Here is a 288,358-nt window from a genome sequence, read left to right as displayed (position 1 = left end):
TGTAATAAGCTTTGTACAAAATATACCTTGTAAGATATCATTTGAAAACTAATGACTCCCTGATTATTAATATTCTTGTGTGATGTGTGTACTTGATGTGTATTAAGAGTTCTGGATATATGCTAGAATTATGACTAAAGTGTGTTCAAGCCAGGCATGCAGTGGGAGATGGTAAACAGGTCTGCCTTAGACAAAGGGACATGTATTTGATTCTCTCTGACCAGCCCAGTCTTCAGGCAAAGACAATGAAGGTCTATTTTTACATATTAGGTAAACAAAGCTATTAAGCTATCAAGTGGGGAAGAAAGAGCATGGAGTTTCCATCCCCACCAGACTACATGTCACCTCCCTCACAGCTTGAATAAACTTTACTTTGAGGGGTAACCCTCAGAAGAATCCATTTCAAAGGCTTACTGGCCTATAAAGACTGGGAGAGGGCCTCAAGTGACAAGCAATTGAATCGACTGTATCCATTATTACAAGAGTGTATGGAGTGATGTCTTTTTTGAAAGCTAAGGACACAGTGGTGATTAATATCCTTATAAAATGTATGTATTAATTCTATATGAGGAAATATGGGTTATTGATGCATTTATGCTTCCAGTCTGTGACCAAAGGGAGAAACAGGCTTTCCCCCAGACAGGAGGGAATGCAGCTATCTACCTGTTTCCAATGAAATTAAGCACAGTGACCAAAAACAATGGAAGCTCCATTTACATAGAACTCAGTTACATAGAAGTTCACAGAACTTTGGAAGATATCAGCAAGGATGGAAGCCATCTTTGGCATCTATCACTAGACAGACACAAGAGAACAGAGCTCTTGCAAGCTAAGAATGATGGGTCCTTCAGCCAAGTGAGTGGCTGAAGTGTCTGGGAACTGAATATAGGTGGGATAAGCATCCTGCACAAAGCCTGTACCTTGCTTAAGTTTTAGACTTTTAGTTGTGTTTTAATTTTTATTAGCTAGTAACCCTTTCTAAATTTATTCCTTTTACTTGATACCACTTAACCTATGTCCTGTTGTTAATACATTTGTTTTATTTTTACTATAAACCAACTTAATACTGTGTTTAAATGGAAGTGTGTATTTACCTCAGTTAAATTAACAAACTGTGATGTGCTTTTTGTGCTTTCAGAGGAACTAATGAACCTTATTATTTCTCTGAAATGCCCAGGAGAGGGCTGGACATTACTTAGCACATGGTTTTGGAGAAATTCAGGACTGGGAAGTATGTTGGGGTCACCTTGCTGGTCATAACCCAGGCTGATGAAAACCAGAGTGGGGTTGTGGTGCTGTCTACAAGCTGCTGGAGACAGCTGCTGAACTAGGGCTGTCTAGCCCACAGACACTTCAGGGTGTGACCTGCATGCTTGTAGGCTAGTTGTGAGCATCGTAGGCTGGGAACTGCAGCAGCAAAGCATTGTAAGAGACCCAGGATTGGCAAATGGTGTCACAACCCCACATTGGTCTGAATTGCTCCCCAGAACATCACAGGTTTCAGCAGAGAATCTGGCCTGTTGTATTTAGCAGGGGACTAAACTACTAGAATATATTTTAACTGTATGGTACGTCATCACCAGAAACAAAAGATTTGGGGGTTTTAGTGACATTAGAGTAGGTGCACGTCTATCAGTTTATCAAGACATCACTGATATGGTTTGATTTATTTTTATAATTTTGTATTTGTGTGTGTATATATATATATTAGGATTGTCAAGAGATTAAAAACATTTATCGTGATTAATCACACTGTTAAAGCAATGTAAAAAACAAAGGAAATTGTATTTTTCAATTCACTTAATACAAGTACTGTAGTGCAATCTCTTTATCATGAAAGTTGAACTTACAAATGTAGAATTATGTACAAAATTAACTGCATTGAAAAACAAAACAATGGAAAACTGTAGAGTCTACAAGTCCACTCAGTCCTACACCTTGTTCAGCGAATTGCCCAGAAACAAGCGTGTTCAAATTTGCAGGAGATAATGCTGCCCACTTCTTGTTTACAATGTCACCTGAAAGTCAGAACAGGTGTTCACATGGCACTGTTGTAACTGGCATCGCAAGATATTTACGTGCCAGATGAGCTAATGATTCATATGTCCCTTCATGCTTCAACCCCCATTCCAGAGGACATGTGTCCATGCTGATGACGGTTTCTGTTTGATAATGATCCAAAGCAGTATGGACCGATGCATGTTCATTTTCATCATCTGAGTCAGATGCCACCAGCAGATGGTTGATTTTCTTTTTTCATGGTTCAGGTTCTGTAGTTTCCGCAACAGAGTGTTGCTCTTTAAGACCTCTGAAACCATCCACACTTTCTCCCTCTCAGATTTTGCAAAGCACTTCAGATTCTTAAACCTTGGGTTGAGTGCTGTATCTTTAGGAATTTCACATTAGTAACTTATTTGCGTTTTGTCAAATCTGCAGTGAAAGTGTTCTTAAAACGAACAGCATGTGCTGGATTATCATCCAAGACAGCTATAACATGAAATATATGGCAGAATGTGGGTAAAACAGAGCAGTGGACATACAGTTCTCCCCCCAAGGAGTTCAGTCACAAATGTAATAAACGCATTCTTTTTTAATCGTGATCAATTTTTTTGAATTAATCGTGTGAGTTAATTGCGATTCATCAATAGCCCTAATTATATATACACCTAACTCTGTGTATGTGTGTGTGTATATACACACACAGAGTAAGGTATCTGGCACAGTATGAGAGTCAAATCTTACAAGGTCTGTTCCCCTGAGTAAAGTTTCCTCACAAGAGCAAGGCTTTATGATCAGGCTTTAATAATATAAAACATTATACAGGCATTTATATATTATTTACCAATAACAACACTTGTGTCATAAATATAAAGGGAAGGGTAAACCCCTTTGAAATCCCTCCTGGCCAGGGGAAAGCTCCTCTCACCTGTAAAGGGTTAAGAAGCTAAAGGTAACCTCGCTGGCACCTGACCAAAATGACCAATGAGGAGACAAGATACTTTCAAAAGCTGGGAGGAGGGAGAGAAACAAAGGGTTTGTGGGTCTGTCTGTAGTCGTCTTGGCCGGGGACAGAACAGGAATGGAGTCTTAGAACTTTTAGTAAGTAATCTAGCTAGGTATGTGTTAGATTATGATTTCTTTAAATGGCTGAGAAAAGAATTGTGCTGAATAGAATAACTATTTCTGTCTGTGTATCTTTTTTGTAACTTAAGGTTTTGCCTAGAGGGGTTCTCTATGTTTTTGAATCTAATTACCCTGTAAGATATATACCATCCTGATTTTACAGGGGGGATTTCTTTATTTCTATTTACTTCTATTTTTTATTAAAAGTCTTCTTGTAAAACACTGAATGCTTTTTCATTGTTCTCAGATCCAAGGGTTTGGGTTTGTGGTCACCTATGCAAATTGGTGAGGCTTTTTATCCAACATTTCCCAGGAAAGGGGGGGTGTAAGTGTTGGGAGGATTGTTCATTGTTCTTAAGATCCAAGGGTCTGGGTCTGTAGTCACCTAGGCAAATTGGTGAGGCTTTTTACCAAACCTTGTCCAGGAAGTGGGGTGCAAGGTTTTGGGAAGTATTTTGGGGGGAAGGACGCGTCCAAACAGCTCTTCCCCAGTAACCAGTATTAGTTTGGTGGTGGTAGCGGCCTGTCCAAGGGGTAATATTTTGTACCTTGGGGAAGTTTTGACCTAAGCTGGTAAAGATAAGCTTAGGAGGTTTTTCATGCAGGTCCCCACATCTGCACCCTAGAGTTCAGAGTGGGGGAGGAACCTTGACATGGTGGCACAGTGGTGGGATTAACCTGAAATCATTTTGAGATCCAGTTGAGATTTTTTGAACTAGAAATACAGATTTTAAAAAGGAATTTTTAGGAAGTCCAGAAGGCAGCTTTGAAACTGAAAGCAGCTTGGTTTCTCTCTGCTTTGTGGCCAAGCAGAGACAAAAGGGGATTATCTTGTGAATTGCAGGTTTTCTTGCCTGGAGGCAGGGTACTTAACTCCTGCAGGGAAATTCACAGTCTTCCAACCCAGAGGTTTTTTTTTTTTCTTTTCTTCCTAAAAGTAAATAGGGGGTGTGTGCTCTACCCATTTGCCTGGAGACAAAAGTGGCAGGGTTTTTTTTAGGATTTTGATTTTTTTTTTTTTGTTTTACAAGGAGCACAGGTTTGAAAAGAAATTTTTTTTTTTCTTTGGGCTGGGTAAGCAGTTTTCCAAGTAGTTGGAGGTTTTTTGCTTTAATTTGGGCCCAGAGCAGAGACAAGGGAATTGTCTTTTTCTGTAGGCTGACAATCACTATCAGAGAATAGGTACTCTATTCCAGCACAGCAAAAGTTTACAGCCAAGTTTTGTTTGTTTATTTCTAAACCTCGGGTGTAAAGTTAGTTAAAAACAGAGAGGTTAGAATGGCCAAATCCTCAGCTCGACTACAGCTGGAATTAGCCAAATTTCAGGCTGAGGAAAAACAAAGGGAACATGAAAGACAGATAGAACTCATGCGGCTGGAGAAGGAGGTACAGGAGGCTGCCCACAAGAGGGAAATGGAGGCAAGGAAGCATGTGGAGGAGATGGAGAGGATAAAGGCCCAGCAGAATATACCAACAAACCCTAGCAATCCTTCTCCAGGTACCACTTCCCATCCCAGAAAGTTCCCCACCTACAAGGCAGGTGATGATACTGAGGCCTTCTTAGAAAACTTCGAAAGGGCCTGCCTTGGGTACAACATCTCTACTGACCAATACATGGTAGAGCTGAGGCCGCAGCTCAGTGGACCCTTAGCTGAGGTGGCAGCTGAAATGCCTAAAGAACACATGAACAAGTATGAACTGTTTAAATCCAAGGCGAGAGTCAGAATGGGGATAACACCCGAGCAGTCTCGTCGGAGGTTCAGAGCCCTAAGGTGGAAACCAGACATGTCATTTACCCGACATGCCTACCACATTGTAAAACATTGGGATGCCTGGATATCAGGAGCAAGTGTTGAATCTCCAGTAAATTTGCCCTTCCTAATGCAAATGGAACAATTCTTAGAGGGTGTTCCTGAGGAAATAGAAAGATACATCCTAGATGGGAAACCCAAAACTGTAATTGAGGCAGGAGAGATTGGAGCCAGATGGGTGGAGGTGGCAGAGAAGAAGAAAACTGGTCGCAGTTGGAGCGGAGACCAGAAGGGACCACCCCAGACCACACCCTATTACCGGGGGCCGCCCAAAGCCCCACCTACCTCCCAAAGAACCCTCCAGACCCCTTATCGTCCCACCACCCCGTTCTCCAGCAACCCACCTCGCCCCGGTGACCCGTCAGCTGGACGATGTTTTAAATGTAACGAGCTGGGGCATGTAAAGGCCAACTGCCCCAAGAACCCCAACAGGTTACAGTTCATTGCACCGGAATCACACCAGAGGTCCACAGGCCCAGATACCTCCCAGATACCCTTGGAGCGGAGGGAAACTGTGAGTGTGGGTGGGAAGAAGGTCACCGCGTGGAGGGACACCGGAGCACAAGTGTCAGCTATCCATGCTTCCTTAGTGGACCCCAATTTAATCAACCCAGAGATCCAAGTGACGATTCAACCCTTCAAGTCCAACTCTTTCAATTTGCCTACAGCCAAGTTGCCTGTCCAGTACAAGGGCTGGTCAGGAATGTGGACTTTTGCAGTCTATGATGATTATCCCATCCCCATGCTGTTGGGGGAAGACTTGGCCAATCATGTGAAGCAGGCCAAGAGGGTGGGAATGGTCACCCGCAACCAGGCTAAACAAGTCGTGAGGCCTAGCTCTGTTCCGGAAACTTCTATCAGGACCCAGTCAGAGGTGATGGACCTGGACCCCAGGCCAATGTCTGCAACAGCAGTAGTGGATCCAGTCCCAGAGACCCAGACGGAACCAGTCCCAGAACCGGAACCAGCCAAACAACCAACACCAGACCCCGTGCCAGCACTGAATCCAGTACTTGCAACCTCAACACCAGAGGGCCCCACCGAACCTGAACTGGCAGCAGCCGATAACCCTACACAAGAGGCTCAGCCGGAGCCTGAATCCCAACATAGTGCACCAGCGGAGAGCGGTTCACAGTCAACAGAAACAGCTCCATCCCCTATATCGCTTCCAGAGGGACCAAGCCTATGTCCCCAATCCAATGAGGAACTGATGTCTCCAGCATCAAGGGAACAGTTCCAGACCGAACAGGAAGCAGATGAAAGCCTCCAGAGAGCTTGGACGGCGGCACGGAGCAACCCACCGCCTCTCAGCTCTTCTAATCGATCCAGGTTTGTTGTAGAAAGAGGACTTTTATACAAGGAAACTCTTTCTGGGGGACACCAGGAAGACTGGCATCCTCAGAGACAGTTGGTAGTTCCAACTAAATACCGGGCCAAGCTCTTGAGCTTAGCCCATGATCACCCTAGTGGCCATGCTGGGGTGAACAGGACCAAAGACCGTTTGGGGGGGTCATTCCACTGGGAGGGAATGGGCAAGGATGTTTCTACCTATGTCCAGTCTTGTGAGGTGTGCCAAAGAGTGGGAAAACCCCAAGACCAGGTCAAAGCTCCTCTCCAGCCACTCCCCATCATTGAAGTTCCATTTCAGCGAGTAGCTGTGGATATTCTGGGTCCTTTTCCGAAAAAGACACCCAGAGGAAAGCAGTACATACTGACTTTCATGGATTTTGCCACCCGATGGCCGGAAGCAGTAGCTCTAAGCAACACCAGGGCTAAAAGTGTGTGCCAGGCACTAGCAGACATTTTTGCCAGGGTAGGTTGGCCCTCCGACATCCTCACAGATGCAGGGACTAATTTCCTGGCAGGAACTATGAAAAACCTTTGGGAAGCTCATGGGGTAAATCACTTGGTTGCCACTCCTTACCATCATCAAACAAATGGCATGGTGGAGAAGTTTAATGGAACTTTGGGGGCCATGATACGTAAATTCGTAAATGAGCACTCCAATGATTGGGACCTAGTATTGCAGCAGTTGCTCTTTGCCTACAGAGCTGTACCACATCCCAGTTTAGGGTTTTCTCCATTTGAACTTGTATATGGCCGTGAGGTTAAGGGGCCATTGCAGTTGGTGAAGCAGCAATGGGAGGGATTTACACCTTCTCCAGGAACTAACATTCTGGACTTTGTAACCAACCTACAAAACACCCTCCGAACCTCTTTAGCCCTTGCTAGAGAAAACTTACAGGATGCTCAAAAAGAGCAAAAAGCCTGGTATGATAAACATGCCAGAGAGCGTTCCTTCAAAGTAGGAGACCAGGTCATGGTCTTAAAGGCGCTCCAGGCCCATAAAATGGAAGCATCGTGGGAAGGGCCATTCGTGGTCCAGGAGCGCCTGGGAGCTGTTAATTATCTCATAGCATTCCCCACCTCCAACCGAAAGCCTAAGGTGTATCATATTAATTCTCTAAAGCCCTTTTATTCCAGAGAATTAAAGGTTTGTCAGTTTACAGCCCAGGGAGGAGACGACGCTGAGTGGCCTGAAGGTGTCTACTATGAAGGGAAATGTGCTGGTGGTGTGGAAGAGGTGAACCTCTCCATGATCCTTGGGCGTATGCAGCGACAGCAGATCCAGGAGCTGTGCACTAGCTACGCGCCAACGTTCTCAGCCACCCCAGGACTGACTGAACGGGCATACCACTCCATTGACACAGGTAATGCTCACCCAATTAGGGTCCAACCTTACCGGGTGTCTCCTCAAGCTAAAACTGCTATAGAACGGGAGATCCAGGATATGTTACAGATGGGTGTAATCCACCCCTCTGAAAGTGCATGGGCATCTCCAGTGGTTCTAGTTCCCAAACCAGATGGGGAAATACGTTTTTGCGTGGACTACCGTAAGCTAAATGCTGTAACTCGCCCAGACAACTATCCCATGCCACGCACAGATGAACTATTAGAGAAACTGGGAAGGGCTCAGTTCATCTCTACCTTGGACTTAACCAAGGGGTACTGGCAGGTACCGCTAGATGAATCTGCCAAGGAAAGGTCAGCCTTCATCACACATCTCGGGCTGTATGAATTTAATGTACTCCCTTTCGGGCTGCGAAATGCACCCGCCACTTTCCAAAGACTTGTAGATGGTCTCCTAGCGGGATTAGGAGAATATGCAGTCGCCTACCTTGACGATGTGGCCATATTTTCGGATTCCTGGGCAGACCACCTGGAACATCTACAAAAAGTCCTTGAGCGCATAAGGGAGGCAGGACTAACTGTTAAGGCTAAGAAGTGTCAAATAGGCCTAAACAGAGTGACTTACCTTGGACACCAGGTGGGTCAAGGAACTATCAGCCCCCTACAGGCCAAAGTGGATGCTATCCAAAAGTGGCCTGTCCCAAAGTCAAAGAAACAGGTTCAATCCTTCTTAGGCTTGGCCGGTTATTACAGACGATTTGTACCGCACTACAGCCAAATCGCTGCCCCACTGACAGACCTAACCAAAAAGAAACAGCCAAATGCTGTTCAGTGGACCGGAAAGTGTCAGAAGGCCTTTAACAAGCTTAAAGCGACACTCATGTCTGACCCTGTACTAAGGGCCCCAGACTTTGACAAACCGTTCCTAGTAACCACAGATGCATCCGAGCGTGGTGTGGGAGCAGTTTTAATGCAGAAAGGACCTGATCAAGAATTCCACCCTGTAGTGTTTCTCAGCAAAAAACTGTCTGAGAGGGAAAGCAACTGGTCAGTCACTGAAAAAGAATGTTATGCCATTGTCTACGCTCTGGAAAAGCTACGCCCATATGTTTGGGGACGGCGTTTCCACCTGCAAACCGACCATGCTGCACTAAAGTGGCTTCACACCGTCAAAGAAACTAACAGAAAACTTCTTCGGTGGAGTTTAGCTCTCCAAGATTTTGATTTCGACATCCAACACATCTCAGGAGCTTCTAATAAAGTAGCTGATGCACTCTCCCGTGAAAATTTCCCAGAATCAACTGGTTAAAATCGTCCTTGAGATGTGGAAAATATTGTTAGTCTTTATGTACTTGGTAGTATATTTAGAGATGCATGTGTCTTATTAACTCTGTTTTCCTAGAGCTCCAGGAAGAAATCCCAGCCAGTGTTTCACCCTAGCTGAGATTTGGGGGGCGTGTCATAAATATAAAGGGAAGGGTAAACCCCTTTGAAATCCCTCCTGGCCAGGGGAAAGCTCCTCTCACCTGTAAAGGGTTAAGAAGCTAAAGGTAACCTCGCTGGCACCTGACCAAAATGACCAATGAGGAGACAAGATACTTTCAAAAGCTGGGAGGAGGGAGAGAAACAAAGGGTTTGTGGGTCTGTCTGTAGTCGTCTTGGCCGGGGACAGAACAGGAATGGAGTCTTAGAACTTTTAGTAAGTAATCTAGCTAGGTATGTGTTAGATTATGATTTCTTTAAATGGCTGAGAAAAGAATTGTGCTGAATAGAATAACTATTTCTGTCTGTGTATCTTTTTTGTAACTTAAGGTTTTGCCTAGAGGGGTTCTCTATGTTTTTGAATCTAATTACCCTGTAAGATATATACCATCCTGATTTTACAGGGGGGATTTCTTTATTTCTATTTACTTCTATTTTTTATTAAAAGTCTTCTTGTAAAACACTGAATGCTTTTTCATTGTTCTCAGATCCAAGGGTTTGGGTTTGTGGTCACCTATGCAAATTGGTGAGGCTTTTTATCCAACATTTCCCAGGAAAGGGGGGGTGTAAGTGTTGGGAGGATTGTTCATTGTTCTTAAGATCCAAGGGTCTGGGTCTGTAGTCACCTAGGCAAATTGGTGAGGCTTTTTACCAAACCTTGTCCAGGAAGTGGGGTGCAAGGTTTTGGGAAGTATTTTGGGGGGAAGGACGCGTCCAAACAGCTCTTCCCCAGTAACCAGTATTAGTTTGGTGGTGGTAGCGGCCTGTCCAAGGGGTAATATTTTGTACCTTGGGGAAGTTTTGACCTAAGCTGGTAAAGATAAGCTTAGGAGGTTTTTCATGCAGGTCCCCACATCTGCACCCTAGAGTTCAGAGTGGGGGAGGAACCTTGACAACTTGCCTGTCAATTGTACCTTTCATCTAAGACTCATCTAAGACTCTTAAAATATTTTATTATAATTAAAGCTCTCAACACCCTTGTGGAGTGCAAGAGAACCCAGGAGTTCTGGCTCCACAAGGTATCTTGCACAAACCATTAGAACATGGCTAAGCAATTAATGCTTTCTGAATATGATTGCACTCCATTTTCTGAGCATACTAATGTGATATTCATTTTTGTATGTAAGCATGATTTTAAAGTAAATTAATTACTTCAGAAATAAGACTGTAATTCATTTTTAAATGTACTGTGCAACTGAGTTATTAGGGATTGGGTTTAAGAGAGCCTGCAGAAAATACCATCTTGAAAAACACTTACTCTTTGGAGTATATTAAACACCTCCCTTTCTTTTTTACATTCTCAGTAAGTGATTTATCAATAGGGGGCAAAGTTATCATGGAAATTAAAGAAACACTCCTTATTCACAAGCATTGTAGTTTGGTAGTTACTAATGAAATGGTATTCACAAATGTACAAGGCTGTTCAAGAATAACATTAACTAACAAGTCGTGATTTTTATGTGATTGTTCATTTCATTATACTTCCCATTCCTTTACTCTAACTTACAATATCTCTCTCATCTCTTTAACTAAGTATTTATCTCCATAATGCACCATGGTATCTCAATGCCTTATAGAACCATATGGGTGCACCATGAAGTCTTAAAGGATTTGATCCTTTGGTTCTCCTCTTGGAGGAGAAGGAGGGAAGCATATAGCACATGCTATTGCTTGTTTGTGCATTCTTATAAATGTTGTTATTGTAAGAGAGCTCTGGCAATGAAATGAGCCTTGCATATTTTACTCTGAAGAAGAAAACTGTGTCTCTTAATCTTACCAGTCTCAACTATGTAGTCAAATTAACTCCATTGTTTCTGAGGAGCATGGCCATTGTGGGAATACGATTGCCATACAGAGAGAGAGAAAAGGTCTCGGAGATAGCCAAGCCCAGGCCATTAAGGATCCATTCCTGAAGATACTGAGCATCCCAATCTCAGAGTCAGACCCTGTGGGCTTTGGAGATCAGAACTAGAACCTTGGATTCAATGGAGAGCTAGTACAGTACATGGAACACTGAGTAGATTCATTCATATTGCTTTTTAGTAGATGGGCTGCCAGATTTTTTATGTTTTGCAAACACTAACTAATTATGTCAGACCCCATTCCCCATATTTGTAGTTAGTATCAAATGATGTTTGAAATTTGATGTTTCGCTGACAAATCCAAAAAGAGATATTACATCCCTACTGCTACCAAGTCTCCAGTGAAACTTTCTGGCTTCAGAGTAGCAGCCGTGTTAGTCTGTATCCACAAAAAGAAAAGGAGGACTTGTGGCACCTTAGAGACTAATCAATTTGAGCATAAGCTTTCGTGAGCTACAGCTCACTGAATGCATCCGATGAAGTGAGCTGTAGCTCACGAAAGCTTATGCTCAAATAAATTTGTTAGTTTCTAAGGTGCCACAAGTCCTCCTTTTCTTTTTTCTGGCTTCAGTTTGATATTGTTCCATCCTCTATCTGCCATGCTAAATGTATATTTCTGCAAGTGATGACTCATGACAAGAAAAATCTGCAGTTTTGGCTGTACCTGTGCAGGCTTTCCCTCCAACATATGCTAATCTGTGAGGAGGAAAGAGGTCCAGATCTGAGGAATTTCTTCAAGGATGTTTATTTTATAATCTATTATGCAGAATTTCTACTCTTATTTTAATACTAAGTGTCATTCTAAGACATAAAGAGGGTCATTCAAATATAATATTTATTGCACTGTTTGCATTGTTGCACTTTCAGCTTGGTTTGCACTATTGTTTTATTTAAAGATTTGCCTTTTGTTGGTTAGTGAGGAGATTGTTTTGGTAAATGTATTTTCAAATAAAAAGATTTATGTATCAGTTCAATTAAAACATTATTTTTGGCTTTGTTACTGTTGTTTCATAATAAAAAACATTTAAAATCAATTTTGGTCCATTATGACTCATCACTGCATGTAACACACAAAATCCTTTAAATAAAGCTAAAATAATCCACAAAGCTTTACAAAAATAGATATAGAAAATGTCCCATTTCCACCACTCATAAACAATACTGAGCTGCTCATAGTCTACCCCAACCCTTTCTTCCACCCCTCCCTCCACAGATTAGCAGCTGGCTGTGTGACTACATATGTGGAAGCCTGAAACTCAAAATATGAACAATAGGCATCCCTGACACTATACCCCTGGTGTTAGCATTCTCTATGGGACACCTTGCTGGCTGCTTGAACCTCCGAGCAAGTCTCTGCATCTCAGCCTCCCACCCATCATTAAGGTTTTCCTCCTTGGTCTCACAAATATAGTGCAGAACACAGCATGCAGCTATAATGGTCAGGACATTTTTTTCTGCTGCTTCCAAATGATTCTATAAGCAGCTCAATCTGCATTTCAAATGGCACACTTGAGCACCATTCTGCAGCTTCTTGGGCAATAGTCAAAATGTTCCTTCCTTTTGTCCAAGCGGTCTGTGAATAGTTTCATTTGCTAGGGCATCTGAAGATAAGCCAGGTATCCCAGAATAACTAGACCATCCTCCACACCATTAATATCCACAGTGGTTCTGGGGGCAAACATTCCTTTCTCCATTAATCTAAACCCAGCTGAGTTCCAAAAGGTCCTCACATTGTAGACCCTTTCAGACAATCCACCATTCATGTCAGTAAATCTGCCATAGTGGTCAACTGTGGGGAAATATCCCTTTCTCTTTATAAATTCTGTGCCCTGCTGGGAAGGAGCAAATGATAGACAAAGGAGTTCCATCAACTGCCCCTATACAGTTTGGGAACCATGCATTCAAAGCCATCGATAATCTCCTGAGCATTGCCCAGCTTTAGGTCCTGGTTAGACAGCACCTTAGCAATGGCATAGAAGACTTGCAGGAGAATGAGAACAGTGGATCTTCCCATGACAAATTGGTTGGCAGAGACCGGTAGTATTCTGGGGTGGCCGGCTTCCGATGGCAATGACAACCTGCTGCTCTGTGGATACAGGATACCACATGTTGGTATGCTGTTGCTGCAACTCCATGGTCAGTTCTGCACAGTTCTCAAAAGGTAGCCCTCCCCATCCTGAAATTGTCTCACCACAGCTGGTCATCCAAGATGTGCAGAACAGTCCTCTCCCACCATTCCACATGGGTTTGCCAGGCCCAGAAACAGTGCTGCACACCGTGTAGCTGATCCAGGAACTGGTCATCTTGTTCCAATAACTCAGCAGCCTTGTCCTGGTGCAACAGCTTCGGTGTTCTGAGGCTGCTGGACGAACCGCTGATGCTGCCGTTGAATATTCTCCTGCACCCACACCAGCTGCTCAGTGTTGCAATGGAAGTCCAATGCTGAATGTGTCTGGGTTTGATGGCTGTCATACAGCCCAAGCAGCCTCTGCATATTCGTGCTTACCATCATAGCAGCACGACACATTTTGGGGTCCATGCTGGCAGACAGTGATTCACAAATGGTGCAAGCCCATCCACAAAGGAAATTTGGGATGGAAACAGGAAAAATATGGAGTTTGAGTTTGTTTATTGGGGGAGAGGGGAGGATTTAAATTGAATCTGCCTGACTTCTGCTTTGCATCCCACAACTCACAGCAAAAACAATCCCATTCTGCATGCTGCTCGGCCATAAAGCAAAGGACCATGGGATACCCCTCAGAATGCTACTTCCTCAGTTCTCAGCAAACCACTGCCATGTGTATACAAGATGCAAATTGAAAATGGAACAGGCATCCCATGTGCACGCTATTGATGTGAATTGTGTACTGTGAGTTACCAGAGGCATATCAGAAAGCTTTGTACTAGCTTCCCAGGTAGACATAGCCTAAGTATAAGATGAGACAACAGGTGGATACAGATAGGTGGTGGAGTACAAAGAAACAATGAGGCCATGTCTACACTACAGGGGAAATTCGATCTAAGCTATGCAATTTGAGTTACATGAATAGCGTAATTCAAATCTACTTACCACAGGGTCCACACTACACGATGTTGACGGGAAATGCTCTCCCGTCGACTCCCCCTACTCTTCTCGATCCAGTGGAATACAGAAGTTGAGGGGAGAGCGATTTACGGTTGATTTAGCGGGTCTTCACTAGACCCACTAAATCAACCGCCGATGCATCGATCACTGCTCATCAATCCCCCAGTAAGTATAGACAAGCCCTGAGACAGTACTGGTCAGGATGATGGGCCATGGTATCAGCACACCAGTAATCTAACTGTTACTAAGTTCACAATAAAGGAGGCGGAGGCTTGTTTCATTTTAACTTTTTATTAAGGCAAAGTTACAATAACATATTACCATCCTACATTGTACATTATTTGTTCAGAATCAGGTTAATATTCAAAGAACCTGGCTAAAGATTATAGAAACTTGGTCATGCTTTTTAGTGTATTCAGAGGAGAGCTCCCTCACCAGCAAGCCAAAGGAGAGTTTTTTCAAGGGGGGATTTAATGGAGGAGTTTTGCAGATGTTTATGAGGAACTTCTTCCAAGTGTGAGGGGCAGCATGAGAGAAAGAAGAGAGGTGCTTGTTTGAAAATTTATCAAGTGGGTAATGGCGACTGTTATCATTGGCCAATCAGAAGAGGGAACTGACATTTCAGACGTGAATGAAAGATGATAGGTAAATGGGGATAAGTCATGAAGGGCCTTGAAAGTGAAGATGTAGCTAATGTTTCATGTGATAGCAAAGGGGAAGGCTGTGGAGGGATTTGCAGAGATGGATGATGGTCAAAGTGATTGGCTAAGAGAATGATCTTTCCAACAGTTTTGTGAATGGATATGAGTGGGACAAGATTGCATTTATCAAGGTCAGAGAAAAGGATGTTGCAGTAATCAAGATGCAGGATTATGAGAGCCTGGAGTAAAGTTAAGCATACAGATGTTTGCAGGATTAGGCCTATATTTTTATCTCTGTTTTAAAGAGAACATCTCACGGCTGTCTGAATAATCAGAAGACTATTTAATAGATGCATGCTTTGCCTATGGAATGGATCATCAGGACATGATGGGTACATCTAGCAACAGAAGACTAGATGCTTCATTTACAGCAGACGATAGTTTTATGGTTAATAACATTGTCATGTTAGGGAGTCTGACTGGATTGCAAGATTTTTATGATCACAAATTCAACAAGACAGAGATTAATCAGTTTACACAATCCGAGCAACAAAAGGTGTTTAAGATGAAAGCTTGGTGGTTGTTCATCATGAAAGTTATTTTCTTTTCAATGAAATTCACCTGTATTTGAATTTGCAAAACTGGAACAATTTTTATTGTAATTTTGAGATTGACAAAATGTCACTGAAAAAATCTAAGTTAGTGGTGGGCAACCTGCGGCCCACGGGCCACACGCGGGCCTGTCAGGGTAGTCCACTGGTGGGCCGGGAGACAGTTTGTTTACATTGACCTTCCACAGGCACGGCCGCCTGCACCTTTCAGTGGCCATGGTTAGCTGTTCCCAGCCAATGGGAGCTGCAGGAAGCGGTGACCAGCACGTCCCTGTGGCCCACGCCGCTTCCCACAGCTCTCATTGGCTGGGAATGGTGAACCGCAGCCACTGGGAGCTGCAAACGGCTGTGGCTGTGGACGGTCAATGTAAACAAACTGTCTCGTGGCCCTCCAGCAGATTACCCTGGTGGCCCACGTGCAGCCTACAGGCCGCAGTTTGCCCACCACTGATGTAAGTGCTAACCACCACTTTCAAGGTCAGGCCCAGTGTCAGTAGAGTGTTAGTCAGTTTCACACAGGGGACAGAATTTAGGACCTCTCAGGTTCCAACAGTCTTAATCAGCTATTTCATGGGACTTCCCCTCCCGCGCCCCAAAAGTACGTTTGGGTTCTTTGGTTACCTGGAACTTGCTTGTAAAACTTCAAGCTCAGACTTGGTTTTGCAAGCTGATCCCTGAAAAGTGTTGGCACCTGTGAAATTTTACACAGAATACAAGTCTACTGACAAACAAAGGTACCAGGTATCTGGGAAATATTCTATCTGTTTCTATCAGCCCTACTAGGTTACCAAACTTCACATTCTTTTAAAATGATTAGTTTAGGCCTTGTCTGCATAAGGGATTTGCACAGATTTCAATCAGCAGTGTATCTGCATCAATTGAAAATGCTAGTGCACACAAGGAAAGCCATGATTTGCATTCATTCAGTTTACCCTTGCCTGAAACCAGACTAACCTGCCCAGGTGCAAATCATGACTTCATTTGTCCACAGTAGGCATTTGCACCAGTGCAGCACAGCTGGCTAGAATCAGGGCATGTCCCCATTGTAGTCAAGGCCTTAGATTCTGGAGAATTCAAACAACACCCCCTCTCCCCCTCGAGAGGGTCAATCTCCAGAGTACATAGAGGTCTTCTGCTTTCAGATTTATGCTTTTCCAGCACATGGGTGACCAATGGCATATGCTGTTTCCAGAAGTGACAAGAAGCGGACCTGCTGTCAGGAGCAGTAAGGAAAAGCTTTATTCAAATTTTCATTTTATATTTGTAAATATTTGCTACCATAGACATATACCCCCTGTCAAGGTTCCTCCCCCACTCTGAACTCTAGGGTACAGATGTGGGGACCTGCATGAAAAACCTCCTAAGCTTATCTTTACCAGCTTAGGTCAAAACTTCCCCAAGGTACAAAATATTACGCCCGTTATCCTTGGACTGGCCGCTACCACCACCAAACTAATACTGGTTACTGGGGAAGAGCTGTTTGGACGCGTCCTTCCCCCCAAAATATTTCCCAAAACCTTGCACCCCACTTCCTGGACAAGGTTTGGTAAAAAGTCTCACCAATTTGCCTAGGTGACTACAGACCCAGACCCTTGGATCTTAAGAACACTTGCACCCCCCCTTTCCTGGGAAATGTTGGATAAAAAGCCTCACCAATTTGCATAGGTGACCACAGACCCAAACCCTTGGATCTGAGAACAATGAAAAAGCATTCAGTGTTTTACAAGAAGACTTTTAATAAAAAATAGAAGTAAATAGAAATAAAGAAATCCCCCCTGTAAAATCAGGATGGTAGATATCTTACAGGGTAATTAGATTCAAAAACATAGAGAACCCCTCTAGGCAAAACCTTAAGTTACAAAAAAGATACACAGACAGAAATAGTTATTCTATTCAGCACAATTCTTTTCTCAGCCATTTAAAGAAATCATAATCTAACACATACCTAGCTAGATTACTTACTAAAAGTTCTAAGGCTCCATTCCTGGTCTATCCCTGGCAGAAACCAGCATACAGACAGACACAGACCCTTTGTTTCTCTCCCTCCTCCCAGCTTTTGAAAGTATCTTGTCTCCTCATTGGTCATTTTGGTCAGGTGCCAGCAAGGTTACCTTTAGCTTCTTAACCCTTTACAGGTGAGAGGAGCTTTCCCCTGGCCAGGAGGGATTTCAAAGGGGTTTACCCTTCCCTTTATATTTATGACACCCCCTCTTTTGGTCTTTTGAACAAAAATGTATTATAGGTTTCAGAGTAAGGAAATACATTTTCCAGTTTGCCTAAAATGGCAAAAAAAAAACCCCTGGTTCTGGGTATGTGAAATGGTAATTACAGAAATGTTATGCAGATCCACATTACATTCCATGTAATCAGTCCTCTGTGACCAAAAAACGTTTCCTTTATGTCTATGTGTCACTCATATGTATAGCAAAGCAGTTATTGTAAATCATCCTACATGCTGGTATGTGTCTGCAGAATATTTTTTATGCTGATTCATCTTTTATGGGAATGAATGATAACTTTGAAGAAATCAAAGGTGTATTAAATTAGCTTGACTCTCCTTTCTGGTCTCAGTCATGGGGATTTATTTTAGTGTCTACAACTGTGTAGTTTGGCATAAATAGTATTTGTATGTACTGAGTCTGCAGTTTGATGGTGAAATGGCAATGCCTGAAAATAATCACATCATTTTTTTAAAAAATGAGAACTAAATCTAAGTCTTTGCCACATGTAACTAAAAATCAGCTATCAACTAGCATGTTAATATTAAGCCAATGTAAAATATGTGGTTTAAATTTCCATTCAATGTAAGCTTATTGGCTAAATCTCTAAACTGATCTGATTTCAGCTCTTAAAACAGGTCTGAATTTGGCCCATTTGGAGCATTATACTTCATTAACACAGTGCTTTTTACTACCTCGCCACTTGACAAACATTAACTAACCAATCCTCTCAAAACCTTTGAGAGAGAGGAGGTGTTAATATCTACAAATAGAGGGATCAGGCATGGACGGTGAAAGGCCATAGGGACAATGGCAGAATTTGGATCACAATGGGATTAAATTATCTTCTGGCTTCCTTTCCTATGCTCATAACTCTAGATTACACTCAGAGGCTGCAGGAGGACTCACAAAAGCTAGAGAAAAGGTAAGAAATCTTTACATCCATGTATCAAGTTGTCTTCCATACGCAGGCTACATCTGTGTAGCAATAACATTCTAAGCAAAGCCATCAAAAGTATTATTTTAACTGTATATTGTAAATTCATTTTTTCAACTGTTTTTACAAAAAACAAGGCCTTGTATAATGTCTTAAAATGGACCTAAATGGCCAAATTTGGATCCAGAGCCAAACCTCCCATAGTGAGGGGTATTCAGATATGGGTTTTGGCTCAGCCTGGCACCTACCAAATATGTTGCGTAGCAACTCTGTGCGTAGCTCTGAACTTGTGTATAGTTCCACTTGGCTTCCACTTCATGATTGAATATGGAAATGTGTTTTCCTTTAGCATCTTTAAAGATGGAAACAAAAGAGTGCAGGGCATGACAGACAGGCATAAGCCTTGAGCTGGTCTCAGGATTGCAGTGCATAGAGGAAGGCTATGTATTCTCCCCACCCCACCTGTGCTGGGTGTGGCTCAGGATCTGACCCCAAGATTCCAAACTGAGTATCTTAGGTAGAAGAAAGGAAGGAAACAGACTACAAGATAAAATCACATTCAGCTAAGGGGGCACTATTCTTATCAGCCCATTCCAGGCCTATTCGCCTTCTCTCTGGGGAAAACTTCCTGGTGTGGGCTAATCTCTTCTCTTCACATGAAATTTGTCCCTTGTTGTTTTGTTGGTGGGAAACAGGTTCTTGTTCTATCCCACATCTCTCATGGAACAGACAGCAGGGCTGGTCCCAAGCCTCACAGATCTAATAGAATCATGCTGCCAGGATTCCTGTAACTTGCAATTGTGCCTGGGATCCCCCTTAAAGGGGAATCTGCAGCATCAGAGTCATGGGGGAGGTGGGAATGGGAGATGCTTAGAGTTGTATTTTTTTCCATCCTGATCTCTGCTTGTCTCTTGGAGCAACCCCTTCCCTGTGAGGATCCTCAGAACCAGAGCACACTCCAAGTAGAGAGTGCCATGGAGGCAGACCCAGATTAAAGACCTTTAGGGAGTGTGCACAATTGGCTTCCCACCCCCCATATTGATGGAGGAGCAGTTGGGCCAAACATAAGCAATGTTGGAACCCTGTGCACAAGGTTCCAACTCCACCCACCAAAATCCTGAGATGGGGACCCTGTGAAAATGTACCAAATGCCCATTGGTTAATCTGGACAGTGTGGAGGTAGCTGAGTACAGTTTCTGTGGAGGAGGGGTGGGATCTGTGCATCCTTTCTACATGTAGATCAGGTCCTCAGATTTTAGACTCCCCATGTAGCATTAAGGGTTGGATTTACAAGGGGGGTGTTCTGGGCTGGGTTTCTCTCAATTTCTCCTGTTCCACTTCATGTAATTACTTAAATACTCTTTCAGTCAGAATGACTCCATAGCTGGTGGCTAGGGCACTGACTCAGGAGATGGAAGACCCAGGTTCCATTCCCCTTCTCCAATTAATATTTAAGGATTTCGGAAGCCTGTGTGCATGCCCAGGTGCCAAAATGTAGGCACCTCAGGGATTTTAAGAGTGGAAACTCCGATATGTGGGGACTTTAGGTGCCAGTATGGTTAGGCGGCAGCTGAACAACAGTTTTGTGAATGCCAATGGTGCCTAAAGTTCAACTAAGACATCTACACCCTCCTTTTAAATCCCATTCTAAATTGTCTTCCCAAGCTGAACATTCTCTAAAGAATGGTGCATTGTAAAGATTTGCAGATATGCTCTAAATTATATCCTCAGCCCCTTTTTTCTATTGCAGAACTAACAGTTAACCCAAAACATATTGCTCCCTAGGCAAAATTATGGAAATGTTTACTTTTTGGTTTATAAATGCAAAGTCCCAGTGAGATCCAAGATCATCAGCTGCGAGTGCTTGCAATATACAGTGCTTCCTAGAAAAAGTGCTGGTGACGTTTTCCCTGTTCTCAGAACAATCCTGCCTAATCTAGTTGTTGGTGTTTCTGTTTTTTCTCTAGATCTTAAATTATCTGGCAGTAAAGTTTAAAGTCAGGGAGCTTCTTTGGCCTTTAGCAGCTATCAGTAACCTGCAGTTAGAGCTTGAACTTTCCCATGGCTGGTAGTAGATAGACCCTCTGCCCTAGGGTGTGGGAATCTGCATCTTCTAGCACATTGGTGCTGTGCTCCTACACTTTCTCCCAGTATAGTTCCTCTCTTTCTCCTAATATAATCATTCAGTTTTTCCACCCGAGTTCCTAAGAGACATTGTACCATCCCTTTATTTTTTTAATAAAGGTTTTGCTGGGTCTAAGGTGGGTGAGGTAATATGTTTTATTGGACCAACTTCTGTTGTGAGAGAGACAAGCTTTCAAGACTACACAGAGCTCTTCTTCAGGTCTGAGAAATGTACTTAGGGCTTGTCTACACTGGCACTTTGCAGCACTGCAACTTTCTCGCTCAGGAGTGTGAAAAAACACCCCCCTGAGCTCAGCAAGTTTCAGCGCTGTAAAGCGCCAGTGTAGCCCATGCACCAGCACTCAGAGCTATGCCCCTTGTGGAGGTGGGTTTTTTAGAGCGTGGAGAGAGCTCTCTCCCAGCGCTGTGCCGGGACCACACAAGCCACGTTAAAGTGCTGCCATGTAGACCAGCCCTCAGTGTCCCAGCTAAATACATGGTAGAACAGACTGTTTAGCGTAAGTAGTTAACACACATTTCAAAGGACCATTCAAGGTAAAGTGGCCCATTAGTACCCTGTCAGTCATGGGGGGGAGAAAGAAAGGAAAAGCACTGTTAGTGGGTTATAGGTTGTTGTAATACGCATAAATCCAATGTGTCTATACAGTCCATGCGTTTTACTGTCTAGCAAAGGTATGGATTTAAGCTCCCAGGCTTAAATGGGGTTCTGTGAAAAGTGTTCACTTAGGGCATGGCTACACTTGCAGATGTAGTTAAACCAGCCTTCGGAGAGCGCAGTAGGGAAAGTGCTGCAGTCTGTCCTCACTGACAGCGGCATTGGGAGCGGTGCATTATGGGCAGCTATCCCAGCATGCAAGTGATTGCAACATGCTTTTCAAATGGGGGGGTGGAGCGTGACAGGGAGTGTGTTGTGTGTATGTGGGGGAGAGAGAGAGAGTGGGTTTTGGGGGGGCTGAGAGCATGTCAGCATGCTGTCTTGTAAGTTCAGACAGCAGCAGACCCCCTCCGCCCCTCTCTCACACACACAGCATTCCACACTAATGGCTTGCTTTGTCTCAGAGCAGATAAGCAGCCGGCTGTCAGAAACGGAGCTTTCAAAGGGCATATCCGCATTCCTGCAGCGATTCAAAAACAATGAGATGAGTGGCCACTTAAGGGGATTATGGGACGTTTCCGGAGGCTGATCAGAGCACAGTAATGCAACATCTCGTTCACACTGATGCCCGAGTGTTTCAGCCAAGATGCGCCAAGCGTTAATCTTCTCACCAAGGTGAAGTACCAGGAGCGCTCTAGCTGTGGAGTCAGAGCACTCTACTTGCCTTGCCAGTGTGGATGGGTAGTGAGCTAGGGCGCTGGGGCTGCTTTAATGAGCTCTAACTCGCAAGTGTAACCAAGCCCTTACAGGTGATAGGGAGTCTGAGTCTTTTATCATTTTCCTGTGTGAGTTCATTCGAGAGCTTAGTGATTTGTCTGGTTTCACCCACATAGTTGTTGCTGGGGCATTTAGGACACTAGGTGAGTACACCACATATTGTGTAGAACCCCAGACCTTGAAAGCTGTGTTGTGGGGGGTATAGATCATTGCAGTAGTGGAGATATGGCTGCAGGTTTTGCATCTGTTTGTTATGGCAGGGTCTGAGTTGTCGTGGCCTGGCCCATTTCCTACTCAGATATGGTTTGCCTAAACAGTGTCTATCATTCTTTTCCACGTTTCATCTTTTACTCACTGCTTCATTGTGGTTTTCCAAGTGGGCCAGATGCTTGCAGTATAAGCCATAGGCGCTGACTCTGTAGGTGCTTGAGGGCCGAAGCACCAATGGAAAAAAATTAGTGGGTACTTAGCACCCACCGGCAGCCAGCTCCACCCCCACGAGTGTCTCCTGCCCGCCAGCAGCCCTGCCGATCAACTCTTCCCCCTCCCTCCCTCCCAGTGCCTCCTGCCCACCACAATCATGCATGCAGGATGGAGGGGGAGGAGCGGGAACAGAGCGCTTGGGGGAGGGGCTGGAACTGGGCAGGAAGAGGTGGGAGCTTGGAGGAAGGGGTGGGACCTGGGGCAGAGCAGAGGCAGGAAGGAGCAGGGGTGGGGATTTGGGGGAACGTGGGGAAGGGAGGGTGTGGGGGCAGGGCCTGGGGAGGGGGGACTGAGGGTTGAGCACCCTGGGGGAGGAAAAAAGCCGGTGCTTGTGTTACAAGCCACTTTTCAGTCTTTCACCGGGCCTGTGTGCTGTGGGGCCATCATCACTCTGTTCATCTGCCTCTTTCTCCTCTATGGTCTCTGCTTCTCATTCATTTCTCACTGGGTGTATTTTTTTTAATATCAACTGATAATCATAAGGAATATCAGAGTTACATGGTGGTTTGTGGCTTGGCTTTTTCTTTCAGGTGTTTATATGCTTTCCTTCCTCCACCTCAAGCTTCAGAGAATCACAAAACCAATCATTCTGCTGATGGTAATCAAGCAACTGAACTGCCACACCATCGCGTGAATAGTTGTTCCAGTATGTCAAACCATACTCTGAGAACTTCATTAACTAGGAAATTTGTAAAGAGTTTGTTTTGGGCTTGCATCTAAAGGAAGTTTCTTCTTAATCTTGCATGTTTTCAGAGATACCCAAAGCGTATAATTTGGCTTCCAGTCTGATAGGTATATTAAGGGTGATATGGGTGTGGTGTTATCTGAATGTTTCATTTTATTTTCTGAGGGGGAAGTCTTAATGATCATGAAAAACTATGATAATTACCTAGATTCTTGATGACTTCAGCAAACTCAGGAACAATGCTGTCTGCTATCGAATTTTAAAACAACAATGTGTATTACCAAGGCTGTTACAAACCATAAAGTGCTTCTTTGCAGTGCTATCAGCAGCCACATCATTATAGTGAAGAAAACTGTAGCTCGGTGGATCAAATTCTGATTTCGATTTACAACATAATTCCATTGACGTTGATGGAGCTAATCTGGATCCACCTCAGTGTCAGAGAGCAGAATTTCGGATAGCATGCTTGTTCTGCATGGAACATATTTCCGTTCTTATTCGTAGATTACACTGGCTTTTAATGGCTTTTAGCTTTCAGAGTACTCTACCCTTCTTCCTCTTGTAATATAACATCTGACTGATGGCATTAGGAACTCTCCTTGAAAAATCAAATCACAAAAATCTGAGGAGCCATTTAATAACATTTCTCATCAGCTCTCAGATACCAGAACAATTGTTTGTTTTCCAAATGAGCCAGATTTCTTTATTGGGCTGTCACTGTTCCAAAAGCTGCATTTATACAAGAGATTGTCATAAAAAATGTATGTACTTATTTCAGCCTGTAGCAAAAGCCCTGTTCTAGAAATGTGAATCCTCAGTAGTGAAGTGCAGAGGATATAGTGCAGGAAAACATCTACAAAACAGAGGACGTTTTGTTCATTTTCCACTGAATGCATCCGATGAAGTGAGCTGTAGCTCACGAAAGCTTATGCTCAAATAAATTGGTTAGTCTCTAAGGTGTCACTAGTCGTCCTTTTCGTTTTGCGAATACAGAGTAATACGGCTGCTACTCTGAAACCTGTCATTATACAAGAAGCTTTCCTCAACTACTGAGAAATGAGAGCAGCTTCCAGGGTTGTTCCTTTTGAAGCAGCTCTGCAAGAATAAATGTACATGTTAAACATTGTTGGGTTCATGCACTTGAAGAGCCCCCTAGGACTGTATTCTAAAGCCTTTTCATGGCCTTTATATTAATAAATAAGGGATTTACTGCATTTAGACACACATCAGGATCACAGTGAATGTTTGAATTAACATTCACTCTAAGGAGAATAAATTCCCTAGCCCTCATTAATGTCCACCTCTTAGGTACACCTAAAGATTGAAATAAGAGGATTTTGAAAAACTCCTGTTCTGTCCTCTTTTTAAAAAGAGGGGGAAAATACTCCTTCAAAACTGCCAAGCAGCAAGATAGATGTGGGAGTTTGCAGTATCTTTGAAAGCACAGTTCATACTGCATGGGTATACTCTATCAATTTTCTGTAATAAAAACTACATGGCAACAAATCAAAAAGCTATCCAGGCATTCAGACATATATCTGCCAATTAACAACTGTAAAATACTCCATCCTAATGATTATTATCAGGCACTGTGATGGGATATATCTCGAAAACCTGCGATCATGAAGTCATGTTTGCCTGGATCTTGTATGTTAGGAAAACATACAGGGTCATTCTCATTGACTTACGTTTATACTGTGTAGGTTTTATTACTATGTAATTAAACACGGCTATATATATTATTCTGTCCGGTGGACGTGTTTTCAATGTTGCAAGGCATGCAACTCAGGTCTGCTGCAGCTGGAAATGTACCAACCAGTCTGGATACACAAACACGCATGAGCTCTACTTAAGCTACTGCGTGAAAAATGTGTTGACACTGTGGCATGGGCTAGTCATCAGAGCATCGACCTAGCTTGTATTTGGATGGCTGTCCCATGCTGCCATCTGTGCTGCAACATCCACGCTGCCATTTTTAGTGCATTAGGTCAAGCACAGCTAGTTCATATTTGTCTACCTGGGCTGGGAGGCTCACTTCCAGCTGCAGTGTAGACATAGGCAGGCATGCAAAAGCAGCATTATTTTCAGATGTATAACTGAAATGATTTGTGCAACTGAAAATAATCCTAAATTTTTGCATGTGCACCTACATATTTTGCACACATAGCTCAGATGCATTGTTTTAAATATGTTTGAATTTGTGTCTAAAACAAGGACAACAGCAAAGTAGAAGGGGCTTTGCACTACTCAGCAACCTGTGCTCCTCTGAATGAGTGGAAGTTAATCCAGAGTGTAGTTGGCATATGGTACGTAGGCAAATGGAACTGGGCTGTGTTGCTTGGGCTGGGGAGGATAAGCTACTTCTTTCTCTTAGTTTGTGATTGGTTCTCTGGGCTCTATGATTGATTGGGTATTTCTGACTGTAGAAGGGGAGCACTCACCTTTTTTAGTACTGTTACCCTTTTAAACCTGATTTCTAGCCAAAAACTCAGGGTCTAGTAGGTTGTTCTAGTTGGATGGAGAAACTGGTGATAGTCGGGTATTGCTTTGATGTAGTTTTTGTTTATTTACAAAGAATGTACAAAATCCTGTGTTTCTAAATACAGAAGGAATCAAATAGCAGGAAACAGTTTATTTTGCTCATGGGCACAAGCTTCTTTTCTGCCAGCACCCTGATCCATAAACTTCTCCCCAGGTTTCTTCCAGGGTCAAACCTTGTGCTTTCAGCTGCTTCTTCAGACTCTGTGTGGCTTTCTTGCACGGTTTCTGGATCTCTGTTGGTTTCTATGTGTTCTCCCCCTACACCCCCCCCCCAAATAATACTCAACAAAACTCTCTGTCCACTCAGTCTAAACTGCTTGAGTGGGTTCACAAACTCTTTTGTCTTAGGTGGAGGGTTTGTGATTAACTTATCCTGACAATTGTGTTAATAGAAGGATAAATTCACACACATAGTTCCAATGAGGTTTTAACTCAGCCCATAACAAGGTTTCACACAGCTCATGAAGTTACCTTCTAACTACTCTTCTGGGTTAGTGTCCTTTGGGAAAAGGATTTTAGCTAACCTGAATCTCTAACCACACTCAATCCCTCATTCACACAGACATAAGCAAGCATACAAAGGAAAACCCTGTCGGACTATTTCACCTACAGGTTACGAAGGAAAGAAGAGCGATAAGTTGTAGATAACTGGGAGGAGCTGAAATGCAGTGATAGGGGGGCCATATAAGCACCTGTAGAGACACTTTTTTTTGGACTGGTGGACTTGTTTTGACCCCTGAACATTGGCCAGTGCCTCTGTGCCTAAATATCAGCTGAAACAAATCTGGGACTTGAAATGGAAATCCACATTCATCTTGAAAGGTTTTCCAATGCCTTAACCTGGTCCTACGTGATCTCAAAAGGCCAGGCTTCCTCTTTTAGAACATGATGATTTTATCATCTCTGTGATTCACATTTCCTCTTTGGAGGTGAAAATTGATTATTATTTTGCCCCATTGCAAAGGTTAGAGAATTAAATAGAAGGGTTAGAAAATATTTTATCCAAATCCTACTGTTAAAATGATCATCTTCTACTGCTGCTCTTACCATGTCTCTCCATCTTTGAAATTGAGTCTGTCACAGAGTCCTTTCACTGGTTTGCTTTCTCTAGGGATGGACTAAGACTAAATGGGGTGCGGATCTAATCCGGTGGTTCTCAACCTGTGACCCAGGGGCCACTCGCAGCCCAATCAGCACACAGCTGCCCCCCATGGGACATCCTTGGGGCCATGCAGATAGCGTGTGTGTGTGTGTGTATATATATATATTGTGTGGCTGCGGCCCACATAACACATTGAGCTGCATATGGGGCACACAATGGAAAATAGGTTGAGAATCACTGATCTAATCCAACCCAAGGGCCCTCCACAACAAATCAAAGTACTGCAGGCACTCCTCGTGGGACAACGGAAAAACTCCTGCTTTCAAAGAAGATATAGCTTTCTGAGTTCTTCAGCTCTTCTGTGGAGGGTAACTTAAAGTGATCATGTGTTAAGGAGAGGAGAAATGCTTATACTACCGTGCGAATTATAAAATGAAAATAGCAGATACTCATTCTCTTTCAAACTTTAAATTAAAAAAAAAATTTGTTAATAGGGAACTGGAAAATATGGAGAACGTTGCTTAAAAATAACAGTGACTACTGGGCAGTATTGAAAGGGCTATTGTAAGAGAAGTAAATGGGAAGGTTTAAATATTACCTGAGGCTTAAGAGTCTGAGTCTATATTTGGAATATTATGTAAAATAATAAAAGTATATGGCATTCCTTTTAAACAGTCACTTATGCTGGAACAAATGCATCCCTCTTGTAACTCAGTTGAAGGCAGTGGAGACATACCAGTGATAAGTTTGTCTCTCTGAATTCACTGATGAATCAAAAGATATTGTACCAGTTAGTAACTTCAAGGACTCACAAAACTCATGGCTGTACAGTAATCTTTTCATTCAGATGTTGAAATGGATTGAGTCATGGATGCAGATAGGAGGAAGAAAATTTTTATTTCCAGGGATGTAGGATCTTTCTCTCTCTTGCGTGCCCCCCCCCCGCCCCCCACCACCGCTCCAGCTTACACAAAACCACTGAGAATCATACCAAGAGATTTGTTTCTACTGGGGAAAGAACTGTAAAATATTGGGCCAGAGGTATCCGTTTTTCATCCTGCATATTGAGGGTAATTTCTAAAAGAATAAAATATGCTTTTATTATTTTGATTCAGCAATTCATTTTACGGCTACATAAAGTAACCATAAAAATGATTCTCTGATATTGATCAGCTTTGCACTGAGGTTGAGACATTTATAAAGAAATCAGGGCCTTATAATTAACAACAAAATCAACTCTCTCTTGCTTTTTAATTTTTTCTTACAATTTCTGCATAATAAGGGCAAAGAAACCAAAGTGTGGAATGGGGCATAACTCGGATAATTATTGGTAGAAAATAATCTCTGGGTGAAATTCACATGCCCCTGCACAAAGAGTAATTGGGCTTTGGGTAGGGAAATCCATGTGAATGGGGGAAGAGAATCCATCCTCCAACCAACTTACAGGCAGGGAGCAAAGCTACAGTGTATGGACTTGAATACTGGCCACAGCCCCTTCCAACTCCATTCAGGCATTTATGCCCCTTGCCATGTGAAAGTGTGTATTCAGTGGCACACTCCCAAACACACTGTTCAAGATTAGTATAGTGTACAATTGGTTAACTTAATAGGCTTAATTGAGATCAATTTTCAAACCTGGACAGCTCATTTAGGGATCCTCATTTTGTGTTTCCCTTACATCACTACATATTGTATAATCAGTGCTGATGTGTCCGTTTGCCCAAGTAAAGATCTCAGTGCCTACATCGCCATCTCTGAAGCAAACCTATAAGAAAGCGTTTCATAGTGGGTCACTGTTACCCAAGTGATAAACTAGTTACAGCTATCCTTTTAACAGGAAGTCTCCTCCTCTCTTTCTCAACTGCTTTACCTTCTTGATTATTCAAAACTACAAGATTCCTGAAAAAATTATAGGCCTGTACCTGGAGGATAGTTGGATTACTGAGTTAAGATGACTCATTCAACATGAGCAATCAAGATTTGTGAAAACAAACTATCTTCAGGCAGCATGATTAGGCTGTTTAATGTCTTCCATGTTGCTAGAGACTTCCTTTTGGCAGCACTCATACTGCCTGCACCCAGAGAGAGGAGAAAGGGAGAATTCTCTTTACTAACCTCACTGCATGATTCATAATTAGACACCTTCCAGGCACCTTTCCATTCTATTAAGCTCCAGTATAACATATGAGTTTATAAATCCTATGTCTAATTTGACCTTGTAGGCCCCAAATGAGCAACATACGGCCATCACTCTTCAGCAGAGCACCTAAGTGTGTGCTTGAAGGTAAGCATGTACTATAGTGCTTTGCTGAATTGGGGCCTACATGGGTAAAAACATTTCTAAAGTGGTTGTTCATATAGATATTATGGGCCCAACTCAGCGCTGGCTTAAACAGATACAAATTTCAATAGGAGTTACCGTTGCGTAAGTCAGTTGTTCTATTTCTGACTTGGCATTTATCTACCCATATAACATTTTGGTTTGTATTGTTTTTTGCTCTTTACAAAGGGATCCCTATAACAATATGAAATTGCCAGGGGTGTGTGTGTGTGTGTGTACAGACATTGAGCACGTTGCATCCAGATTTTCATCAACCATGGGCAGAATGCCATGCAAATATAACGGCACAGTGAATGAGGATATGCACAGTGGTTGGCAAATTGCCAACGTCTGAGGGTCAGGGTTTATAGTTCACATGCTTTGCCAAACTTTTTGGGTCTGCAAAAATGAACTGAAGAGCATTTTATCATTTGCACATCAGATCCCAGGCTAAACATGGAAATGCGGATGATCATGATAGAAATATGTATGAAAAAGAAAAGGGTTTGATGCAGATTCAATTTGTGCATTGGGTGGAGGTTCTGGGCTGCTCCCATTGTATTTCAAACAATTTTCCCATCCATAGAATGTACAAAGACTCAGGCTAGGACCTTTCATCTGAAAAGATGGGTAGACACATCACATGGAAAAAACAAAAACAAGACTCCCTCCTATTCTTAGTAATTAGCATGTGTAGAGCTGGACCTCCTCTCACACAGCTGTGCACTCCAGTACTCTAATTAAAAAGGCCTTTGTCCTTCCCTCCCTGCCCCTTAGTGAGACATGGGGATAAGTTTCCTTCTGCAGGGAAGTCCTGATATTCATTTAAACTTAATTAAGACTGACTTTATTTGTGAATAATTATGGTAGGCTTGCTGACTTTTTTACAAAAAATTGTGCTGGGAGTCAGATTTTTGCAGGCATGGAGCTTTGTTGCTGGCATAAGATGCACTGAAGCTCACCACTGTCTCCTGTACTGCAGCAGAGCAAAGTGCATGAAGAGTTACTAGGAAATGCATTGTATGCTGCTTCCACGAATATGCAAAAAAAAACATTTTTGGGACACCTACTACAGCTGTAACATTAAGTTACTAAGAGACTCTTTTTTCCCCCCTCACCCCTTCATATTCCTCATCAGCTTTATCACCACCTCCATCTAATGTTTAACCCGAGCAGGTATGTTCTGTAGTACTGCCAACTCCAGGCATTCAAAATTCATGACTTAGATTCTTTTAATCACATTCTGGTTTCAGAGCCAGTAGGGTTGACATTTTTAAGCTTTTCTCCACAACTGTGAGGGTTGGAAACTTTTTTTTTTTTAAATTAAAGCTGCAATTTCCACGTAATCACGTAAACACCTGATGCTGTGCTTTTAGGAATAAATAAAGAAATACAGAATATGATCATGTAATAAAAGACTATCATAAGGCATATGCACAAGGGGAGCCAACTTAAGGTTCTAGAGGCAAACTTTATTCTAGCAATTCTTGACTTTTGAGGGCTTGACTCAGCAATCTTAATTTTTTTATATTACATATGAATATTACAAATATATAATATTAAAAAACTAAGTTCTTACGCTTTTAAAAATCAAACTGAAAAAAACAGAAATTCCATTATGTGGCATCCTATTGAAGCCCACATCATTCATCAGCAGGGCTAGAACCTGTAGGTTGACCACACAGCCCTTACCACTTGAGCTAATGGAATAACTGATAGCAGTGGTAGGTTGTCATCATCTGTATGGATCAGCACCAGAGAGGAACAAGACAGTGGGTTTCATAAATAAGTGCTGATGGCTGAGGAAATCTCTAGAACCCCTAGATCTTGAGTTCCATTCCAGGCTCTGGAGGGGAGTGAGCACAGACTCTCTTCTGTCTGTCTCCCCCATCACAGGCTCCTTGCCCCAGTCTCATTATCCTTGCCTACCAAGTCCTAGTCCCCATTCCTCAGGTTTCTTGTCCCAGTTCCAGTCTCCTTGCCCATACATTCTTGGTCTCCCCCCTGGGAGCTTGCTGCGTGAGTCCCAGTCCCCTTAGCCAGCTCCTCATCCAATCTCTCTCTCCCCATCCCTGCAACTAGGCTCCTAACCTCCATAAGACATCTCATCCAATCTTCATCTCTCTCTCCCACCATACTCTTCCTGGCTCATTATCCAAATCTTTTTGCCCAGCCAATCCCAGTCCTCACTACATCCTGTCTTCATGTTAGATCTGTCCTCCCTCATCCCATCCCCTGTTCCCTACCCCACTGGTTGCTACACCCAGTCTCCTTGTCCAGCCTGTCCCAATCTTCGCTCTCATCCCATGACCTCAGCCAATTTCAGTGTTATGCCCACCCAGCCAAGGCTCCCAGTTGCAGTTTCTTTCCACCATGACTCTCAGTCACAGTCTCCTTGCCCAACTATTCCCAGCCTGCCTTACCCCTAGCTGCCAGTCTTCTTGCCAAACCAATCCCAGTCTCTCCCCCTTCTAACTCCTAGTCACAATCCCCGCCCTCGCCTCCAGTTCCAGCCTCATCAGACTCCTTGTCCTAATCTACACCTTTCCCTCTCCCCAGTCCAGCTTTTGTCCACTGTATTCAAAAGCTTCCTCCTTCATACTGCCTGGGCACCAGCAACCGGGTCATTGAAAGCACAGGAGAAACATGCTCCCTGCTCTGTGCCCAGACTGGAGCAGCTGGAAGGACCAGTTACAGGGAAAGTCCTTCTTAGCCGCTGTTGTCATGTTAGAGCATGCTCAGTTGCTCTGTGGGACTGGCCCATGCCCAGTGTAGTAAAGAAAAGTTATTTACTTCTTCCCATAATCTAAGAACTAGGGGTCACCAAATGAAATTAATGGGCAGCAGGTTTAAAACAAATAAAAGGAAGTTCTTCTTTACACAGCACACAGTCAACCTGTGGAACTCCTTGCCTGAGGAGGTTGTGAAGGCTAGGACTAGAACAGGGTTTAAAAGAGAACCTCCATAAATTTATACAGTTAAGTCCATTAATGGCTCTATTAGCTAGGATTGGTAAGGAATGGTGTCCCTAGCCTCTGTTTTGTCAGAGGGTGGAGATGGATGGCAGGAGAGAGATCACTTGATCATTATCTGTTAGGTTCACTCTTTCTGGGGCACCTGGCATTGGCCACTGTCAGTAGACAGGGTGGTGGCTGGATGGACCTTTTGGTCTGACCCAGTATGGCCATTCTTATGTGGTGACACATAGGAGCTGAGAGGCTTAAGCGTGCTCAGTGAGGATGGAAACTTTAGAGATTCTATCTGTTCAAATCAAAGAAGACTCTACTGAGCATGGTCGAACTGTGATTTCCAAGGCTTTGCCAAATGTGAGCAGATTTGTATGGTGATTGCAAAAGGCACATCCCTGATACACAGGCCACCTCATAGCCAAATTTCAAGTCCCTGCTCCAAAGCATGGGGCTCTAGAACACTTCAAAAAAAAATCTCAATTTTTTAACATGGGCAAAACAATATATTTTTCCCTAGTCTTGTTCTCAGTAGCGGCTGAACTATTTTGACTTCTTCTTCTTCAATATCAGACTGAGGCAGATACCTAGCATGGAAAACTTCAACCCAAATGGTTAAAGTTTCACAAAGTTACAAGCAACTGAAAACAGGGACTTCTAATAGAAAGCGTAGGGCAACCTTAATAATAAGTAGAGCTACCAGCCCCACCTGTAATTTATGTATGTATTGCCTTTGGCAATGCTCCTGAAATATTCTTCCAACCAGTCAGTTTTATTTTTACAACAACAAAGTTATTCACATTTTTGTTTTCATTTTAAGTACAAATCCTGAAAGTTCTGTTTACATACTATCACTCTCTCTGGTTCATCTGATGAAATCTGATTTTTAAATCCCGTCATACATCTCCCTTTTGACTATATTATATTTATTTTTATTTAGTAATTTTTACCAGTTGAAGTCTTGGACAAGGAAGACAAAGAAGAAAATTCAGAAGGTTACTAGGAAAAGTTTTCTATGACTACTAAGGAAAGATTTGTGACCCCCTCTAAGGATATCAATCCATTTGTGAATTGAGTACCATCAGGTATTCCTTCCCCTACCCAATGATCAGACCATATATTTCCCTCTGTAATATATCTTCTCTTCATTTGCCCGATAAGTGAGCATTACTGGACTGAGCCTAAATATGAGTCCTCACACATGCAAGCACTACAGGATGCCTAAACATTTCATTTTTTGATAGTGCTCTTTTAATGAGCTGCAGGTGCCACAAACTTCATGTTCCCTATAGCTCTTTATTGCTTACTAGATAATTTATAGGGTGCCAACTGTTTTACTGCATCAAGTGATGATTATATTCATGCCCTCAAAACAAGAAGAAAATACTCTGTTAACAGCATATTTCTTCCAAAATGTGGTAATGAGATGTGTTACACCTCCTAGAAAGAACTTGCAGGGTGACTCTCTATTTAGATTGCTGCAGTTTGCATATCTATTTTTGGCCCAGATCTGCACAGTAAGAACTGATAGTGGTTCTGTAATCACAAAAGTAAATGCATATTTCCCATAACATTTAGCTGCTTGGTAAAAACAAAAGAGTATGATAAAGTGATGTAGTTAAAACAGGAAAAATCAAAAACATATTTATTAATAAGATGCTGCTGTTAATTTTTTAACAATTTTCAGATTAAAACTGAGCAATGAGCTACAACAAATCAGAATGGCTTAGCCAGGCTATTCTGCTATTTTTCCACTGTTCCAAATGTCCCTTATATGTGAACACTCCATGACAGGCACATGTCAAACGGTCATAGCATCTCTGAATAGCATAGGATGCTTCCAATCTCTAATAAGCTTCTTTAATACACTATTCATATAATGCCACTCATCAGTACAAATTACCTCTGCAAGGTCAGTGAATGTTAATGTTTCCTGCAACAGAACCTTAAGGAAATAATATAGCCCCTCTCCCTCTCTCCTCCTAAAATAATTTCATGCTAAGTACTATTCTTACAGAAAAATAAATTAAGAAATACTAGAGTGTGTAGTTTATACTGACCATGTTTTTGTAATGCCCAACCCCAGCCTAGATTTCTCCTTGAGTGTAATAATTATTAATTTAAGTATTAAAACAAACCTGTCAGAATTCTGTCATCACTGTAAACAACCAGGATGTTTTGCCTGTGTTATTCACACAAGACTAATCTTTAGATTTAGAATCTTCCCATGGGCTGCACTATTTCTATGCAAGCAGAGCAGAAGTCAGGGTATGTGTAGAAGTTAAGCTGTATGAGATAAAGCTGCAATAAATTCTGCTTGCACATCATTAAAATGTTTCATTTTAATTACAAATTAATTTTATGCAGGTGTTTTTTTTGTTTTTTTTTAACCAAATCTTCTACTTCCCTGTTACCCATTTTAGCACTCTTTGTCACAGTTGGGGGGGAGAAATAAAGTTAAGAATGTAGGTGAATATCACAGTTGAAGGCTGACTTTTCCATATTCAGGCCCCACTTCAGGAAAGCACTTAAGCATATGCTTAAATCCAGCTCTTATTCAGGACACCATGTGGGACTTAAGCACATGCTTAACGTTAAAGATGCCCCCTGAATAGGGGTCACAAAGCAGACTAGTTTTAATAAATTTAAACATTAGGTGTCAGCAAATAGTTTCTTGCTAAACAGAAGAATTTATTTTGTCTTCTGGAGATTCTGCTGCTCTTTCTTTCACAACTAACTTCAACCACCTGTCATGTTTGTAGTAGACTATTAATTTCAAGGCATACAATTAGTATAACTAAGAATAATCTCTAAACCATATCACCTTCTTATTACTCTTTTGTCATGCGTCCCAGCCCATTGACTCATTTGTGCTCAGCAATTGCATTTACGTTTTACTCTCAGGCGAATCCACAAAATATTACCATGATAAGATAACAAACTGACACTGCTCATTATGCTTTGTAATAACCATAATTAGAGGGATAATCATATGCTTATATTTTACTCATACTTCACTGGCTTTAAACTCTGGTCATTGATAACCTTGTTTTATGCTTGTATCTGTGCTATTATGGAGCTTGAATAACATATTAAAAGACATATAATAAAACCTGAGGAGTTTTTTATTCAAAAGAAAGTTTAAGTATGGGTAGAAATGGGGTAAATTTCTGCCTGACGCTTTGGCTAAGCAATATCTCTGAAAAGATGCCCCCAGGTTTTTTTATTTTTATTATTTTAAATTATTTCTATTAAGATGCTAGGCACCAATTAATTAAAATCAGTTTCACGTGGTAACATATATTAGTTGAAGAATGTGATTGCCTTGTGAGAACAGTAACGTATATCCTGTGGTGTGCTGTTCCTCACCCGATACATAATTTATACATACAAATGCTCTGCAGATATTTCAGCATAACTATAATTAATTGCTGTAGATCCACAGATGAGGCTGTGTGCCTGGGCGCATACACTACACAGACAGCCTCATTTGTGTTTATTTCAGGCTAGAGACTATTCCTGTGAAAAGCATAATAGGTAAAGGGAAAACATTCCTTGTTTAGTATTTAAAGACCCACATTGTCTTGCAGAATCTGTGTGGGCAGAACCTTGCAGAAATGTGTGCAGTCCACCAGGAAACTGATTAAAGTGACATGAGGTGAGGAGAAACAATTCTCCCATACTAATAGACATGCCCTAGCATGGTACAGAAATATTAGCATAGTGCAACTCAGCTGGTATTTATTTCATGTCACTTATGCAATGGTTATGCCACTGTGTGCCATTGATTAGTATAACTATTGAGGAAATGTTGAACATCAGAAATGTCTTAATAAGACTTGTTAATAGCTTTCCAAGATGGAGTCTTCATTGCTTTCGTAATTTTAGATAGATAAATCCCTAGCAAATATTATAAATAGGCTCAAATTGACCATCTTGAATATGTCAGAGTATGGAGCATTCAGATCTGGGATTTTGGTATTATAAACATAGGGGACATTTTGGCAAATTCTGATCCAAATGCCAATCAATATTGTAGGGTTCAGAGCCTGGGCTTTAGTTCAGGATACTCAGTAAAGAAATAATCCCATATTAGCAAAGAGTGGACTAGATGATTGAATAGGCCTTTTTCTTTTCTAGCTTCAGTGATTCCTATATTGATAATACAAAGTAGATGATGGCACAAAGGAAAAAATAAATGATGTTTGAAACATCTCTGAAATGTTACATTAGCAAATTGTTAACGATGTTCAGTAGTAATCAGATTTTACCATTGATGATAAATTCATTGATCGTATTCTGAATGCCTAATCAGACATTTTTGCACAAGAAAGAGTCCAGCAAGACCTTCCATTGTTGTTCAGTTTCTATATTTTTCCTACATATTTTTATTTAACTCTTTTTTTGTAAAACTATTGTAATAGCTGCTCTACACTTTGTGATTTTTCCATATTAACTATTTCACATGTAAATTGAAGTCCATGACTTCACTAGGAGCTGGGTTGCTCAATGCCTGTGAACATCAAACTACTGATTTCTCTAACACTCTGGGTATGTCTGCACTGCATTTTAAATCCATGCTTGAGCCCAGGCTCAAGGCAAATCCCCTTGCTTCTACACTGCAATTGTGCTAACCCAGGACTCAGACCAAACGACCCTGCCGGGCTGGAGAATCTGAACACAGTCAAACTGGGACCCAGGGTCCAAGCCCTCTTGATTTGTAGTGTAGCCACAGCCCAGCTTGCTCAGGTCCTAGAAATCACCTGGAAGTACCCAACAATTCCATAGGACAACTTCCTTTTGTCCTCTCTATCCCAACAATCTGCAATCTATTGTTTTGAAAATGGAAGCCCCTCACCTTGGTAAATGAGAGCAGCTCAGGTCAGCATTAACCATTCCGTTCTAATCACTGATCTGCAAGCACACCATCAGAGTATATCTTGGCTTTGCAATGTTGAGTGAACTGATTAAGCTTTTTGGAAAGTGAACTACTTCCTGGTAATGTGCAGGGTGGGCAGTAAAGTTTTCCCACAGTGCAGCACATTTCTATGGTGACAGTAGCTACATTTTGTGGGGAGGGGCACTAGGGACTCTGGGATGTGGTCAGTTTGATTCAGGTCTGTGCACTGCAGAGTGGACACCAGAGTCCTAGGTTTGAGCATGGATCAGAAAATTCTTAACCTTGGGTTAAAATACAAGGTAGCTGCTCAAGCCCTGGGTTCCCTAACATGGGCTTACATTGGAGTGTAGACATACCCTCTGTGAACAATTAGAGGTCCTACTCTGCCAATCATTTCTGAGTAGAGCTCCCAATGGAGAGCTCTGTGTAAAAATGGACGACAACATGGTTCTTTATCACTGTGATTGCTTTGTGTTGCATCTTGTTTGTTTCTGTAATATAAGGTAACAAGAACTAGTCTCAATGTTATGGCTTCACTGAACCCTTATGCAGTGTTAAAACAGTTCCTTCAGCCTGGTATTCCATGCATCTTTTTATGCTTTCCCAGAATTCTGATGGCTTGATTTGATTGATTTTTGCTGATGACTATTTCAAGGTTTAGGTCTGTATCCATCTTGTGTAAATTCCAGATCCCTATCCTGCTTAGTATTGCACATTGAAAGCCCACTCAGAGTGTACTGATTTTTCTTGTTTTGTTTTTCACTTAATTCAGTATGGCCAAAATTTTTTGAAAAGGAGACTACAGTTAGGCTCCTAAATCCATACTTTACTTTCTCACAAGCCAATCTGGTTTTAAGAGTGCTGAGCAGCCAGAAGGGATTTGGAAGAGAAGAGGGTAAGGTTTTCTGTGCTTAAGGGGCAATGTGGAAGAAAGTATTGAGATATGTGGAAGAAGTGGTCAAATGGTCATTCCAAAGAGGCATTCTGGATGGAGTGGAGCAAGACAATGAGAGACGAAGACAGATAAGTGAGGAGCAGCCCAGAGTTAAGAATCTTAACAAACATTTGTGAATCTTGAAAATTTCACTAACGTTTGCACATGCTATCCAAAAAAGTCTTCCTGGATGTGCACTATTGTGCACTTCCAGGAATATGTGCACTATTGTGCACTTCCAGGAATATGTGCACCTGGAAAACATTCACTTTCTACTGTAGATCCGTCTGACCTTGCTCACTTTGACCACCAGCTTGATCAGCCCTGAACTGGAGAGACTCCCTGTGGAAGTGAGTAGTAGTTCTGTCTCCATCTCCATTCTAGTCCTTAGCCTTTCTGTTGACACTGCCAACCTTGGTGACATTGGGATGGAAGATTGTGCGATATGGACTACTGTCTTGTAGAAACTAGACTGAGATCACCAACAAAATGGATTTTGGGTGCATAGAAGGAACAATAGTCAGGATAGGGTAAGGAGGTACTTAGAAAATTATGGTTAAGACTCACTAGCATAGATTCATAAGAGAGAGAATGTCTAATTTACACTGTAGATTTTTTTGACCCAATTAAAAAGCTGACATAGTAGATAAAAAGATTACTATAATTAAGCCAGTTCTTAAGAAGCCTTTTGAGACAATGCATAAAATACTAGTCTATGTGTTTTGTCAGCATGGTACATGGAGCAGAGCAAGTATTATAGCTTTTCTGAGGACATGCAAGAATTGCCTGGAGGGTGTCAATTTGTCAGAAAAGAAGATAGTAAGCAATTTGTTTATGGCAAGAGCTGAGGTGTAGCTAGATAAAATGTTCCTGCACTTAAAGTGAGCTCTAAAGGCATTATAGAAAAATAGCCAGGATTTGGTCCCTACAGGAAACTTTGTAGAAGATTTTTCTCTCTGAGGGAAACATGTTGGGGGCAGGGGGGAAGAAGAAGAAAATCTGAAAAGTTTTATTCAAAATATTGTAAAATTCTGAGATGAATGTTTGAACTGTTCTGGACAAGCAGGCAGTTATTTTCTCTAGGATAGTTTTGGTGCTAATTCAGACTGATAGTCCATGGGAAAAATATTGCAAATCCTTGTAAGACAGTTTTCTGTCTTTCATCAGCTAACTGTTAGAAATAATTTTGGGGGGCAAAACAAGAGACACCGGGCCATATATCCAACTGGTAGAAATCAATGTAGCTTCAATGAAGCCAGTGAGGCCAGTTTCATGCCAGTTAAATATCTGGCCCATCAGATACTTTATCACAGTTTCCAGAGATGCTAACAATGAAGACCACACCAATTATTTAATAATTACACTATCCAGAGAAACCAGCAACCACAAGACCCCACAGATTATTTCAATGCAGCATCCAAACTAATCAGCAACTAAGGCAACTTCAGCTATTAAACTACAGCAGGGGTATCAAATATTTTTTGTCAAGGTCCAAATTTCTTGGTCAAGGTCCAGACTCCACAGAAAATAATAAAAACATAAAAATATTTCAGGGTCCCTTTAAAAGCATCTGGTGGTCTGGATTTGGCGCATGGTCCGCCTATTGACTACCCCTGTTCTAGCATGTTCTCCTGTGCCTCTCTGCAGAGCAACTCACAATAATAGGTTTGTGGTTTGGTTTTGTTTAAATTATTTCAAATGCCAGAGGAATCAAAGAAATTTTGAGTACAGAACCAGACAGACTATGGCCCAGTTGACCTTTATTTGGGAATATTCTGTGCAGGGGGTCAGGAACTCCAAAAGCTAGAACTTATAGTTTCCACCTTGATCGCTCCCTAGGAAGATGGGATTTTTATCTTGTAGCAATGGCAGAAGAAGTTCATGCATGGAGATCTTCCAAGGTTTGCCAGAAGCCCTGTGACCTCTGTACTGCTTCCCAGCCTCATCCCACCCCCGCTCTCTAAGGCAATAAAGCTCCTTTAAGAGTCATGTTCATGTGGTTTCTCTAGCTGGTACTGCCCTACTCAGAAGGGTTCCCATTGTGGGGCACTGGGAGGAATAAAATAAATGCATGCAGTGATGTATGCTGGGATGATGGTGTTGAGAATACTGTCCCCTCGTTCCATCCCTTCCTTACGCACACAGCCCAATCCCCAGGCGTACCCTGGAGGGGTTTCCCAGGATCAATGAGAGCACACTGCAGAGCCAGCACTCTTCCCTATCCCACATGCTTTCCTCACCTGGATCTGCTGCTGTCTGCTCCCTTCTGCTCACAATAGCAGAAGGAAATATTTTCCATTTACTTTAGGAAGAGGATGTAAAATAAAGTGTGTTTAGCTTTGTTTTCTCTCTCGTTCCTTCCTCTGGGCTTCCCAGTGTATCCTGTCTATTTTGTGTCTGTCTTGTTTAGATTGTCAGCTATTTGGGGTAGGGAATGTAAATTGTATGTGTCTTGTACAGCACAAAACATTGTCAGCACGTAACAATAATAATGGCTTAGCTCAGAGATCAATTAGCATCTCAGTCATATCATTCCCTGCTTAATGTGTACATTATAATGCATGTCATTTTATTTGTGCACTAAGGTCATAAATGTGTTCAGTGTTCTCTGCTGGTTCCAGAATATTTGCTGGTAAGTATTTCTCTGCTGGCTTCTCGCCTACTACGCATCACTATGTAAATCAGTGAGAGAGACTGGCATGCTGCTAACTAAGGATGGGGTTTTGGATCCTTGTTTGGGAAAAACAAGAACCAGCATGAACCTAAAGCTTTTTTGAGGTTCAAAGACTTAAACTTTTTCTTTTCTATATTCATTTATTTCTAAATGTGACTCTCTGTGATTTCCTGCTTTCTGCCTGGCACTAGAGTGGGAAGCCCCAAAATATCATGAAAAGAGTTGTTTATGTAACATTTCTGGCCTTGCCAAAAGCAGGAAGTACTAAACATGTCATAAGACCGTCACAAGAGTCTCAGCTCAAAGCTATTCAACAGATATTTATGTTGCTGTTGCTATTATTATTTATTTTTATGGAGGCCTTTTACTTGGTTGAACACACTTCAGTCCCACCTGAGGGCACGCATTACAGCTACATGTTATAAACCAGATATATTAGGGATGACACCGTTTATTACAATCATGTAAAGGCCCTATATTTCTGCAAGATCCTGCAATGGTATAGGGAAGATCTCCATATATATGATAGTGATCTTGGATTAGGTACTCCCCTCCATATATATTAGCAGTAGCTGGCAGAAACTGGATAGGGGTCGTAAAAGAGAAAGTAGTAGTTTTGTCATAATCTTCCCCCTCCCTTAAGTAAGCCACTCTACAACCATGGGGCATGTTGGGGCGAGGAGAGGTTAAACAACAGGAGGAGCCCCTATGCATAAAGAACAAACCTTCACAGCAGCAAAAAAAAAAAAAAAAAAAGGTAGTTTACTTTATGCTCTGATCTGCATTAACTCCCCAACCACAGCATTAATTCCCCATGGAGGAGGGAGCAATGTGCAACCGCAGTGGGGAAGCTAATGACAAAACAACATGGAAGCTGGTTGTGCTGCCATAGGGAAGAGGGATCCATTTTTTCCATTGTGTTTGGGGATGTACAGGGCTGGGGACAGAACAACCCACACTTCTCTGATCTATGCCAGGTTTGTTGGGATCCTATTCCCCATCTGCATGACCAGCAACCCCAACCCCTGGATAGATCTAATAGATTTGGAACTCTTACATTTTATGGATATTTGATAGGTAAGGTGTCCCTCCAGTGGGTTTGTGTGAGGTTTTTTGGGGTGGTGCCCCTTGAAATTAATGAAAAACAAGCCATAAAATGAGTTATCTTATGAAAAATAAATAGATTGCTCATGTGTGGTTAATAGATTTTTATATTCTACATACAAGAGACCATGGATCTCTAATAGCTTAAGGAATTAAACACGTACCTAGAAAGGTTACCAAAAGAAGAAGAAAATGAAATTATCTTTGGTCCATCTGGGAGCAAGGGGAAAACTGCAAAATACAGAAATTTGTAAAGCTGACCTAACTAATCACTTCTGAGAGAAAAGTAACTCAGCAACGAGCTGTGGAAGAGGTCTCGGGGGAAACCCAACACTAGTATGGCCTCTGAAAATGACTATTTAAAATAAATGAATCATTACCATTAAAAGCTAAGCCAAAATCCTCTACTGATATCCGAGACAGTTTCTTAAAGTAGTTGCTGATGGTGAAATAAGCACTTATTATGTGGCGATACCCTCTTTACAAAGTAACTCACCCACCTTACTGAATGTGAAAAATAGAAATAAGCATGAGCCATAAAATTTTGATCCAGACTTAGATCTGAAGCACACCAAACACTGGTGATGTTCATACTGAGGTTTTGATTTGGCCCACTGTGATAGGGATTATTTGTTAAATTGGGATCTGGATCAAGATTTGGGTTTTAACTCAACTCTCCTTCCAAAATTTGGGGGTGTTTAGATCTTGGATTTGGATCACATGCTACCTTTGGAGCAAAGTTCTCTGCTTCCAATAGAACTGGTGCATTGTGTATATACTCCTAATATGACTCAAGGTAATTTCATCATCTTTCTCTTTTAGTAGCCTCTCCAGGTACCTCTTTCAATCTTTAACTCCTTATACCAAGATGATAATGCACTGTATGTGAAGGAAAATCATACAAGGCACTTGGGAATCAAAGTAGCAAAAAACTAAAGACCCTTGCAGCTTATCTGCTGATTTTTTTTACAAGAGATTTAGCTTTAAACTTACTTGACTGACAACAGCAATATGTGAATGCTGTCGGAGACTTATGTCTCTATTTTAAATTCTCATATAAATATATTGTGAAAAACATGGGCAGAAAATATAGAGGCTGGTGCATTTAAAATTGTTTAATATTTTTTCCCTCTTCCAGTTGTCTCAGCTTAATTTAACTTTCCTTTGCAATATTCTGGATGGTTTATTACTCTATACCGATTTTAAAAGAAAAATGTTCACAGCATGTCAGCAAATACATAATAAACAGTAAAATGATCTCACAAAAAGTATAATAATCAGTAAAACTGAAGCATACAAAAGAATATGAAGAAAAAATTACAAAAGGAAGAATTGAAAAGAAGAGATGAGCAGTGAGGAAGGAGGGGAGAATGGGGAGGAAATCTGGCCCTGTATTAGGGGAACAGGACCTTTGAAATATGAGGGGAAAGATGAGATGAAGAGAGGGGTCAAAGAGGATGGCTATGATGCTGCTGTTGTGTTGGGTCAGAACGGGAAAGGAAAGGGGAGGGGATAAAATATAAAAAATTATGAAAACCAAATATTGTTTTGCACCCCTTGAAACTCTTTGTCTGCCTGTGGTCTAGGCAGATTGCGCACCTCCTCGGAGGAGGCAAGTGCCCACAGTGAGAGATAAATACCTTCAAAGTGGCTCCACTGAGAACTCAGGGCATTCACAGTTTAAGGGGTTGATCCTATGAAATGTTGAACTCTTGGGTCAAGACCACTTACATACTAGCATGTTTTTCCTAGTATAATAACAATGACTTCATCTGGGGGAGAGGTATCTTTATTTCATTTCTTAAAACAAAATTATATGCTTGCGGAAATGGGTGCATGTGTCCAGGGATAATCAGATGCACATTTTTCAAACTATAATGGCTAATTGTTGCAGACAAAATAAAAAATATACTATTTATGGCAAGCAGCACCAGGTTGCGCTGTTATACATGGTCGCCCAAGATTTTTTCTTTGCATATGAACAAATATTCAGTCTTGGGAAGACATGCTATGGTGTTAGTTTTGGGCTGTGCATGGTTCTGTGTAGAGGCAGCTTTGGGAGAGAGGGAACTGTAAGCATATCCGAGTTCACTCTCTGACTGGGTCTCTGATTAGAGTCACTTCTTGAAGCAGAGTTGCTCCTGGGTACGAGGCACTGGCGTTGGCCTGAGATTCCTAAAGAAAGAGGGTTCCTGCATGGTGTTTGACCACCTCTGCTCCAAGACTTAGACTGGTATGTGTGTAAATAAAACAAGCATATTCAGAAACCACCAGATTTCTCCTGCACTGGGAAACTCATCCATAAGGCCCAGGACATTTACTATTTCTCTTCAGCAGTGTGACACTATGTCAGAACTTGAGACAGTGGTGTTGGAAGAAGGAACAACAATATAATAAAAACAAAACCGTCGGATGTGAGCTATTACTCTCAGCTTCTTTCAGTCATTGGAAGGGTTTATCTACTATACTTAAGTTTCTGCACTTCTGTGGCTTTTGCCACAGGGCTCCTGGCACACTAACAGTCATCTCTTAAGTGCCCTGCAAATCTGATTAGCTGGCTTTGACAGCGCTGCAAACTCCCAGAAGCACCTAATTTTCCACTGCCTTGCACATGTGTAGTTGTCTACTCCAAAAAAGAATGTATCACTTTCCACAGATGTAAAAACAAGGGGTGAGGTCCTGCTGCAATTGAAATCAATCATATTTTTTTTGCTATTGACTTCAATGGGGCCAGTATTTCATCCCATCTATGAGTCCATGAAGTTTTTGCAGTATTTTACTTCAGGCTTCTGTAGCGATTCCTTTGGTAAAGATATTCCAGAGTCTCTTTCTCTGGTTGAAGTGAGCTGTAGCTCATGAAAGCTCATGCTCAAATAAATTGGTTAGTCTCTAAGGTGCCACAATTACTCCTTTTCTTTTTGCGAATACAGACTAACACGGCAGTTACTCTGAAATCTTTCCTTTTAGTTTCTCTTCTTGCCTCCCAACTACTGTGGTGTTTTAAGAGCCAGCTAGTGGCTTCTACTCTTTTACATAATGGAACAAGGACTTATCCATGGAGATCTCACTTCTGCAGTAAGCATGCCACAGAGTGTGTAGGCCTCAGCAACTCAGGGAACTGAGGGAACATAGAGGAAAGCAAAAGGGTTTAGTCAAATAAAAAAAAAATATTATTTAACTTTGACTAGTTGCTATAGGTTGGGCTGGGACTCATCATCTCTGCTTGTTGTCTCCTGCATTCCTTGGTAAAGTACACACCTCATCACATGTGCCTGGCTATGTCTATGCTGCGCTGTTACTCCAAGTGATTGAGCAACCAGGTTAGCCAAACCTAGGCGTGAGCGATTTGCTATGGAGATGCTATCTATTACTGTATCTTTACCATTTCTGCACTCACCTATGTGGGTGGGTGATGGGCATGGAGGCATAGTCCATGGTTCTTTGTGCTGAGACACTCTAGAATTCTTTCTCAGTCAGTCATGTCAACTACAGAAGAACTTGTTTGTCCTTTGGGGAGAATTGTGGAAAGGGCATTTTGAGGATTATCAGCACTCAAGTGATTAAGCCTTTTATCCTCACTGTAAAGTGGATAAGTTCCAGCCCAAGTTGAAGTGGAGCCCAGGCTCGAATGCACATTCCCAGCTGGGTAAGCTAGCCTGGGTTTACAGCACCTCCAAACCTGGGTCAGTGGCTTTTCAGTACGTATGGTAGGAGGAAGGGAGTTAAGGCTAAAACCAGATAAAAGCTTGGGTTAACTGTGCTCTGCAGCATGGTCAAATCCCAAATGATATAATGGGGTTGTAGGTATGTAGGTCGTTAAAAAGACATGGGAATTAACAATTAGCATTTCATGCATAGCCCATACCCTTCTTTTTTCTGGTTCCTCGATGCTTCCAGGTTGTTTGTTTTAATCTAAAACCAAGCATATTGGCAACAGATGACCATTAATGCGGTAGAGCCAGAATAGCAACCATAATGATCAGAAATAAAATATTACTTTAGTTATCAACAGAATAGTCTCTTGCATATTGTCTCATGGGATGTTTAATATTTTGAGAACAAAAACAACAAACGACCAGTGGTGCTAGAGGAGGGAATAAACTATATATAATATGGGATAAATTTATTTTATCAATGGATATTCTTATAAAAAAAACAAAACAAAACAAATGAACAAACCCCCTCACCGCACCTCTAATGTTTTCATGGCCAATACACTGGTCTCTTTTATAGCCACATAAAATAATAATTTCATTTATCAAATATAACTCACACATACTTTTTATAATCTCTAAATTCAACTTTTGCAGTTTTTAAAGGTAAAGCATTTTTTAAAGAACTCCATGAAATTAACAAACCTTTGGGCACAGGCCTCACCTGAACCAATCAGTCACAAAGGTCACACTCCAGCATCTATTGTAGGCAAGGGAAGTTATTTCACTGAGTTCAGCAGAAGTTGGGTCAAGCCCAGAGACAGCAACTTTCCATGTGTATTTCCATTATTGACCAATATGTGTATTGACCAACACATGCACAATTTCTAACGTGCAGTTGAGGTCATTTTTAAGACCTATAATGTGTTTTGACTTCACATCTTCGTGAAGCATAGATTGGTCTTGCGATATGAGTGAACCTTGAACAGTTTAAGTATCTTGTACATTCTTAGCACTCATCCCAGAGTTTTAAATGCATCCGTATATACATGCAACCACCCAGATATTAACTTTTGAAAATGATGTTATAACATGTTTGCTGTGCTCTACGTTTCCTATGAAAAGATTAACATTCTCCTTGTCATCCTGCAGATGTTTTAATTTTTTGCTACAGAGGTGTAGCTCAAATTTTAGCTGGTTGGATTAACATTTTAGTATGTCTCTTGAGAAAAAACTCAGTGTTTTGTGCCATCCCTTGTGAAAAGTGAATCTCTGCCACATCCATTTTGGAAGTATAAAGGCCCATGTTTATTTAACTAAACACCAAACTATACAAAATGGATAAAAACTTATAAAATGATCCAACAGATCCTGCCAGCCTGTGGTCTCTCTGGAGTAACATCCCACTGCAACTGGGGGAACCAAACATCCTATGTTCTCACAATCTATAATCCCTCAACTATCTGGCTAGGAAGATAAATAGAGATTGGAAGGGTGGGAAGCGAACTGGAGTGACCAATGGGACATGCTAAAAGCTGAGGGGTGTGTGTGTGTAGATAGATAGATAATTTTAAGCATCTTGCTGGATCAGGAGCTAAGACAATTGTTGTGTCCCCAAGAATCAAAATTCTAATTGCAATCTTGTATTTGGGTAACTTTTCAGCAAAAAAAATTAAATAAAGTGGAAATTTGTTGTGCAATACAAGATTTGCAAGGAATTTTAAATGCTAAAAATCTTTCCACTGTGGATCTGAAGCAGGAAAGTATTCCAGCTACGTTTCTTAATGCTTCTGACAAGTAGAGGAAAGAGTGAAGGTGAGATCCCAAAGCTTTTCTTGGATTTATTCTGTCACAGAGCCACATGTTTATATCAGGATTAAAACCTTTTTGCTAATATTAGGTTGGTTCAACATTAGGGGGCTAGTCTTGGGGTCATGACATCCAGGTTCAATTCCCTCCTCTGCCAAAGATATCCTGTGTGACCTTGGGCAAGTCACTTAGTCTCTTTGTGCCTCAGTTCCCCATCTGTAAATTAGATATATTTCCCTTACTCACAGGTATTCTGTAAAGATAAGTACAACAAAATATTGTGAGGCACTCAGATACTGAAATAATGGGTGCAGAGGACGAGCCAATAGGTACCATAAACAGCTCCTAGAAAATGTTCAGGTTAAAAACCAAAAAAGTCAGGTTTTGTTCTCACAATCCAATCAAGGTGCAGGCTGAGAGAGTGCGGTGTTGTATCAACACACCCTGACGCTGGAGGATGCCAACTTATTAAACTGGTATTTCACTGGTTACCAATTTCAAAGAAAGAAAGCCCTTTTTTCAGCCCATCAATGAAATGCATCAGAAAGAGATAACTGAGCCTTCAACTAAGTGCCTGGACCTCACCCTTACTTCTGCAAGAAGAAAAGAAGTACTTGTGGCACCTTAGAGACTAACTAATTTATTTGAGCATAAGCTTTCGTGAGCTACAGCTCACTTCATCGGATGCATGCAGTTTTTCCACTGAATGCATCCGATGAAGTGAGCTGTAGCTCATGAAAGCTTATGCTCAAATAAATTTGTTAGTCTCTAAGATGCCACAAGTACTCCTTTTCTTTTTGCGAATATAGACTAACACAGCTGCTACTCTGAAACCTGTCATTAGTTCTGCAAGATAACTGCTTAACATTACATGCTGGGCTCATTATAGAAAACTAAACAAAGTCACTCTACAGGTTACCGTACTCTTCTTTTGCCACAGTAGAACATTTGTGGGATATTACAGCTGGATGAATTTGATTTTCCACCCTAGGAGCCTCCGCTGGTGTAAATCAGTGTAACTCACTGATGAGGACCTGGCCCTTGATCTCAAAAAGGGGATATTTGGAAGCATGGGCGGTGTTTATCACAGGCCAGGGGAGGCTGAGCCTCCCCAAATAGCCAGGCACGGCCTACCCCATGCTCTGCCCAGAGGCCCCCTCCTGCTTCCCACTCTTCCCCTGTGGCCCAGGCTGGGGCTAGGGTGGCCGACCTGCAGCCCAGGACTCAGGGTGGCTGGGGCCAGTGCTCAGACTGACGCTCCAGGGCTGGAGGCACTGGGGCTGTACCACCCAGCATTCTGGAGCTGAGAGTGCTCGGGTGGCTGGGCGGCCAGGGGCTGTAGTCGGGGGCTCTGGCAGGAGAAGGGAAGGGGTCTTGGGCGGAAGGGGTGGGGCCTACCTCCCCGAACGGCTGGCTCATGCACTACCCATGTGAACTAGATTCAAAGGAGAGGGGGAAGCCTCCCCTTCTACAGCAGATCCAGGAGTATGGCAATTTAAAGTAATGCCTTTTGAATTACTCAGTGTTGTTCCTGTAACCTCAGTTTCTCAGTGTTGGAGAAGTTCTGTGTGGCAAGCCTCTCTCTTATTTGCATGTACCTGGATGATATGCTAGTACATTCTAAATCATTGCAACATGCATTTGCAAATAGTTTGTGATAGCTAGAGAATGGCAAATTGGAAAGGAACCCCCAGTGTTTCGATCAGTAAGAAAGCAATTTCCACTGACAAAACTAAAACTGAGTCACTACAGATACCCATTGTTCTTATTGTAGAAGGTGGGTTTTTTTTTCACTTTGTTAAAATTGTAAAACTACAGAATGAATTAAATTGCAGCTTGACCTTTAAGAGGTCATCAAAGGTGGATTACAGGGTTAAAAGAGGATCTCATGATTGCTCCACTGTTGGCTTACTCTTTTTAACATGCCTCCCATGCCAAACACAGCTGGAAGTACCTACATATTGGGAATAGTTTTGGGCCAACAATAGGAAGGAAAGGAAAAAATTGTGACATTTTATAGATTTTATAAATGACATTTTATTGATGATACATGTGGCATCAAATTTAATCACAATTTGCCTTGTAATCTGCTTAAAATCAGTAATACAATATGGCCCTAAATTCTGCAGAAATAAGTTAAATATATTTACTCATTTGCACCTTTATTTATATGGGACAAAATTTGTGCACAGAACAGTCCATCTTTGAAATGACTCCTTGGATTCAGGAATATCAAGGGATGGTTGGTCAGATGGCTGTGAAAACAAGAATGTGATATCCAGTCACACACAGACCTGGGCAGGATAGAGAAAACCTGATGTTTTCTTCACTAGTCCCTGTTGAGTGGTAGGTGGATGGGAAAGAATTGCAAGTATTGTCCCAAACAGGTCACAGAATTGACAGGTTATGTGCCAATGAAGGAATCGTACTCATACAGGTGCCCAACACTTGCAGAAGTGCAAGTATTCTGCTCCTTGTTTCTTTTCTGGAACAATAGAGCCAATATTGCTAGTGACCCCAGAGCAGTTAAGAACTGCACAGATGGAAGAACCTAATAAATAATGTATAACTAGAAACTAAATTCTCAGCTTTGGCCACATTCCCTTAGACTACCACTAGCTTGTGCTGTCAGTGAGGGGAGTATATAATGTAAATACAAAATAAAGAATATCAAATGGATAAGTGGAGAGAAATCAACCAGTGATGGGTGCAAGTGTCAACTGGTTATATGAGAAATATTTGAAAAAAGAAGTATTAAGATCATGATATCATCTTAGAATCACTGGATATTTTAGGGCAAGATAGACCAGAACATAGAAAACTACAGAATATGATAGGTTTCAGAGTAACAGCCGTGTTAGTCTGTATTCGCAAAAAGAAAAGGAGTACTTGTGGCACCTTAGAGACTAACCAATTTATTTGAGCATGAGCTTTCGTGAGCTACAGCTCACTTCATCGGATGCATACCGTGGAAACTGCAGCAGACTTTATATATACACAGAGAATATGAAACAATACCTCCTCCCACCCCACTGTCCTGCTGGTAATAGCTTATCTAAAGTGATCATCAGGTGGGCCATTTCCAGCACAAATCCAGGTTTTCTCACCCTCCACCCCCCCCCCCCCCAAATTCACTCTCCTGCTGGTGATAGCCAGGGTGAGAAAACCTGGATTTGTGCTGGAAATGGCCCACCTGATGATCACTTTAGATACGCTATTACCAGCAGGACAGTGGGGTGGGAGGAGGTATTGTTTCATATTCTCTGTGTATATATAAAGTCTGCTGCAGTTTCCACGGTATGCATCCGATGAAGTGAGCTGTAGCTCACGAAAGCTCATGCTCAAATAAATTGGTTAGTCTCTGTCAAGGTTCCTCCCCCACTCTGAACTCTAGGGTACAGATGTGGGGACCTGCATGAAAAACCTCCTAAGCTTATCCTTACCAGCTTAGGTTAAAACTTCCCCAAGGTACAAAATATTACCCCCGTTATCCTTGGAATGGCCGCTACCACCACCAAACTAATACTGGTTACTGGGGAAGAGCTGTTTGGACGCGTCCTTCCCCCCAAAATACTTCCCAAAACCTTGCACCCCACTTCCTGGACAAGGTTTGGTAAAAAGCCTCACCAATTTGCCTAGGTGACTACAGACCCAGACCCTTGGATCTTAAGAACAATGAACAATCCTCCCAACACTTGCACTCCCCCTTTCCTGGGAAATGTTGGATAAAAAGCCTCACCAATTTGCATAGGTGACCACAGACCCAAACCCTTGGATCTGAGAACAATGAAAAAGCATTCAGTGTTTTACAAGAAGACTTTTAATAAAAAATAGAAGTAAATAGAAATAAAGAAATCCCCCCTGTAAAATCAGGATGGTATATATCTTACAGGGTAATTAGATTCAAAAACATAGAGAACCCCTCTAGGCAAAACCTTAAGTTACAAAAAAGATACACAGACAGAAATAGTTATTCTATTCAGCACAATTCTTTTCTCAGCCATTTAAAGAAATCATAATCTAACACATACCTAGCTAGATTACTTACTAAAAGTTCTAAGACTCCATTCCTGTTCTGTCCCCGGCCAAGACGACTACAGACAGACACACAAACCCTTTGTTTCTCTCCCTCCTCCCAGCTTTTGAAAGTATCTTGTCTCCTCATTGGTCATTTTGGTCAGGTGCCAGCGAGGTTACCTTTAGCTTCTTAACCCTTTACAGGTGAGAGGAGCTTTCCCCTGGCCAGGAGGGATTTCAAAGGGGTTTACCCTTCCCTTTATATTTATGACACGCCCCCCAAATCTCAGCTAGGGTGAAACACTGGCTGGGATTTCTTCCTGGAGCTCTAGGAAAACAGAGTTAATAAGACACATGCATCTCTAAATATACTACCAAGTACATAAAGACTAACAATATTTTCCACATCTCAAGGACGATTTTAACCAGTTGATTCTGGGAAACTTTCACGGGAGAATGCATCAGCCACTTTGTTAGAAGCTCCTGAGATGTGTTGGATGTCGAAATCAAAATCTTGGAGAGCTAAACTCCACCGAAGAAGTTTTCTGTTAGTTTCTTTGACGGTGTGAAGCCACTTTAGTGCAGCATGGTCGGTTTGCAGGTGGAAACGCCGTCCCCAAACATATGGGCGTAGCTTTTCCAGAGCGTAGACAATGGCATAACATTCTTTTTCAGTGACTGACCAGTTGCTTTCCCTCTCAGACAGTTTTTTGCTGAGAAACACTACAGGGTGGAATTCTTGATCAGGTCCTTTCTGCATTAAAACTGCTCCCACACCACGCTCGGATGCATCTGTGGTTACTAGGAACGGTTTGTCAAAGTCTGGGGCCCTTAGTACAGGGTCAGACATGAGTGTCGCTTTAAGCTTGTTAAAGGCCTTCTGACACTTTCCGGTCCACTGAACAGCATTTGGCTGTTTCTTTTTGGTTAGGTCTGTCAGTGGGGCAGCGATTTGGCTGTAGTGCGGTACAAATCGTCTGTAATAACCGGCCAAGCCTAAGAAGGATTGAACCTGTTTCTTTGACTTTGGGACAGGCCACTTTTGGATAGCATCCACTTTGGCCTGTAGGGGGCTGATAGTTCCTTGACCCACCTGGTGTCCAAGGTAAGTCACTCTGTTTAGGCCTATTTGACACTTCTTAGCCTTAACAGTTAGTCCTGCCTCCCTTATGCGCTCAAGGACTTTTTGTAGATGTTCCAGGTGGTCTGCCCAGGAATCCGAAAATATGGCCACATCGTCAAGGTAGGCGACTGCATATTCTCCTAATCCCGCTAGGAGACCATCTACAAGTCTTTGGAAAGTGGCGGGTGCATTTCGCAGCCCGAAAGGGAGTACATTAAATTCATACAGCCCGAGATGTGTGATGAAGGCTGACCTTTCCTTGGCAGATTCATCTAGCGGTACCTGCCAGTACCCCTTGGTTAAGTCCAAGGTAGAGATGAACTGGGCCCTTCCCAGTTTCTCTAATAGTTCATCTGTGCGTGGCATGGGATAGTTGTCTGGGCGAGTTACAGCATTTAGCTTACGGTAGTCCACGCAAAAACGTATTTCCCCATCTGGTTTGGGAACTAGAACCACTGGAGATGCCCATGCACTTTCAGAGGGGCGGATTACCCCCATCTGTAACATATCCTGGATCTCCCGTTCTATAGCAGTTTTAGCTTGAGGAGACACCCGGTAAGGTTGGACCCTAATTGGGTGAGCATTACCTGTGTCAATGGAGTGGTATGCCCGTTCAGTCAGTCCTGGGGTGGCTGAGAACGTTGGCGCGTAGCTAGTGCACAGCTCCTGGATCTGCTGTCGCTGCATACGCCCAAGGGTCATGGAGAGGTTCACCTCTTCCACACCACCAGCACATTTCCCTTCGTAGTAGACACCTTCAGGCCACTCAGCGTCGTCTCCTCCCTGGGCTGTAAACTGACAAACCTTTAATTCTCTGGAATAAAAGGGCTTTAGAGAATTAATATGGTACACCTTAGGCTTCCGGTTGGAGGTGGGGAATGCTATGAGATAATTAACAGCTCCCAGGCGCTCCTGGACCACGAATGGCCCTTCCCACGATGCTTCCATTTTATGGGCCTGGAGCGCCTTTAAGACCATGACCTGGTCTCCTACTTTGAAGGAACGCTCTCTGGCATGTTTATCATACCAGGCTTTTTGCTCTTTTTGAGCATCCTGTAAGTTTTCTCTAGCAAGGGCTAAAGAGGTTCGGAGGGTGTTTTGTAGGTTGGTTACAAAGTCCAGAATGTTAGTTCCTGGAGAAGGTGTAAATCCCTCCCATTGCTGCTTCACCAACTGCAATGGCCCCTTAACCTCACGGCCATATACAAGTTCAAATGGGGAAAACCCTAAACTGGGATGTTGTACAGCTCTGTAGGCAAAGAGCAACTGCTGCAATACTAGGTCCCAATCATTGGAGTGCTCATTTACGAATTTACGTATCATGGCCCCCAAAGTTCCATTAAACTTCTCCACCATGCCATTTGTTTGATGATGGTAAGGAGTGGCAACCAAGTGATTTACCCCATGAGCTTCCCAAAGGTTTTTCATAGTTCCTGCCAGGAAATTAGTCCCTGCATCTGTGAGGATGTCGGAGGGCCAACCTACCCTGGCAAAAATGTCTGCTAGTGCCTGGCACACACTTTTAGCCCTGGTGTTGCTTAGAGCTACTGCTTCCGGCCATCGGGTGGCAAAATCCATGAAAGTCAGTATGTACTGCTTTCCTCTGGGTGTCTTTTTCGGAAAAGGACCCAGAATATCCACAGCTACTCGCTGAAATGGAACTTTAATGATGGGGAGTGGCTGGAGAGGAGCTTTGACCTGGTCTTGGGGTTTTCCCACTCTTTGGCACACCTCACAAGACTGGACATAGGTAGAAACATCCTTGCCCATTCCCTCCCAGTGGAATGACCCCCCCAAACGGTCTTTGGTCCTGTTCACCCCAGCATGGCCACTAGGGTGATCATGGGCTAAGCTCAAGAGCTTGGCCCGGTATTTAGTTGGAACTACCAACTGTCTCTGAGGATGCCAGTCTTCCTGGTGTCCCCCAGAAAGAGTTTCCTTGTATAAAAGTCCTCTTTCTACAACAAACCTGGATCGATTAGAAGAGCTGAGAGGCGGTGGGTTGCTCCGTGCCGCCGTCCAAGCTCTCTGGAGGCTTTCATCTGCTTCCTGTTCAGTCTGGAACTGTTCCCTTGATGCTGGAGACATCAGTTCCTCATGGGATTGTGGACCTAGGCTTGGTCCCTCTGGAAGCGATATAGGGGATGGAGCTGTTTCTGTTGACTGTGAACCGCTCTCCGCTGGTGCACTATGTTGGGATTCAGGCTCCGGCTGAGCCTCTTGTGTAGGGTTATCGGCTGCTGCCAGTTCAGGTTCGGTGGGGCCCTCTGGTGTTGAGGTTGCAAGTACTGGATTCAGTGCTGACACGGGGTCTGGTGTTGGTTGTTCGGCTGGTTCCGGTTCTGGGACTGGTTCCGTCTGGGTCTCTGGGACTGGATCCACTACTGCTGTTGCAGACATTGGCCTGGGGTCCAGGTCCATCACCTCTGACTGGGTCCTGATAGAAGTTTCCGGAACAGAGCTAGGCCTCACGGCTTGTTTAGCCTGGTTGCGGGTGACCATTCCCACCCTCTTGGCCTGCTTCACATGATTGGCCAAGTCTTCCCCCAACAGCATGGGGATGGGATAATCATCATAGACTGCAAAAGTCCACATTCCTGACCAGCCCTTGTACTGGACAGGCAACTTGGCTGTAGGCAAATTGAAAGAGTTGGACTTGAAGGGTTGAATCGTCACTTGGATCTCTGGGTTGATTAAATTGGGGTCCACTAAGGAAGCATGGATAGCTGACACTTGTGCTCCGGTGTCCCTCCACGCGGTGACCTTCTTCCCGCCCACACTCACAGTTTCCCTCCGCTCCAAGGGTATCTGGGAGGTATCTGGGCCTGTGGACCTCTGGTGTGATTCCGGTGCAATGAACTGTAATCTGTTGGGGTTCTTGGGGCAGTTGGCCTTTACATGCCCCAGCTCGTTACACTTAAAACATCGTCCAGCTGACGGGTCACTGGGGCGAGGAGGGTTGCTGGAGAACGGGGTGGTGGGACGATAAGGGGTCTGGAGGGTTCTTTGGGAGGTAGGTGGGGCTTTGGGCGGCCCCCGGTAATAGGGTGTGGTCTGGGGTGGTCCCTTCTGGTCTCCGCTCCAACTGCGACCAGTTTTCTTCTTCCCTGCCACCTCCACCCATCTGGCTCCAATCTCTCCTGCCTCAATTACAGTTTTGGGTTTCCCATCTAGGATGTATCTTTCTATTTCCTCAGGAACACCCTCTAAGAATTGTTCCATTTGCATTAGGAAGGGCAAATTTACTGGAGATTCAACACTTGCTCCTGATATCCAGGCATCCCAATGTTTTACAATGTGGTAGGCATGTCGGGTAAATGACATGTCTGGTTTCCACCTTAGGGCTCTGAACCTCCGACGAGACTGCTCGGGTGTTATCCCCATTCTGACTCTCGCCTTGGATTTAAACAGTTCATACTTGTTCATGTGTTCTTTAGGCATTTCAGCTGCCACCTCAGCTAAGGGTCCACTGAGCTGCGGCCTCAGCTCTACCATGTATTGGTCAGTAGAGATGTTGTACCCAAGGCAGGCCCTTTCGAAGTTTTCTAAGAAGGCCTCAGTATCATCACCTGCCTTGTAGGTGGGGAACTTTCTGGGATGGGAAGTGGTACCTGGAGAAGGATTGCTAGGGTTTGTTGGTATATTCTGCTGGGCCTTTATCCTCTCCATCTCCTCCACATGCTTCCTCTCTTTTTCCTTCTCCTCCTCCTTCAGCCGCATGAGTTCTATCTGTCTTTCATGTTCCCTTTGTTTTTCCTCAGCCTGAAATTTGGCTAATTCCAGCTGTAGTCGAGCTGAGGATTTGGCCATTCTAACCTCTCTGTTTTTAACTAACTTTACACCCGAGGTTTAGAAATAAACAAACAAAACTTGGCTGTAAAATTTTGCTGTGCTGGAATAGAATACCTATTCTCTGATAGTGATTGTCAGCCTACAGAAAAAGACAATTCCCTTGTCTCTGCTCTGGGCCCAAATTAAAGCAAAAAACCTCCAACTACTCGGAAAACTGCTTACCCAGCCCAAAGAAAAAAATTTCTTTTCAAACCTGTGCTCCTTGTAAAACAAAAAAAAATCAAAATCCTAAAAAAAACCCTGCCACTTTTGTCTCCAGGCAAATGGGTAGAGCACACACCCCCTATTTACTTTTAGGAAGAAAAGAAAAAAAAAAACCTCTGGGTTGGAAGACTGTGAATTTCCCTGCAGGAGTTAAGTACCCTGCCTCCAGGCAAGAAAACCTGCAATTCACAAGATAATCCCCTTTTGTCTCTGCTTGGCCACAAAGCAGAGAGAAACCAAGCTGCTTTCAGTTTCAAAGCTGCCTTCTGGACTTCCTAAAAATTCCTTTTTAAAATCTGTATTTCTAGTTCAAAAAATCTCAACTGGATCTCAAAATGATTTCAGGTTAATCCCACCGCTGCCACCATGTCAAGGTTCCTCCCCCACTCTGAACTCTAGGGTACAGATGTGGGGACCTGCATGAAAAACCTCCTAAGCTTATCCTTACCAGCTTAGGTTAAAACTTCCCCAAGGTACAAAATATTACCCCCGTTATCCTTGGAATGGCCGCTACCACCACCAAACTAATACTGGTTACTGGGGAAGAGCTGTTTGGACGCGTCCTTCCCCCCAAAATACTTCCCAAAACCTTGCACCCCACTTCCTGGACAAGGTTTGGTAAAAAGCCTCACCAATTTGCCTAGGTGACTACAGACCCAGACCCTTGGATCTTAAGAACAATGAACAATCCTCCCAACACTTGCACTCCCCCTTTCCTGGGAAATGTTGGATAAAAAGCCTCACCAATTTGCATAGGTGACCACAGACCCAAACCCTTGGATCTGAGAACAATGAAAAAGCATTCAGTGTTTTACAAGAAGACTTTTAATAAAAAATAGAAGTAAATAGAAATAAAGAAATCCCCCCTGTAAAATCAGGATGGTATATATCTTACAGGGTAATTAGATTCAAAAACATAGAGAACCCCTCTAGGCAAAACCTTAAGTTACAAAAAAGATACACAGACAGAAATAGTTATTCTATTCAGCACAATTCTTTTCTCAGCCATTTAAAGAAATCATAATCTAACACATACCTAGCTAGATTACTTACTAAAAGTTCTAAGACTCCATTCCTGTTCTGTCCCCGGCCAAGACGACTACAGACAGACACACAAACCCTTTGTTTCTCTCCCTCCTCCCAGCTTTTGAAAGTATCTTGTCTCCTCATTGGTCATTTTGGTCAGGTGCCAGCGAGGTTACCTTTAGCTTCTTAACCCTTTACAGGTGAGAGGAGCTTTCCCCTGGCCAGGAGGGATTTCAAAGGGGTTTACCCTTCCCTTTATATTTATGACAGTCTCTAAGGTGCCACAAGTACTCCTTTTCTTTTTACAGAATATGATGGTTATGTGGCAAAAAAGGATTTTATTCTTCAGGTTTTTATTACCCTAGAAATATTATTGCTACTGGCCACTAGAGCAGCTGAACTGGTGCTGAAAACAGTTCAACTGCAATTATAGATGAGACCAAATTTTGTTTCAGCACCAATCCAACTGCACCCCTTGCTGATACCCATTGTCAATAATGGATATGTTGCATAATGTAGATGAAGCTTAGGAGAGGGAGAGCCCCATTGCAGAAGTGTCATGTAGGTACACCAGTGGAACACGTTGGTATGGTTAAGCTTGGCAGTCTGTATGACCTTGTGTACCTTCCAAAACTGAATTGTTCCTGAACACAGCTGTCAGTAGCAGGTGCAGCTGAACCAGTAGAGAAGGTGGTTCAATGCTAAGTGTAGACAAGAACAAACCATATTCAGCTAGGTGTCAGCTAAGTGTTGTTAAAACTTGGTTGGTGTTAAGATAAAGATAGTTTCATCTCTTCACTTAATTGAAATAAATATCTGAGTCTGGAACCCACTGAAGAGGTTAATAGTTGCTGCAGCTACTGTGTTGATTTAAATGACAAAAACAATGAAATGCTTTTCATCTTGGTGGCCCATCAACAGTACCATTTATTTAGCCTTTGTGCTTAAGAGGGTAGCCAATTGCCACCTAAACTGAAGGGTCTTTCATCTGTGTGGCAATGCAGTCAAGGCCATAGGCTAGGGCTAAGGGTGGCATTACAACTGGAAGGTTTTGCAACTAGAGAGTAATTGGAACAGTGTGTGAAAGCAGAGCAAAAAACAGACTGGCTGAGGATTTGAAGCTGCAGTATGCCAGTCCTGTGAGTTCTAAACTGCAGTTTGATTTTTGTTATCCCACTTGTGAGTAGATTAGGACACAGTGAATATCCTATATCACCTCAGCACTCTCCAAGTAAAAACAATACCCTACTTCTGCTGCTGTTACTATGTATATTATGGTCACACCTAGAGGCCACACTATGCTATACACTGTACAAACACATAGTAAGATACAGTCCCTGCCCTGAAGAGCCTACAAGCTAAATATACAAGACAGACAAGGAGTGGAAGAAGGGGACTATTATCCTCATTCTACATATGGGAAAACAAGCACAGGGAGATGGAGTGACTTGCAAAATATCATAAAAAGTCTGGGACAGAGCTGAACCCAGATCTTTTAACTGTTAGGCTGAGATCTTAACCACAAATCCATTCTTGTTCATTTCTTCCTGAGCATCAGCTGACTGCACTGACCTGAAAATGATCCAAGTGTTGATACCAAAATTGTCATAGCTTCTGAATGAACAGTGTCATGCACACAATTAATGGAATGAGTTCGGCTGAATATATTTCAACTGCACACTCTGCATTGTATTTGATTCCCATCTACTTCTTGGTAAAGTTCAAGGGTGTTGGATTTAATCAATAAAGCCCAATATGATTTTGGACCTTGATAAGACAAAATGCTTCTGCCTAAACACCATTGCTGTTGATGGGAGCACAAGATGTGTTTTTACTCACAGGCCTTGTTTACACTACAATTACTGTGTTAATAACAATAATAATAATAGCAACACCTAGACCTTATGTAGCTTTTTATTAGTAGATCTTTACCAAGGGACTTGGTATTCCCATTTTACAGGCATAGAGGAATGAAGTGACTTGCCTCACATCACTCAGTAAGGCAACAGCAGAGCTGGGAACACAGCCCGGGTTTCTAGAGTCCCCAGGCCAGTGTGCTAGCCATATGGCCACACAATTAAAATATTGCTGTCTTTCAATCATATTTTAGCACTGTTTAGTTTTTTTCTGTTTAGACCAGACCAAGTCACATTGTTATGTTGAGGAAACAATGTTAAAACAACAAAGTTTAGCATTATTTCCTCAACATGATTATAACACAATTTGATCTGGTCTGGATAGGCACAACTCAACCACATTATAACATGGATAGGACACAACCATGTTGTAGCTGCACTCCCTAAGATGGTTAACATTGGTGCTCAAACACTCATGATTTACACTCTGGAGGCAGGGAATTCTTTAAAGGAAGGTTCCCAGCTATAGAATTTATTCAGTCTCTGGAGGCCTGCAGAGCCCAGACCTGTTAGCCAGCAGAGCAGGGTTTTCTTTTTATCCAATCCATCACCTGATAAGGCCTAAACTAGAGAAAGGAAGGATTTTCTTTAATTTTTATTATGTTTTTTTCCCCCTAGTGAGTGGGTAGTACATTGTAAGCAGTCTTAATTTGATTGTTTTGTTTGATGCACCCAAATGCCATGGTTATGGGCACAGTCTAAGATATTAAATACAAACATTACCATCAGTGCAACATTAAATTTGACAATTCAGTCATTATTATTCAATATTATCTGAACTACATTGTGCAAACTGTGACGTTTCTGTTTTAGCGTGATGCACTCATGCCCCATAATTATGGACACGTGATAGGCTATTAAATGAAAAAGCATCTATACAGTGCCAAAGTTGAAAACTCTGTCATTTGCATTTTATTCTCTGCTTCTCTATAAAATAATAACAAACATTAGTCACTTTGAAAATGTATAAATGTTTTTGGATACCTCAGTTTTCAGGTGCCTGACTTTAGACATCTAAAAGGGGCCTGATTTTCAGAAAGTGCTGAGCGCCCACCCTCTGGGAATCCACCCCACATTAATGTTTGTTAGGTTGGACACCCAAAAATTGGTGTCACTTTTGAAAATTCACGTCTTGTGTAAACAATGTTTACATTTAGCAAGGAAAATAGGTAAAGGAAATATATTTATGTGCACTATGGAGGAGCTAACTATGTGTTAGAACCTTAACTCTGGGGAAATTCCTGACTTCTGAATACTGGATTCCTCTGACTTAACTTTTGCATTAAAGCAAAATTAGTTTCTTCTCCATTTAATCACAGAATATCAGTAATTAACTCATTCTATATGAAAGGGACACCACTGAGTCACCCTAAGCCTAGATAAAGATGTCTTACATGAGGCTTCCTCCACTGATCCATGCTTAACAAATATGTATTTAGGAGCAGTCTGCCTTAAAATGCATCTTTGAGACCAAACAGAGAAATTCTAATGGGCATGTATTTAATTGATGCTGATTTTAAAATTTAATTTCTTTAAATCTTCTGAACTCATTCTGAATTCTAGCTCAGAATCTGTGGAAGAGACAGGAGCAGATCTTCAATACACTGGAAATAAAAATATTAAGATGGATGCTTGAAATTACATGTTTGGAATGAATGAATTAGCGGAAGTGTGAAGGTGGTACCAATTACAGAAAAGCTGAGGGATTCCATGTTGAGATTGTTTCGGCGAATAAAAAGAAATGGGAAGAATACACCAGAAACAAGGTGTTAACATTAGAAGTGGAGGGTAACAGAAGGGCTGGAAAACCCAAAATTAGTTGCATGGGATGTCATACTAAGGGATTTGATTAGCTATGGAGTTGCTGATGAACTGCTTCAAGACTGGAATGGAGAAGAATGACTGGAAGAGCTGACTCCATATAGTTGGGACCAAGCCAAGAAGAAGTCGTCTTCTGAACTCATGTTAGTCAAACTGGGGCATGATCTGCAAATCCTCGCTCATCTTCTATAGGACTGAAGGACTGCTAAGAAGAGTGGAATTTTGAAGCATCAGGTCCTTTCCTTAATTTTTAAATTCTCAGTGATAAGTACAGTACCCGATAACTTTGAAATTTGTAATATCTGCTATTTTAAAAATAATAAGAGCAAATATTCCAATTGGAAATAAGTGCGTGTGTGTGGGGAGCAGGGTTGGTAGAAGATCTAGCTCATGTAGCTCAAAAAAGTTGGACTCAATTTTGCTCCAACTTTAAATAAAAGAAATCACCTTTGGGGCAGAGACCAAGCAGGGAACATTTCAGATTAGAAAGACTTGGGGGTGGGTAGTTTTAAGCAACTGAAAAGGGGGATTAGAATGGAATTAGGAGCCCATCTTTAGTTATAGCAGTTGATATTAATGATCACAGTAATAAAATACTCTCTTAGCCAGATTTGTTCTTTCATGCTTTCAGCAGCCATAGTAACAGTGTGTATTACTACTCATCTCATTGGCAGCTATCATGCATTCCCAGTAACTTGACACAACTAAGTTAAAGATTGCTGCAGTCATAACTGCTGGAACTATATAGACCAGAAGTTCTCAGACTTTTTCATTGTGTGGATCACAGTTAAGAGATTTTGTCTTCTGGACACTTCCCATTCATGAGCCTCCACATTATAGACTGCTAACATTCTTGTGGCAACTACAACAGTTGCTTAGGTAGAAAGGAATACCAGGGAAACAGTTGTGTATTTCTAATTGTCTTTAGTGCAATAAGAGTTTTATCCCTTTCTTAAAAAAAAAAAGTTATTCACACTGTCTATTGTTGCTTTTCTTTTCCCTCTCTTCCCCCACATCCTAATCTGCCTCTCTCAATTGGAAACCAAGAGAATCAACACTCTGTGATCTTTGAGCTCTCTCTGCTGACTACTAGAGATCCTTGAACCACAGTTTTGGAAACCTCTGATGTATAATTACCAAGTTGGTGAGTCGCATCAAGTATTTTGGCCATGGCCACATACTTGTCAACTGTTTCTGAAACCCCACCCGTACCTACAGGTGACCACACATTCTTGTGTGACCCTTATTCATTACAGCCTCCTCACCTCATCCACTGCACAGTCCAGATTCCACAGCATAAACTCAGAGTCTTTGAACTGCATCTTTTCCAGAAGGAAGCTGCTTCTGTCCTGTGCTGACTTGGCTTTTTCAACTGTCTGACCTACTACTTGTGCTACCCTGGAGCATGGGATTATTATGGCATTGGCCCCTCTCAGCCACCTGATAGTTCCCTTTTGCCAGACTTCTCTCTGTCCATGACCTTTGTTTTTCCCCCAGGAAGGTCACCAGTTCAGGTACAAACTTCCTGTGTTCAGCCCCATTCCCTTTGGGGTTCCAGGCATGTGCTAGCCCAAAACCCAAGGAACTCCTGTTTCACCCCCCTGGATGCAGAGCCTCCTTACTATAGCCTCTACTTGTCTTTGAATCAGTGTGGTCCATAAAGTATAGTAAGAATTTCCTCCCATGACCAAACTTGCAAATAGACCTTTTAGTGACAGATCAACTAATTTGCAGCATCATTATCCTGCAAACCTCAGAGCAGAAACCTAAATCTCTTCTCTAGGATTGGGTGAATATCTGCAGTCACCTATCCATACCTGGGCTAGTAACAAGATTTGATGGTTGCAGGATGCAGGGCTGCTCAAAAGCTGCCTTTACACTTTACGCAGGGATACTTGTGAATACTAAGCTTTTATACCACATCTTTCCCTTCCCCTCCCCCCCCCCCACATTTTTAGCTAGGTTAACCCTAATAAGCAGAGCAGCTTTCATGGAGCTTGCAAATATATTTAATTAATAATCTAGCGCTCCTGGGACACAAACCATAATTTTCACAGCCTGACAAGAAGTGGCATCTGTTTAGACTCTCTGAGAATTCATTAAGTGCATGTTGGAAAATGCAGCATTAGGTAAGAGGAGGATATATACTCATCAGGAGCAAATCCAATCAGAAGAAAATGTTTTTTATTACATTGTAACCTGTTTTCCTTTGCATCATTAGCCATGACTGAAAACTTTCTCTAAACTAAGTTTGGGAAAGTCTTTCTAAGAAAACAAAAACAAATAACCATGCTTATAGTCTAAAGGAAAATATACAGAACTGTAGCCACCAACCGTTAGAATGGATGTCACACCTCCCCCGCCCCCGCATTTGATTACACTTGAGGATGAGGCCCACCAGTTAATCTACACTTTAGGCAAATCTGTAAGTGATGTACTGGGGTCCTGAGAAATTTCTAGCTAGGAATATGTACCCCCTGCAAGTGAATGTTAAACCTATGCTAGTTTTTTCTGAACGACATCCACTTCTGCACTGAGGCTTGTGCACTGCATTCGTGCCAGTTATCACAAGGCTCAAAGGAGATGATAAAGCAGAATCCAGCCAGCAAGGTCATGCACAGCGTGCATGTTGCAGTCCCCCTTGGGCAGAGCGGGAATATGGAGTCCTTCCTACCCAGGAGCGTTAATGGCGAATGACTTTTCCAGGGTCAGAACCGCTCTTGCTCTGATCCTAGATCACTTGTCGGCTGCAACCATGCTGCAGCCTGAGCCTGGGAGCGAGCATCCTTACCCGGCTCCCTACTGCCAGTGAGTCCTGAGTGGTTCAACTCCAGCCCACACCTCGAGCCCAGCTGGGCCTAAGCACCGCCCCTGGCCCCCCTCCCCCAGCTGCCTGGCACCGAGCGCTGCCGCGGCTGCAGTTCACACTGGTATTGATCGCTTCCCAGCGCGCGGGGCCGTCGGAACCGGGCTGGCGCTGCTGCCGGGCTGTGGCTGGGCAGGGACTTGAGGAAACTTGTGGGGGGAGGAGAGCGCGCGCCGGAGGGGGCGGGGGGGCGCGCTGCGGTCTCTCCCTGCTGCTGCTGCTGCTGGGAGGAGGAAGGTTTGGGCTCCGCTGAGGAGGAGAAGCAGCCGCCGCCGCCGCCGCCAGAAGGGAAGAGGCAGGAGAGAGGCATTTGGAGCCCCCTAAAGTGCCCCCCGCCCCTGCACGGCAGGCGACATTTCCAGCTTCATGGGCAAAGTGTGGAAACAGCAGATGTACCCCCAGTACACCACCTACTACTACCCCCAGTATCTGCAGGCTAAGGTACGGTAGCGCCGGCCTGCCGGGCGCGGGGCGGGGCGGGGCGGCCGGGCTGGGCTGCAGCGGGACTTGCTGAGCGTCGTTCGCTATCGCCCGAGGCCAGGAGGGGGCTGCGGCGGGGGAGGGGATCGGGTTACACACGCAGACTCAGACAGGAAAGAGCCGGCAGCCCCTTCCTGCCTCTGCCGCCGCTGCTCCTGTCCCTCCAGCCCGGGGGAGGGGGAGCGGGAGCGGGGGCTGGGCTCGGCTCGCTGCAGGCGGCACAGCTGCCTTCGCCTCCTCTGCCTCCTCGCCCCCCTCCGTCCAGCTCTGCCTTTCCCTCCGCTGCTCCCCCACCCGCTTGCCTTCCCTGCTCGGCCATCCCTCTCCTCGGTGTCCCCCCGCTCCCAGGGGGCCGTGGCGTGTCTCCTCCTTCTGAGCCGTGTCCTCAACAACCCCCCTCCCCCCCGTCAAACAGAGATCAGGGCTGCGACGGGCATTTCTGTGCCCCCGTGGGGCTTTATTGGGCATCTCCTAGGATTTAGTGTCGCCTCGGTCCGCTGTTACACGCTCCTTTTAAGCAAAAAACCGAGCCGAAGTTGAACGCCAAGCGCCCAGGCTGCTGCTGCTGCTCTCTATTGTAGCTGCTTTGTAACTTTCAACGGGGAGGGAGGGTGTTTTCAGCTCAGCTGCTGGATCTCAGCTGGAGATGTTTATTTCGGTTTTGTTTTTCAATCGTGTGTTTAAGTGTAAAATAACCGCTAGGCTGGTTTCACCCACACATTGGTTCTCGTTGTCTGTTGGTTACACCTTCAAAAATCATTTTTCACAATTGCTGAACTGAATTTAAAGAAAATGTCAAAATCAAACTTCTGCCGTTAGTGTTGTGCCCAGTTAGCTGCTGATTGCAGATAAAGGGTTGTTTAGTTGCTTTTTGTTAATTGGGTGGAGTTGAAGTGTCTCTCCGCCCTTTTTTGGAGTCTGTAAGGACCGACAGACCCACTTCTCTAGAAGCATCATGCTGCAAATTGGCAAATGCAGAGGTGGTTGCATCAGCTGTCTGGGACATTTAGCATAAGCCTCTTCAACCACCAATGTCACTCCTCGCAAATCACAACAGGTCATGTCTGGATACAGTGTAAAAAGAAAAGGAGTACTTGTGGCACCTTAGAGACTAACCAATTTATTTGAGCATAAAGTGAGCTACAGCTCACTTCATCGGATGCATACTGTGGAAAGTTTAGAAGATCTTATTATATACACAAAAAGCATGAAAAAATACCTCCTCCCACCCCACTCTCCTGCTGGTAATAGCTTATCTAAAGTGACCACTCTCCTTACATTGTGTATGATAATCAAGGTGGGCCATTTCCAGCACAAATCCAGGGTTTAACAAGAACATGGGGGGGGGGGAGGTAGGAAAAAAACAGGGGAAATAGGCTACCTTGCATAATGACTAAGCCACTCTCAGTCTCTATTCAAGCCTAAGTTAATTGTATCCAATTTGCAAATGAATTCCAATTCAGCAGTTGCTCGCTGGAGTCTGGATTTGAAGTTTTTTTGTTGTAAAATAGCGACTTTCATGTCTGTAATCGCGTGACCAGAGAGATTGAAGGTTCTCTGACTGGTTTATGAATGTTATAATTCTTGACATCTGATTTGTGTCCATTTACTCTTTTACGTAGAGACTGTCCAGTTTGACCAATGTACATGGCAGAGGGGCATTGCTGGCGCATGATGGCATATATCACATTGGTGGATGTGCAGGTGAACGAGCCTCTGATAGGGTGGCTGATGTTATTGGGCCCTGTGATGGTGTCCCCTGAATAGATATGTGGGCACAGTTGGCAACGGGCTTTGTTGCAAGGATAGGTTCCTGGGTTAGTGGTTCTGTTGTGTGGTGTGTGGTTGTTGGTGAGTATTTGCTTCAGGTTGGGGGGCTGTCTGTAGGCAAGGACTGGCCTGTCTCCCAAGATTTGTGAGAGTGTTGGGTCATCCTTCAGGATAGGTTGTAGATCCTTAATAATGCGTTGGAGGGGTTTTAGTTGGGGGCTGAAGGTGACGGCTAGTGGCGTTCTGTTCTGTTCTTTTTTGGGCCTGTCCTGTAGTAGGTGACTTCTGGGAACTCTTCTGGCTCTATCAATCTGTTTGTTCACTTCCACAGGTGGGTATTGTAGTTGTAAGAATGCTTGATAGAGATCTTGTAGGTGTTTGTCTTTGTCTGGGGGGGTTGGAGCAAATGTGTTTGTATCATAGAGCTTGGCTGTAGACGATGGATGGTGTGGTGTGGTCAGGGTGAAAGCTGGAGGCATGTAGGTAGGAATAGCGGTCAGTAGGTTTCCGGTATAGGGTGGTGTTTATGTGACCATTGTTTATTAGCACTGTAGTGTCCAGGAAGTGGATCTCTTGTGTGGACTGGACCAGGCTGAGGTTGATGGTGGGATGGAAATTGTTGGAATCATGGTCAGCTTTCACCCTGATCACACCACATGATCCATCGTCTACAGCCAAGCTCTGCGATACAACCGCATTTGCTCCAACCCCTCAGACAGAGACAGACACCTACAAGATCTCTATCAAGCATTCTTACAACTACAGTACCCACCTGCGGAAGTGAACAAACAGATTGATAGAGCCAGAAGGGTTCCCAGAAATCACCTACTACAGAACAGGCCTAACAAAGAAAATAACAGAACGCCACTAGCCGTCACCTTCAGCCCCCAACTAAAACCCCTCCAACGCATTATTAAGGATCTACAACCTATCGTGAAGGATGACTTAACACTCTCACAAATCTTGGGAGACAGGCCAGTCCTTGCTTACAGACAGCCCCCCAACCTGAAGCAAATACTCACCAGCAACCACATACCACACAACAGAACCACTAACCCAGGAACCTATCCTTGCAACAAAGCCCGTTGCCAACTGTGCCCACATATCTATTCAGGGGACACCATCACAGGGCCTAATAACATCAGCCACCCTATCAGAGGCTCGTTCACCTGCACATCCACCAATGTGATATATGCCATCATGTGCCAGCAATGCCCCTCTGCCATGTACATTGGTCAAACTGGACAGTCTCTACGTAAAAGAGTAAATGGACACAAATTAGATGTCAAGAATTATAACATTCATAAACCAGTCGGAGAACACTTCAATCTCTCTGGTCACGCGATTACAGACATGAAAGTCGCTATTTTACAACAAAAAAACTTCAAATCTAGACTCCAGCGAGCAACTGCTGAATTGGAATTCATCTGCAAATTGGATACAATTAACTTAGGCTTGAATAGAGACTGAGAGTGGCTTAGTCATTATGCAAGGTAGCCTATTTCCCCTTGTTCCCCCCCGCCCCCACATTCTTGTTAAACCCTGGATTTGTGCTGGAAATGGCCCACCTTGATTATCATACACATTGTAAGGAGAGTGATCACTTTAGATAAGCTATTACCAGCAGAAGAGTGGGGTGGGAGGAGGTATTTTTTCATGCTTTGTGTGTATATAAAAAGATCATCTACACTTTCCACAGTATGCATCCGATGAAGTGAGCTGTAGCTCACGAAAGCTTATGCTCAAATAAATTGGTTAGTCTCTAAGGTGCCACAAGTGCTCCTTTTCTTTTTGCGAATACAGACTAACACGGCTGTTACTCTGATACCTTGATACAGTGTGTGAACTTTCTTGTGCAGGTTATAATCAGGCTTTTCTTGCTAACGAAAATATATCTGGATTTGTGGCACTTGCAGAACAATAATCTCTTAAATTGTGAACTTGATAAAATGTCGTTTGTTATACCCCCTGTTTTAAAGTAAAACATGAATTATAGTATTTGGCTGAAAAATAAAGTTAGACAATCATGAGAGAATTTAAAAGTCAACAATGATAAGGCATTGAAATGCATTTCAATGTAGACCAAAACTGATAGGAATATTATGGTGAAAGCCATTTAAATGATATTGAATTACTAATTTTCTCTTAAATGTGTAATCCACATTTTCAAAGATATTGAGGTGAAGACTACTTTGTGTAAATAGTATTGTAGTTTAAAGAAATACTGTGGAATAATCAATGAACTACTTTTTAGATGCCATGTATGTTTAATGTATCTTTTGAAAATAATGTAGCATAGAGTGTCTAAAGGGAAGCCTGCTGTATCATTCAACACTGAGCTGGATGAATAATAAATAAATACTCTCAGGTGAAAAAAAACACTTGTATACTGGAACATTCACCTTCGTGATTTGTATGTGCCATTAGTAAGTTGGAAACAAAGTACATAACATTTAATATAGATAATGCAATGCCACTTCAATTATTTACAGGCCAAAAACAAAAAACAAACGAAGAGGGAAACTGAAGAAAGATAATAGCTTGCACTAGCAATTAGGGTGTCGTTTATGATTCTAAAAATCCATGATCCTATGAAATAGTTTTAAGGCCCATCTTCTAAAAGTGTGCTTCCTGTATAAAGTTTTTAATATTGATTTGTGTTGCCATCAATGACATCTTCAAAACATATCTTGCAGTCTTTGCTATAAAATTACTCAGACTGAAATCACATTACTCCTCATCTATTTTTTTCAGCTGAGTAGAACCCACATCCATTTGACCCACATACATGAAATCACAGATTTGGTGATTAAATCCAAATTTCCTGTGCTCGAGATGTCCTGAGTTAAAAAAAGAAAATTGTGGTTCCTTACAACAAATAAAAAGGCAGATAACTGTATGCCTCAGTATTAAAGTATGCATAATTCAGATGATGTAAGCCAGTTTCTCTTCATAAATCTTGTCTGAAAGTGTAGAAAAATTACTTTAATTCATAAAATTCAGTTGCACTATTGTTTAGATCAGAAATAGACTATGTCACCTAATATGTTTACATTCTCTAGTAATTGAAGTAAAATGTCTGTGGTCTTCATTTAACAACGGTTGCAACTGTGCTGAACAGCGTTTGCTAAAGATGTAGCATGAGGGTGAGATATTACTCTGGTTAAAGGAATATACTCTCCTAAACCAGAGCTTTTTTGCTTCACCTTTTGTCCTGATCTGAATAATAATGCAATAGACACTGATTAACAGATGAGCTGCAAATGTATAGTAGGAGATGGCTGGGACAGTTTTGAAGACTAATCTTTCCACAGAAAAGGTCAAAAAGTATTAATTAAAAATTGCAAAAAAAATTTAGTGGACCCGTAAGATCAAATGTTCATATTGTAAAGGACTTTGCCTCAAAAATACATTATGCAATTAAAATGATCCACTGTATATTTTTACTAATATCTTCATGGCCCTATTAATGAAATATTCAAATTATTTCAGCAGTATACTCTGCTGAAATAGGGAGAAGGGAAATAGTTCGCTGTGATTCAATGACCCTTCCAGATCCAGATGCTGAACACAGTAAAATAGATTATTGAGGCCAGGGACTCCAAAAAATGTGTAGAATAAACAGTGAAAGAGAGTGTCCTGGCTTTAGCATGTAAAATAAATATTTATGGCTATTTTAAAAAAGTTTGAAATTGTTCAAAATAGAAATTGAACAACACTCGGTGTCCTCTTAGGAGCAGCAGTATACATACAAGCCAATGAGTTATATGATTTGACATGTCTACTTAGTCTTTTGTACGTGTAATAAATGTGTATTTATTTTGACAATTCTTGTATCACATTATGTGTGGTACCTCAGAGATGCAATTTTTGAAGCATCATTGTAGAGAACATCAACTCTTTGAAGTTTGGGGTTTCTATATATCCCTGTGTGTGTTGCAATAAATGAGACTCTTTGTTTTTCACATTTCAATTCATTTTTATAATAAACTTTATTATGTAACTCTTAGGTTTCTAAGAAAGAGATTCTCAACTTTCAAATAAAAAAAAAATTCAGTGAGTGTCCGTATTGTGGTAGTGCCCATAGGCTTCAGTCAGAATCAAAGCCCTATTGTGAGAGGTGCTGTACAGAGACCATCCATAATGTTTTCTTATGTCAGTACATATCACAGCAGTGGGACAAATCCTGCTTACCTTACTCAAGTGAGAATTTTCATGGATACTGGTTTTACAATAAATATATATATATAGTACATAGTTTTTAAAAATACATTCATGCTTTGTTTTCCCTTTGTTGAATATGAAGTGGGATTCAGGAAAATCTCAAAGGATGGTCTACCAACTGAATATCATAAGCAGATAGACAGCTTTCCTTACATTCTAATTCTGTTGACTGGTTTCCGTTTTATAGTGGTGATTTGTTTATATAAAATATATTGTCTGTGCATGATGATGATAATTTCTTCATGCTGTTTGACAATATTTCTTTAAAGATTTTATTAATCTTTATTTTTAATTTAGACAATAATTTTGTGGTGGTCTGTTTAGTTGCCAAACACTTTACAGTAATTAATGAACACTATTTCTATTATTATAGAATCATATTTCCTAAACGGTACAGTACTAAGATACAACCTTTCAGAAATGAAAGCTTGTATCTCCGAATGAAGTTTTGTTGTAGTATTTTGTAGCATGCTTCAACTGTGTAATTTGATATCAGCAAAATTTAATGTAGCAACTATGAAAGGAACTAATATTTATAGAACTTGATGGTGCAGGTTTTATACCTATGAAGTATTACTCTAACTTTAGAGGTAGTAGCAAAGACTGTAAATTGATGCAGAAAGCAGATACATTTCATTAGGTAAAATAATTTTTTTTTACAGGCGGATAGCCAAACTTAAAAGGGGAAATTGAAATTTTACACAAGCCTACAATGGTGATGAAAGAGCGAATAGAGAATTTATTGAAATGAATGTTTACATTGCTGTTAAAGCATATATGAAATTGTCTTATGAAGTGACAAAGGACAGTCCTCACTATAGCATTTTATGTGTCAAACTAAGCAACACACTGCTGTAGAAGTGTCCAGTGCAGCATGGTATCTTGCTAGTACAAACATCTTCGCTACTTTATCCAGAGAGCTCTATACGCCACGTAAGTCTGTCATCCTTTTAAATGCACCATAAGACAGGGGTGAAAGTAAGATAAGACTTACCGGTACAGGGGCCTGGTGGGGTTGGGGGTCAGCTTCCTCCAGCCAGCCCTTCCACGCTGCCGCCTTTAAATTGCCAGGCTCCTGGGCAGCTGCCCCTTTGTCCTCCCCCTCTGCCCCTTCTTCCCTTCATTGACCCTGGAGAGGGGGGCAAAAGGGGCAGCGATGTTAAAGTGCTGCAGGGGCAGCGCTTTAACGTCAGCTGTGTACAAGCCGGTACTGGCGACCACTTCTTACCGGTACACCGTACCGGCCCACTTTCACCTCTGCCATAAGAACTGCTAAAAAGTTTGTAATGGCTTTTGATATTATTCCTTAACTATGCAATGGAGACACTTAAAGGTAAATGAAGAGGTTTTTCAAAGTTGTGGTGATATATGACCACGGTCAGGGTTTTAATCAAAACTGAATCCCATTATTCTCTAAAAAGTTTAAGTTCAGATAACTTTAACTTTTTGTTTTGTGCCCATTAATGTATTCACCACATCTCACTACAATGAATTATTCCTAATTCTAGTTAATTAGTCAGGCTTATTCTATATGTACTATGATTATGTGTAATATCTCTACATACAAAATTTGTTCTGGCAAGTTAAATATTACAAGAATCTAAAGAATTAGCTGTCTGTAGCCAGAGTAGTTTGTAAGATTTGATAGTCCTCTGTCACACTGTGTGTATCAGCATTTTAAAACTTATTTTCATTTTTAATACTCTACACAGGAATAATCAACACAGAGGAGTAGAAATACCATGAGTTTCAACTTGTGAAATTTTCATGCCATTCTTCCACAGAAGATAAAACTCCCTCCCACTGTTTCTCATGGGAGAAGCTTGGACATTCCTTTCTTTAACCCCTGTATTTCTCTTGAACGAAGAATCCACTGGAAGCCAGGGGCATCTCAGGCAGGCACATTACTTCTGCACTCTTCCTGGTCCTGTTGGCTGCATTGGCTTTTGGACAGCATGCTCTGGCAAGGGCTGTGCTTTTTTCAACTCCCACAAATATAGCTGCCCAAAGAATCCCTTCAAGGAGATTCCAAATTATGGAAGGGGAAGAAGTCTAAGTTACTACAGACTCCATCTGTGTTTGGAGGGGGAAGAATCCAGCAGAGCCATGACAGCTAACCTACCTCCTCCAAATCTGGAGTCCTCCCAGAGACTTACGCAGGGGGCAAAAGAAACATTCTGCAGAGGTGGCACTCTCTTTTTCCCAGCTTCCCAGGCCTAGGTCTGCAGGTTCAGGCTTCCCTCCACATGAAAAATGACCCTGTTATTGAACCGCTCCCCCCTCCATATATCAGTTTGTTAAAGAAAGTATAAGGATAGATTTGTATTTGGTTTTTCAAACCAAAACATTTAGAGAAGGCAACCTCTACTCTTGTCCCAGTTAAATCTCCTATTAGCTTTATGGCTTGTTTTGGTAGCTGACTATTAACAAGGAGTTGGAATAAAGCTGTGAGGCTAGTGCAGAAGTGTAATGATAAATTGAGCGACTTCTTTCCAGTATGTATGAAAATGAAGGTCTGAGTCACCCCAGGCATAAGCTAGATTTGATGCTGTTTATAGGACTAATTTAACTACTACAAACCAAATGTTGGTCCCTCTATGTGAATCAGCTTTGCAATAGACTTAAATGGGACCACAATTTGGTGCTACCAGTCTTATGGGAAGGATGCGCCATTAAGCAGCAATGAGAAGCAGATATACCCTTTTGCAAAGCTTTGAAAAATTTACCCAATGCCTGCTCACCAAGGCTCAGTCTATTCACCAAGCTCAAAGACACTTGTGCCCTTAGCCTTAACCCCTCTGGAGCCAGGCTTCTGGCTCCAGTCATGCCCGTTCTGCCCCATCTCACAGTTGTGTGGTCTCTGCTGGTTGGTTCCAAAGACCTTAATCTCCTGCTGGCTGAATTCTGTGCCACTAATTAATGCCAGCCCCACCACATCTACATCAAGTAAATCAATTAAGGCTGCCCCTCCACTAAATCATTTAATCCTTGGCTGATCTCTACCATCAAACCTCCACAAAATAAATTAATTCTTAGCAGCCCCTTTTACATAATAAATCATTTTGTGTCCTCTCCCTCCACACAAGTCTGCAGATTCCTTTGCTGAGGTTGTAGGAGACCCACATATATAGAGGCTGCTGGTAGGGTGAATGGGGCTCATCACACATAGAATCATAGAAATGTAGAATTGGGGTAGACTGCAGTAGGTCATCTAGTCCAGTCCTCTGCATTGGGGAAGGACTAAGTATTATCTAGACCAGTGGTGAGCAATCTGCGGCCCATGGGCCACATGCGGCCCGTCAGGGTAATCCTCTGGCGGGCCCTGAGACAGTTTGTTTACACTGACTGTCCACAGGCACGGCTGCCCGCAGCTCCCAGTGGCCATGGTTTGCCGTTCTCAGCCCATGGGAGCTATGGGAAGCGGGTTGCCCACCACTGATATAGCCCATCCCTGATAGGTGTTTGTGTAACCTATGCTTAAAAACCTCCAGTAATGGAGATTCTACAACCTCCCTAGGTAATTTGTTCCACTGCTTAACTACTCTGACAGTTAGGAATTTTTCCTAATGTCCAACCTAAATCTCCCGTGCTGCACAATACTTGCACAGTGGTTGGGTCCCTGCTGATTCTCCTGCTTCAGAGGTGGCACTGTCTGAGTATGGGTGTGGCAGCATCCTACTCCTAATGACAATGGTGGGTAACCCTGTCAGTCACCCTAACTGCGGGAGCTGAGACATCCTAACTTCTCTAGCAGTGATGGCAGCCAGACTTGTCTCTGCAGATTCAGGAAGACAGCACTGCATTGGTTATCATAACACCCACAAGGCCTAGAAACTCTTTTATTTATGTATTTATTTTAAGGAAAGCTTAAATTCAGCGGAAGTTGATGGCTATCACTCGGGAAAGATCCCTACTTACCCAAAGTGGAATTTCATGCCCTGCTCTTTGCCTTCTACAATAGGAAAGGTCAATAACAATTTTTCAAATGTAATTTATATTTATATTTTTGGTGCTGGTCCAGCAAGTGGTTAGCACATCTCAGGATCAGGCCCTTAAATTGTTTCTCAAAACTACTGGGAACTTAAGCATACTTAGAGAGAGAAAAGGAAATACAATTTTTTCAAAGGGTTTACATAATAAACAGGGTTTTCATAGTTTTCAAGCTTGCCATGGCACAGAGCATAAGAATTACTACAATATTGACTTGACTTTATAATAGTATTATGTTAAATCATATTTCCATAAGAACTGTAAAAATGGATTAGTGGCAGTCTTAGACTCTATATCTAACTAATCAAATAGTGTCAAATCCATATCTGCTCCTCTCTCTTCTGATTTTTAGCGGAAACAACATTTTTTGCTGCTTTCACAGTCATGAAGATGTGAGACTCTCTACCTCCACAAATGTGGATGGGATAGAAAACTATGATTTGATGCACATTTTCCCAAATACCCTCTTAGCAGAAACAAAGTGTGTCTTTCCTTTTAATAACCAGGGTGTAGATGTATGGTAGAATTTTGGAATAATATACTAATTGTTGTAGCAGGTTTGTAAATCATATTACAGAATAATATATGATCAACAGGAATCATCATTATATCAGCACAACATATGGTATGGTTATAATTTAGGGCTCTGTCTGTCTCCACCTACCTTTGAGAGTCTCCTGGATGAAATCAGTGGAGCAGTTATAACAACAGAATTAACCATTCCCCCCCACAATAGGAAGATTGGAGAATAAAGTCCCCTTGGAAAACTGGTAATTTTTCAAAACCTAATCTAGAATTTCTGTTTCATTTCACCAGTGTATAGGAAACAATCTCTTATTAGACCAATAATGTGTGGAGTGAAACTATACATTTTAGAATGTTAGTTCTCTGCTCCACTCCAGCAAAATGTTCAGAAAATCCCTCAGCTGTAATCTTGACAACTTCCATTGATTCTTTTAAATTACCCAGTCATTTGTGAATAGTGTCTGGGCTTTTAGATATCCACAAATCCAGATTCTGGGGTGAAGCCACTGACTCTGCTTATGATAGGAGACCACCATCTTTGCTGCCCGTCTTCTGCAATTAAAAACTCCTTTTCCTGGGCCAGTGGGTTTTTATTTTTTCATAAGTCTGACATGATAGCAACTACATGTCACTAAGCTCAGTAAGAGGAACTATACCCCGTCTGATAAAATTGCTTTGAAAATGTTTTAAAGCTCAAGAATTGAATTTTTTTTATTTTTATTTTTGGAACAATATTTAAATACTGAGCCTGACTGTAGAATCCTTATGCACACTGGTGGGCACTTACCTTTGACTTCAGTGTGACTGTGTGTGTGAGCAGAGAATGCACAATTTGGCCCTGTGTGTTGCATGCTATCATGTATTATTTTAGCCAGGTAAGTACTGTGGAATTATATAGAATCATGTTATACAATCCATGGTTACACAATCTAATTTTACAAGATTTGGGTACATTCTACCTGGAGTTGGAGTAGAAGGGATTATTCTCTGAAAGTCATTGGGGGATAAAGGATTTTATACCTGGTAAGGCACTGTCAGTGTAAGACACAGGGTATTCTTATCTGTTCAGTCATGGGAACATGAGAAAATTAGCTCCATGGTTCAGAGTTTAAGATTGATGTCTGTACAGTACCATTTTCTACTGAAAGATATGTGTCCCCAATTCAGTGTTTTTGGAATAATCTCACAAACATCTTTTGATGATGAATTTGAGTGTAAATAAAGTGCCCTGCATGTGGTAAAAAATGAAAGAACAAACAGACTAACATGACTCTTTGTTTAAGGGGTTGGCCTCTATTTCCCTTGTTATTGAGGAGTTGGAGCCAGCCTCTTTCTCCCCATCTAGTGAGGGATGCTTCCATATGAGAAATACATGAAATAGATGTGCCAGTCTAGTTAGGTTTCATGGTACCCTTTTCTCTACGGGAGGTTTGAAATGCGAATAGAGAAAATAGTATGGAAGCATGGTTCCTGAACTTGGAGAACAGATACAACCATGAAGTAAGATGGCTTTCTTAATCCTGAAGACTAAAATCATAATAAACAACTGTTAGAGGCCCAGGAAACCTGGTGAGCAGCACAGGAATGGGCTGAGGTAATATGGGTCCCCTTGAGAGCATCAGTATAGAGGCCTTTGTACTTTTTGCAAGATTGTGAAAATGAAACCAACTTTAAGTCCTGTTTTCTCTGATGGGGAAGTAGGGTTAGGGTTGCTTTTGGAAGTGGGGTTAGGGGCTGGTGTCTAGGGCCAGGACAGGAATAGTCATCAGTTGGAGGTGCCCCCTGATCTGAGAACCTTCGTGGTAGACAATCCCAGCTCAATTAAGTTTGGATACAACAGGAATCCGCCTGACTGAGATGCAGTGACAGAGGCCTGCGTTCAGAAGAGTTTGAAATCAATATGGTATCAAGAACACTGTGGTTTCTGTTTTAATAGAGGCTAAACAAATTCACGAGCAGGTAACAGACAGAAATATAATTTTAGGTTAATTGGATATAAACTGGTGAAATACTCTTTTCTATATTTCTTCTTATGGACTTGTCTGGCCATTATACCTGTATTAATGGTGACATGATTAGTTACCAAAGGTTACTGTTTAGTTTTAACATGGCCCTTTAATCTATTTTTAGTGAAATTATTATGCTATATTGCATGCAAAGTAGTCTTTTGAAAATAATTTTTGGCCAGGCCTGAGCATATGACAAAAATAAAAATCTGTTCAAATTCATCCACCACCCTACATTCTGCTACAGCATAGTCTATCTATCTGTAAGACTACATGAAAAAGGCTACATTTGTCTACATGCAAAGTTGCAGCAGTTTAACTAAAAGTGTGATTTATAATGGAGTTAATTAAACTGGTGCAACAAGCTGTGTGGACACTCTTAAATGGATATAAACTTGGCTAATATCACATTATCTTATGCTGATTAGGAACAGGGTTAAGCTAAATTGAAATAAGCCACTCTTAAAGTGAAATAAGTGTCCATACAGGGTTTTGCATTGGTATAACAAAATTTGGCTTATAAACTGGTTTAAGTGAAATCAGTGCAACTTCAAGGCCTACTTCAGAAGGAAAGGGAGAAATACAGAATCAGTTACAAACATATCAAAAGCATTATACCTAGGGTAGGGACATACAGCCATATTTTGCGCTCTTTCCTCATACACAAATCCTATTGATGTCAATGAGACTTGAGTGAACTGAATGCAAAAACCTGGTCCTCTGAAAAAGATTTGGAGGTTGTAGTGGATAATCTACTGAAAATGAGTTCCCAGTGGGACACTGTGGCTAAAAGGGCTAATGTGAATCTTGGATGCCTAAACAGGGAAATATTGAGTAGGAGTAGAGTGGTTATTTTACTTCTGTATTTGGCCCTGGTGTGACCGCTGCTAGAATATTGTGCGTAGTTCTGGTGTCCACAATTGAGGAAGGATGTTGATAAATTGGAGAGAGTTCAGAGAAGAGCCAAGACAAGAATGATTACAATTTCAGAAAGATGTCTTAAAGTGATAGATTTAAAGAGCTCAATTTGTTTAGCTTAACAAAAAGAAAGGGGTGGTGATTACAGTCTGTAAGTACCTACATGGGAAACAAATATTTGATAATGGGTTCTTCAATCTAGCAGACAAAGGTATAACATGATCCAATTACTGGAAATTTAAGCTAGACAAATTTGGACTGGAAATAAGGTGTATATTTTAAAATGTGAGCATAATTAACCATTTGAACAATTTACCCAGTGTCATGGTGGATTCTCCATTACTGTCAATTTTTAAGTCAAGATTGGATGTTTTTCTAAAAGCTGTGCTCTAGGAATTATTTTGGGGGAGTTCTAGGGCCTGTGTTATAAGGGAGGTCAGACTAGATGATCACAGTGGTGTGGAATCTGTGCCGAGCCAGAGTAAATGGCCTTTGCTGTTGGGATTTCCATGGGGGTTGAGAACAGAATTCCCCTGTACCTCAGGCTGTGCAGCACCAGCCCAATTTCTATAACAACCAATGGGCTGTAATAGCATCCTTAGCTCCTTCTTTCCCTTAGCGTGGAATATTTTGTTGAGTTGCATGTGAGGTGTTTTCGATTCTCACAGTTATGGCCCCACTGGCCACTTTCCCTCTCTACTCCTGGCCTGTTGCACACTGCTGCCTCTCTGGTGAGAATCTCCTGTCTGACAGAACCATGGGGTTTACTTGGCTGGGATTAGGGCTTCCCACATCCATGAGAATGAGGAGGCATGATCTGACCCTGAAAGGGGGCAGAATATAGCTCTTAGGTTGCCGGCATCTATTGAGTGAAGTTGTGCGTATGTAACTGAGAGCAGTATTTAGCCCACCGCATGCTATTAAACATTTTAAGTTCTTTGTTTAGGTATCTGAGCATCAAATGGTACAAACCATTCCAGCCACAGTAGAGTTATTGTTTCAATATTTGTGACTGAAGGGTGTTGAGGGAAATGGAACACGCTGCCTTAATACATGCTGTGAGATTTTAAAAAATAGATACAATATTTCAGCTCTAAAGCCATCAAACATGACCTACAAAGAAATAAATCAAATGAATGAGAATGGGACTTTTGGAGGCCTTGCAGCAAAATGTCACATCTAATTTTCCATTTTCAGCATACTGTAATATTGATATTTTATTTCAATCAGGGTGGTAGTGGAGGAGGTTAGTACTTCAAATTATCAGCAGCTGTAGAGTTAAAACAAGGCTATTAGTGACTCATTTGAAAAAGCACTGGCTAAAACATTCTGTTTCTAAGAAAAAGCATTTAGGAAGGGGCATATGACATAAACTTTGAATTTCATGAATAATGTCTGTGACCTTCTGGTTTCCACTTGGTAGCAGTACTGATTAATGACAAAAAGGCTTTTGATAAATGCAGAAGATTAGAGGGGAAAAAATTGATTGCATGGGAGCATTTGTTGGGGGACATCTCTGTTAACAGGATCAGAGACTCTAATATGCCTCATACAAGGTAGGTCTAATATCAGTATCATTGTTTTGAAGAGAGAGGATCTGAGGGTTTGTTGCCTTTCTTCCTTCTGTGTTTCATCACTGTGAACTCTTGGCATGGTGTGCAGAATAAAGACATAAAAGGGATTCCCTTTTCTAGCGTATACAGTCTACAAATATGCAGATGGAATTTTACTAATGATTTCAGACTCCATTCCTTATCCTCTTTGGGCCAATATCTGGGGCAAACTGTTTAAAATGTGAGTTTCTTCTGCTGGCACAACACTACTGTGTTACAGTAAATAAATTATGGTTGAGACAGCAATTTCATTATGAGTTTGTTTTCAGGCACTTATAAAACTAGAAAAACCACCCCTTTAGGCAGACATTTCCCATTCTTGTCCTTGCACCAAAGGTGAATTTGTTAGAAAAGTTTGGTCAAGTTGTACAAAATTATATACATGCACAAGCAAAACAGCTGACGGGGGCTAGAGCCATAACTTTGGATTTCCTAATTTTGACTTTAAATGATCAACAATAATGTTACATTTACAGTTTTTACACTCACTACTACATGTGGTCATTAGTTCTTTTGAGCAAACAATGTGAGTTCTTTGTGTGCCATCGCCCTGAATTATGGCCATCTCATTTAAATGAATGATCTGATATGGTGTGCTTGTGAATTTGTTATTTATAAAAGATGCTGGATTTTGATCTGTGAAGTCCTTCGTGGGTAAAATGGTCAGACACATGGTAACTTTTTCTACACTGCCTCATCCATGTGCTCAGTCTCTAATCTAGAGGGATACCTCTTGGTTGAAAAAATAGGTCATTTTCCAAGTTCATTAGAATCTTGGTCTTTCTACTGAGCCTAGTATCCAATATCCCATTTGTTTTGTAATTCCTTAGCCACAGAATCCACCCCGTTCTGTAGAATACTGTGCCAGAATCTAAGCTTTCGGTTTTTCAAAATAAATTGAATTTAGTATCAAAATACATTTCAGATATATTTTATTAAAACTTCCATTTTTAATTTACATAAGGTTGCTGCAGAATTTCCAATCTGCACCAGATGACGTTTATGCCAATCCAGGGATTTTAAATCAGAATGTAGGTGCAACTTGCTGTGGAGCACATGGGGCCTTGCTGATATCAAAGGTGCTAAGTAGTGTCTCTTGTCCTGATTATTTCTGTCATGTACATAGCTGCCAGTGTGTGTGCAGCTCCATATGTGACATTTCTTGTGATATGGCAGAGGTAGGACATGAAGCTATCGAAAACTGGACAGCTGTGGCTGAAGGGTGTCTGGGAGTGAGAAGCTGTGGTAGCTGCTGGGGGTGATGGTGTTGACAACTTTTGTGATTTTAAAGTGAGGCTTGTGATCAGTATTTTTAAGAGTAGCATGGGCAAGAGAGAAGAGGAAAGGAATGGGGGAAGGCTCCAAAAAGGTGCATGACAAGATTAGGCCAGCCTCCATTACACATGTTCTCCTTTGGTGGCAGGTAAAACCATAGGCAGCTTCTTGAAAGCCACCTTCCATCCCTACTCGCTCTGGCTTCTTGCATCTAGCTACAGGAGTAGCTTGCATTAACAGGACTGCAGGCTCAGGGATGAGCCTGCTAGCTCACATTTCTCTGCTCCCTTGGTATTCAGTTCATCGGGGCGGTTCATTAACTGGTCCCATAAAGCTAAGAGTGGACCAGACCTCGGCCTTATGTTGCCTTTTGAGATGGGAAAGGGGTGAGGGGAGAAAGGAAATGAATAAAAGAGGAAAATAAATATGAAAGAGGAAAATTGCTAGGGAAAAAAAGACAAGGGGAAAGAATAGGGCAGAAAAGGGAAGGAGAGAGAAAATGTACAGAATAAAGGAGAGGATATCTGTCTGGAGATACCTCTAGCTGCCAGGCCAGCCAAGGGGAGTTCTAGTTCCAATACAGAGAGGTTGGAAGCAGTGTTCTGTAGGAGCTTATGTTCTAGTCTCTAATAAAGTTCAGTCAGAGTGAAAGGGGTGATTTTTCCAAAAGAGTTGAGGTTTGTCTGGGCTGTTTGGTTTAGCTGGTGGGCAGGACTGCTGTGTGGGTTGTTCTGATAGTTTTGTCAGAGTGGATAAGGTGCTTTGGAGGGAGGATATGGGGGTTTATATTGGCAGTTTCTTCAGGGCTGAGCTGTTCCAGCTATGCTGTGAGAAATTATCTATGCCATGGAGTTGTGTGACTTGGGTAATTCCTTGCTTGGAATTGAAGGTTGCTATTTCTATTCATTTCCTGTAGTTTATTGCCAGGATTTTTCCATTTGTGTCTAGTGCCTGAGAATGGGGTGAATGTCAGGGACTTCCTGACGGAAGGAAGAGGAGAGGCTATAAAAAAAGTTTCTGAACAAATGAAGCTTCCAAAAACTCTTAAAGTCACCCTCTTCCTCCCTTTTAAATACATACCTAGGTGAATTTTTGAAAATACAAAACTATCACAATGTCCCTGGGCATGTGTACAAATCCAAATAAAAGAAAAAATTAATATAGCAAAAACGAAACAAAATACACACCCACCTACCAGTCAGACTGTTAACATACCTCCTCAGGCACAAATGAGTAAACAGGTGAGCAGTGAAACAAGCATCTATCACAGCATGTATATTTCTAGAACAGTATGTATATTAAATATTGTATTGCAATTCAAAATGTGCAGCATATCAGCCAAAATATCAGTGACCTAAGCTTTATATTTTCATGTCCTCAAACTGTGTGCACATAGATATGTGCTTTCTTACATGAAAGTTTATATCATTTATAGTTACACGCTCTCCTGTTTGTACCATGCCAAAATACTTGTCTGTCTGTCTGTAATCAATGTGAATTCAGCAGGCATGTGCCAGAGCATGTTATGCTGGTTATGTGTCAATAGCCAAGGAAATTCACAAGAAGTTTGCTTGAAGGGAAAAAAAGCCATCAATTGGATGGGTGGACCTGTTACTTGGAGTAGAAGCAATATCCCAGCTTCCTCCAGTGAGTGGATAGAAGAGCTGAATGCTTAGCTTAAAGGCTCTTGGGACCTCCCCTTCTACCCCTCAACCCCCACGAACATGATACAGTTCTGTGGTGACCTGGAATCCTACTTTTGATGCCCCTGACGCAAGGAATATTTCCAACACACCTCTGAACAGCACACTAATCCACAGAAACCTTCCTACCAACACTACAAAAAGAAGGATTCTGTGTGGACTCCTCCTGAAGGTCGAAACAACAGACTGGACTTCTACATAGAGTGCTTCCGCTGACGTTCACGGGCTGAAATTGTGGAAAAGCAGCATCACTTGCCCCATAACCTCAGCCATGCAGAACACGCCATCCACAGCCTCAGGAACAACTCTGACATCATAATAAAAATGGCTGACAAAGGAGGTGCTGTCGTCATCATGAATAGGTCGGAATATGAACGAGGGGCTGCTAGGCAGCTCTCTAATACCACATTCTACAGGCCATTACCCTCTGATCCCACTGAGGGTTACCAAAAGAAACTACACTATTTGCTCAAACTCCCTGAAAAAGCACAGGAACAAATCTGCACAGACACACCCCTAGAACCACGACCAGGGGTATTCTATCTGCTACCCAAGATCTATAAACCTGGAAATCCTGAATGCCTCATCATCTCAGGCATTGGCACCCTGACAGCAGGATTGTCTGGCTATGTACACTCTCTCCTCAGGCCCTACGCTACCAGCACTCCTAGCTGTCTTCAAGACACCACTGACTTCCTGAGGAAACTACAATCCATTGGTGATCTTCCAGATCTCCTGGCCACTATGGATGTAGAAGTCCTCTACACCATCATTCCACACAAAGATGGACTACAAGCCGTCAGGAACAGTATCCCCGATAATGTCAGGGCAAACCTGGTGGCTGAACTTTGTGACTTTGTCCTCACCCACAACTATTTCACATTTGGGGACAATGTATACCTTCAAATCAGCGGCACTGCTATGGGTACCCGCATGGCCCCACAGTATGCCAACATTTTTATGGCTGACTTAGAACAATGCTTCCTCAGCTCTTGTCCCCTAATGCTTCTACTCTACTTGCGCTACGTTGATGACATCTTCATCATCTGGACCCATGGAAAAGAAGCCCTTGAGGAATTCCACCATGAGTTCAACAATTTCCATCCCACCATCAACCTCAGCCTGGACCAGTCCACACAAGAGATCCACTTCCTGGACACTATAGTGCTAATAAGCTATGGTCACATAAACACCACCCTATACTGGAAACCTACTGACCACCATACTTACGTACATGCCTCCAGTTTTCATCCAGACCATATCACATGATCCATTGTCTACAGCCAAGCTCTACGATACAACCGCATTTGCTCCAACCCCTCAGACAGAGACAAACCCCTACAAGATCTCTATCAAGCATTCTTACAACTACAGTACCCACCTGCTGAAATGAAGAAACAGATTGACAGAGCCAGAAGAGTACCCAGAAGTCACCTACTGCAGGACAGGCCCAACAAAGAAAGTAATAGAATGCCACTAGCCGTCACCTTCAGACCCCAACTTAAACCTCTCCAGTGCATCATCAAGGATCTACAACCTATCCTGAAGGACGATCCCTCACTCTCACAGATCTTGGGAGACAGGCCAGTCCTCGCTTACAGACAGCCCCCCAACCTGAAGCAAATACTCACCAGCAACCATACACCACACAACAAAAACACTAACCCAGGAACCTATCCTTGCAGCAAAGCCTCTCTACACAAAAGAATAAATGGACACAAATCAGACATCAAGAATTATAATATTCAAATTATAACATTCAAAAACCAGTCGGAGAACACTTCAACCTCCCTGGTCACTCAATTTCAGACCTAAAAGTCACAATTCTCCACCAAAAAACCTTCAAAAACAGACTCCAATGAGAAACTGCAGAATTGGAATTAATTTGGAAACTGGACACCATTAAATTAGGCTTGAATAAAGACTGGGAGTTATGTTATGTGTTGGGTCATTACACAAAGTAAAAACTATTTTCCCCATGCTAATTTTCCCCCCTACTGTTACTCACATCTTTTTGTCAATTGTTTGAAATGGGCCATCCTGATTATCACTACAAAAGGTTTTTTTCCCCCTGCTGATAATAGCCCACCTTAATTGATTGATCTTGTTACAGTTGGTATGGCAACACCCATTTTTCATGTTCTCTGTGTGTGTGTATATATATCTTTCTACTGTATTTTCCACTGCATGCATCCGATGAAGTGGGTTTTAGTCCACGAAAGCTTATGCCCAAATAAATTTGTTAGTCTCTAAGGTGCCACAAGTACTCCTCGTGGTTTTTTTTGTTGTTGTTGTTTTTTTTTGCTTAAAGGCTCGGTTATCCCTCCTATGGAGTGAATAGCAGGTCCAGCTGAAGATTTGGACTTCTGAGTGCACCACAGGATAGCATCTTAGCATCTCATGACTAATAATTAAAATTACTATTTTAATGCCTGATTTTTTGAATTGTTGAGTGCTCTCGGCTCCCATTGTAGCCCATTGTGGGGGAGGTTGTCACTAAGAGGTCACACACAACTCGTCTTTTTCTGGTGGTGGTCTGCCACAGGGGACCATCATCACCCAAAAAGTGGATGTTGCTGTTTGGGAAAGAGGATAGATGTGGGATGCAGTGATTCAGTGCCTCCCTTCAGTAGCCTCTGACAGCAAGTGTCTTATGAGTCCTGGCACATAACATAAAGTATCCTTCCCTCTTACCTGTCAGAAAACCCTGAGGGTAAGTGTTAGTGATAACATCACCTGTTCTCTTGCTAATTTCCCCAAGATCTAGTATCTATTTCTAGTACAGATTGAAGAGTTCTGATAGTTTTTGTTTTTTTGTTTTTAAATCTCCCACAGTGCTGTTGATGCTGCTGATTGAAAATATGACAGTGAATTTTAAAAAAATCTTCCATCTTCCTCAATAGCAATAATCCTTTGAGGTTAGAATTTGGTATCTAGTTCCTTTACTCTGATATCACTGACCCTTAGGTAATAGCCGTACCGCTGGTGTTTTGATGCCCCACTTCAGTAGCAGAAAGCATTGATGAAAGGCCAGAGGTAGGAACTTTGTGCGTGTTACTTCTCCCATTCACTGTAGTGGGAGCAGCATTGGGCCCTAAAATGAATTATTGACATTGAAGCAAACTAAGTCACAGCACTGGAGAGTAACTAAGGACCGCAAGCTGCAGTATATTGCTGCTAATAACACATATGGCTTGTCTGGAATAGCTATTTCAGTAAATTGCCAAAAGTAGACAAGCCCTTTAGTTAGTCAGATAGAGTGGGCCAAATTCATCCCTCCTGTAACCTCCATTGACTACATTATTCTGTAGTTAATTTTTTTTTCAATTTGTTTTTTGTTAGCAGATTAGCTAAATCTGCTAATACAATGGAAAAGTAAATAAATAACTCTACAATCTGTAAATATTCATTCACTCAAGTCACTAGGAACTTTGCCTGAGTAAGGAACACATCATTGGACCCCAAATTTTTCTTGGGAATACAAGTGAGATTCTTCATGCCCTTGTATTCTGCCTTTTTAGTAAGTTATATTCAAAAGCTGTATAACTTATTTTTAAAATTGAAATTACAAATAAAAGTACAGTTTTATCATAAGAAACTCAGGCCTTATAGTGAGATAGCAAACCCAGGAATAAGTTCCTTCATGTTACATACAAGTACAAATTTGAAGTTGTTAAATATATAATATACCACATACACAATGATCTTTTATGAGCTGTAATTATTGGAGCAGGAGACACATTCTACCGTGTTACATCCATGCAAATCCACAAAGTATAATGAGGTTGCATGAGAGTTCCAGAGAGTAGAATTTGACCCCAATATGAAGAAAGGACTCCATTTTGCTATGTGTCAAATTCTGTTTCAGATATACATGTGCAACTCCGATTGACTTCAAATGGAATTGTTTTGCATCCAAAGGCAGAATTTGGCCTTCTTTTTGGAAGCATAAATTCTCTCCAATTACTACTTCATAAGGATGGAATGTATCCCATGACTGATATGTAGCTAAGAATTCATAATCAAATTATGCATTAGAAATAGTTGAAACAGATAATTCTTTTTGCAAAGAAACAGATCATTATGTAACTAATGTTTTTCAGTTCTTTCAAGAAGGGCCAAAAGTTTAAATCAGTTAACTGTAAACACAGGTTAGCAGCGGGGGAGGGGATATATATTTGTGGCTTTTAAATGTATATGCGTTCATTTCCTGCTTATTCTACTTCTAATATTTGTTTGATGAGAAATTAGAATTTTTTTTCATGTAGCTGGTTTAGCCGTTTTGTTTTTTAGCTGGACTCTCCTGAGCATCCAAGTTTTTATTTTGTTGTTGATCAGGGAAGGTCTAAATTTGTGATATTAAGTAACTCATTTCCTAATGTACAGATAACTGTTCCTGCAAGGAAGGAGAATTTGCCCCTAAATCCTCATTGGCATCCCACAGAAGCATCTGCTAAAGCCTTATCAAGTGATATTTTCATATAAAAATAATCTACAATAGAAAAAAGTATAGCATTAATTAACTTTGTTATCCATGTTCAGTGCCACTGAAATCAACAAGAATTGTATGAATTCATCTTCTCAATGGGTTAGGGAGTGTATCAGAGCAGCACTTGGTGCACATGGGGAAAGTGGAGCCATAGGTAGCTCTGTGCCCCCTTTACTTGCCTTCTGATCATGCAGGCTGCTACTGAATCAAGTCCTAGTATAAACTGGAGCTCTGGATTGCCAGAACACGTTGTTCTCCAGCCCCTCCTTCTCTTGCCTTGACTCCTTCCAACCCCAGCCTATTCCAGAACACTTCCTATTCTATGGGGGGAGGTAGAAGGGGAATTCTCAGATGCTACCACTGCATCAGCACAAAGAATTTCTGAGGATCTGGCCCAGTAACTTTATGTGAAGAGAGAGACAAAATGTTGTAGGGTTTTTTTCCTTAAATGGTAAACAGTATATTTGGAATTGGAATCAACAAACAAGGAAAATACTGTGGTTCTTCCTATATCTCCTCCTCCATATATTTCAAATTAATAATTTTGTAACTGCCAAAGACTAAGCATGTGAAGAACTTTTTCTGCAAAGTAAACGCCAAACTAAAATAAAGATATTTTTCTATAATTTCTTTTGTGTCTAAATACATTTATAAAATATTGCTTACTTTAAGCTAAGTCCCTGTCCTGCCATCTGTTCAGTGTGAACAGAGCTTCTGTGGCCATGCAGAACCTCCTTGGCTTCATTGGGTCATGGTAGGTATAAGGGTTGTTGACGCTGAGTGCTGCTAAAGTCAGGGAGATTTTGTCCAGGGATGCACCTTTGTGGAATAGCTTGCAGGACTGGGGCCTAAGTGATTAGCTTGGCTCTTATATCAATTTTCACAATATTCAGCTCTTCCATGCGTGATCCCCCAAACACTTAATCATGGGAACAGTGCTTGGAACTATTTCTGTGGGTAAAAACTAATCACATGATTAAAGTTTTGTAGGTTTAGACCCGAAGTGCAATCTCTTTTTTACCTTCAACTCTATGGTGGCAAACTATGCCAGGAAAGTTTATCTGTATGTGAGACTGAACATTGTGTAGGTTGTTAGATCCACATGTAAGAGATTGAGGGCAAGCTGGAGAAATTCATTATTTTATTTTGTTGTAACACAGTAAGATGGCTAGTTATGAAGAGCACATCTTGCAATATTTAGCACAGAAAAGGGCTTCTGCAGCTGAGAAGACTAGCATTTTATACCAGTTCCAAATAGTTATTTCTTTGGAGAAATTTCACTGCCCTGCTGGGATTTTCTTTCCTTTATGCACTAAATACAGAAGCAATTATATAATGGAAACTTGGAATGTGTAAGTGAGGTCCTTTGGACAATAAGTGAACTTTCTTCTTATATAGAATTAAAGTTCAGGAATGTACTGTTCTTTGTCTTACAGTTCTCTGTCTACACACCCAGTCTGCAGTTTCTAATAACAACTCACCACTCAGGGATTGCACATATTCTTGTATTTCTTGCCGCAGATGTATATTTTTGTAGTCAGAAGATTCCTTTACATTGAGAAAAATAACTTCACAGTGATTATAGATTATGATTAATGGTGCCGATTTCATATGGTTTATGTGGGAGAATACCTGTTAGAACATGGCAGAGGTATTTTCAGACTAACTATAAATTGTGAAAGCACCGAAGTATTTCTGATTGCAGCATTTGCAGAATATGTGCATTCATTTTTCATTTATTAAAGCTATCATTTGTTAGGTTGTAATGAATATATTCTCCGGTGCAAAAGAGACAAGCAAGCCAAAGATAACAGAACAGTGTCTGTTCAGAAAAATGGCACCACATGAACAGAATATTAGGCTGGGGCTATAAATGGCAGCTTGTCATGCTGAACAAGAAAACAGCCAACGCACTATGACATCCCTAGCTGTGATCTAGCACAAGATAAACATAAAATCCTAAAGAAAAGATAACTGTCACTTAAAGTTAAGAATAAAAAGCACAAGCTTCATTATTGTGCTGATCCTGACACACCTTATGCAATGTTTACAATAAGTATTGGAGAGTTGCCTAGCACTGGAGTGTACACAATGAAGCAGCAGTTGAACTGAGCTTTCATTTCTGCATACTGCTAAAAGACCTTCATTGTACTCATATGATAGTCATTCTTGGAACTTTTAACATAAACAGGAACAGAAAACATTAATTTGTAATTTTATCCCATGATATCTGAGTGCATGGGGAACGTAACTTTACATTTTGAAACTATGGAAACTAGAGATTAATTAGCTATATAATGATAAGGGCATTGCAAAACACAAACTCTCTTCCGACTTGTGGGTATTTGCATTTGTTTGCAACCGTGGCTCAGTATTCAGCTAATCAGTTTATTGCAAAGTTAATTTTGATTCCAATTGTGCACCTTCACATCTGCAATAAATTAAGATCAACACATTGGTCTCTCCCTTGATACAGTTACTCAGAAATAGCAAATAGACTATAGATGGAAAAAAGTAAAGGTATTTTTAAAGTGATGGACACATCATTGGTTTTAAAATTGGATTAAACTGAATTGAAATTTCAATTTGGTATGCCAATAATACAATAAATGCTTCAGAGCAGTTCATAATAACAACAGGAAAATAGTGATCTAGGTAATTCTGTTTTTTCTATGAATTTTTTTAAAAGGATGATGAAACTTTGTGAAGGAACATAAGTTTATAAAACTGTGAATCATAAAAGTTCTAAATGTGTTTCTAATTCTAAACTAATCTAATTTTTTTTAAAATTAAGTGTCTGTTAAGAAATATAAAGGCTATATTCTGCTACTTTTTAAATGAAAAATTCCTGTTGATATTAGTGGAAGTTCATGCATGGAATGATGGCAGTATATGGGTTTAAATTGGTAATATTTGAACTATCTAAATCTAGGGGAATTAATTAGATTGGGTGACATTTATGCTGGACTGTAAAAAGATTAACACCAATCATACTATACGTTAAAGCATTCTTCTCCAAGTTTTCATTAGTATCTGCAACTGATGGAGCACATTTGAAAGCATGTGAGTAACAGAAGGAATCCATGTGCCCAAAATACTCTACGTACAGTTTGGGGTCAAATTCTGTTGTCCTTAACTGAGCAGAATAACCATTTGGCCTGTGGTATTTTCTAGGAGTAGAAAAGGTAATTTCAGATAATAATTCAGCTATGTTAGAATTTTTGTAGAAACAAAATATCAATTGAAATTGACATGTTTGAACTACCTTTTCTCTTTAGGTTCAGAGAGCCGTATAAGTAGAATGAAAAATTATAAATGCAAATCAATATAGTTATGTCCATAATATCTGTCTGACTATTTTCTACACTGTAGTAGAGTTCGTAGTAAGGGGAATAAGGATGCAGAGTTGAGTTAATCTTTCTTTCTTTCTTTCCAGTTTTGAGACAGTGCCATCTTGTAATTCAAAAATAAAATACTATTCATATGGCGAGCACAGGCTTGATAGTATTATTGCTTTACACAGAGAACTGAGATATAGTGCAGTTGATGGACGTGCTTTTCTGAAAATAGGAAAGTTAAACAGAAATTCATTGCAGTCTTGCAGCATATTTGCTAATGATGTTAGATGGAGCTCTTCCAAGCAGAACCATCAGGTGATCTTTATTATATGCATACATAATTACTTTAAGGCTGTTTAAAATATATTTTTTCCACCTGTATTCGCTGTTCTTTGAATTGGTTCTTTTTTCCCTGGATGGAGAGCAAGGTATCATCATTGTGCACCAACTGCTGCCATGTTGTATCCCCCATAGTCTTTTTCAATAAGAGAATGCTCATTCTGTAACTAACAAATTCTTCCTTTCCAAAATAAGTAGGTCTTTCTATAGTGTGGGAGGTTCCAATAGAGCTCCTAGCATTTAGAGTAAGACTGACATGCATTCGTACACTAACTGTGTAAATTAAGCACCTGTAACACTGTAAAATTTGAGTGGGATTCATGTGTGTTATGAGTGTAAAATAAAGTTAAGTTCATACTGGGTGGATGGGTACTGCTTTGCATAATATGCCTACACAGCTGAGGGCATCCATGGTTTGAGATAGGGTTTGTTATTCAGCTGTGCAAAAGCTGTCGCCTAGTAGGCTGATGAGGAGGCAAAAAAGAATGTATAAAGCTAAAGGATAGGTTGTGATAGTGCTGCTGGTCATTACAGTGGAGGGCTGGCATCATGATGGAGTAATAATAGCTGTGTCCACTGTGGATCATCAAGCTCTGCTAGCTCATTGAGATCATTCTTTTTTTATTCTGTATTGTATATCAGTAATGGCTGCTGGGAGGCCAGTGTTCAACAAAATTATAAAACTGCATCCTGGGGAAATCCTGTTTCTTCCTTCGTGGCTGCAGAGGGCCCTCTGGCAGCTGCACCAATGATTTCCCTTGGCAATTCCATGGTGACTCCACACACAGCAAAGTGTGGGAGGAATGGGGCCAGAGGTATAGTTGTATGGGGGGTGGAAGCTTACTGCAGCCACTCCAGCAGCCTCTGGGCAAGGAGGATTTCTATCCCCACATATGTGCACATCTCCCTGATGCTGAATATTTAGGCTGGGCACTGGTGTGAGAATTTGGCCTGTCACGTAAGCTCCCTCAGTGGAGCTTCTTGCCCCACTAGCTAAGGCGGAACTGAAGCAGCAACTCAAGCCTGAATTGGTACCTTGTAAACTACCAAACAGCAGCCAGTACCCATCAACTTCACTGCACAGAGTCCCTGTTTCTATTGCACTGGTTTAGATTAGTGCATTTTAAAAGCCTTCACAAACCTGAGGGCTTATCTACATGCAGAGTTGTAGTTGTGTAATTAAAAGTGTGATTTTTAAATTGACTTAGTTAAACTGGTGCAACAAGCTGTGTGGCCACTCGTAAATCAATATAAATATGACTTATAAAGATTTAGTTTAAGTAATTTAGGACAGGTTTAAGCTACACTGAAATAAGCCACTCTTGAACTGAATTAAGTGTCCACACAGGGCTTTGAACCAATTTAAGTAAATTGGATTAAAAACTGATTTAATTTACTCCACAGTGTCCTGGGAAAGGAGAGATATCACAGCATCTCACATCTTAAACATTCAGAACTTCCTTTCTCTTAAATGCAGAAGGCACTCAGCACTGCGAAGGAGGATATTTTCTGGTATTGGTCCCAGAATTAGGTTGATATAGGAGTCTTGGACTACATTCTGCTCTTTTGCACAAATGTAAATCCAAAGTAACACCACTGATTTTAACAGAATTTTGACTTATCTGTGAAATTCCTCACTTTGAAACATTTGGTTTTGATAACTTTAATGGTCTAAAAATGACGTACTAAATTAACATATGATTACTTGCAAACTTAACTCGGTCCTGAGTTTTCTTGACCAGGTATATACTTTTACTTTCTGCTCATTTCTGTAAAAATACTTGATGGTATTCAGTGGTAGTTACACACTATCTACTCTTTGCACTGGTGCCATTCGTTCTACTGTAGATAATGGGCTATCAATGTTTCCATAATAAATCGCTATTAGCAAGGATTAGGGCTAGACTGCAAAATTTCTTTCTGGATTAAAACTGAAAACAAACAGGGACTCCACTCAATAATAATTTTTAAAAATTGGAAAAAATGTTTTGTGATCTTTTTAATTGCAGGAGGACAAAAAAGACTTGTTATTTTTTCATGCTTTACTATCACATCGGTAATATAAAAACAATTTTTAAAGAAATGAGAAATGAAGTGACGTGCTACTCCAAAATTTTGGGGTAGTGCCTTTAGACAATAATAATAATTAATAATACAATTAAAAGTAAAAAATTCACGTTAATGCAAATCATTAGTAAAAATGACATGCACATGCAGAATAAACCACAAATAACGTAACCTACATCTGAAGGTAGACTTTCTCTTTGTGGATCTGATTGATTCCTGTACAGAGGGCTAACACAAAACATATGTACCACTTGAATGGCATTAGGCTCTTAAAATAGGGCTTAAGTGGTGCACAGGCCTTGCTCTGATCCTCTACACCAGAGGTGAATTTCACCCTATTTGCAATCCATCCATTAGTTTCACCGTTATTATTTAAGAAGAAGATCTCCGTAGATCTGAACTGCCACCATACTGAGCCAAATCCTGCTTGCCTCAGACCCACGAATAGTCTCATGACCTCAGTGGAACCAAGAGTCCAGTATTGCTCGGAAAGACTTCATTCACTCCTCCCATTCACTTCACGGGGGAAATACTATGTGAGCAGGATTTGGTTCTTTGTTTTGTCTGAAGAACTTTTCACCAGTAGTTTAAGTCATGCAGAGTGGTCCCATCAACATCAATGGAATTGCTCAGATGAGTAAGAATTGTAGACATGGACCATAAAATGAACTTCCCTTGAGATTATAACATTGTCTCCAGAAAGGTGCTTTGGTATAGTCTTAAAATAAAAATTATGCTAAATTCTATGCAAGCAAATGCTTATAGTACAAGTTCCCAGAAAGTTGCTATCACATAGCCTCATTAAATATTTCTCAAATTTAAATATCTTTACTGATTCAAAGAAATAAAGGCTTAGTTTGCCTTAAATACTAACTCCCTTTGAGGTTTGATAGATTTTTTTTTTTAAATAAGTTGAAGAGATAAAAAAGCAGCAAGAACCAGGCCAGCTTCTAGAACTAGAAATATAGTAAACCCCATAATTTATTAAACTAATTGTGGTATTAAAATAAAGCATCTTCACATGCTCATCTTCCTTCCATTTGTGCAGAAATTAGACAAAAATTGACAGAGTCCATGTGACACTACATGAATTTGCAGTCAGAAAAAATACACTTTAGTTTTCAAAAAACCCTTTGAGGATGTGATCCTAAAACACTTACTGCCAAGCATGTCATTCCACTGAAGGCAATAGGATTACTCACAGCTGAAGCACTATGTTTAGTAGTAAGCATTTGCCCTAGGATTGTTGCAGGGTTTCCAAACAACCATTTTGAAGCTCACAGGGTAAGCATATCTTCTAGAAAGTTAGCAGTTTTAACATACAGAAATCAAAAAAACAAATATGAACTTTTCTTATACACAGTCACACTACTGAGGGTATGTCTTCACTGAAAAAAGTGTGTTCTTAACTTGGGTTAGCAAGCCTGGGTTAGCTAACTCGGGTTAAAATAGTAAATTGGCTTTTAACTCGATCTGTTAACCTAAGTTAGAAGCTGAGTTGCTGTGTCTTCCTTGGTATTTTAACCGGAGTTAGCTAATTCAAGCTAGGAACATGCTTTTTTTGGTGTGAATACCTACCTGGAGGCACCAAGAACTCTGAGTTATCAGTTTTTAAGCAAAACTCCCCATTGCTTTCAGTGGCATGCTCTACATAAAAATTGATGACAAAAATATGACCTTCTGTGTTCTATGCTGCTAGCTGAATGACAGTGGGAGGCCAGCTGTGGAATGCAGGAAAGTGGTTGAATTCCTGTAGTCATGCAGGGAATGTTGAATGTGTCTCCAGGTGGCCGTGAGCTATGCTAAACACTGTGGGTCTGATTCTGTGCAGCTTGTTATGTGCCTATATGGAGCCCACGTACTGATTTTTGTTTTCCTTCCAGCCTTCTCTTGGAGATACCCAGATCAGGTTTGGGACTGTGTTCTGGATGGAAGGATTTGAATGTTTACCGAATTAATGCAATTAATGACAATGATAGCAACAGAAGTGTTAATTGCAAACTTTGCCATTGGGGAGACAAATGTTGTATTTTAGTGAATAAAACCTGAAAATTGGACTTTGTGGTGGAAATTCCACTATAGTGGCTCTGATAGAATGATAAGCAAATTTGCCACCTACTCTGTGTCATCTTTGGAATACTGTAGCTCTAAAGAAAGATTAGCTTATTTAACTGTTTTTTTTCTCCATTGTTTGTTTTATGATTTCTCCTATCGGACGATTTTCATATGACTTTTTTTTTTTAAAACCCCAGGCAGAAACGCAGTTTGAGATCAATATTGACAGAAATATCCTTTGGTTAAAGATGTTTTTTGTTTGTTGATATTTTCATTAGCTACAAAGAGACTTGTATCTATTTTCAAAACTGAATCACATAGAAGCGTATGGTAAATATGATGTAATGAACACCAACAAATTTATTATTAAACAGTCACATGTGACTGTCAAGTTAGAGAGCACTTTCTACAGCAACCTTTAACTGGAAACGCCCTAATGAGAGCTGTTGACAACAGGACTAAAACTTTGATTTATTGAGTAAAAGTGTTGATCAGCTGGTTTCTAGTTTTTATTTAGCCTGGTCATAAACTATTCTGTTGTTTGAATCATAATTCATATTTTTTAAAAAATGCCAGTAGCATAGAAATGGCAATGGACACTCTCTTCTACTTTCTAATCCCCACCACAAGTAGGAGCTAAACTCTTAGGATAGGGAGTGGAGAAGTGAAAAGAAGAAAAGTTTTTAAGACTTTGTCTACATGAGAAAATTATACGGTTTTAACTTAAGGTGTGATTTTTAACCAGTTTAGTTCAACTGGTACATAAGGCTGTGTGAACAATCTTATTTCAGTAGAAGAATGGCAGGAATAACGCCACTGCCACTTGTGACGTGTTAGTCAGAGTGAGCAGCACACTGGTCAGCAGTTTGGGATCCATTCCTGCAGCCCAAAGAGGCAGGGCACACAGTACACAAACCGTTGAAAGATGGCAGCAGATGAGGACAGAAGCACAGGGATTTCTGGGATGCAAAGCAATGTATCATGGGTCATTGGGAAAGGACCCCGCGACCCCCTCCACCTTCCCTCAAGACTTAGCGGCAGAAGAGAAAGAGGTGCTCTGTGGGATAGCTGCCCAGAGTGCACCGCTCCGAATACTGCAGCAAGTGCCGCAAGTTTGAACATGCTATTGTGCAGACAGCTGACAGTGTGAACACACAACAGCAGTTTCCCTTCAGTGCTCTCTGAGCAGCACTGTAACTTTGCCAGTGTAGACGTGCCCTAAGAGTGTCCAGCCGTTTGCACCAGTTTAATTAAATTGGGTTTAAAATACATCTTAAACTGGTGTATCTTTCTTAGGTAGAAACTCCCTGAAAGTTAGGCTTATTCTTGATACAACTGCTAAAGAGGAGTCCCAATTTCAGAAGTGACCACAGGATTATAAATCTATTGGTTGGCAAAAATTGGAAGTACAACAGCAAAATAAAGATGCACTTGAGTCCACTATGTCTTGTAACCAGTAAAAGCCAATGGCTGGGGAATCATTGCCTCTCTTTTTTAGCTTTCTGTAACAGGTTATGAAATCAAACAGTTCGTAGAAATGGAAGATTTGAAGGAGAAGATGAACATAAGTGGCATTCTGTGATGGATAAGCATTTGTGCTCTGCTATCTAGGATCAAATGCCACCAAAAACAAATCAAACAAAAAAGAACAAACCCCCCACCAAACCCAACAGTTAAAAAATTGGTGTGTTTTAATTTAGTGCTGTGAATTTAATAGCATTTTGGCATCATCTAGTGTGGACGATGCATTATAACCCACCATTAAAAATATCAGGTGATGCATACAAAAAAATCTCAGATCTATGCACTGATAAGTGATAATCATGATTGTTCTTATTAGTTTATCTAGAACTTTAAAAAAAAAAAGTTGTACAAACATGAACTATAACTAATCCTCACAACACCTTTGTGAATAGTATGCCCGTATAGGGGCTCTTCTCTTGAATTGGGGTCTGTAGGTATTAATGTATTACAAATAATAAGTAGTACAAATTACTCCATTTTTACAGTGGGGAACAAGAACACAGGGTCAGTGGTGGAGTCAGGATTAGAATTTGGGAGTTCCTGGCTCCCAGGCTTTCAATTGCTTCTCAAAAACTTTGTGTAGTATTCCCAAATGAGCAGCACACATTCTTGGTAAAATATTAATTAAAATATACAAATGAGTAGCTCTGTATTTTCTTGATGACAAATGAACTGACAACTCAACATTGAGAAATGAATAGCTTAGCTAGTATCCGTTGCAATATATGGAAATGGGGGAAAATGGGGTGTGACTTGTCTTCAGTAAAGAGTAACAAATATAGTACCATCGTGGGTTTTGGTTTTGTTCGTTTTTTTAAGGACCAACCATTCTGCTCTCATTGATTGAATTGTCTTGTCACCACTGGACATGAAGCAAACTCATCAAGTGAAAATTGAATGAAGGTAGTCTGCTATAGCTGGAAAAAATAATCATATCGATAAAGGCTGAGATACCACAGCTGAAGTATTTGTAAATAGCAATCTTGGTTGATAAGGCATGGCATACTATGTTTCATTTCTGTGGTTAGTTAAAAAAGAAACGTGACAGGGTGTGTGGATGTTGAGATGTTGGCACACTTTGGGTACATAGTGAGGCACCATGCCAAAGGCAGAGTTCCTCCCACACCCATGGAACTGTTTGCCAGCCTCTTATAACATCACAGTGCCTTGGAGTAGAGTGTTCAGCTTATAAAGGAGAGCATTTAAAAAATAGTTTTAAGAAATACTAAGATGGGGAAACTATTTATTAGTTTGGAGTGTGATTATGCAATTTAAAACATAGTATTTTAACCCCTGTGTTTTAATGATTCATAAATAGCACAAAGGGACTCGATAGCTCAGTGGATTGGTAATGGCTTCAAAGATTTACCTGACACTTACTAGACAGAAAACTAAAGCTTCTGCCCCGACCTACATATAAAGAAGGTAGGGATTTGGGGGCGGGGGTTAAATTACTAATGAGGATCAAAGCAGTGTCTAGGAAGGGGGAATTTCCTGAATTTTCGATCAACATGCTGTCCCTGGACCCTGCTTCAGGGCTCCATCTTTCTTAACTAGTGTCTAGCTAGTGGGTGTCCTCTAAATGTGAAGATCCACTCCACTCCTCCTTCCACGCTAGAAGGAAGAGGAGCTCTCTGTCTCCTCTACCTAGCTGATGCAAAGGGTAGGGCTGAGCATAATGATGGAAGAGAAATCACTGCTAATCTACTCCTGCCTCTTTTGTCCTGCTCCTCCGGAATGAACTACTCCAGCCCACAGCAACAACATGAAAACAGCATGATTTCCATAAACTTCTGAATAGGTCTTGTTAATTTCAATCTGACCTGCCTGGCATAGTTATGAGAAGTAGCAGAGACATGGGAGCTAAATTGCAGTGTATTGATATCTGTGACATGAGATGCTGGTCTCATTTTTCAGTAATTTATGTTAGGAAGGCCAGTCATTGTCACCCTCTGTGGTTTGTGGTAGTCTCAGCAGAAAGGTCAAAGAGCTCTAAAGGCAGTCCCCCCAGAACAAGTTTGAGGCACATTGGCAGGTCTGTATGGGGAATGGCCATAGTGGCTAAATGGAGTACTGTTCTCTCCACAGCTGTCAAATCAGCTCTAAATTTACTTCAAAAATATAGAGGGGGGGGGGAAAGGATTTGAAGGTTAAAACTCAAGATCTTAATCCAAAGTTCAAGCAAATGGTTGACTGAGAAGGTAAACCTTGTGAAAGCCAGCAAACTCTGGCTCCTGTGCAGTGTCAGAGGACATGAGTTCCACAGCTAGAAAACCCCTTTACTGAGAACGGCCTGCCTCCTCCACTCCTTGAATTCAAGGGAGGATGGTCAACAGGAACACCTTGTAGGTTAGTCTAGAACAGTTGGGTCATCAGCTAGATTGTAAGATGTGAGAGGGTATCAGTGAGGTGGAGAAAGAACAGCATATTATTCCATGCAGCTGGTATGGAAATAAACAGTTTTAGCTAACATTGGCAGTTGTTAATTTCTATCTGTTTTAGTTGGGGTGGTTAAAATTGGGATGGTAATTATGGCTAGCCATAATCCATGTATGTACTGTGTAAGTCAGGGAAAAAATTCAGTCTGGAGATTTAAAGATTCTAAGGATCCCAAGGCTTTTTATGCTTAGTATTGCAACTGAACAATTTTGTGCTTTGTTATTGGGCAATTTAAAAAAGCAATTAACAAACGGGGGAGGGGGGACTTAAAGATTTACCCCCTGCAGTTTATTCTTGGGTAGTCCGCTATAGACATTTGTTTAGGTATTTCACCATCTGTGAAGTGGAGCCACTAATACCTAACAACACGAGTGTTGGGGAAATTCATTATTTGTGTAATGCTTCAAAAGTGGAAAGTGCTGTATAAATCTTAAGTGTGTGTCTGGGCGTGGATTGGAAAATTGTTAGCCAATATGATCATTCCCTATTTTGGTCCATTTTTGTTTAATTTTTTTTTAAAAGGTGTGTTATTTTACATGTAGAATATAATGTTCATCAACACAAATAACTCCTGAAGTGCTAAATTACTATATGGAACTGCAAACAAATGTCTGCTTTTCTAGACAGCAAACATGGCTTAAGAACATGGCATTTGAAAATAAGAACACATTTAGGAAATCTTTAAGTGACCATCTCTATCCTCCCATGAGTGAGCCCTATCCAGCACTCCTTCGGTAGCATAAAATCAGTGTGATCAGGCCTTTCTTGAAGGGAGTGAGGATTAAAAATGGGGAATTCTGGATCCGCTGAGGATGCTCCTTTCCCCTCATTGATGCACAATACACTTCTTAGTTACAGTGGATCAAATCCTGCCCTCCATGGAGAAAAGCTATTGGGGATGCAAGGAAGCTAAGTTGAAAGTTATGGACTTTCCTGTGTGTCATCCTAGTGAGGCATTGATTGCTTCTCAAAGAGCAGACTGAGAGAGAGCCTTCCAAGCCTGTGAAAGTTTTATTTTATGAGGCAAATCCCACAGCTTGTGGGGTATAAGCATTTAAACCAAGTCCTTCGATGACGTGTGTGCAGCGCCTTTGAACCTCCATACATAATTGCCCCCGAATTCCCTTCCCATGTATGGCCCACCTCTGCTCTCCATGACCCCAATGGGATTTGAGAATGTGGAAGGGTCCTTCATATAATTTAATAAGAGTCAGTATTATCTTACTCTGGGGAATTCTGCTGAGCTTGGAAGGGAATGGTGATGCTCAGTGGTTCTCTCTACCTCCAAACTTGGCCATATCTTTTCACACAACAGAAACAAAATTCCTGAAGATCATGCAGAAGGGCTTCATGCAGTGTGGGTGGGAGAAGGAGGAGAGGCATACTGTTGCCTTATTTGAAAAAATGAACCAGTCCTTTGAACTACAATTGGAAGGAGAAAAGCAAGTCTGAAATACAATGGTAGGCAACTCTCAACACCAGCAATATAGAGAACCATACGTACAACAGCACACACGCCTTCTTTTACACAGGAATTGTTTGAATGATTTTTAAACCCTCAGTAGTAGTAATAATAATTAATAATAATGATTCTTATTAAGTTTGTCGCCCATATACGAGAGCAGATCTGACCTATGCCTGATTCTGTTCACTTGCATTTAAATGCTTTCAAGAGCTGCAATTATCATTTATTCCCTTCCTCTTATTTTTAATTAAGTGAGAACACTAAGTTTATTTTAGTCAATAACAGTTTGCCCCTTTCTGCCTCTTCGTGCAAGATGCAAAATTGGCATGTGCACTTATGTGTCTTTATCAGAGCCTTTGTTTTCGTAAATCTTCTGCCCTTTGTCTGTGTCTTGATTTCAGCTTTAGTCAGTATGTCTTAATAGAAACTAAATGGCCACTAGCTATGTGACCCAGAAATAAAGCAGATAGTTCTCCTTTGTTCATTCAAAATATATCCGTTACTAACAACCCACTTAAGACTATTCCTCAATATAGAGAACTGAGTAATGTTCATATGCAGCCTCCCTTTGAAAATATAGGGTAACTGAAATATTTACTGTGCAGAAGGTCTCCTTGTCACAGGGCAGGCCCTCCCTCTCCAGAGGCAGGAACAGCCTAACCCTGAAGAAAACAAACAGCAAAGCCAAAGTCTGCACTTGTATAGCGTGCAACCAATAGTCCAACAAACCAATAATGCACTAGTCCATTGAATCTTAGTCCAAATGAAATGCCCTTCCCTCCGCAGTGTTTATCTAAAGTCTTTGTAAAACAAAAGTTCTCCCCTTCTAGATTTCAAGTGGGAATGTGCCCTTCTTAAACTGGGCAGCCTGATCCTGCATTGCCCTGCACCTTGTGCAGTCATTTATATCTGTGCCAAGAGAGTACCATGATGATCTGGCAGGGTTTTGTAGGCATCACATCAGAACTGATGGAATTAGGCACCAGACTAGGACACTGTATTTTCAGGCTTTGAAAGGCCTTCTCTATAATAGGGATTAGCCCTGATTTCAGCAGTTGGTGATTAGAAACTGATGTAGTTGCTCCAGTGCAGACTTCTAGTGTAGACAAAGAAAGCTGGAATTTGTATTGGTGGAGCAAATTCTGCGTTCAAACAGGGTTAAGCTCTCAGTGCAAATTATGGCTGTCATTGACTACAGCAGGGATTTGCACTGGTGCAGCTTTACTGACCACCAATCGCTGAAATCAGGACTAATTTCCAGTATATACAAGGCCTTTAACTAAAGGTAATCTGGTGCATACAAAACCGTGCTAGATCATCATGGCTAGGCAGGTGGCAAGGAATGATTTCGCTCTTCACCTTCCTTTCCTCATTTATACTAAGTGCCTTATTCCTGTCACTGCCTCATAACCTACCTTTACTCCCAGTTAAAAACATCAGTAACACAAAACTGTGTGAGTCATCACCATGTTCATTTACTTGTATGTACTATCATCAACCCCAGCCATTCATCTGTTCTTGTGTCTTTTAGACTGCAAGGTTTCTGGGTCAGGGACTGTCTTTTGATCTGTATTTGCACCACTCCAAGCACAATGAGGCTCCTCCCCCCAGAGTAAGGCCCTTTGGCATTACCGTTATATTAGTAATAATGTAGTAGGAGTAAAATGGGATCAGTGAATATTATGATCATAGTCCCAAATATGGCCTTTTTTGCCTGTTCTGGAAGGTCATAAAATATAAGCGTATCAAGACCCTTAGGTCAATGGAAGAATTAAAAAATCAGTCCATCTAGTGGTTTTCCGGTTCCTATTTGCTCAGGTGCTAACACAACCTGTTGAATAGGCCTTAATTAAATACTTCAGTAACTCACATTTTCTGTCACAATACCCAGATAATTTTAAAGCATATGTCATCTACTGCTTTCTCTATCTCTGCTTTATTGTCACGGGGCCCAGCTCTGGCCCTGATTCAGCCAGAACTCAAGCACTTCCTTAACGTAAAGTATGTGAATAGTTCCACTGAAGTGTTTTACTGAATTAGCATCTTTAAATGCTGTACAACAATCCACTATCTAAAAGGAGTTTAGAATAAACATCTAGATGTCTGAACAACTGACATGATACCCTGCACATTGCACTGTGTAACATGCATCACACTCTTGTATTGTGCAAGCTTATGCAGCGTATAATCAATTTAATCTTATAGCCTTTTTACTTAAAGTCAATATTTTAAGGAGTATTATTGGTGCGTATTAAAATTAAAGCAAATCTTTGATAAGTAGAGTTTGGGTTTAAACATACAGAATATAATTAAAAGTTGTCTGTAGAGTGATGCATGATAACTGTTTTTGAACTGTTGGGAAAAGTTATGTAGTGTGAACAGAAAAATAACAGTAAAATCAGCTGTGAAGAATAACGATAGCTTCCCATCCCATTACAGCAGCATGTAGCTCTTATATAGTGCTTTTTGTTAGTAGATTCCAAAGCATCTTACAAAGGAGGGTCAACATTCTTCTCTCTATTTTAGATGGGGAAACTGAGGCATGGAGCACGGGGGTGACTTGCCCCAGGTCACCCAGCAAGCTAGTGGCAGAGCCAAGAATAGAACCCCGGTTTCGCATGTTCCAATGTAGTACTCTGTGCACTAGGGCACACCTACTACTGAATGCACGATTTGCTAAGGGCCAGCAGAAGGCTACGGATCTTGTAAGTCCCACTTGTGCTGGTCCTCTGAACATGGGTGAATTTTACCCTAAATGTTTAGGTGAAATAAATTAATTCAAAGTTGGTATAAAGCCTGTAGACCATTAGAAACTGAGAACTAGCAAACTCCAAGCATCCATTCATAAATGTAGGGTAAAAGGATTTTCCAAATACATCAGTCATCCTTACTAAAAGCCTTTGTATTCACATATAGTTTTGCCAGTAATGTAGAATATTAACACTCCCATGTAGCAGAGTGGTCAGTGGGTTTGCACCCATGTACAGTACAAGAGAGCAGAATTTGGCCTTCTATAGGTCAAGCACTGATGCAAACTCAGGGAATTAACTGACACAAAATAATTATTTTTTGATCTTATGTGGCATGAACAAACTTTGATAAATCTGTAGCTTTATTCAAAACTTTAATAAAATACAATTTGTAAAGAATAGATTGACCTTTAGATAGGCAAAAATATAGTTTTAATACACTTTGGTTATTTGTATGACTTACACATTTTAAGTATTCATAAATTCCCATGATGGATCAGTTGTCATATGATTTTAGTTGATTTGTACTGGGTTAATATGTTTTAGAGAAAATAATTCTCCATGATTTATTCAGGTTTCATTCCTGTGCATGAGGGTTGAGAGAAGAAGCGGCATAACTTCCATACAATCTGTACCCAGTCCTGCAAAGTTTTAGGCATGTGCTTAGCTTTAAGCAAATGGATAGCTCCACTGACTGCAGTAGGACTTCTCCTGGGCTTAAATGTAAGCATGTGCGTAAGTGCCTTGCAGGATCAGGGCCAGAGCACTTAACACCTTCAGCATCAGGCTCTATGTGAACAGGACCAAATTCTGTTATGAGCAATTCTTTAACTGCTGAAATGCAAATCTCAAGTTTTTGTACAAACTTGCTCACTCTCTTCTCACATGGAGGAAATAATTATAATAGGTATATTACTGGAGGAGGCATTTTTTAATGGGAAAAGCAGACAATTTTGGCTTTGCTCTTAGTTCACTTGATAAAGGCGAAATTCACCTCTCCTACACAAAGCCTGTGAGGCACTGAGTGGGTGCTTGGGCAGGTGGGATAGGAATTTATTCTCCCTACCTGCAGGCAGGTCACAGGTGCATCCATGACTGCTACGGCAATCCATGCGCTGAAATAATGGCTCTTCCAATCTGCACTCAATATATAGGGTTTTAGGGACACTGGATTCATTTAGTTGGTAGAGAGGCCCCATCTGTTCTTGTACAGACAAATCCTGATCCCATTTAACTCAATGGCTAAATGCCTATTGAATTCAGTGAGGCTAGGATTTCATCCCTATTCCACATACCCCAATACAGCCCTGCTGTGGGACTTAAGCAATTATTGGTTGTTTATAATATGTAGGGCGTGTGTGTATGTGTGTATGTATATATGTGTGTGTGTGTGTGTATATATAAATTGTACACACACACACGTGAATGCGTATGTCTCTGTGTGTGTTTTACATATACACACATGCATACATACATAAAAACTACTTTGATGCAGAGACCTCGCCTTCTATTATATCTCTAAAGTTGTTACATGCCTAGCACACTGTTAATAACACTAAATATAACCCTCGTCCTACAAAGACTTAGGCCAGGTCTATATCTCAAACTTACTTACATTGAAAAATCCACTCCCCTAAGTGACGCAGTTCAATTGACCTAACCGCCAGTGTAGACAGCATAATGTAGACAGCACTTCTTGTGGTGGTGGATTAACTATGCCGATGGAAGAAGCTCTCCCATCGGCATAGTAGCATCTTTGCTAAAGTGCTACAGCTGTGCCGCTGTAGCATTTCAAGTGTGGACAAGCGCTTAGTCACCTGTTTAACGTTACACCTTGTGAAGAGTTCCATTGAAGTCAATAGGACTCTTTAGAAGGTGTAAAGTTAAGCATGTTCGTAGGTCTTTGCAGGATTGGGGTTTATGCATGTATGTTGAAGGGGGTATGTAGTGTACGTAAACACAAATGTACAAAGGCTTTGACCAATTAAAAATTTCATTTCCTTAGTCTAGTTAAGTATAATTTTATTCCTACTAGCTGAAGAATTTCTGAGCTCCCTCTAGTGGCTAACTGAACACCTGAAAAGTCTTGTGTGTGCTTTTTTTCCTTTTTCTTTTTTTCAGACTATGTAGATGATAAATAAGATGGCTGACACAAGCTACAAAAGACTCTAGATTCAAAAAATCCTGTTCAAAGTCTGCTGTTGATATTTTCTTTGTTTTCAATAAAAAAAAAGTTAAGGAAAAAATTTACACAGCAAGTACAATGTGCTCATTCTAATTGAACTTGTCTGAAGCAGAGGCTATGATGTAGAATGAATTTAATAGAACCTCATAAAATAAAATTTCCTTAATGTGTATTGTAAAATGGTATCAAGTTAAAAATCATGATTCTCATTGTGCCCTGCAAGGGCTACTCCTGCAGAGGGAACAGGAAATGCAGTGAGTTTTAACTCTTGGGAATTTACTATAAATTCTTCTGGGAGGAATGTTGGATTTGTCCCTTTACCTGCAGAAACCCCCCAAATAGCAGATCCCCAAGACACAGGGCTGTCTGCATGGACACTCTGTGCCCAGCACTAACTCTTGGCACTTTTCCACTCCTATTGTCCTGTGTCATAGAATCATAGAATATCAGGGTTGGAAGGGACGTCTGGAGGTCATCCAGTCCAACCCCCTACTCAAAGCAAGGCCAATTCCCAATTTTTGCCCCAGATCCCTAAATGACCCCCTCAAGGATTGAGCTCACAACCCTGGGATTAGCAGGCCAATGCTCAAACCACTGAGCTATCCCTCCCCCCCCCAATTGTGTCTGCACAATTGTGCTGCTGAAGAGTCTCCCACCAGCCCCCGACCATAACACAGCCCCTCCTAGGGAATGCTTTCACATTGCAGTAAGGAACATGGGTAAGTTAATGCCAACAGTGTCAGTATTGACTTATCCTCTAAAGCCCCCTGGGATGGGTTGGAACAGTGCCACAGAGTGCATCTGGGTCCCTGACCCCATTTTCTGCTCTATCCCTGTAGGGGATGGGATAGCCCTATATATATATCAATAAGAAACAAAACAAATGTACTAACCTATGTTACAATAAACACTGTAGATGATTAACAATGAAAGAACTTTAGAAATCTCATTTACTCTTGACCATTTGTTATAGAGCAAACTAGCCTCTTTTCCATCACAATCAGTTAAAACTTTTATTTATAATCAATTTTCTAGTGATGTCCACTTAACAACCTGGTTCTCCTATACTAACACAGTGTTTGAACTGCAAACGCTGAAGGGGAATTTGTGTTTATGTCACAAGAAAGATTCCATTTGTTTTAATTTTTTTAAAGGCTTAATTTTTTAAAAACCTACATTTTGGACTAATTTGACCTGTCAGTGTCCCTTTAAAGACTATAATACATAAAGAATGTAGTGTGTTGTTGTCTGAGATATATGTGCTATGAAAAAAAAAGCAAATTGTAAATTATCCCAAAGAAAAATAACTACATAGACTTTTGAAAGATGGATACAGAAGTTATATAGCTTTAAATGTAATGATTTATATATTATGCTTCTTATTTTGGAGGTATTAGAGGGTGGAAGAATTTCACTGAAACGATTAAAACAGCCAGTGAAAAATTAGTCGTCATTTCTTTCCCATACCTCCAGCATAGTTCAACATTTATAACTGAGTATGTCTCTCTTGTGGTCTCGATTACATCCTGTGTTTTTAGCTGGCAGCATTTCCTCTGCAGAGGCCTCACTCTATATGCCACGGTGCATTTCTGTGTATATTAAACCAGACCAGAACCAAAATGAAATAGTGAGTGGAACAAAAGAGCTACCAATGAGATTTTAATATTGGTGTCTGAAACAAAGCAAAGGGTGGTATATCATAGTCTTTCCTGCACTAGCAAATAATATAAATAACAAGACTGTTAGCATTCTGTTGTTTAAAAAATCAAATAGTTGTTTAAATAAGCACAACTGTTGCATAGAAAACTTTTTCTTATAGTTAGAATCTTTTCATATTTAAATAATATTTTTTTCAATAATGCTTTCTAAAAATACAGCCTGGCTTCCATGAAGTTTGCCACTCGATCACAATCATACTTGTGGATTCACTTTTCACTGGTCCCACACCTCTAGAACCCTTTTTTTCAGTTTGCATAAAAACATTTTTTGGAACAGTGGACTCTGCTAACAGCTGTATTCAATCTCGAGTAAAGTCATTTCCTGAAAAAAGTTAAATTCAGCTTAATATGCATGCTTGCTTGGAATTTAATACCATGGAGTCAGGGCGCTTTGTGATTATGAAACTGAACACACGCACCCTGCTGAGGTAATTTCTTGTAAGTGGTTCACTATACAAATCTTTAATCAATGTCAGTGTTTTTAAAACTAACATTCATATGTTTTAAATATACTTTTTATTTCTCATCAGTTCAGAGCTAAGTGTTGTTTGCTGGATTTTTTCATTAGTTAATTAGACATTTTCTGATACGGTTATTGGGGGGTTCTGGAGGCATTGAAGAATTACAGTGTCCTCTACAAGCATGAGTCAAGTTGATAAAAATCATGAGAGTGACTTAAAAATAATGAGATTGTAAAAATAAAACATTTTGGGTTCTTTTGTTTGTGTATGTGTGTGTGATTAATTTTTTTTTATTTTCATAAAGAAACAGACAATAAAAAGTACCAAAAGGTAAATGACTTACAGCTTGTGTATGTTTCCAAATACTGCACACTTCACGGAATCTCCAATCACATTATGCACTTATGCAATTTTACATCTTGTTAAAGCTGCAAGACCAGACAGTACAAAACTATATAGACATAACTTGGGTGAAGGTAACTGTATTAAAATAGGCAAAGTGAAGACACACATGAATAGGGAGAGGACGGGTGGGAAAAAGAGAACTGAGTAGGTGGAGTGGAGGCCTGGCATTATTTGAGCCATCTGAACACTTTTATCCAAAAGTACCTAAAAACGGAGTCCACATTTCTTCAAATTCATAATAATTGTTCTCTCTGGCAATAAGTTATTATTTGTTTAGCTGCTAACTCAGGTCCAAATACCACAGCTCTGTTTGGGCATAAGCCTTTCCTTCCACTTTTGTAAAATCATGCTTTTGGTGATCATTGCAGTGTGCAAGAACCAAAGTCTTTGTGGCAAAGATTAACTTAGTTTAGGAGGTAAATAACCTAGGATATAATTTTTGACTGAGGTTTGACTTCTGAAGTTGAGCACTATTTTAACTCGTGTTCACCTCTTTCCACCGCTGCCTGGCTGTTGGACAGTCTCATAGCATGTGCATCAGAGTTTCTTTTCCTTTGTTACAGCGCCAACAAACATCAAAGGACAAGGCCTTTATCTTGCACAACTTCTGTGGCGCTCAGTACATTTTAAATAAAATCTTTTGTTGTGTAGTTTGAGACCCTCAGAAGCCTTTCTAACATAACATAATATGCTCTGCCATTGGGGTTCTGTTAAGGGCTGTGACACGTTCACAAAGAACTCTGGACTAATGGAGTTCCTTTTCATTAACGAAGTATTCCTAGATGACATGGCCCTGAGGAGTTTATGAAGCTTTTCTAAGGTTCCCAGTAGTTCTGGAGTGTCTGGCAGACCTAGTGCACCCAGACAAAATTGATAAGTTAGCAAGTATCTTAGTTGTAAATGCTGCCACGCTGCGGAGGGTGCCAGGTCATAATCTTGCTTTAGTATTAGAAAAGTGACAGAGTCCTCATCACAGACAAATTGGGGAACTGAATCCATAGAATGTCCCTGTTCAACCAGTTCTTCCAAATTATGGGTTTGTTCCTAATTTGCATAGCTGGGATGCCCCAAATAGGTGTTTTTGGATGACAGCAAGGATGAACTTGGTACCTCTCAGCTAAGATAGCCCAGACCCTTTACTCAACCACCACTGTAAGCACCTTATTTTCTCCATTTTTGACAAAAAGAGGAACTGAGGAGACCTGCAGGGGGAATTGGGTGTATTAATATACATTCAGTTTCCAGTCACATGGGTATAAGAGTATTAGCACCATTTTGAGTTCTTTTTATTTGCCTTCCTATATTTGAGCCTTTAGCGTTCCTGATTTTAAGCTGTTTTCCATAACCCTGAGGGCTAGAAACTTAACTTTTGTTTTCTTTAGTTTAAATGAATGGTGAGATTCTGATGTAATCACCTGATTCCAGAAATTGGGGCTTGAAGAAAAATACCAAATATTGTGGGGCTGATGATAAATCACAAGCATTGGCACCACTGGTATAACTATATTTAAATTTCAAGTAGTGTAACAGAATACTTAGTTTCATGTCATGCCACGCCACCAACTTTAAACCCATACTCTACCTCCTTGCTTTGAGCGAGGAGTTCTGCTTAAAGAACAGTGGCATGATATGGCGTGTAAAGTTTAGTATTTCAAACAAACAGAAAAAGACAGAGAGGAATGTATTTGAAATATTGTAAGAGCACCAGAGAATGCTCTGAATGCATTGATTTGAAGCAGAAGAATTTACATTCCCAACCCTTGAAAATAATTGAGTGCTGAACCCTGGGCTGCATTTAGCTATCAAGATGTATGCACAATTTGTTTCCTGTGTCATCTTGTGAATTCAGAACAATTTTCCTTCAAAAAATGTAAAATATGCCTTGTAACAGTTAAATATTAAACTCATACACCAGCATCCCTCCCCCCATTTAATAGGGACAGTCCCTAATTTTAGTGATATTTGCCATTTTTCTGATTTGTCCCTCTAAAAGCCTCTTTGGGCAAAATTCTCTCTGCTGGTGTAAATTCGTGTAGTTCTTATAACCTGATTTTATATCCTGTCATATCCTTATTTTCTCCTCAGATATCCCTATTCACAGATTTCTAGTGTTGGCAAATATGGAAAATGCAGATGTAAATTATTCAGCCATAATATGTCTATTCTTTAGGCATTACAGCAGAAATACTTTTCCATATGGAGTATTGAGCATTAGAAATTTTAGTGAAAATAAAAATAATTATTTTCACCCACCCAAATCAGTTATACTTAGAAACACCCACAGAGTGTACCTCCGGCTTTCAACAGCTTTATGGGCAAAACAGATATTTTAGTTGGCCTTCTTGTGAAATATAGATTATATACTCATCTGATGGGAGATAAATCCTTCTGGGAACAGGATGTGTTCCTATTTCAACATGACTTCCCTCTATTTTGTTCAAATTGATATAGCTAATATTAAAATTATATCCAGCCCCAACCATCTTCTATTTTTTTTAACTTGACCTCCAACAAAGTACTGAGCATTTTTTCCATTGCTTGCCCAAATCATTAAGTTGCCCCTGAGGACCTTTTTTACTGTGTCTTCTCATTCTTTTTTCCTTGACATGCTCCCCTCCCTCCAGCAGTGAGATACTAATTAAAGAGAGGACACTGTGACGCTGGGTTGTTTAGAAGTCACAGAGAGGGGTGGCGGCACAATGACAAAACCATGCCTGCAGGAAGCCTGAGTCCTAGCACAATACTTACTTCCATTACCTTCAAAACCCTCAGTTTGGAGATCCAGCCAAGAAGGGACTTTACCCCCACCCTTATTAAAGTATCTTAATTATGCACAAAAATGAAATATCTTGTCTGCATTAGTCCATTTGTGTAACAAGTTTGTTATCCAGTATTTTATAACAATAAGTGTAATTTGTTTACTCTTTTAGAGCTTTTCAAATGAAAACACTTTTAATACCCAGATGTTGTTGAATTTCAGTTATATTGCCCTTTAATTTCAGAAAAGAAGCCAGTGGTCACAGTGCACATCACTTGGCAGAATCAGGGCTTATACATCGTACAAATGAGTTACATAAAGTAGGTGCAAATTTGATATTTCATGCTGTTCCCAACATTATCGTCTCTCAGTATTACGTCAAGGGGACGTTTTGGTTTTTTTTGTATTTTTAAACAAATAGCCTTCACAATCGATAAGGTCTTTAAGCATAAAAAGGAGAAAGCTGTCTACTACTAAAGCTACTACTGTCTAAAATTTATCCCCGTGAGTCACCAATCAATCCTGACCACAAACTGACTCGGTAGGTTTAGGTAGTCAGGAGTTTCGTTAAGCCCTCTGCGGAATTCCTGCATTAGGTGCTCAAATGCACTTGCTCTCTTCTGATTTTCCTTAACGTTTTCACAGTGCCTAAGAGCGCTGTCTTCTGGAGGTCACTGATTGTGATGTCTTGTATTCCTAAAGTGTCCTTGAGCTGCTTATTCATATCCTTAGGGATTGCTGCAAGTGCTCGACTAATCGCTGGGATTGTCTTTTTACTAGTTTTTCATAATCATTCCACTCTGTGGCAGAGTTCTTTGTACTTTGCTGTCTTCTCTTCTTGTTTCTTTTTGATATTTCTGTCTGCTGCTATGGCAATATCAATTAACAATATTATTATTATTATGCCATTGATGTACATGGCTCTTTAAAATTGTGTGTGAAGAAAGAAGTGCAAATTCTGCTCCCAATTATACCCACGTACATTTGAACTAAGGGAATCACTTTGGATGTACACCAAGTGTAGATGAAACCTCAGTTTGTCCCTAAAACCCTACTTTGATTAGTTTACAATCTAAGGACTAGGTCCTACAAATTGATCTGTCTGGGCACAAGCCTGACCTTGTGCAGAGGCCAATTGGGAGAGCCCCGACACCAGAGGTGCAAGCACATAGATCCATTTGCAGGATCTATCCTTCATACCCAATATTGTGCAGCACGCAGAGACCAATTGATTTTAACGGATTTCCACATAAGTTTGCATGCACATATCAGATTGTAGGATCAAGGACTTGACACCGCTCCCATTGAAATCAGTGGAAAAAATCCCATTAACTGGCAGAAAAATTGAACATCAAAATTAGACACATAAAACTACATATGTATTAAAAACTAACATGAGAGTTTTTTTTCCATTTTATCTTTTTTTTAAAATTTTAATTCAATGCAGTTTAAAAAAAACCACAAATGAGCTGGGAAAAGTAATTGAAAGAAATACTATCTTTGGGGCAAAATGAAGAAAAAAATCATGTCTCACCTTACAGCTTGTATAAATCATCCTCTTCCTGGATATAAATCTGAAAATCTCAGTTTTCACTTTGTTTTAGAAATTCTTAAGGATATATTGGTAGCTGAAAAAATAATCAGTAAGGTATAGTACACCCATTTCTCTGAATATTTGTCTCTGATAGCACATGGGTTTTTGTTTGTTTGTTTTTTGCAGCAAGATTTTCAAGCTTAGTAATCAAGTATTGTATAGTTAGCTAATAATTAAAGTTAAAGTGTAACCCAAACCGGAGTAGGCATGGAGATTACTTTAGGATCTGTTAGATTGATCCGTTCTAGGTACCTACCATCCCTGTAAGCCTTTTAGTAAGAAATGTGCCTTTCCCTTTAAGTGCTAAAGAAGGTAAAATGTGTTATAGTAAACTTGTCAAATGTAATATTTGTGTGGCTATTTTTCAAACCTTTTGACTATTCCAATCAGAAATGGCATCTTTCTGGCCAAATGTGATAATTCTTTGTAGGAACAGCAGAAAGCAGAGTTCTGATATCATTCAGGCTATGAACTGGCCTCCTCACTCTTTTTTATGATGACATGTAGTAACTCCTCCCTAAACTAAGGCCTGTGCTGTTATTCATGATCCCTTAGAGCTAGTCTACACCGGAAGCACTACAGCGGCGCAACTGCACTGCTGTAGTGTGTCTGGTAGAGATGGTCTATGCCGACGGGAGAGCTCTCCTGTTGGCATAATAAAGCCACTGCCACGAGAGGTGGTGTCATAAATATAAAGGGAAAGGTAACCACCTTTCTGTATACAGAACTATAAAATCCCTCCTGGCTAGAGGCAAAACCCTTTCACCTGTAAAGGGTTAAGAAGCTAAGATAACCTCGCTGGCACCTGACCAAAATGACCAATGAGGAGACAAGATACTTTCAAAGCTGGAGGGCGGGGGGAAACAAAGGGTCTGTCTGTCTGTGTGATGCTTTTATCGGGAACAGATCAGGAATGCTCTTCAGAACTCCTTAAGTTAGTAAGTAATCTAGCTAGAAATGCGTTAGATTTCCTTTTGTTTAATGGCTGGTAAAATAGCTGTGCTGAATGGAATGTATATTCCTGTTTTTGTGTCTTTTTGTAACTTAAGGTTTTGCCTCGGGGGATTCTCTGTGTTTTGAATCTGATTACCCTGTAAGGTATTTACCATCCTGATTTTACAGAGGTGATTCTTTTACTTTTTCTTTAATTAAAATTTTTCTTTTAAGAACCTGATTGCTTTTTCATTGTTCTTAAGATCCAAGGGTTTGGGTCTGTGTTCACCTATGCAAATTGGTGAGGATTTTTATCAAGCCTTCCCCAGGAAAGGGAGCGTGGGGCTTGGGGGGATATTTTGGGGGGAAGACGTCTCCAAGTGGGCTCTTTCCCTGTTCTTTGTTTAATACGCTTGGTGGTGGCAGCATCGGGTTCAAGTACTAGGCAAAGTTTGTACCTTGAGGAAGTTTTTAACCTAAGCTGGTAAGAATAAGCTTAGGGGGGTCTTTCATGCAGGTCCCCACATCTGTACCCTAGAGTTCAGAGTGGGGAAGGAACACTGACAGGTGGTACCTATGTTGGCGGGAGAGCGTCTTCTGCTGACATAGCACTGTCCACACCAGTGCTTCTGTCAGTAAAATTTATGTCGCTCGGGGGTGGTTTATTCACACCCCTGACTGACAAAAGTTTGACTGACAAAAGTGCTAATGTAGACATAGACTATGTCATCTTAGTGTCTGTAAAGCATTTAGTTGTGTGTTCCTCTCCAACCCACTCTAAGGAAGCTGAAGAGCCAATCATCTTGGAGAAGGCTGGCTTTCTGTGCAACAAATCTTGCAAGTATGACTTGCCTATACAACCAAAGACCTGTAAAGAGGCTATTGTCTATGCAGCAGATAGGTTTTGACTCTTGCTGTCTTCTGATTAAATCAGACCAAACGGTAACAGCAACTGTTATTTTCATCACTTATGATTATTATATTGTCCACGTGCCTGTCTGTTACTGTTCAGGTTCCTTTATGGTTTTGTAATGATTGTATTTCAAATTAAAGTTCAATGGTTTTAATTAAGGAAATGACTGAATAGGAAGTAAGTGTAACCATGAGTTTAGCCTTTAAAGGAAGATTTTTATAGAGAGAAATTTTGAACTTAAGTTTTCTCATTATACACATGTGCTGAACACACGCACACTCCTTTTATATGTATAAGACACTGATATTCAGACATTAGATTCAGATTGGTAAATCACAGCATTTTTACACTCATGTTAACAGTTACACAACTTCATTAATCAGATTTCAAACATACAGTAGTACATGGTACTCTCTTTATTACTGCAATAATTGTTTTTAAACAAAAATGGCTTCATTTGCAAATCCAACTGAGGGTATGTGTTCCACAGGACAGCTACAGTGGCTCAGCTGAGGCGCTGAAGCTGTGCCACTGTAGTGCTGTGGAGTAGATGCTTCCTGTATTGACGGAAGGGATTTTTCCATAGATGCTGGTAATCCACCTCTCCAAGGAGCAGTAGTGAATTGACGGAAGAATTATTCCATTGCCCTAGCTGTGTTTACAGTGTGGGGGTGTTAGGTTGACCTAACTAAGTCATGCAGGGTGCACAGTTTTTCACAGCCCTGAATGATGTAGGTTGATCTCATTTTTAGGTGTAGACCAGGTCTCAGATCTGAGGACAAAAGCCATGGGCATTTGCTAATGTATTTTTGAGATTTTTAAAAGGAGGCTGGATAGCCATCTGTCTTGGATGGTTTAGACACAACAAATCGTGCATCTTGGCAAGGGGTTAGACTAGATGACTGTTGCGATCCCTTCTTTAGTACTATGATTCTATGATTTATAGATGTGACATTCCAGTACTTAAAACTATAAGTAGGTGTTTACTTTCTGTTTTGACTGTGGTCAGAGCTGAGAGTTCAGTGAAAAGAGGATATACATTCACCACATGATTCTACCAGCTCTTCCAAATTACATTTTGATTAGTTTGATCAGCTACCAAATAAGCTTAATAGTACAGTAAATAGCATTAAATCCTGTACTTCACTTGAAATCTGGAGTTTCTCGGCATGAAAACATTATTTTTTTGCTTATTCGGTGCTTTTATTTTATGGTTCACAACTCTTGAAAGAAAATTTTAAAAGTAACAATTTAGTAGTCCACCACAAAATAACATCTGGAGCAATGTATCATAAAATAATTCCCATCATTAAGTGAGCTGCTAATTTCATGTAATCAGCACTGAGAATCAGGTAGTAGCTGGTAGTTAATGAGTTGTTGATTATTTAACAGTTTTATATTTTAACAAATCAATTGTTGTGAAATTGATTCAGTGCTTGAATTTTGACAGATTGATGTAATGCAAAATCACTAATTAACCAATTTTCATCAATTAAACCAACAGAATAATTGTACTGTGGAAGATAGAATACAGTATATTGATAGTAAGGTGATATAATTGTCTTAAATTGAAATGTTTGAGTAATACATGTTTCCATTAACCTTTTGGTAAATTGACAAATGGTGCAATTTGTTTTATTAAAGTCTTCAAAAGTAGTCTAAATTATTGACGTATATATTCTGAGGAATAGAGGCATCATTCCTGGGGAAATGAACACACTCTTCACTGTCTGCTACATTGGTATAATGTCAAAATATTTCATCTGAAAATTGTTTCAAAAATGAGTTTTTTCTTTTGAGTGAATCTGCTCAAAGGAATTTCTGACAGGGCCTTAGCTTTCAGACAAAACTTTACCTTTTTTTGTTTAAAAAAATATTTTTCCATAGAGATCTAGCTGTGTTTGCATTTTAAGTAGTTATCCCTAGCTCAGGTAATAGCTTCTCCAGTTTCCTGTTTTCTTTACATGAATTAAGAGCATTTGACCAAATTCATCTGTGGTCTAATATGTGTTTGAAGATAATTAGTAATCATGAATTACACCAGAAATTAATTTTGCCTCCTTTTTTTATTCACTCTGGTCCAAATCCTGCAAAACCATGCACATAGAAATTGTGCTCACATGAGAAATCTTACGGTGTATCTTCACTTGGAAAAAAGGTGGGTTCTTACCTGGAGTTAGCTAGCACAAGGTAACATGAGGTAACACAAGTCAATTTGTAGTGTTCACATATACTAGCAGGTTGAATTAAAGATTATGGGGGAACCTAGGGTTTACCTTGACCTAATAACACATGTGAACACTACAGATTGACTTGTCACTAGGATTTTACCTCGTATTAGCTAACTTGAGTTAAGAATACACCTTTTTTCCTCATGTAGACAAAGGCTGTAGTATCTTCAAGACCACTCAGATGAACATATGCTTTAATTGTGTGCATGCTTAATTGTTTTGTGTGGTATATTGAGGACTGTTGGAATTGCAAGTGATCACTTCAAGAGTGTGTGTGTGCATATGGTGGTGGTAAGGGGTTTTCCTGGTCCTGCTTGCAGACTAAGAGACTCTGTAGTGAAGTGTCTGGGAGCAGCCGTCAGTCTGTAAACAGCTAGCTTATAGTAAAATAGGGTGAATTGTGTCTCACTGTTTTTACGGAGCAGCTTGTTTTGTCTCTCTCTGTTTTATGGCTCTGGTGTGTTAGCAATTTGATTTTTAAGAAATAAAGTCGTGTTACTTTGCAGCCTTCCAGCAAGAGTAGTTAGGTTTTTATCTAATTTTTCTGTGTGTATGCAGCGACCATAATGTCTTGCAGGATTAGGATCTCTCAGGAACTGGTCTTTCTGTGGAATGGAATAACAGCCTTGGTGAAAGTACAGTGGGTAGGAGGAATAATATACAAAGATCCCTGCCTTTTTTAGGTTTTTAACTTCCTTTTCATATTGTCTGGTTTATTGGGGCCCACAGTCCTGTTAAGATTCATCACAAAGTTCTGAAACTGGGGCTCTATTCATAAACCAATCTGAAATTTCTTGGATGTGAAATGTATTTTTCACTTTGTAGAAAAATGTGATTTATATAACCTCTCAGCTGACATGATCTGACATGATTTTTATGAATTCCTTTGCAAGTCAAAAATGCCTCCAGTGCAAGTTATAGTAATGAGACTGCCTGCTTTAAAATAGCTGATTATAATGTAAATATAAGAAGCAGGTATGTTTGCTTTTCGAAGTTGGTAACCTCTCATAGTTTATAAAGTATGTCTCAGTATTACAGCACACAAGTTACCTGTGGGTGTACAAAACTCACCTGTTTTTCACAGCTTACTTCACCAGACACAACTGGATGTTGTTTTGGACTAGACTGTGACACACTAGATTACATTAATGACCTGAAAGACATAACATAGTCCAAAGCAGTGTGTGATTATGTAAACAGATTTTACAAACTCCCAAGCCATATCTTTTCAGTTATATTTACAATGTGGAGGGGTAAAATACTTATCTTTAATAGGATGGAAGGTGGTATTTATTGACTTTCACCTCTTGTTGGCACATCACCAGAAAAGGTATCACGTAAATATAATCAACCAACTTTTAACTCTGGTATTACTCCATGGGCTTTATTGGAGTTGTGTCCAGTTACACCAGAGATGAACTTGATAAAGAAACATAGAAACTAATGTGTGCAAATGCAGATGTCTGGGCAGTTGCACAATTAAACACCATGGAGAAAATAGTTCAGCTCTACCTGTCAGATACATTCCCTAGTTCTTCCCAGTAACAAACCCTAGAGTGACCCTATGGCCAGCTGCTGAAATCCTTATTGTTCTAGAGCAGCGGTTCTGAAACGTCATTGTATCACCACTCCTTTCTGACGACAAAAATTACTACACAACCTCGGGGTTGGGGGAATGAATCCTGAGCCCACCCGAGCCCCACTGTCCGGGGGGGGCAAAGCCCAAGAATTTCAGCCCGGGGCAGGGGGCCTGTAACCTGAGTCCGCTGCCTAGCACTGAAGCTGAAGCTCATGCCCCGCCACCCAGGGGTGAAGCCCTCAGGCTTTGGCTTCAGCCCCAGGCGGTAGGGCTCAGGCTTTGGCCCCAGGTGGCAGGGCTTGGGCTTCAGCTTTGGGCCTTCAGCCCCGGGCCCCAGCAAGTCTAACACCAGTCCTGGTGGCCCCATTAAAATGGGGTCACGACCCACTTTGATGTCCTGATCCACAGTTTGAGAACTGCTATTCTAGAGTTCCATAAAGTCTGAACAGTGTTTGCACTGAACTCCATGGACCGACATTTGGTAGTAAGCACTATGCTCAGAAATAACTGTAAGTCAGTGGATTGCTGGCAGTGGGACAGTGTGAAGGTCCTGTCACTGGCCCTGATGCAAGTCTCCTTTTGAGATCTTGGAATTGGGAGACCCCTTGCTGTGTGGAGTCCCAGGGAGGAGCTGTAACTGGCTAAGATAAAGAAGAGTTACTAAAGCAGTGGAGTATGTCAAAAACGTTCAGGTAATGGGCAAAAGTTCAGGCTTGTTCTTCCTTTTCCCAGACTAGCTCACCCAAACCTATCGTAGTACAACTTCACAATGGGGATGAGGTCAGATCATTGTAGCAACCTTAACTAGAAACTTCCTGACTTTTCTGGGGCCCAATTATATGTGCATTTGTAAAACTTAACTGTCTGCCATATCCTAGGATGAAAAATAAGAGCCCTGTATGAAATCCTGGCTCCTCTGGAGACAAGGGCAAGATTCCCATTGGCTGCTGCAGTGCCAGGATTTCACCCCATGTTCTACTTTAAATTTTTGCCCATTCTACTGATTTCAGTAGGGATTTCATGCACAGACCATTAAGTGATTTCAGTGGCAATTGATCAATAGAACTTTCAGAATCTGTTTAATAAAATAAATATAAAGCTTTATTGTGAACGTAAGTCAATTACTTCACCAAACTTTTTTCTGAAATACTTTCCCACAGTGATTTGCACTGTTGCCAGCTTGAGACACTTAATACAGAACAGCTAGTAAATAGCTTTGTGAAAACTAAGTCTCCTTAAATTGGTCCCTGAAATAAAGTGCTCCTCGTCATCTGTGATGAATTTAATGATTATTGAAGATAAATATTCACCTCGGAATTTAGAGTGACAGGAATTGAAATGATGGCTCTAATGAGGAACACTGTAAATAATTTTGCACATAAATGGCAATTTGTTTTCTTATGTCTACTGCACAACATCACCTCAGAATAATAAGTGGAAAAATGCAATCTTTGAAAGTAGTAATTGGTGTTGGAACTATTGGTTGGACTGATATTTAGTTCTTGTCATGGGAGTTGAGGGAGTGAATGGGTATGGGGGGGATGGTAAAGAAATTCACTGCTAGTTATAGCTCTGAATGGTGGTAGCCAAAAATTGTTTTTAGTTGATAGCTGTTCAGCGGATTATGAAATAAGTTTGATGGCCTTCCTCCTTTTCACACAGCAGCTGACACTCACGGATACCTTCTTGGCAGCTTGGAGGCCAAGAGCTGGATCAGTACGTCAAACAAATATAACAGTACTTGGTTCCAGGAAACATTTTCTGAAATCACGGTTTTAGAAATTAGCAAGAGTCCGTGTTGGGACAAAGGCATAGTTGGGAAAGTGTCTTGATTTTTGTTTTTGATCTAAGATATCGATGTGAATACTATCATTGGTGGAGGGGGAAATTCTTCTCTCCAGTCTGCCATGTGGATCTTATGCAAGTTCAGAACAGGGGATAGTTATCCAGAGTGGGCGTTACAGAGGAACCTTTTGCCCTTTATTTTCTTCAAGGTTTCTGCAAGCATGCAGCTTGGGGCTGGTGGCCTAGTGTTGCCATTAATGGCAATAATGTCCCATGTTCCTGTTTGTCACATGCTTGCTATTCTTTTGTATGCTATGCCATATTTTAAGTTACTCCTTTTTCTGCTTCTATTTCCTTTTTTTATAATGACCTATTTTGGCATAGCCACATACATCCTATCATTATTGATTGCCAATCTTCTTCATTGTTTTATTAGAGAACTTGTTTCAGTTAAGAACAGTATTTAACTTTCATTCAAGGGTTTACAAACATCTTCACAACATCTCTGTGAATCAGTTAAGCACTCTCCCAATTTTATAGATATGAAAACTGAGCCACAGAGAGATTTAGGGCCACATTTTCAGAAGTTCTGAGCACTGAAATACCCCACTGGTGTCAGTCCACAGTCCCAGATACGAAAACAGTGACACAGAAGGGAATCAGAGTAACAGCCGTGTTAGTCTGTATTCGCAAAAAGAAAAGGAGTACTTGTGGCACCTTAGAGACTAACCAATTTATTTGAGCATGAGCTTTCGTGCGCTACAGCTCACTTCATCGGATGCATGCTGTGGAAACTGCAGCAGACTTTATGTATACACAGAGAATATGAAAAAATACCTCCTCCCACCCCACTGTCCTGCTGGTAATAGCTTATCTAAAGAAAGGAATAAAATGCATAAGTTTTACTAACTCTCAGTTCCGTATTCTAACCACTAAATAACATTCCCTTTCTTTAGTATTGCTGACTATTTATTTTATCTTCAAACACATTTTGATTGTAAGTTTCTCTACATTTCTTTCTGTCTCTTCCTTATTTCTGAAGTTTCTAAGAAATAAATAAAACCCAGCCAGTTTGTAGTAGGAGAAAAATATTGGCTCACATGGTCCATCCTCTGCTGGAGCACCAGCATATGTAACCAAGTTTTGCTTTATGGAACACCTTTATTTTGATGCTTTACAAAGTATGCTTGGGAATTTCCAGATTTTCTCTCTTTTATTACCATCCTTAGTTTCAACATACTCGCTCTCTTCCCCCTCTCCCTCCCAATGTACAAAAGAGTGAAGCAAATAATTATATCCGAGCAGCTGGGTATTTTAAGTCTTACCTCAAGTGTATGCAACTCTTGATGAAGTAATGAACTTGCACTGTTTTCACTGCTTTACTGATTAATATTACCTATATACTTTATCTCACTCCATCTTTATTACTTTGTTTTACAGTGAATCTGGATTCTTTTATACATTCCAACAAGTGTCTGGCATCATTATCATACCAATGGCAGAGTTGAGCTCTTTTGAGCCACTTTGGTTATTTTCACAAACCATGATTGGTTTTTGTCCTGTGTTGTCATTACCTAATTTGTCAAATATAAGCAACTTCCTTAGATTACTGTTGTATTATAATGCATTACAGTAATATCTTTCAGTCTTAAACTTCCCAGAATGTACAGCATATGATAAGCAAAGGGGCATTTGTTTTGACAGTGGAAATGCTCTTATGAAGTAATGTCTTGACCATAGCTTTCAAGAAATAAATAATACATACCATACCAGCACTTTGTAATATTATGGAATTAACAATAGATTGGATCATTCACTATATTCACATTATTTGCACTAATAATCAGTGAAGACAATCAGAAAAATTACTGATTTATGGTGTGATTTGCTTTTATAATATGTCCTTCATACAACATTTCACAAAACACAGAAGTCAGTCATATATTAAAATGGAAAGGTAGATTTTTAAGGGTAAATTTCAAAAGAAGAACCAACTCAGTGGCCAGAGCATTTCACATACACTAAATTTGGCAGCATTAATAAAAGAGTGAATATTACTCAGAGAGAGTTGCAGGGAAAAGACAGAATAGAGCTTTGGAACAGATGGGAAAAAGGGGAGTGGGAATCAGAGATTTAGGCTAGAGGAAGAACTTGTTTTGAAAAAGGAGATGAAATGGTAGGGTGGGATTTGAACTGGATTTCTGGATAGGTGAAGGTGACAACGAATGGGTGTGATATTAGTCGTAATACAGCATTTTTTAAAATTGAATTCAAAATTTAAATCTGGATATCTTACTGCAGCTGTTTGAGTCAGCCCTGGTGAAAATGGTTTCCCTGAAGAATCTGATCTGTCTTTACCTTTTGCTCTTGAATGTAGGAAGGAGGTTGCATTCTTACTTTTGACTATTTGACTTCTGTATATATTCCTGTGACTATTTTTGTAATGTTAGGAATATGTTCTTAAACAACTGTTTCTCATTCTCTTAGTTTTCTCTGTTTTGTATCTTTCTTCTGCCTCTTAGTAACTTTTAAGTTTTTTTGCAGAAATCATTGTTTTTTCGGTACGTCCTTCCTTTTCCCAAGAAAAATGTCATATTGTAGTTTATGAATAGAAGATGCTTTGCATGTTCATGACTTCAATTTCTTCCATGTTCTGCTGACCTCTCCCTCACTTTCTCATTTAGCAAAATATGATTGATTTATTTTTTCCTTTTGGTAATCCAGACACTTAACTTATGATACATAAAGCTTAAACAAAATCAATTAATTCTGAGATTATTTAACAGTCTCTAAAGCAGCTTTCCTTGTAATTTAGTTTGCTTTATTCCATGGGCCATATCTTAAGAGCAGGAGCAAGGAAAGCATTTAACAGTTTAGTGCTAAAATTAAAGTCTGATTTTGTGTGATGCTGTGAGCTCTCTTGACAGCATTTCCCCTCCCAGGAAATGCTCAGCACCCCTAACATGCAGTTTGTTTTCATATCCCATCTAACATATTTTAAAGTGTTTCTTATGCATTGTTCTGCTTCTCAGCATCCTGCATGACCTGTTTTGTGTCACATACTGGAAGATCTTTACCCAGTGCTGTAAATTGACTCTGAACATTCCTTTGTGTCAGTATGGCACACCCACTTTTAGATTTAGATGTCACTGGTCATGATATGTAGAATAAAGTCAATTAAATTACAAGGAGAAACCTCTTTGGAGCAGCGCTGACTGCAGAAGTGATTACAGATTTTATCCTTTTGCTCAGTGGGTTGGGCTTTGTAAGTTGACACATGCTGTGACAAAGGACCATGATGGTAGTGTAAAACAGGGTAAAATACTATTTTTAGGGTCACCGGTGCCCATGCCACTAATACCTGTGACTTTCCCCAGTCACGTGACTTGATGTAGCAAATACAAGATTAGTGTCCCGTTGGTACGCTTACTTTGTTGGGGCCCTTGACACCAAAATTCTTCTCTGCAGTGGTTTAGCAGTGTGGCTGACTGGGTTCAGTAGAGTCCAAAGAACTCACAAGTGGGAGAAGGTGGTAAATCCCTTCACACAGGTTTAATATGCAGCATGTTATAAAATCCCCAAACCCTTATTCCCTGGCTTGAGAACACAGTTCAGGGAGTAGGGGGTCCCCAAAACGAATTCCCTGACTGACTAACAGGTGGTGCACTCACAAACTCCATGAATGATCCTCAGGTCCAGAGATGACTCTGGACTCCTCAGTCACTGCAGAGGGGCTGATCTCTGCTGGCAGAGATCCTCTTCAGGCAGGAATCAGGCTGCTTCGGTCCCAGGATTTCCCCTCACCACAAAGGGGTGCAGGGCTCAAAGTGCAGATTACACAACTGTACTAAAATCCAAACTGTAGTCTCCTAGCCCAGCATCCAGGCACACTCACAGCAGGCAACAGCCCTGAACTAGCAGACAGGACAGAGCTGACCATGTGGTGACTGGTCTCATCTAGGGAGCTGGAGGGCTAACTCAGCCTGGCTGGGGAAGTTTCCCAGCAAAACTCTACAAACTGGGAATCATCAGCGGAGAAGGAAGAGCCCAGCTGAGGGAACTTGCTTTCAGGTCCCTAGGGGCCAGTTCTCAGTGGGAACCCTGCATGCAAGCCTGGGGGGAGGGATAGCTCAGTGGTTTGAGCATTGGCCTGCTAAACCCCGGGTTTTGAGTTCAATCCTTGAGGGGGCTATTTAGGGATCTGGGCCTAAAATTGGGGATTGGTCCTACTTTGAGCAGGGGCTTGGACTAGATGACCTCCTGAGGTCCCTTCTGACCCTGATTCTATGATCTATTGGTTGCTGGGCAGACTCTGAGTTGCCTTGGCTCCCCCTCCCTACCAGGGACAGTGTGCCTCTCACTGAGCTACTCCGCAGACAGAGCCCCAGGAATCTAGGTAATCTCCTTGTGGGTTACACTCTCCTTGGGCAAAAGTTCTTGCCGTCCTCGGCAAGGGTCATTTAACCACAACACAAACATGCAAGGTCCTTTTCATCAGGTAATAATAGACATGGCTTAGTGGACAATAAATGTTATTTGCCAACAAGTAAGTATTGCCGTATCCACATACTATATATGGTATATTAATTTAAAACAACATTAAATTGTTATTCTGTTTACATTAATAACATTCTTACTATATTGAAATGAATGACTTAACCTTGGAATCTCCCTTGTTAAGTATCAGGCACAAACAATAATAGGCCACCCGCATCCATCTATTTACTAAGTGCAAAGGGACAGAGGCAGAGGTCCCTGGAACGTCATACGTGAGTTTCTGTACAGGTTTTCGCTCTCGTTCTGAATGTCAAAGTACAGGAGCTTCTTTATTCTAAGGGCTCTCAGCAGTAATAGCTGCAGGACAATCAATGATTTCTGTTTCTGCAGGTTGAATGGTTTTTCCCACATCCTCTGCAAGTGGACCCATACTAGCTGGTAAACCACTTGCCTCTTCAAGTGGTGCCAGCAGGCAGGGGTTATCATGCTGTATTGTTGGCAGATGGGATACAAATGGTGCAGCTTCAGGGTTAAGTATTTGAGCTAGAGGAGGCCCAGATTCTCTCTCTGTAACAGTTTCTACCTCACGTAACAGCTCATGAAGCATAGGAGATGTGGAAGAAAACTCAGTTTTCACTCTTAGGTTATTTGCAACAAGTCAGAGACAATTTATTTATGCAATTGCAGGGAAGACAGCAATTAGACAGAGTGTCTGTCCTTAGGCAAGTCTTCAAAGTACAAACAATATAAAGCAATATTTATACCCTTTTGTTACATATAGCTGTGTCCTGTTTATACATTTTTCTTCCCATTATCTTAGTCAACATTGCATTCCAATCTTATCTTAAAGCAAGGTCCCTTGTAGTTTTCCCATCCACCTCGCACAAACTCTGCTTCTGCAAATCTCGCGTTATTAGGGTTAAGGTTGGCCTGTTTCTTGCTCTGTCTCTTAACCAAACTAAAATAACTGCACACAAATCCTCTTTTCCCTTTCACGCTTCTACAGAGGCATTAGATAATAGGGGAAGAATTTCTCCTCACAGCTACTCTGTGAATGAGGATCATTTTCTCCAGGGGAGGTTAAAGACTCGCTGTCTGCCTTGCCAGCAGATTCAAGTTGTGCAGTAAGGCTTCTTTCTGCAGGAACTTGCTTCCTTAGTCTTGAACGAGTAATGCGTGGCCAGGAGGAACCACATTCACTATTGTTCTCTTCACCTATTAACTGCCCTGCTGGCAAGAGGTGGTTTCGGTGAATAGTCTTAAACATTTTTTCCATTTTCCATCCTAAGGCGGTATACAGGAAAGTCTGGTAGCTTATCAACCACTATGTAGGAGTTTGTATTCCACCAGTCAGCTAATTTGTGCTTTCCAGTGAGACCTAGATTTTGGATTAAGACTCTGGCTCCTACCAGCAGATCCTGTTCACGGACCCGACTGTCACATCTCTGCTTGTTGGCAAGGTTGCTTTTACTGGCTGCTTGAGAGGCCAGTTTGTAAGCTTTCTGCAAGTCACGTCTAAGACTCTGAATGTACTGGAGATACCTTTTTTTTGCTAGCTTCATCAGAGGATATCCCGAAACATAAGTCAATTGGTAGCCTTGCTTCTCTACCAAACATTAAATAATAACGCGAAAAGCCAGTGGACTCATTTTTAGTGCAGTTATAAGCATGGACAAGGTAACTGACATGGCTCACTCCATCTGATCTTTTGGGATGGATGCAGAGTTCCCAACATGTTTTGCAAAGTCTGGTTGAATCTCTCTGGTTGTGGATCTCCCTGAGGATGGTAAGGAGCGGTTCTGGACTTCCTTATTCCCAGGGTTTTTGTCAGTTCGTAAATTACCGGTAGTCTGCTTTCAAAATCTCTTCCCTGGTCGGAATGGATTCAGGCAGGGAAACCATAATGTATAAAGAATTTATCCCATAAAATTTTGGCCACTGTACTGACTTTTTGGTCTTTTGTGGGATATGGTTGGGAATACCTTGTAAAATGGTCAGTAACTACCAATATACTGGAGTGTTTTTTTCTATCAGGCTCCGACAACAAAAGTCAATGCACATGAATTGCATGGGTGCATCTGTAGTGATGTTCACCATAGATGCTGCCTTTTGTGGCAGGGTCTTCCGCTTAACAAAAGAGCACCGTTGGCAGTGGTTTTCCACAGATGCTGTCATTTTGGGCCAATAAAACCGGTCTTTGACCAATTCCAAAGTCTTGTCTATCCCCCAAATAACCATGGTCATTGTGCAAAGACTTCAACACCATCTCCTGGTATTCCCAGGGTAAGACCAGTTCTTTTCGCACATGGCCCCTTATAGTCTGGATGGTCCGGAATAATCACTAAACGATCCCACTCTTTTAGGAGAAGAATTGTGCCGGGGGTAAAGTTAGCCTTGGAGATGGGTTTTTTACCCTTTTCCACAGCTTCCAGCACAGGCCCAATGTCTGAATCTTTCCACTGAGCTCTTCTCAATTCAGTCGGAGTTATCTGGGGCAATTCAAAAGCCTTTAGCCCAACAAGGTTTGCATAAATTGTGGGTATAGCCTTGTCAGATAACCCCAGGGTGTCAGCATATCTTTCCTCATTTATATAATGGGACTGCAGTTTTCCTATTATGGTCTTGCAGGTGGCACAAATAGCAGGAGAAGGTATTTTCATCCACTCAGACTCTTCCTCGAGTGGGTTATGAGGGTGAAGGGACAGTGCATCTGCATTGGTTTGACCCGATCGGTACTGCAGCTTAAAGTCATAAGCAACCAAAGCAGCCATCCATCGCTGACCAGTAGCATCTAGTTTAGCTGTGGTCTGCACATAAGTAAGTGGGTTATTATCTGTTTTTCTACAAAGGTCGCTCCGTATAGATGATCATGAAGTTTGTCCACAACAGCCCATTTGAGAGCTAAAAACTGAAGTTTGTGCATGGGTTAGTGTCTTTCAATGCAGTCAGCCCTTGACTGACAAAGGCCACGGGTTTCCACTGATTCTCATAATTTTGATAGAGAACTGCTCCTAATCCATCAAGACTGGCATCTACATGCAGTTCATAGGGCTTGGTAGGGTCTGCAAAGGTTAACACAGGTGCAGTGGTGACATTCTCAATAAGGGCATGGAAAGTGTTGTTGCATTCCTCAGTCCAACGGTCCCCAAAGGGTTCGTTCACCTTGAAATACCTCTCAGGAGGACTCACAAGCTTATGTTGGGGTGTTCTCTTCCATGTTGGGGGGTATCCCCTTGTAAAATTGGTGAGCGGTCTCACAACGGAGGAGTAATTTTTTACAAATCGGTGGTAATAACCACAGAAGCCTAGGAAAAATTGTAAAGCTTTCAGGTCTTTGGGTATAGGCCAGGTGGTTAATGCCTCAAGCTTCTCTGAGTCAGTCGCCACACCTTCTGCTGACACAATATGGCTACATATTTTACTCGGGTCTGACAAAATTGACATTTGTCAAGTGACAGTTTCAACCCACTAGCTTCCAGGCGGTCTAACGCTTTCATTAGTCGAGCTTCATGCTCTTCCAGAGTTTTCCCCAAAACAATGAAGTCATCCAAATACACCAGCACTTCTAAGAAATTCATATCTGGCACTGTCTTCTCCATCAAACACTGGAATGTAGCAGGAGCTCCCAAGATACCTTGGGGCATCCTCTCAAACTGGTAGAATCCCAAAGGGCAAATGAAAGCTGTTTTCTCTTGTCTTCAGAGCTGATCGGGATCTGGTAGTAGCCGCTTCATAAATCTCAGACGGAGAACCATCTGCTTCCTGCTAGGCAAGCTAAGGCATCATCTACCCTGGGTACAGTGTATTGATCTGGGATTGTCCTTTTATTCAGTGTGCGATAGTCCACACACATGCACACAGTCCCATTTTTCTTCCGCACCACCACAATGGGGGATGCATAGGGGCTATGGGATTTAGAAATTATTCCTGCTTCCAGTAGTTCTTGGATATGCTTTCTCACATCCTCAATGTCTGCAGGTGCCAGTCTTCGGGACCTCTCCCTAAAAGGCCTGTCATCTGCCAAACGAATGGTGTGTTCCTCGTTAATGGCATACTCCACATCCTATTCCTCAGTGGAAAACACATCCAGTCTCTCACTTAGCTGTTTTTTCAACCAGTCATTCCAACTGGGAGACATAGGAGAATCACCAGAATTACAAAGATCAGGATCCAATGCCTTACAGGGCTTTCTGCCTGCAGTTGCAGGGCTCACAACACTCTCTACCCTATACAATCATGCTAACACCGTTCCTTTCCTGATGGCTATCGATGGTTGTTTTCATTTCTTACTCTTACCATAATGCCAGCTTCCTCCATCTGTAGTAAGGACAGTAAACCTCTCTGAACCATCAGACAACTAGGGAAGTTATCTCCAGCAGAGGACACCGTCATCACTGTATGAGGAAGGCTGCGACTGTGCTTCTCAAGTTTTCTTCTCAAGTCAATCTCACCATGTGGGGGTATGGACAAAACAGCTTTGGATACTCTTACAACTTTCCCTAGTGACTCATCAACAGAGCTATCATGGTCATAATGCGTTGTGGATGAGCCCAGGGTTGGCTCTTGCCAGGGAGGGCGAAACCATGCCTGGGGTCTTCTGGCCCAAATGACCACAAAGAGTGGCCAAAGACTGGAACATGTTGCTGTTGATTCCAAGCAGTATGGGAATGCCATCAGAATTTTGCATCTCAGGACAAATCAAAGCCAGAGTATCACAATCCTGGAAACATCCAGCCAGTTCTGCAGAAAAACTTAGTCACTAATACATATCCATCGTACAGGTAACTAGCATTGCTAAGGTCCCATATTGCCAATCCCTCTAGAGCAGGGGTCAGCAACCTTTCAGAAGTGGTGTGCCGCGTCTTCATTTATTCACTCTAATTTAAGGTTTTGCGTGCCAGTAATACATTTTAACATTTTTAGAAGGTCTCTTTCTATAAGTCTATAATATATAACCAAACTATTGTTTTATGTAAAGTAAATAAGGTTTTTAAAATGTTTAAGAAGCTTCATTTTAAATTAAATTAAAATGCAGAGCCCCACCCGAACCGGTGGCCAGGACCCGGGCAGTGTGAGTGCCACTGAAAATCAGCTCGCATGCTGCAGGTTGCCTACCCCTGCTCTAGAGGCTAGATCTTCACTTGAAGCAGGAATTGCTGATGGAATTCTCTAGTAATGATGGTGACCTGAGATCCACTGTCCAGCAAGGCCCTACAAGGAATCCCTTCTACCATCACATTAACTACTGCTGTTGGGCCTATTAATCCCTCTGGGAATGGGCTCCAGGAAGGCTGTTCATAACACAACTTAGTGGAGCTCTGACTGTAATGGCTCCAGTATGTTCCATTACTGGGATCCTTGGGAGTTTCCCTGTAGCTCCCTTTTTTGTTGTGCTACCTTCTTTTCGTTCCTCGGGTTGTCACACTGGGTGGCAATGTACCTTTCCTCACCACATTGGTAGCAGAATCTCTTGTTCCTTGGGAGGGTCACCAAGGTTTTATTTACAGGTTCTCTGTTGTGGTCCCCTCTCCCTGGGCAAAAGGAAGGGTACTTTCTTTCTGTCAAAGTTGGTGGAAGAATTTCACTAGGTGACCCCTGAGGCATCTTACTTGTCATAAATTCAGTGAGCTGTGCTGTCAAAGTTTTAAGCTGTTGATGGAGGTCCTCAGTGGTGGACAGACAAGGGTCATCCTTCAGTTTGTTAGGAGCAACGGTCCTACTTACTGAGATCTTATTCCTCTCTCTAATAGTTCTCTTTTCCTCCTCGTCCCAGACTTCTCACAGCAATTGATGGAATTCTGGAGGACTGTCCAATCGGTCTACAAGTTGCAGCTTCATAATTAGAAAGTCATCATAAATGGCACCTCGTATGATCTGTTCTAGTTGTACTCTGTTCCTTGCTCCTCTCGGTGCCTTTACGCGGATGCACAGTTGAAGGGATGGTTCCAATCTGTGAAGATAGATAGATAGTTTTTTACCTGGCTGGTGGTAACAGGACCGAAATTGAAAGTAGCGGTCTTCCCCTGTCTCTAGGCTCCCAAAGGCATCCTCCATCGCAGAGAGATAGTCATCAACAGTGGCAACAGGCTTGCTGGCTTTCAATGCACATTCCCTGCAGGTCCTCGCAGGCTTTCTGCCACACGTTTCCTCTTTTCAGCCTCACTACATTGCCATTCCTGCATCATCTGATTTAGTTGATGCCTCCAAGTGTCATAGTTATCTTCCCCTACAGGCACTGGTTTAATGCCTGAAAAGAACTTCAGCTTTCTGTAAGGGCCCAATTCATATACTGTCTTTATGGACTCTCCTATTGCTTGTCTCATAGCAAAAATTATTTGGTCCGTAGACCTGGGAGGAGGTACAGGATTATTTCCCAAAAGAGTCCTTAATTCAGTCATGGTCGTCCCTTCCTTCCTAAGAAAGTCCCCCAATTTGGACTGAAAATTGATGGTTTCAGATAGTGGGGAAGATGGGGAGGGAAAATGTGATTGTGCTTGTGTGGTTACCTTCTATCCTTCCTTCTCTCCATCTGGTAGAATTACATGGAGGATCACTACAGTAGACAATATAATCTTGCCCTCTACAAGAAGGGATAAAGTAGCTTCCCCTTTTGCTTGCATATGACTCCGAACCACACAGGTTCCCCATTCTCTAACATTAGCAATCTCATCTTCAATTTGTCTAACTTCCCATTCAGTGGGTACATTAGTGAGCAGGAAGTGGCATTCAGGGTCACCTTCCTCCAGCTCACACCAAGTTACAAGCCTCTTCTGGCAATCCATACTGGGAATTTACTTAATTTCCCAGGAAGACAGCAGGGGTGTATATAAGGTCTGAGTTTAAAAGACGGGATCCCAGTGGTGCCTCCAATGTAGTGCCCTCTCTCCATCCGGTTACTTTCTTTAATGCCAGTCTGCTTACAGGTTTTGATGGACAGGTCTGGGTTTTTCTGGATCCCGCCACCCACTCAGCAGGGTGTATCTTCTTTTATTTTTTCCGATGAATTATTTGGTGGCCTCCACCCCCCTCGCTCCTTCCTGGCAGGGTCTCCAGGGCAGCTTGGGTGGAAAATTCTAACCACAGAGTAATCCCCACTTACTTGCCAGATAGTTGGAGACTTCCAAGAAATAACACAAACACATACAATATATTCAACACAATAATTATATTAAACAGGAGACAAATATAACGTAACAGGGAAAAACACTATTTTTAGGTTCACCGGTGCCCACACTGCCAATACCTGTGACTTTTCCTAGTCACATGACTTGACGTAGCAAATGTAAGATTAGTGTGCCGTTGATACACGTACTTTGTTGGGGCCCTTGATGACCTATGACACCAAAATTCTTTTCTGCAGTGGTTTAGCACTGTGGCTGACTGGGTTCAGTAGAGCCCAAGGGACTCACAAGTGGGAGAAGGTGGTAAGTTCCTCCACACTTGAAACAGGCAGCAGGTTATAAAATCCCCAAACCCTTCCTCCCTGGCTTGAGGACACAGTTCAGGGAGTAGGAGGTCCCCAAAATGAATTCTCTGACTTGCTGAGTAAAAGATGGTACACTCACAAACTCCATGAATGATCCTCAGGTCCAGAGATGACTCTGGACTCCTCAGTCACTGCAGAGGGGCTGATCTCTGCTGGCAGAGATCCTCTTCAGGCAGGAATCAGGCTGTTCTGGTCCCAGGATTTCCCCTCACCACAAAGGGGTGCAGGGCTCAAGGTGCAGATTACACAACTGTACTAAAATCCAAACTGTAGTCTCCTAGCCCAGCATCCAGGCACACTCACAGCAGGCAGCAACCTGAACTAGCAGACAGGACAGAGCTGACCATGTGGTGACTGGTCTCATCTAGGGAGCTGGAGGGCTAACTCAGCCTGGCTGGGGAAGTTTCCCAGCAAAACTCTACAAACTGGGAATCATCAGCGGAGAAGGAAGAGCCCCGCTGAGGGATCTTGCTTTCAGGTCCCTAGGGGCCAGTTCTCAGCGGAAACCCTGCATGCAGGCCTGAGACTCACCAGCTCCCCACACAACCAGTCCTGCCCTTGCCCTGGCTGGCTCCAGACTGACTAAAAAATGTCTTCTCCTCTTTCCTAAACTCCCTGGGTGAGGCATCTCACTCCCTATTGGTTGCCAGGCAGACTCTGAGTATGCCTTGGCTCCCTCTCCCTACCAGGGACAGTGTTCCTCTCCCATTCTGCCAGCAGACAGAGCCCCAGGAATCTAGGTAATCTCCTTGGGAGTTACAGTAGAAAGACCCAATTGGAAGGGGAGAGTACAAAGTGCTCATAACCTTCCCTGCACCAGGGGTGTGTTTAGGCAGCCCCCCAAATGGGTGGCACTGGCTCACGAGGGGACATGGCCAGGGCAGCTGGCAGAATACATGAATTCAGAACATCCAGACTAGGCTCTAGAAGCCCCTAGCGGAAACTAAAGTTACCCTACTAAAACAGAACCTTCTAGGGAGGGAGGTGGTAGAAACAGTAACTGTCCCACCACAGCAGTGAATGACCCTTGATGGAGGGTTTCCACAGAGTTTATTTAGCTTTGTGTAAAGTAAGAAACCAGGGGTTTGATTTGAATCATGAAGCTGTGATTTATGTATGTGGAACTGTTTACAGAATAAGGGTTTGGTTTCACCAGTCTGCTGTTTGCTGAGATTGATGGTAATTACTTGGAAGCTTCCAAATTTTCCAGATATTCTCTAGCTCCTTTGAAGGCTTCCTGTTGCTGTCTAAATCTTCAGATACCCTTTAGTGGTATGCTCAACTCAGATCTGGCCTTAATTTATCTACAAATACGCATCTTTAACTGTCTCTGAACAATAAACATGCAATGCATGAAGATTTTAACCACAAAATATAACTAGCTCTGCTCTGCAAGCCACCTTCTTTTTTGACTGAGCAACTCCTGCTAGTTAAAGAAACTGTCAAAATATTAATCCAGGTACCTTTAGAACCTCCATGCTTACCAATACCCCTCAAGAACAAACTGAAGTACATATTTATAACTATAACCAGGAAGGTACCTGCATACTAGTACATAGGTACACATCTGTTATAACACAATTAATATGCATTTCCTTGACAAATGTGATTAAAATTTCCACTTCTGTATACATTTCAAAGAGTCTGTTTCAATATTTTTACTCTTAGCGGGGTAAGACTGAGGGTCTTATCTGCAAACATGGAATGATCCTTTTATCCTAGAAAAGATGTAGGGAAAGTGCTTAGTAAAATCCTAAACCTATATAACACCTTCCCTCCCAGAAGGTACTGTCGAGCCTTATTAGTCTTCTCTCTCTCTCATGCACACTCACTCCCACACACAGAAATCACTTCACCCACCATCACATCACTAAAATGCCACTACCGGCTCTGGGGTAGAACATAGCTATTGTTTAACAGCACACAAGGCAAGACTGTTTCATAATTTAGGGCAAGAATTGAGGAAGATTACCTTATCCATTTGGATATGCAGGGAGGATTTTGGTAGGCTGAATGCTACTTTGGCCAGGACATCAAGGCTAACACACTTTCTCCTCTGAAAATGCCATTGCAAATCTCCTTTAAACAAAAGCATAAATAAAACAAATATCTCTTGAGGGTGATATTTTCTATCAAATTTTCACTGAATGGTTTAATGTTACATGTTTTATACCACAAACGTTAGAAAAACAGAGTATGTATTGTCCATGAAAAAACGTGTGCCACATGGTGAATCCACGAAAGGGAAATCCACATCCTCTCTAAAGAATAGCAACCTGGGGATGAAAGTGCAGAGTTCCTGCTTTTAGAGTTCCCTTTTGAAATGTTCTTAAATCTTTTAATTCCTGTAATGGTGTCTAACTACCACAGTGATTGGTGCCTTAAAAATACCTGTGATGGAATAGGAGATGTCTACATCCTGCCAGTTTTTAATTGTATTGGGAAACAAGGGAAAAGTGAAGTTCCTCAGAATCCTTTGTCATCTGGGGGGGAAGATATCAATTCCCGTGTCTGCTACCCCCAAAGTCATTTTGTAAGAGTAGAGGATTCGTGAAGATCTTTCTCATTTTTGTTGACTATTAGAAGACTGTGCTGCCAGTACTGTGCAGTTCTTCTATTGCCTTAGAAATACTAATTCAAAGCATGCAGAATTAAGATTGCATGTGCACATACCACACGCTGGGCATGGTTTTTGACTAGCTCTGAACAGTTATTCAAAGGTCAGGTTTAACATGGAACGTAACTGTGGATGAGTTTTTAGGTGCTGTGTGGGGTTTTTTTGTGTTTTGGCGGTGTTTACTGGTACACAGATAACAATTCTGCCAAGCAGCACTGCTTTCTCACTGTTCGCTATACTAGAATAGGCTGTTGTCTAGGGCAGCAAAATGCAATGGCACGAAAATATTTAGTGACTGCTTATTGCAAAAAGTAACTGAAGGTTGAGAGGGGTGGACATTTTCCAAGTTGCTACCAGCACCAAACACTCTAGAGCTGGCATAGCTGTTCTGGGATGCAGCTCAACATTTCACTGGTGAACCAAGTGGCAAATCTATGTTTCTTTCCAGCAATCTATGTTCCCAATCAATTTTTGGAGAGAGTGCTTACTATCAAAGAGAATTTAAAAATACCAAAGGAAACCTTGAAACTAGGTGTCCTCAGCGGAAGGTCCTCTTACAGAGTCACCTGTATGAAATTACGGAGTTGAACAAAATCTAATTTTATTTTATAGACGAGACTGCTAGTTATAACCAATGATGGGTACACAACAAAAAGGGTTCAGAGTTCTACGTAACACATCTAAAATTTGGAAGGCAGTTGCAGCCCTTTCCCTCAACAAACCTGAGGAATCTAATTTTCCGGTAACTGCAAAACTTCCCAAGGCCCTAAATTTTGGCAGAAAAATGGGATTTCCCTCCAACTTCAAAAAAGCTTATTCGGAGGAATTGGTGAGATTTAGGATGGATGAATTCCCTAAAACTGTGCTAGCCATCTCAGAGTATAAGGCTAGACTTTGGACTTTATGACTTTTGTTCCTTGTTCAGGCCATGAGGGACAATTCAGTTAATTTCACACAGGCAAAATCAATTTGTGTAAGGCAGAGTCCTGTATTTTGAATTAAATCCTATCGCTACTGAAATCATTGGCAAAATTCCTATTGACTACAGGGTTTGGTCCTTTTGAAAAGTAAATTTGCAATCTCTCTCTGACCTTGTGTATGTGTGAGAAGGGGATCAGATATTTGAAGAGATGTACACAAGTTGCAAAGTTCTGAACTAGATTTCTGACTATGGTGGCTTCTCACCCCAAAGTCCTGGGTGTTTAGATCCAGAGTTTTGAGCTGCTGGAAAATGCCAGAGCCAGATGCTGGTTTTCAAACCCCCGGCCACGTGAGAAGTCACCCCCTTCTGATCCACTGAACGAGTTTCGATCCATTCTCGATTTGCACCTGGTTTCCACCTTGGTCTAGAGGTCGAGCATGCAGAACCTCAGGGTGGCCGGTTCTGGCCCGATCTCCCCCTGCGCTTGTGCGGCTGAACTGTGCGTCCGGGCCAGGGCTGCCCAGCTCTATCGAAGGCGCGGCTGTGGGGGGAGGTGCTTTGCTGCTGGCCCTGCAGAGTAAAGGACCAGAGCAGACAGCTGCTGGCTGCATACTCGGGCCCTTCCCCAGGTGAAGCGGAGGCGACACGTCCCTCCTCCTGCTGCGCTCACCTGGCCGCGGAGCGCCTGGCCCAGGGGCGAAGTGCTGCCGCCGCTGGTGCGCAGGGAGCTGCTGGCTGCACCGTGGAATGTGCGGAATGCGGGGGCCAGAAGCAACCATTCGGCGGGGCAGGGGCGGCCGCCGCCTGCTCCTCCGGGGCCCCGCGCAGTGGGTGGCTGCTGAGCGCCCCTGCGCAGAGCAGAGCGGCCAGGGCAGGAGGCGGCAGCGTGCGGGGCAGGCCGGGCGCAGGAGCCGGGCGCAGAGCCTGCTGTGGGCCGTCTCCTGCGGCGCCGCGCTCTCTCTGGGCGGTGGTTGAGGCCGCTGGTAGGTGGGATCGGCTCTGCCGCCGCTGGGGAAGCGCCCGCCGCCGCCGCCAGATCAATGAGCTCCCTTCGGCCGCTGCTGCTCGTGCGGGAGGCGCTGCGCTGCTGATCCCCGGAGCGGAAGGGGGAAAGAGGCGTCGTCGTGCGTGGACCTCCGGCTCGGAGGCAGCCGCCGGGGAGGGAGGGAGGCACCGCAGCCGCCCCTGCGCGCAAGTTGGCACAAAAGTTGCTGCCCATCCCGAGGGGAAGCTGGGGCTTAGGCGGGGCGATGATTTTCCCCAATAGCAGCAGTAACCCGGCGGGCGGCAGCAGGGCTTCCTATAGGAAACAGGTAAGAGAGCAGCGCCCCCCCCCCCCAGGGGAAGGGGAGGAGTGGGTACATCGCGGGGGGGGACCTGTAACTTCCACTCCCTTAGCGCTCCGCTGCTCGCGTCCCGCTGGCTTGCACGGAGAGTCCCCCCGCTCCGAGGCTGCGTGTGACCTTGTTGGGTCCCCGAAAGAAAGGCGATCTGGTGCCGGTCAGGCGACTTCAGCCGGCTGGCCCTAGCGGTGGAGGGGGGTGTTGTGTGGCGCCTAGGGAGCTCTGGATGTGCTGGGCGCTGCGCCACGGTTCTTTTTTGTTTGTTTTTGTTTTGTTTTGTTTTTAAAGGAGTGAAGTTGCAACATGCATTGAAAATCGAAACTTCAGGCTGAATGTTTTTCCTTTCTGATAAAATGACAAGAAGGGCGAACGTGCTTTCAAAACAAACAAAAAAGCCCCATACGCTCCAAAAACCCCTCTGCTGTCGCGGCTGAGCGTCACCCGCCGCCGCCCCCGGCCTCCCCCTAGCAGTGCGAGGGAAACCCTGTGACATTTTATGAGCAGACAGATAGTTTCGATAAGCTTGGACCATTCACATCTACGGAACTGTTTTGAAACGGACATTTTAGCATCTTAAGTTTTGAAAGCAGCTGGAATGGTTAGACCAACATCCCCTGCTGCGGTGGGGGTGGGAGAAATTAGGAAAACTGTTTCCTGTTTCTGATTTTTAGTGTTGGCGTCGTCACACAATTATTTACTACAAAACAGACCCGTTTTCATTGAACCTTTGGCCAGACAAACAAAAATCACGTGCTTCAGGTTTGTCAGGAAAAGTGAGGACCCTCGTGTTTGTATAGAAAAAGGTTACATGGATTAGAAGTCAGTGACAAGATGCCTGGTTGACCGAAAAAACAATCAACTCACAACCACCCCCCACTCTCATGTATTTTCTTGGGGGCTGGGGAGGGAGGAAACATAAATCCCCTTTTGTGTCCGCCCCCCTCAGCAATAGAAACAAATTATCATAATAATGGTAAAGGATGTATTGTCACTCTCTGTGGAGTTAGGATGCATTAAAGATAGAAATATCAGATCACATCACATTGTAATGGAGAGTCACTTTACTACAGGGCTTCATAGAATTATTGATTTTAATGGATTTTTAAAAAAAATTCCAATGCATGTATGTTTCTCTGATAGGTAAGCATGTGAATTATTAGGTTTATGATAACCAGTGCAACAGTTTACATTAGGTTTATCTTTACTTGGAGTTTAAGTGGGCTTTCTTGCTCACTTGCTGCTCTCGTCCCCCATTTTAAAGGAACATCCTTATTGTAAAAAAAAAAAAAGGAGTACTTGTGGCACCTTAGAGACTAACCAATTTATTTGAGCATAAGCTTTCGTGAGCTACAGCTCACTTCATCGGATGCATACTGTGGAAAGTATAGAAGATCTTTTTATACACACAAAGCATGAAAAAATGGGTGTTTACCACTACAAAAGGTTTTCTCTCCCCCCACCCCACTCTCCTGCTGGTAATAGCTTATCTAAAGTGATCACTCTCCTTATTGTACAAATCACTTACAATGCTATCTCAACAACGTTTTGCAGATGACACCCAACATTGTGTCATTATCATTGCATCTTGCATCTGAAGTGTGTGTATGTGATAAAATATTACTGGGTGGTGATTTTTTTTTTTAAATAAATCCCCCCGATACAACCACAGTGCAGCTCTTGTATCGTGTGTCCACATACTTTGTAAGGGAAGCCAATGTGTTAGACACTATTTTCTTAAATTACCTGACAGGATAGTTAATTAAGGCACCTTAGGGTCTGGTGTGTTCATTTGTTTGTTAGCGTGCAACAGGGTGTTAGCAAGGAAATAGGGAGGAAAACTCTGAGGGTGAGGCCTTTTTACTGGAAGGGTTGTATGTTTTGTGTAGGGATCTGAGTTAGCCTGCTGGTCTGGAGCATGCTGATAAGATGCTCTTCTTTTCACAGTGCACTCCTTAGATTCAAAGAGCTAAAAGGCCTGACTGAATTAGAAAAACAAACAGACCTTTTTTTCTTTTTCAGTAGCAGAGAAAGAAATGAATGTGTGGGTATTATGTAGTCTTAAGACCCCGGGTACCAAAGCATTCTTTTGTTCGTGTTGAGCCATTCTCTATTCAAACATTTCCTACATAGGGAGCTGGGGTTTGAGAACTTTTCCCACTGAAGTGTGTGCAAAACTCCTATTGACTTCATTGGGAATAAGAGTGACTTGGTGATTTCATTTTCACTTAGACTTCACCTGCATGGATGAATTAGTGTCACAGGATACGAGTCTAATTCTCCGTTTGTTATAAAGTAGATTTACTAATGTACAATTAAATCTAATCCATTTTCAGAACATTTGTATTTGTATTTTATTCTAAGAGGCTAGTTTTCTTCTATGGTAAAAGGGAGTATTCAGTATATGAGACAGAGGAGTTAAAAGAATTTTAAAAATGAAAAGTAAATACTCTGGGATAGCCTGTGCTGGCTTTTTAATTATAATGTGTTTTTAGTGGTAGCAGAATGGTGTAAGATTTTAATAGAATCCTAAATCTTTGATGATAAAATATGTTTTTTCTATCATAATTTCTGGTTGGTGCCAGATTGTGGCTGAAAGTTGACTGCAATCTATCAGCAAAAGGAAAAAAGTACCCTGTCAGTTTTAGTGGGAAGGAATTGTAATATAATTTTGCCTCATTGTAATCCATGGCAAAAATCCCAATGGTTTCAGTGAGGCCAGGATTTCACTGATACAATCTATTTGTTGCCTAAAAGTAATGTTAATTTTACAAAGGAATCTGTGATTACAGTACTATGCTTGCTATCTGTGTCTCTCTGTGTAACTCAGGTTTCTAGGAGCCAGTCAGCTACTTCATTTTCAGGTCAGACAGAGGTGGGTGGTGCCTAATCTTTTTCTCTTCTATAGTGGTAGGGTGAGCAGCAAGCTCTGGTCTCTGAAGTCATCTGTGTTAAATAGGATTTGCCTGCATTGCGGACAGACAAGAGCACATTAAAAATGCTCCTACTGAGCTCATGTCAAAGTTTGAAGCTGCAAAAGTGAGTAGTAACTTGGCAGGTAATGCTCTGACAAAAACAGAATGCAGGTTCAAGTCTGGCTGAAGAATGTGGGCAATGCATTGCCTATCCCAGTTGGTTTTATACTTCAGTAGTTTGTCTGTCAAAACAGTTCTGATTATACGTGAAAGTGGCTAAATACAGTCAAATATTTTTACTCTTCCTTTAAAGGAGGATATTCTATCTACTGTGAAGAGGCTATAGTAAGTGGTAATACCTCTTCACCCTCTGCTGTAGACTCTTTTAGGTCTCTCTTCAATACAACCTACGTATATAAGGAACCTGAATTTTCCCCTTTCAGTTACGCCTGTGTAAATCCAAAGTAGTAACAATGAAGACAACATATTTACGCCTGTGTAACGCCAATGTGATGGAAAATTGGGTCTCCTCCCTTCCATCTGCTCTATCTGTAGAGCTGCTGTAGACATTTGATTTGGGATTTTAAATCACTGTGTTCAGCCCACTTTTCCTCATCTCTGATTTTTGGGGGCCAGAGCAAGTAGCTATTTAGGTTTAGGATGAAATAACCATTGAGTCTCACCAATAGATGCTGGATCGGTATCTGAGCTTCTGTAAGAAAGCCATGTGATTTTTTTTTTTTAAATTTATTTTTAACAGCTTTGCCTGGTAACAATGGTTCTTGTTACATTTTGATGACTGTAATGTTTATCTCACCAGTATAAGTAGATTTACATAGTTTGCTGCTTTCAAGCAGATTAACTGGGTGTAACTGCAGGTGAGGAATCTAACTCTGATTTAGTGTTTTGCCTTGTTTAGAGACTGACGTACTATGCAGTTGATTAATCCTTTCATGCAGCTCTGTTCACAGCAATTTCTATGTCATCGGTGGGGTTTTCTTGGAGTTTGAAGATAAAACTGGCATTTAGAAAATATTTAAATGAAACAAACCATTGCTAGTCTCAAGTAAAAAATGTTTCACTTTCAGGATGATGGGTTTAAGGTATCAAGATGCTATACCTGTAATCCTATATACCATTTGATAGCTCTGTAGGGTTTTGTTTTGTTTTTTTCTTCTCTTGCTTCAGTTTTCTTTTTTGTAAACATGCATGTCAAGTGACCTCATTAAATTTATGAGATCAAGGAGTATAACTGGCATGGTCAGAATTTAAAGCATGAAACGCTGTAGAAAAATCTAAGAAATAGTTCTTGCACAATACTGTTCTATGAATGTGCATGTATAAGGGAGGGGGAGGGATTGGAGAAAGAGACCAAATACACTTAGTTTATAACTGAGTTTGTTGTATTATGGTTAGTAGTTTATTTTTTCAAATTGGTAAGACTTGTATTATTTTATTCCTTGCATTGACCTGATCAGTTGCATATGAAGTATGTTTGACATTAATGACCTTACATGGACTTAACCAGACTCTGAGCTTTTCTATTGAATATCAGTGCAGAGAAAGCTCACATTTATTATTGTTTTTTGTAATGGTCCTATAAAGATGTTTGTATAGCACTGAGCAAATCTGATCTCTCAAGCATAAATAATCAGTGAGTTTCTATAGGTATAATACAAACTTGAATGAAAAAAAATAAAAGGAAGCGCCCTAACCAGTCAGATATGACATTCTAGATTAGAAAAAGTGATCGATTACGTTTTCTATATTTTGAAAAAATGAAATTGCTGTTTAAGATTTCTTACTTAAAAAAAAGGGTTGCTGCATTACCCTTTTGTCTGTTTGTTTGAATGCTTAATTGTTTTACAGTGTGTGTATATGTATATTATATGAGTGTGTGTGTAAATATATATACACACGCACACATACTTGGGAGAAAACAAGTGTATGTTTTGTCTTGAATGTCTGCTGTTTCTTTTTTGAAACTTTCAACTCTGAAGAATGCTTGACTTAACACATTTCAGAAAGCGTAGTAAACTATAAACCAGGATTACTCAGTGGGTGGGGGGAACCTTTTCCAGAGGCTTGACAGGGTTTATAATACATCACCATAGTGCTAAAGTCAAGTAAATAAAATACGGAGAAGGTGGTTTAAAATGTGTTCTCACAGGAGTTGGTGAAAATGGTAGCTGTTACTAATACATCTCTTTTGTATTGGTGAGTGCATTTTTCACAGCTCTAAACATTCTATTATTGGTCTAGATTTGTTTTGAGAGGCAGGATAAAACAAAAGTTATAAAAGGTCATGGAGACTAGGAACTCTGTGCTAGCATTCCTTCAGAGCTCGCAGTCTTCAACGTCTTATGAAAGTTTTTAGTGGTCTGTAAAGCAGATGCTTTTATTTTATAATGAGAGCTACTTAGGGGAAAATGTTATGTCTTAAAATTTTATGCCAAATTAAATATTTTCCAAAAATGTATCATTTTCATTCTTGATGAACTGTTAGAAAGGATTTCTAGAAAGCCAAAAGAACCACATTAAATTCTGCCTGTTCTAGCTTGTTGAAGTAGTTGTTACATACTTTGCATAAGTTTCACAGTTGCAGTACACTGTGGTAATTATAACAGCGCCCTGCAGAAGCCACTGTATTTACAGTTTCCTGATGCAACAGGAAAGGGAACGGATGAGTTACAAATAGAGAGGGGAGAAGAGTGCAGGGGAGAACCATGTGTTAGCTAAGCAGAGAACTTAAACTAGCATTGTTTCTAACTCAAATGTTAGAGGACTTATCTATGCACAACTTGCACACGTTTCACTAAATTGTTTCTAGTAGATTTTAGTTTAAACTAGTGTAAACTCCTGTGTGGTCACTCTTAAACTGGTATAAAAATCAGTTTCTATTGATTTAGGTTTTGCCACTAATTTAAGCTAAAATCAACATAAACTGGGTTTAAATCAGTTTATGTGTCTATATACAGGAGTTTTCACTGGTTGAACTACATGGACTACTACTTTACCCAGAGTTGCACTGGTTTAATTAAACTATAGGCCTGCTTAGTCTTGGCTTAAAGTTAATTGGTCTCAAAATATGCTCCAAATATAGGGAAAACTTTTGAAGGAATCAGAACTACAGCTTAAACTTGTTTGGGTGTTTAAAAACCTTAAACATGTTAAAAGGTTGGGAACCTTTCATGGAAAGGAATGCAGAGTCATAATTCACTGTGTAATATTTTTGTTGATTTGAACTTATTAAAAGTGCTAGTTAACAACAGAGTATAGTAAAACACCAATAAAAGAAAAAGCAGTATTTCTTTATTTGTTTTATGTAGTGACCTGGGGAGCTGCTTCAAATATTCCACAGTTTAATGATCTACTTACCATGGGATTATGGATGTTTAATACAAGGTAAAAAGATTAGGGGGAAATAAAGTCCGGCATTACTTCGATGCTAAGTCTGAAATGTTAATTGCACAAATGTCAAAATTATGGTCTCATCAGCTCTCTTCCCTATTGCCCACAACATGGATAGAAAGCTCAATTTTACAAGGTGCTTTTGCTGCAATGAGAGCTGAGGGTGGTTGGTCCAGTTGCAGGAGGCTTTCAGATTCTTTATGAATTCATATAGAAGGTGTGCAATAGGGAACATTGTTAGTTCTTCTTCCAGTTAAGTTCCTATGGACTCTTCACTGCAGGTGCACAGGCACCTCTCAAGCCCTTAATTGGAGACTTTTCTGCTAGAATGCCTGTTTGGCCTGCACATGTGCCCTGTGCCGCCTCATGCTGGATGCTGAGTCTGTATAGGGATGCACAGGTGAACCGCATTCAGTCTTCTTCTCAGCCTGAGATGGATCTCTAGCGTGCCCACCTTAAGTGTGCCTCCGCTATTTCACGTTCTTTTTATAGTGGTTTGTTTTGTTAGTGTCGTTAGTTGTTTTTAGTAGTTATTAGGGCTGTCGATTAATTGCAGTTAACTCACATGATTAACTCAAAAAATTAATTGCAATTTAAAAAATAATCGCAATTAATTGCAGTTTTAATCGCACTGTTAAACAATAGAATACCAATTTAAATTTATTAAATATTTTGGATGTTTTTCTATATTTTCATATATATTATATTCTGTGTTGTAATTGAAATCAAAGTGAAAAGGAGTACTAGTGGCACCTTAGAGACTAACCAATTTATTTGAGCATAAGCTTTCGTGAGCTGAAGTGAGCTGTAGCTCACGAAAGCTTATGCTCAAATAAATTGATTAGTCTCTAAGGTGCCACTAGTACTCCTTTTCTTTTTGCAAATACAGACTAACACGGCTGCTACTCTGAAACCTGAAATCAAAGTGTATATTATTTTTTATTAAAAATATTTGCACTGTAAAAATGAAAAATACAAGTACTGTAGTGAAATCATTGTCCTGAAAGTGCAACTTACAAATGTAGATTTTTTTTATTACGTAACTGCACTCAGAACCAAAACAATGCAAAACTTCAGAGTCTGCAAGTCCACTCAGTTCTACTTCTTGTTCAGCCAATCTCTGTGACAAACAAGTTTGTTTACATTTACAGGAGATAATGCTGCCTGCTTCTTGTTTACGTCACCTGAAAGTGAGAACAGGCATTGGCATGGCACTGTTGTAGCCAGCGTTGCAAGATATTTACATGCCATATGTGCTAAAGGTTCATATGTCCCTTCATGCTTCAACTACCATTCCAAGGGACATGGTCCAGGCTGTTGATGGGTTCTGATCGATAACAATCCAAAGCAGTGCAGACTGACGCATGTTCATTTTCATTATCTGAGTCAGATGACACCAGCAGAAGATTAATTTTCTTTTTTTGGTGGTTTGGGTTCTGTAGTTTCTCTTTTAAGAATTCTGAAAGCATGCTTTACACCTCGTCTCAGTCAGATTTTGGACAGCACTTCAGATTCTTAAATCTTGGGTCGAGTGCTGTAGCTGTCTTCAGAAATCTCACATTGGTACCTTCTTTGCGTTTTCTCAACTTTGCAGTGAAAGTGTTCTTAAAATGAACAACATGTGCTGGGTCATCCTCCAAGACTGCTATAACATGAAATATGTGGCAGAATGTGAGGAAAACAGAGAAGGGGATATACAGTTCTCCCCCAAGGAGTTTAGGCAGAAATTTAATTAACGCATACTTTTTTTAATGAGCATTATCAGCATGGAAGCATGTTCCCTGGAATGGTGGCCGAAGCATGAAGGGGCGTACAAGTGGTTAGCATATTTGCGACATAATACCTTGCAATGCCGGCTACAAAAGTACCATGCCAACGCCTGTTCTCACTTTCATGTGACATTGTAAACAAGAAGCGGGCAGCATTATTTCTTGCAAATGTAAACAAACTTGTTTGTCTGAGTGATTGGCTGAACAAGAAGTAGGACTGAGTGACTTGAGGCTCTAAAATTGTACATTGTTTTATTTTTGAATGCAGGGGGTTTTGTACATAATTCTACATTTATAAGTTCAACTTTCGTGATAAAGAGATTGCACAACATTGAAAAATACTATTTTCTGTTTTTGTACAGTGCAAATATTTGTAATAAAAAATAAATATAAAGCGAGCACTGTACGCTTTGTATTCTGTGTTGTAATTCAATATATTTGAAAATGTAGAAGACCTCCAGAAATATTTAAATAAATGGTGTTCTATTATTAATAGTGCGATTAATCGCACGGTTAATTTTTTTAATCGCTTGACAGCCCTAGTAGTTATATTTATTACGTAAGTGTTAACAGTGAGAGGATTGTTTATTTGTTTTTGTTTTTCCTCCTCCTCTCTCTTTCTTTCAGAAGCCTTGTCTTCCTGGTGGGGCATGCCTGGCTGACCAGGCTTCATATGCAGCCTATGCTGCCAAGAGGCTATCCCAGTAAGTGGTGGCTACTCTAAGTGTGTTCATTATTTGGAGGAGTCCCATGTCTCCCAGAAGTGCAATTTCTGCCTACCTCTCAGGTTGAAGGCAAGGAAGAACAAGGAGATTAAGCTGAGACTGTTAATGACGGAACACTCAACCAGTGTCTGAGGCAGGTTAGGAGGGTAAGCGCCCCTTTTTAGTACCATCAGGCTCAATCCCTCAGTCTGCACCTACCAATTTGATACGCTCAGTACAGAGCAAGCAATGGTGCCAGACTCCATCAGGGGGGCTTACATCGGCACACCTGCCATAGACGGTATCATAAGCTTCAGCTACTGCATCTCGGTGTCCATGTCGGTACCAATTCCCTACTCAGTACCGTAAGAATTTAGCCACACAAGAGACCCATCCATATCAGATGAGCCTGAATCCCGGCTCCTTGTAGGTATGAAGTGTCTTTTGGTACCAAGACCTCAGTCTCCAGCCTGCTACTGTCCCCCGTTCTGCGGGACTCTCCATCCTTTTCTCTGGAGGCTCTTCCACTGGATGAGGAGGATGAAGGGGACTTCAAATCAGTCTTTTCTGTTTCAGTCCAGGGTTCCCAACATGTCCTGTCAGGACCCATTCATTGACCGTTACAGAAAAGATAATGACCATCATCAAGAATGGTGGAACCAACCCTGAAACCCTACTCTTCTGTATGTCTCTCTTCCCTCCCCCCACACAGCCATACGGGATCCTTCGGCTGCTTACCAACAGCAGTTCTCCAGACCACTGGTACCATCTCAAAGGGACACTAGGATTGTTCAGTCCTCTCCTCCAGAACCAGCTGCCTCACAAAAAGCAATTATACTTCCACCACCTTCCATGGCCAACAATTTTCAGCGATTGCAAGACCTCATAAAGAGAATAGCTGTCATTCTTCAGATTCCACTAGAAAAGGTCAGGGATTCACAACACGAGATATTGGCTGTCCTACAGTCAATAACACACTTGAGGGTGGCATACCCATCAGCGAGGCACTCCTGGATCCAGGTAAAACTGTGTGGCAAACACCTGCTACTATTCCATCAGCATGCAAAGGAGCGGATTAAAAAGTATTACGTTCCCCCTAAGGACTCTGATTTCTTGTTTTCCTACCTTCTACCTAATTCCCCTCTGGGGAAACTGCTTAGAAGTCCCCTGAAGTGGACCCACCCACAGGGACACTACTCGGAGAAAGAGTTATTCATCTTATGCAGTAACTGCATTTCTTCAAGGTGTGTCCCCCTTTGGGTGTTCCACAACCCATCCTCCTTCCCCTCTGCTTTGGACTGCTCTCTGTGGAGACATTCAGCAGGTGAAGGAACTGAAGGCAGTTTGCTCACACATTCTTATATAGGTGCCTGGCACAAGGAGGCATAGGGACGCATGGGCACTGCGAGAGGAAAAGTCTCTGATACAGGGCTCAAAGTTGCATGTGCACTGGAGGTGGTGCACCCATAGGGGGGTACATCTTGAAGAACTGCAGTTATTGCACGAGCTGAGTAACCTCTTCTTGCTGTGGAGTCCATTCTTTCAAAGTTCCTGACCTTGTGTGAGCTCAGTTCTAATGTTGCACTTTATTAACATCATTGTTGCTTTTGTAAAGATATACATTATATATAATGTATTTCAGTACTAATTTATTTTGTTTTTGAAATGCACTCATTTTATCTGAGTATTTGAGCCTGTAAAATGGCTGAATGGAACATCTTCAAACCACTCCACCCAACTACGCCCCTGCCCCACCCCCCAAAAAATAATTGGGGGTGAGGGGATGACACCTGCCAGCTAGAATAACCCTGAATTATTAGCTCTACAAAGACTCCCTCTACCCCCGAAAGTTTTAAATCACTGAAATTAATGGTTCAGCATCAAGTGTAATCTCAGCCATAAATATATATGAATGCATTGTTGCAAGAATAAGTTAGTCATAAAGCTTCATGTGCACAGTTCAGAATCAAAGTGACTAATTTGGTGTTCAAATACTGCCTGCCATACGTACAGGAGTAGTCTCATTGACGTCCAGGGGAATACTTGTGTTAGTAAAGTAATTGGGATTTGTCCCCAAATTAGGATTATGGTTTTTTATAAGAAGTCCATTCCATTAACAAATTGGACTGATGACACCAGTGCCCAAGTCTGTAGTTTGCTTATTCAGTTAAAGGAGAAAGTGTGTTTCAGCAGGAGTCCTATTTCTGGCTAGTAAGCAAAAGTTTTGTGTATGAAAGATACTTAATTCAGTCACAAATTATTGGTCTTAATGCAGGAGTTACAGGCTCTCAGATTTCACCTAGTATTATGCAGGAGGTCTAATTATGTGATCATAAGGGCCTTAAAAGTTATGAACCTATATGTTTCATTAACTCCTTTTCCCCCTTGATGTCTCCTTTCCAAATATTGAACGGGCCCAACACTACATAGTTTATGAAACCAATGCAATCAGAGCTACTCAGACTCACAGTTTATTCTCTTCTGGATCCAGCCCCTGGTCTTTCAATTTCAAGGTAACATGGCTGCCGTAATCATTTACTTATTTGGGATACACTTGTAAATCATTATTAGAGTTTGTTATAAACATTAAGAATTCAGTAGTTACACAGGTTGACATGTTGCAAAGATAGGATTATTGCTATAGGAAAATGAAGTTGAGCAATTCTTATCTGGTATACCAGGACCAAGTTCTTTAGAGTTTACGTACATGGGAAGTGACTATAATAATGCAACTACAGCTGAGTGAATAATTCTCACTTAGCAGCTAACCACTTATGGAATATCTGCAAGCAGATCCCCTTTACTATATTTGGCAAATACAGTCTTGAATTTTCCTCTACAGTCTAGGGCCCCATCAATGATTTCCTGTCCTGTTTAGGGGCAGGATTTTTAAGCAGTGCTGATGTACCAACGAATAGAGCACCACTGGTAAAAATACAGATGAGGCAGGCTCAGTGGCCACTTCGAGCAGTTTTATTTTTTTGCATCTGTTTGACAGGAGACTGGTGCCAAGACAGGGAGGGAGAAGTGGAGATGGAGTGAAGTGTCCTCCCACCCCACAACAGAACACTGTTTCAGGCAGGTGCTCGGCTCATGTGCACCAGCTGTGATGCCAGCAATAGCGTTAGTATCCTGGCCAGCTGCCTGCACATGTGTTAGTAAAGTGGTTGCTCTTGTGGCACTCTGTGATTATAGTGGATCTGTATAATAACTGTATTATAGTATCAGTATTTAGTACTAATAGGACCAGATTCACATCTAGCGTAAAACAGTATAGCTCCATTAACTTAGTAGAGCTACATCAGTTTACATCAGCTGAGGATCTTGACCCTCTAGTGCTTTACCTACATTAAATAATATTGAGAAAAGTTTTTAGATCTATCTTTATTCTTCTCCTTTTGAAGTAGACCATGTTCAGGAATGGCTATGAAAATGATTGATTATACTATCATACATCCCATCCCTGCAGCCTTTCACGGTGCTGTTTTCCTTATTGACTTAAGCATGCAGTGAAGAGCAGTGTCCTGCTCTTGTTGAACGTTCATAATTCTGTTTCAAATCCAGATCTCTTAATGTGAAGGATACGTTAATCATTCTGGACTAAGTGTATGCCAACATTTTAGTTTTAAGACAAGGCAGTTTCAGTTATTTTGAGCTCCAAACATCTGAACAATGTTCTTAACAGCTTAAAACCATTTTTATACTCGGATAAGTAACAAATGTCTGTTTCATCATCACGCTTTCAAAAAAAAGTTATCTCTGGGCTCAGGCAAAAACTGAAGTTTCAGGCCCAAAGGCAAATTGTTGGGAATAAGTTAAGGCAGTGGTTCTCAACCTTTCTGGACGACTGCACCCCTTTCAGGAGTCTGACTTGTCTTGAGTACCCCTACTTTCACCTCACTTAAAAACTACTTGCTTACAGAATCAGACATAAAAATACAGAAGTGTCACAAACAGCACACTATTACTAAAAAATTGCTTACTTTCTTATTTTAGCATATAATTATAAAATCTAGCCATTGGAATATAGGTATTGTACTTACATTTCAATGTGATACTGAGCCTGTTTGGCATTTTTGAGCCTTGTCTGAAGCCCTAGCTCTGCTGCCTGGGGCTGAAGCATGTAACTTCGCTTCGGGTATGGCCTGGAGCAGTTACCCTGCTTGCTACCTCCTAATGCCAGCCCTCCATTTGCAAACCCCCTAAACCTGTCCCATGACCACCCTTGAGGCTGCAAGCACCAGGTCGAGAAACACTGATCTAGATGAATTGAGTACTCCCTGGAAGACCTCTGAGTATATGTACCACTGGTTGAGACCCACTGAGTTATGGGTTTAGTTTTGGATGTGCCACCTCTACCATCACTGTATAATTGCCATTACTTCTGATTTCAAGAATAACAGGAAGTGTAGTGTAAAACACAATTGTAATATGACAGTGAGAACTGCAGAATGGAAGATGTCACTGATAAAGGAAATTATTCTCCACAATTCTGATGTATGTTGATTCTGATAAGGGACAAGCTCTTGCTAAAAATACGTCCACATATAATCATTTTTCATGTGGATTTGCAAATGTTTTTTAAATTCAAATTTAATCGTTTCCCTGTGTTGCAAGTTTATTTTTATGCTATTTTTTTTTCAAACAAGGCACTGTTGCCACATGTTGTACTTTCATGGGTTCATGTATGTTGATATGTTCATGCCCTGTGAGCATTTTTGCCTTCCACTCATGATGGTCAGTCACAGGAAAAACATTTGGTACAATTCAACTGTGACTCTGTTTGGGAGATATGAATATCAAATGTATTTACTACCTTGAAATTAGCGTATACATGTCAATTTAAAGTCTGTTTGATATAAAGAGCTTGATTTTTAAGGTCACTAAGAATCTTTTGCACCATTATTTCCCTATAATGGGTCTGATTCTAAGATTGCCAAGAATCCTCTGTGCCACTCTAGCTGCCTGAAGGGGACATAAAGCTGGTTTAACAGGCCAGGTGGGGCTTCCCTCAGCATGCTTATGCTGGCTCTGTGCCACCCCCCTTTGAATCTGCTGGGGTAAGGTGCTCAGCTGGGGAAAGGGTGCTAAGTGATTTTCTGCTACTAGAATGGCCACTGACAGTAGGGTGCAAATTGCACTGGAGGCTTAATCAGACCTCTGCTGGACCTAGAATTGAGTGGCCTAAAGGTGATGTGAAGTCATCTTTGTTTCTCCCTTTGGGGCATGCACTAAGCACAGTTTGGCCAGACCTCAGAATGTGGCCAACTGTATTAACATTTTTTGACATTACAACAGCTCTCATACCCAACCTAGGAACTGTTAACTCCTGATGTTCGAAGCCTAAGGCTCCTGTCTAATCCGTCTTCCCTACGAGTCCACTTTCCATCCCCAACCTTGTCAGGACCTGATTTTTTCAGTGTCCTTTGCCCAGGACATTGCAACAACTCCAGCTCCTTCTTCAGAAACTGCTTGGACCTAGACATAAGTGCGGGTATTGGCAGTCCATTCCTATTGCACTAGTTTAAACCTACTGGGGAACCCCACCAGCAGTTACTCCTACAGGAGGGGTGTCATCTTTGAGGCATTAGTAGAGTCCTCTGGACAAGCACACTTTGACCACCAGTGCTTTTTAACTTGTTCTAGGTGTAGAGCTTAGAAAGTATAAAACTAGACTGGGAGTGTTTTTTGCTTTGATTCTGTTTGTAAAATATTGTTGGCTTTTATGTCCATTTTAGGTGAGTGTATTCCCATGTGTTTTGCATTGAGTAAAAGCTGGTATATTACATTTTATGTTGGTGACTTTAGAAAGTTTGTCTTTGTGCTTAATATGTTCTGCAGTCTAGACTGGTGACTTGAAGATGTGAAAATTACCAAAAGGTTTTAAAAGGTTGTGCGCATGCAGATTAATTGCATTTCACAGTATACTTGCCACTTCTATAATGATTTCAATAATTTGTCTTGATGAATGGAAGAGTTGCTTCTAAACTGTGGACCCCGACCATCAATTTTATTCTTATTGATGTAGTGCAAGGGAGAGTAAGCCCCCTGACTATGCTTTGCCATAACACTTCTCATTTTTTCAGCTGGTAGTCACTAATGACTTGATTTTTCAAAAGTGCCAAGCACTCTCAAATTCTGTTAAAGTCAGTTGGGGCTGAAGATGCTTAACAGCTCTGAATATCGGACCATAAGGCTTTTTGCTGATATCAGGAGCATAACTGCTCTGGTGGGCCACTGCATGTAGTCGTGTACCAGTGTCCTTGAGCTAGCTAACATCAAACAAAAATAAAGCCACCTTCTGATCCAACAGCTCTTGGATATAACAGATATTTGGGTAGGTTATCATTCTACCAGGACATGAATCAGGCTGTGAATTCAAGACTGTCATGTAGATGTGGAAATAAAGAATGCTGGTCATCTGACCTGCACATTGGAATGGTGGTATCCGCCACAAATATAGCATCTGTTTCTTGGAAGTAGCACATAAGAAGAAACATGTAGGACTTGCTGATACTTAAAGGGAAACTCTCAACATAAAGTATGCACTTTAAACAAAATTTTTAGAGAGTGTTTAAAGTAGTTTCGGATGTTACATCTGCCCCTATATCCCCCTGCCGGTTTTTGTTTGTTTGTTTTACAGTCACATTTTCCTATTTTAAAAAATGTTTTGTGTCTCTCTTGTCATCCTCAAAGAGAGGAATTGACTGGCTACACAGGGAGTTTCCGTGATTAGGTACACAAAGTGCTGCCAAAAGCACAAAGCAAACAAAGTGGAAAAATGAAGAGAGTACGTTTCCCTATAACCTCTTTGAGTTCCAGAAATCTTGGGAGTTACAAATAACTGTAGCAGATTAGACCTTTTCAGACAAAAATGTGTGGGATTTTTAATTCCTATTTTTTAAATTGACTATCCCTTTAATAGAAATCTTTGTAAGACCATTTCAGTTTATGATTTTCTTTACCCTTTGTATAATACCTGCTTTCAAAAAAAATTGGTTATTGTGCAGTGTAACCTAAAGCACCCCTTTCCCCTGTCCCGAATCCAGGAGTTTGAATGCAGAAGGGGTTATTGTAACATCATCCAAGAGAACACCATAACTTCAGTAGAGGATTGAACAGCTATGACAGATAAATCTCAAAAAAGCAAAGGTGTTGTCCTCATGCACATATTCCTTACTAAAAAGGGAAAGCAACCCAGAGAAGCACACTCTTTCTGTTCCTCATTGCAATCTAGCCAGATTTCCCTAGACATTAGGGAATTGCACTTCTAAATCATGTTCTCTCCTTTGAAACTATGGAGGTAAGTTCTCTTGTCTCTCCCACCTCTAGGCTTAAACAGAATTCACTTTGGCTGTCCTTCTCTGAGGTCCCTTCCAACCCTGATATTCTATGATTCTATGATACCTGGGGTTTATTCTCTATTGTCTGTCACCCTGTGTAGTCATTTACACATGAAAAACAGATGTAAAACTGATTTGGCAGTATTGTATACCTATTTTGTGCTCACTTTGTACAGATGTAAATAACTAAACAAGACGCAAGACAATGGAGAATCATATCTATGAAGTGTATTTAAACTACACCACTAGTGGTTTTTTTTAAATCTTAACAACCTTAAACAAATGTGGTTTGGTTTTCAAATTAAGGTCCTGGTAGTTGGTTTTTAAATTGTTAGAGAAAAGTCTAGCAATTTAAGTTTCTTAATTCATCCTTAAAGAGCTGCTGATGGTTTATGGAAAACATTATTGAAACAGCTCCATGTACTTCTGTATACTTATAGCAATTTGGAAAGGAGATGCATAGAAGGATCAGGAATATGCAATACCAGCATATAGCTTTCAAGTATGCCTGGCTGGTCTCTTCTGGTGATATCACAGACCTACACCTGCTCCCAATGATGCACAGCTGGGGCCTGGTCTCTCAAATGTCTGCACCCATTATATGAGATGGATGAATGGGGCAACACTGATTGGGGGAGTATATGGTATGGAAAAGGGTGTTAGGTGTGAAGCGGCTGAAGGAGAAAATAGTGACAGGTTTGAAGTCCCATTCCTTTCCATTGAAGGCCCAAACTACCATTTCAACAGCAGTTTATTGCCCTTTCACCCACTTTTATCTCTTCTTCAAGTGTAAAGGCGAAGTTGGAAGCTATTTGCTATTACAAAATGGTTTTCATAGAAGAAAGTGAATTGAATTTACTCCTGGGACACAAACTACAGCTGCTTGGCCAGGTGAGCTTCTGGGGAAAGGGAATTAGGAGAAGGGGTCTGAATAAATAAATAGTCCAGGTCCTTACAAAGAGAGAAGAGTGTTGGTAAAATTAATATGTATAATCTCAAAACTGTAGAGAAATTCTATTTATAGCCTTTTCCCTACTTTCCCTTAGTGAGGAGCTACTTTTTGTGGTGGAAGCATAGGTATACGTAAACATGAATCAAAACAGGTTTTTTTGTTTTTTTTTTAAATAAAGGAAAATGAACAAGCCAGACTTTGCTAGCAATTATGCACTCTTGCGTGTGCATTAGTAGGCTACTGGTGCACTTCTCTGGTAGATGAATTTGAGCCATGCACCAGTAGCCTCCTAATAAATAATGCACATCCTGTTGTGACTTATTCCTATAATAAATGGTAGCAGCTCTATTTTTATCATGTTGCATAATACAGAGGCAAATGAGTGTTTGAAATTAAAAAGCAAGCAATTCAAAACTAATTATACAATGTTTTGCTCAACATAATCTGCACAACTCACTGCCACAGCAAAAGTATAACAAGGAAATATTTGTACTTGCGTAGGTTCACAGTGAGAACCCAAGCACATGATTCTCTATTGTCCGCACCTTGTGTGGTCATTCACTCTAGCACAAGGTTGTGTAAGATACAGTACTACCATTCTGATTTGGTAGCATTTTGCACCCAGTTAGCTCTTCTTGCATGGGTGTAAATGACAGCATGAGGTACAGAGCAACTGAGATTCAGACTACAGGGTAGAGGGCCCCACACCAACCAGAGTAAGCAATGCTGCTTCAAGCCTTGTGTTGTGTTGGTGCACCACATCTACTCAAGAGGAGTGGGCCTACAGCGATATGAATATCCCCAGGATAGACAGGGTCTGAGGGTATGTCTACACTACGAAATTAGGTCGAATTTATAGAAGTCGTTTTTTTAGAAATCGTTTTTATATATTCGAGCGTGTGTGTCCCCACAGAAAATGCTCTAAGTGCATTAACTCGGCAGAGTGCTTCCATAGTACCGAGGCAAGCGTCAACTTCCGGAGTGTTGCACTGTGGGTAGCTATCCCACAGTTCCCGCAGTCTCCGCTGCCCATTGGAATTCTGGGTTGAGATCCCAATGCCTGATGGGGCTAAAACATTGTCGCGGGTGGTTCTGGGTACATATTGTCAGGTCCCCGTTCCCTCCCTCTGTGAAAGCAGCTGCAGACAATCGTTTCACGCCTTTTTTCTTGAGTTACATGTGCAGACGCCATACCACGGCAAGCATGGAGCCTGCTCAGGTAACCGTAACTGTATGTCTCCTGGGTGCTGGCAGATGTGGTACTGCATTGCTACGCAGCAGCAACCCATTGCCTTGTGGCAGCAGACGGTACAGTAGGACTGGTAGCCGTCATCGTCATGTCCGAGGTGCTCCTAGCTGCCTCTGTGAGGTCGATCAGGAGCGCCAGGGCAGACGTGCGCGCAGGGACTAAATTTGGAGTGACTTGACCAGGTCATTTTCTTTAGTACTGCAGTCAGTCCTATTGAACCATCTTATGGTGAGCAGGCAGGTGATTCGGATTGCTAGCAGTCCTATTGTACCATCTTCTGCCAGGCAGTCAAGAGATGAGGATGGCTAGCAGTCCTATTGTACCATCTTCTGCTGAGCAGCCATGAGATGTGGATGGCTTGCAGTCCTTCTGCACCGTCTGCTGCCAGCCAAAGATGTAAAAGATAGATGGAGTGGATCAAAACAAGAAATAGACCAGATTTGTTTTGTACTCATTTGCACATTAAACACCGCACGCATTATCCAGCAGTAGATGCAGCACCAGAACCTGGCAGAGCGATACCGGGCGAGGAGGCGACGTCAGCGCGGTCACGTGAGTGATCAGGACATGGACACAGATTTCTCTGAAAGCATGGGCCCTGCCAATGCATGCATCATGGTGCTAATGGGGCAGGTTCATGCTGTGGAACGCTGATTCTGGGCTCGGGAAACAAGCACAGACTGGTGGGACCGCATAGTGTTGCAGGTCTGGGACGATTCCCAGTGGCTGCGAAACTTTCGCATGCGTAAGGGCACTTTCATGGAACTTTGTGACTTGCTTTCCCCTGCCCTGAAGCACATGAATACCAAGATGAGAGCAGCCCTCACAGTTGAGAAGCGAGTGGCGATAGCTCTGTGGAAGCTTGTAACACCAGACAGCTACCGGTCAGTTGGGAATCAATTTGGAGTGGGCAAATCTACTGTTGGGGCTGCTGTGATGCAAGTAGCCCACGCAATCAAAGATCTGCTGATATCAAGGGTAGTGACCCTAGGAAATGTGCAGGTCATAGTGGCTGGCTTTGCTGCAGTGGGATTCCCTAACTGTGGTGGAGCCATAGACGGAACCCATATCCTTATCTTGGCACCGGAGCACCAAGCCACCGAGTACATAAACCGCAAGGGGTACTTTTCAATAGTGCTGCAAGCTCTGGTGGATCACAAGGGACGTTTCACCAACATCAACGTGGGATGGCCGGGCAAGGCCTATAGTTATCCTTGGGGACCCAGCTTACCCCTTAATGCCCTGGCTCATGAAGCCGTACACAGGCAGCCTGGACAGTAGTCGGGAGCTGTTCAACTACAGGCTGAGCAAGTGCAGAATGGTGGTAGAATGTGCATTTGGACATTTAAAGGCGCGCTGGCGCAGTTTACTGACTCGCTTAGACCTCAGCGAAACCAATATTCCCACTGTTATTACTGCTTGCTGTGCGCTTCACGATATCTGTGAGAGTAAGGGGGAGACGTTTATGGCGGGGTGGGAGGTTGAGGCAAATCGCCTGGCCGCTGGTTACGTGCAGGAGGGCGCGGTGTGCATCAGAGAAGCTTTGAAAACCAGTTTAATGACTGGACAGGCTACGGTGTGAAAGTTCTGTTTGTTTCTCTTTGATGAAACCCCCCGCCCCTTGGTTCACTCCACTTCCCTGTAAGCTAACCACCCTCCCATCCTCCCTTCGATCACCACTTGCAGAGGCAATAAAGTCATTGTTGCTTCACATTCATGCATTCTTTATTAATTCATCACACAAATAGGGGGATGACTACCAAGGTAGCCCAGGAGGGGTGGTGGAGGAGGGAAGGAAAATGCCGTACAAGTTTAAAAGTTTACAACTTTAAAATTTATTGAGTGCCAGCCTTCTGTTTTTTGGGCAATCCTCTGTGGTGGAGTGGCTGGTTGGCCGGAGGCCCCCCCACCGCATTCTTGAACATCTGGGTGAGGAGGCTATGGAACTTGGGGAGAAGGGTGGTTGGTTACACAGGGGCTGTAGCAGCAGTCTGTGCTCCAGCTGCCTTTGCTGCAGCTCAACCATACACTGGAACATATTGGTTTGATCCTCCAGCAGCCTCAGCATTGAATCCTGCCTCCTCTCATCACGCTGCCGCCACATTTGAGCTTCAGCCCTGTCTTCAGCCCGCCACTTACTCTCTTCAGCCCGCCACTTCTCCTCCCGGTCATTTTGTGCTTTCCTGCACTCTGACATTATTTGCCTCTACCCATTCGTCTGTGCTCTGTCAGTGTGGGAGGACAGCATGAACTCAGAGAACATTTCATCACAAATGTGTTTTTTTTTTCTTTCTAATCTTCACTAGCCTCTGGGAAGGAGAAGATCCTGTGATCATTGAAACACATGCAGCTGGTGGAGAAAAAAAGGAACAGCGGTATTTAAAAAGGCACATTTTATAAAACAATGGCTACACTCTTTCAGGGTAAACCTTGCTGTTAACATTACATACATAGCACATGTGCTTTTGTTACAAGGTCACATTTTGCCTCCCCCCACCGCGTGGCTACCCCCTCAACCCTCGCCCCTCCCCATGGCTAACAGCGGGGAACATTTCTGTTCAGCCGCAGGCAAACAGCCCAGCAGGAACAGGCACCTCTGAGTGTCCCCTGAAGAAAAGCACCCTATTTCAACCAGGTGACCATGAATGATATCTCACTCTCCTGAGGATAACACAGAGAGATAAAGAACGGATTTGTTTGAAAGCCAGCAAACATACACTGCAATGCTTTGTTGTACAATGATTCCCGAGTACGTGCTACTGGCCTGGAGTGGTAAAGTGTCCTACCATGGAGGATGCAATAAGGCTGCCCTCCCCAGAAACCTTTTGCAAAGGCTTTGGGAGTACATCCAGGAGAACCGTGAATGCCAGGGCAAATTAATCCTTCCATATGCTTGCTTTTAAACAGTGTATAGTGTTTTAAAAGGTACACTCACCGGAGGTCCCTTCTCCACCTGCTGGATCCAGGAGGCAGCCTTGGGTGGTTCGGGGGATACTGGCTCCAGGTCCAGGGTGAGAAACAGTTCCTGGCTGTCGGGAAAACCGGTTTCTCCGCTTGCTTACTGTGCGCTATCTACAACCTCATCATCATCTTCTTCTTCTTCATCCCCAAAACCTGCTTCCGTGTTGCCTCCATCTTCATTGAAGGAGTCAAACAACACGGCTGGGATAGTGGTGGTTGAACCCCCTAAAATGGCATGCAGCTCATCATAGAAGTGGCATGTTTGGGGCTCTGACCCGGAGCGGCCGTTCGCCTCTCTGGTTTTCTGGTAGGCTTGCCCAGCTCCTTAAGTTTCACGCAGCACTGCTTCGGGTCCCTGTTATGGCCTCTGTCCTTCATTCCCTGGGAGATTTTGACAAAGGTTTTGGCATTTCGAAAACTGGAACGGAGTTCTGATAGCACGGATTCCTCTCCCCATACATCGATCAGATCCCGTACCTCCCGTTCAGTCCATAATGGAACTCTTTTGCGATTCTGGGACTCCATCATGGTCACCTCTGCTGATGAGCTCTGCATGGTCACCTGCAGCTTGCCATGCTGGCCAAACAGGAAATGAGATTCAAAAGTTTGCGGTTCTTTTCCTGTCTACCTGGCCAGTGCATCTGAGTTGAGAGCGCTGTCCAGAGCGGTCACAATGGAGCACTTTGGGATAGCTCCCGGAGGCCAATACCGTCGAATTGTGTCCACAGTACCCCAAATTCGACCCGGCCAGGCCAATTTAAGCGCTAATCCACTTGTCGGGGTAGAGTAAGGAAATCAATTTTAAGAGCCCTTTAAGTCGAAAAAAAGGGCTTCATCATGTGGATGGGTGCAGGTGTACATTGATTTAATGCTGCTAAATTTGACCTAAAGTCCTAGTGTAGACCAGGGCTGAGATTTCAAAATAGACTAGATGTTTCAACGAGGAATAGTATTTGCTATTATGTTAGACAGGATAAATTACAAAGATGATGGATACTTCAGTGTATATTCTAGCCTAGTGCTAAATAATATATATTCAGGTGGGGACAAAAAGAACATTCCCTTCCTAACTTCCAACCTCCATGATACAAACTCACATAGCTAGTCTCTTTGTGTGCGTTTCATGGTTTCCTCTGAAACAGCCAACTGTTGGTTCCTCCTCTTCCACAGAGGAATCGGTGCAGCTCTGTTAGGTGAAGATCAAGATTTGGGAGCCCAGTCACAGCCCAGTTGCACATAGGCTCCCCCTGTGTTTCCATTCAGGGGGAAGGAGCAGGCCAGACAAAGGCAGGAGTAGGGCTGGTATATCCTCTGCTATACAAAATATGGATAGTTGATGCACCCATTGAACACGCTGAGGATGGAGGTTGTAGCATCTGCAGAGGTTGAAGCAGTGGCTTTAGAACAGCTCCATTGGGGTTCAGTGGCTTGGGGTGAGGAAATGTTTCCCCTGCATGTTCCTCCACCCCCTACAGATGAGACCTGACTACTCACTCTTGGTTTGGGGAGATTCTGGTACCAGAACAGGGTGGTAGATTAGGTGACCCATTGGCCTCTTACAAATGGCAATTACTATGTTTGTGAGTAGAGTATTTTAAGTTATCAGCCAATATTTGACATTGCCTATTAGCAGCTGTGCAGTAATTAGTCTCTAAGTCTTATTCAGTTTCTGAGGCTTGATCTACACTGAAACCTTATATTGGCATAGCTATGTTGGTCAAGGGTCTGAAAAAAACCCACTCTCCTGACAGACACAGCTATGCCAACAAAATCCCAAGTGTAGACACAGCTAAGCTGCTGGAAGAGTGCTTCTGTCAACGTAGCTAAGAAGGTGGTATTCCTACACAGATAAGAAAAGCTCCTGCAGTTGGTATACGCTGCATTTATGTGAAGGGGACATGCCAACATAGCTATTTTTGTAAATGCTGGAAATAGCTAGAACCATGTGCTGTTTGGAAATATATCCAAAATTACACATAATGTAAAATAAGTGAATGGCGTAAGTACTGATTTTAGAGTGACCATGACTTACCATGTGTAAGGTTGTATTTATGAAGCTTAAATACAAAACTGCATGTGCAAGCAACAGAAAGTGTATGGAATTAATACTTAATTCATAGACAGTAGCCAAATGAGTTGTGTAGACTGAGACAGTCATAGCAATGTACCACCTCCTTTTAAACTATCATTTAATAATTATTTGTAGTGCCTAAAGGCTTTGCTCAATGAATGAGGAAGGGGCGGGGAGGCTATGTGTTAGGTACAGGACACGTACATAACAAAAAGTTGGGCCTTCCCCAAAGAGATTATATACTAATTTTAAGATTGGGTTGGGGGTTTTCACATAGTAACAGTGAGACAGTTATGCTAAGTGTAATAAGCAGCAGGCACAGCAGACTTAGTCATGTACAAGGTGTTTTTAATAGGACTGGATTCCCATATACACAGATGTGCACTAGTTCTTCGGTGTTTAAAATGTATATATATTGAATAAATAGAAAATGACATGCCAGCTCTCATGTCAGCCAGAAAATGCATCTGTGGTCTAACCCCTGTGACAAACAATCTAGCAACAGTTTCAGTGCTACCAACGCTATGGAGTTTGCCAAAAAAGCAGGTGCTTCTTCCGACAGATATCTTACATGGCTTAATATTTGTGTCCTGTAATTACTGTCTAAAGGGAAGAGGGGAATGCCAGGATATTGCAAAATGAACAGGAACACAACATTTTAGTTTAAAAAAAAAACAAAACACCAATCCCAGTTGTTGAAAAAATACTTAACCTTGCATTTCATCTAACGATTAACATTTTTATAATTTGATTTTTAAATATTTTTAGTTTGTATTTTAACAGGATATGGAATTTGTAACAGAAATATAGCATGAATTGGTAAAATGTGGTTGTTAGCAGCATCTAATCCCCATTACACACGATATTCAGTGCAAGCATCAAACAAGCTGAAATCAACATTTCCAGTGTTTATCAATGTTCCCGATGGAACAACTCTGTGGAGTTGGGGTAGGAAAGAGAGACTATTTACTAGAGCTGTTTGGGAAGTGTTTCTGATCTCTTGTAAACTTTAGATGAAAATGGAGAAAGGTTTTATTTTTTGTCAGAATTCTTTTTTACAAGTTTTCAGGTTTTCAACAACTGAAAACTGAAAGTTTTTTGGGGGGCGGGGCAGGGGGGAGGTTTATTAAAAGGACACTTGCTGCAGAAACTTTTGTTTTGACAAAACCATTTTTCTTCTAAAAAATATTTTTTTGGAGAAAATTTACTAGTCTACTATTTTACACTGGTACCATTATTCAAAACAAAAAGGCAATGGGCAGGTCTCGGAATAAATTTAAGTGAGTTCATGGTGTCCAAATCTCAGTACAGTGCGCCTATATTTAAAAGGTGCCCATAATCCTAAAAGCTGTTTATTGGGATATGGGTCTTTTTGGCCTTTTGAGACATACACAAATGTGTAACTGAGGCAAACAGCAGACTTCAAAGCAAAATGATGCCTAGTACCCTGAGAAGGTAAGAGCAGAGTGTGAATTCATCCTGTACCTACTCAAGTGTTAACTTAAGTTAACTCATAGAACCCCAATGCTGGAGCTTGCTGGTCAGTTGAATACCGGGGGTGCCTGTGTTTTTGCAGCCTCCAAAGGGATAGTTAATGCCTCCTATGAAAGCTGAGCTGCACTCTTTTTTTCTTGAGATAACTTGTGATTGCTGTGGTTGGCATCTTGTTGGTAGGGAGAGCTGAAGTTTTGAAAAAAACAGTATTTAATGGACATCTTAATGTCTGTCAGGAGAGCATCAGTTTCATACAGGGTATTTCACAACAATCAGATATTTGCTGACTTGCAGAGAAGTGAAACTATAAGAAAATTCTGAACATGCCAGCTCTGATCTAGCTGGATGTTATTTTTATGCATTGGAGTTTTGGATAATTTTCCATGAGGTAGAATAAATGCCTGAAACTGTATTTTATATAGGCTGGTTTTTGTCATCTACATCTGGGCTGATGTGTCAGAAGCACATACAAGGGAGTTGTGGAGGACAATCTCAGAGGATAAGCCAGAAGGGACTATTGTATCATTTAGTCTGACCTCCTGCATGTTGCAGGCCCTGGGACTTCCCTGAAGTTCATATTAGACGTACAGCGTATCTTTCGGAAAAACACCCAATCTTTATTTTAAAATTTCCAGTGATGGAGAACATTGTAATATTGCATTCCCTGATTCTAATTTACTCCAACAAATGGAATACATTCCCTAGCTGTTGTATAAAGTAAAGCTCATGCTTTATTATTTGCATTCAATATTGTGCTCCGAGCTTATAGCTCCTGTATAAACTTATTAATATTTAATTAAATAAAATTGCTCCGAAGGCCTTTTGCTTGTTTTTTGTTGTAACCACAGCTTGATTCCTTGGCAACAAGTTCTCCATATCTTCGTATTCAATGAAGGGTTAACCACAAAAGCACACAGATATCATCTGTCCCAGCAGCTCACAGTTCCTAGCAGAAAGCTCTCATCTTCCTTCAGGCACTTGAACTTCTTGACCTTCTCTGGTTTCCTCCTGACTAACTCCCCTAGGTTACCCGTGGTAATGCTGCATTCATGGATCTCACCAAGAAGCCCACTGAGGCCCTAGAGAGTAAAATGTGAATTAACTTTGGGCCTAAATTTAGTTTAGTTTTAAATTATTTAAATTGCCATGTCGTGCCTCAGTTGCCTGGCTGGTGCAAGGTGCTGTTCTGATCTAGATAGCAGAAACTTCAGAGCCTCCTCCAGGGAGTTGAGAGGCAGAAAGGATGGGTAAGGTAAAGGCTGTCACCAGCCATGAGCAGGAGAGTTGTTGCAGAAAATCACTGATAGCTAGTGCAAAGGAGCAGGGGAATTAGCTCAGCTCTTTTTTCCTCTGCCTGCTCTCTTCTGGCGATAGCTTGTATGTTTTAGTGTTGGTAGTCCTGGGTCTCAGAGACAAGTGGCAGGAATGTGCACCTCCACTGGTACTGATCAAAGGAGCCAGTCAATGAAGCTTTCAGAAACACTTCTTGGGGAGAACAGGCAGATCCAGGAGCAAGGTCCTCAAGGGAAGAAGGTCCTCTGCTTCCATTGAAATTTTAGAGATGCTTTCAAATCAGCGCAACTGTAAATGGCTCCCTTTACCTTTTGCTGCTTGCACTGGTCCCCAAACCCAGTTTAATAGTATTTAATAATAATGCAGAGATTTTGTGTTATGTTGTTCCCTGCATGGAAGGGACTTGCCTGCTCCCAGAATGCACTTGTTTCTGTTTCCAACCTCTGGAGCATCAATACCCTTGCCAGCTGAAGAGAAAGGTCTGAACAAAGGAAATAATGGAGCAGGCTTTGAATGTCCATGGGGATTTCCAGACATACACTGGTTTGCAGCTGTCTCTTTGCACTGAGAGTCGCCCAGATGTCAGGCCCATAGCCCCATGTGAAAGGGGAGGATGGAGTAAGTCTGAGAGACCTAGGAAGATGTGTAAGCCTCACAGATAAAGCAGGTACCACTCTCCCCTCCGCTGCAGGGTCTTTCTGCTCCCCACAAGAGTTTAGGAGGTTGATAGGTTGTGGGTACGGAAGGGGCCACGTAAGCCTGAAGACTTTCTCAACTGTGAGAGGATCCAGAGGACCCAGCTTCCTGAAACACTCTATTGAGTAGGGTACTGGAAGTGCTTAGAAAGCAGCTGGCTCTCTGACTCTGTGTAGGAGAGCTGACAGACTGCAGAGAGGGCCAGAGAGCCTGCCTCAGGACAGAAGATGCAAACTGCAACTGCAGATCCTTCTGTGTCATCCATTTGGGTATTCTTTTTGCTCAGTGGACGTTGGACTCCAAAGACTTCCAGAAATCACCACCTTTGCTCAATCTGTCATATTGCATCAGAGAGGGTGGTTGAAAGATGGAAAATAATTAAAGGGAAGCCTGTGGGACTCTTCCAGTGAAATCCTCACTACAGACATCAGTTGTTGGGATAAGGAGCACCTTGGAAGGCAATGGCCCAGGTTCAGTGTTTGCTGATAAAAAGGAAGTGGGATAGTCAACTGTCTTCATCAGAGAGAAGTCAGACTAATTTCTCTTTGGCATGTATTTTTAGCACAGAACATGTATCCTATTCCCAACCTCCTCCTGTTAGCTCATTGATTACTTTTCAGTAAAGGATAATAACTTAACACTTCACTGGATATTACACGTTCTATTTCCCTGAGTCCAAGACGTCTTTGTGCATGTGAAGCTTTACCTAAACTGTGGACAAAGGATTTCATTCTGTAGTTTAATAACTATCCAGAACCTTTCAGGAGTAATGTTATCATTTATTTAGATTCACCCCACCCACCTGCATGCACGCACACACAGTTCAGTAATTTCGCATCAATACCAATTTGTATATTATCTCAACCTACCTACCTTTCATCAGCCTGATATTTTAAGTGGATTAAGTGGTAGGTGCTTCATATGTAATTCCTTGACTAGCTGAATGCCAATGACAAGATTCTCTAGAACCATCCAAGTGGCATTTTAGACTGAAACAGGCACTTTGTGTGTGCTGTAAGTAACTTACAATCTGTACTTCAATTAAACAACATAAAAAAAGACTTCTACTAAAAATGTGATCTTCTCCCCCCCCTCCACCCTGCATGGAGCATGTCAATTAAACAGTAAAATATAATTAAATACTCACACGATATTCAACTCCATAAACATGCTTTTATAGTCTGAATTAAATTAGAGAGCTATAGATGGCTGGGACAGGAGTAGCTCTCCGTGTCAGCATGCGGGATATTCAGGTTCAAGTCCCCTTGTTTGAGTTTCCCTGGGCAGTTGGAGACTGGGAGCACTAAAGGGCAGTCTGCTGGACTTCTGGATCAAAGGAATATCTTGAAGCACCAAACAGCAACCTTTCCCTTTGATTGTGAAAAAGCACACTTCTCCTTGGCTGGAATGGTGATGGCTGTGACCCAAGTCCTCAAATATAGATAAGTTTATCTATAAATTTCTAATGCACCCACCACTGTAGTATCTAGTATATGAAATTAAGGAAAGAATGGTTCAGTCCTAGATGACCATACACTCCCATCACTTTGTGCTGCTTTCTTATTCGAGATTACATAAGGTTATAAGGTTGTTAAAAGGAGGAGGGAGAAAAATTGTTCTTGTTGACCTCTGAGGATAGGACAAGAAGCAGTGGACTTAAATTGCAGCAAGGGAGGTTTAGGTTGGACATTAGGAAAAACTTCCTAACTGACAGGGTGGTTAAACACTGCAATAAATTGCCTAGGGTGGTTGTGGAATCTCCATCATTGGAGGTTTTTAAGAGCAGGTTAGACAAACACCTGTCAGGGATGGTCTAGATAATACTTAGTCCTGTCTTGAGTGCAGGAGACTGGACTAGAAGATCTCTTGAGGACCCTTCCTGTCGTACACATCTATGATTCTCTGATTATTCCTGTTGTTTGTCTTTTATATCCAAAGGAAAAGCTGACAGGCAATTCTGCTGTTACAGAGGGACTGCCTGTGCCAAAAAGGATGGCATTTCACATCCCATAAGAGGAGCAAAGGCTTTGCCTTCCTCAGATGAGGGCCTTCCACTGGGAATGCTCAGCCTTTGAAAATTTCACCTTAGTGACCGTTACCTGTAACTTCTCCATTGATCACTGCTCTCAGGATGAGGTTGTGAGGGATTAGCAATAGGGTCTCTGAGTGAGGCCAGCTGAGGCCTTTGAAGATTCTCACCAGTGGAACAGGGAGGCACAGTATAGCAATAGAGTGACCTATTTTATGTAGAAGGTGAGTCAGTCTGTGTTGAAGGGGATATAGAGGAAACTCCTGGGGGAAAGTCTAATCGCTGATTAGTTCTGGGAATGAGAAGTAGGAAGGAAATGGTAAACCAGTGTGGACTGGGGATGACATTTATAATGAAAAGTCATATTGTCACTACACAGCAAAGACCATCTATTCAGCTTTATTCATCATTTACACTGATTTAGCGTTAATTTTAAGATCCTGTAGTTCATTTTAATAGGAAAAATGTTCAACTAATTAACGTGTTGCCTTGTAGATTCCAGTTTAAAAATCACATTGCAAAATGTTTAAGTTCATATCACTAGATCAACTGCTGCTCTTAAAGAGACTCCATTTTAATTTGGAGCAGAATTTGTTTTGTAAAATAAGCTTTTATAAAACCTAAAACCAATCAAAACATTTGCAGTTATTGTTCATAAAAACTGCTATTAAGCAAATACGTTTCCCAACAGTGTTTCAAAGCCAAGCTATGCAACAATAAGAATTTGAAAGTAAAACTAGCAACAAACAAAAGTGAAACTAACATAATTGATTTCTCATTGTACATGCTAAGAGTAGTTAGGAAGTAAGTAAAGAGTATAAATAGTAGCAAATGAATTTTACTTTTTCGGTTATTTCATTTATAATATAACAGTGTTGCAAATAAAATAGGTAAAGAAATTTGCTTACAGTATATGGTTTAAGATGCCACTGTCCCTTTAATCCAGTGATTGTGTGTTTCTAAGTCACTCTTTTGAACATCTGTAATTGTAAAGCATTTTGAGGTTGGTAAAGTTATGAAAAGCTAGCAGGCACTGAAAGCTGTCTGTAGCTTTAGGAACACAACACTGCATAGACTTACATTCACTTCCTATTTGAATGTAATCACTAGGACTAGAAGCAATTTCATATTTTAGAAAAAGCTTAAATTCCTCATAAGTATGTGTCTTGGGACTTTCCCCCTGCACTCAGGAGGAAAAACTCTCTCTCCACGTGCCACAGACTAGAAGTGAGCTTTTTATTTATTTATTTATTTCCCCCAAACCCAGTTTATAGTGCTGGGGTGGCCAAACTTACTGACCCTCTGAGCCGCATATGACAATCTTTCAAATTTTGAGTGCTGGGACACACCTGATGGGACTTCAGCCTCATGGGAGGTATCTGCCAGGACTTGGGCTTCAGCCCTGCTTCTGCTGAAGCCCCAAGCCCCAACAGACATGCCCTGCGGGGCTGAAACCCTGAGATCCCCCCTCCCTCGCTGGGCAGAAGCCCTTACTCCATCACCCTGCTACAAGGGAGAGGTCCCAAGCTCCCCCACCCCGGTAGGTCGAGAATGGAGGAGGGGGTGTACGGGGCTCCACAAGTTGCACTTTAACTGTAAAAGAGCCTGGTTTGGCCACCCCTGTTACAGTGTTTATGCTCTTCATAATAAGATTTTGTGATCCAAATTGTACACAAAGTGCACAAAAAAAAGCATTGAAGCATTGAAAATAGTTTCTATTTGCTATACGTGTATATTATAATTACCATCTGAGAGCCAGATTTTGGCCACATACATATATGCATGGGTGTGACTGATTTCAGTGGAAGTTGTACGTGTGTGTCTAATATGAGGAAAGCAGTTGACTGTAAAACTTTAAACAGAACAATTGTATCTTTCTTCAGCTTACACATTAGTGTACCTTTCAAAAGAGATCCATTTAGGGAAGGGAATAGCATTATGCAAACCTAGCTTTTAGTGCAGTATGAAAAAGTTTTGAAGTTAACTGCTTTGTGCATAGCTTACAACCCTAAAAATAGTTGCCTTGCGTTAGTGGAAGCAGTATGCTCTAACTGCACCTATCGTGCTGCTATGGTTAGAATCTCTCCGTGTTTTTGTTACAAATTTAAAGGGAGAGTTTAATTTCTATCCCATTTTGAATCATGCCTGGACAAAACTCTGGGTCAAGGCTTGAGATCAAAATGTAAATCTTTCGAAAGAGATTTGATATTTTATAAAAAATTTTCTACAGTGACTGCTTTTGAATTATAAAATTGCAAAAAAATGCTCTAGGGACAGATTTTTTTCATATTTAAAATAATCCTTTGAGATTTAAATTTGAAGTTTTTTAGCAGTTGAGCATGCATGAGAGCTCAAAGCTTTACATAACATTTCAGTTGGGTATTGATGTTGTCTAAAAGTCATGTTTCTGCATTTCAAACCTAATTTTATGGTGTTAAACTGGATGTTGCAACTAAATGTTATTGTTACTGTATAATAAATCTTCTTAATATCCTGAATTGAAAGATTACAAAACACTCCCAAGAAAACACAAAAAAAATAGAAACACAATTATGATTAGCTACAAAGGTATACTTATATCTGATATAGTTCTCTGGCTCACGACAGCATGCCTTTCCCGCCGTACCCCACAATGATTCCTGAATAGTTTCACTCTTTTCGTGTCCTAAGTGTCCACCTCCAAATCTATATTAGAATTCACTTTTTTTCACCTTGTCTTCCATCCTAATCCATTGTGACTCTTTACGCCTACCTTCCCCAGCTGTGGAGCTCTGAAGTTTTGCAGGAAAGGGGCTCTGCCCTGTGGACACACACTACTAGTGTAAACCTTGCAATTTATGGAATTTACGTACGTAACCTTAGCTCTGTCCCTATGTCCATGCATATACATTAAAATGCTCTTTAATTACATCACATAGGAATTTCCATACAAAAAACTTTCTTGTTATAGAGTGTCATATTGTGCTGTGGTTAAGGCACAGGATTAGGATTCAGAAGTTCCGAGATCATTTCCCAGCTCAGCCACAGGCTTTCTGTAGGATTGTAAAATGGTCACTTAGGGTCAGTTTATTAAAAATTATTTAAATACCTAAAGATGCTGAGAGGTGCCTAGTGGGATTTCACCATGCCTTGGTTCCTAACTCCCGCTGAAACGTTAATAATTTGGATTTATATGAGCCCTTTACCTGAGATTCTCAAAGTATTTCAAAAACATTGAAATCACTCAGTGATTTAGTCACAGATGAATTAGTCACATAGGCACTCTTGAAAATTGCACTGGGTACCTACCTGCATCTTCAGGTGCTTAGATACTTTTAAAAATCTGGCCTGTAACCTTTGTTCTCTGTCTGTAAAATAGTAACATAATAAAAATACTTCCCTACTATACAGGGGAGCTGTGAGGATAAATCAATCTTTGTAATGTACGCAGAGGCAACAGTGATAAAGGAGGACTTCTTCGAGTGCTTGCTCACGTATATTCCACAGTAGGTGTGTGTGCACGCCACGTGCATCAGTGCTGTAAGTTTTTCCCTTAGCAGTACCCATAGGGGGAGTGCTGCTGTGACCCCTGGAGTGGCGCCTCTATATCGCGCTATAAGGGGAACCGCGAGCTCCACCCCACCCTCAGTTCCTTCTTGCCGCAGCGAAAGTGTGTCAGAACTTCTTGCTCCAGCGTTGCTGCAGCCTTTCCAATTGATCTTAGTGGTATCTTTAGCTAGTTGTTAGTAACTCGTGGTGCACAGCGGAGCCCCCTCCACCAGTCGGCACCGTTCACCTTCCAAGAAACAAAGGAAGAGCTCGACTTTGCAGCAGCGCCGAGAGAAGGGGGAGAGGCTGGTCACGTGTTGGGTAGCCCTCGGTCCTCTCCGGGCTCGAAACCTCCGACTTGTGCTGAGCGGAGTAGCCCAGCAGCACTGACACGCACCTCTCCCGCGGTCAGAATACCATCGACGCCGGAGACTCTACAGGCTGCACGAGACATTCTGAGCTTGCTGGTGCCCGGGGTGCCGCCGGTGGCGGGCCCTCGGCCCTGAGGCAAACCGCCGCTGGGCACGCAACAGGCGTCCCCAGCACAGCATAGCTCTCACGCAGCAACCGGTCCACTCGCAGCTCACGTCCACCACCCTCGACGCCAACCAGGGTTCCATCTGGGCAGGAGTCTCCGGGTCCCTCCGCCCCACGCAGCAGCGGATGCAGGCACCGAGATAGGTATTGAAGGCGCTCCTCTTCACGACGCAGCTATCGTAGCCGGTCTCGGCACGACTGACGTCGACGCTCCCACACGAGCTCCCGCTCTGTCAGGCGTCGCAGACAGGGCTCCTGCCGTGTGGCACCGTAGCTTCAGGCGCAGAAGCGAGTCTCGGAACAGTACTTCCAGCGGGTACCAGTCCTTGACGTCAGTCCCGTGGAAGACGGCATTGTAGGCACTGCCGCTCCCACTGCTCTTATGGTACAGTTCGGTCGGTGGTGGCCTCGGCACCCAGCCGCCCCTCGCTGGGCCGTACCGCTCCGCCGGACCAGATAGCGCCACCGGGCCCGCAGCCTGGACAGTGGCAAGGAGCCCCATGGCAGGGACAATGGTGTCAATGGGCACCATGGCCATCAATGCCCACCCAGGCGGGAACTTGCTTGGTGGCCGGGGCGTCCGAGGCCTCATTGGCCTCGTTATCTAGGCAGAGGGCAAGTCGACAGGTCATGAGTCGGCTGCGCTCCCGGACTCCGACCTGGGGGTTGATCCTCTAGCACTGGCTGAGTTGGCCTCCTCTCCTGCACCAGATGACACCATCACAGCACCGCGGCCCTCTGCTCCACAGGAATACTTCAGGGCACATCAAGACCGGCTAAAGTGGGTGGCGTCAAGCCTCCAGCTGCAGGCCGAGGAGATGGAGGGCCCATCCAATTCCCTCTTTAATGTACTGTCCCCCTCGGTACTGGGCTGTGTGGCTTTACCCCTTCACCAAGGAGTAGCCAACATCTCCAACGCCTTGTGGCTAACTCCTACCTCTCTGGCCCCGATTTCCAAGAAGGCTGAGAGGAAGTATTTCGTGCTGGCTAAGAACCACGAATACCTCTACTCTTACCCAGCACCTAACTCTCTGGTGATGGAATCTGTGAACCACCAGGAGCGGCAGGGCCAGCCCGCGCCCACCCTGAAGAATAAAGACGCCAAGAGACTAGACTCTTTTGGTAGAAAACTTTACTCCTCTTCGAGTTTCCAGCTCAGGGTGGCCAACCATCAGGCCTTACTGAGCCGATTATGATTTTAATTTATGGGAGTCCCTGCCAAATTTCAAGCCACTCCTCCCAGAGTGGGATAGGAAGGACTTTAAGGCATTGGTGGAAGAGGGGGCTACGGCAGCCAAAGCTGCCCTGCAGGCAGCGACAGACGTGGTGGATACAGCGGCTTGCTTGATGGCCTCCGCAATCTCCATGCACAGGGCGTCGTGGCTCCTCCTGTCTGGCTTTCGGTGGAGGCCCAGTCCCTCATGCAGGACGTGCCCGAAAGCCCTGTTCACTGAACAGACAGACGTCAGGCTGCACGGGATGAAAGACTCTTGCACCACCCTGAAGACCTTGGGCCTATACATCCCTCCAGCTAAGGACAAGGCCAAACTGCAGATGTCGGCTCACCCTGCACAGAGCAAATATGAGCCTCCTTACAAGAGGCCGAGAGACCAAAAGCGCCGGCCTCAACGACAGTCCCGCTCTGCCCCACAGCCTGGGCCCTCTAAGGGCAAGAGGCAGGGAAAGAGTCGGTTTTGACTATTTGCAGGGGGACATCAGGGTAGTTGCCATGGGAAACCCCCCTACTAATAAAGTTTGTGTTCAGCAACCGATTGTCTGCCTTCCGTGGGGAATGGTCACGAATAACCTCGGACCACTGGGTCCTCAACACCATTTCCAAGGGCTACATGTTGCAGTTCAGTTCACCCCCATCCCTGGCGGGCTCAGAGGACCCAGAGCACGTTCACCTCCTAGGTCAGGAGGTGGAACGATTACTACGCCTGGGGGCGGTGGAGAGAGTGCCAGTAGAATTCCAGGGCAGGGGCTTCTACTCCCGATATTTCCTGATCCCAAAGGTGAAAGGGGGTCTCAGGCCCATCCTAGATCTGCGGAATCTCAATCGGTTTATGGTCCCTCCAAGTTCCACATGGTGTTCCTGGCTTCTATTATCCCCTCCCTGGACCCAGGGGACTGGTACGCGGCCGTGGACCTTCACGACGCGTATTTCCACATCCATGTTTTCGAAGGGCACAGGCACTTCCTCCGTTTCCTGGTGGGGCCCAACCACTACCAGTTCACGGTTCTCCCTTTTGGCCTATCCACGGTGCCCAGGGTATTCACAAAGTGTATGACGGTTGTGGCGGCCGACCTCAGACGAGCAGGGGTCCAGATGTTCGCATATCTGGACGATTGGCTTCTCAAGGGCAACTCACAGCCTCAGGTGAGGGCCCATATGGATCTGCTCCTGTCTACATGTGCCAATCTCGGCCTCTTGGTAAATGAGACCAAATCAGCGCTGGTCCTGGTGCAGCGTATAGAATTCATAGGGGCACTATTGGACTCCTTAAGGGCCACAGCTTTTCTCCCAATGGGCAGTTTTGAAACCCTCAAAGGTCTTATCGCCTCGGTCACGGCTTTTCCAGTGACAACAGCAAGGGCGTGCCTTCAGATCCTGGGACACATGGTGGCATGCAGATATGTGGTCCACCACGCCAGGCTCCAAATGAGGCCCCTCCAGCTATGGCTAGCTTCCCACTTCTCCCAGGCGCGGGATGGCCTGGACAAGGACCTCTTGGAACCGACCCCGGTAATTGCCTCCCTTCAATGGTGGTCCTCCTTGGGCAATGTGCTCCAAGGGGTTCCTTTCCGGGAGATGGCCCATTCAATAGACCTGGTGTCTGATGCGTCGGACTTGGGCTGGGGAGCCCACATAGGGAACATGAAAACCCAAGGGATGTGGTCAACCTCGGATGTGTCCCTCCATATAAATGTCAGAGAGCTCAAGGCGATACAGTTGGCGTGTGTGGCTTTCGTCACGCAGCTTCACGGTAAGGTTGTCAGAGTCCTTACGGACAACACCACCACGATGTTCTACATCAACAGAGAAGATGGGGTACAGTCCTCGGCCCTCTGCCGGGAAGCCCTGAGCCTATGGGAGATCTGTATAGTCCACGACATCTCCCTGAGGGCTTTCCACCTACCGGGCGCCTGCAATACACAGGCTGATTGCCTCAGCAGGGTTTTCTCCCCCCATTACGAGTGGTCACTCCACTCGGAGATCACTCACCGGCTCTTCCGAGAGTGGGGAATTCCCTACGTGGACCTGTTCGTGACCCGCCAGAACTGGCGTTGCCCCCGGTTTTGTTCCGGGGCGGGGTTGGGAAGGGACGTGATCTCAGATGCCTTCCTCCTGTCATGGTCGGACCAGCTTTTCTATGTTTTTCCACCTTTACCCCTTACAGGCAAAGTTCTAGAAAAAGTGGAAACAGACAAGGCACTTATCATCCTTATCACCCCAGCCTGGCCCATCAACACTGGTACGGGACCCTACTGGACCTGTTGGCAGCCCCTCCGAGGAGGTTGCTGCTTCACCCAAACCTCCTCTCCCAGAGTGGGGGCCGCCTCCTTCATCACAATCTGGTCGCTCTCCAGCTGACAGCATGGCTGCTCAGTGGCTAGACAAGGAGGAGAGGAGGTGTTCTGAGGAAGTCAGGCAGGTCCTCCTGGAAAGTAGGAAGCCGTCCACACGCTGGACGTACCTGGCAAGGTGGTCCAGATTTTCCAGGTGGGCGGGAGAGCGAAGAGTCTCCCTATCGTCCACACCGCTCTAGCTTATCCTTGAGTACTTCCCGTCCCTTAGGACGCAAGGGCTGACTCCCGCCTCTGTCAGAGTATGCTTGGTGGCCGTATCGGCCTTCCACCCACTGGTGCAAGAGCACTCAGTCTTCTCCCATATTATGACCTCACGCTTCCTGAGAGGCCTTGACCATTCATTCCCATATGCTAGATCCCCTGTACTGCAATGGGACCTAAACCTGGTGGTGTCCCACTTCATGGGGCCTCCCTTTGAACCCTTGGCCACATGTTCCTGGTCTCACCCCTCCTGGAAGGTAGCCTTCCATGTAGCAATCACGTCAGCCCGATGTGTCTCAGAGCTCAGGGCCTTGACCTCGGAACCTCCACATACGGTCTTCCACAAGGATAAGGTTCAACTTCGCCCACACCCTTCATTCCTCTCGAAGGTGATCTACGCCTTCCATATGGAACAGGACATCTTCCTTCCCGTGCTCTGTCCCAAGCCCCATTCCTCCAATGAGGAATGCTGCCTCCACATGCTCAATGTGCACAAGGCACTGGCCTTCTACCTGGATCGGACTAAACCGTTCCGTAAATCCTCGCAACTCTTTGTTGCCTCGGCCGAGCATATGAAGGGGCAGCCTATTTCCACCCAGCGTCTTTCTCGCTGGATCACCTCGTGCATACACATGTGCTATGATCTGCCAGGGGTTCCCCCGCCACTGATCATCAGAGCACACTCAACAAGGGCTCAGGCCTCGTCGGCTGCCTACGTAGCCCATGCCCCTATCCAGGACATCTGTAGAACTGCCACCTGGTCTTCAGTACAAACATTCACTGCACACTATGAGATCATCTCCCAAACTAGGGATGACGTTGGGTTCGGCAGAGCAGTACTGTGTCCCGGGAACTCATGAACTCCTACCTACCTCCCACAGATATAGCTTGGAATCACCTACTGTGGAATACACATGAGCAAGCACTCGAAGAAGAAAAGACAGTTACCTGTTCCGTAACTGGTGTTCTTCGAGATGTGTTGCTCGTGTCTATTCCATATCCCTCCCTCCTTCCCTTCTGTCGGAGTTGTCCGACAAGAAGGAACCAAGGGTGTGGGGAGCTCACGGCTCCCCTCATAGCGCGATATAGAGGCACCACTCCAGGGGTCACAGCAGTGCTTCCCCCCCCCCCCACGGGTACTGCTAAGGGAAAAACTTCTGGCACCGGTGCACATGGTGCGCGTGCACATCTACTGTGGAATGGACATGAGCAACACATCTTAAAGAACACCAGTTACGGAACAGATAACTGTCTTTTTTTGCTATGAAATTTAATATTTAGCTTCTATAGTTCTGTTGTCATTGGGAGTACAAATTTACTGCAGTTGTGAGCTCCACTGTAAATAAGTGTGAAAGTTGGTAAGATGTCATAATACCTTATAATAAATGTTGATGGGAAAAGGTATGAAAAGGAGAAAGAAATACTGGATTAACCCAAACAAAAAGGGCCCACTGATATGATCAAGCACAGTGTTAAAATCATGCTTTGGAATAACGGAAAACGTGAAACCAAGAATTAATGGAGCAAAATTGATGTATCCGATATTAGGCCTAACTGGTGGCATCTTTAAAGAAAGAGGCTTTGGGGGAAAATAAGAGATCATGTGGAGTCTACTGGCATGAGACTCACCATCCTGGCTGCCACCTCTCCGAGCCCAAGCTATCTTCATCATAATCCTGAGAGGTGTCCTGATCAGAACAGCCCAGAAAGAGGTGGCCATGTCTTCTGGATCCCTCTGCGAGCTCCAGCTGAATCCCAGATGCAACGTGAGATGAAATGGGGTTGGACTTTAGCAGCAGCAACAGCTCCAGTTCATCTCAACTAACTTCTTCTTTCTTCCCCCAATTAGCTGGAGTTTTTAGAAGAAAAAACTATTAAAGGGAACAAACATTTTGTTAAAATTTAAATCCTTACTTAATACAGTACTTCATATTTCAAATGGTTTAACTGTTTTTTCTTCTTCTCTGTATCTTTAATAAAAGATTAAAAGGATGTTTAATGGTGTGTTTGCCATGGTACTATGCAGGCTCTATATACCAAACCCTGAACCTAGTTTAAACAGATTAATGTTGAGCAGTGAATGGGTTATGTAGCGTTAATACATTTGGCCCGCATATTCAGTCTAAATTAATACATTTTTAGTACCTGTAATATTTAATTCTTTTATAACATATGAAACTATTTTTGTGAAGTTAAATTGTTTTTATATATGTTAATGAGAACCTGAAATCAAAATTTTTTTTTTTTTAACATCTAATGTCCCAGTGGAGGGTGGTGATATAATCCTGTGAGAAATATAAAACAGAGGGTATATGTAATTTGAATCAGTGTCATGCATTTAGAGTGCTTGAGATTATTATTCTGCATATCAGAGTACACCTAATGATCCCATGCCAAATATGGTGAAAACGGGCGTATTTAGAATACGAGTAGCTGCACAGAGTTAACATGTTCAGAGTGGCAAATATGCTGTTAATGCTGCAGGTAGTCCGTATTTCATTCTGACAAGCTCTGTCTTTGTTTTGCAGCCGTCCATTGTACCATCCCACCCAATGGCTCCTCCTAGCCCCAGCACCACCAGCAGTAATAACAACAGCAGTAGCAGCAGCAACTCAGGCTGGGACCAATTAAGTAAAACAAACCTTTACATCCGAGGACTGCCTCCAAACACCACTGACCAGGACCTGGTAAAACTATGCCAACCGTAAGTACTACTCTTAAAATTCAGTCTTTTAAACTTACAGGACGTTTGTGATGCGAGTGCTAATGTCATGAAGGGAGAAGAAATCTAGCCCCATGTTTAGTATTCTTGAGTCTGTGATGTGATGAGAACTGTCAACTTTTGAAATCAGTAAGCGCTGAGCATGTGTGGCACCTTCAGAAGCAGAGAACAGACTAAATATATAGTAAATAAGTGTATCCCAGGTTCCTGATTTTAAAAAAACATGGACACCCATTCTCCTGACTACTTGTTTATCTGCTGTAATCACAAAAGATTAAAAACATTTGAAAATTATCAAACAGTTGTGTAGCTTGTTTTTAAAAACATATGATTAAGATCTTCTCAGTTAGCAACTGATGTAGCTGCACCAAGACAAATAATAAAGCTGAACCAGTGTAAACTTGCACCTGGGCAGCTTTCACCAGTTTCAAACTAAGATTGGCACTAGTGCTGTACGATTGCAGTAGGGGTTTGCGTATAGTTCAGCTACATCAGGGCTAAAAAACGCGGTATAGACATAGCTTAGAGAAACTTTTTCAGACAACACTGTTTAGCAAAGTTCATATCAACAGGATGTTGTATAAATCCATGCATTTTGGGTATTTCTGAATATGGAGTGGGTGTATAATTATATTATTTACACTTTTTTTTTTTAAATCACATTTCTTCTCTGGAACATATAATTCTTGACTGCTATATTGACTTTCTAAAAAATGAAAAAATTTCAAGATTCACAACACACTTGCCAGACCATTATTGAAACAAAATATTATACCCCCTGTAAAATTTACTGATAGCCTGTAAGTTTCAGTTTCTACTTTCTGTCTGGTAAACAAGGAAAGCCCCTAATTTTTCATTCCTGCAAAAGTACACTTTAATAGTTTGGGTTTATATGGAACCTCTTTGAGATTCTCAAACACTGATTAAACCTCAAATAACTTTATGCAGGCTTTTGTCCCCCATTTAACAGATTTATAAATGAGGATATCTAAAAAGTCTTGTCCATGGTCACGCCACTAGTCAGCAACACAGCCAGGAAAAGACCCCTACATCCTGGCTCCCAGTTTATTTGAACCACTAGATGACACTCTGGAAAAATAGGTGCTGGACTGTTGATTTGTACTTTAGCAAAACTTTTTTGCCGTTCTGTCCATAATTTCAGAAATTAATATAAATTAAATCTGGAGGGGTCATATTTAGGTTTGATAGAATTTGATTTATAATTTCAATGGATAATATCTGTTTGTTTTTAAGCATTTTTTTCTATTTTTATCTATTTTAAATTTTCATAGTTGCTGGAAATTATGGGCGGAGGTGTCAGATAATAATTAATGACAGTAGGCATTCAGATTCAAAAGGTTGAAGCTTTATAAACATTAAAACACAAATTGTCAACATCACATGTTACAATATGCAAAGTAAATTTCCTTAAATCAGACGCTAAGTTCTCAAGCAGCATTTTTCTGACTTTGTTTATAAATTTCAGTTGTCAATTGAAAAAAATAGTGCGCGTGTATGGTGGAATCAATGTTTATTGACATTTACAGATAAAAATAAATCTTTCCAGTCTAATCATGCATATTAATTGATCTTGTCAATTTGTCTGCCAAAGCAGAATTGTTCTCTGTATTATATCTTTTAAAGTTCTCCTCTGTATTTCATTATCCCAATGATGGAGCTTCCACCATTTACTCTGAGCTGTATTCCAAAGTCTAAATGACCTCACAGTTTCCAGATTTTCAAATGATGTTCAGAAGGTGCAATTAAATACATACGTGACATTTGTTCACATTTGTTATTTTTAGAGTTCTTGCTCTCCTGTATGCAAATAGAGCCTCTATTTTAAGGATGGCTGGGTTCCCCCCTTCTTGCTCCTTCTTCTAAAAAACAGGATTCTTTGATCAATGTTGGTGCCCATATAACTGTCAATAATCTTACTGAAGTTTATTTTACAATTTTTCCTTAAAAGTAGTGTGAGTTGTGCAGGTCAGTTGATGAAGCTTTGTTTTATACTAATTAGATTGACATACGTTATGCCAGTATTCTTGTCATTTTCACTTATGAAAATGCATCCAGAATTAGTTATTCCAGAGTCTGTACCAATCCATATCTGCCTTTATGGCTGCTCGCTCTCAGAAGTTCTTCACATCCACTTGACTACATGCCTGTTTCAAGGACACCACCTGTTCTCTTCCCAAATAGTGGCTGCTCAATGCTGGTATATTTCCATGATCTCCTCCCTCTTCAAATAGCTCATCAGCTTCCTGTTACGGAAAGGTCTGTTCAGCTGGATAGAGCTAAATACTTACAACTCCTATCAAAGTGCTTAGCACTTCTAAAAAATCAGGCCCAAAAATATTGAGTACCCAAAAATTGCAGCATCTAAAATAAAATATATGGCTGTTTTTGAAAATTTTGGTATCACTGGAAACATCAGGATCACAGGTCCTCTCTTCTTATTGTTCTTTCTCTTTCTTTTCTACCACATCCATATCCCTCCTAACTTTGTTTACCTGCTCAGCAATAGTTCCTGCCAGCCACTACCAAATATTGCTACGAGTTGTCTGTTCCTTCCAGCAGTGTTTTGTTGTTGCATTTTTGCCCATTTCTCATAATTTTGTTCTCATTTTCTGAAACAGGCAGTGTCAGTTATTCCTGTATTCTTTATATCCAGTTGAGATCAAATTATATGTAAAGATAGCATAATTAAAAATCATGGGCTAACAATGCAAAAAGTGGTAGGGATGATGGGGGAGGGTAAGGGGCAAAAATCTAGTAACTGACCAAATAGCTTCTTCTTTCTTCTTTCTGTCTTTTTTTTTTTAATAGGCATGACATAATATGGTCAGATTTTCAAAGGACTGGTTTGTTTGAAAGACCTTATAACAGTTCCAAACCTTCACAGCTGAATATTGTATCTGTAGATAGAAAACAATATTATGCCTAATTTAGAAAAATGAAATTTTTATTGCGAGAAAATTACAAATTTCTAGTTTGAGAAATGTAACGTTTATTGCAAAAATAAAACTTTCTGCTTTTAGGATAATCCTCACTGTTTCAATAGTCTTGTGATTATAATGAAAGAGTTGGGCCAACTATCAGAAAAAAATTAGACTTATTACAGTGTATGTCCTGAAAGATTCCCATAAATCTTACTAAAAAAGGAACAGATAATTAATTTTGTGAAAGGAGCCATTCATAAATTATGAAATACTAGAGCCTTGCACAGGAAGATGACTTCTCTAAGGTTTAACTCATTCTAGATACATGTATGGTAGAAGAGTTTTTCCTTTTTTTAAAACTTGTTTTTTAAAAATAATACAGAAGCACCCTCAGGATCCTCCAAGTTGAGACTGTTGGGTTGTTGCTTCTCTTCAGTAGCTGACTGGTAGCAGGAAGCACTCATAACTTTAAACATTTTGTCATCTTGAACAGACTTCTCTTATCTCTCTCGGAGCTTCCCCAGTTTGAGTGTGTGTGTGTGTTTCTGGCAATCAGAGAAAAAAAATTGTGATCTTTTTCTGGTTTTGTTCTTTGCCTCTTGAATTGGGCAAAGGTTCTGAGTTATTTGCTCAATCTGTAGTTCATTATAGAATGATCTTTGGCTATGTCTACACTGCAGAGCCTATTCTGGAATCATTATTCTGTACCTGGCTTTTGGCTCTTGCCTTTTTTGTTGGAAGACAAATGGTTCCTGAAAGCGAGCTTGAGGCCTCTCAGGATAGATGACGCTTCTATGAGTTAATTTCTATGAGGAATTTCTCCGGTAAGAGATTCCTGTGTTAAGATATTCTCCTCTTCTATCTTAAAATTCTCCATTTCTGCTGAGGAAGCAAGTGAGATTTCCAGAAGATTTGAAATCGAAGACTTGGAACATTTGACCAAAAATCTGAGTAGTTTATTAAAAACTGTAGGCTTCTCTGCCAACATAGCCCTTTAGCAACTGGAGTTAATGTCAGTTCTATCATATGGAAACAAGACTCTCCTAATGCAGAGGCTTACTATTAGAGGCTCACTTTTATGAATTATGGAAAGTTCCAGATGCCAAATTCTCACTTTCCGCAATTCTGTGTAAACTGTACAGGTTTCCAGGAAGTAGCTGGGGAACATGGTATTTAGTTTCCAAACTGGATTTTGCAATATCCAGCTGCTTCACTGGGGCTTCCTTGCCACTTACTGATCTTATAACTGCTAAAAACTTCTTAGATAAACAACCTTTAATATGCACTTGGTAAATGAGAAATCAAGAGAAATTCTATTTTTGTCTTGTTTAACTCCGTTTATATCAATCCAACATAAATTACTCACACTTTATTTAAATATTTTTATTAAACAGATACTGCCAGGCTGCTTTCAGGAAAAAAGGTGTTTTCATTCATTCATTCATTTATTTATTATAGAACGTAAAATTAGTAAAAATGTTATGTGTTTGATTTGATTAACTGAAAACAGGTTTTGATGTATATTCAGACCTTTCCTTGAAGTGTTTACAACCAAAACATCGCATCATTGTGCGATCTCAAAAAAGCCACAAAGTGAAACTGATTGTCTGTTTTCTTTGTTCAGACTGAGTCAAATATAAAATAAACCGGGGTGAAATCCTTGTCCCACTGAAGTCAGTGGCAAAGCTGCTATTGATGCTAAAGGAATCGGGATCCTACCTTAAATCCTTAAATGTTGTTTGTTCTTATAATTCAAGCTGTTGTTAGAAACACCTGTAATAATTTTTACTGGACAGTTTCCAGTTATAGGATGGAATTCATTCTCTTGCAAGAAGGCTCACACAAAGTCCCCTGAGCTGTGAAACTCCAGGGATAGTCTTGAGCAAGGTGTGTGAGTGGAGAGTCCACAGTATACCTGCATGTTGCAGAAGTGGTTTCTCCTCTGGTTCACAATAAGCAGCTGTTAATAGGTGTGTGGTGAGTAGGTTAGGAAGTGGCCTAGTAGATTTACTCTTTGGCAGATTCAGGATCTAGAAACCTGTGTGGAAGGATTACGTTGTAGTCTCATAGCCTTCCTTGATGCTACGAGCTGAATTCCATCCTCCAGTTCCTACTTAATTCCTTGTGCTATGCCCATTTCTTCAGGCCTTGTGGAGAGAGGAGTTAATTTAGTCCATAAAATAAACAGTTGCATATAGTTTAAGTGTCCAAATAAACTACAGTTAGAGCACGAGCTACTTGTCATGCATATTGATTTTTATTTCCCTTTCCAAAACAGCATTGTACATTATACTATAATATTGAAAAATCATATTAAATAGGGATTATTTTATAGCAAAATAACCGATCTTTAAATATAATTAATCAGAGTATTTGAGTCACTATACAGATTCTTCTATTAAAAAGTGGCATATGTGGTTCTGGTGGTACAAAGACTTTGTTTTTCTTCTCATTGCTTCATTCAGTAAGTTCAGTTCTGGCATAGAGGAGCTGGCAGTGCTGAACTTGAATGGTGGTTTTTATTTTGAGTAAATTCTTTTGGGAAGTTGCTCTAGAAAGTTCTTATTTAACTACAGAAGGGTAGAGCTTGTTGTTCTGTTTGCAGTGAGGCCCTATAGTATATTTGTAAATTGTATTCATTTATGCACCACTTTAAATAATGCCTTTTTCTCCGGAAAAGTACTTCTCAAAATATGATAGAGAGCTTTTTTTTTTTTCCCCCAATATCTTTCCTACTATAGAAATCTACTACTCCCCACCTCCTTTCCTCGGCCCTTTTAACAACACATGAGTAGGAGCAGCTTGTCCTTTTTCTGCCAGATTAAAACAGTATATTGTATTTTTTGTGAAGGTGGATCGCCTGGGAGTGCAGATATTTTCAGATGGTATTAGTGGCATTTCCATTGAAAATGAAAAACCTACAATTATGAATAGGCCATTTAAACACAAGCCTACTATTCCAGTCCTGTGCTGTAAAAGCAAAAACATATCTGGTCTGCCAGAGGCAGAAATATGGAAAAAGCAAAATATTTATCATGTTTATTACGGTAGTGCCTAGGGGTCATCTGGGAACAGGGCCCCATTATGCTAGGCACCTGTGCAAATCTGCAATAGACCACCCCTGCCCCCAAGAGCTTACAATCTAAATAGACAATACAGATGGAGGGCAGGGGAAATGAATGTAACATACAAACAGCGTGATCAGTGTGATGTCTGGCAAATGTCATCATGTTTTCAGTATGTGGGGTGGTGGGGGTGATGTTATGTTAGAAGGATATTAGTTAAGCAAAAAGACGAGGGGGGGAACAGGAGGGATTGGCGCAAACAGCCAATCAGCCCAGGCAAGAGAATGCTCACAGTGAAAACTGCAGAAAGCAGTGATGATATCATCAGTCTCTGTCTGTCCCTGCATGAACTATTTTTGCAGCTGTTCTGCTGTCTTCAGTTTCTGGCTGGCTCCTTCCTACAGTTTCTTTCCCCAAGCCCATATAGCTGGGAGTGGCAAATAGGTTCTCATGCCTTGGAGTGGATCTCCCCTGCACAGTTCTGGGATGTAGGGGTGGTCCCATCTGGGTCTCATGTTACTCCTTCTCTCTCAGTGCAGAAATAGCTGGTGGAAGTGGGCTGTGCTGGTTTTTGCACTCCAGAATACATTATATGGGGCTTGTTTTAACTGTAGCTTTTATTTAGGTTCTGTTACGTAAAAGCTCACTACTTACAGTTTACAGTTAATGTCTGAGGATCTGAAATTGCAAACTCTTACTCATACCAGCAGTCACTGACTTGAGTGAGACTACTGATGGTATTAAGGTTCACTCATGTGAGCGAGAGCGAGCAGGATTCAGCCCCTAATTGGTAACTTGCTCTGACATGTATTCTAGGTGCTTTCCAGCATCTCAGTGTGAACTGTGCCTTACCACTTGTGATCTTTATGCCCAATCCACATGGTTGTTCAGCCCTTCATCCTCTTTTTTTTTTTTGCCTGCAGTTTACCTGCCACTCTCCTCTGCAGTGTTGCATCATCTTCAGCAGGAAGATCTGAAAGGTCTGACTGATAGTTTCTCCCAGGTCCTCTTCTAGTGCCATTATATCAGAGGTCCCCAAACTGTGGGGCATGCCCCCTTGGGGGGGGTGGTGCAGAGGAATGTTCAGGGGGGTGCGGCAGGCCCCAGCCTCAGCCCCAGGCCTCAGCTCAGCCCCCAGTCACTTGATTGGGGGTGGGGAGAGGGCATAGACAAGTGTAAGGGGGGGGGCCTGACCCTGAAAAGTCTGCGGGCCACTGTGCTACATCATTAATTCAGGATGGGGGTACAGAGAATAATGCAGCAGACCTTTCTCCTCCTCACTGATGCTCCATAATCCCAGGAAGAGCATTTAACTATTGCTGCTAAATTTACATTTCTTGTATTCCAGTGCAGCCTAAATCACCAGACCAGACCAGTTTAGGTATATTCAATTCCAAGCCTGCTTGATGACAGGTTTCAGAGTAGCAGCCGTGTTAGTCTGTATCCATAAAAAGAAAAGGAGTACTTGTGGCACCTTGCTTGGTAGCACGGCCTCACTTATATCAAACTGTTCACAAATATATTTTTAAACAATTCTTGCTCTGGATAGCTTCACTTAGGACTTCCTCCTTATCATGTTATTGTTGTAGTGGATATTATGTAGATGTTTAATTGGATTACAACTAGGAAAGCAGCTGGTTTAAGGTAATAAAATTAGTGAATATAATTGCCACTGCAGACCATTGTTCTGTTCCAGGATGGTCAGAACATTGAAACACAATCTTGTAATGGCTGGCCTTGTTTTATATGTACATGGGAAATCATAAATCTTGTAGAGCTTTTATTTTAATTATTTGTTTCAGCAAAAAGGTAGCTGCACAGCTTTAAAAATTCAGCCTTGTGGCAGAGAGGTAACTAAAACTGTTTTCCTGGAAGGAGCCTGTTCATATTGAAATGATAAAATCAGATGTGGTAGACAGCTTTGTTTTCACAATCTAAGATTTTTGTTGATTAGTTTAATACTTTTTTGTTTTGGTCAAGAGCATCCAGAAATGTGCAAAATGAAATATTAATATCATTTTATAACTGAAACTAGTTATGTGACCAGCCCTTTGATGTGCTGGTGCCTCACTGTTCTTTGTGGCTATGTGATTATGACCTCTGATTGGGTTGTCATTTGTCTGCTCTGTTCATTTACCTTCAGTATTGATTAGGGTGACCCAGATGGTCCCAATTTTATAGGGACAGTCCTGATTTTTGGGTCTTTTTCTTATATAGGCTCCTATTACCCCCAACCTCCTGTCCTGATTTTTCACACTTGCTGTCTGGTCACCCTAGTATTGATATGATGTGAATTAGAGTTTTAAAATTTACTGTAGCAGGGAGCTGCTGCCACTCCAGTCAGGGAAGATCAGCACAGACCAACTTTTTTACACAGTGGAATTCATTAAGAGAACGTGGTTGGGATATAGTAAACAGCTTTACCAGTTCTGTTTTGTTTTTAACTCATTCAGAAAGGTGTTCTCTCTGATCACAATCTTTAAAGAAACTTGTACATCTCATTCAGATTTTTAATGGTTATATAGTTCAAAGAAATGGGGGAATTAAAAGCTAAATTCACAAAAGTATTTTCTCTTAGTATCTTCCTGTCCAGTAGTTCTCCTCTATTCCTTTTTCTCCACTTAGTTAGTCACTCCTTTCCTTTAGGTCTAGGGACTATAATGATTGAGCTCCTTGAGTCTGTCTATTTAGCTTAACAAAAAGAAGCTTAACGGGTGACTTGATTAGTCTGAACATCTACATGGGAAACAAATATTTAATAAAGGGATTTTCAGTCTAGCCGAGAAAGATGTAACACCATTCAGTGGCTGGAAGTTGAAGCTTGATGAATCCAGACTGGAAATAAGGTGTACGTTTTTAACATCAATTTACCAAGGGTCATGGTGGATTCTCCATCACGGACAACTTTTAAGTCCAGATTGGATTTTTTTCTAAAAGATACTCTTTAGGAATTATTTTGGGAAAGTTCTGTGGCTTGTGTCATACAGGAGGTCAGGCTAGATGACCACAGCAGTCCCTTCAGGTCTTGGAATATATGAATCTTGGTGTGTCTGTATCTCATAGTTGCAGTGAAACTTTACATCAATTTTACATTATAATTAAACGGAATAGTGAAATATGTTGTTGGGTGGGGGGGAAGGAGGTTTTAAAGTAATTCTTAAGAGATTTATATTTATTTATTATTTTTTGCATACATCTCTGGACAAGAAATGACCAACAATCCTGTTTATAGAAGAGTTTTATTCTACTTTTTATTTGGGGAAAAAAACAGAATTCCACAGTACTTGACTATGATGCTCAGTTATATGCTGTATGATACCAGCAGCTACTCTGTGTTCCTTCTTCAAGGACTGCTGTTGTTGGCCTTATTTAACACAGTCTGCAACACATAACTCTCTTAATTGTGCCTTCTCCACTTGCCCTGACTCTTCACCCATCTGTTTTCTAAAACTAGTATTTAATTTAAAACCTATTCTGCCTGTTGGTGGTTGCCACTGATTCTCAGCTGAGTTGAGTTGAAAAAAGAAGGGACCTCATTTCTATAGCAGTCCTTGTTGTCATTTTCAATAGAGAGGCCCAAGACTGATGGGAGACAGATACTGAAATATCTTTAACCCTGACAGGTTGTCTTTTCAGGTCAGCATAGAGGCATTTGGGAATGATGGCGTTTGGATGATATATCATGGGAATTGTGCTTGGCATAAGTTGTTAATTGTTTTCTTAGGTGGCAATTTCCGTGACTTGTGGTGATTTGCTAGCACACTTGAGCAAATTTAACTGTAAGCAAACAAAGCTGCTTGTGTGGGTTGTAATGAGTGGCTGTACTGACATTGCATAGACGAAAGAAGACACTGTCCCCTCTCCTAAGTGTTTACATGTTAACTGGACAGAAAGTAAAGTTGAAAGATGTTTATAGTGCATGATCAAATAAAGGCCCGCTCTCAAAGTAATTTTGATGGGTGCATGGGTCTTTTTGTTCTAGATTCATATCTTCTAGTGGATTGAAAGGCTTTGTGTATTTTTTTAGGGGGAGCTTGAAGGAAGACCTGGAAGGGAAAAGAGAGTTGTCATTTCACACCTGATCCTCTGAGGTGCTGTGCACTTCCTGAGAGGCTTTTGTGTTTAAAGCAAAAGCAAGTAAAATCTTAACTTAATAGTAGCAACCATTTTAAACTCCATCTTCACTGTGATGATTAAATTAATTCTAGATGTAGGAATAAGTCAAATCATAATTTTGACAGCCTGAGTCAGAATTTCCTTTGATGGGAACAGCACATTGGCAACCTGGGTCCAGTTGTTCCCACCCTTCAGCAAGATCCACACATGGATGAGTCAGTCAGCATGCACAGCTTGTTCTTTGCTCACAGAAGTGGGAGTCAGCCACCTCCTCAGCACTCCACCCCATGCTACATCCCATGGAAAGTCGTCTGTGGGGAGAGTTCTCATGCAGGGTGAGGCATGGGCTATGGGAGAGGAATTCACTCTTTATGTTTCAAAGGCAGCTGCTGGTGAAGGAAGCACTGACTACAGTGGTCTGCAGCCACTCGGCTGAGGGTCTCAAGTAGGAGAGAGGTGATATGGCATCATGTTGCCTGTAAATGCTATGGGATCCCCAGGCTTTCATTCTGTGGAGGGGCAATCCTTCTCCCCTGCAGAAGAGCTTAGGGAAAAATCTGCTAGGAGCAGCTCATGGTGTATTCTTCCCCAGGGACCCTTCTTGGAGGCTTTTCCGTGGCAGGATGTGGTCTGGCCTCATGTGAGATATGGGAACATGATCCTTAATAAGTAGCATCAATGTAGGCTACTATAAATGTTAACAAGTATTAAAACAATTAGTTTAGCTGGCTCTGGACAGCTGATTCCAGAAACTGTCACTTCTCCATAAGCTATCCAGCATGTTCTGGAGAGTCAGACATGTTCAGTTTCAGCTACAGACACTCTTCAAAAGTGCTTCACAGTTTGGACTCTGAGTTGGATTCTCCCCACATGAACTTTCAGAATGCTGTGCTGACAACAATAGGGGCAGTTTTCTGTAAAGAAAAGGAGGTCACATATATGAGAACAAGATTTTAAAAGCAAATACAGCTTAGGCTCCAATGCAGTTTCACTTAACTCTTTGAAACAATAGTTGTCTTGTTAACCATATTGTTAAAGGCTCATTCTACTGAAGTCTGAACTATGTAATGTTAAAATTATCCAGCCCTGTGAAGGAGAAAAGTGAACATTTTTTCTCTTCTCATATTCTAAGACCAACTATTTGTATTGGTAACATTTTATTAGGGGGATTTTAATGCAGCATTGCTAGTGTTCAGCACTGTTGATAGGTTTGATAAAATAATCCTGTGACCAAATCATAAGCAAAATGAAAAATAACCATTATAATGTTTCTTTGCATTTAAAAAGAACAGCAAATGTAAATAAACAAGCAAATTCAGACCCTGTCAGCTCTGACAGTCCTTTGTTACTGAGGAAGTGGAGAGAAAACTGTAAATTATCTTCAAAGAATGGTATAAAATGTTAACCCAGGGCTTGAAATCTTTCCCACAATCCCTAGCATTCTATCATGTAATGACATTCGAAACAGTACTTCTTGCATTTGTGTAATTTAAACTACTCTTGAGGCAAATCAAACCTATAGAATTTTTTTCCCCTCTGGAATGTAGAGAACACCCTGCCATTTATAATATTAATGCTTGCAAACAGATATATAGTATAGAGAAAAAAATTAACTGGAATGCCAAATGTTACAGTACAGGAAATATGAAAGAGAATCATCTGTGGTGGTGATAAAATGAAACAGCTGATTTAGGACACTGTTCTTGTAACCTTTACTCACACAAATAGTTTCTTTGAAGTAACTGGAGCAATTCATGTGAGTAAGGGCTACTTGTGCAATGGTTTGCAGGATCGTAACTTAGTAACAGAAATAAATTGCAGTGTGTGTTCTGCACTTCTATCCTGTTGTTTGCATGTCCTTTCTTTCATCTAGTTTAGAATCCAACTCCATTTTCCCAAGAGAAAAAGCTTCGAAGTACACTGATTTGCTGAGATCAGATCCTCTGCAAAATATTTGTCTTGTTCTTTCATTTGGTTTTAATTTAAGCTGGTACCAAAAGTTCCCTCTTAACTTCTCATATTAGAACGACATTGCCATATATTTTAGGCCAAAAATTGTGACCTTTTTATTCTGAAGAATGTTAATTTTTGTATCTTATATGTGTATATAGAGACATGCTACTTTAAAATACATTGTAGTTAACTACATTTTATTTTTAAAAAGATATTATTTAGGATTTGGATATAAAAATATTTCATATCATCGTGCTTTCTTTTTTCCTCCCTCTCCCCCTTATTTTTCTTTTTCCTATCCTTTGAACTGGCGTCTTAGCTTGTTTCACTCCATGTTAACAAATGGTGGGTGTGTGTAAAAAAATAATATGCCCACAAGAGAACAGCAGCCTTAATTTTTGCTTGTTATTTTGCAGTATGATCCCCAGGGCCTAATCCTGGAAAGCACTAATCACCTCCTCCAAGAGCCTACCGTTCTCATTGGCTGTAATGGGAGCGAGAACATTCCCCAGTTTGCTATCAAACTAATGTTGGGTCTGTGTTGCCAAAGGCTTAGCATTTAAGCAGTGTAAAAGCACACTGCCGGATGCACTGCATGCTCACTGTCTTCCACTAAGGCAAAAATCTTCTCCATAGCATTCAGCCTGAATAATTTGGCTGGGTGCTTGGAAACTGTCTGAGGTAAAGTGAGAGAGCAATCCTCCTCTCAAGGTCAGAGTGGTAGCAGAGTTTCTGCATGTCATTTCTGTACTATAAGCATGCTTTCCCCTCCAGCATAATAGGGGAGAAACCATGTAGTATCTGATCCTCCTGCCCCACATCACGTCTCTCGGTATGACACTGTACAGAGCTCCTTTTTGGATCAATGGCTTGTGCATCGGGAGTTTAACCCATGTGTGATGTTTTCAGTTACTTACTACCCTATACTTCTCACCCGTGCTTGCACAGTAGAACCATGCTAGTTCTGCTGCAAAACAGACTTCTGCATCTATAAAATAGATGCCAGGTTTCCTCTCTCTCTGAGGTTTATGCACCTTTGTATTCTTGCAGAAAGCATATCAGAATTAAAGTATTTTAAATGTATATTGATGTCAGGCTGCTGGGCCTGATTCTGCTGTTTCTTACATTGATATTAATCGTGAATAACTCGTTGAAAGTCATGCCACTTGACTGTACAGTGCTATGCCAATATAAAAATGACACGAAGAGACTCAAGATCAGTTTTCTGCTTCTTCCCAGATGAGTTGCATGTTGTTTTGTTCCATGGGGAATTTTAGGATTATTTCCATCAATTTATTTAATAGCTTATGCAGTCAAACTTCACTAATTCCCCTTAAAATCAGGGACAGCCACTGCACATTACAGAATTTTGAAGATGAGCAAGTATGTGAGCAAACAGGATGATACAATCAAGGATGTGGCATCACAAAATGCTCTCTGTCAAATTATTTTAAAAAGTGTAACTGTCACAGGGTGACTAGCCCTTTTATGGGGAGACGGGCCCAGCGCCACCTCTGGCTTATCAGATGAGGCTGTGGAGTTAGGGGTCAGGTGATGGCCTGAAGAGCACCTAGTCCTTTCAAAGACCAACAAGAGGTCAGGTGAACTGGAGAATGGCAGGAGAAAAAAACCCAGCCCATAGGTCCCAGGAGGCTTAGGAAGTGAGAACTTCAGGGTGTAGAAAGACTCCCGTGGGAGTTGTTGGGTCAGGGTTCTGGCTGAGAGAGGTGAGGGGGGAAGGGCCTTAGGCAATTATAACCCATGTTGGGCAAAGAAAATGCTTTATTTTGGTACTTTGCCTAAGTTCCTCTTTTAACTAATAAATTGTGTGCTGAGGCAATGCCCTGAAATATACTGGTGTGGTATGGATCCATGCTGGGCTGGAGAACTAGCCCATTGGTGTACAGTAATTTAGTGCAGAGCGTACATTCTGGTTCACTTAAACAGCACAGCTCCACAGAAATCATTGTAGAGAATCCAGATACTTGTTTAAATCTCTGCTGCAACGGGAGGGGAGTACTTTGCATTTGTCCTTATTGAATTTTGTCCTATTTACTGCAGATCATTTCTCCAGTTTGTCCAGATCATTTTGAATTTTAATCTTATACTCCAAAGCACTCGCAACCCTTCCCAGCTTGGTATTGTCCTCCAACTTTATAAGTGTACTCTCTATACTATTATCTAAATCATTGATGAAGATGTTGAACAGAATTGGACCCAGAACTGATCCCTGCGGGACCCCACTCAATATGCCCTTCCATCTTGACTGTGAACCACTGATAACTACTTTCTGAGAACAGGTTTCAGAGTAACAGCCGTGTTAGTCTGTATTCGCAAAAAGAAAAGGAGTACTTGTGGCACCTTAGAGACTAACCAATTTATTTGAGCATAAGCTTTCGTGAGCTACAGCTCACTTCATCGGTATGCATCCGATGAAGTGAGCTGTAGCTCACGAAAGCTTATGCTCAAATAAATTGGTTAGTCTCTAAGGTGCCACAAGTACTCCTTTTCTTTTTTCTGAGAACAGTTTCCCAACCAGTTATGCACCCACCCTATGTAGCTCCATCTAGGTTTACAGACCTAAAAGTGGCAATTCTTCAACAAAAAAAATTCAAAAACAGATTCCAACAAGAGACTGCTGAATTTGCAAACTGGATACAATTAATTTAGGCTTGAATAAAGACTGGGAGTGGATGGGTCATTACACAAAGTAAAACTGTTTCCCCATGTTTATTCCTCTCCACCTCACCCCCCCCCCCCACCCCTGCTGTTCCTCAGACGTTCTTGTCAACTGCTGGAAATGGCCCACCATGATTATCGCTACAAAAGGTCCATCCCCTCCTTCTCCCCCCCCCCCTCCTGCTGGTAATAGCTCACCTCGTTACAGTGTGTATGGTAACACCCATTGTTTCATGTTTTCTGTGTATATAAATCTCCCCACTGTATTTTCCACTGAATGCATCCGATGAAGTGAGCTGTAGCTCACGAAAGCTTATGCTCAAATAAATTGGTTAGTCTCTAAGGTGCCACAAGTACTCCTTTTCTTTTTTCTGAGAACAGTTTCCCAACCAGTTATGCACCCACCCTATGTAGCTCCATCTAGGTTTACAGACCTAAAAGTGGCAATTCTTCAACAAAAAAAATTCAAAAACAGATTCCAACAAGAGACTGCTGAATTTGCAAACTGGATACAATTAATTTAGGCTTGAATAAAGACTGGGAGTGGATGGGTCATTACACAAAGTAAAACTGTTTCCCCATGTTTATTCCTCTCCACCTCACCCCCCCCCCCCCACCCCTGCTGTTCCTCAGACGTTCTTGTCAACTGCTGGAAATGGCCCACCATGATTATCGCTACAAAAGGTCCATCCCCTCCTTCCCCCCCCCCTCCTGCTGGTAATAGCTCACCTCGTTACAGTGTGTATGGTAACACCCATTGTTTCATGTTTTCTGTGTATATAAATCTCCCCACTGTATTTTCCACTGAATGCATCCGATGAAGTGAGCTGTAGCTCACGAAAGCTTATGCTCAAATAAATTGGTTAGTCTCTAAGGTGCCACAAGTCCTCCTTTTCTTTTTGCACTACAGACTAACACGGTTGCTACTCTGAAACCTGTCATCTAGGTTGTATTTCCCTAGATTGTTTTATGAGAAAGTCATGCGAGCCAGTATCAAAAGCCTTACTAAAGTCAAGATATACCACCTCTGCCTCTTCTTCTTCCTCCCCCCACCCCCCTCCCGGCTTGTTGCCCTGTCAAAGAAAACTATCAGGTTGCTTAAACATGATTTGTTCTTGACAGATCCACGCTGACTGTTACTTAGAACCTTAGCACTGTTACTTAGCACTTTTAGGTTGTGATTGATTGCCTGATTAGTTGCTCCATTATCTTTCCAGCTACTGAAGTTAAGCTGACTGTGGTTTGTAATTCCCCAGGTTGTCTTTATTCCATTTTTTATAGATTGGCACTATATTTGCCCTTTTCCAGTCCTCTGGAATCTCACCTGCCTTCCATGACTTCTCAAAGTTAATCACCAATAACTCAGTTATCTCCTGAGTCAGCTCCTTGAGTATTCTAGGATGTATTTAATAGGCCCTAGTGACTTAAAAACATCTAACTTGTCTAAGTAATTTTTAACTTGTTCTTTCTCTATTTTAGCTTCTGATCCTACCTCATTTTCACTGGCATTCATTGTTAGATATCTAATTGCAACTAAACTTTTTGAGTTATTGTGGTCTGAGTCATTTGATCTGCAGGGTTCATTCCCTGGCCTTCCCACACAGCATTTCCTCTCTGTAGTGATCCTTTGGGTGTGCAGGAAGAACTGCAGGCTGACCTAGATACAGCCTAAGCAGTAGTTTTCTGACACTGATGCAGACATTACAGGGTTGTTGAAGAATTAGTTCCTCCTCACATGTCCACATAGTTTCTCTGGATTCTCCTTTTTTTTTTTTTTTTTTTAAAGATTGCTTTATCTGTTACGTTTCCCTGCTTCTAAATAGCTTTCATCCAAGCATGTTCAAAGTTTTCCAGTTAGACTTACTTTAGTATCTGACTTAGAAGAGGGCATTGTCAGGTAACCACTTCAGTAACAAAGATTCATACACTGTAATGCATCGTCTCGTTCACCTTTTGGTTTCTTTCAGATAGTCATTTAGCATCCTAAAAGGGGAAGGTTCACGCTGCTGATCCTTTCACAAGCAATGGAGTGGTCATCTGAGAATAAAATTAGGTTGAGAATGTAGTAGTTCCGAAAGACTTCAGTCTTGATTCACTGACTAAGGTTACTTGACTAATGGGACTAGAGCTGCATAATGGTGATTTGGACTGAAACAGTATATAGCTAGGTTACAGAAAACAAATTTCAAGATAAGTAACTGCCATTTCTTCTTGCTGCAAAACTCTAGAAAGCAAGCTCTGCCTCCTGCTTGTTTTAATCAATATTCACATATTTGTCTTTCTTCAGCAGTGTAAAACTAAGGAAGTGGTACTGAAAATGACCCTGATGCATCAACAATCAAGGTTGCATTTTAGATTTTGTGCTAGAACTAGTGATTGCTTTTGTGTATCTAAAATTGGGCAGTAGATGGATTGCATTTTTTTTCTAAAAGCATAACATTCCTCTGCCCCAGTCTCTCAGTACTTAAGACTATTGCAGACATCTTTGCAACAGAGCCACCCAATTATGATCAATAATATGTGAGCTGATGTTTCCGCTCAATAACATAAAGGCACTTAAATGCCCTGCTGCAGTATTTTGACCCTTGGGGTGAACTACTTGAGAGCAAACCTTTTCCCTATTGAAACTGAGATATTTGCTATTCAGCACAGCTGTGATTTGAGACTAGGGAAGCAGTACCAAGTCAGAATCCAATCTATGTGCCAGCTTATTAAGGTGACAAGAAATGGTGTCTGTGGAGGTTCAAGCAGTGATTTAGAATAACTTGTCCTTTTAATGCAGTTTCAATAAGATTGACATTAAGTTATTAGATGTTAAAGAAAATAGTGCTAATGGATACAACAGAAATCCCATAATGTTAGTTTGAAGTTAATTCACAGATACATTAGTCAGGAGTTAAGTACCATCATACTACAGCTAGTTTAATGTACAGCGTTTATTGTTATGCGTGTTTTACTAATAGATTTATGACATTAATCTAGTTATATACTACAGTTCACATAAAGTTGAAAGGGATCAAAGATTATTTGAACAAGTAAGGCTTCCCCCCTGCCCGCCGAACAGAGCTGAAGTCACTTAGCTCCTCATGAGAGGTTGATTTAAGAACAAATGAGTACCTTTGCTTAAAAATGGTTTGAACACCATGCACCAGATCTGAGGGTACATCTTCACTACCCGCCGGATCAGCAGGCAGTGATCGATTGATTGGGGATCGATTTATCGCGTCTTGTCTAGACGCATTAAATCGATCCCCAAATCGACGCCTGTACTCCACCTCGGCAGGAGGAGTAAGCGGAGTTGACAAGGGAGCTGCTGCGGTCAACTTGCCGCAGTGAGGACAGCCAGGTAAGTCGAACTAAGATACTTGAACTAAGTTGCGTATCTTAGTTCAAACCCCTCTCTCCCCCCCACCCCCAGTGTAGCCCAGGCCTAAGTCCCATTAAGCCTGCTTTGTGTCATCTTAGTCACACAAACTGACAGTAGGTCTTTCTTTGACTTGTGTGGCATGCTTTCTCTGTCTGTCTCTCTAGGTTTTTATAAGGACTGCCATCACTGTGGTGTCTGAGCATCTTTCATAAGAAGTAAACACAAAAATCTCTCTTCCAGCCCTGCTGGAAGGAACAAACTTTAAAGTTATTGTTTGGAGTTTTCAAAATACGTAAATGAAATAAAGTGCGACTGCTGATGTGGTTGAAAGCATCTTTGAATTGTATAGTGTTGGCTGTACCCCTTTTCCTTACAGCCTCTGATGTAGAGAGCCCTGGGTGAGGAAAATGGGGTGTGGCTGGATTGTCAATGCATTCTAGTAATCTCTGCCTGCTATAATGGCCCCAGAGGCTGCTGTAAATTGGTCCTTGGGACTGACCAAATCATGCTTGTAAATCAACTATTTGGGGGTTTAGTGCATCAAGGTGGGGATGAGGGTGGAGAATAATTTCAGAGGCCTTCCACTGACAATGTACCATAACCAGGCTCTACATATACATATCTAGGAATCGTCAACTCACGCTTTCCAACTGATCTTGACTGGTTGGAGCATGAAGGGAGAGGAGAGGGTTGCATACTGTGGTGCATGTTCTTTAACTGCATTCTGTGTCTGTTCACAGTTATTTCTGGTGAGCTTTTAGGCTGGGCTTTACAAAATGGACCTTTTCCCTTGAACTCCATTTCCCAACTAGCTTTCAGATCACCTTGTTGCCAGGATTTATGACTGAGTATACAAATGTTTCCCTGCCTTCAGATTAGGGCAGCATGCATTGGTAAATCCACATGCGCACACCTACATAGTTATCATATACTTGGCTTGTACACGTATATTAGCATTCCGCCTTGTTTAATTTCTCAGCTTCCACATTCCTTACATAGATTTGGGATCATGTGTGGACGGGAAACCAAGAGCTGAAAGAAGTTGTCAGACTGTAGTAAAAATGCTCCAGGGTTGAGGTGCTTAAACCTGAGGAAGACTTCTTCATTTTGCCTCCAAATGAGTTGCGTTTTTCTATTGTTTATGTGGAACTCCATTTTCTTTCTCCCTTTTTATACTCCTGGTATGAGCCACACGAACGATGTTGTTGGTTCGTTGTATTTTTTAATAAATGGCTTTCATTTTTGGTGGGGGTATTTGAAATGCAGCTTTTATTCAGCGTTTTAATCGTAATCCACAAATACTGCCTGTGAATTCTGTAGTCTTAAAGCATGAGAACAAGGTGGGACTGTTTGCTTTAAAAAAAAACCCAAAAAACACTTTGCTCTTCCATTTCTTTCTACCATGCACTGACTCCTCCGCCCCCCCACCACCACCACACACACGCACGCACATTCCCCCCAAAACTGGGATTCTTTTCAGATTTTTTTTTACATTGAAGTGTATTTTGTACTTAGAATACTTACTCAGCATAGCTGTATGAAACAGCAAACCCCTTCCATGTACTGAAATATCTTTAAGCTAGTTAGGACACAGGCATATGTTGTGAATATTCTGTAGCAAAATATAGATTCTCATTCATGATTTTTATTGATAATGAAATAAAGAATTTTTGTACCTTTTTTGTAAAGGTAAGCATGTAAGGATTCAGTGTCATTTTTAAAATCATTTTCTATATCTATGCTATTAAGAGTTTTCTAAAGAGTTTCCTTTGTTAAACTAGATATTGCTCACTCTGGATTGGAAGATGCTGGTTGCTTCTGTAAAAGAGAGAATAGGGACTGGTTGATGTTAACTTGATTTTTCTAATGGTGATATAATCATTACTGTTGATATGTTTTAACAATATATATTCTTACATTTTGATTAAATAGCATTTGTAGATTTGGTTTGACAATCTGTAAGTGCTGCTGAGTAGCTGTAAAATATTTTCATAAAATTGCAGAAATGACCCTCACCAAGTGACTTTGTTTTGGAAGTTTATAATCTTTTGATTGAAGAACTACCTTATGTTAGTTGCCAACTGCATTGTGCCACACTGAAAATATAATGGCAATATGTCAGTTTCTAAATAGATCTGTCTAATAATGATCCACATACAACTGCACATTTAATCTGCTTTAAAAATAGTGTTCCCAAATAGAACACAATGCTGCCTAATCAACATAAAATGCATATTTGCAATATTTAATAGAAGTAGCTTTTGATGTTTGTACTTACCTGAATTATTTAGCTTTGGATAATGCTTTCATGCAATAAAATAACAAGCGTACTAGTCTTCAATATCGACCAGCATTTGTGATTAGAGTATTTATTGGCCAGTAAATGTAAATTCATGCCCCTCAAAAATATTTAATAGATTCGTAGAATAAATAGAAAAGCTCCTATCGTATATAAACAAAAATATATTCTGAACTTTTTCATAAACTGTGCTAAGCTGGCAATTTCACATAATGTAAAAAGGAAAATGGCATTACCAACTATTTTATGGTTGATAATGTAAGTTTGGAAGGATTCGATTTTTATCTGTAAATGTTGATTTCACCATATCATCAATGGTCAGTTTGTGTGTATGATTGAAATGTATAGCAAAGTAGGGAAAATGCTGCTTGATAACTTACCAGAGCTTTTTTTTTTAAGGACATTTATTGTATATATTTTTTGACATGTGATGATGATGATGTGTTTTCATGGTTATAAAGCTTTAACTTCTTGAATCTCAAACTCTACTATCATTAAATAATTGCCTGACACACACACAGACCCCCTCATAATTTCCTGCAACTGTGAACATCTAAATAGGTAAAAATAGAAAAAAAAGTTTAAAAATAAACATCTGTATTATAAAAAATATATCAAATTCTACCTAATCTAATAACATATTTACCTCTGTTCTATTAAGATAAAATGTTTTGATTGACACATACCTTAGTATTTGAAAAAATTTAAGTATGGCACAGTTACTGAGATTACATATGTACTTCTGAAGTGTGAGTCAAAGATCAAATCACTTTGTGTTTCTGCTAGGTGGTTTATCCTTCTTAACCCATAAACTGTAAGGAAACCAGGCTATGAAACTGATAGACACCCTGGCAGATGGTTCAGAGCTTAGGCTAAATCACCTTAGGTTGGCAGACAATAGGTTGGGTTCCTGGAGTGGAAGGGTCTGTGAAGAATACAGAAAATTATTCTTTTCTCAGTTTACAGTTTGCTGCTTAAACTCCAACTCTCCTTATGTTTCCTTGGCACACAGACGCATTTTTTTTGGTCGGAAGTGGGAACTGGCATAAATAACGTGTGACCTCAGGACCACCCTGTCAGTAGCTTCATGTTTATGAGAAACCAAAGAATGACCAAGATCTTTGCATGCTTAATGAGTTACGTACAGTAACTCCTTGCTTAACGTTGTAGGTATGTTCCTGAAAAACACAACTTTAAGCGAAACGAAGTTGAGCAAATCCAGTTTCCCCATAAGAATTAATGTAAATGGGGGGGGGGTTAGGTTCCAGGGGAAAAAAATTTTGCCAGACAAAAGGCATTATATGCATTTTAAACAAGCAATTTAATACAGGTATAAGAGTTAAACAATTTTAAAGAAACAATTGAATACTACAATCATCATTGCTGAGTATGAAGCTTGGTTGAGGTGGTGGAGTCAGAGAGTGGAAGAGGGTGGATTGTCCTGCTGCTTCTCTTGCTGAACTTGAAAAAACACATCTAGAGATGGTTGTTTTGCTTTCCTTTTTTTATCTTGCTTAATTTCTTTATAGCAAGTCATTAGATGACCAGCTCCCCTAATCACTTTGGAGCTGCGTTCCCTGTCAGAATCGTCATCACTCAGGATTTGCAAGCCAACTTTAACCTGCCTTTTCTCCTCCTCTCCCCCCTCCCCCGCACCTCTTCCCCCTTTCCACACACCACATCCTCACTCCTCTCCTGCCAATCAGCTGGTTTGCGGCATTCAGGAGGCGGGGGAGCAGCAAGGATGAGGCGTGCAGGTCCCCCCCTCCTCCCACCCATGGCAATCAGCTGGTTCACGGTGTTCAGGAGGTGAGGGGGGAGGAGCGAGGACTCTGCGCACATCCTCCCCCTCCCTCTCCTGCCTGTGGCTGGTTTGCGGTGTTCAAGAGGCTAGGGGGGAGCCTGCATGCCTATTCCTCGCTCCTCCCCCCTGCCTCCTGAACGCTACAAACCAGCTGATTGCCACGGGCAGGAGGAGCAAGGGGAAGGCACTGATCTGCACGGTCTGCCAGCGGGTGGGAGGCTCGGGGGTGGGGGGCGTAGGGGAGCTGATAGGGGGCCTGCCAGCTGTGGACAAAGCAGGCAGCCAAACAACATTATAGGGGAGCATTGCACAACTTTAAACGGAGCATGTTCTGTAATGGAGCAGGCAAGTAAGATTGAAACAACGTTAAGCGAGAGGATGTTAAGTGAGGAGTTACTGTACATATAAAATGACCTCTTTGGGAGACATAAAGTTAAAGGGGGAAAGTTGCTGGATAATTTTTTTTTTCACTTTTCCAGTTTTTTTGGTCTTAATTTCTATCTGTTCATACTGGTCGTATGGCAAGTCAAGCAAGCATTATGTAACTTGATTATGAGGCAACTACTGCCTGAATAGGTGCACACCAAACTAAGTTTAGTAATTCCACTGCTGTGTTAATGTTGAGCATCCTGGCTGTGTGGCTTTCTGTTTACAGTTAGATTTGGGGTGTAATTTTCAGAAGTGCTCAGTTTTGACCTACCTCTGATCCCTTTTGAAATCAGTGGGTGATTACCATTGACTTCAATGGGAGTAGAATTGGTCCTGTGGTAAAACTCCTTTTGGAGTGGGAGCAGAGTTAGAACCATGTTGAGCACCTTTGCAAATCCTACCCTAAATGACAGGTGACTGAATAATGGGACCATAGTTTCATGACGTGTTTCTGGTGATGCCATAGCTGAAAAGACTAGGCTATAGTCACATGTGAAATCACCAGAAACCAAAGAAAAAATTACAGACCCATCATTCAAAATTTGCTTTATTAATTAAAAAAAAAATCCAATCCATAGATTTCATTACTAGATTAAAGCCTTATACAAACCCTGCTTTTCCTGCTCCCCTAGGACTGTCCCTGCTGCCACACCCTTTCTTGGCTGCTGTTTTGCTCCCACAGATGGCTTCAGTTGATTCCTTCCGCCCCGAGGGTCGTCTTTAATTGCTGCCTGGGAGGGATACTGGCAGTTTCCCCTCTATTTCTGATGGCTGTTTTGGGGTGAGGGAATGACGAGCTATTGGCTAAATCATTTCATTATTGCATGGATGAGTGTGGTGTCATGTCAATACACTGAAGCATTGGTTTTTTTCCATAGATAGTTTAATGTTAAAAGCAAAGTTCTGATGTGATTTGTATTGCTGCGTTTCATTATTTAACTTGACAGTGGAAGCATTTCTGCAGTAGAACCATTGGAGCTACCTCTCTAAAGTTACAACAGAACACAAAGCCACAATCTGTCTTGGTGATGAGAGTAATCAATTTTAAATGTTGGTTTAAACTGTCTAGAGATGTGACAAGAATAATTTTTCTAATGCACTAATCTAAATTTCCACTTGATTTACCAAAAACTAGCACACTAAATTCTGATTAAAGGTTATTCAAAGATCCATTTTTCTCTCGCAAAAATTGTTATTGGAAGCTAACAGATTGTATTGATTCCTACTCCTTCAGTCAGATTGTGAGGAATGGACAAAAATTATCCACTTTTCCATAACGTGAGAGGAAGCAAACATTTCCTGATTCTAAATGCACTTCTTCTCCCCACACCTCCAGCCTCCCTCTGCTAAACCAGAATAGAACAGCTCTTGCAGGGAGGGAGCAGAAGTCAATCATTCTTCATTAGAATTTCCGGAACTTGGACACTTCTTGTTTGTTAGAGGCAGACTTATTAGTGTAGAAAGAGCTAGAGCACTATATAACAAAATACCTAACAAAAATGGAGCATATTATATAACAAAATACCTATTCTTCAAGTACATAGTTGACTTTTTTATCTGTTGTATTCAATATTGACCAAAAATTGGAAAGCTCTTTCCCAGTTTTCTATTGATAAGTATATAATTTTATCCTTCAGTGTATCTGCTCTTCTACACATTACACCTCAAAAAAGTAACTTCAGTGAGTAGATCCAAAGAGATTACTAAACTGCAAGGGTTAATAGAGTAGCTGTTTCTGCTTTTCATAGACTCATAGAAATGTAGGGCTGGAAGGGACCTCAAGTGGTCATCCAATCCATCCTAGTTGCACTGAGGCAGGACCTAGACCGTTTCTGAGGCAGAAATACCTAGACCGTTCCTGACAGGTATTTGTCTAACTTGTTCTTAAAAACTTCCAGTGACTGAGATTCCTTTTTGCTCCTCCTACAGCAATTCTTAAAATATGATATACACAACCAAACCTTCCAATTATTGGTTTTGAACCTGAAGAGCAGCTCACCTGTTTGTACCAAATTATTATTGTTAATTGCTATACATCAATAATAATATCTAGTTCTTACAATAACTGTCAATGAAAATATAAATATGTACAATCTAAATGTTGAATTAAAAGGGGGGGGATGCAAAGAAGGAATATTCTTGGCATTCCAGGGAACATACACGCTCAAGGATTGGAATTCATAATAATAATAATAATTGTAGAAATTGCACTCGAACCAAACTTTGTATTTAAGATCCTTCTACAGCATGAAAAAGTAGACTTTCTACAAACAGACAAAATATCATCTCCATCATTTTGTAGGCCTAGTCAAAACATATATATGAATCAACAAAAATATTCTCATAAATTCCTTGATATCACAAATAAACGTAATCCACCTGGCTAGATGGTATTTATGCCCTATAAACACTTCAAGTGAGACTTTCAAAAGCACTGAAATGAGTTAGTTAAAAACAGTGAGACTTAAATCAAATGAATTCTGAATTTTTGAAAATCCCATCCTTCATTCTGAAGTGGTGGAGATTCAAAGGGACAAATACAAAGAGAAATGCTCTAGTTTAAACAAGAATTGATTGAGGTAAATCCTAAGGCCAGTATTATAAGGAGGTCAGACTCAATGATCACAGTAGTCCCTTCTTGCTTTACAATCTATGAATCAATTTCTTGTCAAAACCACTTGGACCTTTGGCAGAGCCACCATCAAAGTAGTGCTCCAAGTAGTTAATTTATCTTAAATGAACAGCGGTCACCATATTTGCTTACAGTGAAGTACATCATTCTGTGCCTGGAACAGAGCAAATCTGGCAATGTTAAATAATGTTTTAATTGTATTTCTGTAATTGATATGAAAGTGTTAGCTGAATTAAAAAAAAGTAGCACATCTCTTGCCAAATCATAGAATCATAGAATATCAGGGTTGGAAGGGACCCCAGAAGGTCATCTAGTCCAACCCCCTGCTCAAAGCAGGACCAATTCCCAGTTAAATCATCCCAGCCAGGGCTTTGTCAAACCTGCAGCACATCTCAAAGTGGAATCTCAGACAGGTATTAAAGAAGATCTCAGGGACTCCTTCGTTCTCTATGGTATCATCAAAAACGTGAAGAATTTAATATGAACATTTCCAGTTCTTCATGCAGTGAGAGGATACATCTACAGAACATTGCTGCTAGATCTCTTTTATTGATTAACCTATCCAGGGGTGAAAGTAACTTAAAGGACTTACTGGTATGCCAAAGTCCTAAGCAGGGGGCGTGGCCTCAGCTGGAAGAGGTGGGGCCTTTAAATACCCGGGGCCTTTAAATCAAAATTTAAAGGCTCCGGCTGTAGTAGCGTCGGCTGGGAGCCCCGGGCCCTTTAAGTCACCATTAGAGCCCTGCCGCCACTACCCCAGGGTTCCAGCAGCTGGGCTTGGAAGGCGATTTAAAGGGCCCAGGGCTCCAGCCTCTGTAGGGAGCCCCAGGCCCTTTAAATCACCAGCCTGGGGAAGCTAGTCCAGTCCGGCACGGTGTACCAGACCGGCTTACTTTCACCTTTGAACCTATCCCACTTATCCCTAATCATCTTTGTGTTCTGGTGAGTAAGTCTGTATTAGTTTCATGATGGCCAAGAAGCAACTGACTTGTCATTCTAAAGCAGTGGCTCTCAAACTTTTTTACTGGTGACCCCTTTCACTTAGCAAGTCTCTGAGTGCGACCCCCCTTATAAATTAAAAACACTCTTTCATATATTTAACACCATTATAAATGCTGGAGGCAACGCGGGGTTTGGGGTGGCGGTTGACCGCTCGCGACCCCCTGAGGGGTCCCGACCCCCAGTTTAGGAACCGCTGTTCTAAAGAGATTTGTTTTTCAGGGCATTGCTTGCCTCCCAGTAACAAAAGGCAACATACAATAACAAGTTGTACCCAATGATATCTCCTCCCAATCCTTCCTTGACTGCTGGAAGGACAGAAGGAAGGAAAACGTAGAGGTGGTAAATGTCTGCCTGTATCCTGCAGTCATGGTCCCCAAACCCACTACTAAGCCAATGGAAATTATTCTTTATCAGAATTTTTATAAGATGATGCTTATGCATCATTACATAGCAGGGATGGAGCAGGTTACAAAGATCGGCATCTGACACAAACCAAAGGTTTTACAGATAGAGAAATAAGTGACTGGAAATATATAATTTAATATAAAAAAGACTAGGGAAGAAGAGGGTTTCTGAAAACAGCACAGTATTTGGAAAATTCTGCTTGTCTATACTTGGGAATGAGCAAAAATATAGGGTGAGTTTTTCTGCGTGCGCCCAGCTTCCCTAGGGAGCAACGGAGAGGAGCCTCTATCTGGGAGCCAGATACCCTCCCTGATTTTTCTCCTCAGCCTCAGCTCAAGTCCTGCTCTAAACTGTACCAGCTGGCTATTGCATCCAAGGGGCCATATGCCACTTGAGATTGTGGGAGTTACTTGCTCTTCAGCTAAACTCCCTACATGCCCTTCCCCATCCCCAACATGCTCCTGCTTTGGGAATTCCCTGCACTGGGGATGTGAGCAGGGAAGATGCAGGAACCAGCTCTGCTGACTCTGTGCTTGCTGGAAACTCCCTCATCCTGCTGTTATCCCCAGTAGTGTGCTTATAGGCAGTCTCCATTCTCTTTGTACCTCCTCAACACTGCAAAGAGAGCAGAGCAGGGATGAGAATCTCTCTTAGTTTTACTTGAATGTAGCTGGTCTGTCTGGCATTTCATCTCCGAGTGTGATAAGGTTTGTGATACAGAACTTGCTTACTATATTTCATGTGAAATATTTTAAGCCAAGTTGCTCCAAAATAGGATTTTTTGTTTTTTTTATATATATATAGTGTGTGTGTGTGTGTGTGTATATATATATATATATATATATATATATATATATATATATATATATATATATAAGCATTTTGTCTCCTTGAAACTTCAAAGTACTGATTTGCCCCAAAACAAAAAAGTCGCATACACTGTTGTGCTATGCATGTTCACTTGGGGAGGTACTTAAATGTAGTCTTTCCTTCCCCATTTTAAGCAGAAAGGGATCTAGCAACCTGCAGAATGTGTATAATTTGCATAGAGACAACATAAGGTACACCGTAAGGCCTTGTCTACATGGCAAAGCTTTTTGTTTTGTTCTTTGGACTAACTTTTATTTTTTTTCCAGATAAACTGTCTTGCATCCACACACAAGTTACTTTTGGGAATTATCTGGCATTATCTTATTTTGCATAATTTCACTTCCAAAGTGACTCTAGACTGGAATGAGGCTGGGTTTTATTTGTTTTTTGAGTAGGGTACTTGTGGATGTGTGCAACAGCTGTAGCATTTCGGATTTAACTATTCTGCTTCTGGCAGTCCTCCCACTGTTCTCCCACACTACATGGTTTCTTGCCTGGATTGGCTTGTCTTTTTATTTCTGTTCCCTGTACTGTGTCAGGGTCATTTTTACTGTATGTCACCTCCCCAATTAAATGCTAGCGCTCAGCCAAGAGCTCCCCTTTGCGATTCCAAATCCTGGCGAGTTCAAACACGTGGAGCCACATACCTTTTATAGCAGCCATGCCCTGGGCGTCTGTGTGATCCTGTATGGAGATCCTGGACTTCCTTGCCCTCTAGACAGAGGCGCATATCCAGGCCCATCTGAACTGCTGTCACTGGATCTACTAATGTCTGTCAGAGCAAATAAAAGAGAAGGGGTATTCCCAGGATATGGAACAGTGCTGCCACAAAGTGAAGGTGCTCTGCCAGGGCTACAGTGACACAAGGGACAGCAACAGGACCTCCAGTAAGTCTCCAGCTACCTGCCCATTCTGTGAGACCCGGATTTTGACAAGAGAAGCCACCATCAAACCCTGGGACAGGCTTCTGGGCAGTCTGGGGAGGAGGAACACAGAAGGCACCCAAGCAACCTTCAAAAGCACTGACCAGGAGGAGACTCCTGAACAGCCAAGATCTCTTCAGGATGCCAAATTCCTAGCCAGACACCCAGGTGCCAGAGATGCCCTCCAGAACCCAGGCTGAGAGGCATCCTGAAATTACTGCGTAGGGGAGACTACTAGTAAGTATTATGTGCTGAATTACAAAACAACAGCAAAGGGGGATTTAAAAAATTTTGTTTCATGTACTGGCTGGCAGCTGCCATTTTAAACAGAGCCTCTCACCACATGCTTGGCTACCCTTGTCTCCCTGTCTTACCCTCCCCTTTTGGCCCCTCCGCCCTCCCAAAAAAACCCAGCCCTGCTCAAAGTGGCATCTTTAGCAGAGACTTTAAGCTCTAAAGCATTAGTTCTGTGAAGTATCCTATCCCAAAACCATTGGCCAAACATGCCACCCACCCCGTGCCTTGTAATTCTTCCTTCCTTCTGGTTGACTGCCATGCCCCTGCTCAAGATGATGGCCCCTCAGGAGTTAAAAATGAAGCACCTTGCAATGCTGGCATGTTTATAGTAACAGCAAATACAGAAACAGAAAAAGCAATAGAAAAAGTACTTGGGCTCTCAACTTAATCACTGCCCTCGGCTTTTAGCTGGCTTTACATTCAGTGAAGTAAACTGCTAAAACTAGGCTACTGACCCATTTCAGAATTCATAGAAATTATACAGCATTCATGACTATTTTTAATGAGACTCTCAGAATTAACCCTGTATGTCCAAACCAATTACTGCAGAAGTCTATTTTGTAGTGCACTTTGTATTGATATGTAGGAGTACAAAAGAGAATTTAAAGCAAAGACGATGCTCTGTTTTTGCATGGATGTTGCAAGGCACTTGCAGCTTTCTCAGGGCAGCCAAGGGAGGTGGTGTATCCCTTCCACTTCTGCACAAGCTGGAAGCAAATGGTGGCATTGCATATCTTCCCAGTTTGCTTATTACCTCGATGAACAAGACTCTTCTCTGCCTCTTTGGGACATGCCTCAAGTAAACATCCTCCAGCGTAAGGACAGCCTGCAGAAATGCACATGCGGTTACTAACCTACCCCTTCTTCACCCACCCACAGCTCATCACCAGCCTGGATTGGTACAGGAGCCCTATAAAAAGGGGAAATGAGGTAGGAAAACCACTTACCATCTCCCCAGTCTGGGAAGAAAAGATGACAGTAGGATTCCAAATGTGGGGGGACAAATAATTTTTTATCACTGTTAGCATGGAGACCACTATTGGGCCAACAGCAGTTTGTAGTGTTTGTCTGGTCCTGTAGCACCTGAAGTGCCCCAGCCCTTGTGGTCAGGAGGCTTATTAGTTATGAACACCTGAAAAACCTTACAAGTAAAGCGAAAGAAGACAAGGCAGGAGATGTTTGCTGACTTTCTCAGTGCATCTTGGCAGAGGGCCCGGGGCTTCAAGGGAGTACCGAGACTCAGAAAGGGACATGCAGGAAAGGCTGCTGGCAATGTTTCACCAGCAAGAAGCAAGCAACTCTTCTAGAGCATATTGTGATTCTGGTTGTGAACAGTGTCCCCCACCTAGCTATGTCCTGCGCCTTGTGGGGAACACAGGATACTGGCAGCTAACTTTCAGCCCTCCAGATTACAGGGGGATCCCGTTCTTAGTCACCAAATCCAATCCTTTTCCATACCACTCCACCCCCAGAAAAAGGAGAATGGTTTGGAGAACTGCCTTCTCCACCAACACACCTGAGTGAGCTCATCAGTCAAGATATGGAAGCACTTCAATACTTTTATGCATGCTCCACCACGGTTCCACTGGTTTTAAGTTTGTACTATTACATTGAATCAATAAGTTTTTATTGTGGAAAAATTAGGCTGAGAAGTTTCATTGGAATTCCCCCAATACATCAATTCCTAATAAAATGTTAAATGATAAAAGATGAAAACCCACATCACCTGTGTGTGAACACCTTTTACAAAGTGATCACTCTGTATCTAACCTCTCAGTGACTCAGCAAGACAACCCACGCTCGGCTTCCAGCTCCCCAGCCATCTCCTTTCTTCATGGGGACCCACATCTCTCTCCCTTCTGACCAGGGTATTCCTTGGCTGCACTGCTCCTGGCCTTCACTTTGTATTTCCCAGCAGACAGCTTGCCACGGATGCCTGCCTATTTTTCTCTTCATAGACTGATAAGAGTGATTGTCAACAGCTATAAGTTACCAAACAGCACTTCCTATACAAACCTACTTTATTCTTGAGGTAAAAAGCATTGCAGAAAAAACTTATTAAAAATAATAGAAGAACCTACATGTATGCCAATAGGCTTATCAGAATTAACCTCAACCCTAACAGCGAGCAGTGTTTTCTCCATGCTACCTGTCAGTAGCTCAAAAATGGCGTGGCCTGCAAAAAAGAGATGATTTATAGGATGCCATGAGGGGAATGATGGGAGTTTCGTTTGACATCAAATCTCAGAATTCCAGTAGGTTCCAGTAGGCATCCCACAATGGGGCACAAAAAAACCTAAAACAACAAAAGTGCTTTGTGGCTATTTGAAAAAAAGACAGAGCTGCGTGGATGCAATGATTCCCAAGAGAAGTAGCTTAAGATGGAATAAACAAAGTGTGTGGATGTACTTTTTTTGCTATACTATTTCAAAAAAGCGTATTCTAAAACAAGGTCTTGTGTAAAGAAGGCTTAATAATATTAAGCAAGTGAGGATGAATCAGTTAGAAGGAGAAGATAATACAGAAGATCAGTGCTTGTAGGGAGGGAGAACAATTAATCTGGAGAAAAATATGCACCAATTTATGATCATCATCTTAGCAGTCATTCAGTATTTTGAGATTTCCCAGTATTTTTGAAGCACTGTTTTTCATAAAGTGTGGTTCTACTCTGAAGATGGTTCTACTCTATAAAAATGACAGGGTGGGGTTTACGATCTGTCATCTATCCGATGACTTTCATGTTCAGTTCACAAATAAAAGGATTTCCAACTGTGAACCCTGAAAACTAAGTTTGGGATCTGAGAATCAAACTGGGTTATTTCCTCCTTGTACCTCTTTTAAAACACAAGTGATTTCCCTCATATGAATTCCTTGGAGAAACAAGGCTAGGGCATGCTCGGGGATCATAAAAGTTTTCATGAGTCCCTCTGTGCCACACACAAGACCCTAAATAACTGTGAGATGTACAGTTGGACAAAAAGGTTCTACAGGTGCTACTCTGATTATAGAAGGGCAGTGTCTCATTTCTCGTGTACCTGCCTGACCCTCTCCGCTTCCTTCAGTCACTTGTATATTCAGGAAACAACTCTTGTGATTTACATTGTTATATGTACATACCCAGACAAATAAAGGACCAGAATGTTTCCACGAGGGCAGGAAAGCCTACAGCCTCCGATTCTAGCTTGGAGGTGGGGAATTAAAAAGGGAAAGTATCACCTCTGCTGTATGACCATCACAGAAATACTGTGATGGCTCTAGAGTTCTGGGCCCATGGCTTGACAGGTGGCAAGGTCTCCAGCAACTGGCATGGCGTCATCCTGTTGAAACCCCTTATTGGGTTTCAGGGCAGCTGGTTATTTGTAGGAGTTATGCTGTCTAGGGTGCAAGGAACCAGGGTACACATAGCACTGCTGAAGGTACAGGGCCTGTATGCAAATGGCACTGGCTTCTGTTAGATCCCCAGAGCTTTGAACACCTGGCTTCTTGACTCATAAGTACATCCCTGCTTCTTTCAGAAACATTTCAGTGAAACTTCATGAATATAAGTGCAGTTGCCCTGAATTGTGACATTACAACTTTTTACATAATATGCAAAGATCTGCATATAGTCATGTATTATACCAGGAAATTAAATAACTTTTAGACTATGTGGCTGCTGTGGTCTAACACGTTGCCTTATTCACTATCTCTAAGTGGCTTACTGAGCTCCATAAGGAACCAGCAACTCAAAGTTGCCTCCCCCTCTTTATTGTGGTTGTATATCCATTGATGAGCTGCCTATACTGCACTCTCTCCTGCATTCCATAATTTGTTGGTTTATGCATATTTGTGATGTGTTTTAGCATTTTCCAACCTGTGTAATTCAGTTAGCATTTTCAGTTCTTGTACATTGAAAGCACAGTATCCTGTTAGGTATTAATGTAATACAGTATACTATTTTTCTGTGTAAAGAACTAGCTGTGTTCCATATTCCTCCTTCTCATGTACTGCTTGTGTTTGGAGTAAATGTAGTTTGAAAGCAAATAGAGGAAGTTGTGGTCTAGTGGGAGTCAAGAGACCCACGTTCTGTTCCTAATTCTGCCATTAACTCTCTCAATGACCTCTGGTCTGAGCTTGTGAAGTGCTGAATGCCAGCAGCAAAGTTGGGTTGAGTACTTAGTACTAGAGCTGAACTGGGAAACAGAATCTTCATACTATGAAAAATTTCAATTTGGGGGGAAATACTTACATCTCATATTTGGGCTGTCATCCGCCTGGTCCTCCACTACCACTAGAAATTCTTCATGGAACTGAAATGTCGTAGTATTTTGTTTCAGAAGCACAGAACATCGCCACAACGGGACAATTTGATGTTTCCGAAACAAAATAAACCCCCTTGGATGCCTGGCTGCCCGCCTGACAGGCTGCAGTGGAAACAAAATGCCTGGGAAGCCTAGGCTGGCTGCCAAGGAGTGGGAAAGCCATGGAACTGTAAATGATTTTCAGATGGAAAATCAAAAAATTTTGGCGGAAAATTTTGATTCTCCAGAAAGTGAGTTTTCCAGTGGAAAATTCCTAACCAGTTCTACTCAGCACTTTGTAGGATTGAGGCTTTCATTTCTTTTTGGGCTTGTCAGTGCTAGGAAAAAGGGGGGGTTATTTTTAGTTTTAAAGTGTCAGCAAATATGTTTTAGAATCCTAGTGAAGTTAGGGCAGCTTCTAGTTTTGACACATAGTTACGGGTCCATGTATTATCTGAGGGAGTCCAGAGTTCATCTCAATCAGCTAACACTTGTGAAAACCACTTCTTATCCTGTCTAGGCTTTTAACATGTGTTAGCTATCACATGTTTTTGTTTGTTTAAAGTCATACACATACTTTTCCCAAGTTTGGGTAAGCACTGTGTGTTACACATAAGGTAACGTAGGAATAATAATGTATGCCCAGCTTTTTAAAGTGGTTTCAGACTTGTAGATGAAAATAAGATCTAAGCATTATTTAAATTAAACATTTTCAAAAGTAAGAATAAGCTCCATCTTTAACATAATACATTTGTCGTCTTTATATAGTTATGGAAAATTAGAGAGGAAACCTTACTATATAAATCTAATCAAGGGTTAAAGTTTGAAGTTTCTTCTTCTTTATATGATTTTTTTCTGTTTCTATCAATATTTTCTTATATTTTGTTAAATTATAAATTAAAACTGAACAGAATTACATGATCTTGGTCTCTGTTGTAACAGGATGTCACAAGTATAATATTTATTTCCTTTTTAAACAATTTTTAGATATGGGAAAATTGTATCCACAAAGGCTATTTTGGATAAGACAACAAACAAATGCAAAGGTATGTTTGTCTTTAAATTATATTTGCCTACTTGTTTTCAAATTATTTTGAAATATTCTTAAAATTTGGGGGGGGAGGGTGTAAGAAATACATTCTTATTCTACACCAAAGTTTAGTCTTGCCCAATGTCTGTATAGTTGTCCCCAGTACAATTGGCAAATAGTCCATGCCCAAGCTGTGTGCCAAAACTTCAGATGACTCCAGTTAAGTTAACAAGCACAGCACTGGCTGGCATTTAGCCCCTGCTTTAAAAAAGAGAATGGAGTTAGAAAACAGCTTTTTTTCCCCCTTGCCTGGGGAGATTAGAGTGCCTTACAAAAGACCATTAGACTGTATTAAGTATCTGGAAACATTACACATTGTGCAAATTGGCTCTATTAATTAGAACAGAGTAGTTTTAAGCAGTACTTAATTATATGTTCCAATACCCTAATTGTGTTTTTGTTCTATGCCTGTTTGAATATATTGGTGGGAGAGAAAGGGTTTGTTTTCATGAACATAATTATAGCTGGAAAAAATAATAAAACTTCTATCAAATACACTGGAAACGTTAATTTAGTGCACTGTCCTTCAAAATTTCATATAATTATTATGAGAGCATACCCCAATAACAGAAGTGGTGGATGGAGGTGTAGCAACAGACACTGATGTATTAGGTTTCAGACATTCTTTCTGACAATAATTAGGATAATTTCTAAGCAAAGGGAAGAATGGAGTCGGCTGACTTAGCAATGTTAACTACTGACCCCATGAATGAGTACAAAGCTGACAAGCAGGGGGCAGGAAAGGAAAGCTCATCATTAATAGAGTTCCAGCTTTTTGTGGGGAACTTGGAGGCAATGGTGCAGAATGGGTTCTAAATACAGGATCAATCAAAGGGACACTGAATTCAAAATCTGTACTTATCTAAAAACTTCTTACCTCCAAGTTTTACATATACACCTGCTCTTACTATAATTGGGGAAAAAATAGAGAGAACTATTTTTCTACATTTCCAATGTATTAATGCATTTGACAGTACTTAGTTTGTCACACACCCACACCAATCCTGAAAGGACTTATGGAAATCAACTGATTAGTACTTTTTATGGGTCCAATCCTGCAAAGACTTTTGCATGAAATTACTTATAATATGTAAGTGACCAGAGTTAAATCTGTTGGGTGTCCTTTTAATGGCAATATTCCTTCGGAGAAGTTATGTTTTGGTGCACAGTTTTCTCTATACAGAGTCCATAAGGTACACTTAATTGTATTGTAAGCCTTATATGTTTAGTATTTGAAGCTAAATTTCCATTCTAACACCCAACTCTTTCCAAAAGTGATGTGGGATTTTTAATGATTACAAGCAGCCAGTGGATTAGTTTTATATCTCATCTAAAATGTGGCATTTCCAGCAGCACAGAGCCCTGTAATGACCTGCTTCGTGATTTGCTTCAATACTAAGAGTGAATAGTGCCATTTTCTGCTGCAATAGGATTTTATTTATTGTTATCAAAGTAGACTTCAGTCAAAGGTTGCTCTTGTTTTTACAGGGCTGTTTATTTTGAGTGGGATTTTCAAAACACCAAGGGGATTAAGTCACCTAACTCCTAGTGATTTTCAGTGAGACCTGAAGACAGTGGCTAGTTTCATTAGGTAATGGCACCTAACACCTAGATACCTTTGAAAATCGTAGCCTGTAAGGTTACTGCCTGATAAAAGGCTACATTTGTTTGCCATCCAATTCCACTGGAGTCTATTGGCAGATTCCCTCTTAATAACCTCCTTGTAACATATAAACAATTCTTGAACTTCCCAAAATTATCAGGGGCAATATTTAAAATTAAAAATTACTGTTCTTTATTAAGTTTATTGTACTTAAAAAAATCTGGTGTTGTCTATAGCATCTCTGTGTGTTGCTGCAGTATAAAGCATTTTAGAAACAGTTGATGAAATCTTGGCCCCAATGACGTCAGTGCAAAGCTCCCATTAACTTCACTGGCAGCCAAGATTTCATGCATCATATAATTAAACTAACCATTGTCTCTCGTGTACACATGACGGAATAGCTATAGCTAACCAATTTATCAGAAACCTGAGTTTGATAGCACACCATGGTTTAGATGATTGGTAATAGGGTACAGAGGCTTTCCCTTCTAGGTCACTTGTTAAAATCTGGGCGAGGATTTTAGTGACCAAAAGTTAACATGAGATTGCTATTCAGATGCCTATACTATCTCAGGTTAGTGCATAGTGGACTAAAATCCAGATCACACAAAGCATTATAATAATTGTTGGAAGCTTTGGCATAAGCCACAAATGAATGGGCATGAAAACTGACTTGTCTTCTTATTGCAAGAAGTAGTTCTTCCAACTCATGGTTAAAGGACATTGATGGGACAGTGCTGGTCAGCTTACCCGCCTGCTACTCTGTTCTGTGACTAGATGAAGATCTTCAGCCTCCAAGGCTGTCAAATTGTCCCTTCCACCAGCACAAATTTTGTGTTAAAAAAAGCTTTTGCACTGTTTGATTATAAAATGGTTGTTTGCTTCTCAGTAAAAGTTGTTTTAAATTTCAGGTTACGGTTTTGTAGATTTCGACAGCCCAGCAGCTGCTCAGAAGGCTGTTTCTGCTCTGAAGGCTAGCGGAGTCCAAGCACAGATGGCAAAGGTAAGTTTAAAAGTACTCTGCAAATTCTTGCAGTGTAACCTGAAGGTGAACAAACTTGTGCTTTTTCAGATCATTGGCAACACACATTCTAAAGCTGAAGGCCCCCTATTGAGGATGCAGTGTCTCCAATCCCCACAATACTTCAGAGTTTAAAAGTGGGGATAGTTAGCTGGAACGCAGCCTCTGAAAGATGTAAGGAAAGGTGTGCTCCACGCCCCCCTTGCTGAGCTGAATGGGATTTTTGCCACTGATTACAGTAGGAGAAAGAGTAGGCCCTAAAATAACAACGATAAGACTTCACAGATTAAAGTCAACATCTCAAATCGTAGCTGGAAACAAATTAGTAGTTGATGTAGTTTGTAGAACACAGGTATTATGTGCTCTGTATGTGGAGCACCACTGAGTAAGCGATTTGCCATATTCTTTACTAGCTGAAACTTTCAAGTGGTCGTTATGGGGATCTTCAGATAGAGCACATTGGAGAAATCCACTCTGTATAACTGTAGCTAAATCCACAGCTAACATGAAAGATTACAAATTTCCTCACTGCATTTTCCACTTTATGCATCCGATGAAGTGAGCTGTAGCTCACGAAAGCTTATGCTCAAATAAATTGGTTAGTCTCTAAGGTGCCATAAGTCCTCCTTTTCTTTTTGCAAATTTCTGGTTGATACAGAAGGAGAAAAATAGCAGTTCTAGTTACCAAAGAATCCAGGAGTAGACATGGTTCCTAATGTAGCTACAGATGGTAAACCTCAGTAATGATAGGGAAGCACACTCTAAATTGGGGGTGGGTGAATTTTCAACAGCACATAATGGAATTGTTTCTGTAGAGTTTGTAGTATATTTTATGTTAAGTGAATTAAAACTTAAATCTGGGATTTTCAGAAGCCTGTAGGAGTTAGGTGCACATAGATCATTGAAAGTCCCAAAATATTTGTCAAGGTATTCTTGCATTAGGGTGTCTGCTCAAGGTAATTGGAAAAATTCTAGCCGAACAGTGTTTCGTCAGTTTTGCAGATTTATAAAACTCAAAACGTTCCTTGAAGACAGACTGGTTTCACCAAAATTCTGATAGGAGTTGGACTCAGGCACGTTTTGAAACCTGGATTCCTGCTAGACCACCTGGCTCTTCAATAGCCTGCCTTTTGGGCTTTTTGGGAACCCAGAGGCTTACATGGTTTGTGGCTCAGGAACATCCCACCAAGTGGACGCACAGGGGGTAGGGTCTGTGGCCCTGGGGCAGCCCACCAGCTAGGGTGACCAGATGTCCTGGTTTTATAGGGACAGTCCCGATTTTGGGGGCTTTTTCTTATATAGGCACCTATTGCCCCCCACCTCCTCTCCCAATTTTTTACGCTTGCTATCTGGTCACCTTACCACCAGCTGAGAACCAGGGACCCCAGAGCTTCCAGAGTGTGCTGTCTCAGAGCAGTCTGACCGTCAGACTGCCTCAGGGCCAGGGATCCATTCCCTTTTTTGGAGAATTTCAAAATTTTTGGTTCTCGTCCCAAAATATCAAAATCTTCCATGATGCTGAATTATCTTTCTCTGAACAGCTCTAACATCTGCCTTTCATGGTACCTGCCTGTGCATCAGATTTTCAGTTAACAATTACTCTTGGAAGTTTTTGGTTTTTTAATAGAAGGTGAGTTTTGTAAACCAGAAAGTCATAAATTTAGGGAGGTATGAATAATAATGAATTATAATAATGAATAATCATTTTGTTAAATGCCCTGTTTCCAGTTGAATGCCATAAAGACCAATGCAAATTTATAAATAAAGACAATATTAGTGCATATTTTGTGTATATAAATAGTTTTTAGTAGTTCTAAAAACTAATAATTCTGAGGTGGAATTCTAGCTAGAGAAAATATTCAAATGATTAAATAATATGAGTTTTTAAAAATGTTACAGTATACAAAAGATCTAGAAAGCCTTAGGAGCTATCCATGGGGTTCTGTGTACAGATTTTTTTTTTTTTTTTCAGTTGAGATAACTGTTCTCCTCAGCAGAGAAGCTGTGGAAAAAATAAGCTAACAACTCGAGATGTCTGGACAAGTTCCAGGTCAACAAAATAGAAACCATATGTTTAATTCTTAATGCATATTTCACTACAGACAGGCACACATGAACGTACATACACACAGGAAGGTGTGAAATTTCTTTGTGTGAGCATGTGTGTGTTTTCATTGGTGGTCATGTAATGTTTTAAATATTTTTTTAAGATATGGGATGTTAAAAGAATGATGAATGTTTTGTCTAAATAAATAATATAATTGTTGATGACTAATAATGCCTTGAGAGCAAGACCAACTTTCTAGTTTGAGATAATCATTTTGAATTATGTATATAGTGGGTCTACCCTTACTGGTAACAAACAGGAGCAGGTTTTGTATAGCAATGAAATATGTTAATATAGCTTTATGTGAGCACTAATGTTAAAACTGAGACCTGAATATGTAAACATTTTGTTGAATTTCTGAACCACTCAAGTACACATAGGCCAAATTTTGCAAACGTGAGTGCCTAAAATAAGTGATCTGCATCCGTACAAGTTTGTTTTGGACTGTAACTTGGTGTGCCAGCTTTTGATATGAGAGTAATTTTTGTTTCTTTTCAAAATGTGAACCAAGACCAAGATTTTCCAAGGTGACCAGTGACTCTAAGTGCCTCAATATTGATCATCTAATCTGTAACACCTTAAGGAGGCCTGCTTTTTCAGAAAGTGCTGAACACCAGCTCTGTGAAAATCAGGCCTATTTAAGATGTCTCATCTTGGATGCCTAAAAATTGAGACATTCAGAGTCACTAGTCATTTTAAAATAATTTTGGCCAAGATTTTCAAAATCAATCTTTTTATATACAGGGAACTATATAAAATAGTATGTATATTTTTACCCATTTTGCATGCTGTCTTATGTGCTAAATTTTGTTACAATTAAATGGTGTGGTCCAATTTGCTCACAGTGTCATTTGACAAGGTTGGGGTGTACCTTTTCCATAACAACCGGTTGCTGATGGTCTGCCTCAGAGACTGATGCAACTAGTTTCAAGTGAGCTTGGGGAAGAATACTGGTCAACTGGTTGACTGACCTGTCATTGATATGATAAGACCATATTTGCCCAATGATCAATAATGTGGCTCCTAAACAGCCTCATCTTGCTCATGGTCAGTATGGTATTGTGAGGACCTGCAGCAGATAAAGCAATAGGAAAGCAGTCTAGCTGGTGGAAGTCTTGTTCTGAGTCTGACTGTGGCCGCACTTTTGCAATCACATGCTATAGCTGTGCAGGATGTGAATTAAAAACGATTTGCTTCCACTACAGCATCTGCAAGTCCCAGTTGGTAGAACTGCTTCAAGTTGTGAACAGTATAATTAAGACAAATTGTTTAATCCCAGTGATTATGTTAAATATTTGACTTGATGCACTCTCAAGCTACTTTGTGGATAAGATCATTCAGAATCTGACTGAGCTTTGTGCTTTGGAAGTGGATGTGGTGGCAGGGGAACATAATCTTATCTACTTGTGTTTCAGCGATCGTTGGTCACTGAAGTGATTTGGGGGCCTGAGGCATAGGCTTCATAGAATATCAGGGTTGGAAGGGACCTTAGGAGGTCATCTAGTCCAACCCTCTGCTCAAAAGCAGGACCAATCCCCAATCTTCAAACCACATCCTGCGAATTAGATCCACATACCCCTGGCTGCTGAAGACTAGTATGGATATGGGTCATTGTAGATAATTGGCAATATCTTCCTTAGGGATGTTAAAATGCCAGTGTCTGTTTAAGAAGCAATTTCTTGCTCAAGAAACTTTCTCTTGGTTTTGACATTTTCAATTTTACCCCTCTTTCTAAACTTAGGGAACATTATTAGGAAGTTTGTGGTGAGGCAGCTTCAGCAGTTTCTGGTTATGATGGCTCTTGGTGATGGCAATCAGGTGTCCATCTTGATTCTTCCAAAGCTGTCAGAAGCCTTTCATACAGTTTACCATGAGATGTTGTTGACTCACCTGTGGATTCAAGCAGCTTCATTCCTTTTTATTCTGGAAGATTCCCAAGGATAGTATTGAGCAATTGTTCATTTGTCCCAAGTGTTCTTTCATGTAGGATCCCATTGTGTTACCTCTCTTTTTCAGTGTGTTTATGGGGCTGTTGTGATGTAAGATGTGAGGTGAATTAGGAGGTAGTGGCCTTCAGCTGGTTTCTGGGTGCAACTTGAGGTGTTGGCTTTGTGTAATGTTCTAAATGTTTTGGCCCTGAATAGCTGAGAGATGCCCTCATTGATCAGCTGTGGCACTCAAACTCACACCCTCCAGGAGGGTAATTTTTCTGTAAAGGGCATTCTCACCTTCCTCACTTGGTCTGACAGAAACAGAGTCTGATGACCTTCAGGGCATAATGCAAGGTCTGGATCTCATCACAGGCTCTTGAGGCAGGAAGACAAAATGTGTACTAGGCATGAATACTAATAGTGCAGATGATATTGTTAGTCTTGATGAATTAATTGATGATCCAAAAGGGAGGGTCCAATTTCTGATTATTTTATGTTCTTTTTGAAAAACAGGTAATTGCCTAATTGTACATGCACTTGGAGTATCTAGACAAGCACTTCAACATATAAAATAAAAAATGAAAATCTCTCATTTACTATTTCAAATGTAGTGATTGTGCTCTCCTGTGGCTCCCTAAATCAGATTAATAGAATAGACTTTAATAGCTCTGAAGAACCTACTATTTTGTATTCTTTGAAAGCTCTGCATAGCATCTTCATAGTAAGGATTGTCCTTTTGTCAAAGATGCACTTAGGAATGTCTCCATGCTCATGAATTGACAATGAATTGTGTCTAAGACTTGTTCAGCAATTTTCCATTACTGTGGATTGACAAGGAATAAAGATCCCTTTCAAGCATGCCTCTTGTCTTGTTTGAAAGGTATAATGTTCAGGGATCTATGAAGGTAAGCCAGGTTTTGGCATACATAGACTCTCCTCAGAGCATTAAAATGTTGTTGAAAAAGGCCTTTTGTAGAAGCAATGTTTAAAATGCCATCTTGAAATTAACAAATCATACTTTAAAGGCCAGTGGGAAAAGGTTTAGAGATTTTAAGGACTAGGATTAAACTACTTATTATTCCCTGAAATCATATGATTGAATTCCGGTAGAGTGGATTTAGCCATCCATAATTCTGAAAGATACGTAAACTGGGGTAAAACCGAAGGGTTGCTTACTTAAATCTTGTAATACTGTATATGATGTTAACTGCAATAAAATATAACTGTGCAAAAATGTGTGTTAGGGCATTCTTAGATGATAAATAATGGAGTTTACTGTGTGATAGCATGGTATTTTGTATACTACTTGTTGAAGTGGATAGTAAACAATTAGGGCCAATCCTGCTCCTGTTGAATTGAATAAGAGAGAATGGGACCCTTAAAGAACAGAGATAACCTTCCATTTTTCAGGGTCAGTAACTAATGACCGTTTTTCTAATTCAGAGTTTTCTACTTATTTCATACGGCATTTTGGTTTCCCCCTTGTTGGGCTGTCCTAAGTTGCTAGTATAACAATATGACATATTTTATTTTGTTCAGGTTTCCTAGGTAATATGGTGAAAGGTGTATGGTTTGTTTTTAATAACTATTCTGTATGTTGAGTCTTTATTGGATAATATTTGAAATTTTTCTTACTCATAAAGAGCTTTTAATATATTCAGTAAGCATTTCACAGGATGGATTGAGAGGGTTTATGTAACTTACACCAATAGCAGAGATGGGTGTTCCATGTGTTAATGTTTACGTTTGATTTTTGTGGAGGAAGGCACCACTGCTAATCCATTTAGAGATTTGCCTAATCCCACTCAACTGCTGTTGGCTTTATACTGTCCCCATAGCAGCACCTTCCTAGGAACCAGGACTAGGAGTTTCATATTGTCATATTTTCCTCCCTTTTAAATCCTCCCTTACTTTCTGACTCCGTAACAACTGGGGAATGCCTCTGCCTTACAGGACATAGCATCAGATCTCCAGCTAAAACAATTCCAGCCATCCCAACATCCTCCAGGGATGAGCAGGAAACAGGGCCCCTATAGAACACTGTTTCCCACCCAGATTGTCGAGAAGGGATGCCTGTGATAGCAATGCAAAGCACATTTTCCACCCCACCCCTTCCCTGATTCTCCCTCTATCCTTGAGAGCATCATCTGTCTGTTGTGCCAAGTTCTGCTGCCTCAGAAAGCAAAAGACCAAATATCTCCCACATGACAATGTAATGAGCTAATATTAGGCCACTGTCTCGTCCCAGAATGGTCTGTGTGCAAACGTCGGCCAGTAATCTTTATATTCTTTTACTAATAATTAAGAAGACAGAGCCATGAAGCACTCACCACATGCTGGTAGCCCAGCCAGAAGTATTGCACAACCATTTTTTAAAGCACTAACTCACTTTTAGTTGACATTTTATTTTTTAAGTGTATTTGGGAGATATGCATTGTCACCATTACATAAAATCTGACTTGCACGTCATTGTCCCTGCTTGTATCTAAAAAAGACCTTGTGTGCCACCTGTAATCATCTCTGTAAGAGAAGTTAACGGTTAACCATTTTTTATCTCTGTTCAATGTTGTAAGGCAGACACCCTCTTAGGTCACTGCCAAAGAACATGGTTTTGAGTGAACAGCTATGGCAAATGGCTAACACATATGACTTTTGAGAATGTACTGGGTTTTTGTACTTGTCTTCACTGTGTCAGCCTGCTGGAGAATTAAGTCAGTTTACATTCCTGCAGAGAAAGGGAAGTAAATAATTGTGGATTACCATGGTAACTAGGGCACTAAATCTGACTAGTTAGGGTAGTAAAAATATGGTGAGCAATGTTTTATTTTGCTAGCGGACTCTGCTATATAAAGACTCCTGAATGTCTAAAGCAGGTTACATGCAAACAGGGGCAAGTTCGAGCAAACTTTTCTCTCAGCCATTTATGGACATTGAACACTTGCATAAAAATATTTTATCTACCCATTTTGCAGTCATTTCTATACACAGTACAATAAAAACCCATATTACAATGATGATGGATTAGTTTAGGAAGATTAAGCAGTTTTCCTTAACTTTCCCACTAGCAAACTCTAATTAGTTGTATAGAAAACACAGGGAACTTGTAGGAATATTACTTTACAAGAAAGTTGATTAAAATTGTTTATACAGTAGATTAACGGAGGACCAAACTTTGCCCACCTGAGGACTGAATGACCATCATTTCAGGAGTCCAGGGGCTAAATTCGAATTTGCATAAAATGGAACAGTTGTCTTCAATTCAGTTCAGAGCTGCAGTCCACAGAAATTACACATCTCAGCCTGTGGTGCTGCATCTTGTTCCCATGCTAAGACCTCTTGGTGGGCTGAAGGTCTGTGTTGTAGATGAGGATGACAATGGGCCATGTTACAGAATTTCTTAGGCTCCGCTGCATGTTCCCCTGCAGTAGATTTAACAAGAAAGCAAGGGTGCCAAGGAAGGCAAGAAGCATATGATTAAATAGATGATCTAATTGCAAACTTGACTGCAGTGTTGTACTGTAGCTAAAAACTACCATTTAAACTAGTCTTGTTCTAGTCATTTATACTATAGCTGTGCTTTGTGAAAACAAATTAAGATATTTAGGTAGCTAATTAAAAATATACCCTGTTTGTTTGGAATGCTAGATAGCAAATGAAAATTAAGCTAATGCTGTTTCAACTCTTTTACTTAGTCACTGGACAAACTGTCTTAAAGCTGGAGCTACAACTGATATTTAAATTAGATATGCGTCAGTTGTAAACTTGAAGAGTTTCTGTAAAAAGGCAGACAAGCATTTAATCCCTGCTGTATCAGCCAGAGGATCTTCCATGCTGTGAGCACTGCCATGTCACATGTTTCTGAATAGCTATCTGTTAGCTGTGACCCTATCCAGAGCAAGAGAAAACAGATGTCTTATCATTTTGCCAAGTTTCTTTCTTGTGTTTTAGGATCTGTTCCATATGCACAGGGAGGCTTTTGTTAATTTCTTTCAGATGATGGCTGAGCATTTACACCATGTAGGGACCCCTCATCACCACTTTTCTACATAAATTAACATTAGTGGCTGTTTGTTCTTGTCCCTTTTACAACAAATGTCGAACCTAATTTTCAGCTTATTAAGGTAGGCATTTAACCCTTCAGTGCCTTGAGGAATATGGCATGCATTAATCTAAAGGAGCACTCTTTTTATGTTTGTCTCATCACGTCCAATCAGGACAAACTTGGAACTGTGTGGTGAGAAAAGAATAAGGGAAACTTTGCTGATTCCTATTGCTAAAAGTAAACCTTCCTATTTTTTTTTCAGTAGAGCAATTATTTATTATGACCCCCAAACCCCCAATATTAGGCCATTTCCTGAAGGGGGCTAAGCGCCCACTGAAGTCAGTGGGAGTGGAGGGTGCTCAGCATATGATCACATTGTGCCAGTTATCAGGTAAAACACTCTACATAAACTACTAGGGCTGTCAAGCAGTTAAAAAAATTAATCGTGAGATTAATCGCACTGTTTAAATAAATGGTATTCCATTATTGTTTAATATTTTTTCTACATGTTTTCTACATTTTCAAATATATTGATTTCAATTACAACACAGAATACAAAGTGTATAGTGCTCACTTTATATTTATTTTTGATTACAAGTATTTGCACTGTAAAAAAACAGAAATAGTATTTTTCAATTCACCTAATACAAGTACTGTAGTGCAATCTCTTCATCGTGAAAGTTGAAATTACAAATGTAGAATTATGTACAAAAAAACCTGCATTCAAAAATAAAACAGTGTAAAATTTTAGAGCCTGCAAGTCCACTAAGTCCTACTTCTTGTTCAGCCAATCGCTCAGACACACAAGTTTGTTTATATTTGCAGGAGATAATACTGCCCACTTCTTGTTTACAGTGTCACCTGACAGTGAGAACAGGTGTTCTCGTGGCGCTGTTGTAGCCGGAATTGCAAGATATTTACATACCAGATGCGCTAAAGATTCGTATGTCTCTTCATGCTTCAACCACCACTCCAGGGGTCATGCATCCAGGCTGATGACAGGTTCTGCACGATAAGAATCCAGACCAGTGCAGATCGACGCATGTTAATTTTCATTATCTGAGTCAGATGCCACCAGCAGAAGGTTAATTTTCTTTTTTGGTGGTTCGGGTTCTGTAGTTTCCGCATTGGAGTGTTTAAGAGTTCTGAAAGCATACTCCACACCTCATCCCTCTCCAATTTTGGAAGGCACTTCAGATTCTTAAACCTTGGTTCGAGTGCTGTAGCTATCTTTAGAAATCTCACATTGGTATCTTTGCGTTTTGTGAAATCTGCAGTGAAAGTGTCCTTAAAATGAACAACATGTGCTGGGTCATCATCCAAGACTGCTATAAAATGAAATATATGGCAGAATGCAGGTAAAACAGAGCAGGGGACATACAATTCTCCCCCAAGAAGTTCAGTCACAAATTTAATTAACCCATTTTTTTTTAACGAGCGTCATCAGCATGAAAGCACGTCCTCAGGAAGGATGGCCGAAGCATGAAGGGGCATACAAATGTTTGGCATATCTGGAACGTAAATACCTTGCAATGCTGGCTACAAAAGTGCCATGCAAATGCCTGTTCTCACTTTCTGGTAACAGTGTAAATAAGAAGAAGGCAGCGTTATCTCCTGTAAATGTAAACAAACTTATTTGTCTTAATGATTGGCAGAATAAGAGGTAGGACTGAGTGGACTTGTAGGCTCTGAAGTTTTACATTGTTTTGTTTTTAAATGCAGTTATGTAACAAAAAAAATAGACATTTGTAAGTTGCACTTTCACGACAAAGAGATTGCACTACAGTACTTGTATGAGGTGAATTGAAAAAAAAACATTTATTTTGTTTATCATTTTTACAGTGCAAATATTTGTAATCAAAAATAATACACACTTTGATTTCAATTACTACACAAAATACAATATATATGAAAATGTAGAAAAACAGCCAACATTTCAATTGGTATTCTATTGTTTAACAGTGCAATTAAAACTGTGATTAAATTGAGATTAATTTTTTTTAATCATGATTACTTTTTTTGAGTTAATTGCATGAGTTAACTTGATTGATCAACAGCCCTATAAATTACTGAATCAAAATTTATGAAATCTGGCTGGCTCAATGGCTTAGAATTTAGTGCTGTGTGTACTGTCAGATGAGAAACACGTGTGAATGTCATGATTGATTCCCTTGGTGCCTGATCCAAAGCCCAATGAAGTCAGTGAGAGTCTTTCCATTGATTTCAGTGAACTTTCGGATCAGGCCTTAGAGCCATGCAAACCCTGCTTGGTTCATCAGGTGTTCATAACAGATTTACATATGAATAAACTCAGTTTTTTCACAGTCAAATCTCATTGCTAATCCATAGGCAAGTTGTGAGTTTGTGGGTTTGTGCTTGCTTGCTTGCATGTGTTTGCCACAGTTTACTGATTTGCCAGACCTGGAAGTGAGGGTAGACCTCAACTGTGATGAAATAACATAACTCTGAACTCAAAGAAACCAATTTTCCCTTGTAAAATTGGTCTATAATTTTGTTGTGGAACAAAGTACAATGAGACAGTTCTCAGTAAGGAGGGGAATTGCAGAAGATAATAATGTACTAAGCCATTGCCTGCCAGAGTCAGAGGGGCAAGTTAACAAGTTTGTTTGTTTGTTTTTCTCCTGTCTTCCTGAATTTTAAATTGTTTAACCAAGTTTGGTGCCAAAATATTACATAAAAGCAAGCATCTGGTTTGTATGGTATTGTCCTCTGTAGAACAAAGAAGGATTGGGAGCCCTGGTTATGGTTGTAGTTTGAAAGTGGGTGTGGAAATCCAGTGTCCTAGGGAGAAGGATATAATTTGCTTTACGTAAACGTTCAAAACTTATCCTCATGGATTTTTTTAAGGGTTTATTAGGTTTGTGAGGGTGACAGAAGCTGCATGATCACATCTGGGGTCCTGGTGCACATTTTGCAATATAATTTTTCCACTGTCAAGTTATTCTGAAATCCCAGATAGGATTCCTTTTATTGTTTTTTGTTTAGTTCATTTGCTTTTTGCATAAAACATCTTAGTCTAAGATGCAGGAAATTTTACGTAGTATTCCCAACTTTTCACAGGAAGATCCCCAACCCACCCTTTCTGTCCGATGTCTGCGCACACTTTCTCTCTTGCACTCTTTTCTTAAATTTATTTATTTATTTATATGCCCTCCCTACCATCAGTCTTTCCAACTTAGCGACTTTGTCACTAGATTTAATGACTTTTTGGTTTCCCTAGCGAGAAAATAAGTGTCAGAGTGACCAGTGACACATCTAGCGACTTTCACTGCCAAATACAGAGACATTCAGAGAAAGAAGTCACCATTATGTAGTCACAAAATCATTCAGAAGCAGCTCAATAGTGTTAATAAAATCCATTCCATGCTCTCTGTACTACATTCTGTTGTGCACCAAGTCAATGTCATTATGTCTCAATTGAGCATGACCTTGAAAGGAATCACATTCCAGGGCTTCTTGGGCTGAGATCACTATAATCTGCAGGCGAGGAAAAGAAGTTTGTGGAGGCTAATTAAATACTTTGCTAAAGCCAGGCGTGCTGTGGAGAGAGCAGCACATTAGCCAGGGCTTGTTTTTACCCAAATGTGTTCTTTCTCGCTGTTCCATAGTAGGTAGCACCCCCTGTGATGCAGGGAAAGATGGCTAATGAAATGGGCTGGGAGGTGGAGGCAGGTTAGCCAGCAAGGAGAACCACACAGATGGAAGGTGGGGTAGAATGAGACAGGACCATGTGCCCTAATGAGGCGGGGGGCACCATGCCTCCCAGAATGAAGCTCTTACTACAGGATCAAAGGTGGAGCTAGCTGATTTCAGTTCCCCTTTTCTCCTTCCCCTGGGTTGGCCTGGAGTTAGCTGCCCAGCTGTTTTCAGAAATGAAACCCTAGAAACGGGGGGAAGGGGTCCGGCTAGCAGACTTCTGTTTTTAAATCTATTTTCTTGGCTCCCTACAGCATCGAGTTCAGGTCAGGCAAATGCCCTCTTCCCCGTGGTTCTGGGCTCTCCCTTTCACTAACCTGTTGTCTTAAATCCAGGCTGGCAAGAAAGGCAAGGTTCAGCTGAAATTAACCAACCCCAGCCAACCTGGGCTGCAGTGTGCAGAGCGCCCTTCCCAATGAGCAGAGGGTGCCTCCTGGTGATGACAGCGTACTGTTGTAGTTGCTTCTGGTGTGCAACAGAACGTAGTAAGAAGAGCATGGAATGGATCTTATTGAAACTGTTGAGCTGCTTGTGAATGATTTTATGACTCTACTCCCGTGTGTGTGTGTGTGTATACATATATATTATATTCTTCTCTGTTGAAATCTCTGGAAATTTTGTTCAGTGACATTTTGGACTCCTTTTGAGTGCTTAAACAACTACATCTAGTGACTTTTAAGGGTTTGTCTGGTGACTTCCTGCTATGTGGAGCTGGCAACGGTACTACCAATTTCATACTTTTATTTGCCTAGTTGTGGCGATAGGAGAGAGCACTCAGAGTCCCGTCTTCTCGCTGTGCCATCCACTCTGACACTGTGGTCGGGATGTCCTGTTAAGAGTTTCAGGAACGGAGTTAACTGAGCTTTGAAGGCAGCCCTTCTGGCTTATGCTATAGTGGCTATAGTTCTCTCTCTTTTACACACACACACACACACACACACAATTTTTATCGAAGTCATCTCCAATTGCCCATTTAGGCCCTCAGACTTCAGAGAACTCCAATCTAATGTGCTCATTAGGAATACAGATTATAACACCGGAAGAAGACAGAGCAAATTTTGGGGGGCTGGGATACCTGGTATTAACAGTTCGCATTTGTATGTATGTGTAAAAAAAATAGAAGAAAAATAAACAAAGACTCATTACATATTTGGTGTTTTCCGTAGATAAATGGGTTCTTGTCTTGGAGCACAGAACTTTTCCTTAATGCAGCCCTCCCAACAGGCTAAATTTACCACTGAAATAAGGGAGTACAATTCCATTGCAATTAAAGATACAATGCACTCAGTAAGGTCAGCAATGAATTTGTCCTTATGGAAATGTCTTATATAATTTAATAGAAAATGATAACCTTTTCATTGTTTTTTGTACCATCCTATAGAATTTAATAGGATGCGTATTTTACTGCTCTACAGGGTGATTCAGAAAAGTCTCAATTAAATCCCACAGGTTTTAAGACCCTAAGGATAGTCCAGAGTATTTCAGTGTCAGGCATCAAAGCTTCATGCTGTTTACTGTAAATGTCATATTACTGTAATGTTCTAATATCATAAATAAAAAGACTTCACTTTGTTTTACATGGCACACCCCCTCATTTGTAAAGTGAGATGATTTGATGCTGATAATACGTAGCGTGGCTTACAAACTTGGCCAAAATTCACCCCATGTATTTTTAGAGAATTTTGCTTATTTTTAAAACAACCAATTTTTGGATGCAAAATAAGCAATTTGAGTACAGAAATTTTTAAAGCAAAAGAGCTCTTACATTTTCTTCAAGAAATGTCACCTGTTTTAGAGGGAATAATTTCTAAAAATATCTTTGCATTTTCAACTTGAAAGGATTTACATGTAGAGCTGATGATATTCATGCTAACCCTGAAAATGTATTAAATAATCGAGACTCTTCCTCTTACAAAATATTGATGTGCTTTTGTAGAACACTTTTGTGCTCTTCTAGAGTGAAATTCACTTTGAAGAGGAGGATGGGCAGAAGGGTTAAGGTTCTGTGTTGAAGCTGTGCGGGGAGAGCCATCTGGGGCATAGTGAATGTGGAAAGGGCTTAGTTCTCCCTACTTGCCAGGGATGATTGTGATCTACCAGCCTTAATGCACCTTGCATACAGCACAAAGGAGCAGTAGCAGCAACTCCAACCCCTGGATTGGAGTAGCAGCTTCAGACAGGGGTACCCTCCCATTCACTTACATAAAGCCTAATTATTCTGATTTTTATGTGAATTTCCCCCTTTATTCCTTGTTTCTGGATATAGCATGTTTTCTTTTGCATACAAATATGTAACTTGTAATATTTATTTTTCAATCTTCCCAAATGTTGGCAAGCTTTTGTCATGAGAAAGTCTTAGATTTTAATGTTATCCTGTTAATTATACAGTAGTAATGTTAGTAAAGTAGGTGAAAACACTCTAAGGAGCTAATTTCAGACTTGTACGGTATACATTTTAAAGTGATAAGTTTTAGGACACTTGAGCGCAAACATATTTTACATCCAGTACTAAAATGTGAAAAATCCAAATGAAGTATTCTTGCAAAGAACAGCCTGAGTTTCAGAAAATTAAAATATGACTGTGAATAAAACGTTGTGTTGCCCCGGGCAGAAACATCAATTAAATCCTTTACTAATAGCGTTCATTAAAGAAGAAACTGCAAACCCACATCTCACCCAGCTCAATGAATAAAAATATAATTTTCTAATAGAATCTAAATAACAAGCTAATTCAAAAATCATTAAAGCTATCCTCATCTCAAATTTGTAGCAGAGAAATCTGAACTTTATGTCAAAAATATTGCTATCATAACGTAGGCTTTTTCCCTCGTGATTTGAACAGTGCACGGTAATGAATCTTAATGTGAGCTCTAGACTCTCAGTGGATCCATTTTCTTGTCTTCTTTTTCTGCTGACTCGTCTAATGCAAAGGAGAAATGAGATGATCTAAGATAACTAAAGCCACAGGCCCTCACTGTATACTATATGGGTTTAGTATTATTTTCAGTAAGTGCCTGAAGCCATCAGATTGCTGCATGACCTGCCTCGTACTAGGTAAATCATTTTTTCAATACAAAATAATAATAAACCCATCATATTTGTCACTCACTGACCATTGAAATGCAGTTAAGGAGACATCATTAAGACAACACAAATTTTGCCTTGAGCCCAGAAAATTATCAGTTGTGATGCAGCGATATGATTTGATTGAAAATTAAAATCATATAGACGAGAGTGAACAGACAAGGGAAGAGTCTCTGGGATTTCTCTTTGGAGGATTCTTTGAACTTGAGAGTTATTCAACCCCATTAGAGGAGATTTGAAAACAAAGTGCTCATTTTTTGGAAAATTAGAGTCAAGGTGAATAAATGAACAGTGAAGATCTTTTTTTATATGTGTGTGTGTCTATATATAAAATAATACTCCTTGTTTCTGAACATAGCATGTTTTCTTGGAATACAAGTATATAACTTGTAATATTTATTTTTCAATCTTTTTATATCTATACACACACACGATCACACACGTGTATAATATATTTAGATGCACACACTTTAAAAATTTGAAAGGTTTTTGAAGCACCACAGCTCCTGACCAAATTTTTTCCTTGGAAGCACCCCACTTCTTCCTCTTCCCCCACTTCCCCCCCCCAACCCAAGAGCTACTATCTGTGACCTTGATCCATGACAGATGTTTATCATGAGAGACGAGGAGGGTGAGGTAGTATTTTTTATTGGACCAACTTCTGTTGGTGTTAATGAGCTCCTGGAAGGCACTCAGATATTATGATGATACAGATGATATAAGAACCTATATCGGTCTTATCTACACAGGAAAATTTCTTACAAGTTACACTGGTATAGTTATACTGGTATAGTTGTACTTTGTTTGTGCTCCTTCCCCAGTGAGATAAGCTAAACCAAAAAATGCCCTCTTACCAAAACACACTTGCCCATGTAGACGAGGGAATAGAATAGAATAGTTCCAGCACAAGGGTTCACTAAGATGGACCCTTGTATCCACTTAGAGTCCCATTGACTTAATTAGAACTTCACATGAGCATAAGGATCTGCCCTTGTACATCTTTTCACAGGTAAAGGATTAATGTTATCTTGGTACGTGGCCAGTATTAGTAGCATCAGAGGGCAGCAGGGGCACAACATAGCTTGAGACCCCCCCAGAAAACCCTTCTTACTAGCCTTTTCCAAACACCGAATACTCTCAGCTGAGACTGGTAGAACCTCTCTGCTCCATCTCAAATATTCCCCACCCAACTTTCACCTAGGGCTAGACTGGAGGGTGAAAGCCTCCTGCTCAAAAGAATATCATCTGGCTCATAAAATTCTACCTCAGTTGTTGTTTTCCCAGAATGGTTTGTGTACAGAGTATGTGTGTAAAAACAAATGGAACTATATGTTGATTAATATGTTCATTTGGTCTGTATTGTACACTACATAATTTTTGTGTAAATACAAATTTTTAATATAGTGCAACAATTTAATCTTAAAGAGATCTGTAAAGCAAAGCTCATGATCCCAATATTTTTGGCTTTCTTTGCAACCTCCTCTCGAGCCATGTTCCCTAGACCCTCAGTTAGAAGTGACTTTTCTGAATTCTGAAGCTGTGAAGAGGCTGGATACTTGTATAGGGGAACAGGGTATGAATGTCATCAAAGTGTGCAGAAAGGCACAGGGAGCATGGCTGATATGTACTGTGTGGAGGGAAGATCGGGGTTCCGATTTGTTCTGTTTACAGGCAAAGCTGGGAGCACTGTTTTTATAATAGAAGTGTTGGGCAACGTTAAGACTTTTTTTTCAATTGCTTATAACTTTGCCAAACTTCAACCATTTGGGGTGAAATTTTCAATTCCAATTTCTGCTTCCGGCTGAATATTTTTGGGAAATTTCTTCCAAATGGCTCTATCATTTCTGAGAACAAGGCTAGGGAAAAATACATTATGTTGCCTATTTTAAAAATTCTGTCAACCTTTTACTTGAAAAGCTTTAGCATCCCTATGCTTTGGAGCATGGATTTGGCAGCAATTTTGTCAAGATCGTGCCATTTATTGTCCCCATGAATCTCTGCACAAATTTGGCCAAGTTATAAGTCATTGAAAAATCACAGTTCAGTTCACATATGCTCAGAAAAAGGTTCTTAAATTCTAGTAGCTAAATTCCCTGAAGATTCAGTCTGCACTGAGCATGCACCCACTCAGGGCTACAGTGATCTATAATGCTAAGTACTCTGAAAAATGAGGTTTTAGGAATCTCAAATTGGGACCCCCAAATTACCGCATATTTTGACCTTAATCTCTGTGCCTTAATTTCTTATTTGAAAAATGGGGATAATAATACCCCTTCATCACAGGAATGTTTTGAAAAGAAATTCATTAATATTTGAATAAATTATAAGAAGGGGATGAGCACAATAGACAGACTCATGAGAAAATTAATAATTCCAATATCAGAGTGGGGTTTGAATAGTGGGCAGTAAGTAAGGTGTAGGGCCACACATTGAACAAGGTGGATAAAACAAAATATTGAATAACTGTTTTTTAAGTGAGCACCATCCATTCTCCCACCAACACTCAGGGAGGAAGGGAAAATAGTATATTATCGTGTAAAGAAAGACTGTATCTTAATTTAAAGGCACAAGAAGGTTGAAATAAGGTTGCCCAGTCAGCCTTAATTCTGGCCTTTCCTAACTTTTTGGTGCTTGACTTTGCGACCTTATTAATGCTCTTTTAACACAGAGGAGGGGTTGTGTGTAATTTTATATAGGTTCTTATATCATCCTCATCATCGTAGTATCTGAGCACCTTCCAGTAGTACATGTGACAAAGTTCCTCCTCTACCTTGATGGGTCTTGCACTTATTGGCGGATTTGCTCACCTTGGAGCTTCACAGCAGCCCTCAGTTCGGCCGTTTTCTTGAACCCACAGTCCAGGTCAACTCCTCCTGTGTCTGACCAGGAGTTGGGAGGTTTGGGGGGAACCCGGGCCCGCCCTCTACTCCGGGTTCTAGCCCAGGGCCCTGTGGAATGCAGCTGTCTAGAGTGCCTCCTGGAACAGCTGTGCAACAGCTACAACTCACTGGGCTACTTCCCCATGGCCTCCTCCCAATATCTTCTTTATCCTCACCATAGGACCTTCCTTCTGGTGTCTGATGATGCTTGTACTCCTCAGTCCTCCAACAGTATGCATTCTCACTCTCAGCTCCTGGCGCCTCTTGCTCCCAGCTCCTTACACGCGCACCACAAACTGAAGTGAGCTCCTTTTTAAACTCAGGTGCCCTGAATTAGCCTGCCTTAATTTATTCTAGCAGCTTCTTGAGTGGCTGCAGGTGTTCTAATCAGCCTGTCTGTCTTAATTGTCTCCAGAAGGTCCCTGATTTTTCTGGAACCTTCCCTATTACCTTACCCAGGGAAAAGGGACCTACTTAACCTGGGGCTAATATATCTGCCTTCTATTACTGTCCTCTAGCCATCTGGCCCGACCCTGTCACATACATTAAGTGAAGTAGCTAACATCTTGTCACGTGGCATTCATTTTCTCTCTCATCCTGGCCAAGTCTATGCTAGCACTGCTGCAGTGGTATAGGAATACTGGTATACTATACTGGCAAAGAGTTCCTAGTGTAAACTCAGCTACATTGACAAAGTTGTGCTTTCTACTGGTATAATAAAACCATCCCCACACACGCATAACAGGTAATACTTAAAAGCACAGTTTTGCAGATATAGCTGTGTCTACACTAGGGACTTCTGATGCGATCCCTCATCAATACAACTGTGCTGCCTCTTCAGACCCTGGACTGACATAGTTTTGCTGGCACCAGTCTGTAGTGTAGACCTAGACCAGACCTCATATCCAGGGGGAGAACTGTGTGTATTGTGCAGAGGGTTCTTTTTGTAGGGTTTTGGGTTTCTTTCCTGTTTTTGTTTTTTATTTTTTAAATGTACATGCTGCTGTGAGTTTATATTGGGGAAGGAAGGGTGAAGAAACGTTCTTTGCACATGGAGCAGAAGATAGTGAGGTTTGTAATAGTCCTTAGTTCCTTTGGGAATTGTTCCTGACTCCTAGACCAGCCCCAGAAGATTCTGTTTCCTGCACAGATGAGCTTTTCCGTATGGTAAAAAGCTGCCCTAAGTGTTGTTAGATTCATGCTCACGTATGTTTCGTTGCGGTATTTCAGATGGGAGATGACAAAGGCATGCTTTGCAGAGGCGTTATCCTCTAGTTAGTTTGTGAGGAATCAAGGGCCAGGATTTAAGTGGATTTATCGTCACGAAAAAAAAATTAAGTAATCACAAGTTTATAGAGAAGGATTTGGTCAGTAATAAAGCTTAGAGCAATGGCTGAGGGCAGGGCGAGGATTTTTTGTCCCTCTGGTGTCCTTTCTCAGAGAGAAATGGGACAATTAAAATTCTGTATAAAATTAAGTATAATGGAGGGAAAACCTGTTACGTTTTGTGCAGAGTCAACCTGAGTAACTGTGTGACCTTGTCACTCTGTCCTTCGTCTTCCCTTTCTCCCCACTCGTTATTTGTTCTGACTTGTTCTTTTATATTATATTATATTATATTTAGACTGCAAGCTCTTTGGAGCAGAGACTGCGTTCCTCTTATTTGTGAAGCACATTTTGGGGTATTGTACGATTAATAATTAGTAATATTAAAAAGCCTCTTTAGCAGCTTCCATCACAAGCTCTCTCACACGATACCAGTCATACTCCATTCATCCCTCCCTATGTCTTCTATAAAAGCCTAGAAATATAGGTGTATCTTGCAATATGTCCTAAAGATCATCAAGCACAGGTTCTGGTGAATTCAGGGAGGAAGCAGTGTTTAATTAACTATATTTAATATTACAGGTAATGTAAAACTGGGCACATATTATTTGAATAAATTCATGGATTTGTATCACTCAATCAAATAATTTTGTTTGTATAAATCTAGAGCTGGTCAGGAATTTTTTGACAAAACTAATACTTTTTGCTGGAATATATTCATTTGGACAAACAGGCTTATCAGGTCCAGGATGGAATTTCTGATCAAAACCAGTGAGAGAGGGAAGGCCCAGAACAGCTAATAGCCTGGCGGTCAAGGCTCTCATTTGGGATGTGGGAGACCCAAGTACAAGTCTCTGGTGTGAATCAGGTCTCCCAGATCCCAGGTGCATGTCTTGCACGTGATTCATAGATATTAAGGTCAGAAGGGACCATTATGATCATCTAGTCTGACCTCCTGCACAATGCAGGCCACAGAATATCACCCACCCTCTCCTGCAATAAACCTCTCACCTATGTCTGAGCTATTGAAGTCCTCATATCATGGTTTAAAGACTTCAAGGTGCAGAGAATGCTCCAGCAAGTGACCCGTGCCCCATGCTGCAGAGGAAGGCAAGAAACCTCCAGGCCCTCTTCCAATCTGCCCTGGAGGAAAATTCCTTCCCGACCCCAACTGTGGCAATCAGCTCAATCCTGAGCATGTGGGCAAGACTCACCAGCCAGATACCCAGGAAAGAATTCTCTGTAGTAACTCAGATCCCATCCCATCTAACATCCCATCACAGGCCATTGGGCCTATTTACCATGAATAGTTAAAGACCAATTAATTGCCAAAATCATGTTATCCTATCATATCTTCTCCTCCATAAACTTATAGAGTATAATCTTGAAGCCAGATAGGTCTTTTGCCCTCACTGCTTCCCTTGGAAGGCTGTTCCAGAACTTCACTCCTCTGATGGTTAGAAACCTTCGTCTAAATTCAAGTCTAAACTTCCCGATGGCCAGTTTATATCCATTTGTTCTTGTGTCCACATTGGTTCTGAGCTTAAATAATTATCCTCCCTCTCTGGTATTTATCCCTCTGATATATTTATAGATAGCAATCATATCTCCTCTCAGCCTTCTTTTGGTTAGGCTAAACAAGCCAAGCTCCTTGAGTCTCCTTTCATAAGACAGGTTTTCCATTCCTCAGATCATCCTAGTAGCCCTTCTCTGTACCTGTTCCAGTTTGAATTTATCCTTCTTAAACTTGGGAGACCAGAACTGCACATAATATTCCAGATGAGGTCTCACCAGTGCCTTGTATAGTGGTACTTAACACCTCCTTATCTCTGGAAATACCTCGCCTGATGCATCCCAAGACCGCATTAGCTTTTTTCACGGCCATATCACACTGGCGGCTCATAGTCATCCTGTGGTCAACCAATACTCCAAGGTCCTTCTCCTCCTCCATTACTTCTAATTGATGCGTTCCCCAGCTTATAACTAAAATTCTTGTTATTAATCCCTAAATGCATGACCTTACACTTCTCACTATTAAATTTCATCCTATTACTATTACTCCAGTTTACAAGGTCATCCAGATCCTCCTGTAGGATATCCCGGTCCTTTTCTGTATTGGCAATACCTCCCAGCTCAATACCTCATCCGCAAACTTTATTAGTACACTCCCACTTTTTGTGCCGAGGTCAGTAATAAAAAGATTAAATAAGATTGGTCCCAAAACCGATCCCTGAGGAACTCCACTGGTAACCTCCCTCCAGCCTGACAGTTCACCTTTCAATATGACCCGCTGTAGTCTCCCATTTAACAATTCCTTATCCACCTTTCAATTTTCATATTGATCCCCATCTTTTCCTTCAAAAATTTTTTCAAGACCTTGCTTACTACAGATGTCAAACAGGCCTGTAGTTACCCAGATCACTTTTTTCCTCCCCTTTCTTAAAAATAGGAACTATGTTAGCAATTCTCCAGTCATACAGTACAACCCTGAGTTTACAGATTCATTAAAAATTCTTGCTAATGGGCTTGCAATTTCATGTGCCAATTCCTTTAATATTCTTGGATGAAGATTATCTGGGCCCCCCGATTTAGTCCCATTAAGCTGTTCGAGTTTCGCTTCTACCTCAGATATGGTAATCTCTATCTCCATATCCTCATTCCCATTTCTCATGCTACCATTATCCCTAAGATCCTCATTAACCTCATTAAAGACTGAGGCAAAGTATTTGTTTAGATATTGGGCCATGCCTAGATTATCCTTAACCTCCACTCCATCCTCCGTGTTTAGCAGTCCCACTTCTTCTTTCTTTGTTTTCTTCTTATTTATAGGGATATATAACTTTTTACTATTGGTTTTAATTCCCTTTGCAAGGTCCAACTCTACTTGACTTTTAGCCTCTCACTTTACCCCCACATGTTCTGACCCCAATAAGGTAGCTTGCCTTGCTGATCCCTCCCATCTTCCACTCCCTGTATGCTTTCTGCTTTGTCTTAACAGCTGGGTTGACTGTTCTGCTCATGCTCTATCTCACTGCGTGTGTGTGTGTCTATTCTCCCAATGTGGAATAAGAGAATTTTCTTGGGTTAGGAAAACCATTTCCTGCACAGCTTTATCTGCATTGGACAACTGCCTATTTTTATTGTAACGTTTTGCCAGTGTACTTTTAAAAAAAAATGCATTGTATCATTTGTCTTTTCCATTCCTTTTATCTCTTCACTCCAGTTTTTTCTTCCTTTCCTATTGTTTCTTATCTCTTTTCCTCATCCATTTTCAGGGTAACATTCCATTAGTCTAATTTTTCCTCTTCTCCCAGCTTCAATCCTGATTTTCCTTGAGTTGCTCCACTCTAATATTAACCTTCTTTCCAAAAACCTTAAAATAAAGATATGATATATATGTTAAGACTGGTCATTTGTTCATTCTACTCTCCACTTTTTATCAGAATGGTTAAGGTTAACAAAAAGTCGCTCCAGACATGCTTTAAGCAGTTTTCTCTTGCTTGAATAATTATACTGAGACAGTTGTTTAAAATGGGTGATGCGGGGAAAGAAAGGCTTGTATAATGGGACCTGAGACTCTTAAACATAGAAAAATAGATGTAATGATAGACATAGTCTATGCTTAAGATTTCTTTCTACTCTATTGGTTTTGAAAATTAAATGGCAGTTTTTAATTCTGTTTCAGCAACAAGAACAAGATCCAACTAACTTATATATTTCCAATTTGCCGCTGTCAATGGATGAACAAGAGCTTGAGAATATGCTCAAGCCATTCGGGCAAGTTATCTCTACAAGGATACTTCGTGATTCCAGTGGCACAAGTCGTGGTGTTGGCTTTGCAAGGTACTATAGTTTGCTTATCCACTTTTTTCATTCAGTACTATGTAAACCATGTGTCCATCAATAGTGTTAATCATAAAAATGTCTTTTTCTAGCTATTGTCACTCAGGGTTCACTCAGAATAGGAGGAGGAAGAGGTGATTACAGAAAGCTTACCATACTTTTAATTTGAATCCCTTTTTAATTAAGAGATGCAGCGGGACTTTGGTAATCTGTCCTTTGTTTAGCCAAACATGTCAGACTCTCAGCTAAGATTTGGGGCCAATTTTGGCTTGCTCTGGGCACCAGTGCAGGGGTTCAAACAGGAACAAGACTCCACTTTTCACTTCTGTGGGGTCTACTGGCATAAGCTATTGTTCCCACCTCCCCCACACCTGAGTAAGTGGGCAGGAAGTATGTGAAGCCTTCTCATCACCATCTCTAATGATAGCCAACACTCGTGGAAGGATTTGGGCTGAAATCCTCTCATCACAGACCCTCCTTTCCACATTCCCCTAAGACCTTCCATTAGGAAAACTTATAACAGTGCCACATGCTGATAATCTGACCTACTTCTGCTAAATAGGGTCTCTTCAAGTGCAAATTTTCCCTGTTAAGTACTGTATGAGCAGAACCCCACCCTGGCCTCTATAATCCAGTTTTTGAGGCTAGGCTTCCAGAAGGAGAGGTAGGAGGGCTCCTGCACTACTGAAATACCTTTCTTTGCATCAATTTTTCTGAGGAAAGAGACCCATCACTCTGTATTATCAGTGCTTGGCATATTCTGGCTCATGAGCCTGTTGCCATTTTGGAGAAAAATATATTTTTGATTCTCCACATAAATCTTACACCAAAAGCAGTTGACATCTAGATGGGAATGGTTCTCCCTTAGAGTCAATAAGATCAAACACTATTTCCATGGTCCACTCAGCTCTCAAATACCCCGCCGCTGGGGGTCTGTGTTTCCTTTAGTTACTGGCTATTTGACTACTGCAGATTTCCAGGCCAAGAGTTCTCCTGTGGCCCTTTAGCATTTATTTTCTCTATCTCTAAGTCCTGCATTAAGCCTAGATCGTCTCATGATCACTCTTTAAAACAGTCAAGATCTCGTCCGTGTGCAAGCTGAATGACCAAATTTGAGAACTGGATTGGAGATTTCTGTTAACAGTGTCTGCAGTAAGGAGCACTCCTTGAATTAAGGAAGTAGATTCTAAAAGATATATGATTAAGCATATAGATGTGCCACAAAAACACTGATGATAGGTAGAATTAGTCCTTTTGGAATTTGAAGACCAGGTGACTGAATGAACATTTCTGATATTTTGTCTATATTTTGGTAGTTTTGTATTTGAACAAGTAGGTGAATATAAAATTGTTGGTGCTCTAATGGACCACACAGAGAGGAATCTGAACAGTGTATGGCACCTGAATAATAGGAGTTTGTTGATTTGTTCAAATTCAAATGTTTTAGGGTGTGGTTTCACTGAGTTTGCTTGTGGGAAATTAACAAGACCATAGGGTCTCCCTGAAATGGTTCTCTTTGCAAGTTGCATCTCATTCTGTTAAACAAGAGGTATTTGGGGCAAGATTTTACCCTTAACTCTTGTGGCATTAGATGCCAGAAGAGCATTAAAATTCTACCTGGAAAGTGCACAAGAGATATGCAAATCCAAATCACCGTTTGTGTTGTGGGTGTGTTGGGAAAAAGACCTTAGCTTCAAAATCTGTACTTTCTAAGTGGGTTCTCTACTATACTAAGACTGAAACGGCTCCATGTGTTCATTTAGAAATATGGCTGACTTTTACATTAACAGGAGAGGAAACCTATGTAGATGAGTTGTATAAGACCATATTTTAACATCTATCCACTGTGATACAGCATGGCCAGAGGGCAGCAGGAGAGTGTTAGAAGGGAGCCTTATTCCCTGTAGAGGGAAGAAAGTTTGCTATAGATTAATTAAAGCACCTGAAGCCAGTCACGTGATAAAACGCCCCTGCTTCAATCAGACAAGGGAAGCAGAGTGAATTGGTGTTGGAGCAGTTTGGAAGGAAGCAGAGGAGAGTTTGGAGAAGTGCTGCGGTGGGCTAAGAAGACCAAGACCCTAGGTAAAGGGACACCTGGTTTGTGTAGAGGGAGGACAGGAAGCTCCACAAGCTGAAGGGCAGTAGAGGGAAGTAGCCCAGGGGAAGGAACCGCTAGTTCAAGCGGTTTGCTGCTATCCCTAGGGCCCCTGGGCTGGGACCCGGAGTAGAGGGCGGTCCCGGGTCCCTCCCTCTCCACTCCCCTCCTCTAGGACACTAGTGGGACAGTTAATACCCCAGTTCAGGGGCAAGAAACGGTGCCTTGAACCATCCCCAAGAGGAGAAAGCATGAAACCCATCAAAGTAGTGCTGGCAATTTGCCACACCACATATACTCAAATACTGCAAGTTAGATGTCTGAACGTTAATGAGTGAATGCCTTTTTGAGACTGAAGGTGTTTCAGGGACATACGAATGAATGTACAGTAAGTTTTCAGTTCTTGTGTCCATGATGTTTTAGGAGGTTAGTAGAAAGTAACCTCAGAATAGATTTTATCAAATCCAGATTTGAATCTGAGACTAACACAGTGACTCAGATCCAGCAACCCAGAGCCCCCTCCAAGCTCTCTTGGTTCTCCAATTACATTTGTGAAAAAACCCTTTTGTTCAGTCTGCCCATTTGCCGATCCTGGTTCTTGGCTGTGGAAGAATTTCCCAGGGTCTGAATGGGAAGACTAGCAGGAGTCCAAAAGCACCAATATTTACCTCTCATTGGCTACTGTAGATTGCTGATGAGCGGAAGGTGACTTAATCATATGGCCTAACCTGTGGATCTGAGTTTCACAAATGTAATATGCAGATAACAATCCCTTTAATGATTTTGTATATATTACCTAAACTTCATTTTATAAACAACTGTGAAACGTATGCTCCTATTAAAATTGCTATCTCTTTGCTTTTCATCTCTGGGTGAGCAGTTCCAGTGCAGTCCAAGTTGGTAATGACTAAAAGTCAGGACTGTCTGAAGGCAGTTCAGTGTGCTGTGTGAATGGAGTTTCCTACTGTTAGATGCCTTGAGGTCTCCTGTTAACCGAGCCTTACCTTTTTGCTGTCCTGACTCACCCTATTCCCAGTTCACCTGGTGCAGGTTGCACTTCTCTTGGGATTTTCTGAAGGAGCAATGGAGTAATTAGGTCAGGGCCACTGTGCTTCACTAAACAGCAGCAATGGGGAAACAAAATGATGGCCACACCCCTTTTGGCTTAGTTCCGTAGCTAGGGCAACTCAGGCTAGCAGTTATGAGCTGTTCCAGCTATCATGCCCTCTCCAGGTAAGCGAGTGGATTCCCTAACTACTGTTATAAGGTTTATTGGGCATCTCTGTTTTTGCATTTTCTAGGATTTTGCAGGAGTCAGTGTTCCTGCTCCTTCTGCATCATTGGGATGCTAAGCTGCTTCCTGGTCCACTTTCTGAAGAACCTAACTGAATTTTGGGATAGGGCATTGGCCTTTATTTGACCTTCCTTATAAAGTTGGAAGATGGCGAAAGAGAGATCCTCTTGAGGAGAATTCAGGGGTGAGGGTTTTCCTGTTACATGCCTCCTCTACCTTTAAGAAGGTGGGAGGGAGGGAGAAATGAGGGAGGGTTTCTTGAAGCATTGGGTTTAGGATCCAAACACCAAGAATCCTGTAGTGATAGTCCCATTGTCAACCCTTGGAAATTGAGTATACGTGGCCTAACTTGTATAACCCATATTATCTGACCTCTGCAGAACATGACCTAATAAACAGAGAAATTAAATTCCCAGAGTGTCGAGTCTTATCACTTTGCACAAAAAGTTAATTCTCTTTAATTTTACCCTGTTGCTCACACACACAAAAGGAAGTCACAAAAGTGAAAGGAGAGCAAGAAAACCTAGTAAATCTGTTTTGTTTTTTTTTCAAATGCAGAAACCGGGCAAACGTTTAATTTCTATTTTATCCTTTATTTACATAGGATGGAATCAACAGAAAAATGTGAAGCAGTGATTGCTCATTTTAATGGAAAATTCATTAAGACACCACCGGGAGTTTCTGGTATGTTGCTTATATTGCTATTCTGAGAACATATATCAATAGATGACTGACCTTACAGTTTAAGCATATCCTGGGGATTGTTATACCTGGTTTGTCATTCTTTAAAATGTAACACTGCTTCCCTGGATAGCTAGAATATTTGCTGGCCTGGAACACAGTAATGCCACTTTTGTAAAAAAATAACACCATGATTGTTTTCATTTTCACAGTAGAGCTTCACTGGGAAGTTGTGCTGTTGTGTTCCACTCTACAAAGTAGAAAAGCAGTTCAGATGTCTTGAGCCAAATTCTGCACTGACTTACATTCTGTGTAACCCCAACGGAAGTTAATTGTATACTCGTTAGAGCAGAGGTTGATTAGTGGCCCTTGGATCAATTAGCTGCAGTTTATTTTAAAAAATAAATTTAAAAAAAAGGTAACCTAAACTTACTGTTTTGCCATCTACCCATGCTTTTGTTTGAAGTCATTCACTTGCTGGCAGACTGGATTCGATGAGCAACATCTTTGTGGCCTGCCTACAGAAAATCCTTTTGAAGTGCATTGAATTTTTCCACTCAGGCATCTGAAACAGGTTTTCAAGTTCTTGAGCCAGGGAAAAAAGAGACCCACAGAAAATGCTAGAAAAATATAAAAGAATTTGAAGTCAAAATGCACAGGAGTTCAGTGGCGAGAGACTATGCTCACAATACCTTCACTGATATCTTGCCTGTTAAAAATATAATAACAGGAAAACATATATATATTCCATTAATTTAAATTTGAAGTCACTCTATATAACATGGAAAGAGAATTTTATCACACAGAGCAGCAGAGTAAATTAGGAAGCAAAACAGGACAATACATGAGGAAAGCATACATGGCTAAGATTCCAGGCTTCCTTTGGTAACTATTTTACAGGGACACTCTAAGAAAGAATTTTACAAGTTACAGTGGTGTTGACGCATTTACTGGTGTTCTCATCCCATTGATGACACATCCTTCATGCCAAGACCTTGGCACAGAGAACACAGGAAAAGGAAAAAAGCAAACAAAGAGCAAAAAAATAATTTGGCTTGTTTAATAAAACTGCATACATGCCTCATCCTTGAAAGATTACTCCTGCATGAGTCAGTCTGTGCTTTGGTAGGCATGGAAGGCTGCTTCCCCTTACCCAGCTTGATCTATTGCAGGGTGACATTTTGACCTGAGTGCCTTTTGCAGACTCTCTGCACTGGGATGCGTTTCATGGCCTACCAAATAATAATTGCATGAAAACTGTGGACTTTAGGGCTAGGGGCTATAACTTCCATTTTCCTATTGACTATCTTTGCAAATATCCCATGTAGATTATTTATTTTGTGAGGTGGAAAATCCACGAGTCAGCAGGTAGATAATGGTACTATTTTCATTGAATGTTAACTGCTCTCTTGTTCCCTTTCATTTTGCTTTGTTTTATAATACTGAAATTGCTAAGACACCATTAAAAGTCTCATGAATAGGAGCAGACAAAGCTCTAATCAGTATTTAAGTATTTCTAACCAAAAGGAAAGGACTGTGTAGAATCTGTGCAAAACTGGCAACTGCAAAATTGTGGGAGTTCCTGCTAGTGCTTTTTAGCTTGCTCATTTGCAGCTCTTGTGTCCTGCCCACATCTGGATGGGCAGCTGTCAGCTTATCATAGCTGATCACACCCTGCCTACACTGGGCCCTTTTGAAGCCAGAGTTACACCCTTGTCCTATCAGGTTTTACCAGGTAGAAGCAGCAAGTTGTTGGGCAGGATTACATTATAGGAGTGATTTGTATAACAAGTGGGTTGAGGGCACACACTTTGTAAATGTGACTATCTGGGGACAGTAAGATACACTCTTTGTTAATACTACAAATACTTAGCATTACACTGCTCGTTATTCAAATAAGTAGGTGAGGAAGGGTGTCACTGAGGAAAGCTACATTATCAAAGACTCAGTGGTACTACCATGTAGGCACAGCCCTGAGTTGTGGGTGGTGAGAAGCTTCCCTGTCCCTTGGGGAGAATTTCTGTAGAGGTAGAATTGCTCCTGATGCTCCCTGACACAGGCAGAGTTCTTCCACTGATACATAGTAACTCCTCACTTAACATTGTAGTTATATTCCTGAAAAATGCTACTTTAAGCAAAACAATGCTAAGTGAATCCAATTTCCCCATGAGAATTAATGTAAATAGCAGGGGTTGGGTTCTAGGGAAATTTTTTTCAACAGGCAAAAGACTGTATGTATATGTATACACACACAGTATAAGTTTTAAACAAACAATTTAATACTGTACACAGCAATGATGATTGTGAAGCTTGCTGAGGTAGTGAAGTCAGAGGGTGGAAGAGGGTGGGATATTTCTTAGGGAATGCCTTACTGCTAAATGATAAACTAGCACTCGGCTGAGCCCACAAGGGTTAACACGACATTGTTAATGTAGCCTCACACTCTACAAGGCACAACAAATGGAGGGAGGAGACAGCATGGCAGAGAGAGACAGAGACACACTGTGTGTGTGTGTGTGTGTGTGTGTATGTGTATACGTGTGTGAGAGAGAGAGACGTGCGTTGCCCCTTTAAGTATGCTAACCACACTGGAAGTACACTGCCTTTTTAAGTAGATCAGCAGGTTGAGACAGCAGCCGTCTCCTTCCCTGAGCCCTGTAGTGTCCTGTCCCATTCTCTCCCCCCACCCCCACCCCCGCTCTGTGGAGATGAGGTACAGGAGAAGGGGTCCACCCTGACATTAGCACCCCTCTTCCCCCCCACCCCGTCCTCCAGTGTGGGGGAGGGACACTGAACTGCCGGCAATTGATAGCCTGCTGAGCGACTGCCTCACAGGGAACTTAGGGGAGCTGATTGCGGAGCTGCCGGTCCATCCTGGTTCCAAGCCCCTACCAGCTAGCTCCAACGGACTGCTCTTTCTGCAACCAGTGGACAAACCAGGAGGCTGCCAAACAACGTTATAAGGGAGCATCGCGCAACTTTAAACAAGCATGTTCTCTAATTGATCAGCGACTTAATAACGAAACAGCGTTAACTGGGATGACGTTAAGTGAGGAGTTACTGTAGTCCTGCAGGCGGTACAGCTGATTACCCACCCTGCACTGCAGTCTGACACAGAAGGGGACTAGGATATGGGGCAGCTCCCTGGCCCTTAGCAGGCCATGCAAAGGCAGTGGAGAAGGCTCACACCCATGTAAGAACCAGGCACAGTCTGCTCCTAAATGGATAGTAAGAGGGTAAAGTTGTACAAAGTAGATGGTTATCCTTTGGGGGAGTGAGGAGGGAGCAAGTTTAGAGACATACAAAATGAAACTGCAGAAGTGGAACTGCATGTTTAAAATGAAACACTGTGTACTAGAAACTTGGCTAAAATCAGCAAACAGAGCTGGATATTTCAACACTGATACCAGGATGGAGAGAGTAGGAGAGGGGGATTGTAATGAAATAAGTATAGGAGGAAGAACATCTCTTTTAGTTAAAATAACAAAGATTGGATTTAAATGAAAGAAGGGTTTAAACACAGTTGTAGGAAACAGAGCTGGACCTCCTGGGCAGCATGAGAAGGCAGATCAGGATACCTTAATGCAAAGTGCCTTGTGAAGGCAAAAAATAATGAATCCGGCTCAAGTATGTATCCTGGCACTGGAACTTCCAAGAGAGGTGCAGGATAGAACTATTTCCTTATGCAGACTATTAAACAATCAACAGTTACAGGAGCCCAACCCTGAGAGTTATCCAAGATTAATATTAAAATGGTTCTTTACCCAAACACCTATATCAAGTGCAAACTCACTCCCTCACCCCAAAATTGATGTGGTGTCAAGATTGCAAAAGGTTTTTTTGGTTTGCGGGTTTTTAAGTCATGCAAAAAGATGAGGCTCAGAGATCAATGTTAAATCAACCATGTTATAAATCCACAGTAGTACCTACTATATGTTGAAGCATTTCTAATATGCCAAACGCTAAACTCAGAACTCTGTGCGTCTTCTCCACAACAACTCATGAAAGCAAATCCCAGACATTTTTTGTGTGAAATCTGTTTTATAGCTTATTCCAGAGCTAAAAGCCAATTCAGAGGTTGTATAAAATTGATCTGATTTATGGTCTGAAGTTCTGAGCTGGAAGACAAAAAAAAAAAGCGGGTGTTCTAGTTGCCCTAATTTGGAGCCAAACTCTTCCACCTTTACTCATGATACGTAATGCTTTCCTCCATGAGTAATCCCATCAAATTAGTGAGACTACTCATAGAGTAAGATACTGCTCAATGTAAGAATCTGGCCTTTGGTAAATTGGCAGAGAACAGAAGTAGCAAAAGGATTTTCAGAAGACCCTAAATCCAGACTGTGGTCCTTATCTCTTCTCCTTCTCAAAAGATTTAGGAGTCAGAGCTGGAAAATTCTTTTAACTGCTAGGAGAGATAAGCACTGGGTGTTTTTAATTTTGAAAATTAATTTTAATTTTCCTGTGTATCCACTAGGTTAAGCCTGTGGCTTTCCTTGTGTATACAATCCAGCTGGTGATTTCTTGGGGCCAGATGCTAGTACTTTACACCAAGTGGCTCCTTTCTCCATGAGTAGTTCCACTGAAGTCATTGGGACTATCCATGGTGTAAGGTACTATTCACTGCAAGTATGGGAATCAGAATCTGACCCTTAATTTTTATTATAAGGTCACAGTCTTATAGAACAATTTGTTTTCCTAAAGTTGTTTGGTACTATCTGTAGCAATGATCTTTATAGACTATCAATATATAGTAGAACCTCACAGTTACGAATTCCTTGGGAATGGAGGATAAGGCAACATCTTGGGAGAAGGACCCCAAAAAGCTGGAACTCTTTGGGCATAAGACATTTCATAACTCTGAAATGTTCGTAACTCTGAACAAAACGTTATGGTTGTTCTTTCAAAAGTTTACAACTGAACATTAATTTAATACAGCTTTGAAACTTTAGTAGCAGAAGAAAAATGCTGCTTTTAACCATCTTAATTTAAATGAAACGAGCACAGAAACAGTTTCCTTACCTTGTGAAATCTTTTTTTAAACTTACCCTTTATTTTTTTAGTAGTTTGTTTAACAAAATACTGTACTGAATTTGCCTTTTGGGGGGGGGGGGGGCGGAGCGTCTCTGGTGCTGCCTGATTGCATACTTCTGGTTCCAAATGAGATTGTGTGGTTGACCATTCAGTTCATAACTCTGAGGTTCTACTGTAGGTAGAGAGTTAGATACAGGCAAGTGCCTGTGCAGGTTCTTACAACCTTAATCTAAATTCTAAGACAAAAAAGTGCAGCATTCTGGAAATGTCTTTGTCTGCCACAAATACGTTTTAAATTGAGGGGTTTTTTTCTTGACTTAATAATGAAAATGAAAGTCAATCAATATAATATTATAGTATTCTGTGTAATATTTAATTTTAAACAGCCCCTAAGTCTTTAGTTTTCAAAGTACTGCTGATATTTAAAATATATATATTAGAAAAAAGGTAATTGAAATTGTGAGAGGGAGCCTGGAAATTTTGGCAGCTCGGTGTGGGGGACAGATAAGGCTTGGCACCTAGGAAGGTGTGGAATGCAATTTGGAATTGATGCATGCACACATTACCTGAATGTTCCTGCTAAAATGATAAGCTGAAATAATTAAATGCTAAAATGTAAACTGTAGTCATTAGGTTTCAAAGTTAATACTCCAGGGAGAATAATAGGGCAGTTAACATCTCTAAGCTATTGGTTAGACACCACAACATCAGTTTGTACTTGGTTAAGTTTCAAAGGCTTTCTTCGCAACCATTTTATTATTTTAAATGAAAGCTTAGATTCTGAAGCATAATTGCAAATACATGGCAAGAGGTGAATTGCATGGCTGTGAAATAGAGTTGTTCTTCTAGGGATTTTGTCCACGTGTATTCCACATCTGGTGAGCATGTGCCCCATGAATGAGGAATAAGAATCTTTTTGAATAGTAATATCCATTGGGACCACACCTGCACTTTGCATGCCCCCTGGAACCCAAAGCCAAGTGTTTAAATGTCAGGGCAGCTCCATTTGCCCTTTTATTCCTTCTTACCCCCTAGGCTTTGAGACAGAACCCTCTAATGTCCCCATCTCTGCATACTGTCCAGTTGTTTTCTCTTTAGTTAGTATATAGTTAGTGCAATTAGATTTACAGACTTTAAGCTCTTTGAAAAAGAAAGAAGTTTTCAAAGTCCGGGAGGTGCCCTGGCACTGGACCCTCCTGGACATGGAGGCATTGAAGTCTCCAGCATTCAAATCCTGTCCCTTCTGCAAGGTAATTGTTTCCATTAATGATAACACTCTAAGAACATCATCTGCCACAGGGAAGTACATATACCTCACATGTGCTCTATATGCTGCTCCTTTACCAAAAGGACCCAAAAAGTGAAAGAATTTCACCTGAATCTTTTCCTCTTCGAGGTTCCTGACTGCTTCATCGGTTCCTGAAGGGGAGAAGATGGCCACACCAGATCAGACTGACTCTTAGTACTTTGGTAAACCAGGGATTTACCCCGAGATCCAGAGCTCATTTAGCACTGAGAAAGCCCCACCCTCAACTATCGAATTGACCGGAGTTTCTGTACTCTCTCCTCTGAGGAAAGAGGAAGAATGGAATATGATGTTTATGACGAATAGATCTAGCTTAGGAGTCCGTTCAGAGCCCAGAGGAGGTCCAGCCGTTAACTCAACACCACTCAGATGCATTGGAATCCAAGTGTCTGGCACCAAAAATCTCAGAACCAAAACTGCAGCACCAAAGCAATGGGCACAATCATCAGAGCTTCCCTTGCCAGTACAAGGATCTAAGATCCCACTCTCAGTACTGACATCAGAGCACCCCAGACTGTGCTCTGCAGTAGTGAACACACTTCCAGAGTGGAAAGAACATTCTCAGAGCTGACCTTGTTGGTGCCCATGAGGTTCACCATAGTAGGAGACTTAACGGTGTCCAACCAGCCAGTCACTATTGTTCATCTCCACTAGGACATTATTGGCCCCAGCACTGACTACAGCCACCACCTCCATCCCAGTACAGAATATTGTGGGACCTTAAAACCCCCAAAAGAATGGCCCCACCTACGAGAGCATTATATTCTTTTTCCTCCTCTAGTTCTGAAGGTCTTGAGAAAATGTCACTAATGTAATTGCCCACTCATTGCCCTGTGAACCGAGCTATTCAGACAGGGAATCCAGAGGATGCTCTTACGTTGCAAAAACATCGAGACTCTTGGAAGCAACATCCTTCCATGGCACCCATTTCAAAGACACTACCAAGTGTCCATTAAGGGACTTGAATATTTTTATAACCATCCAACACCTGCCCTTGGGAGTGGCTGACTCCAAAAGAAATCTAAACAGTAGAGACCACCTAAGGCAACATCTTGGGACCAGGACCCCAAAAAGCTGGAACTCTTTGGGCATAAGACATACTCCTCAGCCAATTTACAAATACCCATATCAAATTACCAAACACTTATGGCTAAATATACTTTTCTGAACTAGGATCAACTGTCGCTCCTGCAGGAACACAGAAAGGCGCTCAAGTCGCTGGTGTTAGAGGGATAACTGGTTGCACAGACTTCATTACAGGCCACTAATGCCATGGACACGGTAGCTCATGGTATGGCGACTGCAATCAGAATGCACAGGGCCTCCTGGTAACAAATCTTCTGGAATACTGAAGGAGGTCCAAATGACCATCAAGACCAACCCTTTGAAGGCTGCGATCTCTTCTTCCTGACAGAGTCCTGGACAGAAAGGACTCATGGGCCATATGCTCTCTGCAGGTGTACATCCTAGTCCCCAGGAGAAAACAATATAGGCCTCAGAACTATCGAACAGAGACAACCTTCTTCATACTACTGCAGCTAGCAAAGATTGTCCAAGCCTCTGAGGAAGACACGCTCTGCCCCTTCCTCCTTCACCACACATTCTACATCGACCTTCCATCAGCAGTTCTGATAGTGCAGTCAAGAGTCACTTAGACCACGGGATTTACCTTCATCTCCTACTCCCATGCCCCTCTCACGTTCCATCCCTGTTTAGGAATTGTTTTGGGGAGTCCTGAAACTAGATCACCTCAGACCAGTGGGTCCTGGAAACAGCAGACAAGGGATACTCCATCCAGTTCCAGTCCTTCCATTTACCTTTCTCCATGATTCTTCAGGAACCTGTCTCACAAGATATTGCTAAGAAAGCAAGTGGACTCCCTTCTATAGCTCCAAATTGCCCAAGTCATCCTGGAGTTCCAGGGCAGGGACTTTTACTCTCATTTTTTCCTGATCCCAAAAAAGAAAAGTGTTTGGTAACTTGTTCTGGATCTTCAACTCTAATTAGTCAGTCATTTCAAGTTCAGGATGGTAACATTAGCTTCTATAATTCCTCGCTTAGATCTGCAACATTGATTTATGTCTGTTGACTTGCAAGACATCTTTTTGCACATTACAGTTCACATGGCTCACAGAAAATACCTCAGGTTCCTGGTGGGAAAGTCTCAACACAAGGGTGCTTCCCTTCATACTCTCTGTGGCTTTGAGAGAATTCACCAAGTGGTTGGTGGTTGTGACAACTCATCTAAGGAAACAAGGGATTCAGCTCTACTTAGCTACCTGGAGTTCTGTTAACAGCTTCACTCAGCACTCCTCTTTGGTAGACTGTTCCAGTTCAGAGCATCCACCTCCAGGAAATGAACTCACTGCTTCTGAGTCACCAGGAATGGAATCCATATGGACAGTCACTAGAAGGACAAAGATCGGTTACCCAGCCTATAGTAACTGTAGTTCTTCAAGATGTGCTTTCCACATACATTCCATGAACTGCCTTCCTTCAGACAGAGTCCTATATCAAGTGAACTCTGCTTTAGTGAAAGAACTGATGGACAGTTGCAGCTGACCCACTCTTTGTGCCCTCAGCTACAGGGTGCAGATGAGTTCCCAATGGACAATGCTATTCAAAAAAATTCTGATCTTGTGCGCATGGAGCGTGTGTGTACCAGAAGTGGAATACACGTGGACAACACCTTTGAAAGAACCACAGTTACTGTAGGCCTTGGAATTATTGGGTAAAAACTTGTCACCTCTGAAGTCAGTGGGACCAGGATTTCACCTATTAAGTCTAGAATAAAATGCTAAATTTGAGAGAGAGTTTTATTTTTTTCTTAATTCTCTCATCTTGTGCCTGCTGTTTAATTTTAAGGATCAGTAATTAAAGAGAGAGAGAAGTTAATTGTGACAACTTAAAATGTGCTACTGTGGCAATATTAGAAGGATCAGGGAAATGACCTTTGGCCCCTGAGCTTTATATTCAACAAAACGAGGATTAATTTGGTGACAGTGGAGTCCATTCAGTTTCTTTCTAAAAAATATAAAGTTACTGATATTTGTTATGATTTTGGGCCTGCACTAGACACATGATTTAGTTTGGGGGTGGGCGGGGGGATCCAGTTTTTGGCAAAAGTGTCTAGCTGTATGGTCTTGCTGCATCACTGTAGTGATGTTTTAATGTCAGAATTCATTGGTACCATATGCTTTGTTACTTGGCAATATGCTATGAAAAAAATAGGCAGCATTTAAGCAAACTCTTTAAGGAACTAGTATTTTAAAACCACCTTGTTGAGTTTTCTGTATTTTAAATGCAAAAGTGAATGCAGCTGTAATGTTGAGAAAATTAGCATTCAGAAGTAAAGGAATTCAAAAGTTTAGTGTGCTTCACCCACTGGTCTGAGGTTATAACTTCACCACTGTATATTTTTGGTAAATATTTGACAGCTCAACTCAGAATATATGAAGGTATACATTTAACAAGCAACACAGACTGCTGTTGTACATACATGTCCTATATATGCAACAGAAGAATTTACATCCTTATAGGAAACGTACCATTTGAATTGCCTGAGTAACGTTAGTTTTCTTCTCTTTTTAAAGGGGGGAGGAGGAAGAAATTTGTGGTAAGACGAAAAAGACTTCATGGGATGTGCAGGGGCTCTGTACTTCCGGCCATGAAGCACTAGTCACTCAACCAGTTTAACTGAGGAAAAGTTCATACAACAGATAAAGAACATCTTAGTCTAATAGCACAAAGGACATCACTATAGTAGTTTGTTACAACTAATCATATAGAACGGGATTTTCAAAAGTGCCTCAGTGACTTAGGAGCACAAATTCAATTGGAAGTCAATGAGACTTGTGTTTCTAACCCACTTAGGTGTTTTCCATATTGTCAGCCTACATTGTCCCTAGCTTAATTTATCACTATGCAATATTAAGTAATTTCCCCTTAAGATTTATTTTTAAGAGTTTTCATGGAAGGTGCCAGATTTCTAGACCCAGACACTGAATATTTCTATTTGTCTACTGAATATATACGATGTAGGCAGTAGCAGTGCAAGCTTCCTCACTGATATGCCTCATATTCAACCTTGACCACAAGGGACCACCTGTGAGGGTGTTTCTGCCTCTAAGTCCATGCATCTTTCATGGAAAGACTGCCAAGAAGTATGCAGGTATGATGTGGGTATTTTCCCAGTAGAACCAGAAATAGTATCAATAATTCATTTCACATAGGCCAGCCCCAGGTAATGACTTGACCACCCAGCCTGAGGCAGACTTAAACTGATGGCTTAGAGGTGAAAGTCTTTGCCTTGTTATTAATCCTCTGAGCCATCCAGTCTCCACTGTTAGAGGGTTCAGAAACAAGTCATACAAAAGATGGAAGAAGCAATCAGCTTTAGCACTTTTAGACAGCATGAATAGCATGTGGGCACTAATGATATCTATATTGAAATTTTTGGGTTTATTTTGTTACAGGTGTGCTACCATTTTGATTCTTGTCTCCTAATCCTAATTCACATTTGGAAACCTACAAGTTTTTAGATCCAGGCTTTTCTCACTGGGGTGTTACCTATTAGAGAAAGAATAAAGGAGTGTCACAAAACAGCTTAGACAGCTCATGTAGCAGGAATTATTGGCAGTGAATTGTGAAGAGCCAAGTCACAATGATGCTTCCAACCTGTCGGTGAGGTTGGATGGGAAAAGACTGTGTATCAGTGAAAGGTGCTCAGAAGGATAATAAATTAGGGTAATAATAAATAGGGAAAGAGTAAGATGCAAACTTTTCCAGCTATATTTTCTCTTTATGACTGCTTACATTTTGAGATAAGGAACAGAAGTGGTGATCATGGTTAGTCTACTGTGTAAAGACTAGAAAAGGGAAAACATCATAAAGATGTAGGTGATCCCTTTTTCTGAGGCTGCTCAAAGAGTGAGGTAAAAGGAAAATAGTCAAGAATTTCCGGTTTCATTTCTGGGCTCTGTCTCCTCTATGCTGCAGAGGTGAAAAGGGGAAAGCAGCTGGGAATCTCCCAGTGCAAGGTGGCATAAGATTGGGTTAATAGTCTACACTGCTTCCACATCAAACCTTCATTTTTGTGGCATGACAAGGTGTGCAGAAGCAATGTTAAGAAAGGAAGGTTTTGTGCCAGAGTGCCTAAGCTCTGGCTATTTTGGCCTGGCCTAGCCAAGCAGAATGCAGGCACCTGTGGGAAGCTGCTGAAATGTCTAAAGCTGCTATAACTGACTATGGGAACTAAACCCAGAATGCAGGAAGCCCAAAAGTGACTTAGAGCTCCCTACCCAAACCCACCTCCTTCCTGGACTGCACCTCCTGAAAGTCACAGCTCAGAACTAGATCCACAGTCTTCATTAGTTCACAGAACAATGCAACATGCATGGGATACGTGGTAGAACATATCCTGGTTGTGTGTCTTGCTAACAGTCTTATTATGTGATCATTTTAAATTGAAATATAATAATCTGACTAGAAGAGCTAAGAAGAAACTACAGTCCATAGCTGTACCTGATGTTACTGTCTTGTTATATCTCTATGTTAAAGGGACAAAAAAATTAAAATTTTTCATTTTATATTTCATTTAACCCGTTGTTAGACGTAACACATGATGACTACAACTGAAAGAGATTAGAGAAAATGTTATTTATTTTTCCATTTAGTTTGCTTTAGGCGTTTGACAGTATTTGTATGTGATCAGTTTATATGTTTACACTCCATAGATAGTTAAGGACCTGTACCACAACTAATTCCATACTGCACATCACAGTGCCCATGTAGACCCCCATTGACTTTTAGAAACTGACTAGATTTTACATTGAGAATGCCCCTTTATAACACGTTAAACTATTTTAAAAAAATTTAACAGAAAAGTGTTTTAAACAATTTTGGGTTTATATGGTTAGAAGAAAATGGATTGGTCCCCATATCCCTCAAGATTTTTATTCTTTAGTTGTATGTGACTTGATTGTCAACTATTGATGGTACAGTGTATTGTGGAATACATATTCTCATGTTCAGTCCTGCCCACTAGTTGATGCTCTATCAATGGTCTGTGTTAATGCTGTAATTTTAACATTACATATTTTTTGAAAAAGTAAATAAAATTTAATGTGTTTTACTAATAAATGTATACAATATTTGGAATGCCTAATAAATTTTATACAAAACTGCCTAATTCAAAGTATTCCTTATTCCTTTAGCTCCTGCAGAACCTTTGTTGTGCAAATTTGCCGATGGAGGACAGAAAAAGAGACAGAATCAGAACAAATATATACAGAACGGGAGAGCGTGGCATAGAGAAGGCGAGGTGAGACTTGTAAGTCCTCCCTTCAAGCTTTAGTGTGGGTGTGTGATAATGAATACTTACAAAAATGATAAGCATATAGACTGCTTGGCTTGGCCTTTTGGCACATTGAGTGTGTGCCAGCAACTCTCTCATGCCAGTTTGTAACTTTTTATAAAATATTTAAATGCATCTTTAGTTTTCTTTAAAAAAACCTGTTGATCATCAATGCAAAGGAGGATCAGAATATTATACAGGAGGAACTGGGTGGCCTTGAGTAATAGAAATGGATGAAATTTAATAGTACAAGGTCATGCATTTAGGGACTACTAAGAATTTCTAATAAATTTGGGGCTCATCATTTGGAAACAACAAAGGAGGAAAAAGACCGGATGTATTGACTATCAAAGGAAGATTATGAGCAACCAGTATAATGTGACCATGAAAACGGCAAATGCAATTCTAGGATATATCAGGAAAGGTATTTCCAGTAAAGATCGGGAAGTATTAATGCCATTGAACTGGTAAGATCTCATCTGGAATACTTTGTACAGTTCTGGTAATCGATGTGTCCTTGCAAGAGGAGACTAAAAGAGCTTAGCTTGTTTAGCCTAGTAAAGGGAAGGCTGAGAGGGGATATGACTGCTCTCTATAAATACGTTGAGGGAGTAAATACCAGGGAGGGAAAAGATCTATTTAAGCTAAAGGACAGTGTTGGCACAAGAACAGATGGATATAAGCTGGACATGAATAAATTTTAGACTGGAAATTAGAAGAAGATTTCTAACCCACAGAGGAGGAAGGTTCTGGAACAGCCTCCCAATCGGAGTAGTGGGGGCAAACAATCTAACTGGTTATAGGATGGTGTTTGATACATTTATGAATGGGATTTATATGACAGGGTTGACTGTGATAGTAGGGGACTGAGCTTGGTGACCCAGGAGTCCCATTCCAGTCCTGTATCTCTATGTAAATGCAAAAGATGAAATCCTGATCCTCTTGGACTCAATTGAAGTTTGCAGGGGAGCAGGATTTTACCCACAGTATATACTTCCAGTGTAAAACTGCCAAAAAAAACATAACTTCAGTCATATATAACTAAACATTTTGTTTATACAGCATTGAAATGGGTTAAGTCATGTGAATGTTGTAAATCAGTTAGGATTGAAATACAGTGTTGTACCTATTTTACAACATATGAGAGAAATACACAAGTGCCGGGCAACATGGTGTTTTTTTCCAATCACACTGATGATATAGTCTTTCTTAAATTTTAATATCCAAGATAATTCTTTCATATACTTTTACTGTCTTTAGTAAGACTAAACATTTGAGGCTACGAAAATGTTCACATCTGTCTTCTGAGGAACAGTTCTCCACATTCATTTTTATAGTTAATGCACCACACACACAAACACACACACACACACCACACCAACTTTGCAGTTACTGCATTTCTCTCTTCATACTGAAACTCTGTATTCTGAGCCAACATTATAGTTCAGTGACTCCTTTTACTATATCATTACTTTTGCCTGCTGTTAACCTTTCCCTCAGCATAGGAAAATAAAATATCACTGATCAATTTTTTTTACTAAAGAATAATATATTTAAAGAAGGATTTATGTAAACAATTTCCAAAATATAATTTTGTCAACTCTTCCATTTTATATTTTTATATATATATATATATATGTGTGTGTGTACATATTTATTTTTTTCCTTAAAGGCTGGAATGACGCTTACTTATGATCCAACTACAGCTGCTTTACAAAATGGGTACGTCAAGTGGTGACACTAAACAAAAGAATTTTCTGCATTATGAAAGATGCATAGAGTTATTACATTTGTAGGGTTTAATTTTTTTTTTTGTATCTTGTAGATTTTATCCTTCACCATACAGTATTGCAACAAACAGGATGATCACCCAAACATCTATTACGCCATATATTGCTTCTCCAGTTTCTACGTACCAGGTTTGTACTTAGAGCTCAGTTACAGAATTGATTCATAGGGAATGGTGCTATTTACTGGTTGCTACATCTTTTTTATGGGTCTCTACAAAAATGCTAAACTTAAATGAAAAAGCTATTCAGTTCCATACAGGATTAGCACAAATGCCACATGGATTACTAACAGGTGCTTGTTTTGAAGTGCTGCTTGTTTTATGTAGCACAGCAATGTAATTAGATGTAAGGAATCTTGCAAAATAAAGGCTCTTGTTTGTGGTTACAGCTAGGGTATTTGTTGGCCATTTGTAGATTTCATATATAGTTCTCTATTGTCTTCCATGGCAGTTTGTTGAATCCTTTTTATGTCTGTGGTGTATTTGTAAGAGAATACCTTTATTTAAACCCTCTTTGGTTTGGTTGGCCGGCTTTTGCTTGAAGATTTGCCCATGATCCTGTGGCTTCCTTTAGGCATAAGGAGTCCTAAGAAGAGATTAGACACTCACTACATCCTAGGGGGAAAAGTTTGAAGAAGAGTTCAGATGACTGGGAGAAAATCATGAACAGCCGTGAGGTCAAGTACAAATATTTCCACATATGAGCAAAGGGCCTCTAAAAGGGCCTTTTAAAGCAGGAGTTACTTTGGTATCATAAGGATTGTAAAGCAAAGAGTACTCAGTGCACACTTTGCAATCTCAGAGCCCAGTACAAAGCATACTGAAGTCAACTGGAGTCTGTCCTTTGACTTCAGTGAGCACTGAAACAAAGGCAACTGGCATGAGTAATTCTGCCTCCCACTGCAATAAGCTTACAAAAAATGTAATATGCTGATAAAGCAGTTATCACGTTTGGTATAAAGCTTTCAAGAATGTTCGTTTTTAAATACCACTCTGATCTTCTGTATTTCCATTTATTGAGAGTCCGGATTTACTGCTGCAGTTCAGTAGAATCAGGCAAAGGCTCACTTGCCACACCACAGCTTAGAGACATTTAGCTATTGCTGTTTGCAGTGCTTTTGTAGCTGTGTTGGGCCCAGGATAATAGAGACACACATTGGGTAAGGTATTATCTTTTATTGCACCAACTTCTGTTGGTGAAAGAGTCAAGCTTACACAGAGCTTCACTTCTTCCTCAGGTCTGAAGAAGAGCTTTGCATAAGCTCGAAAGCTTCTCTCTTTCACCAGAAGTTGGTGCAATAAAATATATGACCTCACCCACCATGTCCCTCTAATTTAGCTATTGTAGGCATTTACTTCATATAGGAGAGACATCAAAAAGCAAAGTAGATTTGATTGAAGATTAAACCAAGGGAGTAAAAAATCCTAACATGAAATGCTGAAGATTTTGGTTTGTTAAATTTAGTAATTATCTCCCATTTCCTAGCATAAAACTGAGTTTAGGGGCCAAACTGTACCATTTGTGCAGAACAGGTGAAATACAGCCCCATACAGAGAGTAGGCACAAGACCTGCATGTCCCTCTGGTCCCATTTAAGGCCTATATTATGCCCTTGTAGAAACTTCCATATGGTTCAGCAGCCCCAGGTGAGGGAAGTGAAGGAGAATGGGCCTATTTGTGCTTCTACTATCTATTGCAAATTGGTCATCTTGGGGAGGACATTATGGTACTGCCTTGATAGTCAGTAAATTCTGAGAATTATTATAAGCTTCCACCCTTCCTCCCTCCTACCCTGCAAAATTCCAATGATTTTAGTTTTTTATTCCTTGTTAAAAACACAAAGCGAATCCTTGTTAGGCTCTCACTGTCCTTCAGGGAATCTCTGATTCTTTCCTTTGTTGCATGTGAAAACTGGAATTTGGCATGGAAACACTGAGAAGTTACTTGTGAATAAAATGCAGGCTTTCTAGGCTATTTCCCATTCAAATATGCAGCATATGGTATTGCATATTTCCAAATATCTGTTACTGGCAGTGTGTTTTCAACATGTGGCACAAGGCTAAGATTCTAGAGAATGGAACAGTTTAAACACTGTTTACACTGTACTATCTGAAATTATTGCATCCTTTTAATTAGAAATGAAAATGAAAGAATAATTCTGTGTAGAAGGAAGTGATGTTTTTTTCTGGCCAAAAGAGTTTCATAATACAGATATTAGTCACATCTTAATTACAGATCCACGCTTGCTGAACATACAGCATCCTATCACTTACACAACCAGAATGCATCATGAAATTGAGATTGTTTTTTCTTGAGGTGCAGCAAAACCTGTTCTTAGAGTTAGTTTTCCTGAAGGACATCAGATTTCATAATGTTTGGTTAGTGTTTGTTCGTACTCTTTCTGCACCTCTGATACACCCAGATGAAAGTTGTGAGTCAGCTGAAGAGATCAGTCTAAGCACCAGTCAAATTGCACCAACAGTTTTGAAATTAAAGACTCTGGGTTCCTGAATTCCCTGGTCCTCGCTCTACCTTCTACAAAGTGAGCTGCAGAAGCAGGCTTCTGCTCTTTAATGTTTGAAAAGGAAGAGAGTCATTCAGTGTGACTCAAGAGAAAAATAATCAAGAAAGAAGGGCAGGAAATATTGATCTTGCAGAAAGTCACCTCAGTTCACAAGGTCTAACTGCCTCTGCTCTTCACAGGTCTCCATGTGAGGTGGTTTAGGCACCTCGTAGCCCTTAAGTTTCCAGCAGCACTAATTAACCTATTTTAGGTGCACAGAAAAGATCAGAAACCTTCCTCATCCTCTGCATACTTTCTTGGTAGGAGATGGAGACGTGACAGCTCCATGTTTCTAGCCTGCCTTGACTTCTGTCACAAAAAAGTCTTTTGTAGAAGCAGGAGTACTAGATGGTTCTTTAAACCAGTCTCTTTCAACTAAGAGAAGCAGATTAGCATATCACTGAAGTTATAAGAATCTTTTAAAGTTATCCTGCCTCAAGTCAGAAAGTCTCAGACAATCTCACTTCCTCTGAAAAATCAAAGAGCTGCTTGCCATTAAGGAGAGCGTGCTTGTCAGGACCACAGTCCCTGTTCCTGGTCTTTAAGAATACTGTACTCTGTTGGCCTATCAGGAGAAACCCAAATTTGCCAGTCCTTATTCTTGTCCCTGTAACAGGTTGAAGCAGAATTACTGGTATTTTAACCATTGCAAACTGAGTAGAAACTATCAGACTAGCCAGTCCTTTCAGTCCAATGCCACCTGAGCATAAACTCAGAGCAAACAATTCTGTGCTTTCTGAGACTTTCTGATTACTTTTCCCATTGGGATTTCCAAGGACACATAGGCATTTCACACCTCAACATGAGTGGAAGCTAAACGTCTCTTTCCACAAGGACCTTTACAGAGTATTCCATAGAGTTTCTAAGGCCTGCACTACAAATTAGATTAAAGTGAATAAAACATACTGCTTTGAGAGTTCCACATAGTATGTTATGTCCATATCTTGCCTTCCCATTAGACTGTAGTTTTACTCCTTCCAACAGAGCTGAGGTTTGTAAATAGAAGTTTTAATAGGAATCAGTGTTTCCTAGTCTAAATCAGACAGAGGCTGGTTTAGGTAAGCAGATGAACACGTGAAGGCTTTTTATGTTATGATTGATAAAATAATCATGATATTTAAAATGGGTGCATTAAAGAAAAATAGTGTGATGATGAAAATTAAAACTTATTTTTGTTCTAGGTTCAGAATCCTTCTTGGATGCAACCTCAACCATATATTATGCAGCACCCTGTAAGTTCTTATGCTTCCTTCTCCCACTGTCGCTCTTTTTGTGTTTGTGTAGATATTAAACACTTTGCAGCTTTCTGAAGATCTCAAACTGTAGGAAATAGATCTGTTCTTCTTCAAGTAATTGTCCCTATCGGTGCTCCACTTCAGGATGTGCATGCGCCCATACGCTCTTGAGCAGATATTTTGCCAGCAGTTCCTGTGAGACCACACCTGCACCCTACACATTCCTCATGTTCTGGTGTGATGGTATATAGGGAAGACCAGGCCCATTACCATTTCAGTTCCTTCTCAGCCACCTGCAGCTCGAGATGGAGTGTTGCAGTGCCCACTTAGCTAGATGCAAAGCTTGCTAACTTTTTTCTTGTTTTTTCTTAGTTTTTCATTTGTTTAGTACAGTTTGTACTTTGGGGGATTCCCCCTCCCTTTTTTGCCTGTTTTGTGTCTATATTTAAATTTGGCTCTCTTCTGCAGACTTTCCCAATGAGTTATGCCAAGATACTGGGCTTCACACCTGTCTGACTTGCCATATATCTTTGCCCTGTAACGACAGGCACCCTGGCAGCCTCTGCTGCCTTGGGGAGATTCCAAATCCCCTCCAGGTGTGAGATCCGCACAGGATTCAAAAAGAGATCTAAAAAAATAAACGAAGGGAGGATAAACTAAAACTTTTTATGGAACATTCTCTGAGACTTTTGGGGTCTGAGTCCATTCCCCACCCACTGTACATCAGCTTCAGCTGCTCAGAGCTCCCTGGTGACTGTTTCTGCTTCAGTAAGCAAAGGCCGTGGGGGCCCTTTAGATTCTTCTGAAACACCAAAAAAGAAAAAGAACAGAACAAGAAACCAAGAAGAGGGGAAAGTAACCCCCTTGAACTGGGATTAATGAGTCCTCGCATCCCAGTATGGGTACTGTTGAGGCTTCTAATCCCTCTAGTACTGACCTTGCTGAATACTGATAAGCATACAGCAAGCAACTTCAAGGGGCATCAGAGATGGTACTGGACTCCATGCCTCTGAAGGATAAGGACTCCTCAAATATCAAGGTGTCCAACTCCTTGGTACTGTCTTTCTGAGTTCATGGTAGAGAACCCATGGACCAGTCCTCGATATTGTCTCTGGTACCTCCCAGCGTGCAGCCTCCCAAGGAACACTATCCAAACTTCCCAGTACCTGGAAGAAACTGAATTCTCTCCTTTGAGAGGTACCGGCCGGGATTTCCCTCTAGCACCAGTTTACCTTCCAGAGTCTGTCTACCCTTCCAGGACAACTTGACCTCTGGTATCAGTGTGGTCTCTGGGTATCCACAGGGGGACTTGACCTCTGGCGTTGATGTGGTCTCCAGCTACCCACAGGAAGGCTACTTAGAAAGACTTCCCGCTGATACCAGCTCATGATCCAGAGCTGATGGTTCCATCTGTGAATTCTCAACAGCAGTACTGATGCAGTTACTGGTCCCTCACCAGCCACCTGTACAAGCACCACTTGCCCCCAAGACGTCCTCTGACTTTGAGTTGTTGGTTTAAGGTTCCTCACCCTTTTCATTACCCTCTCTTTTCCCCTTGGAGTGCATCCCAAGGAAGAGTATAAGCAGAAACAACCTTTGGGTCCTACCTCTTTTCTTTACATCCCACTACAGTGGACCCCTATGGTGAGCACTTTTACAGGGTACCCTCATAAGACGACTCCTCAAGAACTACTGACACCAGGTCTTAGTTCACAGGAGGAGCTTCCAGAGAAGCAGGAGCCAGGTTCAGAAGAGGAGACACCTCCTTCCCACAAATCCTCACCAAAGGAGACTGTTATGCCCTCCACTTCCAATCCTACTCAGGCGCAGATGATTTCAAGGCCTTCCGGGAACTTGTAAAAAGGACTACAGAGACCTTAGAGGAGATGCAAAACCTCAACATTCCTTGCTGGACTTCTCCAGGCCTCACTGCAGGGCAAAATTGCCATACCAATCAACAGCACTCTACTGTCACAAGCTGATGAGTGCCAATGGTTCTGTTCAACTCATTGGGAGGTGCTCTCAGTATCCCTCGGCCTAGTATTCCTCTGTGCTTATCCCCTGATGCCGTTACTCTTCAGTCTCCTGAACAAGCTGAAATGGGACAGATCAGTGGCTATCCGCTTCGCACAATCATAGATGAGGCAAATATGGTTCTCAGAGCTCCTTTGACTGTTCCTGCAACCATCTCTGTCTTCCTCTGTCAGTGAATCGCCACACCCAGGAATCAGGATCCATGATTCACCCCAGCCTCTTGTTGCGTCATTTCAAGGCATGGGTATTAGATGGCTCTCTGGAACATAAAACAGGACAGCTCTCCGGAGGTCTAGACAGTACTACTCAGTAATAGGAAAGCCAAATATAGAAATGTTTTCTGATCTGGTACCACCTCTTGAATCTCACCTTTCCAACACTCTAAATTTACCTGGTAAATTTGAAAACTACAGGTTTATAGCTGAACTCAAATAAGATTCTGTTAGCTGCTATTAAAGACTTTCTCTCTCACACACCATTGAAGAGCTTTCAGTCTTTGCTCACCCAGCCAGTACAAAGTTCATTAAAAGCGTGTTTAACCTTTTTCCTATTGTCAAGAAACCAACTCATCCAGGGGACCTCAATTTAGTTCTTAATATGCTAAGAAAACCCCATTTGAACCTATGGGGAGCTGTTGCCTCCTTCATCTATCTCTTAAGATCTCATTTCTTATAGCTGTCTCCTCAGCCAGGACAGTAGAAGAGCTAGAAGCCCTTATGGCTGACCCACCAGACATGGTGTTTTATTGTGACAAAGGGACATCATTTCCCTCACCCCCATTTCTTACCTAAGGTATCTTCAGAGTCCACATTAATCAGTACATTCATCTATCGACGGTTTACCCCAAGCCTTACCCCTCAAGAGAAAGAGCTAGTCTCCATACACTGGACATAAGAAGAGCTCTTGCTTTTAACTTTGACAGGACTAAGCCCTTCAGGGCTTCTCCTAGACTTTTAATCTCCACCACGGAAAGAACGAAAGGGCACCCGATCTCCACCCGAAGACTGTCTGAATGAGTTTCGGGATGCATATTAACCTATTGCTAAGTCTCAGGGGTGCATCCCACTCCTGGAGTGATAGCTCATTCCACCAAAGTGCAGTCTACTTCTGTAGCCTGACTGAAGAAGGGACCTGTCACAGACATTTCCATAGCTGTCATCAGTACATGCCTTTTCCCAGCATGCTGTTCTTGTGCATGCTTCCAGAGCTGCTGCATTACCTGCCCTACTTTCCCTATGTTCGAGTTATTCTTGAGCTTTGAGGTTCAGAAGGAACTGGAGCAGTGGCAGGTCCACTCACACCTATACATCCTCACACTGGAGCACACGGTTGCATGGGAGGCAGGTGGGACCCATGGGTACTGCTGACAAAATCTCCAATCAAGAGTGCACAGTTATGCACACATCCTGAAGTGGAGCACCATAGGGACAAAACACCTCAAAGAATTACAATTTCTGTACAAGGTAAATAACTCTCCTTTCCATAATCTTTCTTGGATTTTGGTGATTCTACCGTGGGACGCTGTATGCTAAGAAGGAAGGAAGAGGACGTGATCAGTTGGAATTGGGGCTCAGTCATGACTCCTGCTACTTCAAATTTTAACTAGCCCAGCCTTCCTTTGCCAGGGCTCCACTTTACTGGTCCTCAGTAACAATGGCCCAGGTTCACTAAGGGATTTAAGTGCCTAAAGCCAATATTTAGGCACTACTGCAATCCACAAAATCCCTGCTCAGCTGCCACTGAACACTGTAGTTACCTAAATTCATTCATCACCTAAATATTTGCTATAGAATTCCCTTAGGTGCCTAAGTTTCTGTCTCTGGGCATGTGCACTGCTTCCTCAGGCAGGTGCCCCAATGCATTGGATGCCTAAGTCCCAACATGATCTTCAGTCCAGCTGGAGATAGGATGTCCCCGCCTATTTTGCCTGTGGGAGTTAATCCAGTAGACACACTCAGAGCCTGTCTAGCTCCATTCAAAACAGCCAGGAGGAGGAGGTGGCGGCAGTGGCTTTCCTTATAATCTTCAGCCTAGTGGTTAGGAAACTCACCTGGGACATGGGAGGCTCCAGTTCAATTCCTCTGCACTCCTAAATGATGAGATGAAAGAACTTGAACCTCTCAGGTGAAGGCCCTAACCACTGGGCTATAGTGTCATTCTCACATTTTTTTTGTCACTTTGAAAGGGAAAAATAGGAAGGAAAAGACACACGGGTCCATGTGTTCAGGAAGGCAGGTTGATGAGGACAGCTCCATTTATCCCCAGTGCAATTTCCTGTGGGATAAGTACATCCTTTTTTAGGATGCTGAGATTGAACGCTTTGTGACATAGCCCATGTGGTGGTAATATGCATGTGATAAATTGCAGAACCAATTTTAAAAATGCTCTAGAGCAGATCTAAAATAATTCAGGCCACCTGTTTTACAGAAGCAAAATATATGGTATGATATACACAGATTTATGGACACTCATTTAGTTGCCCATGGCTTCCCCATTCATGAGTAATGCAGGTCACCCCCACTCATGCCTATGATATTTTTATATCACACAGTCATGTATTCTTTATATATAATTTGCCCATCTCATTTCCCCCCTCATCAGTACCATTCCACATCAAAATGACTGAGTTCATTGGTACTGACATTATATACACTGACTCGTCCTTTAATATATGCAGTGCCATGGCTGACAAACAAGCACATTTTTAAAGCTAGCAAGGAAATTGCCTGGACTTTAATTAACCTCCTTATGCAGGCTGGAAAACGTAAATCTTTTTGGCAAAGTGTTTTCTGTATGTGCAAGCAAAAAAGATGGTGTTGAACACTTACATCCTTTCAACATGCCCAACTGATACATATTTTTTCCAAGTATGTCATTAATGGACACAACGGATTTTATTTACACCCTTTATCAACATAGAGTTTTGAAATTATAAACAAGGATGAAAGCCTGCAAGTTATGCTGTGAGAAATGGAAATTAATAGGTTATCATGCTATTAGGGATATTCCATTTACAGATGTTCAATTCTAGCTATTATCTCGGTGAAATGAAATATCTAGATTCCTGACTTCTCAGTTTTGGTCTTCGGCCTGTGTGGAAGCTTGTGCTCTCTCTTTCTCATTCATTTGCTTTGCAGAGACACTTGCAGTCTGCAGAACAGGAAATTCTTGCAGTGTTTGTGCCTGTGACTCATTTCATCGAGACTGGTCACATGGTTGTTTTTCTAACAACACTCAGTACTTCATAAAAAAATATAAGACCTGCTGTAAAAGGAATAAATTATTCATTCAAAAACACTGATTTTCCGTATGCTGTAATTATTTCTATTAATTTTCAACCTAAACCTCTTTTCAGTCACATGCCTGCATACATAACACATACAATATATTTAGAAATGTAATTTTACAGGAACATCTTAGGGTGGAAATAAACCCCATCTGTATCCATCCATCTAAATTAACCCCCCATGCATTCTTAAGAGTTTTCCGAACACCTGTACACCAACTGAATATTTGGCAACTTCAGGTGCTTAAAAACTATGTCCACTGTACATATAAAGATAGAGAGACGTGACACCAATGTGGTAATCCCATCGTGTTAGATAGACTTTCTACAAAAGAAATGGTATTTACAACATAGCCCTCTGGTACTCGTGCCCTAGTGAAACTGGTACTTCCCTGATCAAAAGTTACAATGCCTAACTCAAGGGTATGAAACTTGAACAGGCAGTCATGGAAGTGCATCATTTGTTGCTGTTGAGGAAAGTATTCTCTCTATAAGACAGTGGCACATGAAATATTTGCAGGTCTATCCGTTGTACATCAAATCTTGCACTTTTGGTAGGTAGTTAAGTAATTACTCAGTTTACAAATTCAGATTGGTGCATGTATAAATTGGGTAGTTAGCTATAAAATGGAGTAAAATCCTTAGGATCTCCGAGACCAGCTAGTATCATTGTTGTGGGTTAGGGCAAACCCTACTGGTTGGAATTAAAGGCCGTATTTATGAGCCTGAGCCAAAAGAGAAGTGTAATTAAAATCTGGACAGTCTCATTCTTAAACTTGCTTTTTTCTCTCCTATAGGGTGCTGTATTGACTCCCTCCATGGACCACACCATGTCACTACAGCCTGCATCAATGATAAACCCTCTGACACAACAGATGAGTCACCTTTCATTAGGCAGTACTGGAACAGTATGTGGCATTTAATATAAAGCTCAGTATATACAAAGGGAAAATGTTGTGTATTGATTACAATATCTGTGTAGTGTACATGAAAACCACTAAGAATTTTTCCTCCTCAATTAAAATGTAAATGGCTGTCTCCACAGATTCTTTAGGGCAAAAGAGTAAGCAGACAAGCTAGTGTAGTAGTGTGAAATGTACTCCAAATGCATGGAACAAAGCAAATGAAAGTAGCCCAGTTTAAGTAGTTCTAATTCTAGAACTGGACTTGAAGCAGAAATAATGGTGCTGAGTTCACTCTGCAGGGTTCAGTGTTGTAAATAAATTATTTGATTCACATACATTTGTCTGATATGAAGACATTTCATCTGCTAAAAACCTCTTACATCTGTATATTAAATTCTATGCAGTGTTATATCTAGTATACCAAATGGTAGTTTGACATAGAGAAGTACCTATACCGATCCATTTAATACAGATGATTGAAGAGACCCATCTGATGGTAACTTTTGCTCGTTATTGACTTAAGCTAAATTTGAACCACTGACCTAAAGGAATACCATGAGCTTCCTAGTTTAAACTGCATTCCTCATGGAAACAAATACATTGGATTAATAAAAAATACATGGCACACTTTATTTAGATAAAGTCTGGCCTCCATTAGTGTAGTTTCTTGCCACTTCTCAAACATAAATGCATTTATCCTCAGAACACCTCTGTCAAGCAGAGAAATATTATCCTCAGTGTTCACAGATGTGAAACTGAGGCACAGAGTTAAGAGTCTTGCTCAAAGTCACACAGTGTATGGCAGAACAAGAAATTGACCCAGATCTTCTGTAACAAGCCAGTTCCTTAACCATAAGAGCATCCTTCCTCCTTGGGTACATACTGATAAGAAAAAGACTCAGACTGGAATTTTGTTGGAAAGAAAATACTTAACCTCTTTGTTTCTGAAGGCCAAAGTTGAGTTTGTGTACTAACACTGCTCAGTGTAATACACCTCACTTCTCTGCACTGGTTATTGATTTTAGATAAAGCTTGCTTTGAATCTTTTTCCCTACCAGAGCACTCAAATATATATTTAAAAAATCTTTATGGGGTTTGCATCAGATTTTATTTTAGCTGAATGTATTGTCTCTGTCTTTTTAGTACATGCCAGCCACAACAGCTATGCAAGGAGCCTACATACCCCAGTATACACATGTTCAGACAGCAGCTGTTCCTGTTGAGGTTGGTAAATTTTATAAGCAGCAGACTATTACAGCCAAAATTGTTATATTTATTGTTTTGCCAGGAAAAAAAAAATACAGATGAAAACGTTACATTATGCAGGACCTTTGAGTACTAATGGAGTTTAATAAAACTACCATCATGTCATTATTTTCATCTAATAAATATACTGCACCAATGTGAACTTCTAATAGTTAGTTCTTCCATCTAAGCAGCGACCCAGCCCAGCCCTGCTTAGCTTTGAAATATGACTGCATGTTGCAGTTCCAGGGGGAGCTATACCATTGACCACTCTCAGTCTCTCCTTGGGCACTCTTTCCCAGTTATAGGCCTGTAACTCTCAGGGTGTAATCACACTATTTACACCACTCCTGTCCATCAACTATGTCCTCAACATGGCCAGCTGGATTTTGGCCCCTGCTTAGACTTCTGACCCGTGACCACTGTAAAAATGTAGTGACAGAGAATAGCGTGTTCAAATCAAAGTATTATTTGTTCATCCACAGGAAGGAAAAGGGTTAAGGAACAAAAGCCTATATGTGTATTATCTTACTTAAACTTGCAAGGAAATGCTAAGGTTTATGTAGACCCCACTTATCCCAAGAACCCCCATCCGATGAAGTGAGCTGTAGCTCCCGAAAGCTTATGCTCAAATAAATTGGTTAGTCTCTAAGATGCCACAAGTATTCTTTTTCTTTTTACAAAATTTATGGGAATGCAGAAGTCTGTGTTCTTCACATTGACTCACAGCACAAAGATGGTGACTTGTAGTGGTCTACAGAAAACATTAGAATTTATTCTCTCATTTTTTAATATGTTTGTGTGGTTCCATTCTGTTAATCTCATCACATTGTCTAGTTATTGCTATAGCAATTTAGGAAATAGAACATGTACTTGATCATTTTATATTTCGTTAGATCTTCTGTTATAAATAAAAGTGCAGGCCAAGTTGGATGCATCACTTACCTAACTTGAGAAACCTTGGAGAGGGGCCTGGTTTTTTAGAAGGATGAAGGAGAAGATGCTTAACGCTTTCTGAAAGCCAGGCCCAGTCAAGTCTCTTGGGTTGTACAACAGAATACAGAGGCATCCAAAATCTCTAGTCATTTTGGGAAATCTAGGCGCTAGCTAGTATTGCTGGACATCATGTCTCAACCCCTTTTTCTTCTTTTACAGGAAGCTAGTGGCCAACAGCAGGTTACAGTAGAGACATCCAGTGACCATTCTCCATATACGTATCAGCAAAACAAATAACTGAGGTAGGGGCTTGTCCTGTTACTCTGAAAAAGACATGAATTCAAAACTAAATGTACAATATACTGTAGCTTACAGAAGTGATATAATCTAAATAAAACTGCTAATAATTGAGGGCCAGAGCCCAGCATCAGTTTGAGTTTTGCCAGAGTGAGAAATTAGAAAAAATAGAGTAAAGGCTTCAAGATTAGTCCCTTAATGAATTATCTGCAATAATGTATTAGTAGTTTCTCTGGCACACAATTGCCTACCATTCTACCTTAACTTGTTCACATTGAGACATCAGTGCTTCCATGCATGGCATCAGACTTGAGTAGAGAACAGTTTGAATCCCAGCACTAACTTGGAAGTGGCTTTCCTACAGAGAAGCAATGCCACCCGCAGTGGGATGATGCAGTGGAATCTCCTCAAGGAAATCCTTGTTGAGTTTCACTTGTAAAGACTCCCCTTTCATGTCTTTAAGACTGTAGGAAGGAGACAGACTGGTCAACAAAGTGTTAGTCCTGGCTTAAATTTTTCTCAGAGTTAGTTAATTTCCTCCTTTTCATAGAAAATGTTCCATTTGCTTTCCTTAATAAGTCACTCATTTGTTTGGACTGTAACCCCTTCCATGCAGCACTGCTTTTTATAGCTTGCCACCCTTAAAGTTTTGTTTGCATTGACCATTTCCCTAGCATTCCATTTTCTTCATTCCATCCTTCCAAGACATAAGCTTCTGGAGTTTAGTTCTTCTCTATACTTCAGTTCCATAAATGTTTATAAAGTTTTGCAAGATTTCACACTGAAAGAACTTTATTCATGCACTAGAAAGTGAATCTCTCACTACATTGCTTATGTGCCCCGAAAGGTTCATAAAAGTTCATTTCTGTAGCTCTCATGACACAGGTTTATTAGAAACACAGAATACAGAAAGCACCAGCAGTTTTATGATTGTCCACCTTCTGTACATAATCCTGTTTGCCTAGTGCACATTCACTAATACATACATATCTCAATTACCTTTGGTTTTGCAGGTCAAGTATGTTCTGTGGTAATGGTAACACTGTTCTCATCCCAAGTATTCGGATAAGAATTTCTTCTATACTCAGGAAGACTAAAAATTGTCGTATAAACAAATTCATTAGCTGAGCACATTTTATCTGATGCCATGTTCCATATAATAGTGAACGTGTGTGCGTGTTTGTTACTTTACATTGGCCAGACACTGGCCCCTACAGGATTCCCAAGTAAACAGGCCTTGCACGTCCCCATTCTTCCTTTTGAGGTTGAGGGGCCTAAATCCTACACTTAGCGATTATCCAGGCACATCCTGTGGACTGTTACTGCACCATGGCCCCTGCATGCTCCCAATTCAGGGCATCTTGCTTGTAGGTCAGTATAGTTCAGATGCGTGGCTTGTCCTAAGCCTTCTCTGTGGGCCTGTGAAGATTGCTGCTGCCAAGCAGTGATCCAGGGCACACAGAGAAGCAAAGTTCTGCTCTTCATATCCTGTCCCTAGCACAAGATCAGTATTATCTCCACTCGTTTGGGGCTTTGCATGTTCACAGAGCAGAAGGGACAACATTTGGCCTCTTGAAGAGATGGTAAAACTGCTACCCAGTTTCTCTGAGGCATATTATAACCACCACCATTGGAAACATTGAGCACTCCCCTTAAAAGTCAATATTGCATGAACGTAATGTCTTAAGAAGCATTGTTCTTAGTGTTTACATGCACTATGAGTCAGTATGGTCCCTATAAATAATGAATAGCAGAGTGGCAAATAGTGTTAATATTATTAAACTGAATCTGCAAAATAATGTTCCTCCCCATGAATGCACCAACAGTAGATGCCATTAAAAAAACAAACACACGCACACACACAAACCCTCAGTTTGAGTGCAGGGTCACAGTCCCTAAGCTCTCAGCAAGCAGAACTCCCAGTGGGGAATCAGTGGGATTTTGTGTGAGGAAAAAAACTATAGGATAAGGCTGTAATTAGGCAAAGGGACTATCTGCGCAGGTGCTGAGAACCCTCAACTCCCAGGGCACTTGGCACCTTCCTGATCAGTTGTCAAGTATGTACATGGGCTCACTTGGTCCTTTCAAAACTACGTCTGAGGTAAGAAACAATTTCACAGATGTCTACAATAGAAGACAATGCAAAAGTAATTCTGCCCTAGCTCTGACTTCTTTATGTTACAGATGTCCAGTGTTGACCTTGCCTGGAGAAGGGTGCAAAGGCTGAAACAATCATGGATTTTACTGATCAATTGTGCTTTAGGAATTATTGACAGTTTTGCACAGGTTCTTGAAAACATTATTTATAATGAAATCAACTAAAACTATTTTTGCTATAAGTTCTATAAGGTGCATAAAAAATCCTTAAATTCATCTAGTAGCTGTTCCTGTGAACAGGTTTATTTTAGTAAGAAAATTTTTATCAAGTATTATGATGCAATTTTTTTTTTTTTCCAAATTTCTGGGTATGCACAGATGACCACGAAGACTTATTCACGTGCATGGCAGAATTTGTATTTTGGTTTGTTTTTGTTTTGTTTTTTTGGGTTTTGTTTTGTTTTGTTTTTGTTTTGTTTTTTGTTTTGTTTTTTATTGTATGAAATGGGTTTTCTGAAGTTTAAAATAGTAAAACATCTAAAATGATGATCTGTGCTTGCAGTGTGTGAGTGTTGCTACAGTGCAGTGTTGCAGTTAGTGTCTGTTCTCTTAGCTTTCTGTTTTTCTTTTAACGTAGTGTGAAGTGTCTTATCCTTTTCTATAAATTCCAATTTGCCTTAAATCTTTCATGCTGTAGCTGTTTCAGTAAGTAGTCCAAACTAATGGTGTAGAATGCTTTGACCAAATGAGCTGGTCTATTATGCCTTGTAAAACAGCAGCATAGGGCTTTGAAAAGGTAGTCAATAAAAATTGCTGAAAATTTGGCTTTTTTTAATGTGTAGTAGGTGTTTTTAATGATTTTTCACATAATGTGTAAGGTAGTGAAATGCAAGAGGGGAAAAATGTTTTGTGTGAAACACATTTTCTGACTGGGGGAATTTTAATAGGATAAATTGTTTGTAAGGCCATATGCCAATAGTTTCCTCTGATAGTTTGAATGATTTAGGAACTCTGCTGTAAGATGCAATGTAAAATCTTTTTTTGCCTTTTTTCAGAAACTAACTTGATGTTCTAGTTTTAGTGTAGGTAGAATGGGGAGTTTGGGGTGGGAATATCACAGAACATTTTTGTCCTTCCTTTATACTAATGATAGTGCTTTAGAATGATGATTGTGCTGAGACCTAGCAAACAGAAAATTTGCTATTACAGCAAAATGGCAAAAGCTAAGGACTTGTTTGCAAACATAAGCTGAGATGTAAGTAGACGCATAATTGATTGGGTACTAGCTCTCTATAGGAGGTAAATAAAAATAAAAAGACTTGGCACTTTTAAAGGTAACTTTACCAAAGAACAAAGAGCCAGTAACCAATAATTCTGATTTGTCTCAGCATTACGTCTTCTGTACTCTTTATTTTTGCCGGACCAGTTTGCGGTTAGGAGAATGTGCCTTTTTTTGTACATTTGCCTTTAGGTTTTATAATTTTAATTGAAGTATGGTCACAAAAAGCATGAAGGAAGACTTGGATCCAAGCAGTGCCACGCTTTACATCATCACTACAAGTGTTAAGTGTAAAGAAAACCAGTTTTGAAACTATGAAATTCCTGATTAATAAATACACAGTTATTTGTATTTTTACGTATTAGATAATTCACTGCTATTAAAGCTCTTTTATTACAATGGCATATGTTTTAAATCAAATGATAAATTAAGTTGTCTTCCAAAACTGTGTACTTGTCTGGTCAGCTGTATATGATCAGTTATCTACCTCAAAGTTTATTTCTTTTTGTATTGGGACAGGTTGCTGGCCCTCCCTGTTTCCACAGACCAAATCATCCTAGCTCAGGAGCTAGGGCTAAGCAGTTACTTCATTCAAGTATTTTTTAGTTGTTAAATTGTGTGAGTATTGGAGTATAGATGTCGGTGACATTTCATAGTTTCAAAAATAAATTGCTGCTCTGAGAAGTGTAGATTCTAGTGAGTTACATAGTCATAAGAGATGTTTGTTTTTTCTTTTTAAAAAAAAAAGGTTGTGGTATTATTGGTTCTGTGCTCCCTGGAATATTACTGCTTTGTAAAAGTCCAGACTTCCTGCAGCACCTTCCCTGTATCTGGTATATCGCCATTCTTGGATCTCTCACTACTTGATATTTTTTGCATTCGTTAAAATTGCAATACAATAGCTGTATTAGAGGGAGGGAAGAGCTGCTGCTAGAAGTGTCTGAACTAAGTGCCATACTCATTGTCCGGGTAAGATTTGGGAAATTTAACCTCTGTACATAAAGAAATAATCAGTTACTTAAACATCACATAGTAGACAGCCATTAAATTATAAAAAAAAAATTAATTTATGAAGAAAGACCTTTTGTACAGATTGAAAAAAAAAGATTTTCATAGAGATATCTATATGATCAAGAGAGTTAATTTTTTATTTTTGTTTTTCTAGTGCCACAAACTTGCCAGTGGTAACTTATTTGTCCGGTTCAAGATAACTCTGTAGTTTTGTTTCCTAGGACTTGTTAAACGCCAAAAGACATTTTTGAACTGTACATTTGATTAGATTGTTAGCTTTTTCTGTTTTATTTCTTTTGAAAACTTTTGAATAAAAAAGATTGAAAAAATGACAATGCGTTCTTTCTCTTCAATTCTAACTATATCTGGAGACTGGATGGACCCCAAACAGCTTATGGTGAAACTTTAGTGTTTCTTCATGTTGAACTGCTCAAATTTGGATTCCACTTCTCAGAGGCCCCCTTCCCTCCCAAATGTTTCATTAAAATTGAATTTTAGCTTTCTCAAACTACAAGTCATTTAGTGTTCTTTAAGAGCAAACAGGAAATAATTTTTTATAATAGTTTTATCAAATATCTGATTTGAATGCAAAAGCTATGCCCTTCTTTGCCTCAATCCAGGCCTACACACGTAATGGTAAATTCAGGCCTGCCTGTCTCCACAAGAAGTCTGCAAGCAACATGGGATTTAACAGTTACAGTCACTAGCATCACACTGCTGCATAAAAGTGCTTTGCCAGTGCCAGCTGCCGTGAATTAAATTGGCTGAGGATGTACAATCCCAGTGAATTTCACTCAGAGCATTAGCATCACTTCAGTGCAGTTGTATGATGTTAATTGGCCACCTTCAGCCTCAGTCTGAAAGAGAGTTGAAAAAGAAAACATACAGAAGGACCCAAACACATTCATGTTCTAAAGAGATTTCCCCCCAATTGTGATATCTGTAGCAAGAGGTGCTGTTCCATATGTTGTGTGTGTTGTCCTGCCCCAGAAGTAATGCTTCTAAACCAAATAACTTATGGCAAAATATCAAAAACTATTTCCCCTGACCAAAGCATTAAATAGTCAAATATCTAAAATAGAGCTATTTCTGGGATGTTGTAAATATGATGTGAAGTAGACTCCCCACACTCTAGACATTTTTGTTACTTTCCCTCTCCTTAGAAACAGCCCTATTTTATATATATATAATATAGGGCTGTTTCCAAGGAAAGGGAAAATAACAAAAAATAAAAAAAAAAATCGCTTCTATATAAAGAGGAGAGAGTCCCTTTAGGAAGAGCCTAGCCTGTAACTCCACATAAAAAGCTTCCTGTGTCAGGAACTTTTTGAGAAGCAATTCTTAATGCTAAGTAGTGTACCTCACCCCATATAGATGTAGTGACATCCAGGATGCTGACAGCATGATTTTTCTCCTTTGGAGCTGATCAAAGGTGCTTTGAGCTTCAGTTTGTCTCTGGGAGGCGGGGGAGGGAAGCTGAATTTGTTATTTTAGGCTTATGTAATAAAATAACATCCGTGAGTACTAATTCCTCTTGCATAAATGAAAAGACTGGACTATACTGCATACTAATTAATGATAAATAAAATTTATAGAGACCCGTAAGTGAATGTATACTGTGTTTACTGCTTTGTCGAGCTGTTCATCTAAACTGTAGCTCAACAATTCACCCATCTAAAATTAAATGGCCATGAAGATTTACACAAATCTGTTGAGGGACCATATTCCTCTTTTCTATCGTCCTTAAATTAATTGGAATGAATAAGTAGTAGTCATGTATTCAAATACGAATATTCTATTTTATTACAATTTTATATGGCATCTTACTAGTTTTTCTAATTATCACTATGATGCACTTCAGCTCTTTATTGTATAATCAAATGTATTTGAAAAGAATCAATACTCTGAGATCAGTAGTTTGTGCCTGGCTGGTGAATATGCCACACAATATATCACCCAGTCTTCAATAATACAGATCTCTGTATCACCGGTGTGGGGAAGGCCAGAGGGCCATACCCCCACACACACTTCTTAACAAAAGAAATATATGCACTTTCTGTGGGATATTTAAGAAAATATTGTCCCCCACCCCTTAAAACCTGACTGGGTGGGAATGCGCTGTGACCTGGCCCAGTTGGCTGGCACCCGGGTCCCCCTCCACATTGAGCCACATGCCGGCAACTGAGCCCTCACCAGTCAGTTAGCAAAACTACAGCAGAAAGGTGCTGGGGATCCTCCACGTCTGGGAAGCAGGAAAGACCTGTCACCAGAGAGCTTCAGGCTGGTCAGCAGGAAGAGTAAGGTAAGGAGAGTGGGGTGGGAGGAAGGACCTGGTAGGAGGGGCAGGTGTTCTGGTAGGGTGGGACTGGTGCGAGGGGCTCAGGCTCCAGGAGGGTTGGGCCGTTGTGGGGGCATGGTTCCCCCACTCTTCCAGTCCTTCTGCTGCTTGTGCTCTGTATGCAGTATACTTTAAATAACACCTAAAACTCAGCATATATAACACAATTATTATATATATTATTATATATCACAAAATTACTGAAGAAGGGCTCTGTGTAGTTCAAAACTGGTCTTTCTTTCACCGACTGGTAAGAGGTCTCTTGTTCAAAAATTGACTTAACTGACCATTGAACACAGTTTTGCTTTGTTATTTTGTAGCTTATTTGCCAAGATGCTGTTAATAAAAACATGTTCTCTATTGTTAGCTAATTTAGTATTAGTTATGAAAGTTTGTAAAAACCACAGTTTTATGCAACTATAATCACATGTGAGACTTGCTCCCTGGATAACACTTTGGTCATATCTCATGGTTGTAGATTAATAGGAAAGGAATCCTATTACTGAGAATGTTGGACCAAGACCATTTAGCTCTCTTTCTAGTTCCAAAAACTAATTAGACTGTGTTGCCTAGTGTTGCTAGACAAGGTCTTTCTCCATTCTGACCTGGGCTTCCCATGCTGGATTAAAAAGATTTATAAATTTGATGTGAAAAGCAAAGTATCACAGTGTAACTGGAATACAAATCCAAATAAAATGCTTAAGAAGGAATTGATGTTCAGCAGGCTTCTGACGTTCACTTTTTAGGGCCTGGCCAAGAGTAGAGCCATTTTGGTTATATGTCTTCTCTTGAATGAGTCTGGATCTCAAGTTGGTAATACAGTTGGCCTTATCTCCTGAACATCTTTGCAAAGTCATTTCAAGAAAGGTAAAGTTTTCAAAAATGTCTTAATTCTATTGACTTTCTCTGAGCTCCTATGTGACTTAGATGTTTCTGAAAATTTTAACCACATTTCACAAGAGTTACTTTTGCCTAAAGCGTCATCTGCCTAAAAATATAAATGCTAATGAGATAGGAAAAAACCCTTCCTCCTTGATAAAAGTAATGGAAACATAAGTAAATATGAGGATCATGAATAAATAAATGGTTAAACTAAATATCACTTTGAAAAGATCTGGCCAATACTTTGTGATTTATCTGCAGGACACCCACAGTATGTTGTGTACTCTTGGGAATGTAACTGCTACACTTTGAGAAGGGGATTCATTTTATTAATTCTTCCTTTTTTAGTTTTCCTGTGTTTGTATGATGTCTCTTATGGTTAGTTTACTGCTTAGTCTTCAATCACAGAAGCAAGTGGTGCTTTTCATGTATATGTGGTTTGTTCTCCCTGTGTGTTTTTGTTGCTTGGTTGAGTGTCTGTTTTTTGGAAGGGTATTTTGTTTGTTGATTTGCTAATACTAATTTAGAAATAAGTGGGGTTTTACAACAAACACTGTGAATATATTTCTTCAGTGTTTTTGTATACTTACTCTGTATAAAGTTAAGACAAACAAATGTGGGTACAAATAAATTGAATCTTGTTCACATAAAAATGCTATTCTTGTAATTAACTTTACAGGAACCAAATAATAAGTGAGACAATTCCAACGCTGTCCACTACTTCTACCTAATCAGTAGGCTGCCTCTCCAAATACATCTGAGGTTTGATGTATGTATATCTAATGTACTGGCCAGGACATATTAGCATCCTCGGTGAAGACACAATCTGCCATTCCCATTGCTCCAGACTACATCAGAAAATTTCTTTGAACTAGTTGCAGATGAGGATTTCACAATCGGATGCATCGCTTGGAGACAAATGAGTGGGGCAGTCCTAACTATATTCTAGCATCCTCTTCATTGTGGTGCCTGTGGAGGGTGCCTCTGTCAGCTTTTCTGAGCACCAGCCCTGATCCCGCCTCCTTTCCCCTCCCAGCTCAGCGCTCTCGCACAAAAAGGAGAGTTGATTTGTGCGGAGGTAGCTCCACCATAAGACATTAGCAGTAATTCTGTACTTACTAGTAAACCAAAGCCGTGATATCACCTTCTCCAAAAACCTTGACAGTAGCTAACTGCAGAATATCCAACAACATCTGAAAAATGGATCCCAACCACAAGCAATGGCATTGTATGTAACTGTATGCCCCACATAGACTCACTACACTTGTCCATTCTGCTCTTGCCAGCCACTCTGGAATTATTTGCAAACCTTCATGTGCATTGGGATACATCATCCAATCCTCTGCTGTCCAACAATGTCGTAATGTGAACAAGATAGCATGTTATTTTGATGGTCTTTAAGCCATACATGCAATTACCTCCCAAATGCACTAACGGAGCTTGCAAAACTGGCATACTCCTTTCAAGAGAGAAAGATCATCTGTGTCAGTTTCCTAGCCAATGGATCCTTGCATTGATTAACACCAGACAAAGCTGAACTTTTTGGCTTTCTCATTTGACCATTTAATTCTGCCCAAAATATGGCTAGAATATACAAAAACAATTCTGTCTGGTAACTTCTTCTGCAGCTGTTAAGAAAAAACAAACTATGTCAGAATAGCGAAGATTTAGGGGCATGGGTGTCTGAAGGGCTCTAGGAGTATAATTAGGGGTCTTTACCTTTCAGCTCACAAGTTCACATCTGACCCACCTCAGGAGTAGCTGAAGACATTGCCAGCTGCTAGCTGTGCAGTGGCTTATATAAAGAGTCCATGTCCTAGCAAATAAGTGGCCACATCACAAAAGTCACCATTACATTTGGATCTTTGTTCCCCAGTCTCAGCAGAGAAGAGAATTGGTGACTAGAGTAGGAGACTGAAGGTGATGTTTTCAGAACAAGACTTGAGGCATAGTTCAAGCTATCAATCCTGCCCCTTTCAGCAGCATTAATTTACTTAATATATTAGAACCACAGTTAACAAATCATTCTGAATTCTGCTACAGTTCATTAACCTGCCTCTAGCCAATTAACAATTCATTCCTCCAACTAATTTACTGTGATACTGTCACAGACTTAAGGAATTAATGTATATGTTCCCTAACTACTTCCGTAATTACAGCCCACCCCTAATAAGCACAGTGGGCCACATTCAGATCCCTTAGCTCACTCTAAACAGCACCTTACTCCAAGTAGCCTCATTGTTTTGTGGAGTGTTAGCAGGGGGGAAATGGAATCTGACACTACAGACTAACTCCTGCTCCCATTTACTCTGCACTTCTGCTGGTGCAACTTTACTGAGCTCATAGGAATCACGCCAGATTTACTTGACCAACTTGTTCATCAACTGGTTATACTGAAATTGTGATACATTTTTGGGTTGCATATATCCCTAAGCTACATCTAGAAAGGGCTTGAAATTAATGGAGTTAAACAGTGGTTTAGAGAAAGGGAGATAGAAATAGAGGGTGCCCAAACAGGATCATTTAGCAAGTAGATCAAGTTGCCCCACATTGCATATTCTAACTATTTGTGGTCAGCAGTGGGAAATGACTTTTTCCCTTCTGTTATTTAAAGCTTTCCTTAGGAACTGCTTGTAGAAAAAATAGAGTTGGCTAATTTTATCTAGACTTCCATGTATTTATTAATATTCCATGCATGTCAATGCAGTAAGACTATTAAACAACAAAGTGAGTTAATTTCAAACATGCCTTAGAAAAGCCAGCCTGTCCTGGAAGAGTATAAACTAAAAAAAAAGATTATCAACTGTCATCAGCGGGACACTGTCCCACAACTACCTTCAACATCCCAGCCTCATATGGAATATTTCAACATGCAAGAATGACTCCAGCTGTCAGCAGGAGTAGCTTTCACATGTGAGTGGGTGGGAGACAGCTTGTTAATGAGATGGAAGCAGGGTGGAATAATAGATGTAGAGTGCCACAATGCAACTTGTATCATCACTTTTTCAGAGAAGAACCACATGGCATCTTGAACCACATGTGAGACTTGTGGTTCAAATCTTCTCAGATTCCAAGACTAAAAGGGACCATTGTGATCATCTAGTCTGCCCCCCTGTATAACACAGGCCACAGAACATCATCCCCCAAAAATTACTCCTAGAGCATATCTATTAGGGGGAGAAATCTTGATTTAAAAATTGTCAGTGATGGAGAATCCACCAAGACCCTTGGTAAATTTTTCCAATGGTTAATTACTCTCATTGTTAAAATGTTACACCTTCTTTTCAGTCTGAATTTGGCTTGCTTCAACTTCCAGTCCTTGGATCATGTTACACCTTTCTCTGCTAAACTAAAGAGCCCATTATTAAATATTTGTTCCCCATGTAGGTACTTGTATACTGTAATCAAGGCATCCCTTAACCTTCTCTTCATTAAACTAAATAGGTTGAGTTCCTTGAGCCTATCCTTATAAGGCATGTAGTAGTGGTTTTTTTGTTTCGTTTTAAATCTTGGGCTGCCCGTGTTTCTAAAGCCTCTATGTCCAAAAATGTGGTTTTAAGCTTCCCCTTCCTTTTACAATGCACCTCCCTAATATTTGCGCTACTCTTTTCCAAGGATAGCCTTATAAAAAGGAAATGATAAGATCACAACTCTGACTTGAAAGAGATCACACCATGTCTTTCACTGGAAGAAATGTAACACTGAGGCTTCACCTCACAGTACTGAAATGCTGGGCAAAATTCATCATTCAGTTACAAAAATGATTTGAACAGTTCCAGCAGTTCTTTTCCTGAAAATATTTTGCAGATGAAAAAGTCACCAGTTGTCTCTGAGAAGAGTTGGCTACAAAAAGAACATGCCACAGTAAGTTACGAGTCTCATCTATTCCAGATGGTGATCATGTGACCAGCCCTACTGTGTTCAGATATGGCTCTTATGGAAACTGTAGTGAATTTACTAAGCTTGTTTGATGCCCTGCAGGACTAAACACAACCATTTCAAATGATCCTCTGTACCCACACATCCCAGGGAGAGGGGGTGTAAGAATGGTGTGGAATCTTGCTCACAGCAGTTTTGAGAAAAGAAAAAGTGAGGTGGGGGTAATTCCCTTGAACAAAAGAGAGTGCAGAGCTTTATTTTATTGAACCACTAGAGGGCATCTTCATTTTATTAATAATCAGTAGTTGAATCCCATTCTCTATATGTGCCTAGGGTATATATTTATAGGATTGTCATTAAAAGAATAACTTTATCCAGCTCCTGCAAAACACAACATAACCTCTCTCACTCCCAAGATTATGATTTTTCCATCACAAAGAGAAACAAGTTTGCCTCGAAAGAGAAGAAACCTTTATCATTTTGATTTGAGAAGTGAAATACACAAAGCCAGCTTATATACATCCCAATTGGACACTTATGATGGGTGCCCATCATGGGAATGGGGACAGGAATCTGAATAGAGTAACCAGTAAAAAAGCAAAGATGCTCACAGGTGGGAATGGGTAGGTGGCGGGGAACTAAACCAGTTTCTCATTTCAGGGTGTTCTGGGCGCAGAAGAGACAATTTGGCAGCACTGGTTTCTTATATCAATATCAAGTTGAAGGGACCCCCAACAATCACAAAGGATTTAACTCACACTAGGTCTAGACGGTTCTTTCAGCTCCATGAGCGAGCTGTGAAAGTCAGCCATTTCAGCTCACAGGGTCTATATATCTTCTCTCTGGTTTTCACTATTGGGGGCAGACAGCTCTTGGTTTTGCTTTGAGTTTATAGTTTCAAGTACCCAAAAAACGCAGGGGGTAGCTCAGTCAAAAGCCCCATGTTTCATGTTGTCAGGGAACAAGCACATGGGTCTGTCAGATGCTCTGAATGTTTCAGTGCACACAGGAGTGAAGAGGATGTCCTGAAAATTTAAAATCGGGCAAATTTTGCATGGTTTCTGGTTGTGCGTCAAACACCTCTCACCACTCTTCTCTGCAAACCTACCTCAATGAACCATCACCTAGTGGCTATCAAAATAAGATCTGGCATTCCTCTCCAGATTCCTAATGGGGAAAAAATGTTTCGTCTCGTCCTATTGCATATGATTAAGGCAAGGCAGTTTGAACCAATGAACAACAAGCAGCCCAGGCTATTAGGTGTTCAGATCCTAAAGTCCTTCTGCAGGCCAAACTCCCATGGGGCCAATGGAAAGATTTCAGAATTTAACCCGTAGACATTGAGGAGAGGTGCGTGTGGCTGTGTATATGCGGTGGAATGCCCGACAGTAAAATGCACCATATGGGGAAAGCACAAGATAAGAACAGTACCCACACCGTCCTATTCTTGGACCTGGAATACCAAACCCACCCCGGACATTTCTGCCCCGCTTTCCTTTTTGCTTGCAAGCAATTCAGTGTCTCGCTCCTGGGCCTGTTCCCATTGCTGGGTACTGACCGAGAACAACCTGAGCAAGCCAATCGGTGTGTGCCCCCTCTTGAATAGCAAATATAAAATATTGTAAAGCCTGAAATTTAAAGCTATGATTTAAACCTCAGGGGGTTTAGTGCAAAGTAAATTTACATTAATCCAGTCATATAAGTCAGTGCCCAGTTAGAATTTCAGGAATATGTACTGCTTTTTGTTATGTTGATATCTATGTTAGTTGCACAAAATCAGATACTGCTTTAGTAAACGATGCTTACAATAACATTAACTGTCTGGTGTAGAAAAAGGAAAAGAATGAGATTCTCACTTATTTTTAATTCATCCTGATGTTGCCACAAATGTTTTTTGTTAGCGATAAAGTGTCATTGAAGTGTATATGGCTGTGCAGACAAGTGTACACGGAAAGTAGTGCAAGGCTCAGAAGGAACCACCTTCACTGGATTTCAACAGTCTCCCAATGTCAGATAACCTCCAGGCACATATTGTAAGTTAAGACTGAGATGTAGAAGCCTCACCTCTCTATTGATGAGCAAGGTTAAGTGATTAATCCTGGATTTGGTACCTGAAGATAGATATGTAGGGCTTGATCCTGCCATGGAATTGAGGTTCTCTCTACCTAAGGAGTGTGGGATCTGCCCTTTAGGGCCCAATCTCCTCTGTTTCATAGAATTCAATAGGGGAGAACCAGTGCAGTTGCAGGGTTTAGTCCTTTGTTACTTTAAGGAGTTGGTTTGGAGTGTCAATACGAGAAAGAAGAACATTACCAGTGTTTCAAAACACCCATTTTGTAATCTTACCGTTTAAGAATACCTGTTAAAAGGGCTGACTGTGTAGTTTTCAGTCAGTCAAGCACAATCTGTTTTTACCATTTGATGTTTGAGCCAAAACATAATAGTTCTCATTCCTTTACTATTGCAATGAAAAGAGCTACTCAGGCTATGCTTGGCTCATGGGGCCCAGCAGGTTTTGGGGTTTAGCATGCACTCGCTGCACGCCTGACTTACCCATGGGTGGGCAGAAAGTACACGTGCAATTGCCGACTTAGCAGCAGCAGCATTTGTTCTTTGTACAGATCCCGATCCAAATGTTTGGGGAGGATCTGCATTTTTTATTTATTCTCATCACCGTTTGTTGCAGAGATAATGGCTAGCAGCACAGTTCAGAGCTGGGTATTGTGTTCAGCCTATCTCTAGTTATTTGTGGTCCTTTCTGCATGTTCTCTAATATTTGCAGTAGAGTTAATTTGACTCCTAGGTAGGCATGATAAAGGGTTTTTGTACTATGCAGCATATTGGATCTCAATCATGTCACCTGATTTATGAAGCAGGGCCTCTCCCCTCAAAGTGTCTCATTAAAGTGGTAGATTTTCAGTTGTAAAAGTGACACATTGGTTATTTTAAACTTCTGTTTTGGTGAAAGTCATGTTTTTCACACAATATTTAATAACATCCCTTTATTGTTCCTGGATATTGCGGCACATACATTCTGCTTACACCATCACATCTGCAATATCTTGGCAAACCACTGGACTCTCAACACCAGTTTATTTTTCTAGCATTAAGGGAATGTTCAATTATTTTCCTTCTTCTGTTACTTCACGATAATGAGGGAGAAATAAGTCAGACATATTAGAGGCTCAGCATAATACACAGGGACAGATCCACAGCTGTTGCTGAGGAGCAGGTGGGTACAAAGGTAACTTTAAGCCACATTTGTTGTCCCCAAGTTCTGGAGCTGCTTTGAACTAGGCCAGTTGTCCAGAGCAATCTTCCGGCTTCTCAGACTTGCTCTAACTTCCACCAGCCCCAACAGGCTGATACACCAAACAGACTGCTGGGGCAAAGGGATGGCTGACCTTTCTCCCATGGCCATGCCCCCTGTGTTGGCCATATGACATGAACAGGGGGAGGTCCTTCAGAGGGAGCTGGGCAAACTGGTTTTAGGACTTGGTAAGCCAGTTTCAGGGAGATTCGACACTAGCAGAGTTGTACAAAACTGACCCATTGGAGGGCAGGATATGGTCCATAAACTCTACTGTGTAAACTCCCATTTAGTCAATTCTTAAGCATTGTAAAGTTCATGCCATGGCCAAATTCTAATCCCATTGAAGTCAGTGGCAGAATTCCCATTAACTTCAAAGGGAACATGCTGTTTGTTGTTTGATAAACAACATGATATACTTATGGAGCCCACAAAGTGTTGTTATAGACATACAGATTATATTCATCATGAGTAAGGGTCCTGCATGCCAGCTGAATTTTTAAACTTTTTTAAATTTTTACTATTTAAAATACATATATAGCCGCATGGTGAGGTTGTGATTATGGAGTAGCAGCCTGAAACATTTATAATTTTGTTTCTTTCTATTTAAATATCATAGCTACATTTTGTAGAAATGTCCCAAGCATATCAGACTACCTATCTACTTAGCTGATAAGTCATTAAGGCCAATATTTTTTAAAGTGTCCGCTAAGTTTTTGGTGCTTCAGTTTTGGGTGTCCAACTTGACTCATCTAGGACCTGATTTTCAGATGGGCCGAGCACCCACAACTCTAGTTGACATCAGTGTGAGTTGTTGGTTCCCGGCATCTCCGAATATGAAGCACCTGGTGTCTCAAGCGAGGCATGTATAATTAATGGACAATTCTGAAATTTTTGTCCTAAATAATTATAACTTGGCTAAAAGCCTATAGAAATAGCTGGAAAAAAAGGGGGCCAGTGCCATGTGACCACACTACTCTTCACTGATCACCAAGAAGAGATCAGACCTTGGTCAAGATGGGAATGACTGTTATATGATTAATTCCGATTTGCATTGTCTCTCCTAGCTGAGAAAGAGTCTCTTAGGAAGTAGAGCCCTTTAGTCACTATGATCAGTGAAAGAAGTTTATCAGAAAATTGATGTATAGTCATCCAACAGGAATATCATTGTAAACAAATTTGTATACCATCAAAGCAGCCCCTTTTGACTTGTTCACAAAACAGGCGTCTGGATCTCCATATCTAATTGTTAAATTGTACCCACGCTGTATTTTATTGCCACAAAATATGTATATCCCTGTCATGCCTCTGTTGTGGCCACCCCAGCATTCTTTGTTTATGCTAAGTTTGAATGTATTCTAGCACATAGTTTTTATCCTCCTGCTTACTTTTAGTACATCTCCAGTATAAGTTGGCATAGCTTTGCCATTTGTCAGCCAGCAGTCTGGTAACACATTTGCTCGTCAATCTAATTTTAACCTTTTCTCACACAAGCACTTGGTATTTCATGTAAATCAACCAGCCATTCTGTCTTTTACTAGGGCTGTATCTTCATTGTCTTCTAAAACCATGTGCTTTACCCAAAATAATCATTTTAACTTGTGGAAGGAAAATTAAAGCTAATATGTTACTTCTGGACTATTAATACTAGAACACTGGGAGTCTGTTTATTACCACAGCAAAGATAAATGATATGTCTAATGATAATGGGTATGGTAATGCCTTTCAGCACTTTCCAAAATTAAAGGCCTACCCTGGAAGGTAAGTGGTATATGCATGGCTAAAAATCTCACTATAATGCATGGCTAAAAAACTTGCTACACAAATTCTAGATCTGTATTCTTGTTATTTTAATTTGCAACTGGGCTATAGGAAATACACGTCTATGATAAATTCATAAATGTATTTAAAAGTTTATTATAGTTCGTACAACAGGGTTTTTTAAAAGATACTAATGCTGATTGCTAAAGAGGATGTGTTTCATTCTGAAATATACTGAAAAGTAGATATTAGTGAATGTTTGTTTTAGTTTCTCTTGATATTGAGGAGCAGCTTGTGCAGTTAAAATTTAAGGATTTGCTAGCATTTCCTTTCACTTTTGGCAATGAATATTCACTCTTTTTTCATTTACCAGTTTTAGATGTTTTGTAAGAGTCACTGTGACCTAAACACTGTCTTTATTTCTTTTGTATTAAACATGGAATGGTGAAGGTGATTAGTCCTTCAATGTAAGTTAAAACACATTTTGGTGTTTTTCAAACATTTTACTGCATTAAGAGGTCTAAAATATATAAATGTGGTTATAAACATGTATTCGAACAATCAGAGAAGTCTGCCAAGAATCCAGTCCCACACAATACATTGTTTGTAATCCTTTACAACTTCCATGCACTCTACAACTGTTAACTTATTAATAATCATGAAAATAAGAGCTTTGCTTTGATTGATCCCGATCAAATAATCCTATTAATGAAAAATATGTTAAAATGATATATTAACACAGTGACTGACCACTTCACACTGGTTTACAACAAAAAAGATAAAGCTACGCTCATTTACTGTTATGTTCTATTTTTAATAATCATTCATGGCATCATAGCTGTTAATGCACACACGGACTGAAAGAGTAAACCCTCTCCTCAGCAGACAGCTCAAGGAATCCCATTGGGAAAGTCCCATGAAGGCCACAGGGCAGAAATGAAAGTGCCCCATTTCCACTAGCACAGTGAACCCTCTGCTCTACCCCTATTCAGCAGTGGAAGGAGACAATGGCTGATCATCCCATCATTCTTTCAGCCCATCGCCACTCCCCAAACCCCTCTTTCTCAACATAATTGTTGAAGGCCCCGCTAAACTGTCCTCTGCAACAACCAAGGGGTGAACCCCAAATCCTGACTTCCCACACCCCACATGGGTGATTACAAGTTCTTTGGGGCAGGGGTTATCTTATTATGTATTTGTACAATGCTGTGATTCTGACTGAGGACTCTAGTCACTACTGTAAGACAAGTAATAATAATTAAATTGGTTCCACCACATTTAAGACTTTCTGCATCCACAGACTGGGTGTATGGCAGAACTTGCCCATGACATAAAAATACACAGACAGCAGTGTGGTTCTATTGGACAGACCACTAGAGCAGGACTCAGGAGAGCTGGGCTCTAATCCTGGCTCAGCCAGCTGGCCACCTTGGGCAAGTCATTTCCCCTCTTGTGCCTGAAATGGGCATAATGATACTAACCTTCTTTGTAAAACACTTTGAGAACTATTGATGAAAAGGTCTATAAGAGCTAGGTATTAGTAATAGCAGCTGAAAGTCCTTGGGTCAGTTGACTTTGGGTCCTAAATACAGACGGAGAGACCTAACTTTAAACACCCACAAATGTTATCTTGAGTAAATGCAAATTGCAAGGCTTTTGCTCCAGAAGAAGTCCGAAGTATCTTCTTGAGGGTTTTACATTTTGTTAGTTGTAGGGAACTTGGCTGCAGAACTTGTGATTCAAAAGGAAATAGATTTTTTGATTCACTGTTGTAAATGAAATGCTAATGTACAGAACTGAGCCCACACAAGGTATTTAGATCAGTACAAACTCCAATGTACTTCGGAGGGAGGTATGCCAATATTACATATCCGAGGACAGAATTTCATCTTAGACCTCTAGAACCCAATCCTACTCCAATGAAGTCAGTGGCAAAACTCCTGTCGACTCCAGTGAAAATAAGATCAGGTCCTCAGTGTCCACTGCCCCAATTAGTCTTTGTATTCTTCCAAATATTTCTAAATGCAGCTTCAGCTGCTGCTAGGGATTCTGTTCCCCACACTAATTGCTCCCTGGAGCTAATAACTGCATGAACTCTTAATGTCCGTTCCTTTCTTTATCTTAGTCCAGCCATTCCTGCTACACTGCAGCCTCCCATATCAATGTTTGACGCTGTCTTGCTTCACTGGGTGGCTGGGGGTTGTCACGTATTCAATACTACTTTCAAAGAGGAGGGAGTGTTAGCTATTAGAGTTACAAATAAAGGTTCATAATTTCTCATTTGTAAGAATCAGTAGAAAGTAGGTGCAAAAAGTCTAAGAGCACAACACCTTACTATAACCCTGAGCTGCCTGAGTTAGGGCCCAATTGAAATTAATAGGAGTTGAGGGTTGTGACAGAGTGCTGGGAAACAGCAACTGATGCAGCACTCCGGTCACTGCCACTACAAGTAGTTGCTCTGGATTAGCCCTGATTAAGAAGAGCTGTGCCTAATTGGTGGATTGGGTTGGGCTGAGAAGAGCCCAAATGGCTAACTAGCCCATTACTTGAGAGGTAGAAAAGGCACATAAAGGAAGTACTCAGTGGAAGAGAGAGATCTGCAGGCTTGCCAGAGGTCTCTCAGGGGAAGATACCTTCTGTATCCCTCCTCATTGGCTGAGTGAGCTAAGGGTTTTATGATATTGTAAATACAGAGCTGCATGAGTTTATACAAGTGGTGGGGAGAACACTGTGAAGTAAACTATGAGATGTTTGACCAGAAGAAGGTCTCTGAGAGGTTTGTTGCTTTAAACGAGACAGAAGCAGGACCCTGCCCTGTCACAAGGGTGTTCTGCTCTCTTCTCAGGATAGATTCAGTGTCTTGGAAGGATGGACCATTAATACACATCCTACCATCAAATCATCTGTTTAAAAAAAAAAGATGTTTATTGTACCTGGTTGTGAAGTTGACTAGAAACACTCCAATGAAGAAAGGACAGGGAGAGTTGCACTTGAGAGATTACTAATTAATTTAAATTAGTAACAAATTAGTCAGGCTCCAGCTACCCATCATTTGAAGTTCAATCAAGTGTCGGTGGAATTTTCATAAGGCAGATTGGGAAAAGTTCTGCAATGCTCTGGAACTGGTAGTGTGGTTACCATTCTATCACATTGTACCCCAGTCAATGAAGCCTACACTGATTCCAAGGAGCTATTTACAAAGCTGCATGTTCAGCTATACCACAAGGCTGCCGTCAGTCAATTTAAACTCTCTGCCAGAGTGCCGATTATCAAGCCTTGCTCAGGAAATTTGAATTATCTGGTGACCCAGACATTGCAGACCACCTGATGAGTCTCTGGACACCACTTGGTGGCAGGAATTTATGGGGAAGCTTGACTTCACTTATTCCAACAGAATCTGATCAGTTGGCTGGGTGTTGTTCACCAGGCCAAAATCGCCCAGTGAGGTTGTAAGCCATCTACTGCAGATAGCAAAGGTTCTGCTGGAGAAACGATTAAACACAAAGTACATGATGAATGGTGTCAACTTCAACATTAGACTGTAGGCAGGAGTCAACCAAAGTAAATTACGGTCGATGAGCTAGATAAGGCCCTTAACTCCATCAAACCAGGTACAGCAGCAGGGTATGATAACATCTTACCAGAATTCCTTAAGCACCTTGGACCAAAGGCATCACTAATTTCTATACATGAGTCATTAACGAGAAGAATCTGCCATGTACTTGGCATCAAGCAAAGATTATTGCCATTCTCATGCCAGGCAAGGACCGTCACCTCAGGTCTTGCTGTCAGTGTGTCTTAAGGTGTTTGAGTGCTTGATCTTCCAACTAATTGCTCCAGAGTTGGACAATGTTTTGCAGGTTGAGCAGGCAGGGTTCAGGAAAGAACGTAGCACCTGTGATCAAGTCTTGGCCTTGACCACCTTTATCAAAAATAGATTTTGTTGAAAACCAAAGACAGGAGCCATCTTCCTGGACTGCTGCTTATGACATGCTTTGCAGAGAGGCTTTCCATGTAAACTCTCTCAAGTTGCCCCATTTTGGGTGAAGTAGTAGAGCTCTTCCTCCAAAATAGGCAGTTCAGAATACACATGGGCAACCATTGCAGTTCCTGGAAGTGTCAGATTAACAGTCTTCTTCAAGATTCAGTTTTTTCACCAATAACTGTACAACGTGTACATCAACAACTCGCCAGCAACACTTTCCTGCAAGTTTATCCATGCTGACAACATCTGCTGCAACTATCAAGCTCAGTCCTTCTCAGAAATTGACACAGTCCTGAATGATGATATGAAGCTCATGGCAGACTGCTGCAGACCATGTTGCTTGTAGATGAGCTTTTCCAAGATGGTTTCTAACCTATTTCATCTGCATAATGCAAGTGCAAGCCACAAGTTAAATATTTCCTTAAACGGCCAATGCCCACAGCACAACCCAAGCCCAGTTTACTTCAGTGTGACATCAGTTTACTCAGGTTCTTCCTGAGGTTTTATAAAAATTAGGTTGTTATTCTGTCTATTTATCTTCTCTTCAAACAAAGGGCGAGTCCTGCAGTCTTTTTTCAGATTAAACTCCCATTGAAGTCAACTGGAGTTCAGAGTGAGTAGGAATTGCAGGATTTATCTCCAAGAGAAGACCGCATTACACAGGCTCAAAAGTATGTTTAGCTCTCAGAAACTTACCTTTGTTAATAGCCACTTTTTTTTTTTTAAAGCCAGATCATAGTTATAAACCATACTGAATACTATGCAAACTGCCTTATTTTGCTAATTGATCCCAAGCAGGCTGGAATCCAGTACTGAAAACACAAGTAAGGATATGCTTCTGAAGTGAAAAAAACACCATGCACAAAAAAGGATTAGTTATTTAGAGATTGGGACACAATGCTGAAGTGCGTTGGTGAGTTTGCTCTCCCATAACCCCCACAATTTAAGGCACTGAGTTCAGTGCATTAACGTTTGATCACCTGAATCATCAGCTGTAACCAAAGAGCTGAAATAAGTCTGTTATCTTCTCTGTTAACTTTCCCACTTTTCTTTTTATAACCAGTTTACAACATCATCACTCTTGAAGTGCGCCCCACCCCCTCATCACAGCTTTGATTCTTGTAGCTGGGAGGAACTTGATATGAGTTCTCAGCCAGAGTTGTTGCTGTGGGTCATAATAAGCCCCGCCTTCTCCTCAATTAAGTACCTCTATAGCACTT

General features: G+C 41.1%; 1 protein-coding gene across 7 annotated transcripts; it reads left to right on the top strand.

Moving 5' to 3' along the window:
- The first annotated feature begins 64,016 nt into the window (after nucleotides 1-64,016).
- On the top strand, nucleotides 64,017-271,255 carry RBMS1 (RNA binding motif single stranded interacting protein 1). 7 transcript variants are annotated; one of them, XM_084643424.1, is made up of 16 exons: nucleotides 142,649-142,689; nucleotides 145,092-145,168; nucleotides 145,881-146,188; nucleotides 175,642-175,817; nucleotides 209,886-209,944; nucleotides 212,503-212,594; nucleotides 235,384-235,541; nucleotides 239,535-239,614; nucleotides 252,167-252,273; nucleotides 253,979-254,028; nucleotides 254,132-254,225; nucleotides 257,840-257,890; nucleotides 264,011-264,121; nucleotides 265,262-265,342; nucleotides 266,519-266,601; nucleotides 268,781-271,255. In XM_084643424.1, exons 1-15 carry the CDS (start codon nucleotides 142,664-142,666, stop codon nucleotides 266,594-266,596), a joined length of 1,548 nt encoding a protein of 515 aa, XP_084499550.1. In that variant the 5' UTR covers nucleotides 142,649-142,663; the 3' UTR covers nucleotides 266,597-266,601; nucleotides 268,781-271,255. The 7 variants fall into 7 exon arrangements, with proteins under 7 accessions (XP_084499552.1, XP_084499553.1, XP_084499555.1 ...); XM_084643423.1 differs by having other exon boundaries at nucleotides 252,167-252,282; XM_084643425.1 differs by lacking the exons at nucleotides 142,649-142,689; nucleotides 145,092-145,168 and adding an exon at nucleotides 145,187-145,335 and having other exon boundaries at nucleotides 252,167-252,282.
- Nucleotides 271,256-288,358: the final 17,103 nt, after the last annotated feature.

This window comes from Lepidochelys olivacea (assembly GCF_965140295.1).
Source record: "Lepidochelys olivacea isolate rLepOli2 genome assembly, chromosome: 11".
In the NCBI taxonomy this organism is placed as follows: domain Eukaryota; kingdom Metazoa; phylum Chordata; order Testudines; family Cheloniidae; genus Lepidochelys; species Lepidochelys olivacea.
Note: the sequence above shows the minus strand (reverse complement) of the source record. Positions and strands in the feature narration are given on the sequence as shown.

Bases quoted from the DNA above. Each gene is read 5' to 3' on its own strand.
- RBMS1 (XM_084643423.1), top strand. From the start codon at position 142,664: ATGGGATTATGGATGTTTAATACAAG. The intron at 142,690-145,091 runs GTAAAAAGATTA...TCTTTCTTTCAG, and splicing joins TTATGGATGTTTAATACAAG to AAGCCTTGTCTTCCTGGTGG. The intron at 235,542-239,534 runs GTACTATAGTTT...TTATTTACATAG, and splicing joins CGTGGTGTTGGCTTTGCAAG to GATGGAATCAACAGAAAAAT.